Source organism: Chanodichthys erythropterus, chromosome 17 (genome assembly GCF_024489055.1).
Source record: "Chanodichthys erythropterus isolate Z2021 chromosome 17, ASM2448905v1, whole genome shotgun sequence".
Taxonomy (NCBI): domain Eukaryota; kingdom Metazoa; phylum Chordata; class Actinopteri; order Cypriniformes; family Xenocyprididae; genus Chanodichthys; species Chanodichthys erythropterus.
Window position 1 is genome coordinate 34164286 of NC_090237.1, and position 249560 is coordinate 34413845.

At 39.6% G+C, this 249560-nt stretch overlaps 15 protein-coding genes, 1 long non-coding RNA gene and 1 pseudogene across 26 annotated transcripts in view; 10 read left to right on the top strand and 7 right to left on the bottom strand.

The window, feature by feature from the left end:
* Positions 1-25114: 25114 nt before the first annotated feature.
* LOC137005367 (uncharacterized) lies at positions 25115-26634 on the bottom strand. The gene is made up of 3 exons (XR_010892237.1): positions 26480-26634; positions 26058-26173; positions 25115-25375 (listed from the first exon to the last, which is right to left on the bottom strand). It is a non-coding gene; the product is annotated as an uncharacterized lncRNA (long non-coding RNA).
* Positions 26635-27501: 867 nt separating this feature from the next.
* LOC137004649 (claudin-3) lies at positions 27502-35847 on the bottom strand. Its single transcript, XM_067365179.1, has 2 exons — positions 35310-35847; positions 27502-28715 (listed from the first exon to the last, which is right to left on the bottom strand). Exons 1-2 carry the CDS (start codon positions 35788-35790, stop codon positions 28063-28065), a joined length of 1134 nt encoding a protein of 377 aa, XP_067221280.1. The 5' UTR covers positions 35791-35847; the 3' UTR covers positions 27502-28062.
* On the top strand, positions 35165-82150 carry LOC137004645 (claudin-4-like). The gene is made up of 3 exons (XM_067365174.1): positions 35165-35295; positions 46249-46407; positions 81510-82150. The coding sequence occupies exon 3, from the start codon at positions 81518-81520 to the stop codon at positions 82148-82150; it is 633 nt and encodes a 210-aa protein (XP_067221275.1). The 5' UTR covers positions 35165-35295; positions 46249-46407; positions 81510-81517.
* Positions 37381-38551, bottom strand: LOC137004644 (claudin-9). Its single transcript, XM_067365173.1, has one exon. It carries the CDS (start codon positions 38332-38334, stop codon positions 37681-37683), a length of 654 nt encoding a protein of 217 aa, XP_067221274.1. The 5' UTR covers positions 38335-38551; the 3' UTR covers positions 37381-37680.
* On the top strand, positions 47261-48365 carry cldna (claudin a). The gene has a single exon (XM_067365176.1). The coding sequence runs from the start codon at positions 47323-47325 to the stop codon at positions 47941-47943; it is 621 nt and encodes a 206-aa protein (XP_067221277.1). The 5' UTR covers positions 47261-47322; the 3' UTR covers positions 47944-48365.
* On the top strand, positions 60250-63415 carry cldnf (claudin f). The gene is made up of 2 exons (XM_067365178.1): positions 60250-60765; positions 62339-63415. The coding sequence occupies exons 1-2, from the start codon at positions 60285-60287 to the stop codon at positions 63103-63105; spliced, it is 1248 nt and encodes a 415-aa protein (XP_067221279.1). The 5' UTR covers positions 60250-60284; the 3' UTR covers positions 63106-63415.
* LOC137004643 (claudin-4-like) lies at positions 64210-73648 on the top strand. Its single transcript, XM_067365172.1, has 2 exons — positions 64210-64759; positions 73040-73648. Exons 1-2 carry the CDS (start codon positions 64253-64255, stop codon positions 73646-73648), a joined length of 1116 nt encoding a protein of 371 aa, XP_067221273.1. The 5' UTR covers positions 64210-64252.
* On the top strand, positions 75166-75639 carry LOC137004647 (claudin-like protein ZF-A89). The gene has a single exon (XM_067365177.1). It carries the CDS (start codon positions 75166-75168, stop codon positions 75637-75639), a length of 474 nt encoding a protein of 157 aa, XP_067221278.1.
* Positions 77832-80313, top strand: LOC137004237 (claudin-4-like; annotated as a pseudogene).
* A 4555-nt stretch (positions 82151-86705) lies between the features above and the next one.
* Positions 86706-87921, top strand: LOC137005338 (claudin-4-like). Its single transcript, XM_067366184.1, has one exon. It carries the CDS (start codon positions 86742-86744, stop codon positions 87381-87383), a length of 642 nt encoding a protein of 213 aa, XP_067222285.1. The 5' UTR covers positions 86706-86741; the 3' UTR covers positions 87384-87921.
* Positions 87922-95799: 7878 nt separating this feature from the next.
* LOC137004238 (putative coiled-coil domain-containing protein 195) lies at positions 95800-97690 on the top strand. The gene is made up of 3 exons (XM_067364425.1): positions 95800-96070; positions 97250-97478; positions 97561-97690. Exons 1-3 carry the CDS (start codon positions 95800-95802, stop codon positions 97688-97690), a joined length of 630 nt encoding a protein of 209 aa, XP_067220526.1.
* A 1759-nt stretch (positions 97691-99449) lies between these two features.
* Positions 99450-128172, bottom strand: LOC137004239 (guanylate cyclase soluble subunit beta-2-like). The gene is made up of 15 exons (XM_067364426.1): positions 128027-128172; positions 127857-127951; positions 127562-127722; positions 127144-127243; positions 126777-126919; positions 126498-126591; positions 126089-126192; positions 124816-125032; positions 113201-113521; positions 110442-110590; positions 110190-110336; positions 109479-109633; positions 101398-101615; positions 100648-100767; positions 99450-99619 (listed from the first exon to the last, which is right to left on the bottom strand). The coding sequence occupies exons 1-15, from the start codon at positions 128170-128172 to the stop codon at positions 99450-99452; spliced, it is 2340 nt and encodes a 779-aa protein (XP_067220527.1).
* A 2801-nt stretch (positions 128173-130973) lies between these two features.
* On the top strand, positions 130974-175069 carry cul3b (cullin 3b). The gene is made up of 16 exons (XM_067365214.1): positions 130974-131383; positions 132265-132462; positions 135546-135659; positions 139006-139166; positions 150876-150990; positions 154143-154371; positions 157836-157981; positions 158076-158252; positions 159580-159750; positions 159836-159943; positions 163854-163978; positions 164119-164215; positions 164308-164439; positions 168523-168709; positions 172831-172976; positions 174067-175069. Exons 1-16 carry the CDS (start codon positions 131321-131323, stop codon positions 174196-174198), a joined length of 2301 nt encoding a protein of 766 aa, XP_067221315.1. The 5' UTR covers positions 130974-131320; the 3' UTR covers positions 174199-175069.
* Positions 175070-176320: 1251 nt separating this feature from the next.
* LOC137005212 (protein FAM124B) lies at positions 176321-180414 on the top strand. 2 transcript variants are annotated; one of them, XM_067366027.1, is made up of 4 exons: positions 176321-176614; positions 177006-177037; positions 177148-177941; positions 179788-180414. In XM_067366027.1, the coding sequence occupies exons 1-4, from the start codon at positions 176544-176546 to the stop codon at positions 180349-180351; spliced, it is 1461 nt and encodes a 486-aa protein (XP_067222128.1). In that variant the 5' UTR covers positions 176321-176543; the 3' UTR covers positions 180352-180414. The 2 variants fall into 2 exon arrangements, with proteins under 2 accessions (XP_067222128.1, XP_067222129.1); XM_067366028.1 differs by having other exon boundaries at positions 176321-176519.
* Positions 180415-184325: 3911 nt separating this feature from the next.
* Positions 184326-210678, bottom strand: mmp28 (matrix metallopeptidase 28). The gene is made up of 8 exons (XM_067365915.1): positions 210607-210678; positions 209186-209262; positions 208337-208542; positions 195226-195447; positions 193313-193558; positions 186791-186934; positions 186553-186717; positions 184326-184723 (listed from the first exon to the last, which is right to left on the bottom strand). Exons 1-8 carry the CDS (start codon positions 210676-210678, stop codon positions 184326-184328), a joined length of 1530 nt encoding a protein of 509 aa, XP_067222016.1.
* A 9962-nt stretch (positions 210679-220640) lies between these two features.
* On the bottom strand, positions 220641-232016 carry taf15 (TAF15 RNA polymerase II, TATA box binding protein (TBP)-associated factor). 8 transcript variants are annotated; one of them, XM_067365576.1, is made up of 16 exons: positions 231905-232016; positions 231425-231458; positions 231141-231183; positions 230991-231063; positions 230807-230915; positions 230165-230298; positions 226841-226985; positions 225497-225531; positions 224917-224949; positions 224661-224770; positions 224070-224199; positions 223874-223984; positions 223644-223719; positions 223474-223562; positions 223210-223348; positions 220641-221133 (listed from the first exon to the last, which is right to left on the bottom strand). In XM_067365576.1, the coding sequence occupies exons 1-16, from the start codon at positions 231912-231914 to the stop codon at positions 221094-221096; spliced, it is 1311 nt and encodes a 436-aa protein (XP_067221677.1). In that variant the 5' UTR covers positions 231915-232016; the 3' UTR covers positions 220641-221093. The 8 variants fall into 8 exon arrangements, with proteins under 8 accessions (XP_067221677.1, XP_067221678.1, XP_067221676.1 ...); XM_067365577.1 differs by having other exon boundaries at positions 230189-230298; positions 230991-231066; XM_067365575.1 differs by having other exon boundaries at positions 230991-231066.
* A 5072-nt stretch (positions 232017-237088) lies between these two features.
* porb (P450 (cytochrome) oxidoreductase b) overlaps positions 237089-249560 on the bottom strand; it is a 56692-nt gene continuing 44220 nt past the window's right edge. Inside the window, exons 11-15 of one of the 3 annotated variants that reach the window (XM_067365905.1) lie at positions 244065-244214; positions 241016-241283; positions 239006-239151; positions 238695-238780; positions 237089-238547 (exon numbers count right to left, since the gene is read on the bottom strand). In XM_067365905.1, coding sequence (XP_067222006.1) covers positions 238403-238547; positions 238695-238780; positions 239006-239151; positions 241016-241283; positions 244065-244214 — 795 coding nt within the window. In that variant the 3' untranslated portion in view covers positions 237089-238402. The remainder of the gene's footprint in view (positions 238548-238694; positions 238781-239005; positions 239152-241015; positions 241284-244064; positions 244215-249560) is intronic. The other 2 variants (XM_067365904.1, XM_067365903.1) reach the window with 2 other exon arrangements.

Consider the following 249560-nt stretch of genomic DNA (forward strand, 5'->3'; position numbering starts at 1 on the left):
GCATCAATATCAATTCCATGCGACAGTATTAGATCTAGGGTATGATTACGACAATGAGTGGGTCCTGACACGTGTTGTCTAACTCCAATAGAGTTTAAAATGTCTGCAAATGCCAATCCAAATGCGTCTTTATTATTATCTACATGGATATTAAAATCACCAACAACAAGGACTTTATCCGCAGCCAGTACTAACTCTGATAGGAAATCAGCAAATTCTTTGATAAAGTCAGTATGGTGCCCTGGTGGCCTGTATACAGCAGCCAGCACAAATGTCAACTTACATAATGTTACATAAAGCACCATCACTTCAAGGAATTATATTTGAAATTCTTTTGAGTGATTCTGAATATATTACTATAAATTACATGCATAGTCACAGTCACGAGAGAGAGCTGACTCGTTGAAGTCCGTCTGTTCAAACACTCGCTTGTAGATACCACTGTGTTTGCTTTCGGTAGTTCTGCTCCGAAGCGAAAAGCTGAAGATGCAACGCACCTGCTGCTCATTATATACCCGCGCTGCGAGGCGAGCAGCTGATGCATATGATTGCATGCCAATGTGCATTGGCTCGTTTTAGTTACACTTGAAGTAGATTGGCCTCTCTGGCGAGATTCCTATTCGTCAGTCTGTCCGACGTACGTCGAACGTGACCGACTGAATGGGAACTGTAAATATAAACATTTCGCCCAGCCCTTTTTATAACAACTTAAAAATAATATATTAATGTATTACTGTAACATTTCAGTAACTCAATATCTATAATATAAAATCCAACTAACCATGGATGTTAACTGTTTAACCATGTTGCAACTTAACATGTGAAAAACTTAATCTATAGATTAAAGAAACTAAAAGATCCAGAAACTAGCACATTGACCAGGGAGGTTGCATATGTATTTCACATAATAGATGGCAAAAAGATCAATATCACCTTAGGTCCCGTTCATGCAGACTCTAAGAGATATTGAACAGTGCTTAATGTGACAAGAGAAAGCTCATACAAACTATGAGTTTAATCATTGATAACCCTGTGTAACCCATTCTTGGAATTGGTAGAGTTGTCTGTATAGATGTGTTTCATCAGTATATGATAATATAAGATGTTCCTTTATTAATCCCCTGTAGATGTATGACATTCAAGTACAGGCACTTACTATTATACGTGGATTATATGTAGATGTATAAATATATACAGTACACATACAGACATTCAGACAATACAGACATACAGACAATCAATATGCAATTTATATTATATGTAGATGTATAAATATATACAGTACACATACAGACACTCAGACAATACAGACAATCAATATGCAATTTATATCATATGTAGATGTATAAATATATACACACTGTATACACACTATATACAATAACATTAACATACAACAACAACAATTATGTACTATATACTAAGGCCCCATTTATGCAGGCTCAAAGTTAATGTTCAACAACTGATTTGTCAGCAAGTTAAATCTGACACTGAAGTTAGTTTGAGACAACACATGTATATACTTCTTTTACAGCCAACATTGAAAGTTACTCAGGCCCCTTTCATGCAAGCTCCAAGTAACATTTACAATGTTGTTCAAAGAGGGTTAGGTACCAGTTTCCATGTTCAATGTCTGATAACTACAAAGAAAGTTTTAATTGGCCACATGCTGACATACACATAGAAAAAAAAAAAAAACACACACACACACACACCTACACACACACACACACATACACAGAAATGACCAACCACCTTTCCCTTAATCTCCATAAAAATGGATTAATTTTGTAAGTTTTTTGTGGACGACCTTGCCTTCTTTAATTTTATCTGTCTCCCGCCTTGCTATATAATTTAATCTAACTTTGCAGTACCACGCAGAAGCCAACTTCACCAGAACATGGCCATGGTTAGCTTCAACACATGTCAAACATGTGATTGCTCAGTACACAAGAACAATAGTAAGCATGATAATACAAAAAGTAGCGTTACATTCCTACTAACAAGCCATCACACATACAGTAAGTTTCTAGGATTAACTATATAATTGTCCTGTAAGCTTATTTATCATCATGTAAGAATCCTGCTCTGAGCGGGGCTCGAACTCGTGGCCGCATCGTCATTAGCGCCATTCCGGCTGCCTTGTAAACATCATGACGCAGTATTCACGACTTGAATCTAACACATTTATCTGTACAACTAAGCATACAACACTCAATAATGCAATAATGATAGACATGTAAACATGTGTTAGAAACAATTATATCACCAAGATATCCTCACTATTCATACAATAATTGTCTATCCATGATCGCGATGGATAAGAATCTATAATATTAATACTTTCAGTTCGCGGTAAATTTTCTTCCTCTCAAACACAAACAACACGCTAATATACATGAAGAATAATTATAAGAACAATGAAACTTACTTTTACCTGCACACACAAACTCGGTTATAAACTGTGTAGAAACTCGCAGCTCAGCACTCAAACTTCCTGATATTAAAAAACACTTACTCATTTCCTTTGGGAGGAGCTGCCTAAGGGTGGTGCTAAAGTTATGTTTTCTATTTGTAATTTAAGCTATTAGTTAGATAGAAACACTGTAATCAATATATTATTATGTCCATAAATGACAGTCCTTCAAAACAGGGTCAAATTCGACCTTCACCTGGAGGGCTTGATGTTGTTTTATCTGTGTCAGGTACGGATGGTAGTTTAATAAGCCGTGCAGCTGGTCTGGTATATATTCTGTCCTTTATTTTGACCTCTGCTGTTCTAATCCGTCCATCTTCTCCAGGAAATACATTGGTGATCTGGCCTACTGGCCAGAGGGCTCTGGGCAATTGAGGGTCTATGATCATGACAATCATGCCGGGCTGTAAGTGATCAGAGTCTCTTTGCCACTTGGAACGAGTCTGTAAGTTAGGAAGGTAGCACTTGATAAACTGTCTCCAAAACTGATCTGCAAGGACTTGTGTGTGCCTCCATCTACGACGACTTAAGAGTTCTGACTCGTGGTAGACAGTCTGAGAGAGTGAGGGATCGAGCCGCCCCATGAGGAGAAGATTGGGTGTGACAGGATTGGGGTCTGCAACATCAGTTGACACGTAACCTAGAGGTTTCGAGTTTAAGATTCCTTCCACTTCAATCAGCACTGTCCTTAAGACCTCCTCAGTCGTGCTTTGATTTTGCAAAGTGGCATACAGTGCAGACTTGATAGATCTTATTTCTCGTTCCCAAGCTCCTCCAAAGTGTGGACTGCAGGGAGGGTTGAATTTGAATTGTATCTGTTCTTTGGCTAGTTGTGTTTGCAAGGTGGGACTCAAGGCTTTGAAGGCTTCCTGTAGTTCTCTTTCTCCACCTTTGAAGTTAGTGCCCTGATCTGAAAGTAGTTCAGATGGTCTACCTCTACGAGAGATAAAACGACGCAGTGCCATCAGAAAGGAATCTTTATCAAGGCTATGTAGGAGGTCTATATGGACCGCACGAGTGGTTAGACATTTGAAAAGAATGCCCCAAAACTTTTCACTGCGTCTTCCTACTGTCACTGTAAAGGGGCCAAAACAGTCCATACCAGTAGAAAAGAATGCAGGTTTAAACAGTTGTAGCCTAGCTTGAGGTAGATCTGCCATTAGAGGCACAGCTGGCTTGGCTCTCCATCTTTGACAATCAAAGCAAGAGTGTTGTTGTTTTTTAACAGCTGCTCTACCCCGCAGGATCCAGTATCTGCGGCGGAGTTCTGCAAAGACTCGCTCAGAACCTGGGTGACAGAGTTTGTTATCCATGTCCTGAATGAGGAGTTGTGTTACTTTGTGAGCTGGATCTAGCACTACTGGATGGATAGTGTCCGAGTTTAGCTGATCACTGCGGCGAAGTCGCCCTCCAACTCGGATGAGCTGAAATACAGGGTCATATTCAGGTGCAAGGGTGATCAAACGGCTTGATGACGGTACGGGTCTACCCGCTGCTAGGCAGTGAAAGTCTTCAGGAAAGCTATCCTTTTGAGATTTTCTAAAGATAGCCATTTCTGCAGATTTATAATCCTCAGCTGTTGGGTTGCCCTGTTCTTCTCCAGCCACCCCGTGTTGAAGATGTACAACTGCCTCAATTAGATCTTTAAAACTGTTGTACTGGTTTGGATCTGGAAAGGAGTGATCTTCAGCAACAGCAAAATGATTGCAGCAGATAGATTTCCTTAGCTCACAACTGCCACCAGTACCTTGGTCTGGTGTAATGGGCCAGTGGTCCTGTGGTTGCCAAAGGAATGCTGGTCCTTGTTTCCATCTATTGTCTGTTGCTAGCTGTAGCAAAGTTTTTCCACGGGTTATGTCATCCACTGGATAATTGGTAGAGTCAACGTAACGCCAGGTTTGATCAGTGGTTAATTCCTGAATCTCTACCACTCTGGTGCCCACAAAAACCTTAAAGCGACATGAGTCAGACCGTAGCCATGTCAGGACTGTGGTGGAGTCAGTCCAGAGGAAGCAGGAACAAATGTCTAATGTAAGTTCTCTATTAAGCAGAGAAGCCAACTGAGCACCAGTAAGGGCTGCACACAGTTCTAACCTTGGTATGGATAGCTGTCGTTTAGGGGCCACTCTTGATCTAGCAGTGAGGAATGCCACTTCAATATGTCCCTCAGGGTTCCCTTTCGTGGGAACTATCGACGCTGCGTGAAACGCATTGGGAACCTTCTGCGTGATATCGTCATTGAAGCACTCCTGTATCCAACCAATCGTGTAACGAGACGTCAGAGGCGGGTGACGTCACGGACCAGGAAACTATAAAGCATGCCTGGATGCAGAGAACGCTAGCTTCTGTTATCTTCAGCAAGCGCTCTATGTTATCCCGTGTGTCTTATTTATTGTTGTCTGTCTATATATATATATATATATATATATATATATATATTATTGGTCTCACTCTTCGTCTGAGGACAAGAGCTGCAGCAACAAGTGTGTGTGTGTCTAAGATCGCTGTTGTGCATCTTATTGTTTGTGATTCATCTCTCTTTGTCTGAGGACAAAAAGTGTCAACATACATACATACATACATACACATCATAAGACACAAAAAATATAAAGAAATGGCGGATGAAAGCAGCAAGCGGTTCAGGAAATGTGTCCATCCCTGCACTCGCTTTATCCCTGACGGGGATACGCACGATATGTGTGTTATTTGCCTGGGGGTTGAGCACGCGCAGGCAGCTCTCGAGGGAGCTGTCTGCGTGCATTGCGAAAGGCTCGCCCTCAGAGTGCTGCGATCTCGCCGGGCACTCTTTGATAGAGCGGAGGGTGCCTCGGCTGATGTTCCCCGCGGATCGGGTCCCGCTGCTGCCGAGGCAGAGCGAAGGCTCCATTCGTGGGGTTCACAAATGGATCTGGCAGGGGGGGTTGAGACGGGCCCCGCCCTATCTCTCCCTTTAGCTGCCAGACCCCCTGTCTCTCCTGCCGTGGTGGAAGCACGCCCAGCGGTTTCTTCCCCTCGGGGAGAGACATCGGCACTTCATCTGTCTTCATCTGAGGATGTTGATGTGATGAGTGTCGACGCAGTGGAAGAGGAACCGCCATCCTCTTCCTCTGCAGATGAGGAGCTCATGGAGGTAGTGGCCAGAGCTGTTGCCAAATTAAATATTAGCTGGCCAGAAGCAGAGCGGGGAGATGTAAGACCCAAAAGCAAACTCGATGAGCGCTTTCTTCCCGCGCGGTCATTACCTCCACGTCGGTGCTTACCGTTCTTTCCAGATCTACACACTGAGGTGTCTAGATCATGGAACAGACCAGTTCAACACAGAGTGTTCAGCCCCCAGACCTCGGTCTATAGCAACATCGTGGGGCTGAAACAATATGGTTATGCGGCGACGCCCCGGGTTGAAGAGACGCTCGCGGGATATCTCTCACCCGAGTCGGTCCTTATCGTCCTTAAAAGCACCGACGTTGCCCACCAAGCCCCTTAAGACTACATCTTCCTTGGTGGGCAAAGCTTATGCGGCAGCAGGGCAGGCAGCAGCGTGTCTTCACACTATGGCGCTGCTGCAAGCTTATCAAGCTGAAGTGCTGGGGGAAATTGAGACCAGCGGGGAGGCCACATTTGGGTGCATCCAGGAACTGCGCATGGCGACAGACCTGGCTCTCCGTGCCACCAAGGAGACGGCTAAAGAAGTGGGCCGTTCTATGGCAGCCCTGGTGGCCACGGAGAGGCACTTGTGGCTGAACCTCTCCGACATAAGGGACAGAGATAAGTCTGCCCTTATGGACGCGCCGCTGTCTCCTTCGGGCCTCTTCGGTGACACAGTCACAGCTGTCATCGAGAGGTTCCAGGAGACCAAGAAACAATCTGCGGCATTTCAGAGGTTCCTCCCCCGCCGGTCTAAAATCCCCGCTGTTGAGCGGGAGCAGTCTCGGCCCGCAACGAGCTCCTCAGCGCACCACAGAGCGCAACAAAAAATTAGTGTGGCCGCCCGTGCTCCCCCACGTAGATTCTGGGGACAGGGGCGAGCTGCACAGAAGCCTTCTCAGCCCAAGACAGACCTGTGGGCTGTTATTGTGGCGCGGAAGGCTTCTAAAAAGCGGTCCTGATATCTGTGGATCAGGACCCAGGAGGGCGGTCCCCGTCTGGAGGAAGCGTGGTGTTGAAACACCTGGCTCCCGCTTCCATCCAGCGCCCTCCGGGGACCACGATATTTTTACCATCCAGTGTGCGTTGGATCCCCGCCAATCCTCTGAGGAGGGTTGGCCTGCACTTGATTCGGCTGACTTCTGCCGGCATGCCGTTTCAGAGCGCCGAGCCAAGTGCTCAAGAAACACCAGAGACCAGTCTCGAGAGACTGGTTCCCTTAGTAGATTTTCTGGAAGAATGGAAAACTCTACCGAATATATCAAATTGGGTGCTGCTCGTGATAGAAAAGGGGTACAGAATTCAGTTCGAGTCTCGCCCGCCCAGATTCAATGGGGTCCTTCCCACAGTGGTGACCCCGAGCAGTCTCTGGTTATGGAACAGGAAGTTATGACACTTTTGCAAAAAGGACCTATAGAAAGGGTTCCTCCTCCCAGCGAGCTGTCAGGGTTCTACAGCCGTTACTTCATAGTTCCGAAGAAGGATGGAGGACTTCGTCCTATCATAGACTTACGGGTGTTGAATCGGTCGGTGCAAAGACTAAAATTCAAAATGCTTACACTCAAACAGATCATTCCCCAAATCAGGTCCGAGGAATGGTTTGTGACGATAGACTTGAAAGATGCTTACTTTCATGTATCCATCCATCCTTCTCATTGGAAGTTCCTCAGGTTTGCTTTCGGGGGCGAAGCTTACCAGTACAAGGTTCTTCCATATGGCCTATCATTATCACCCCGCACATTCACGAAGTGCGTGGATGCAGCCCTGGCTCCTTTGAGACCCCAGGGCATTTGCATACTGAATTACATCGACGATTGGTTGATTCTAGCTCGCTCAGAGCAACAAGCAGTTCAACATCGAAATGTTGTATGTCTCACATGAAAAGGCTTGGGCTGAGGCTCAATGCCAAGAAGAGTGTGCTGATACCGGCTCAGACCACCAATTATCTAGGTGTTATGTGGGACTCCACGACAATGCGGGCACGTCTGACTCCTGCCCGTGTGAGCTCTGTTCTGTCAGCCGTAAAAGGGGTGAAGTTAGGCCAGTCTCTCACTGTGAAACAGTTTCAGAAACTGTTGGGTCTAATAGCTGCTGCGTCCAACATAATTCCTTTTGGCCTCCTGCATTTGAGACCCCTACAGTGGTGGCTCAGGACCAGGGGGTTTTCCCCGGGGGGGAACCCTTTTCGAATGATCAAAGTCACACGGCGATGCCTTTGTGCTCTAGCCGTGTGGAAAGACCCCTGGTTCCTGTCCCAGGGTCCCGCGTTGGGAGCCTCTGGTTGTCACGCAATGCTTACGACAGATGCTTCCCTCACAGGCTGGGGAGCGATCATGAGTGGTCGCTCAGCTCAGGGTCTTTGGGAGGACCATCAACTCTCCTGGCATATGAATTGGCTGGAGATGATGACGGTGTTTCTAGCTCTAAAACACATTCTCCCAGACCTGAGAGACCATCATGTGCTGGTCCGCACAGACAATATGTCAGTGGTCTCTTATATAAACCATCGGGGGGTCTACGGTCTCGCCAACTAAATTACTTAGCCCGCCGGATCCTCCTGTGGTCTCAGGGGAAGCTGCTTTCGTTGAAGGCAGCCTATATCCCCGGGAGTCAGAATGTGGGGGCAGACGCCCTGTCGAGGCAGGGGCTGAGGCCCGGGGAGTGGAGACTCCATCCAGAAGTGGTGGATCTCATTTGGAAAAACTTTGATCAGGCACAAGTAGACCTGTTTGCTTCGGGAGAGTCAACCCAGTGTCCGCTCTGGTACTCCCTCACGCATCCAGCACCCCTGGGTCTGGATGCCATGGTACAGACGTGGCCGAGGCTACGTCTGTACGCATTTCCCCCGTTCGCTCTGCTCCCACGAGTCCTGGAGAAAGTACGCCAGGAAGGGGTCAGCCTGATACTGGTGGCCCCATGCTGGCCGACCCGAATATGGTTTTCGGACTTGGTGTCCATGATAGACGGCGCTTCGATGGAGCTCCCCTTGAGACGGGATCTTCTATCTCAGGCGGGCGGCGCGATAATACATCCCCGCCCAGAACTATGGAAACTAGGGGCCTGGCCTCTGAGGGGGACAGGTTCATAGAGGCTGGTCTCTCATCTGAGGTTGTTGAGACCATACTTAGCTCCAGGGCTCCCTCCATGAGGAAGCTTTACTCTTTTAAGTGGAATTTATTCTCTACCTGGTGTAGACAACATGAAACGGACCCTGTCCGTGCTCCTATCAGCTTTGTGCTATCTTTTCTCCAAGAAAAATTCTCGGAGGGCTTATCTTATTCAACCTTGAAGGTTTATGTTGCGGCTATATCAGCCTATCATGTTGGGGGGGATTCCTCGGTTGGTCGAGACCCCCTTGTGTCATGCTTCCTCCGTGGTACACTGAGGCTGAGGCCTTCAGTGCGCATAAGGACCCCGGTCTGGGACTTATCAGTGGTTCTACGTGGGTTAGCTGAGGCTCCCTTTGAACCACTGGAGGAGGTGTCTGTAAAGTTTCTGACTTTAAAGACGATATTTTTACTTGCTATTACTTCTCTAAAAAGAATTGGAGATCTTCAGGCCCTTTCAGTGGCCCCCTCATATTTGGAGTTCGCTCCTGGAATGGTGAGAGCATTTCTTCATGCTAGACCTAGCTATGTGCCGAAGGTCCCCACCAATGTCCCGGGTCCTATTGTGCTTCAAGCCTTTTATCCTCCTCCATTTATATCTTCGGATCAGGAAAAACTAAATCTGCTTTGCCCAGTGAGGGCTTTGGACGACAGAGTTGCCCTGTGGCGTAAAACAGAGCAATTGTTCGTCTGTTACAGTTCTCCTAATAAAGGTGGACCGGCGTAAAAGCAGAGGATGAGCAAGTGGGTGGTTGAGGCTATCTCACTTGCATATAAAGCAGTCGGACAGTCCTCCCTTTAACGTCCGCGCTCATTCCACAAGGGGTATGGCGGCATCGAAAGCTTTGATGTCTGGCGTCTCTATGAGTGACGTCTGTGATGCAGCTGGATGGTCAAACCAGCACACATTTATCAAATATTATAACCTTGATGTGGGCTCCACTCCGGGGTCCTCCTTACTGTTGAGCTAACATAGCAAGCATTCGAAGTACGGCACAGTTGGGATTGCGTTCCCAATGCGTTTCACGCAGCGTCGATAGTTCCCACGAAAGGGAACGTCTCGGGTTACAGATGTAACCGTGGTTCCCTGAGTAAAGGAACGAGACGCTGCGTCTCTTGCCGTACCCCTGCATGCTTGCGAGTGCTTGCTTCAGATTTTCCACAGAAGCTAGCGTTCTCTGCATCCGGGCATGCTTTATAGTTTCCTGGTCCGTGACGTCACCCGCCTCTGACGTCTCGTTACACGATTGGTTGGATACAGGAGTGCTTCAATGACGATATCACGCAGAAGGTTCCCAATGCGTTTCACGCAGCGTCTCGTTCCCTAACTCAGGGAACCAGGGTTACATCTGTAACCCAAGACGTTCTCTGTACGTAGATACGCAACAGAACCGTAAGCCTTTTCTGAGGCATCACAAAAGATGTGAATTTGCCGAGCGCAGTTAGGAACATCCATCTGCGGACTGACATAGCAACGGGGCAAGTTTATCTGGGACAGGTGTCGCAATTCCCCTTGCCAAGAGTGCCAGGTCTGAAGAACATCTTCTGGCAGCAATCCCATTCTCTGTGTTTTGCCCACAAATGTTGGATGAGGATTTTGGCTCTAGTTGTGTAGGGAACAATGAAGCCAAGTGGATCATATTGACTCGCTACCACTCTATATATGTTCCTCATTGTTGGCACTGGGCAATCTAGCAGGCGGCACTTGTATCTTAGAGTGTCTGAATTGCACAGCCAACGTAGCCCCAGGGCATATTCTTGTGGATCTTCCCCAGTTTGACTGATCCAGTGTTCACTGCTCTCCGATCTAGCTTCCTTTGGTAAATGACATATGACGTCAGGAATATTGCTTGCCCACTGACGTAACTCGAATCCACCTGTAGCTAGCAGGTTTCTCAATGAATCCACAAGCGATTTGGCTTCATCCAACGAAGAAAGGCTCTTTAAACAATTGTCTACGTAGAAAGACCTTTCAATAGAGTCCCTCACACTGTCTCCTGGTTGGCTGTGGTCAAATACATGCCTACGCAGTGCGTATGTAGCACAGCACGGACTACATGTTGTCCCGAATGGGAGCACTTGCCACTCATAGATACTGGGTTGTTGGTCTCTTTCCAAATTGCGCCATAAGAAACGGAGGAGAGGCTTGTCTTTTGGCAGCAATCTCACTTGGTGAAACATGCCTTTTATGTCGCTACTAATAGCAACAGATTGTTCCCTGAATCTCAGCAATACACCAAGTAATGTAGACCCTAAATTTGGTCCAGGCAGGAGTAGATCATTTAGGTTTTCACCTTTGTAGGAGAATGAGCAGTTAAAAACAACTCTGTTCTTCCCATTGTGACTAACCATATGATGAGGGATGAACCAGGATTCATCGCTCTCACTCAATATCTGCTCTTGTACCTTGACTGCATATCCAGCTTGTTCCAGTTTCCCAATTTCAGCTATGTAGGCCTCTGCCTTTTGGGGGTCTCTCATTAAACGATTCTCAGTGCTGCGGAGGTTAGCCATCACAGCTTCTTTTGTAGCTTGCAGTTTTGGCATGTTCCTTAACCTGAGAAGAGGAGTGGCATAATGCTTGATCCCATTGACGTCGATTTGTGTGGTCTCTGACTCTAACAGGTCAATTGCCTCCTGGTCTTGTTTCGATCTAGTGACAAGCTTCTCATTCCTGTAAGGCAACACATCAAGTTGCCAAAGTTTCTGGACAAGTTTAAACAGCTCGTTGGAGGGAGAAACGATGGAAATATTCAGGCACTGTCGAGTCTGAAACTGATAATGGACAAGCTTAGCAGGTCCCTGCATTGTCCAACCCAACCTCGTCTTCACTGCAGCTGGTCCACCAGAATGACCCAAGAGCACTGGCGCAATTGGAGTAATTAAATGAGGATAATCAGAGCCAATTAACAAGAGTGGTTGAGCTTTGTTAAGGGCAGGAATGGGCAGTCCTCTGAGGTGGCGATACTTATACTGAGAATGCTCGGTTGATCTCGAAGACCTTTTGTGGTTGACAAGCAGGAGAAATGGAGAATGAAACTAAATTACCACGTATGACTTTCATGTCTTGTCGAACTGTTCTCAATATCAGTTCCTCTGTCTTCCCACAAAGATTCAGTTTCTGAGCAGCAGCCTGAAGAAGGATTGTTTGCTCTGAGCCATCATCTAGAATGGCGAAGGTCTCTAACGTATGCTCTCCATTACGTAGGATCACTTTGGTGACTTTCAGCAGAACCTGACTGCAGCTTGCTTGTCTATCCAAGTACAGAACCTCATTGGTGGGGCTGGCATGGGAAGGGTTTTCTCTAATTGGTCTATCGTTGAGCTCGTGAAGTGCCTCAAGATGTCTGCCCTTACAGATTCTACAGTTTGTTTTTAGACGGCATTGTGCTGCTTGGTGGGTGCGATCACAACGCCAACATTTCTTGTTTGTCTTCACCCAGTTACTCTTCTGTTCTTTAGTAAGCTGACTAAAGTTCTGGCACTGATTCAAGTAATGCTGGGTGTTGGAGCAATAGGAACAGTATGGCTTTACCTTGTCCTGAGGTCTAGTAGCACCTGGACCAGACCCTTTTGTCTTTAGATTGGTGGGGGAAGGATCTGAGCTGTGAAATATGGACAATGTCTTACTAGACTTGACGTCTTTACGCCTGTCCTTCCTTTGGTCAGAGCGTTCCCTTCTTTCTCCCATAAACTCAAATCCACTTTCTTGTATTGTCAATTTGTATTCCAGCCACTCAGCGAAGTTCAAAAGTGTAGGGATACGGACTCCCAAGGGATACATGTACCTCTTGAAATCAGCTCGCAGGTCATGAGGTAACTTGGACAGTAACCTAGTAACATGTGAGCCACACTGTAGTTCAACATTACCACTTTCATCTAGTTGATCTAGCATGCCCACGAGTGCTCTAACCTTGAGTGCAAACTTTTTGAATCCAGTTATATCATGACTGCTGATAATATATCCTTCCATGAGGTCAGCAATATGACGCAGAGCTAACTGGTGGGGTTGTCCATACTGCTCTGCAAGGGAAGCCATGGTGTCTGAATATGGTCTCTGAATTTGTATACGAGTCTGCAATCAGATGGGCATCCTCAAACTTGAGATGATCTAGGAGGATCTGATATTTAAATCTCTCTGTAGCATCCTCAGGCAGAATATTATCCAGGGATATCTTCAATCTTGCAAACTCTCGTGGGTCTCCCTTTGTGAAATCAGGAATTGTGGGCTTAGGGCCTCGATATACTTTCTCTCGTTGAGGGTTAGAAGGATCCTCACCAGTCTCATTTCCATATTGCATACTAACACGAGGAGGTATGTGGGGATACCTGGGCTGTTTATAAGTATCATGTGCCCTCTGCTGGTCATATGCCACTACAGACTCTTCTTCTGGTTCAAAGTACTCAGGAGTCGTTAGGAATGAAGGCGGGTGTGATGTCCTACCAAGTCTCCGCAAACATGCAGTTAATTCCTCCATTTCACGAGTTCACACTTACAAATAAGTCAGGTAAATTAATTGGTAAACGTATTTGGCGTGCTGTCCGGGGAGAGGGCTCCGAGCTCGGTAATCGGCCCGAACACAGAGTACCCCCCCCCCTCCTTTTAGATTATATGAAGTAATCCAGAGAGTGTGAGGAGACGGGGTGGTGGAGGGATTCTGGAAACTGTCGAGGATCCTTGGGTGAGTTTGACTGTGATTATATACAGGCCTGAACTCATGCCGATTGGGTAGATACGTTGATTACATATTGTTGACAGCTGGTTGAGATGACGTAATGATCAAGATGATGTTATGATTGGGTATCTTATTTGACTTGTTCCTCTTGAACTACGTTTATAAAACATCATTTCACGAGTTCACACTTACAAATAAGTCAGGTAAATTAATTGGTAAACGTATTTGGCGTGCTGTCCGGGGAGAGGGCTCCGAGCTCGGTAATCGGCCCGAACACAGAGTACCCCCCCAAAAATGCAAAATGTTGGCTACGGACAGCAGCTGGGAACTGTAACCCCCCCAAAAATATAGAAATAAGGCTGATGTTTGCAAGGAGAAAGCTGTCTGCCGGATCGGGAGGGTTCTATCTGATGGGAGTTCAATACTCACAGCGAACCAATGAATATAAACCTCTTCGACCAGCAAACTAAGATACGGTTTAGATGTTTTGGCTGGGGGCGTCTGCAGCATCCGACGGGAGTTCAATACTCGCAGCGATCGGATGGGTAAAACCCCACCAGCCAGAACATTGAGAAGGAATGGCATCCGACGGGAGTTCGTTACTTGCGGCGACTAGAAGGGTAGCTTCAGCTGAGGGGGCCCCTTTAGGTGTCCGACGGGAGTTCAATACTCACTGCGATCGGACGGGTAAGCCCCAGCTGACGGTGGGGAGGACGTTTAGTAATTGGGGGGCTCTTGCGGCATCCGACGGGAGTTCAATACTCACTGCGATTGGACGGGTAAGCCCCAGCTGACGGTGGGGAGGAAGTTTAGTAATTGGGGGGCTCTTGCGGCATCCGACGGGAGTTCAATACTCACTGCGATCGGACGGGTAAGCCCCTGTTGGCATGGGGTGAATGTTTAGTTATTTTAGATTGGGAGGGTTCTAGCAGCGTCCAACGGGAGTTCAATACTCGCTGCGATTGGACGGGTAAGCCCCTGTTGGCATGGGGTGAATGTTTAGTTATTTTAGATTGGGAGGGTTCTAGCAGCGTCCAACGGGAGTTCAATACTCGCTGCGATTGGACGGGTAAGCCCCCCCGCTGATGGTGGGGTGGAAATTTAGTAATTTTAGATTGGAGGCTCGAGTGGTGTCCGACGGGAGTTCAATACTCACTGCGATCGGACAGGTAAGCCACGGTTGGCATGGGGTAATTGTTTAGTTATTTTAGATTGGGAGGGTTCTAGCGGTGTCCGACGGGAGTTCAATACTCGCTGTGATCGGACGGGTAAGCCCATCCGCTTGCAGAGGGGTTCATGTTTGGTAAGGGTTCTTGTGGCATCCGACAGGAGTTCAATACTCGCAGCAATCGGACGGGTAAGCCCCCGCTGGCAGTGAGGTTAGCGTTAGTTATTTTGGATTGGGAGGCTCTCATGGCGTCCGACGGGAGTTCAATACTCACTGCAATCGGACGGGTAAGCCCCTGCTGGCAGTGAGGTAAACGTTTAATTATTTTAGATTGGCAAGCGCTCTAGCGACGTCCGACGGGAGTTCAATACTCGCTGCGAATGGACGGGTAAGCCCCTGATGGCATAAACTCAAAACGTTTAGCTATTTTCGACTGGGAGGGCTTTCGCGCAGTCCGACGGGAGTTCAATACTCGCAGCGATCGGACGGATAAGCCCAGCCATAGTTGAACGAAAATAGAAAATGTATACCGTTTCTGAGGTTCTTATGGGAGCTCAATACTCATGGTGTCAGATTGAAGTTTGACTGATTTGACTGAGTGGTTTGAATCATCTGTTTAGAGGGTTAGTTTGAAGACCGGGAGATTTCTTGCAACATTGGACGAGGGCGAGTTTGGGCAGAGCTGGGCTCCTGCGGGAACGGGGGTGACATCACTGCTGCGGCAGTGGAGAAATTAGCCAGAAGAACTGATCTGCGGGAGCCGAGGCAACATCACTGCTGCGGCAGTGGAGAAATTAGCCAGAACAACTGATCTGTGGGAGCCGAAGTGACATCACTGCTGCGGCAGTGGAGAGAAGGGCCAGAAGAATTGAGCTCCTGCGGGAGCCGAGCACATCGCTGCACTGGCAATGAGATCATTCCCATTTTATTGGAATGATGGTATTAGTTGAGTTTGATATGGCTTGTGGGTATGTGTGAGAATATGAGCTGGAGCTGAAAACCTAGCTGATTAGCGTTTGTTAGGCTTCTTTAATGTGGAAACAGTTTGATGTAGTTCTTAAAAGCTTCTTATGACCAGTGACCAAGTGTTTGAATCTGATGCTGGGAAAGGCCTTATTGAGCAGCTGTGGTTGTTGCTCCTATAGGGAACAAATTACTGGAAAAGTGGTCTGCTGGGAGCTTGGAGGTTCTTAATGCTGTTTACATGATATAAATAAAGTAATGTTGAGAAGAGAAAATCAGGAAAGGCAGGCTGGAGGAATGGCTGGGCCCGAGGCCGCTTGCAGAGGCAGCCTCATGCTCGGGCTGGCCCCTGGAACCTAGGGAGGAACAAGAAGTGTAGAAAAGAGGGAAGCTGGGAGCCCAATAAGGCCTCTGGGCCTGCGCCGCTAGCGGAAGCAACCTCACGCTTGGGTCAGTCCCTGGGGCCTGGGGAGGAACAAGAAGTGTAGAAAAGAGGGAAGCTGGGAGCCCAATAAGGCCTCTGGGCCTGCGCCGCTAGCGGAGGCAACCTCACGCTTGGGTCAGTCCCTGGAGCCTGGGGAGGAACAAGAAGTGTAGAAAAGAGGGAAGCTGGGAGTCAAATAAGGCCTCTGGGCCTGCGCCGCTAGCGGAGGCAACCTCACGCTTGGGTCAGTCCCTGGAGCCTGGGGAGTAACAAGAAGTGTAGAAAAGAGGGAAGCTGGGAGTCAAATAAGGCCTCTGGGCCTGCACCGCTAGCGGAGGCAACCTCACGCTTGGGTCAGTCCCTGGAGCCTGGGGAGGAACAAGAAGTGTAGAAAAGAGGGAAGCTGGGAGTCAAATAAGGCCTCTGGGCCTGCGCCGCTAGCGGAGGCAACCTCACGCTTGGGTCAGTCCCTGGAGCCTGGGGAGGAACAAGAAGTGTAGAAAAGAGGGAAGCTGGGAGTCAAATAAGGCCTCTGGGCCTGCGCCGCTAGCGGAGGCAACCTCACGCTTGGGTCAGTCCCTGGAGCCTGGGGAGGAACAAGAAGTGTAGAAAAGAGGGAAACTGGGGAGTAAAATATGGCATCTGGGCCTGCGCCGCTAGCGGAGGCAGCCTCACGCTAAGGTCCGTGGTTGAGCTGTAGACCAAAGACAAAAAGAGAGTTTGAGACTGATGACTGGGCCTGCGCTATTGGCGGAGGTATCCTCACGCTAACATCTACAGGCCACAGAAAATGGATAGGGTAAGAGACGGTGGGATGAAATGGCTGAAACAGCGGAGCTTGCTCTGCTAGCGGAGGCATCCTCACGCTAGGAGGGAAGGCATTCGCCAAGAGGGCGAAGAGAGCTGTATGTGGTGTGGCACCTGGGAAACTGTGGTGTGTGGCTAGGCGGAGGGAGGAGGAGAGTGGGGAATCTGGGGCCCAGTGCATGAATCGAAGAAGCAAGAGAGAGGAGATGAAAAAGCGACCTGCGGGATTATGCGCATCATGAAGATAGCTGAGCAAAGATAGCAGTTCCTGTTTGGAACAGTTTGGACCATCTATGAAGATGGAAACAAATAAAAAGAATATCCTATTTTTCCTTATGTGGTGAGGCCTAGAAATTAACTATTTAAGTTAAAGCCCATAAATTCAGTTTGAGTTCGGCAAAACTGTGCAAGGCTGAGAAATCGATTATTAATTTTTATTAATAAGCCTAAAATGCTTTATAACCTGCATATATTCACCTCTGGCACGATTGTTTGATACCATACTGTCGTTTACAGTTTGTACTGTAATTGATTGATGTTGAACAATCATCAAACAGCAAAGTAGGCTACAGACTGATTTAGATGATCGTTTGATCAAATGTTGCTGGTTTGAGTCACGTGCACCTTCATTTAGTAAAGATCAAAAGAGACTAGCTTGTAAAAAGAGAGCTTTGCATAATAAAAATGTGCAACTTGGATTTATTCAATGGTGTTCAACGAGCACTAAATTTACCATGAACACGCTGCTTGAATGATTTTTTTTATTTTTATTTTTTTATTATAATTAAATTTATTTGTTTATTTTTTAGTTCCATTTCCCAATACTTAGCCAGACCTGGTACTCAAATTACTCAAATCAAATCCAATGCTTTATCAAACTGCGTAGGAACATACAACATAACAGTTTATTCACTGGTTATTTGTCTATGGTTCGTTACGTTACTTACAGATTCTGCTAGTTCTAAATATAGATGAACATACAGATGAATAGGAACGGTAAAATTTATTTAAATGCATCAGCAAAAGAACGATTTTAAGAATTTGTCCTACCAGTCTGTGCCTCGTCTCAATAGTGAAGCTGTGGGTTGAAGTTACAGAAATGCATACTATTACTTTAAGTTTCCAAGCGATTTGTTGATAAATCGCAGAACAGCGATGACAATAAGTTCCGAGTTTCATAGTGATTCAGCGTGCGAACTGAACGTGATATATGAGCCACTGTTTGCGTGTTTAACCGCAAGGAAGCGGCACAGTAATTTATAACGGCAAGTCACAAAAACAATCCCCCGATCAACATTGATCCAGATGGAATGACTGAAAATTCAGGAAAGAAGACGAGAAGGATTTAAACCCAAAGTTATGTTTTCTATTTGTAATTTAAAGGAACACTCCACTTTTTTTGAAAATAGGCTAATTTTCCAACTCCCCTAGAGTTAAACAGTTGAGTTTTACCGTTTTCGAATCCATTCAGCCGATCTCCGGTTCTGGCGGTACCACTTTTAGCATAGCTTAGCATAGTTCATTGAATCTGATTAGACCGTTAGCATTGCGCGTAAAAATGACCAAAGAGTTTTGATATTTTTCCTATTTAAAACTTGACTCTTCTGTAGTTACATCGTGTACTAAGACCGACGGAAAATAAAAAGTTTTGATTTTCTAGGTTAATATGGCTAGGAACTATATTCTCATTCAGGCGTAATAATCAAGGAACTTTGCTGCCGTTCCATGGCTGCAGCAGTGCAATGATATTACGCAGTGCCTGTGAGCCCCTGCTTGCACAGGGAACGTGCCTTGCAACCATGGAGACGTTTGTGAGAGACGCTGCATTGCGCCTGCTGCAGCCATGGAACGGCAGCAAAGTTCCATGGCGGTACCACCAAAAGTGGTACCGCCAGAACCGGAGATCAGCTGAATGGATTCGAAAACGGTAAAACTCAACTGTTTAACTCTAGGGGAGTTGGAAAATGAGCCTATTTTCAAAAAAAGTGGAGTGTTCCTTTAAGCTATCAGTTAGAAACACTGTAATCACTATATTATTATGTCCATAAATGACAGTCCTTCAAAACAGTTTGATATGTCTGAATAGCCTACATTTTATATATGCCACTAAAGATGTTAATTATGTATTGTTTATGTAATGTTTTATGTTTTATATTGTAGAATTATAGCTGTAACCATTGCTGCAAATGTAAAATGGTATTGAAATTGTAGAATTACAGTAAATTGTTGTGTTCTTTCTGTTAAAATTTTATCCCAATTTTGAAACCAATTTTGGTCCCCAAATTCAACTACTGCATTAGAATTGTTTTAATGACTGCATATAATCTAATCTATGTTTATTAATGTATTAATTTACTAATGCTCGGACAAACTCAATCTCTCTCGCGTGCATATTCGGTCTCTCTCGCGCGGGTCCACTCGCTCTCGGACACACTCGATCTCTCGCGCGCGCACACTCGGTCTCTCTCGCGCGGGTTCGCTCGCTCTCGGACACACTCGATCTCTCTCGCGCGGGTTCGCTCGCTCTCGGACACAGTCGATCTCTCTCGCGCAGGTTCGCTCGCTCGCGGCATTCGCATCGCTTTTGTCCAGTTCGGCGCCTCATATGCTACAGCCCTGTGGCGTCTTACAATTCTACGTTGTCACAACGTTGTAGGCACGTAGACCGCGACGTTGCCATAGTAGAACTTAGAACTGCAACGTGCCACAGACGTTGCCACAAAGTAAATGTGTTTGCTGGGTATTATTATTATTGTTACATTGTATTAATACACCAAGCCAGCGTTTTTAAAATGTGCCCTTGCAGGGATTCACTACTAAACAAGCTCCTAGGGTTTTGATTTTGGTTGTCATTTGTTGAAATAAATATAAAAATACAGTGTGTTCGTGTCTGTCTGTCCGCTGACTTTGACCCATAATCTCTGATTCTCTGTGATCGTGGAAAAGGGGAACATTTACAATGACAACAGTTGTAGGCCTACTCAATATGCAAGCATATTTAAACGTTTCCAACAAATAAATTAATCGACTTCTTTCAGCTTTTGAATGCATAGATTTATTTAAATATTCATATGATGGCTTAAGCAGCAGTGAGCGTCCAGAGTGCGACAGGGTAAACAGATGAACATTGTAAACGAAGTGTTAAAAAATAAAAATAACTAAAATTACCATGCAATGTTATAAAATAGCTTCTGTTCCCTGCAAACGATACCTTTAAAAATGTGAATGTTCCACTTAATGGCGGCGCCTCCCCAGCATGCAACACGGCATGACGCCGGTTCGTATTCTCTGTACACGAATTTCGACAGAACTGAGGGAGCATTTTCCTGGAAAACCAAGTTAATCCACATTGGATTCTTGAAATGACAACACGTGACATTATATTCAGAGCTGTTCACGTCCTCGGACTGGGAATTATGCGTTTCCATGGCACCACTATCAACACCTAAATTAATCTACAGCGGTCAGGTGGTACAGCGGCCACGTGGTACATGTGGGAGCTTTCAGAAAACTCCCAGCTTACAACCTGTAATTACGAGCTCTACGAGGACGTGAATGCTTTTTACATGCTAGAATCTCGTAACTACAGGAATTACGAGGCCGCGTGAACGCACCTTTATTTAGCTTCGATGTGCGTATCGCCCATGCGACACAATTTCTAGAGAAGCCTTGTATCGGGGTGTGTATTGGTTTCCCAGAGTCACGTGATCGATGACAAAAAAAAACTCACTTTCTGTCCAATCACGTGCGCGATTCACTTTGAGTGTTGGAAAGTTCGAACCCCCAGATCTTACTTTACGAGTAGGTTTTCATTTACACTTATTAAATTACATTTTTAAATACAAGTAATATTAAGAATACATTTATTTCAGGAAAATAAATTATTTTGCCATATGCAATTCATATATGTGTACATTTATTCTTCTGTTACATCATATTGATATTCATACTGTCATTAAATGCCACAGTTAAACAGGTAATTGAATTCGAGTAATTCAACACACACAGGCGCGCGCTATTTAGGCTTTTATTTGAGCACGTAACAGAAGCTTCTTTCACTGAGTTTGGCTACTTTATTTTTTACTAAACACCAGATGGCGCTGTTTCGACACTCTCAAAGTTTTGAATCTTTTACCGAAACAATGAAGGGAAAGCCTCAGTGCTTCATAAGGCTTCATTTGCCCATCACTATCTTCAGCAGCTCAGATTTAGGGAATAAATGAAGAGAGTTATGTGGATTAATTCATCAAGCTGCAAAACACCTAAAACGCTTAGGAGAAAACGCTCAGTGCAGCAATGACGGACTCGCTGTGAACACGCTCAGGGCGGTTCTATGTTCAAACTCAAGTGTCAGTCAGCGTTCGTGGGCAGGGCCTGTGGCTTTTGTGACCTCACACTGCCAGGGATCTGGAAACGGCTTGTTTTGAGACACTGCTTATGATTTATGGGGATTAAAAAAAAAGATTTTTATCACTATAGGGTGGTTGTGTACACACACTGCCAACACACATTTATGTCCAAACACAAGGCAAAAGTGAATTTTGCATAATAGGTCCCCTTTAAAGCACAAAAGATTATTAAAACAATTATTTAAAATGTATCTGAAAAAAAAAAAAAAAAAAAAAAAAATTGACATTATTACAAAGTGCACTTGTACAATCAATAAAATTATTAAAGTGTAGTATGAGATCTCATGTAAACTAAACACTCCTTGCCTTGGTAATAAGTATTTGATATAAATATTTCTGGCTGCGAACTTCAACGTTTGTTAATTTGTGTTATTTTGATAATTATTTGATAAAACTTTTTTTATTATAACTGCACTTTCTTTTTCTTTTGAGTTCACAGTTTTTCTTTTGAGTTTCATTGTTTTGAGTTGTATGAACTAATTTCTTTTTTCAATTTAGACTAACTTAAAGTAAATGATAAAATATTCATGTTAATTATGAACCTGTATATAGTAGTTCTTATTAGTCCTCTGGCAGGTATGAAAATAGTTATTTAGTGTTTATTAGAACTTATAAAGCACATATTATTGACTTATTCTGCATGACCATATTCTACATTCCTTAATTATACCCAATACCTAAACTTAACAATTACCTTACTAACTATTAATAAGAAGTAATTAGGAGTTTATAGAGGCAAAAACCATAGTTAATAGTGAGTTAATAGTAAGAACTGGACCCTAATCTAAAGTGTGACCACTAAATCTTGACAAATCTTGCTTTTGTATAGTTGATACATACACTACCGTAATAAGTAGATTCTGTCATCACTAGCATTTTAATTATTATTGTATCATGGGAAAAAAAAAAAACATATTAATGGTACTAATATTATCAGTGTAGGTAATTTAGCCTGTATGCTAGCCTTAATTGAGCTGACATTGATCCTGTGTTTATAGAAACAGGTGACATACCCTGGTAAAGTGATATGCTTGATGTATGCGTCACCCATATGAGGCCCTGATCAATATTTCAAGTCGCCGCAGTTGAAAGCTGCTAAAATTGATTCTCCATCAAGTACTTTAATTACAATACATCGCACAGGATTATTAATAAAGATGGTTTCTGACTAAGAATTCTGTATTAATTTGTATGCATTAGTAGCTTTTTTTTTTCCATAATGAAGATAACTTTAGCTAAATAATTAACCTCTGACAAGTGTATTTGTTTAACTGTTGTCGTTGTGTTCTGTCTCTTACTTGCCACCATCTGTCACCTACACTAGTAAGGTGATCTGTTGATGATTTCATGGTGTGTATCTGGCATTGTTGCTAACTGGAGGTAACATGGCCCTGTGGCTTGAGTTTCAGGTTTTCTCTAGCGCATAGTCATCATGACTATAAAGGCCGGAACACACCAAGCCGACGGTCGGCCGTCGGGCAGTTTTTCTTCGTCGGCCGACTAAGTTTCCTCGGTGTGTTCTGCACCGTCGGCTGAAGTTGGTCCTCGTCGGCTTTGTTTCGGCCGATTCGAAATGTTGAATCGGCGTTGGACCTCGTCGGGCCGTCGGGCCATATGATCATTCTGATTGGCTGTTCAGCTAGCGAACCAGTGCATGAGAAAAGAAAAACGGAAGTGACGAAGCAAGTAAACGACGAAGTCAAGAGGGAACACACATTGTTTACCTTAGGTACGTGAAAGACATGGCTATCTGGAACGAGGCAAGTGAAGACGAATTGATCAACATGATCCAGGAAAGGCCGGGTTTGTATGACATTACGGAAAAATGTTATGTCAACCGTGTGCTGAAAGCTGAACTGTGGCGTGAGATCGAAAATAAACTCGTCATATCAGGTAAGATTTCCTTTTTGGCAATTGAGAAAGCTTGTTTGTAATTGTTCAATAGTCCATAGTAAAACTAATATAACCATTTTAGTGTTTTGTGTGTACCAAACTAAGTTTGTTTATGGAAACAGACAGTAATTAATATGTGCTGTGCTAGCATCTCATATTTCATAATAATATTAAAGTTAATCAAATTGTTAATAATATAATTAACAATACAGCAAAAAGTAACATTTGTTGGCATAACAAATACTCATTAAAGTGACAAAATAAGCAGCCATAACACTTAATGCTTACAAAATTTTACTTTGTCCCTCAGAAAAAGAGCTCAAGAAGCGGTGGGATTCATTGCGAACCCAATACATGCGTTATAAGAAACAAGGACCCTCAGGAAGTTCTGGAGCTCAGAAGACTGGCAGGCAGCAATGGATCCTGAACCGCCTGCAGTTTCTAGAGCCTCACACAAAAAGGAAGGAGAGCACTTCAAATCTAATGATCATGGTAAATAAACAAATATATTTATATTTATTTATTTATTTATTTATTGTTTAATTGCAGAATAAAATAAACATTTTGCTTTTTGTAAGATGGCAAGTGCTTCTTTAAAAGAGTCTATTCACAAGTAACTCCGCATATTAAGTCAAGCCATTACATTAACTTGTCACATTTGTATCTTATGTTTTTTAAGGAACCTGCGGCTGATAGTGATTCCTGTTCACCCTCAGATGGTACCAACAGTGACACCTGGACTGGCACCCATGAAGACCCCAGCTTCAGTGATGCTGACCTACGGTCAAGTACACCCTTGGCTGAATCCACCATCTGTGGAACTGAGTCCACAGCCATGAGAAAGGACCATTTGCAAAGCTCCAACATAAAACCAAAGCCTCCAGGGAAGCGCAGGAAGATGCAAGACGAATCCTCCAGCGAGGAATCCACAAACTTGATGCGCACCATCGGCAAAACTCTGGAAAAGTTGGCATCACAGGAAAACACCAATGATGCCATCTCAGCTTACTGCAAAAATCTTGAACACAGAATGCGGAATTTGCCACCACATCTACTGCCACATTTCCAGCATGAGGTTGATAATTGCATTTTCAAATATTCAGTGGGCCACAACCATGCACTGGATGCATCTTCCAATCAGTATACACACTTGTAATTTTTTATGTAGCAAAATTGTAAACAGATATTGTAGCATTTAGTAAATATGTCACGCTTAGTTGTACGTTATATTAGAGTACTTATGCCAAGTTTATATTTCTGTACATTTTATTTATTTTAAATACCAACTGTTGATATTTTTCTGTAAATTACCTTAATGCTATTTTTGCACATTTGAAAATAAAACACTGACTTTGTGTAAAAGGTACTTCACTGTTCTTTATGTAAAAAAAAAATCACAAAACACAATGATGTAAAAATATAAACTTTATTTTGCAAATTCACACCATTGTTATAAAACATAAACCAAGGTCAAGGGGGGAAAGAAACAAGTTTGCTACATGCTTATATTTTGCCCCACTGAAAGGGCACTGCACCGGTGTCCGAATTAAAGTACTGGCACAGTTTATCCCTGAGCTGTTTGGCGTGTGTTGTACTGTTGGTTGTGCGTGGCAGAGAGGCCTGCTGTAGGCCAGGGTCTTCTCTCCATCTTCCAGGGACAGTGTCATGATCTTGTTCTTCCTGGTCGATTCCTGCCATGTACACTTCACAGCACTCTTTGCGCAGAAAGTTGTGCAGAGCACAGCAAGACAAAACAATGTCCTCCACTTTGGCAGTGCTTTGAATATTAATGGTGGTTAGTAGGACGCGAAAACGATTTGCCAGGATGCCAAATGCATTTTCAACCACCCTTCGAGCCTCGCGAAAGTCTGTAATTGAATATGCGTTGCTCTACAGACAGCTTGCGGTTCGGGTATGGCTTCATGAGGTATTCCTTTAAGGGGAATGCCTCATCAGCCACAATGAAGAAAGGGGCCAGCTGGTCTGATTCAGGAAGTGGTGCAGGTGCAGGAATGTTGGATGTTCTTTTCTCCAAGGCATCCTGCAATGAGCATCCCCCAAACACTCCACCATCTGAAATGCGCCCGTTGCAGCCCACATCAACATACAGAAATCTGTAGTTGCTGTCTACCAGTGCCATAAGCACTATTGAGAATGTATGCTTGTAGTTGAAGAATTTAGATCCAGATCCTGGAGGGGGACGAATGTTAATGTGCTTTCCATCCAGAGCACCCAGGCAATTTGGGAAATGCCACTGATTCTGGAATCCAACGGCTACTTGCTGCCACTCTTCCACTGTGTCTGGGCACTAAAAAACAATATAATTAAAAGAAATTAGTTTAACTCGTCAGACCATTAATAACTCAGTGATTTTGACATTCTTGAATTAACCCTGCAAAGCCCACTTCTGCAGAATTACAACATCACTTTCAAAAATTTAAAAAAAAATGCCTGCAAATGTTTTTTTCTCTCAAGATCACATTTACATAGTTAATGGGTTCTATTGTTCGTCCTCACAATGCTATTGGGTTGAAGAAGTGTTTATAGGTCAGCATTAGGCTCTTTATGTTTTGGATTTTGGGGGGAGATGCCTGTTGCATTGTTCAGGGACAGGTATGAATGGTCTTGAATATGAACCTGTAAGTGCTCTGGGGGGATGAATGTGTTCTTTTAGTATGATAAGTAGAGAGCATAATAGGCCAGCCAGACTGTATTGTTTGAATGTAGTAGTGGAATTTTATTTGCATTGAAATTATAATTTGATGGATAATACTTAGATCTCTGCCCTCGACACATGGTCTACCATCCTGTCTATTCTTTCAGTTTATCTACTACAATATAAGACCCTAAAATTACCCTTATTAAAATGTAAAAAAACTGAAAAATCTTTAATTTCTACATCAGAGGCCTCCTAAAACAATATCTGAGAGATCAAAAAAATTGCTCATTTTTGGGCTAAAACAAAAAACATTAAACAGATACATGTATACCTTTAGGTATTTCTCTTTTAAGACTTGGTAGATTGCGGCACAGGTTTCAGGAACAAATTGCTGAATTGTGGACATTCCCACCCGGAATTGGTAAGAAAGGCTCTTGAAGCTTTCTCCTGCAAAGATTACAAACACATAACTCCACTATTAATTTTCCACACCTTTTACAGAGTCAAATCTAACACTTTTAATGCATTTGTACTACACTACATTAAAGCAAATATTTTTTTTATCAGTTATTAAAGACATTGTGCTACAAACAACCATAATAATGTTTTATACATTGTGTCTTTTTAAAGTAGGCTACAACTGGATACAAAATAATAAAATTCTTTTCACTTTTATAATGCTTCATAATACACCAAAATAAACACAACTGAAAAGGTGTTTTAATGAAATGTTCAAACAACGAATAACCTTACCTGTTGCCAAGAACCGTAGTGTAATCATCAGACGTTCCCCCACGGAGATACAATCCCGGTAGTTCGTGTTTGTTCTCTGTATGATTGGACTAATAAGTTCTTTTAACATGTGAAATTGAGTGGGAAAAAGCCGAGCGAAATTTTTAAAACCACAAGTTTCCTGTAACTCGAGCTCTCGACACAGGTTCAGGGAAAGCACCTTGGGCCTGTCTCTGGAGTATCCATGGTTTCACCCATTTAGTGCGCTTTCTCCGTATTTTTCTCATCCGCTTCTTCTTTTCCTCTTCCACAAGCAAAAGACCAAGGGCTGACAAAGCCAGTGCCATTTGCAACGTGTCGGACATTTTTGAAATAACACGAATCCGTATGTGATGAGCGAGAACTGGTTTTTCATGCACCTTTGTTTATGTTTTGTATCCCTGTAGCTCTTCCGGTCTCCCTAGCAACGAACCATAGCAACGAACACAAACTACTGCCACCTGCTGGCATGGAAAGGCATTTCATCTCACGCAGGCGCAGAACGGACGTGCTATTTGGCCGTCGGCTGTCGAACGTCGGCTTGGTGTGTCAGGGCAACTTTGGACCCAGACGCTGCCGACGCCAGCCGACGCCAGCCGACCCCGCAGTCTGCTTTCGTCGCCACTAGTTCGTCGCCGTCGGCTTGGTGTGTTCCGGCCTTAAAGGAACAGATACTGAGATGATTTCAAGCATCCATACTATATACAAAATTCATCATGGGTTGATGTATTCATTTATTGTTGTACTGGAACAGAAACGTACAAAATGTTATTGTTCCTGATCAGCAATGGCCTACACAGGTTACAAACTACGGATGGTTGTTGACTCTGCTCAGATCCTCAGCTGTCCTTTCTGCCTCAATGCTCACTATAAAGTAGTCAAACTCCCACCCGTTACCCCCTCCCACAATTCTGGAACACAATAGCCCTCTTAAATGATCCAAGGGACAGTTTTTAGTTCAGTTTAGTTGTTTTAATTATTAGAATACAATTTTAAGTGGCAGCAAGTGTTTATGAAACAATAATGCATGTACAAGACAATGTATGTCCTTCTCAAATTCCATTTCTACAGCTAGATGAAAAATATTGTATAAATAACAAAGAAATGCACATTACAATTTGAATCATATAAAGTGAATACATTGGAAATTTACCTGTGTCTAGTTGAGGAAACAGGACAATGACAATTTTAAATTCTCCAACATAGTAAACACACAGTCAACTTGTCTGTGCCAAAAATCTTAGTGCAACTAGTCCTAAAAAACTAAAAAAGAAATGGCCAATAAATATAACGTCAGCTTTTTACACCTCAGGCAGTTGAGTAACAGTCCTAGTTAACATTTTCATAGCAATTACGAAAGGTCATTTTCACATGGTCAGTGCGTGACTTCTTATTTTCTGAACAGCCAACACTACACTGATATAGAGACCAAAAACATCAAACAACTTCATCGAACACGTTCCTCCATGATGGAGTATGTGTTGCATATTGCCACTTTTTTCCAGAAAATGATGTCCATATATTGACCTCTGCAACACTGAATTCGGAGTTCTCCTTTGTTTATTTCACACATAGTCTCTTCTGTCATACCCTCCCCCACCTGTTGAGCGAGACGCAGGATACGGCATTCTAGACTGGCTATATTTTTTCTCCTGTGGTGGACAAGAGCAACAGAGCAAGGAGCCCCCCATAATCAAGAGTGCAGCTGCTGCCCAGCCGATGTAAAGCGCCGCTCCCAGCTCCCGTCTCTGGGCATCCGGCAGCAAAGGGTTGTAGAAGTCCCTGATGATACTATTGGCAGACCAGGAGACAGGAATTAGCTGCATAAGCCCAGCCACAATGAAGAGCACCCCTCCAAAGATCATAACTTTAGCTTTGGACGACTCATCCTCAATGCAGTTAGTGCACTTGGCTCCTCCGATTGACACCAATACAGCCAGGACGGTCAGAAGGATGGATATCACAGTCAGGGCTCGAGCTGCCTGGAGGTCCTGAGAGAGGGCCAGCATGGAGTCATAGACTTTACACTGCATCTGTCCGGTACTCTGAACCACACAGGACATCCACAGACCATCCCAGATGATCTGAGCCGTCACAATGTTGGAGCCGATGAAGGCTGTGACCCTCCACATGGGAAGAGCACAAGCCACGATGGCCAAGAGCCAGCCCAGCACACATGACACAATACCTATGAGCTCCAGCCCTAAAGACATGACTTCTGAAAGGATCAGTGACAGCTACGAGCAATGCCAGAGCTGCTGGTAAAATAACCGGAGCAGATATAAGCCTAATTTGAGCCAATGCCTCAGAGCAAATGGAGCGCATCTGTGACAAAACAAGTGTCTTTTATACCCCAGATCAGGTAGAGAGGAGGAGTCTGTTAGGATGAGTTAGGCAGAGGAAGGGCTTAGCCTTAGAATTAAGAACAAAACATGGAATTCTTTTTATAAAGGTTAAGACAAAATAAACATTTTAAGGTATTCTTTTGAATGGATGAGCATTTTTTTCTGTAATGCCAGCAAAGACCTCATTATTGACTCAAACACAAATTAGTTTTAGATTGTTGTAATTTATGAAAAGCTATTGTCATAGTAATTGCTTCTGATGGATGTAGTAACACTTTAGTCATTACTAGTGTTTTACCATGATCTTCACTTTAATTATATGCAAATAATAGTAGTAATTGATTAGCTAATAGTGAACTACCTCATTCAAGTGAGCACTATCACTTACTAATTTGTAGTTTCTTGTTAGTTAATAGTAGTTACTAAAATGTTAATTTTGCGTTACTCATTTGATCCTAGTTACTCATTAATGGGGGTGGGAGAGATGGCTCGCTCCACAATTCTTGAAGACTTTTATACCTGTCAAAAGTTTGGAGGCATTACAATTTTTTTACTGTTTTTGAAAGATGTCTCTTCTGGTCAAGGCTGCATTTATTTAATCAAAAATACAGTAAAAACAGTAATATTGCAAAATATTATTACAAATTAAAATAACTGTTTCCTATTTGAATTTTAAAATGTAATTTATTCCTGTGAAGCTGAATTTTCAATGTTCCTTCAGAAATCACTCTAATAAGCTGATTGCTGCTCAAGAAACATTTATTATTATTATTATTATCAGTTTTGAATACATGTTTTGCTGCTTAACATTGTTGTGGAAACAATGATAACATTTATACATTTGTGGTAAGACTTTATGTTTTAAAAGCGAGAAAAAAAGTAATACTTTTATTCATCAAACATGCATTGAATTGATCAAAAGTGACAGTGAAGACATTTATAATGTTACAAAAGATTTCTATTTAATAAATGCTTTAATGAACTTGATAAATAAATTTAATAAATGCAAATAAATGCTCTTCTTTTAACTTTCTATTCATCAAATAATTCTGAACAAAGTATCACCATTCCCATAAAAAAGTTAAGAAAAAATGTCAAAGAAACTTTGAATATATATAGATATATATATATATATATATATATATATATATATATATATATATATATATATATATATATATATATATATATATATATATATATATATATATGCATTCAAAAGAAATAAAAATCTTTTTCTTTCTTTGCTGGTCCAGTCACTACATCTACAAACAAGCCAAATGGTTTTGTCAGACTTTGAGTGCGGTGAAACCTTACACTTTAATACCCAGTTACTGAAATAAAGCCTTCAACTGATAACTGATAATTCAGTATGCTGAATTACCTACTTTTCAGAAAGTACTGTGTGTGTGGCTGTTAGGTCTTCGTCTACATAAATAAGCGCTGAACAGAATCTTTATCAAGTTAAGCTCCTTAAAGGGTAAATTCACCGCTGGCAAAATTCTTTTTCAATAAAACCTTTTAATAAAACCTTGAAATCAGTGCTACCTGACTAACAGAGAAAAAGTGTCTGTTTTCCCTTTTGCCAAAAAGGTAGGAAAACTTCAACACCCATAATCCATCCACTGGGCAAGGCCACTCTTAGTCTGCTTTTATTGGATAGGCTTGACTGCCTTGCTTGAGTAGGAAATACTTCTTAGTAAACTTTTAGTCATAATGGTTTTGACTTGTAGGCTATGTTTAGAAATACATTTATTTATTGATTTATTTGGCATATCCAGATTTTATCTAGAATAGGATGCAGTCCAGTTTCAAGTTTAGACAGCAAAAAACACTCTGGCTGCTCAAATTGGATTTCAAATTGTCTTTTGCGTAAATCTTAACACGACACACAACAATAATGTCAAAACTAGTGAAAAAACTGGAACACATTTGAATGTGTATTTAGGTAATGTTCATATCACTTCTCTGCTGGGTATGTTTACATTTACTGTTATTATTATTTTGTTTCAAATGCATTTATAACTATGCACAGATTAAATTTTGTAGGCGGTATTAACATTAAGAGGCATGGCAGAAGCCATCTGCATGGGTTAGTTTCACATAGGGCCCATATCTCAAGCCCATATCACTCCTATATTGGCTCTATGAAATGTATTCATTAGGCTAATGCCCAAACATTTTCCTTTTAAAGGCGAGACTATTGTTAATACTTATTAATACTTATTAATGACGGACCATTATTCTAAAGTGTTACCGATTAAATTATTTAGGGTGAATGTGAACCATTTTTTGCTGAAACTGTAGTTTTTCTTGGGACTTACTGAGGAGAGTAAAAATGTTGAAATTAAGTGTTGTTTTATTTAAGATTAGAAAAGGGGGAGACTTGATAGTGTTTAATAGTGCTGAATGTTCAATTATGTTGGAATTATTAGAACCATTTAAATTACACTGGGTTACCATTGAGGAGATGAATAGACCATTTGCTTAGGCTGTGGTCTGGATACATTTTTGCTTTTCCCCAAAAAGCATTTCACGCTTAGCATTTAGCATGCTAATATGTGCTTTTGCTAGCTAATAGTTTAATTCTGTCACACAAAATATAAGAAACTGAAATAATTAATCCGGTTAGGGAACCATACTTGCACTTCTATAATCTTATAATTCAGTCATGTGACACAAATTTAAATGACTGAGACTCCTTAATTGGGTAATTTAAAAAGGACTTTATGATGTTGAAATTATGTGAACAAATTATGTTTAACTTAATTGATTCATGTGGAACTGATGTACACGATCAAATCCTGAAAATCCAACACACCTTTTTTCAGTGCAGAGTGTTTTCTGTGGATTGAAGATGTAGAACACCAGCAAGGTCTGCATTTATGTTTCTGTAATCTGTGTAACTATCAATGTTTTAAAGGTGTGATCTCTTGCTAAACCAACAGAGAGCTATAGGTTTGCATAATGCTGCCAGGAAACACTAAAAGACATTCTCAGCTGTGTTAAACTGGGTTACATTTTATGAAATATTGGTAACATGATTTCACTATAGCATGCCCCCTTTCTGTATCTCTGCTTCTCTGTGTTCTCAGCATTTGAACAGAGTGAAATAGCTTGTGTAGGGTGGTTTTAAAGGAGAGCAAGATAATGTTTTTCAAAAGAAGTCTTAGAAATTACCCTTGAATAAGAAAAACAGAATTCTATTCAAATTATCAGTGTCCAAGCATCAACAATTCAAAACATGGGGAACTATGAGAAATAGTTTGGAAAGTTGCCCTCATTCTTTACATTCTTGAGGTAGATCAATGTACTGGTGTTATTGAGTCAGATGGCCCACACTCAATGGGCGCTTTATTAAGCATAGCTTTCTGATAAGGAGTGGAGTAAAAAAGACTAAGCGTCTGCGCACATATACACATTCAAACGCGCATACCTATAGACTAAATAAGTAAATGAATGGCAAGAATGCATTAAGTAATGTTCAGTTAAGTATGTTCAGTCTGTGATGTAAGATGTAATTTAAGTGCTCCCCTTTAAATAATAAACAATTGTTACAACAGAAGTGATTCAATCAAAAACTTACTTTAGCTTGATAACGTTTTCCTAGAGCTGCTGTAAGACCAAAATAATCTCTGTCGATTAATTTTCCTATTATCACTGTGAAGCTGCTTTGAAACAATCTGTATTGTAAAAAGAGCTATACAAATGAAGACGACTTGACTTGACTTGGCAAGAAACCCTTTCCACGTTTCAGATGTGATAAGCAGTGGTTTCTCAGTTGTTTTGAAGCACATTGGTCCCTGTCAAGGCCATGAGACCCCACCTCACCCACTGGCTCTGATATTTTTAAAAAGATCGTAAGATTAGACATTTACTCATGCAGGAAAGCATGCACATCTACCAACTTCCTCTGATTCTCCAGTGATGTATGTAAATGAGGCCAACGGCCAGAAAATTGGCAGAAAAAAAATCAGCTTTTTCTTCTGTATAACTTGTGTTATTTCTGTTAATGTTGCTTTAGCCTGTCTGGTCCTTTCAGACTTCTTTCATTAACAAGGCATTTTCATCCACAGAAGTGCAGCTCACTGTATGTGATTGGTTTGTTTGTTAGTTATTTTGTTTTTCACAGACTGCTGTGCATGACAATTTCAGGAAATAAGCACCTACAATCATTCCAAGATCAATTCACTTGGATAATATTCTATTTCTAAATCTGGTGTTTGGTTTTAACAACACCTAAACATCTTGACAATAGCTTGTTCTCATTCCCTCATTCAACATTCCTTATAATAAATGCCATATGTGACCCTGGAACACAAAACCAGTCATAAGTCACACGGGTATATTTATAGCAATAGCCAACAATACACTGAATGGGTCAAACTTATAGATTTTTCTTTTAGGCCAAAAATCATTAGGATATTAAGTAAAGATCATGTTCCATGAAGATATTTCCTACTGTAAATATATCAAAAATGTATTCTTGTGAGTGGATATGCATTGCTAAGGACTTTATTTGGACTACTTTAAAGGTGATTTTCTCAATGTTTAGATTTTTTTGCACCCTTAGATTTTAAATAGTTGTATCTCAGCCAAATATTGTCCTATTTTATAACCATCCTAGCGTATTTATTCAGCTTTCAGATGATGTATAAATCTCAGATTTTTTAAGAAAATGTACCCTTATGACTGGTTTTGTGGTCCAGGGTCATATATAGTCCATTACACAACTCCAAAAGGTGCATCTATCTTTTAATTTTTACACATTTTTAGACATTGACTTAACTATTGTGCTCCAAAGAGGACTTAAATTTTTTGTTCTGTTCGTCATGTTTAAGATAAATATAAGTTAATTAAAAAACAACAACACACAGGATCAACACATAAAAAATCATTTAATTTATAGTATCTTAAAATGAGAGATGTATAGCAAATGATCAGAAAACATCAGACCATAAAGCACTTATAAAGTGACAAAATATAACAGCATTCAATGATTAGACAAATATGTTACCTACAGGTAATAACCAAATATTTAAATTATCCACAAAATAATATTTCCTCCAATAACAATATTACATAACCTCAGTAAATTGGTCAAGAAAAATAAAGGCAAAATAACCAGTTATTATCAAGTGAAAAACTGTCAGTGTGAAATATAGAGGCAGATATTTTTTAAAATGCATTACAGCACTGGCAAGTCTATAAAGGTTGTACACCATAAGTCAGATTGCATTTTGAGTGTAAAAGAGTGACCATTATAGGGAATATGGCTGACACCCAATATAGTGGAAAATAGGGAACGAATGTGGATGCTGAACATCTCTGCTGCTGCCCTATGATGATTGATTTAAAACAAAAATTTGCTTCAGCAAACAAGTAAATGTATGGACATGTCAACAGGAAGTTCTCACTTATACTTTATGGATTGCATAATACTCAACTGTAGACTTTCAGTTGTTATAATCCTTGAACTCTAAGCTGCATGGATGTTCTCAAAGGTCCATTTTTAAAGTACAAAGCACAAAGAGATACTGCTGTGTTTTTGTTACATTCCATGACCCAGTGTCTCATCTTCATCCCTGAAACAGGCCTATTGTCTGGGACTCGCTTGAAGAGTTAGATTAGGGCCCTGACAAAGGCAAGATTTTTGTGCAGAGAGCGAACATATCTTAAAAACAGGTGAATAACTAGGTAGTGACAGCCAATTCAACTCATCACCTCATTACTGAGGCGATGAAAGGTTCTTTAACTGGCTGTTGTTCATTGTGTTTCATAGACGACTCAACAAAGATGGCACATTAATTTGTTCAGTGCATTTTAGATTGAATCAGAAAAAAACATGTAATATAGATAAAAACTGATTTGTTTTGTTGAACAACTATTTTTATGGTTGCAGCAGAAAAATAGCAGCAGACACCAGAGAGTGGCACACTTAGAATATAAATCTTAATAGAACATGAACTCATACATCATGTAAACGCATGTACTGAAATGTTTGCAAAAATATATTGAAACACTGAAGATAATTTTTAATTATTAATAATAACACAATATTAATAATTACAACATCATTATAAATATATTTATAGATGTGCTCATTAGTAATAATGTAATACTTCTAATGCTTCAAAACTGGTCGAATAAACTGGGTAACCACCAAACAAATGAGAGCACAGCGAATTAGGAAATACATCTGAATGGCAAAAAAATAGAACTCACTGTACAGAAAAACACATTGTCTTGTGCTGCGTCATCACTTTCTCTGTTCAAAAAGAGTATGTTTGTTCACACATAATCTCGTTTGTCAAAGCCACTGGTCGGTACAGAACGTGCAGCAGAGTAAACCATCCTGCTAGGTGGACCGTACCTATTCTCCTCCCGTGGGGGACAGCTGCAGCAGAGAATGCCCCCGCCAAGGAGCAGAAGGGCACTAGACGCCCATCCCAGGTAAAGAGATGCACCTATCTCCCTTTTTTGTGCCTCAATGATTATGGGGTTGTAGAAGGCTCTGATGATACTGTGAGCAGACCAACACACAGGGATCAAGTGCATGACCGCAGCGGTCATGAAGGTGACTCCAGCGGCCATCATAACTCTGGCTTTGGCACGCTCCTCTTCTAGGCATTTAGTGCACTTGGCCCCCAAAATAGAGAGCAGGAGTGCCAGTACTCCCATCACAATGGCAATCACACACAATGCCCGGGCAGCCTGCAGGTCTGAGCTGAGAGCCAGCATGGAGTCGTAGACTTTACACTGCATCTGGCCAGTGCTTTGCACCACACAGCTCATCCAGATTCCCTCCCATATGGTCTGCGCTGTTACAATGTTCACCCCGATGAAAGCCGTGACCCTCCACATGGGTAAAGCGCAAGACACAATACCCACAATCCAACCTAACACAGCTAGGGTGACGCCTAGTATCTCTAACCCCAGAGCTGCCATTCTGATCACTTAGGCTGGAAGAATATGCTGTGTATATGCAAGTTCCATTCGCTAAGGAAAGGCTCTCAGCACAATGAAGGCTTTATAATGGCAACAATGAGGAAGGTGGAGTTATGCTGGAAAAAGTCTCAGGGATTGGCTAAACTTTGCTGATTTTTGAGTGAGCTTAACCTTGGCATAGAAGCGAGTTTGTTTAATGATTTAGCTCTCTTCACCTGGTATTTCCCACTCCGAGAACAAATGGTGGGTAGATAACAAAAGCCCAGCGGGATCTGGTTAAAGGATAACCGACAAGACCACACTTTTGAACTAAAATTCCAGTGGCATAAGATTAAAATGCATGCTTGAAATGCTTTCATCATTTTGTTTGGATACTATGAGCAGAGATTTGTGTGAAATTCATAATTCAACTTATAGGGAGCTGATTTATTGGGTTTCACTTGAGATAGAGCAATAAAGTCCACTGAGAGTCAACAGAAACACAGGATCGGTGATCCATGACAGCTGCTGTCAGCAGTCCAAGGTTCCTCAAGGCCGCACAATAACAGAGTCACTCTAATCTAAACAGCATCACAAATAGGCATATTCAACTCTCTCTCTATCTATCTCTTTATACACACACTCACACTCTAATCAGTCATGCATAGGTATGCAAAGTCTTGTGACCTTGCTTTAACCTTTGCAGTGGTTATTTATTTTGGAGCATGTTACTAAGGAACAAGTAGAATGGGCTTCTTTTCTGTGTGCAAAATTACATTCCATTCTATTGCATCAAATGTACTCTAAAATTGCTGTTTTGTTGCATAAAAACAATAATGTATTCATACACATTTGTTGTATCAATTTTTCAACTTAAATGAGCAGTAAACAAAATACCATTACAGTACCTCGAATGATAATATTTAATGAGCTACAAAAGAATGTTAGCATAATAACTCACTAAAGCTTTACATATTTTCTTAATTACTGAACACATTGAGAAAGAGTTACAACAAGTACTTATCCAAGCACTCTCTGAGCAATAAGGCAGGTGTTTTTATCTTTCACTAGTAGTCTCAGTTACACTCTCCTGACTAAAGAATTCAGCACAAAGAGGTTTAGTGATTTACTAGAACAACCAGCAAATTGTCTCCATTCACAACTGGGCCGACATTTATATTTTGGGGAGACCTTTAAGAGTAGGATTGATTTCAAATGATGATAAAGTGCACTCTTTTGCTAACATTCTTTGCTTCACTGTAGTTTCTGAATTTCTGAAGTACTTTTGTTGCTATAGTTCCTCCATGATTTAATGTTCTAAACTTTGATCAAAATTAAGGGGAAAAGGTGAATAAGACAAAAATAACATGTACTGATGTTTTCCTTCAAAATAAAGTAATTATTTTTGGATGTACGTTATAGTTTGCAATCCACCTATATATATATATATAAATATATATATATATATATATAAAAATATATATATATATATATATATATATATATATATATATATATATATATATATATATACACACACATTTGCATTTTGCTGAATGATAAATTAATCAATGTCTGTTTCAATAAAATCATGTTCGTTTGTCCTTTAATTAATCTTTCAGTTAGAATGGAAAAGCATCTATTATCACCATTTCAGTCAAAGAGCTACTGATTATTCACCTATAGGGTTTGGATCAAAAGACAAAATAACAAAATCAGTTCTTGCAACATTAACGAATACATTCAAATGAAAACAAAAACAATAATACTAATTTTGGATCTGCCATGCTGGTATTCAAGATTCAGCATCAATCATTAATTTGTTATTGACATTTGAATGCTTGTTGCCATCATTTAGCAGACTTGTTGGCTTTTCTCTCATGGTCCTTTATGTGCAAAGATTCAGACACCTCAAACATAGTCTCTCCTGTCATATCCATTCACAGAGATGGATTTGACTCCCGAGTAGTCCACTCTTGTTGGCGCAGCATTATTCTGTGCTTTCGAGGAGCAGGAACAAGACAAAATGGCTCCGCCTAGGATCAGTATGCAGGAGGCACCCCATCCGAAGTACAGCGAGTTCCCAAACTCCCTCTTTTGTGTCTCCTCTAGAAGCGGGTTGTGAAAATCCAGGATGATGCCGTTAGCTGTCCAACAGACGGCCACTAACAGCAGCAGCCCACATGTTATAAACGTGCCCCCAGCCGCCATCATGATGCGTGGCTTGCTTGCTGCATCTGATGTGCAGTTGGTGCACTTTGCCCCAGCCACAGCCAAAGCCATGCCCACCACACCGAGCAGAGTACTCACGACGGTGAGGGCACGGGCAGCCTGCAGCTCATCTGGAAGCCCTAGCATGGAGTCGTACACTCGGCAGTGCATCTGTCCTGTGCTTTGCACCACGCAGCTCATCCACAAACCTTCCCACACGATCTGTGTGATAACAATGTTCTGGCCTATGTATGCCGCTACTCTCCACATGGGCAAACAGCAGGCAACCATAACACCGAGCCACCCCGCCACAGTCAGGATCATCCCCAGGATCTCCAGGCCGGCTGAAGCCATTGTGCTTTGCTGCTCTGTGCAGTTTCACAGACCGTGGTGCTCAGTATCCAGGACTAAGCTCTGAAGATTAGCTCTGATATTAGAGCCGTCCTCAGACTTGAAGTCTTGCTTAAATGAAGAAACGGTGAAAGAGAGAAAGGGGGAGAGAGAGGGAGAGGGAGAGAGAGAGATACAGTTTCTACCTTCTTTATACTGCTTAGAGAAGATGGAAGGTGGAGTCTTAGATGGCATCATGTTTTGTGAGGTACAAGAGAGACTGGGGCTTTTTTTAAATCTCTTTTCTTGTAACAGGACGTCATCATTAAAAATTATCCACTCAAATGCTTCATATCTGGATTGTTAAATATTTTTATCCAGTTATGCAATTCTTTTATCTTTCATGACATGAGAACATGGGCAAGAATAGAAGAACAGCAGCATTTATCATGCCTTTCATTAGTAAAAAAAGTGTTTGAAATGCATTCAGTTGAAGGCATAAAAAAAAGAAGTACTGTATTATTAATATTTCAAGTTTATTAGAAATAAACACACTTGCTCACACTCACACATGTTGGGTTTTCACATTTTATGAGGACTTTCTATAGACATAATGATTTTTGGTAACACTATATTTTAAGGTGAAATAGTTACACATTATTGCATGTACTTACTATAGTAATAAAATAGTAAATAGTAAAATATGCATAATTACAAGTAACTAACTCTAAACCAAACCCTAACTGTAAATACATGTAGTTAATTAATATTACTCAGTACTTATTTGAGTAAGTACAATGTAACTATGTCACCTTAAAATAAAGTGTAACCAGATTGTTATACTGTACAAATTCTATTCCCTAACCATAAACCTACCCATCACAGAAAACTTTCTGCATTTTTACATTTTCAAAAAACATCATTTAGTATGTTTTGGATATGGCCATCTTTGTGAACACACACACATAAAAGTATACATTTTTTGTCTCACATTAAAATTAAACTCCTCTAGTGTCTCATGTGTCTACTTCTCCAGGTAACCTTGAGATCTGCTGAATCACTCTTCGAAAGGACAATTCAACTCTTTGTCTTCAGGATTACTCCTGAACAAAATCCAATAGGATCTCAGCAATCATAGGCATTGTACAGGAGTGTACAGAGGTGCTTGAAAGTTTGTGAATCTTTTAGAATTTTATATATTTCTGCATAAAATATGATCCAAAACATCATCAGATTTTCAAGTCCTAAAAGTAGACAAACAAAACCCAATCAAAAAATGAGACGAAATATTATACTTGGTCATTTATTTATTCAGGAAAATTATCCAATATTACATATTCATGAGTGGCAAAAGTATGTGAACGTCTAGGATTAGCAGTTAATTTGAAGGTGAAATTAGGCTCCACCTGTTCTTAGATGTTTTCCATCAATGGGATGACAATCAGGTGACAGTTTGTACACTGTTTCAGAATGTGTATCTGGAAGTGTACTGTATCATGGCACGGACATAAAAGATTTTTGAGAACCTCAGAAAAAGAGTAGTTGTTGCACAAATTCACAGTCAGACTGTGTATAATGGAAGAAATTCAAGATTATTGTTACCGTCCCCAGGAGTGGTCAACCAACAAAGATCACTCCATAAGCAAGACATGTATAGTCTGCAAGTTCACAAAGGAACCCAGGGTAACTTCTAAGCAACTAAAGGCCTCTCTCACATGAGTTAATGTTCATGAGTCCACCATCAGGACAACAGTGAAAAACCATGGTGTGCATGGCAGAGTTGAAATGAGAAAGCCACTGTTCTCCAAAAAGAACATTGCTGCCCGTCTGCACTTTGCTAAAGATCATGTGGACAAGCCAGAGCTCTATTGAAAAAATGTTTTGTGGACTGGTGAGACCAAAATAGAACTTTTTGGTTTAAATGAGAAGCGTTATGTTTGGAGAGAAAAAAACAAACAAAAAAACACTGCATTCCAGCACAAGAACCTTATCCCATCTCTGAAACATGGTGGTGGTAGCATCATGGTTTGGGCCTGTTTTGCTGCATCTTGGCCAGGACGAATTGCCATCATTGATGGAACATATGAAAATATTCAATGAAAATATTCTGCTGTATTAAAGGTTCCCAAGAGCACAATGGCCTCCATAATTCTTAAATGGAAGAAGTTTAAAACAACCAGGACTTTGTTGAGCAATCAATAGAGAAGGGCCTTGGTAAGAGCCAAGAACCTGATGGTCACTATGGTTGAGATCCAGAGATCATGTGTGGGAGATGGGAGAAACTTGGACAAGTCGCTGCAGATCCTGTGAAAATGTTAGAAAAAAACACTTTACAATACTGGTGCACTAATATGCATTAATTCATGCTTAACTAATGCACAGATAATCATGTTTTAATGTATGACTCATGAAGAACTAAACAATTAATTAATGATTATGGCATCAGCAACTAATAAAGATTCTATATGTTTAATAGATTAAGTAATATATGAATTGTTATTAATTAAATGTGTCGTAATATTTTATTTTTATTTTTACATATTTTATTAACTAAAAGTGTAAATTAATGTGTTAACTACCACAATGGGTTGAAGCCATGTATTTCAACTTTCAGTTGTCTGCTGAAATCATTTACTAATGATTTGAAAATGTATCATATTGACAGACCATTGCAAGTCTATTTGTCATAACCGAAGTAACATTTTGTTGTGTTGTGTCCAGTGTAGCATCACTATCACTGATTATAATGGGTTCTATTCTCTTTGTCCAGTCTAGACACAGTGTTACGAAATTGCAGTGCCCAGCCGTACGTTCTCAGTGTTCTGCCTTTGTAACTTTGACCTCAGTCTTAACCTGACACATTCCTGTGCCATGAACAACAAGGTTCTGGATGCAGCAGTTCATCTGGTACAGTGGAATCACGGTTGTAGATGGTTGGAAATTGAAATCCATGGCTTAGTGTAGATGTCAAAACCATAATGACATATTACTTAATTAATTAATAGTCATGTGCCTCAACAATTAAAGTCATAACATAATGATACATTTGCAAATCATTTAGCAAATGATTAATTAAAGCAGACAATTTGAAGTTGAAATACATGGCTTCAAACCATTGTGGTAATGAACACATTAACTTAAACTATTAGTTAAAATATGTTATTAAGGAATTAATACATCATGAAACATTTAATTAAAAGCAATTCATGTATTACTTAATCTATTAATCATATAGACCAGTGGTTCCCGACCTTTTTTACTCCAAGGCCCCCCTCCTCTTCTGAATCAATACTGCACGTCCCACCTGTACAAAACATGCTTGTTCGGCAAGCATCCATTATAAAACACTTACAGTACATTAATTTAATTAACTACGAGAATATATTGAACTGTGTTCATGCAGAGATGTTATAGCGATCAGTTGAGTCGAGAGCGCACGTGCGGTTTGTTTGCGAATAATAATGGACTCGCATGTGCCTTAGGCCTATGTAAAACTCCTGTGTGTCACTGTAATCATCTTTACCGTTACAATTGTCATCCATCAAACCTTTTTAGCGACACTGGTTTTTCTTTTCCAACTGAGACAGTTTGTGTTTTTGAGCCACCGTTCAGTCAGTATTTCACAGCAGCACGATGAAACAGACAGGGCTGATCCGAAACAATCATAGAATACGTACGAGAGGTGGTGCCTTGTTTTAAATATATATTTTGTATTAATTTAATTTAGCTCTTTTAATGTTTAAATGTTTAATGTTCCCTTGGACATGTTCCCTTGGACATGTAAATAATTAAATTAATTAATTATATTTATATATTTAAATTCATTTTAAATTATCTCATGGCCCACCTGGAGGATCACTGAGGACCCCTAGTGGGCGGCAGCCCACAGGTTGAAAACCACTGATATAGGGCCCTATAATACACTCGGCGCAACGCGACGCAAGGTGCAGCGCAAGTGTGTTTGCTAGTTTGCGTCCGGCGCCATTCGTGCTTTCCCGTTCAGCGCCACGTCCTTAAATTAGTAAATGCATTTGCGCCAGTTAGTGCGCCCATGGGCATGCTGGTCTAAAAAAGAGGTGTGTTCAGACGCATTGCCGGCGCATTGCTATTTTAAGGAGCTGAAAATAGACTACCAACTCAAACCTGGTCTAAAGTCATAGTCACTGCGTGTATTAGAATTAGGCTACCTATTTTCAGCGCCCCAGCGCACGGACCGTTTTTCCGTCGTTAAAATAGCAAAAGTGGATTTGGACACGCCCTGAGTGCACCTGCGTCGTGCGCTTTACATCGTTTAGAACGTTCAAATAGGGCCTATTAGTTGCTGATGCAGTAATCATTAATTAATGGTTTAGTTCTTCATGAGTCATGCAAACTCATGATTATCTGTGCATTAGTTAAGCATGGATTAATGCATATTAGTGCACCAGTATTGTAAAATCTTACCGAAAAATGAATTGGTCTGAATACTTTCTGAATGCACCATCAAGGTGTAAAGAACACAAAGTAATATATATTACTTTGTGCTTGGCAAAAGTCAATGATCTTAAAGATGACTCATTATAATGAGTCATCTTTAAGATTATTGACTTTTTCCAAGCTGGTTTGCCTTTAAAGGATGGTAAAGAATGCTTTTAACCTATTGTGTATTTGTTATCCACTAATCCATAGTGATCTGATCTAACACAGATAGCTACTGTATTCAGTGGTCTTCCTCTGGTGCATCTGTATGTCAAGGAATAACAATCGAGAAATATAAACAATTTCAAGTTCCATACTGTGCAAACATTGTTCACCATTTCTAAAATTATATTAGTTTTTGATTTCATGAAGTCAAATTACTTCCCAGATTTCAACATCATGGAACCTCTATAGGGACTACAAAGTGTGTTTGATTCCCTGAAAGAACTGAATTCCATCAACTGAAGACAAATAATTATTCCACTACACACAGATCAGCTATTGTGTGACAGCAGATCAAGAACAATTGATTCAGGAGAGTTGAATCTACAAGACTTCAGACTAAGGAGAGATTTGACTGGTTTTTGGATCACTTCAGATCATTTCTCCCAGAGCATTCTTCTTGAAAAGATTCACTTTTGTTATCAAGGCTAAAACACCAATCAATACATAGATGTTTACTATTTTTTATATACAGTCATTCTTTTCTCTGTGTACGTGCCAGTGGTGTTCAGCAAGTGTTGTGTGTTTAAGTTCTTGCATTTAGCTGATAGAGGGAGCTACTAGATAACTGCTGTTTGCTTGTTTGTTTCATCAATGTTTTGCTTGTCTTAAAGTTTGATTTAGTAATTCAACTTTTGTTAATAATAAATAATAATTATTTTAAATTGGTAGTGTCACTAATAAAGTTAATAATATTAAATTATTCTCTTGTATAAAGTTCTCTTGAGTGTGCAGCAAATAATATAATAATATTGTATAATAATAATAATGTTAATCATTAAAAAAAGCAACATTAAAAAACATTAAAGAAGAACATTAAACAAACTCCCATTTTACTTGAACAGTTTTGATTTTGTGAGAACAACCTGACAGCAATGCTGACAAACTTTAGCAATGAAAAATGTCTTAAAAATATTTTCCAATATGACAATAAAAATATAATATATACTTTACAATTGTACAACGTTCAGGACCATGTGCATGTTAAAGGATTTGTTATGGATGTTTTGTTAAGCAACAACAGAAGAATTTAACAGGTGAGCATTGGCCTTATGAATATGCCAGTCACAGCTGATAAACAAATGACATAAACAAATGTTGAAGCCTTTTTTTTTTTTTTTTAACAGACTACAGGTTGTTATGTTTATAATATTATGCAATAAGCCTTTAAGGTTAGAACAGCATTTCTGAGAACTGTCATTCTGTGACTTGTTTAACTATCATATTTACCCTGTGTGGGAGTGTGAACCTGTTCCACCGTAGTTTCTCATGATCAGAAGAGATGCCAGAAGGCATGTGCCTTAAAGACTTCCTCAGAGTAGGAGGGAAAAACAACTGGAATAGATATTTTTGTTTAGTATTTGAAGATTTTTCAGTTATTTTTAACAATTATTTTTAATTTAGTTATTTTTAACAAAAAATAACACCAACTGTATTTCTTCAAAGAAGCTTTTCTGAATTTTTATCTTTATCTGATTTCACAAACATGGGTATTAACCAGTATATTGAAATAATGCATCTTTAAATAATGCAAAAGTCTTTAGCTCAGTAGTTCAACTCTGTTATGGGAAAGATCTTTTACAGAAAAAATGTCATTCTTAATGGAAATCACAAATATACTGAATATATAATGTGATGTGGTTTAATGATATTTGGTCAATAATGGTTTGGCAGAAAATTAGAAATGAAAATTTGAAATTATTAATTTGTTGACTTTTGCTTTATCAAACCTGTCCATTGTTTCTCAGTTTTTGCATTTTATTCTAATTTAAACATTTCCTTTCCTCTGGTCTTAAACACATCAAATATAACTTCTGTGAAGTGAAGAAAAATTCACTTCTTATCCTAGAAAAATCTAAGCTTTATTTTCGGTTGGGCTTTACCAAGATTTGTAGACCTCTGTTCTTTTCCTGGTCTAATATGTTAATTGTTTAGAAACTCAGCAGTCTTTAATTATCATCAAGTGTTCTCAGTGTTGTGTGTTCTTGCTTGATCACTGGAAAGCACTGTTGAGTCATCCGTCTTTTCATTCTTCTAGATCACTATCACTGGCTTGATCATCCATAGAAACTCTGTGTACCTGTCCCAAGAGCCCATGGGTGAAACTCTCTGTCGTCACGCACACTGCCCCTCCCCTGTCACCCGGGAGGAAGAAACTATTAAAAGTTTCACGAGTAATGACACAGGTGTAAACAGAGAGTGGAGACAAATGACTCACTGCTGAAAGTAGAAGTAAAAACATTACCCATCGCTGTAATTCAATAAATACATAAATCAAATTTATTTATGTTTCCTATATCTTATTGTGTGGTACAATAAAATTTAATTAGTAAAATTATATTAGTAAACATGAACTAACAGTAAACAATACTTCTAGCATTTATTAAACTTAGTTTTAATGTTAATCGCAACATTTACCAATACATTGGTAAGTTCAAAAGTTATATCTTTTAACTTTGTATTAACTAACATTAAAACAGGTAAAAAAAAAATAAAAAAAAATGCAGTAAAGATATATTGCTCACTGTTAGATCATGTTAGTCCTAATTGTAAAGTTTTACCAATTGTTTTTACTTGAATTACATTTTTACACTTTCTTACCAAAGAGAAGGAAAATGTTCTTCTGACAATATTACAAAACTCATAGTATGAACTGTTCATGTGTGTGTCTTGTACATTTTCTCATGTGTAATAAACTCATTTGCCTGAAAACTAGCTCAGCCAGGTGGTTTTTACAAGAGCCTCACTGATTTTGAGAGTCTGTTCTTAAGCATGTAGAAACTTCTAACCCATGTGTTCGTATAGGACAAACCCAATTAAATTAGTAATTAAATTTGTTCCCGTGGATGTTTGAAAAAAATAACCCTAATCAAATGTGATTCACTATCGTATTACCTAAATTACTGTCATGTGATTACATAATCTTTTAATGCCAGTTTAATAAATTCTGATGTTTGTATTGAAATGTTTGATACTACAGCCTCAAATATGCTTTCAAAAATTTCAAAATAACCCATCTGAGAAGGCAATCGTTGGCAGACCATCTTTCTTCAATTCCTTAATTGTAGACATTCCTTACCTGTGTCCATGTGTGTGGAACCGTATCCTCTTTCTCCATGCCAAGGGGATTTTAATGAGCTGCCATGTAAAATAGAGCCATTCTTGTCCTTCTGGCCACCAAACAGAGCGTTCTTTCATTCATGAAACAATCAGTATCCCTTACTCTGTCCCTCTTTTTTCCCTCCATTTTCTACACAGCAAACACCTGAGATTGATTTTCATCCCTTCACCATGTGCCTCTAATGTTTGTTCCCTGCAAACCCTTGGACAGTGAACACTTTTTAGCTCTTTTAACTATATAGTGCTGCAGTGGCTTCAGGAAAGATTCCACCTCTTTCTCTGGACATTGGAAACCAGGTCAGCATTCTACAGCATGCTTTTTTCCTTGTTTCTATAGAAATTCTACTATTTAGAAAATTTATTTGGAAGAATGGAAGATTGTGGAGCTTCAAGTAGTGGCCATCTTAATCTTTCTGCTTTCACTGTTTATGTCTTTTTGTGAGATAAAAAGAATAAGAGAAGTAGCCTATTGGTGAGACGGTGGCATGAAATATGCTTTGCTAGATATGACTAATTCTGTAAAACTCATTAAAATTGTCTTCATTTAATGGTTGCATAATTATCTCTAAGTAGAGATAAAATGTGTGAGATCTTTTGCATTACGGAAAATCCGCCTCCTAAGCTAAAGCTTCAGCTGCAATTAGTAAAGACAAAAGACAATGAATCAATACTAAGCGTATTTTGGGTGTGTGTTTTAGAGGGTAAATTGATATTTTAATATCCTATAATACAATTCATGCTCTTTTAAACTTTTAAACATATTGCCCAGAGTTAATTACGTTACTTCATCTTTCATTAGCCTTCACAAGCCTTGGATACCCATGTTCTGTATTATATATTTGTGTCTGCCTTGTTTCTTTAGTCTTCACTTATGGATTACTTCTATTGTTGAACCATGAATCATGTTATTTTCCACAAAAACTATGAATAATGAATATATGATTCATAAAATGTCCTATTCAGCAAAATGAAATCCACCCTATCACTCACTCATGTTAAGACTCGCCTTTAGGATTTGCTTGAGCAATGACACCACAGGCCAGGGGGCAAATCAGTGACGATGTACCTGAGAGTGACTCTGTGCCGCCCCTCCTTGTTTCACATCGCATAAAAGGGCCCGCTTTATTCCCAGGTTCACCAGCTCCTCAGACTGAAGCATATTTTTCTTTCACTCCCTTTTACTTCAACACACAAGCAAAGAAGCTTTCTAGCATGGTATCAGCAGGCTTGCAGATGGTGGGCATAGCCCTGGCTGTCATTGGCTGGATTGGGGTAATTGTGGTTTGCATTCTCCCTATGTGGCTTGTCACAGCTTTCATTGGACAGAATATAGTCACAGCGCAAATTACCTGGGAAGGAATTTGGATGAGCTGTGTGGTGCAGAGCACTGGACAGATGCAGTGTAAAGTCTACGACTCCATGCTTGCCCTCAGCTCAGATCTACAGGCTGCTCGTGCCTTGTGTATTATCTCCATCCTGGTGGGTGTCGTTGGAATCCTGTTAGCAGCTGCTGGAGGGAAATGCACCAACTGCATTGAAGATGAGAGAGCCAAGGCCAAAGTTGGCATTATTTCAGGAGCTATCTTCATCGTCTCTGGAATTCTGTGTTTGATTCCAGTCTGCTGGACCGCCAACACAATTATAAGGGACTTCTACAACCCTTTAACCGTCAGTGCACAAAAGAAAGAGTTGGGAGCTTCATTGTTTATTGGGTGGGCTGCTTCGGCACTGCTGATTATTGGTGGCTCACTGCTTTGTGCAAATTGCCCTCCCCAAGATCATTACACCACAAAGTACACTGCTCGGCCCGGAGGAACCAAAGGGTATGTGTGAAGAGGACTGCAAATAGTGATATTCAAACTGCATAATTTGTGAACATTGTACCTTGGTCAGCTTTTGACCTGTGGTGTTACAATTGACCATGCATGTGAAAGTTCTATCACTGACCACATAGTTGAATTAGCATTCAGCTGCCAAGATATGACAGAAATGGTGAAATACTAAGAATGTATCAGGTCACAGTGCTGAACAGAACAATACTGCCAAAGAAAATGGAATGGGAACTGTAAAAATCTGGCTTCACACACTGAGGAAGTGCTTAAACTGTCAAGGATTTATATAAAATGTAAATGTAATCATATTGTTTGTTTTTTTGTTGTTGTTGTTGTTTGTTTGTTTTTTTGTGACAGATTTCTGTTATATGCTACAAAACATTTCAACTATGCACATTGTAACAAATAAATTCTTTACAAACACTGAAATGAGTTTCTTGTGCCTCATTACACAGTTAAAAGTGGATTTTTGCATATATATCAATTATTTATAAATGATGAAAATCAGCAAACTCATTTAAATTTGTACTCTTTGTTTAGAAAGACTCTGTTCCCAATTATTATCTGATATGTAATTGAGTAATATTACTTTAAGATAATTGGGAGGTGTCAAAACTTCTGGGAAGTAAAAGATTCGGTAACACTTTAGAATACTGATCCTTCATTAATGAATAACTACACAGGAACAAATGAGTAATGTATTATTAACACTCTAGTAACTACTATTAGCTAACAAGAAACTCTGATTAATGAATTAGTAAGTAATAGTGCTCAGTTGAAGGTAGTAGTTCACTATTAGTTAATCAGTAACTACTTTTTTTTTTTTCATACCTCCCAGAGAACTACTAAGAACTACTATATACAGGTTCATAATTAATGTAAATAATGCATAATGTATAATTAATTCTAAAGTAAAGGTCATGGTAACCCACTAGTAATTACTGAAGTATTCCCAAATCCTTCAGAAGGAATTGCTAATTATTTGGATCAGTATTCTAATGTGAGAAACATGATAACTCTCTTGTTAGTTAATAGTAGTTACTAGAGTGTTAATAATGCATTATTCATTTGTTCCTGTGTAGTTATTCATTAATAAAGGATCAGTATTCTAAAGTGTTACCAAAGATTCATGTAGAACATGAAACATGTAGAAACTATTAAAGAGTTACAGTCAAGAAATTAACAAACTTTAACCCTCGCACACACCATAAAAGCCAGAAATGAGTCATTCGTGTTCAAAAAATAAATGATATTAATAATGTGCTTACTAATGTTGCGCTTTAACTTCAGATAGAACTACAGTATGTCAAATTTTGTCCACCTGCCCAAACCAATTTTTATCTGCACAATCAAATTCAAAACTGCCCAAATTGGCAGAAATCCACCCAATCTGGCAACACTGTCTGTAGCAAATGATCTTGTAACCTATGCCTATAAAGCAAAGATGGCCACATATATAGGTCAGGTCACATACTTGTCACATACATAAAAGTGCAGTTTATAAACCAGTCATTGCCATTGAGATGAAAAGCTAACAGATAGCTCACTTCAGCTATTATAGACCACAATTAATCAAGGCAAGGCAACCCTTACGAAAAATAAGTTTATTCAAGTGTGCTATTAATATACTTCTTTTAAAATAAAAATAAGAAAGTATATTTTCAGTCTACTTTTTATGTACTTCACAGAAATATACTTAATTGTACTTGTATACTTGATTTGTACAGAAAAGTGTATTTAAATTATATTTGGAGTATACTTGTACTCAATCTTTTGATTGAGATATACATAAAAGTATAATTAAGTATTTTAAGTGGTTTGTAGTTGTGTTTAATCATTTGTTCGAGTTGCCTTTAAATGCTTTTTCATATAGCTTTTGTTGTGATGTCATGTTTACAAACTTACATTGTTTGAAAATATTGATTTATAAAGAAAACAGATATGTTCATAATTCTGAGTATCTGAATTTTTGTGTAGGCTAGTCCACTGGTAATGTACTGTTATGAAGCAGAAGACCCAGAGGCGAGAGAGCAAGTTAACAGTGTTTTAATTCTCATTCCAAACAGCATAACATAGGCAGCCTGCCAAGCGCCGTCACAAAGGGCTGCTCGCAGCTGGAAATGACAAAGGTGAAAACAAGTAGCAACAGGTGATGGTCCGCAGAGAACAGTAGCTCGACCTCAGATCTGGAAGCACCTCGGGTTGTAGATGGAGAGAATAACGCCTGGCAGTTGGAAGATACCAGGTCCGAGGACTAGAGAGCTCAGAAGGATGGTTCACAAGGCGGCTACTGTGACTGGGACAAAGACTGAGACAGACATACAAACAAAGGTTACGGGTATCTGACGGAGAACAGAGAGATAGAGGAAGAGGACATGCAAGAGCGAAGGAAGTCCTCGATGAGCAAACCCAGCTCCTCTCCTCGGGACCGTAACCCTCACATTCGACTAGATACTGATGACAACGCCCCTGGCGGCGCACATCCAGCAGTTTCCTGATCCTGTAAACAGGAGAACCCTCGACAAGAACAGAACAATGGGTGGGTCGGGCAGGAGCGAGAATAACCGGCTTAATACAAGATATGTGGAACACAGGGTGGACAAGTCGCATGTTGGGAGGTAGCTTGAGTTTGACGGCAGCAGGACTAAGAATCTTGACTATAGGAAAGGGGCCGATGAAGTGAGGCGCTATTTTTTGAGAGGCGCATTGTAGGGGTAAATGACCACAAATGTATCTGGGCGCTTTGTCACGACGACGATTGGCGGTACGCCGTAAACGCTCTCTATTCTGGCACAGCCAGACGGTCTTCCAGGTACGTTGGCAACGTTGTATAAACACTTGGACTGAGGAAACAGAGGCCTCTGTCTCTTGGGAGGAGAACAGAGGTGATTGGTACCAGAGACAACACTGAAAGGGTGATAACCCTGTGGCTGACGAGGGAAGCGAATTATGGGCGTATTCAACCCACAGCAATTGTTCGCTCCATGATGAGGGATTACGAAAAGTCAAAGTGCGGAGCATATGACCCAGAATTTGATTTGTGTGTTCGGCTTGACCATTAGTTTGAGGATGGAATCCTGACGACAAGCTGGCCGAAGCGCCAATCTGTCGGCAAAACTCCCTCCAAAACTGACACGCAAATTGTGGCCCCGTCAGAAACAATATCTGAAGGGAGACAATGCAAACGGAAAACATGTTCGAAGACAATCTGAGCCGTCTCCTTAGCAGAGGGGAGTTTACAGAGTGGAACAAAGTGGGCGGCTTTAGAAAAGCGGTCAACAATAGTCAGAATGACTGTATTATTGGCAGGCAACGGAAGCCCTGTCACGAAATCCATAGCAATATGAGACCATGGACATGACGGAATAGGAAGCGGCCTAAGTAGTCCCGTGGGGGGAGAACTACTCGACTTTGTCTGAGCACAAATAGCACAAGAGGCCACGAACCGCCGCACATCACGAGTTCTTGTGGGCCACCAAAAATGCTGGCTATCTGACGGAGAACAGAGAGATAATGCCATTAACAGGTATTTAAATATCCAACAAATAGACAAGGAAAATAGCACAGAAAAATAGCAGAGAAAATCAGAGAAGAAGAGCAACAGGTTAGACAGCAATCAGCGCAAATGCCAATAGTAATGATAAGCAGCTGAGACCAACAGGCAATGAAGGCAGAGGGAAAAAATGAGAGAATCAAACCTGGCTCATGACAGTACCCCTCCCCCGAGGAGCACCCTCTGGCGCCCCCTAGGAAGAGGACTGGCAAGAGCGAAGGAGGCCTCTGTCTCTTGGGAGGAGAACAGTGGTGGTTGGTACCTGAGACAACACTGAAAGGGTGATAACCCTGTGGCTGACGAAGGAAATGAATTATGGGCGTATTCAACCCACGGCAATTGTTCGCTCCATGATGAGGGATTACAAAAAGCCAAAGTGCGGAGCATATGACCCAGAATTTGGTTTGTGTGTTCGGCTTGACCATTAGTTTGAGGATGGAACCCTGACGACAAGCTGGCAGGAGTGCCAATCTGTCGGCAAAACTCCCTCCAAAACTGACACGCAAATTGAGACCCCCTGTCAGAAACAATATCTGAAGGGAGACAATGCAAACGGAAAACGTGTTCGAAGACAATCTGAGCTATCTCCTTAGCAGAGGGGAGTTTACGGGAGTTCAGGTCTGAATGGCCGCAGTACGTGCATGGCCTATGCAAAACGCGGCGCTGGCATTCGTCAGGAGCAGTCTGAATCCCCACCACCTGCACGGGTTCGGGAAACTGTGCAGTTTCGAACTGAATCTCAGCAGCAGGAAGAGGAGTGGGTGGTACAGATGGCACATTGGCGCCGTAAGTCAGTTCGCTTGTCCAGTCTGATAGCTAATTCCACCAGCTGATCAAACGCAGCGGGGACTTCACGTGCATAGATCTCATCCTTGAGATCGAAGTTCAATCATTCTAGGAAACGAGCAGTCAGGGCTGGTTCATTCCACTCACAAGTCGGGGAAAGAGGGCGGAATTCGATGGCATAGTCAGGAACGGAACGTTTCCCCTGACGCAGCACAGCGAGCAGATGAGAAGCCTCGCGTCCAAAAGCGGATTGATGGAATACTTTGATCATCTCCTCCTTAAAAGCAATGAAACAGTGACAACAGGCAGCCTCCACCTCCGAGACAGCCGTAGCCCAGTCACGCGCCCTTCCAGTCAACAGAGAAATGACAAAAGCAATCCTGGCACGGTCAGCCGCATACATAGTGGGCTGAAGGGAAATAACAACCTCACATTGGGTCAGAAAAGCTCTGCATTCGGTGGGCTCACCCGAATAATGCGGGGGGTTGTTGACTCTCGGTTTGGAAGCTCCGCAGGAAGTCGGTGGATTAGGCTGATCTCAGTGAAGACACTGTAGGCAACTATTCAAGTCCGTTACCTGGGCAGCGAGACTCTCCACTGCGTGCCTGGCTGCAGAGAGCTCTTGCTCGTGTCTGCCCAACAAAATTCTCTGCCATCTGATGGAGGAACAAATGGATGCCAAATTCGCCAGGTCCATTTGGTCCGATGATTCTGTTATGAAGCAGAAGACCCAGAGGTGATTCTCAATCCACACAGTATAACATAGGCATCCTTCCAAGCGCCATCACAAAGGGCCGCTCGCAGCTGGAAATCACAACGGTGAAAACAAGTAGCAGTCACAGGCGATGGTCCACAGAGAACAGTAGCTCGTCCTCAGATCTGGAAGCGCCTCGGGTTGTAGATGGAGAGAACAACGCCTGGCAGTTGGAAGATACCAGGTCCGAGGACTAGAATGCTCAAAAGGATGGTTCACAAGGCGGCTACTGTGACTGGGACAAAGACTGAGACGCACACACAAACAAAGGTTACGGGCATCTGACGGAGAACAGAGAGATAACGCCATGAACAGGTATTTAAGTATCCGACAAAGAGAGAAGGAAAACAGCACAGAGAAATAGCAGAGAAAATCAGAGAAGAAGAGCAACAGGTGAGACAGCAATCAGCACGAATGCCAATAGTAATGACAAGCAGCTGAGACCAATAGGTAATGAAGGCAGAGGGAAAAAAGGAGAGAATCAAACCCGGCTCATGACAGTGTACATAGGAATTTACTTCAAATCTACTTTACTTTTTCTTCCGCCACTGACTGAATTTTCTAGCTATCCATGTTTTCACTGTTATACTGTAGGGGCCGCTGTTATGCTTCTTCTGAAAGAGTACAGGATCTCCTGATCAAAACACAGGCAAAGAAGAAGCAGAAACAAATGATATAAGATTGCTAATGCAAATGTAAAATAATGTGATCATCACATTAAACAGCATATAAATCAAAACTGCCTAATGTTACTAAATGAAATGTCGACTCAGGACAAGTTAGAAGACTGTGAAGCTTTGGGGGTGTTGATGAACTTGATCTACTCTGTTTTGATCACAGTTCTGAATCCCATCCGGATGAAGTCTTTCACAGAGATGCAATTTTCTCAGCTTTTTGTTTAAAATGTTGCTTTTTTAAATGAAACTTATCCACATTCATTGGCAGAAACTGTGTGTGATACCCCCCCTTTATGAAAGGATTCATGAATCTAGAATAAAATGTTTTTCAAATGGAAAGAGTTAAAGTGCAGTTAAAGGTATATTTCAAGTATAAAAATAAAATGTTGCTTTTTTTAATGAAACACCTACATTCAAGTGTTGATAAGAAATGATTCATGAAGCTAGATTTTTTTTTTTTTTTTTAAATGGAAAGATTTAAAGTGCAGTTAAAGGTATATTTCAAGTATAAAAATATAATACCTAACTAGGAACACTGAAATATATTTAAAATGTAGAAATAATATAGAAATAGGAAACTGTAAGTATGATGTTATGTTATCCTAAAGAAAATGTACAAGTATACTTGCAGTATAAAACTACTAAAATATTAGTTTATTGAGAGTACACTTCAAAGTAAACAAATAAACAAAAGATGTACTACTAGTATTAAAATAGCAAACTACTTGTATACTTATGAGTTCACTTGTAGTACAGATGCAGTACAAATGAGAAACTTAATTGTGAACTAGTTGTGCACTTAAAGTTTACTACTGTTACACTTAAATTACACTTAATTGTATACTTTTTATATACTAAAACTAGGCCAATTTAGTCACAAGCAGTATTGAAATAGTTCACTTACAAGTATACTACTGGTACATTGATATTAGTATACTTACTACATAAAGTACACTCAAAAATATACCTAAACATTACTTAAGTTTACTTCATAAAATTAACTTGAAGTACACTTCTTTTTCGTAAGGGAAGGCAAGGCAATTTAAGTTATATAGCACATTTAGTAGACAATAGCAATTCAAAGTGCTTTACATAAAAAGGAAACAAATACATAATAATAACAATGGAATGCATAAGAAATAAAAATAACAATAAAAACTGGTAGCTGTTCGTTTAAACAGTACCCTTGCAGACAAATCTTCCTGGAACCACCAGGGCTAACTCCATTTTGTTTTCCATCAGAGCAGATCTTACCAGATCTATCCATCAGAGAAGATCTAAATGGATCTTCCTCACATCAGAGGGATAACTGTAAAAATATTTATATTTGTCAGGTAGCTGTGTGTTTAAACAGTACTCTTACAGACAAATCTTCCTCTGTCCAGAGCTCCATTCAGGGATAACAGATGCTTACTTCCTAATTCTCCCAGCTCTTTCAACCAGACAGCAAAATTTAAAATGCATTAAAACAGTCAGAAATAAAAAGAACATGCATACAAGATTGATATAATTTATATATTAAATGTGACTACTGTTGGAGCACATCTGATCTCTTCAGGAAGCGGCTAGCATAACAGCTAAAAGCAGACTCTCCTTGCTTTGAGTGAACCCTCAGTATTTCTAAGTGACTTGATCCTGATGATCTTAGTGATCTGTTTATATTCTATGAGCATATCTGCAATGTATAGAGGTCATAGACTATTGAGAGATTTATAAACAAGTAACAGTACTTTAAAATCAATTCTAAATGCAACTGGAAGCCAGTGCAAGGACCTGGTGTAATATGTTCATATCACATCATCTTTTTGGGAAGGCCAATGACTCTTCACTGGCTTTCCCAAGAGAGTCCATTACAATAATCCACCTGCTAGTGATGAAAGAATGAACAAGTTTCTCTAAGCTTTGACTGGAGACAAAGCAACTAATTCTTGCAATATTGTTGAGATGATAATATGCTGATTTAGTTATTGCTTTTATATGACTACTGAAACTCAGGTCTGACTCCAAAATCACACCAAGATTCCTGACTTGATTTTTAGTTGTCTGACCCCTACAGAGTTAAGGTATGCTTTCACCTTGAGATCTTCATCTTTGTTTCAATGACTTTGTTTAACTGAAGGAAGTTTTGGCATAGCCAATTTTTAATTTCATCAATGCATTGGCACAGGGAGTCAATGGGGCTGTAGTCGTTAGGTGATAGGGCTACGTAAATCTGGGTGTCATCTGCTTAACTATTGATATGCAATTTGGTGCTTCTCATTATTTGGATCAGTGGCAGCATATATAAGTTGAACAGGAACGGTACAAGAATTGAACCTTGAAGGACTCCGAATGTCATGGATGTCCACTGGGTTAAATATGGACAAAATCAGAGATTGGGTTGTTTTTACCCAGCCATTTTTTTCAACCAAATTTGGATTTAGTTTTTCAGCCAGCAATATAGTAATATAAGGCATGTTTTTGCTCACCCCCAAATAGGGGCAAATTTGTGGGGTATTTTAACCTGAAACTTGACCAGACCAGAGACTTATATTACATCTTGTGAAAGAGGGCATAATAGGTGCCCTTTAACCCAAACTGCTGGGTTTGTCCATATTTAACCCATCTTGGGTTGTTTTTAACCCAGCCTTTTTTAGAGTGTAAGAGCGCTGTCTCTGTGCTATGATGATGTAGTCGAAAACCAGATTGAAAGTTGTTGAAGCTTAAGAATTTGTTCAGCTGACTGAAAACAACTTTTTCAATGATCTTGCATATGAAAGGAAAATTTGAGATTGGTCTGTAGTTGTTCAATATGGTGTTATACAGGTTGCTCTTTTTCAGGAGTTTAACCACTGCAGTTTTCAGGGAGTTTGGAAAAGTCCCAGAAAGAAGTGAGGCGTTTACCACTTCTAGGAGATTTACTTCTAAACAGTTAAACACACTTTTGAAAAAAGATGCGAGAAGTGTGTCAAGGCCACAGGTTGATGTTTTAAGATGCTGTACTCTTTCTTCCAAAATTTTACCATCAATTGCTTTGAAATCAGACATAATAGCTACTTTCTGAATTTGTGATCTGATCTGTTTGACCCCAATGCAGCTCAAGGATGTGCTGATTGCCTGTCTGATATTATTGATTTTCATAGACAAGAAGGAAGCAAACTGCATTTACTGTCTGAGAACATTTCACTGGGAATCTGATTTGGCGGGGTTGTTAGTCTCTCTACAGTAGCAAAAAGAATGCGGGTGCGAGTTCTGTCTAAGCTTTGCCTAGTTCCACATTGAAAGCACGAAGGCTATCTTTATAGCTGATATCGTGAATTTCAAGTTTTGTCTTTCGCCACATGCGCTCAGCTTTTCTGCTCTTTTTTTTATTTATATTTTGCACTGCTGTTGAGTTTCTCCAAGGTGCTTTTTGTATGCTTCTCAGCACTTATCTACTTCATCAAAAAAAGGTAAAGAAATCATGCAATAGCCCTATATATTTCCAACCATAATCACCCGAAGAAGTTTATTACAGAAATTTGCTATTAGTATACTTCTTTTAAACTAAAAATAGGAAAGTATACTTTCAGTCTACTTTTTATGTACTTCTCAGAAATATTAAAATTGAACTTAAGTATACTAGACTTCTACTTGTACTCAATCTTTTGATCGACATATACTTAAAATTAAAAATAAGTGTTCTGAGTATACTTGGTTTGTGGATGTGTTTACCTTTTAGCTTATTAAATACTTTTTTCACATAGTTTTACATAATGTCTTATCACATAGTTTCACATACTGACTTATAAACTTACATTGTTTGAAAATATTGTTTAGTGGCTGAACAGCGAACGCTGACTCTGTGTTGGCTGGCTCCTGCGTCAGTATCACACGCATGTATCGTTGTGCTCACATGAACAGCCTCGGTCAATACTGAGCCGGAGTTTTGATGTAAACACGGAAGCTCGCTGTGTTCACTGTGCAAACTGCATAGGAAACTGACAGGAAAGAGGAAAAATTGTTGAATAAAGTTGTTTTCTTTGTTTTGTTTTTTGCGCACAAAGAGTATTCTTGTTGCTTCATAACATTAAGGTTGAACCACTGTAGTCATGTTGACTATTTTAACCATGTCTTTACTACTTCTCTGGACTTTGTGGACCAGATTTACTAAACAGTGCAAATTAGCGTTAGAGCACAATTCCATAAAAGTGCTGTTGGGAGTGGAAATTTCTTTGTGTGATTTACTGACAAGGCACACACAGAGAGAACACAGATGCAACACCTCATTTCCATAAAGACCAATGCAATCTACTGCAAAATTACTGTCTGTTTTAAGACATGCTTTTATGGGGCGTTAAATAATGGGGCAAATACCAGTAAACTGACAAGTGCAAATCTTAGTAAATCACATTGCGTGATTCATTTAAATACTCTCCTACCATAAATTTAGCGTCTGAAGGCAGGAACACAACAAGCCGACGGTCGGCCGTCGGGCCTTTTTTTCTTCGTCGGCCGACTAAGTTTTCTCAGTGTGTTCCGCAGCGTCAGCTGAAGTTGGTCCTCGTCTGCCTTTTTTCGGCCGATTCGACATGTTTAATCGGCGTTGGAGCTCGTCGGGCCATTGGATCATTCTGATTGGCTGTTCAGCTACTGCCGCCTGCTGTTTCGGAAAGGCATTTCATCTCACGCAGGCGCAGAACTTATGTGCCGTCGGCTGTTTAGCGTCGGTTTGGTGTGTCAGGGCAACTTTGGACACAGACGCTGCCGATGTAAGCAAACGCCTTTTCAGTGCTATCACTGCATGTCTTTAGTAAATCCTGACAGTACATTTTTAACACCAAAGGAGGGTTTGTGTTGGCACAAGCTAGTAAATCTGGCCCTGAATGTGGTAATTTCATTGCTTTTTATGGGAAATAAAAAAAAACTCTTGGATTTCATCAAAAATATAATTTGTGTTCCAAAGATGAATGAAGGTCTTACAGGTTTTGAACGACATAAGGGTAAGTATATTAATGACAGAAATTTCATTTTTGGGTGAACTATCCCTTTAACAGAATTTTTTGGCTAGCCTTGTTTTCAATGTTATACAGTAAGGGGCGCTATTACGCATCTTCTGAAATAGTACAGAATCTCCAGATCAAAACACATGTGAAGAAGAAGAAACAATTGGTAGTAGACTGCTAACGCAAATGTAAAAACGCAATCATCAAACATTAAACAGCATATAAGTTCAAAACTGTAAGTATGATGTTATGTTCACTTAAAGGGGCTATATGTAAGATTTTCATTTTTAAAAATAAAGCATAAAAATATGTCAATATGTTTACAGATATTTAGGACACATGCTAATTTCACCTACTTGTTTCTTAGAAAAACAATGATACAGCCAGACATTCTACTTTGAAATGTGCATTCCGTGTTGGAATGTCTGTCTTTAGGTGCGTTCACGCGGCCTCGTCATTCCTGTAGTTATGAGATTCTAGCTTGTAAAAAGCATTCACGTCCCCGTAGAGCTCGTAATTACAGCTCGTAAGCTCAGAATTTTCTGAAAGCTCCCACATGTACCACGTGGCCGCTGTACCACCTGACCACTGTAGATTCATGTAGGCATTGATAGTGGTGCCATAGAAATGCATAATTCCCAGTCCAAGGACCAAAAGGATGTGAACAGCTCCGAATATAACATCACGTGTTGTTATCTCAAGATTCCGGTAAATAGGAGGTGACGTGAACGCAGCATTTGATTTAGTCTGTGCGAAACCATGTGCTGCCAGTTTATCCAATAGTATTTCGACATTACAGGTTGCCAGTTGACAGAAAACACTGCATATTGCAACCATGGAAACCAGCAAACAAACTGGGTCAGAGAATCGCATTTTCTACATGAACTAAAAACCCTTATATTAAAACACAGATAAATCAACTCATCAACTTACAGTGAGTAAGTCTCTTCAGATTTTATTGTTAATTGTGCTCCCTCTTGTTGCGTGTCCTCAAGCTGGCAACCAGTGTCTTTGAGGGAGGGGGCGGGGCAAACAATATTTTGAATTTGGACTGCAGTACTTATTTCGACCACTGGGTGTCATTCCTACATATAGCCCCTTTAAAGAATACTTAAGTAAACTTGCAGTATAAAACTACTAAACAATATAGTTTACTGAGAGTATACTTCTAAGTACACTACAAGTATACTGGTCTAGTAGTATATTTATATTAGTATACTTACAACATAAAGTATACTTAAAATATACTTCAACATTACTTAAGTTATATTACATAAAATTAACTTGAAGTATACTTCTTTTTCGTAAGTGCACCCATCTAAAGGCCATATGTTTTCACAGTTTATTGTCAATGCAAGGTCATTTTGAAGTTTTTTTTTAACTGTCTTTGAAGGACCTTGAAGTGTTGCTCTGCTTTGTCAGCTCCTCTTGTTTTGTGTTTATAGTGTAATCAGCCAAATGTGAAAATCATAGGGGCTCTCCATAGAAATCATCAGCTCAGGACAACCAAACTCCGCCCATTCAAACATTTCCTATAAATGGCAAACATGTCTGGTTTTAACACTTTTGGCTACTTTATCACTGTAAAGGCAGGCCTGTGATTTAAAAATGGTCTCCCAAGGACTCCAGATTATGGGCATGGCCACAGCCATGCTGGGTTGGCTGGGGGTCATTATCGTGTGTGCTTTGCCCCAGTGGAGGGTGTCTGCATTCATTGGGGCCAACATTGTCACAGCACAGATCATCTGGGAGGGCATGTGGATGAACTGTGTGGTACAGAGCACTGGACAAATGCAGTGTAAAGTCTATGACTCCATGCTGGCGCTCAGTTCTGACCTTCAAGCAGGCCGGGCCATGATCATCATCTCTATTTTGACTGGACTCTGTGGAATCGTAATTTCTATGGCTGGTGGGAAGTGCACCAACTGTATTGAGGACCCAAGGTCTAAAGCAAAGGCATGCATCATTGCAGGGATTCTCTTCATTGTTTCTGGACTTCTTTGTCTGATCCCAGTGTCATGGTCAGCAAACACGATCATACAGAGCTTCTATAATCCATTGATGGTGGAGGCCCAGCGGAGGGAGTTGGGTGCAGCTCTGTATATCGGCTGGGGATCTGCAGGGTTGCTCTTACTGGGAGGAGGAATACTTTGTTGGAACTGCCCGCCAAAGCAAGAACGCATCTACAACCCCAAGTTTACTGCTGTGAGGTCCAGTTCTACTCCGAGAGAATTTGTCTAAGATGCAGAACCCATATGACTGGCCTTAAAATATATTGCAACTGCATTGAGCTCACAGAGCTGATTACTGTATGTCAACAATTCATCTGTAGAATTACTTGAGACATTGTTTTTTTACATGGAATAGTGTAACATTTTCCTTCTTCCTCATCACAATTGTAAAGAATTATCAATACACATCTTTGAAAAGAGTATGTTAAGTATGCCACTACATATATCATTTAATACTTTCCTTAGGATGAATCCTGTAAAATATTCTGTAAAAATGTTCTTTTTTATGTTGGTATTCCAGTAGCTCAAACAAAGTGCTAGAAACATCATGGGAATGCTTGAACTGCTAAAATGTATAACCTAAATGCAGTGAAAGTTCCTTTGGATAAAAGTGTTGGCCAAATGCATAAATGTACATATTACAGATTTTATTGTGGGATTATAAATAGGTTTATTTATTTACAATCTCTACAATAATACCTTTTGCATTATTCTGTATTTTTGTCATGTATATTATGTATTTTTGTCATAATGTACAGGCATCAATAGATAACAATGTATCCAAAGTCTTCAGACTGTGATGTAGGGTTTTAATTAAAACAAAAGTTCACGCAAGTTTAAAAACTCTTGGGCAACAGTACACTTACAATATACTTTTACAATGTTTTCTCTAAAAATAAATAAATAAAAAATAATTATGAATGAATCTGATGGCATTTGCCTCTTTAAACACAGATAGATAGTAAAGATAGATAGACAGATAGTATTTGTCATGTTCCACATTCATTGGAATGTCATTGCTCGGTGAAACAGTTGTCACTGCATAATATTAGTGAGATTTTAATTTCAGTGATGGAAATTCATGGCTTGGAATCTTCTGTAATGATTAATGGGTCCAAATTATAAACACTCTGTTAAGATCCTTTAGAAGGCACTATAACCCAAAATAAAGAATAAACATTCCAAAACTAGCTGTCACCTTGTCTATAAAACACTGCTTAAGCTCTATTTTTTTAAAGTAGTTAATTTATGCTACTATCCTAAAGCATGTACTGTAATAATATACAGTTGTTACAGCATTTCTCCTATTTCAAATATCGATTTCATTTAAAATAATGTGTTAAACAGCAGTATTCGTTCATTTGTAATTAACTTCCACTCATCTGAGAGAATCAAGGACAAATCATTGACACACATTTGACACAGTCAAGAGTGACTAAAATTAAAGCAGCTATATGCAACCAAAAACAATACATCTTCACGGAAAGCACTGAGTAGGCTGCATATTTTAAGAAACTTGCTTTGGAATCTTGTTCGGCAGGATTAAACAAACAACTCTGCAAGACTCCTCCCAAATGAGGATCTGTGTCAAACAGGCCACCACTTCCTGCTTGTTTCTCAGACACACATGGATTAAGACCAGACAAACAGCTGATTTTGATTGTGCCAACATCATGGGAAGGATTGCTAAAGAGGTTTCTGGCCAGACCCTGTGCTTCATTGGTTTTGTTGGTATATGTGTCTGTTGTGGCATTCCCATGTGGCGTGTCACTTCGTACATTGGTGCCAACATTGTCACGGGCCAGATTGTCTGGGACGGCTTGTGGATGAACTGTGTAATGCAGAGCACAGGACAGATGCAGTGTAAAGTCCAAGACTCAATAATGCGACTGACTCAGGACTTGCAAGCGGCGCGTGCGTTGACCATCATTGCAATAGTGATCGGCTGCATTGGAATGCTACTGACATTTGTGGGTGGCCAGTGCAGTAGCTGTCTGAAGAAAGAGTCCTCCATGGCCAAAGTGCTGATCCTGGGTGGCATCCTCTGCATTATAGCTGGAGTCGCCTGTCTTATTCCGGTCTGCTGGTCTGCCGCCGTCACCATCTCAGATTTCCAGAATGTTCTCACAATTGAGACACAAAAGAGGGAGATTGGTGCATCCATATACATAGGCTGGGGCGCCTCAGCGTTTCTTCTGTTTGGAGGGATCATTCTGTGTACTTCCTGTCCACCGAGTGAAGATATATATCCAAGTTACCCAGGCATGTACCCCTACCAAGGACCTATGTATGGGCCTCCTGGAGCTTATATGCCTGCCAAAACATATGCACCTAGTGTAGCATATGCTGGAAGTTACATTCCTAACAAACCTTATCCAGCCCCAGCTTACTCGTCTGTTCCGGGACAATATCTTTAGCTAATGGACCATTTTTTTACTTTTACTGACACTTCTAAAACAGTGCTCCTCTGTACTTTAGTGTTTGGTTGAATAAAATGTATATATACAACAACAAATTGATTTAGCGACTTGCTTGCAGTGTCTTATTGTTTGCTAGCCTGTGAATGGAGATGATTTGGTAAAACTTGTTTGTCCACTTTCTCCACTCATTCCAGTTGTTTTACTGGCAGAGATGTTGTAATGCTAATTGGCAAATGAATATACAGTATGTATGTTTCAACACATAAGGTGAAATTTGTGAGTACTGTTGTGTTGTTGACTTTCTGTAAATCAAGCCTTCACTGATGTTTTTTTTTTTTTTTTTTACTTTAATAATCTGTAAAAAAAAAAAAAAAAAAAGCCTCTCCACAGGGGAATGTTTTGACATTGAATATAGCTTTGGATTTTTTATAAAATCTTGTTAATAAATATATTTCTGGATTATTACAAATGATCTTATGTTGTCATTTATACATTTATCAGTAGTTAATTGAAACTTGAGCAATAAACCTTTTTCGCCTCGCTGCCAACCAATTAAAAATGAGAAAATATTATTAAAATGCCCCTTTAATTTAAAGAAAAGCGTTGATGCAATTGTATTGTGAATTCTACTTTGAAAGTACCAGGAATGCTGCCACAAAAGTGTAGTATTAGTATTGTCAGTGTAGCTTTGGATTAGATTTTAACAGTAGTAAGAAAAGAAAGCTAACCAAAATATAATATTATGTGTATTCAAGAAGCCTTTAATTTGTCCTGCCATCAAAACATCTAACTCTATTTTTAGCGTCATATTTTTTTGTTTTGAGTCTCAACAAGGCTTGTGATTGATACCTACCCAATCCTTTCGGTTGATGACTTGGCTCATTTGTATTTGTGCGACATGGTTATTGTTAAGTTCCTTGTTGATGCGCATCTCATCGAAACTAGCCGCTGTATCAACATTCCCTGTTGTGGAATCTGGTCAGGCTTGAAAATTCACCTTAACCTGGTTTCAGGTCCTTCCAACTGGGCTCCTCCCTTCGGAGAAAATCTTAAAACTCTGAAGGTCAGGACCACAAGTCATTTCTACGATTAAGAGAAGAGCGAACACTTTCAAGCAAACAAAGCCAAACAAACGAGAAAAAAAATGGTGTCTATGTGTCGACAGATCTTGGGCATGTCCCTAGGCATTATTGGTTTCATAGGAGCTATTGTGATTTGTGCCCTTCCTATGTGGAAGGTGACAGCATTCATTGGAGCCAATATCGTTACTGCGCAGACCATCTGGGAGGGCTTGTGGATGAACTGTGTGATACAAAGCACAGGACAAATGCAGTGCAAAATCTATGACTCCCTCTTGGCCTTACCTCAGGACTTGCAGGCTGCTCGGGCACTTGTGGTCATCGCCATCATTGTGTGCGTCTTTGGGATCATCCTGGGAATTGCTGGTGGAAAATGTACCAGCTTTGTCGAGAGGGAAGACACAAAGGCAAAGGTGGCTATCGCTAGTGGTATAATCTTCATCGTTGCTGGAGTGTTGGTTCTGGTCCCCGTCTGTTGGTCAGCTAACACCATCATCAGGGATTTCTACAATCCCTTGCTCACAGATGCCCAAAGAAGGGAGATTGGGGCTTCTCTCTATATTGGATGGGGTGCAGCTGCACTGCTGATCCTGGGAGGAGGTATACTGTGTAGCTCCTGCCCACCTAAGGACGACAACTACGGCATCAAGTATTCTCAGCCACGGTCTGTTGCCACCAGCAAAGCCTACGTCTGAAAGAGATCAAGCATACAAAGACTTTTTACTTGCAAAGACTTTTTTCCCCAACCTGTTTATTCCCACCTGCGGATTTTTTTTTTCCAAGGAGAAGTAAGGACAGTGTCTGATATTTACTGAGGTTTTGTGCTGTGATTATACAGATCACTGAAAGAGAAACATGTGTATAATGTGATGAGAGGAATCAAACTCTGGGAAGCAGAGATCTGTTTTTTTTTTTTTTTTTAAACAAGGCATTCTTGAAATTTAATATGACAATAGGAATAGTTTCATTAATCAGATTTTAGAAAATGTGTGTTAACCTTCTTATCATTTTTAGTTATATAAATTAGCATTTTTTGCACAAAGATGTCTTGATCATTAAATTTGTCTTACTATTTGTTTATTAAAATAAATGGTTCTATAAAACAACTTATTGATACTGCATTGACATCATTTCATAATAATAGTTTGACAATACTAAATATTCTCATGTCCAAGAAAAGATCAGGTCATGCTTGTCTCTGACATGGTGACTAAACTGGTGAAAAACTTAACAGAGATGTTGGCAAAGATCTCCTGTAAAAACAATTTGAGCAATTTGTATGTAAAAAAAAACAAAAACAAACAACAACAACATTTTGCTGTAAAAGAAAACAATAAACAACGATCAGACATGTTCAGTCTGTTTCCACTTCATTCAAAGAAATTAAGCAAAAATTATTGTTTCTGACACATATAATTTTTTTCACTCAGTCACAACTAGATGTTATGTCGTTAAAACAGCGTTTTCTCGTTAAAACAATATGTTTTCCATTATAACGAGATATTATATCATTAAATTCAAAGATAGCATATAACAACATTCAATTGAGCGAGGCAACTGTCCACACATGGTGACGCCAAGTCATGAGATAAAAGAGGATCTGCACGCAGCTCAAGTTACTGCCAGAGGAATAATCGGAATACAAAATGTACTTTTTTGACCTTATACTTTGTGTTGTATAGGCATTTTTATTATGATTAATCTCCAATCTGTCCAGTCATTGCACTCAAACCAGGAGGATATGACTCTTTTAAGATGAAGATGATCAAACCACTTATACTTTTGAATAATCAACTATGGGCTGTAAATATTTCCTTATTTTAACAAATTTATTATTGTTTAATTTGTACAGTCTTTAGGCTACTCATATTTAATGTTTTATGGAATGTATATCTAATTCTAATGTTGTGTAATGTGATATCGAAAATAAAATGTAAGCCTTTTTTAAAAGATTTACTAATTCCAATTGTTTAGTAAAATTCCATCAAATTGAATTGAATAATCCATAGGCCATAGGCTATATTAGCTATGAATTAAGAATTTTAAATGAGTAACAAAAGCTTAATCAAACATTTTGTTGCCTATAAATCTTAATGGACAAGGGGATGGACCGTTTCAGTGTATATGTGATTCATATTCATAGATTTAAAAAAAAAAAAAGTGAAAATGTTTAAATTTATGAATATGAATCACAACTAAATGGTTCTTTCCCAATTGATCTTTTAAGATTCATATAAAATGTCTTAATAAAATCTATTTTTTTAACTCATTTAAAAATTAATCCATAATATGGATATTATGCATCATAATGATTATTCAATTCAATTTGATGGAATTTTACTATACAACTGAAATTTGTAAATCCTAAAAAAAAAATAGGCTTGCTTTTGTTTTTGTTTTTTTGTTTTTTTGTTTTTGTTTGTTTTTTAAGTTCCATTCTTGCATTTCCTTAATAAAAGGGTGGTCAGATTCTGAAGTATAGAGCATTTACATATGGCGCTTTTCCACTGCGTGGTACTACTTGGCTTGCTTTCCCACTGCAGTTTAGTACTGCTACAAAATGTATAGGATTATAGCAAATAATATACACTAACAAGAAGTGAAACTCAATAGAACGTTCCATTGCAACACCGGCGCCCAGCAACAGCCCTGTGTTTCTGCCATTTGGCGTTGACTCATCGGTCCACTAGTTTCTATAGCAATATCAGCTGCTTTGTTAAAAAAAAAAAAAAAAAAAAAGAAAAAGAAAAGCTAAAATCCAACCTGAATGATGACAACACAGAATAAAATACTATCACTAGTGATCATCAAATCCTTTTAACAGTTTATTTTACAGACTTTGTGTTTAAGTCTTCCACTTTTTTCACAAAACCTTTAGAAACCCAGTCAGTTTGGGTTAAAATTCTTTGAAGTTCAAGTATTAGCATTATAAACACTGAATTATACCAACATATGGAATTAAATTAAGGACATGCATCAGAAAAATTGGGAATGTTGGACAATAAATATATAACAGAAAAAACATGTTTTTGCAGTGTTGTATGTTAAAGACAAAGTGTCCAAAAAGTGGGAATTATGTGATAACGGACACAGCAATGCATCATGTATTATAAGATCATTATGTTTGTAGCGTGATCCATTAAAACGTATACAATAGCCTATTTCAAATCAGATTAATACTATAATTATAAGGTCTGATCTATATTGTTCGCTGTATGATGATCTTAAATGTTTAATTATTAATTTACTTTTAATACATGTGTAAAGTTGCATAAAACAGAAATACTCAATAAAGTAGGCTAACTATGTTACCTCAGGGTGAATGGATGGATTCCACAACTGGAACATAAAACGTATATAAGACAATACAACATTTACTGTTGGTGCCGTAAAATTTACTGATGACTTAGTTTGAAAAATGTTCTATTTCGCTTCTGATTTGGTTGTGAAATTTGCCGATTTGGGGTGCGTAAGACGTGAAGGATTCTATGGTCCAGTAGGCATTATCGCCCCATAACGGTGGCCATGCTACCGGAGCGTCATCTAGTGGCTGTTGCCCAAAAATGATAAGAGTTTCGCCTCTTGGGTTCTGAACTCTTTGATTATAGTCTGATCATTATAATTGCAACCAAGCATGCCACATGAGTCCTGAAAAGTGAAGCCAAAGCATCTCGATCGCACCCAGGTGGCTGGAAGCAGTATAGGTGATAAACCCCGCCTTCTCCATGTATTCCAGTGGGACGTGAGACAAACTAAAGAATTAAATTACACTTCAAATATTGTTTTTCAATTTCTGTCATTTTAGGCAGTTTTTATCACACTGGTGTTAATTCAAGTTCTTTAAATAAGTTTGGTTTTAGTTAGTTAATTGATGCTATTAAAACGGGGGTGTGACGTTATGATTGACAGCTGGGGCATGTTGAAAGCTCAAACCGGTGTGCAACGTTTTGCTACGTTTTCCGGGTTGAACGACGTTTCCTGGAAACGGTGTGCAACGGGTTTGATACGTTTTCTCTTGTTTGGTGGGTGTGTCAGAAATGTCAGCCCAATCAGCGGTAAGATGTATAAACCGCGTGGTATTAAAGAGACAGCTCGCACAATGGGTATTAATGTAACATCAAAATACTATACTTATATATTTTGCTGTTGTGATGTGACACTTTAATACATTTTTCTATAATCAGAGGTGTATAGTTGGTAAATATTACAATATCATATAGCACAACAACAGTGATCAGCAATATTGATAACCCTAATACTCAGAATAAAAATAATATAGATCAACACAGTCTCGGAGGTAAGAAGTGGATGATCCTTCACCTGAAATGTTTGTCTTTTCATCATGAAGTGTTGTATAACAATAGTTAGAAGTTTCCACAAATCCCTTCACTCGATTGGGATGTTCTCTTTTATTCTGGAGGGCAAGGGGCAGTGACTGTAACATCAAGAGTATTTTGCAGTATTAAACACGTATTTATACCGATTTAATCAGGCTCCGAAAATACCTCAAAAAGAACACAAAGAATGGCCTTCTCAGCTGCCATAGTTGCAACTCTTGCTTCATCAGAACAGGGTGTTCAACGCGCCACCGTTTCCGTTTAAAAAACGTTTTGCAACGTTTTGTCGGGGCTGAACGCAGCCCTGAGGTTGAAGTAGTCACTGAGGTGCCAACTGACTTTTTTCTAGATCTTCGCGAGGTGACTTGAGTTTTAACTTTAATTTCTACATTTCCATAACTGTTTATTTCACACCGAAATAATAAGTTGTTCTGAGTTTGGATGGGATGTTGATATCGTGGCTCCACTTTGTGCTCACTCATGTGCAGACTCGAGATTTAAGATGTTAGCGCCGTATAGACACACTGGCTCCTTCAGTTACTACAATGGAAGAGTGTGAAGGTGCATTGTCCATATGTTTTTACAGTCTATGGTTGCGATGCCTCTACTGCCGTGGATCCGCTACTCGCTACCGATGAGAGAAACATCTGCACCTCGTCTACTGACCACGATACAGCCATTTCTTTTTTCAAGTTGTGGGCGACTGTCATTTAAAGCAAGTAATTTTGCAAACAAATGATACTGCAGTGGCTGTTACTGACTATTTAAATTTAGCGGGTTTGGTGTCTCGTGTTTCAAATCCAATGACACTGGTAGTGACGATTCTCTCGGACCAGTCAGTGATTTGCAGCATTTTCACATCACATATCGGTACAGCACACTTGGAACCTCAACCGAGGGGGTACTATTTAAGCAAGCCATCCCATGCAGTGGAAAAGCACCAAAAAGTATGCCTAAGTGAGCAATACCGAACCGTACCATGCAGTGTAAAAACGCCAATAGAGTAGTCTTGACTGTGCATGCCTCTTTAAATATGATAATGAAATATTCAGAACTGTGATTAAGGCACTGATCTAGGCTATATAAATTCTCTATTATAGATCAGTGGATAAAGGCACATAGATCTGTTTTTGGTATGTTTTTTCACTAATATTAGGTCCCAAGCCCTGAAAGGACAAAGGATTTTTTTCTTTCAACTTCTATAGTCAACTTTCATAGTCATAAGTCATACTCCACCCAACAGGTAGTTGGCTATTATGGGTTGTTTGTAAAATGCATGCTATGGAATTTGATATACTGCTGGCGAATGGCAATACATCCAATTACTTCCAAACTCAGTCAACATGAAGCCAAGACATTGAGGATGCTAAACTGTTGACGGACTTTTGATAAAGGCAAACAGGAAGTGTGTTATAACTTCTGTATACATTGACTGATTTTAATGAAACTTCAGCTATATGTTCGTTGAAGGAGGCTGATCACATGGATGTGACTATTGTGAGTCAAAGTCGTAGTGCTACCAACTGGCAGCAGGAAGTGTGTCACTGTGTCACTTTCAAAATGCTTTGAAATCAGTAACCTGATTTGCTTCTAACTTCATCAGAATAATGTCGAGACATGGCAGGTGTACACCTGCAAAAGGATTCTTGATATCTTGAGACTAACTGGTAAACAGTTTTAAAAAAAAAATGTTTTAAAGTTAAATTTAATGTTTTAAAGTTAACTTTAGTTAAAGTAACTCTTCATTGCTCTGACCTTGTCTTTTTTCTAGTTTAAATAACACCAACATGGTTTTACATATATAAGAAGTTTAATAATTAGTATAATAAAAATGTAAAAAGACATTAAGATACATTTCTAGCTGCAAAAGACAACTTTGCATTTCAAAGTGATCTATGACATCATATGACATGAAATTCATCTAAATTTAAATTATCTCATGGATGTGGCTGTTGTGGTTCACGGTCATAGTGGCACCATGTGGCTGCAGTAAATGTGGTGTATTCAAACTTTGACAGTTTCATTTGACACCACCGGGCTGGGGTGGTGCCCGTAATCACTGCATGCAGCTATACTTATTATTAGGGGCCAAGCACCGAAGGTGCGTAGGCACCTATTGTAATTGTTGGTGTTCTTAATATTCTTCTTCTTCTTCTGCTCTGGGAGTCTGTGGCAGCCCATAGAAACATATGGTAAAACGTTGTGAAATTTGGCACGCTGATAGAGGGCCGTCTAAACTTTCACCCGTCCAAAGTTTCACTCATGTTTAGGCAAATAAATTTTGAACCGTAAGGGCTAGAAATTAGATTCTTTTTTTTTTTCTTTTTAAGAAATTCAAGTCAATTTTTGAAACCCTTTTCAAAAAACATGTAAACGAATAATACTTAGCACTTCCAAAAATAAATATAAGGCTGTATCTACGTAATGCTTTATCATGTCATCACAGCCATGTCCTGAGGCAACATGCAGTGTTTCGCAACCTTCTGGTCCGGAGATACAAAAATGGCTATTTTTGCTCATAACTTATGAACGGCTTGTCCAAAAATCATAAATATGGTCTTGATAGATTTGGGGTGTCATGATATCCAATTTTCCCATATCAGCCCTTTTTGTCATCGGCCATTTCGAATTTTGTGCTAAAATGCTGTATTTTATTAATGCATTAGTGTATCATTGTGAAACTCGTTATGGGTCATCAGCACAATGCCCTGAAGAAGCCTTAGAGGGAGCCTTGGGTATAGTTGAGGGGCTCTATAGTGCCACCACATGCAGGCTGTGGTCAGGATGAAGTTTCTCTTATGTGCACGAAATTTGGTATTGTCATTGATGATGTCATTATAGGACAAAGTTCAGTTGGATTTATCTGACTCCTTCAACAGGAAGTCAGCTATCTTGGATTTCCAGTGGACTCCATGGTGTCCCTAACATTTCCAAATGTATTTGCCGTGACTTGAGAAATGAACCTTGATGTAACACTGCTGTGTGTTGTTTACCTGAGTATAACCAGTTTAAAAACAAACAGTGCACATCAAACAAAAGTATGGTCAAAAATCACTGATGCCAAGCCCCATTTTACCCAGTTGTGAAGTTTGCCCTGACTATGGATTTGAATATAGTGCAAGGGCCCTCCATGCCCCTGTGACAAAGGGACACCTCATTGGTTTTGTTTTTGCGAGTTTGAACTGATTGCCAAAAATTTTAATTATGCTGCTTAGTGGAGAAAGAGCACCTACTGATGGATAGAAATTATTTAGTTATATTAACCTAAGCTAGGGGTGTGTGATATAACGATTTTTGATCGTGGACGATTAAAATGTCTCCACGATCTGCTTATGAAGAAATATGGTAGTATTGTGCTATAGTGCTTTCTATCAGTTGCAGTTCCAGTGCCTCCATCTCAGCATACTGTTCAACGTGACGTACATTCACATCACATTTTAACACAGCGGTAGAGTAATATTCGTGGGACACTTCAATCCACAAAAGTTCATTATTTCATGTGCCTTGCCGTGTTAAACTTTTCTTTAGCATGCTGATGCGCTGTTCTGACATGTGTTTTTCAGAACACGTTCACCCAAAGCGCACAGGCACTCTGTCAAACAGCGCCTGATTAGTTATCTTTAGAGTCCGATTGCTCTAATACTGTCAAATACACACAAAGTTTACATAAACACAGTTGGTTATGTCTAAAGTGAAAGTAAACATTTGAGAGAAAATTGGATGCGTCACTGTATATACGTGCAGGTCTTTAAAGTGACAGAGCAGCCTAATATTAACCATGCGGTTGCTTGTCCTTAAAGGGATAGTTCACCCAAAAATTAAAATTCTGTCATTATTTACTCACTGCAATGTTGTTTCAAAACTGTTTTAATTTATTTCTTGTGCAGAACACAAAATTAAATATTTTGGAGAATGTGGGTTAACCAAACAGTTGCTGGTCTCTATTGACAGATAAAAAAATAATGACAAAGATTTTTATCTTCACCACTTTGGCCTAAATGTCTGCCATTTTAATTTCATTTTATATTTTGTTATTTTGTAAGGCTTTGTTTTTAAAATAGGGAATTAGTTTGGCTGTAATGCTCAGTCACTTGCAAAATAGCAAAAACAACATGAAGAATCATGATAAAATCGTGAATCGTGATTTTCCTGAAAAAAATCGTGATATGATACTTTTGCCATATCACCCACCCTTAACCTGAGCTAAAAACAACTTCACTAAATCACTATAAAGGAATGTGATTTATATCTACCTAATCCTTTCCGTTGATGACTTGGTGCATTTGTATTTGATAGTTCCTTGTTGATCTGGCTGTATCCACCTTCCCTGCTGTGGAATCTGGTCAGGTTTAACCTGGTTTCAGATCTATCCAACTTGGACTCCTCCCTTTACAGAAAATCTTAAAACTCTGAAGATTTGAAAAAGAAGTCATTTCTACAATAAAGTGAGGAGCAAGCACCTTCAAGCCATCGAAGCCAAGCAAACAAGAAACAATGGTGTCTAATTGTCTACAGATGCTGGGCATGTCCCTAGGCATGATTGGTTTCTTGGGAGCTATTTTGATTTGTGCCCTTCCTATGTGGAAGGTGACAGCATTCATTGGAGTCAGTATTGTGACTGCTCAGACCTTCTGGGAGGGCTTGTGGATGAACTGTGTGATACAAAGCACAGGGCAAATGCAGTGCAAAGTCTATGATTCCTTGTTGGCCTTACCTCAGGACTTGCAGGCTGCTCGGGCACTTGTGATAATCGCCATCATTGTGTGTGTCTTTGGGATCCTCCTTGGGATTGCTGGTGGAAAATGTACCAGCTTTGTCGAGAGGGAAGACACAAAGGCAAAGGTGGCTATCGCTAGTGGTATAATCTTCATCATAGCTGGAGTGTTGGTTCTTGTCCCCGTCTGTTGGTCAGCTAACACCATCATCAGGGATTTCTACAATCCCTTGCTCACAGATGCCCAAAGAAGGGAGATTGGGGCTTCTCTCTATATTGGATGGGGTGCAGCTGCACTGCTGATCCTGGGAGGAGGAATACTGTGTAGCTCCTGCCCACCTAAGGACGACAACTACAACATCAAGTACTCTCAGCCACGGTCTGTTGCCAATAGCAAAGCCTACGTCTGAAAACGATCAAGCATACAAAGACTTTTTACTTGCAAAGTTTTTTTTTTTTTTTTTAAACCTCTTTATTCCCACCTGTGATTTATTTTATTTTTTTTCCAAAGAGAAGTAGTAGAAGGACAGTGACTAATATGTATATTTACTGAGGTTTTGTGCTGTGATAATATAGATCACTGAAAGAGAAATTTGTGCATGTATAATGTGATGAGAGAAATCAAACTCAGGGAAGCAACAGAGATCTGTTTTTTGTAAACAAGCCATTCTTGCAATTTGTGTGTATTATTACACTAGGAATAGTTTCATTAATCAGAAATGATATCTAATGGTTAATAAAATACAATGTCTATGTATGTTAACCTTTTTACCAAGGGATTTTTTAATTTATTATTATTTTTTATGTCACAAATTAGCTTTTTTTTTTTTTTTTTTTTGCACAAAGATGTCTTGATCATTAAATTTGTCTTATTATTTTGTTATTAAAGAAATGGTTCTGTAAAACAACTTATTGATACTGCATTGACATCATTTCATACTAATAGTTTGACAATACTTAATATTGTCATGTCCAATAAAACATTATTCATAAGATCATGCTCGCCTCCGACATGGTGTCTAAACTGTTGAAAAACTCAACAGAGATGTTGGCAAAGATCTCCTTTAAAAACAATATGAGCAATTTGGCTGCAAAAAAATAAATAAATAAATAAATCAACATTTTGCTGTAAAAGGAAACAATAAACAATTATCAGGCATGTTCAGTCTGTTTCCTCTTCATTCAAAGAAATTACGCAGAAATTATTGTTTCTTACATAACATGAACTCAATGAAAAATCTATTTTTTTATTGGGTGAATAGATATTATATGATATTCTATCACTTTGTTGTGTACCAGGCATTTGTGCAAGCATGTCAGCAAGTGATCCTAAAAAGTCACTTGAGCAGTGCATTTATTAGAATTGTGTTTTGAAACATTATTATTTTATGCCAATATTAGGGCAATGTTAACACTTAAACATATGATTGGTTTTGTTTTTCTGAGATTGAACTGACTGCCAAAAACTAAAATTATGCTGCTCAGTGGTGAAAGAGCACCCAGAGGTGAATGGAAATAATTTTGTAATATTGGCTAAAATATAAGCTAAACACAAATTGTTTATTAAATAAAATGAGTGTAAAATCTCCAGATCACTAAATCACTAGGCTTTTGGTTGATATCCACCCATTTCTTTCAGTTGATGAATTTGTTCATTCGTATTTGTGACATGTGTATTGTTCAGTTCCTGGCTGATGCGCATCTTACCGAAACTAGCTGTATCCGCAGTCCCTGCTGAGGAATCTGGTCAGGTTTAACCTGATTTCAGGTCCATCCGACTTAGACTCCTCCCTTCAGAGAAAATCTTAAAACTCTGAAGGTTATAACAGAAGTCATTACTACAATTAACAGAGGAGCAAACACTTCTAAACCAATAAAGCCAAGCAAAAAAAAAAAGAAGGTGTTTATATGTCGACAGATCTTAGGCATGTCCCTAGCCATTATTGGTTTCTTGGGAGCTATTGTGATTTGTGCCCTTCCTATATGGAAGGTGACAACATTCATTGGAGCCAGTATTGTGACTGTGCAGACCACCTGGGAGGGCTTGTGGATGAACTGTGTGCAAACAAGCACAGGACAAATGCAGTGCAAAATCTATGACTCCCTCTTGGCCTTGCCTCTGGACTTGCAGGCTGCCTGGGTACTTGTGGTCATCGCCATCATTGTGTGCATCTTTGGGATCATCCTGGGGATTGCTGGTGGAAAATGTACCAGCTTTATCGAGAGGGAAGACACAAAGGCAAAGGTGGCTATCGCTAGTGGTATAATCTTCATCATCGCTGGAGTCTTGGTTCTGGTTCCCATCTATTGGTCAGCTAACACCATCATCAGGGATTTCTACAATCACTTGCTCACAGATGCCCAAAGAAGGGAGATTGGGGATCCTCTCTATATTAGATGATGTGCAGCTGCACTGCTGATCCTGGGAGGAGGAATACTGTGTAGCTCCTGCCCACCTAGGGACGACAACTGTGGCAGAGAAAAAACAATAAAGAACTCTAAGGCATGTTCAGTCTGTTTCCACTTCATTTAAAGAAATTTGATCAAAATTTGACCAACTAAGCAAACATCATTGTTTCTTCCTTAACATCAGCTCAAAGAAAAATCTATTTTTTAAAATGGGTAAATCTCTTTGTTGTGCACCAGGCATTTGCACCAGCAAATCAGCAAGCAGTACTAATCAGCTGTTGAAACAGTACATTTATTAGAATTGCAATAATAGAGCTATGTTAACACTTTAGCACCCAGTGGTAGATAATTTTGCAATATCCAGCAAGCTTATTTATTAAATAAAATGAGTGTAAAATCACTACATCTATGACAAGAAAATAAGAAAAAGAGGAGGCAGGAGAAACATAGTTTTGGGACGTCTGCATTTACATGCACATGAACTTTAATGACATCCCATTCTTAATCCGTAGGGTGTAATATAGAGTCGGCCTACCCTTTGCAGCTATAACAGCTTCAACTCTTCTGGGAAGGCTTTCCACAAGGTTTAGGAGTGTGAATTATGGGAATTTTTTACCATTCTTCTAGAAGCGCATTTGTGAGGTCAGGTAGTGATGTTGGGGAGAAGGCCTGGCTCGCACTCTAATTCATCCCAAAGAGAACACTCCTCCACTGCTCTAGAGTCCACCACTGCATCCGATACTTTGCATTACACTTGGTGATGTAAGTCTTGGATGCAGCTGCTCAGCCATAGAAACCCATTCAATGAAGCTCTCTACACACTGTTTTTGAGCTAATCTGAAGGTCTGTAGCTATTGACTCTGCAGAAAGTTGGAGACTTCTGTGCACTGTGAGCCTCAGCATGCACTGAACCTGCTCTGTGATTTTACGTGGCCTACCACTTTGTGGATGAGTTGCTGTTGTTCCCAGTGGCTTCCACTTTGTTATGATACCACTAACAGTTGACCGTGGAATATTTTGTAAATTTCACGAATGGACTTATTGCACAGGTGGCTAGCTATATATCCCAACCCGTAAGACCTTTGTTCACTTTAGAACACAATTTAAGATGTTTTTGATGAAATCCAAGAGCTCTCTGACCCCTCCAAAGACAAGCAATTTAATTACCATTTTCAAGGCCTAGAAAGGTAGTAAAGACATTGTTAAAATAGTCCATGTGACTGCAGTGGTTAAACCTTAATGACGAGAATACTTTTTGTGTGCAAAAACAAACAAAAATAACGACTTTATTCAACAATTTCTTCTCTTTCCTGTCAGTGTCCTATGCTTTTTTTTTTTTTTTTTTTTTTTTTTGCTGTTGTTGTTGTTTTGTTATTATTTTTGAATAAAGATTATTTCAGTATCAGTTTGTTATTTGATTAATAAATAACAATAACATTTTTAAACAAGTTTTTGACAAATTCCTAAAATATTTGTATTTTCTTTCTATTATGACAGGTGGTCTAAAAATTTTGTTAAGCACTGTATATATAATCTGTAACCATACCTAAATAGTAAAAATAGCAAATAGTAAAAGTTGTTTTAGCTCTACTTATTAATCAGAATTTGGTCAAATACAGGTATAAACAGTTGGAAAATGTGTTGCTGATGGGCCCTTTTGAGACCTCTGTGCCCAGGGCATATCAACATCATATTGCATCCCTAAGATTCATGAGTAACATTTTATAATACAGGTGCACTAATATACATTAATTCATGCTTAAGTAATGCACAGATAATCATGTTTTAATGTATGACTCATGAAGAACTAAACCATTAATTAATGATTACTGCATCAGCAACTAATAAAGTTTCTATATGATTAATAGATTAAGTAATATATGAATTGTTATTAATTAAATGTGTCATAATGTATTAATTCCTTAATAACATATTTTATTAACTAAAAGTGTACGTTAATGTGTTAACTACCACAATGGGTTATAGCCATGTACTTCAACTTCCAGTTGTCTGCTTTAATTAATCATTAACTAATGATTTACAAACGTATAATTATGTTATGACTTTACTTGTTGAGGCACATGATTATTAACCTATTGTTAAGTAATATGTAATTAATGGGTTTTGACAGTTGCACATGCAGTGAGTGCAATTTGTCAATGCGTGTGAGAATGTGTTTGAAGGATGGGTAAGTTGGGCAGCACACAAATATCAGCACACAAGAATCTGAACTACAAACTGGATGCGACCATTATCGAGTCATGCCGCAACAGCTGTTTACTGGACATGACAGACCATTGCAAGTCCATTTTTCCTTCATAACAGAAGTGACGTTTTGTTGTGTTGTGTTGCGTCATGCCACATTCAGTGTAGAATCACTATCACTGATTATAATGGGTTCTATTCTCTTTGTCTGGTCTTGACACAGTGTTAAGAAATAGTAGTGCCCGGCCACGTTCTTAGTGTCCCACCTCAAGTTTAACCTGACACATTCCTGTGCCATGAACAACAAGGTTCTGAATGCAGCAGTTCATCTGGTACAGTGGAATCACAGTTGTAGATAGTTGGAAATTGAAATCCATGGCATGACATGTCAAAACCATAATTACATATTTATTAACAATTAGTTAATAGTCATGTGCCTCAACAAGTAAAGTCATAACATAATGATACATTTGCAAATCATTAGTTAATGATTAATTAAAGCAGACAACTGGAAGTTGAAATACATGGCTTCAACACATTGTGGTAATTAACACATTAACTTACACTATTAGTTAATAAAATATGTTATTAAGGAATTAATTTAATTAATAACATTTCATATATTACTTAATCTATTAATCATATAGAATCTTTATTAGTTGCTGATGCAGTAATCATTAATTAATTATTTAGTTCTTCATGAGTCATACATTAAAACATGATTATCTGTGCATTAGTTAAGCATGAATTAATGTATATTAGTGCACCTGTATTGTAAAAAAAAAAAAAAAAATCAGTAAATTAGCTCATTTCAAGAAATGAGGTTTGGAACATTAAAAAAGTTGCTTTGCTAATACTTTGAAGTTTCAAGTTTCAAGTCTGTTTGCACTTTATTTTACATGTATTATCTTTTTATTCTTTTAATTCCTTTTCCTGTTTTTATTTAATTTTTAATGTATTTTATATATTTTATGTATCATCTTGTTATTCTGACTTTTAATGTATTTTAAACATTGCTGTCTGGTTGAAAGAGCTGGGAGAATTAGGAAGAAAGTGATTAGGTTAAAATTTGGTAAATTTGGATAAGGGGACAAACCATGGGGAAATTTAAGCTGTAGTGCATGGTTAAGATATCTCTGGATTACAGTCAGGACACTTTCCAAAGGGGGAATTTTCCAAAGGGGAAATTTGAACGGCGTTGCATAGATAAGATATCTCTGGAAGGGGGATTAGGGCTGTGTAAAACTTCAATCAATCAAACTTTTATTTATATGGCACAATAAATACAACAGCAGTTGGCCATTGTGCTGTACAAGAGAATAAATGAATAAATATAATAATGCAATAATAAAGGGAGTTTTCATCAAAAACACTCATTTGAAATCTTTAAAAATCAATGTTAAAAATCAAATACAGTCATAAGCCTGTGGGAAAATGTAGGTTTTCAGCTTAGATTTAAATTCAGACTCTGTGGATACTAGTCTTAAAGATAGAGGAAGACTAAAATTTTGGACCAATAGTAGAAAAAGCACGGTCACCCCTCGTCTTGAGTCTAGATCTTGGAACCATTAGCAATCTTTGATTAGATGACCTTAGTGATCTAGCAGAGTTATTTATTTTCAACAGTTCAGAGAGATATTTTGGAGCTGATCCATTTAGGACTTTAAAAACAAACAGCAAAATTTTAAAATCAATTCTATAACAAACCAGCAGCCAGTGCAATGCTCGTAATATTGGGGAAATATGATTAAATTTCCGTGTTCCAGTCAGCAGCCTGGCTGCTGCATTTTGGACCTGTGAGGTGTCTTGGCAAAAGGGGAGATTGAAACTGTGTTTATCAGTTTGAAGTGCTGGATTGGAGTAATAATTCTGTGTGACCCATGTGGAAAATAGCATCCTTCATTGGTACCAACACTGTGACCTCTCAGATTTTCTGGGAGGAAATCTGGATGAGCTGTGTGGTGAAGAGTACCAAACTGATGCAGTGTAAAATCTTTGACACCATGCTGGCACTGAGTCCTGTTCTGCAGGCTGCTGGTGTCCTGATGGTCTTTTCCATTGTGGTGGGCATCACTGGAATTCCCATTGCACTTGTCTCAGGGAAATGTACCAACTTCATAGTTGGGTAACAAGGAAAAGTAAAAGCATCCATTGCTGCTAGGGTGGTTCTGATCATCTCTGGACTTCTACTGTATGTCTTGTCACTGTGTTCTGGACTGCTGTCATTATAATAACTGACTTCTAGAAACTCAGTGTAGGGAGCTGGGGGCTTCACTCGACCTTGGCTAGGGTGCTGGGAGGTGGGCTGCTTTGCAGTTTTTGCCTACCAGAAGAGGACCACTCAGCATCTGTCATATATAATCCTGTAAAGATGTCAAAGCCATCCAGTGGGAATGATGCTCTTCTCAGCCACATAGCACCAGTCCCATGGTCTCCAACTCTTCCTAAGACTTACATCTAGACTACATATCTGACAAGGTTTCATTAGAAAGATATATATATATATATATATATATATATATATATATATATATATATATATATATATTGTATTTTGACATGATGCAGTGTAGGTGAAATTCTTAGGACAAATTCTCTTTAGCAAATGCTTGTGGGAAAAGCATTTGTTTTTCACTAATGATGTGCAGTTTTATATGAATTAAACATGCTGGCTAAATTGTTCTTGTACTAAATTGTTCATTCTCATTTTGTTTTTTGTGTCTGTCAGAGGAACATAATGTACACAACACTGGGAAAACCTGCTGTTCAGGAACACCCACTAGTTTCTACTAGTCAGTCGAACATACTACGTGTGGTCTGACAACAAGATGATGCATTGCTGTTGTTTTTGTACTACTTGACAAACTGTATGAAAAATACAGGTTCTATCTATTTCTGGGGGAAATAAATTAGTTTACAGTCATTTGTACTGTGGGTTAAGGTTAATATATTCTGTTAATTATGAAAAGTTGATTTGTATTGCATCTTCATTATGTGTTTCTTCATCTTCTGAGAGGCACTGACCAAAGAATTATAAATATGAATGAGCAATTTGACATGCAAGCCTCTTTCTATTTTTGAACCATTTGAAATTCAAGTTAATATAAACTGAGTTCAGGAGTTTCAGTTAAATTGAAAACCTGTTCTCCCACTATTTGCCTTCCTTACAGGGTTCATATAACATACACAAACAACCTGGCTTTCCTTACAATGAGAGCTTTTTCTTATTTTTGTCCTCTTCAATGGTCCAGAGTCACAGTGATATTTCAGATAACCACTACAAGGAAATGTCACGTATTCTTTTACACAAAGCCCAAACAGATTCTTTTATGTCACAATACGTGCATTGCATTCTTAGAAATTTAAACAAGTGACGTCAAAGACAGACATAAAAGTATGACAACCACCCCTAAACCAGCTCTCTGTTGAGAAATCTTTTTCTCAGTTAGTATCGGTTTCGCTCAAACACAACTGTCTTATTTTAGCAAATTGCTCATCTGTATTTGTAGTCTACTGCCCCCTAGTGAGATAAAATCATTCATGTGCTACTTTCTTAGAGCTGCAACTAAATCATGTTTTGTTATTAAAACATTTATGTTCCAGAAACACTGATAAAAACAAGAATTAAAGGTTGTCTCTGTTTTATGTCATCCCCAGCCCCCTCCATGGCTCTGCAGGTCTTGGGAATCACTCTTTCAATGATTGGATTTGCAGGAACCATTATCATCTGTGCTCTGCCCATGTGGAAGGTAACCGCCTTTATCGGCACAAACATTGTGGTGGCACAGGTCTTCTGGGAAGGACTGTGGATGACGTGTGTGTACGAGCGCATTGGGCAGATGCAGTGTAAACTGTATGACGCCCTGCTGGATTTGGATCCTTCTCTACAGGCAGCACGTGGGCTAATGGTGACCACCATGGCTTTGGCCTGCTTGGCTTTCCTCATTTTTCTGGTTGGGGCTGATTGTACCAACTGCCTAAGTAACCCACGTGCCAAAGCACGGATTGTTGTGGTATCTGGTATTACCTTTATGCTTTCTGGACTGACTACTGTGGTGCCTGTGTCCTGGACAGCCGACTCTATTATAAGAGACTTCCATAATCCCATAGTGCATGAAGCATTAAAGCGAGAGATGGGGGCAGCCCTCTACGTGGGCTGGGTGACAGCGGGGTTTCTGTTCATTGGTGGAGCTGTTCTCTGCACCAGTTGCCCACCAGAGCGGGACAACTATTCACCTAGATACACCTTAACAAAATCTGACACCCACAGTGGCTATGCCATAAAGAACTATGTCTGATATACAGAAAATGCCACTGAGTAAAGCGGACACTGGTCAAATGTAAAAGCGATATGTCATATTGTACAAGTGTTTACTTGTCTTTTGAATTTTCTATGCTAATTAAGAAAAGTTGGATTTTTAAGTGATTAAAAAAACTCTCTTTTTCTCTTTGACCAAACAAAGGATAACCTTTTTTGTTCTTGTCTTGTGTACTCATCTACATATATTTGTTCTTCTGTAAATAAAATTAAAACATTAGATGACACAACATTTCAGTATGTGCCCAGTGTGAATATTTAGTGAGTGAGTGTGTGTTCAGGTTTCACCTATTGTACATTGCGGGGACTACAGTAAACATCCCTAACAGAATAGCAGAATAGTAGTAAAACAAGAGAAATCAATGGAGTCCCCATGAAGATTTTTTTCTGTCATAAATCTACAAATTAAAGTTGTTTTAAAAACTACAGTTTAGCCACTGGAAATATACCACCACTGGAATGAGTTGTGAAAGTAGGTGGGGTGGGTTTTAAGAATAACAATGGACAGTTTACCTTTTGTAAATGCAATTGTTTTGTTAATCAAACTAAATTGATATTTACAGCATAAATGAGTACACCCCCTCTGAACAAATATAAAAGATGTATTTTCTTTATGTTTACTAATACAATTCATGGAAAGATGGCAAAACTAAAATGTATTAAACATATACCTAATAAAAACTGAGAAATATGTCATTAATAGCCATATATTAAGTAAATTAGCCAATTTTGTTTAAATTAAGTATTGTAGAAATGAGTACACCCTAGATTTAATTCAACAAATGTATAATATTCTAGTACTTAGTATGCCCTCCATACTTTTGAATATACTGCTCTGATCCTTCTTTGCACGGAGTGTACAAGTTCATGACAAATTGTCACATCTGTCCTGTTTAAAACAATGATTTGGTGATCCTCTTGTACCACGGTCCTCTTTTGTGCTAAGAAATAAGTCTCCTGACAGTTCTCTCCCAATTGGTTACATTGTTGTCAGCATTAAGTCTGAGAATGATTCTGTGGGCTATATAACACTTTTAATTCTCAAGAAATACTTCTCTTTAAATGTTTTGGTTCAACTTACCTGTTGATCAAACATTGCCTTAAACTTACACCAGAAATTTTTTATTTTGCTTTATTTAGTAACTTTTAGGAGAGTGTACTCATTTTTGCTACACAACATTGTATCACCTTGATAAGAAAATCTTATTTTCCTGAATAATTTTGACATACTGTACTTCTTTGGTAATTGATTAAGCAGACTTGCTGGAACATTATATCTCTAAAGAACCCTAACATGTCTTCTAAGTAATTGAGTAATTGCTGACTTTCAGAAGTTTCAGAGGGTGTGTACTCCTTCATGCTGTGCACTGTATATCAGCCCCAAATAAATAACTTTCTACAACTTCACCTGGTCTCATTGTTTTTGTAACTCTACAAACTAAAACATAACCACTTTTCAACATTATCAACGAAACAGGCAGAAAAGTACAGAAAATAACTTATTATATATAGTTATATGATATAGTATTGTATTATATAGATATTTTGAGCCAGTAATACTGTGGCTGCCTCAAAAACTAACCCTACAGAGAGAGGATTCTAAAATGTTTATTGTTCTATTTAGTATTTTTATTTTTTTTTTAGAATATAAAGAAAACATAACAGACAAAGTGTAATAATAATTTATTCAGAAAATGGCAAAAAGCAGTACCAAAGTAGTCCAAACAATATGTTGCTTTCGAAGTGCTGTCTGGCGGTATACAATAGTTTTGTGAGAGGTATGGAGTGAAATTTTAGTTATTTAATCAAGCGCTGAAAATCTTATCCTGATCCACTCCGTGAAGGGGTGAATTTTATTTGTGATTAAATATTTATGATGTAGTTTCCAACTTTTACTTCACAACAGATCATCAACACAGCCATTCCAAAATAATATAACAGCAGGACTGGAGACAATATCCCCTTCCAAACAAAGCTCTAACACAACAATTATTATTCCTAAAGGGGGGAAGACAGAAACAGATTGCACAGGAATAATCTACATTTTAAAATATATTACAATAGAAAACATATATTTTAAATTGTAATAATATTTTACAATATCACTGTATTTCACAATTTACTGTATTTTTGATCAAATAAATGCAGCCTTGGTGAGCAGAAGAGACTTACAGTATTTATTTATTTATTTATTTACTTCATCCAGTTTAGAGTGAATAAAACAGGATTTGGTGCCACTCATTTGTCAGTTTGTACCAAAAGGGAATGTTGAATTAAATGTTGAACATTTAATCATAACGTAACATCACATAATTTAATCATCTGTCAAGATGTCTAAACTTTTTACTGATAGCATTCAAGGCTCTCAACTTCAGTCCTGGAGGGCCAGTGTGTGAACAAGCTAATCAAGATGTTCAGAATTACTTGTAAATTACAAAAGGGTGCTAAAATGGGACTGTACTAAAGTCTACAGCAGTGCTTCTCAGACCTGTCCTGGAAACCACCATTGCACATTTTGTCTCCCTCATCAGACACACCCAGTTTAAGACAGTCTTTAGGTCTTTACTAAAGAGCTGATGAGTTGAATCAGGTTGTTAAATGAGGGAAACATACAAAATGTGCAGTGGTGGGAGGTCCCCAGAACAAGAGGCACTCCAGGACTTGAGTTAAAAAACCCTGGTGTACAGTAAATCATAAATTGTATGATCACATTGTATTGTAATGTGTCCTTGTTGCAGTTCAATTACACAAGTTCTCAAGTAATCTTATTATGAGTATGAGTAATATTATTAACAACATGTACTTACTTTAGGGTTAGGGTTTGGTTTAGTGTTAGTTACTTGTAATAATGCATACTGTTTTAACTATATTAATGCATGCAACACATGTAACAAGGACACATTAAAATCCAATCCTACTCATGGAGGGCCAAAGAGTTTGAAGATTCCTGGAGAGTTAGTTTACTCTGCTTCCGAAGCAGTTGCTGAAATGTTCTCTAACCAACAATTTCTTCTATTCTGCCCTACTGGAATCTGTCAATTAGTGCCCACCCCCAACCCCCCATCATACCACCTTTATGTTTTACATGGGCACCTCTATAAATTGATAATTTTCTCCTAACTTTCTCCTGTCTTATCCCTACTCTTTATCCTACATACCTCACGTGAACACAGTCCATATTCTTCTGCTGAAGAAGATCTTTCTCTTGTTCATCAGTGGAGACCTTCTTTCCACTGTGGTAGCCTCAATCGGATGTTCCCTTGATCCCTTCTCTTCCAACATTTTCCTCTTTTTACAGAATCTGTACAAGGTTACATGGCAAATGCCATACAATTTTGCCACAGATCTTACAGACTTTACCTGCTCTTTTACATTATCTGATGCTCTTTTCAAAATGCTGAGAGACACATCTCGATTTGTCTTTCTCCTCCAAGACCTGCATACTGAAATTCAATGAAAATATATAAATACAAAAAAAAAAAAAAAAAAAAACTGCCTGGGGTAGGTTGTGACATGCTTAATTGACATTACAAATAACCCAGTCTTGCTGTTACAACTAAACCTGAGTTTTGTAGCCATGATCAAGCTCACCAGCTAACAGCCAAAACATTATCACTAACAACTTCCATGAATAATGTGATGTCCTTACATTAATGCACCACTAGATAGCACTCAAGCTTCTTGAGTTAGATACAGTATCTGTGTACTGAGAAGTAAGAGAGAATGCTGAGCATATGCATGCATGTTACCATGCATGTTCAAAAGAGTTATTAAAGTTTCCTAAGAGGAATACACTTTTTTGTGCTTCTTGTCTATATAAAGGCATAACAAAAAATATCCACAAAGACACAATAATACACACAAACATAATTTAACTTTGATGAGTTAAACTACAAAGCAGGCATTGCTGTCACAAAAATGAATGAAGCAAAAAAGTCACTTTCTTTCATCTAATTAGTTTTCCCCTCTAAAATCTGCTGTGTCTGCCACAGGGCTCTACTTCCTCACATGTGGAAAAAGGATCAAACTGAGCATGTGTGAAGTGAATCAGGTGATTTGTTACTTGTTTCTGACTGGAGAAATTGGAAGTGTTACAACTGATCTGTGTTACTTACATCCTTCCCTGTTCTCCTCCTATGCCATCATCTCTGTTTTGTTTGCTACCAAAGACCACAGACTTTTTTTTCCCAAAAGTTTTTGACCAAAATTATTATAAACCTCTGGCATGAATGGAGTTTCCCGCAACACAATCAACTTAATAACAACACAAATCTAGGAAATAAGTACTTTCTGGCTATCAGTGTCTCAGTTAAGGTTCTGGAGTTGTTTTGCACTAGAGAACTAAATCTTGTCAGAACTGATGAGTAAGCATACCCACTCCACAGCTCACTATTCACGTCTCATCGGCTGAGGAAAAAGAGGGATTTGTTATGAAACCATGGCAAAAACACAAAAGGATCCTCCACATTTCAACCACAGTGTTTTCTCCGCCCACAGCTGGAATGCAGTACAGCTGGTTTCCGTGCTCTGGGAAATAGATCTGCTCTACGGTCCTGAACAAACACGGACATATGGATATAAAAATTGAGTTTGCTAGTTTTGGGTTGGCCAGTGCAGGCTGGTTTTGCACCATCCTTACAAGATTTCTACCAATGTGGAAAGTAAGTGGAAGGGTGGAAAACACCACAACAACACTTCCCTTGTACTGGGATGGAGTGTGGTTAAACTGGCAACACCACACAACTGGAAGGCTTCACTGCACCTTCTATCAGTCTCTGCTGTTTCTGACCGAACATTTCAACACTTGGAAAATCCTCATCATCACATCTATCGGAATGGGAGTTATTGCCATGGCAGTTTACGCTATTGGGTGGATACATTATCCTAGGAATATATGGTTTAAAGCTGCCTCCGGGCCATCGTTTGTTGTAAGTGGCCTGCCGTTACTGGTGGTGGTCTCCTGGACTACACATTTAACAGATTCGAATGCTAATGTCTTATTAACACGGGAATGGGGAGCAGCGATCTTCACTGGCTGGTTGGGCGTAGTGTTGCTTGAGGTGGGTGGTGGAGTGCTAAGCATTATTTGCTGTAGAGCAGTCCAGAAGCAAAGACAGGATGGAAGCCCAGCGCAAACTTCAGAGCCAGGGGTTCAGGTTCCACTCCACACCATTCACAGCACTACATTTATACAAAGCCCCCTTACTGGATGACTTTATTAATGGACTGACTTAGCAGACTGAGTTTCTAAGAATGTCTGTTGTTGCATCTACTCTAATAATTAATGAGATATATGTTCTTGTGAACACTCATTGGTCATATATTTCATGTTAGACAAAGAAACGTTGCTCTGGTTCATGATTCAGTGTTTGAAAACTGACATTTTGAATTTTGATTGCCCTCATTGATACCTTATGATCACCCCATTACCAGATCTACAAAAAAATGGTGGATTCATTAAAAAGATTTTGGAATGTTGCTCTCTCTCTCTCTCTCTCATGTAAACGTGCTTCTTCTTCTTCTGATTTTTGCAGCAGATTATATGCATCAGAGGCATATTGCTGCCCTCCTCAGTTCATATGAAGAACTACGCTTAATAGGTTATATCTTATATATTGTAAGGTCCAGTTCAATGCAAAAAGATTATAACAACCTTAATTTTCTCACAGTCCTTAGTACTAAGAATTGATTCTGATTAATAAATTTTAACTATAGATTCCAATAACTCTGAATATGTGAGATTTCTTTCTGTACGATGGATGACACATTTGCATCAATACATGTCACGCAGTTTCTGCATCTCCGCATGCATCTGCAATCTGGATGCTTTCCAACTATTGCCAGCCCATAATTCAAAGCACAATGCCCAAATCTTAGTCTAGTAACAACCACACGTCCTTCCTTCCCAATCTTGTATTTTTTGAATGTTTCACTGTTGGCTGAAATGAAAAATAATGTCTGCCTTTATTTCCCTCTTCCCATTCTTTCTGCCATAGTTTTGTTGATCCTTGCTGAATAATATTTTTACACTGAACCCTTCCATACATTAATTCCAATTCAGCTTCATTCCTGTATACAGTTTTTTGTTTAAAAAAATTTCATCAGCCTCTTCATTCACCTCTATCCCTATGTGTGCTGGAAACCAAATGAATCCCACTGTATTCCCCATTTTAATTACAATGTTTAATGCTACTATTTCTAATATTAAATCTGATCTAGCCTTACTCTTCCTTCCCTTTATTGCCTTTTTCCAGGTCTATTTTCCTCCACCCACCCAAGGGCCCATAACATTGCCCCAAGCTCTGTAATGACTGACACATTATCTGACATTCGTTTTCCATTCGGGTAAACTTGTGAATACATTTTTATAAATATGCAAACTGTTCAGCATGCATATTTTAATGCTGTATCTTGCAGTACAAAACAGGCTAATGTGCATATAATACTACATTGTGTGCTTCAGCATTTTTCAAAATTCATTAGATTATTTAATTTTGACACTGTGTTGACCTAATTATTATTGCCCCATTTTTATTATATATGTATTTTAAGTCTGTCATGATTCCAATCTCTTCTGTACGATTATCTTCTGTTTAATTGACTCTTATTTTGAAGAATTGTTTTGTTCACTTTGTTCCTGTGTTCTGACTTCCTGTGTTTAGTTCCTGTTTCTTTTGTTTCATTGCCTGCCTCATTATTGGCTTTCACAAGGGTAGTTATAGGAACTTATTTTTTTAAATGTATTTATTTATTTATTTATTTATTTTTTAATTGAGTTTACAATAGGGGAATATAGAGTCATAAGAACACTTGAAACAATGAAATTTAAAATGTTGCATCTTGTATCAAAAATCAATCATCTAATACATCAAGTATCTTTTTTCAACAGTCAAGATGTCTTAACAGCTTTATGATTGTCCTGTATTGAGAAATAAAATATGAATTTTAATTATATTGTCCATTTCCAAAAAACTGGTATCACATTCCATAAACAAGACCATTTTATCAGTTATAGTAACAAAATTGTAAAACAACTCAAAAATAAACAAAGAAACTTGGGACCAAAATAGTTTAGTATATATTACCTACTGTAAGTACAACTGAAAATAAAAGTAAGATTGTTTCTTACTCCTCTTTACAACAACAGCATAATGACAAGAACCTTTCTTTAAACTTACTAATAAAGTCATTACATGAATAATATCTATTCACTATTTTAAAGTGTGTTTCTGTCAAGATCACCAGCTCAGTGCCTTTAATAGCCACCAGAGGGCACTCCAACCCAGACTATTGTCATTGGACATGGACTACATTTTCCATAATTCTCTGTTTGGACTCATCATCAATGATTGTCTTCAGCTGTATTTCATTAGCTCATTACCCCTGCCTATATAAGCCTGGTTCATTTTGACATTCATGGTGAAGTCTTGTATGTGTCAGCACTGCATTTCTGAGTGTTCATTTGGTTTCCATCCTGTTTTGATGCCTGTGCCCTGTTATTGTTTGGACTGTTTAGCCTGTGTTTATGACCTTTTGCATGTTGTTGGATTACCCTTCAATAAACTATTGCATTTGTACCCTCAACCTTCATATCTCCAAGCAGTTTTATGTGAGTTTTTTTTTTTAATTTATTATTTTTTTTTTTTATACTTTATTGGCAATTACATATATCAGTGGGGTTAAAGGTGCCCTAGATTAAAAAATTTAATTTACCTCAGCATGGAAACGACATACAGTGAGTCTCAAACTCCATTGTTTCTTCCTTCTTATATAAATCTCATTTGTTTAAACGACCTCCAAGGAACAGGCGAATCTCAACATAACACCTACTGTTACGTAACAGTCGGGGTGTACACCCCCAATATTTGCATATGCCAGCCCATGTTCAAGGCATTAGACAAGGGCAGAACGTCTGGATCTGTGCACAGCTGAATCATCAGACTAGGTAAGCAAGCAAGGACATTAGCGAAAAATGGCAGATAATAACTGACATGATCATTGATATCATGATATTTTTAGTGATGTTTGTAAATTGTCTTTCTAAATTTTTCGTTAGCATGTTGCTAATGTACTGTTAAATGTGGTTAAAGTTAATATCGTGTCTTACTGTATTCACGAGACAAGACTGTCATTTTCATTTTTTAAACACTTGCAGTCTGTATAATGCATAAACACAACTTCATTCTTTATAAATCTCTCCAATAGTGTGTAATGTTAGCGGAGCACTATCAAACTCATTCAGAATCAAATGTAAACATCCAAATAAATACTGTACTTACGCGATTAGACATGTTGCATGACGAACACTTTGTAAAGATCCATTTTGAGGGTTATATTAGCCGTGTGAACTTTGTTTATGGTGTTTAAGGCAAGCACGAGTTCTTGGGGCGTGAAGCACGAGATTTAAAGGGGCCGCGTACCCTGAATCGGCGCATTTATAATGATAGTGTAATGGAGCTGGATTCAGGCAGGGATCCATATGCAAAGCTTTATTGAAAGGTGAGCGTGGTCGTACATGCATGGTCTAACAGGAACAAACAGGTACAGCAAGGGACAGGCAGAGTCGTGGTCAGGATACAGGCGGTAGATCAGGACAGGCAGATATCGTTCACAGAACAGCAGACAAGGCAAGGCAGGCAGCAACGGGTCGTAAACAGGTAACAGGCAAGATCAATAACAGACAGGCAGACAGGATATAAACGCTCAGAATTGTCACAAGGTGAATGTAACGGAGGTTCTTGTGTAATGGGAAGGAAGAGGACAGGGATCGGCTTTGGGCTGCTGACAGACTTTATTCTCACCAGAGGAAAATAGCAAACACATAAACAAAAAGACGGTGCAACGCACACATAATAATTCCACATCCAAGGACGGGCTTCACTCCATACAACGAGCACAGCTCACTCAGTCGGTCTGTCAGCAGTCCCTCTCTCTCTCACACGCTCCTGCTTCTCCTGGCGTTTTATCCTCTCTCCACGCCAATTACTGGAACGAGAAACAGGTGTTCGTGATTTACATTCAACCCGTTCAATCACCGCACATCCCCAAACACTCCCTCCTGTTGCAGACCCCGCTAAACCACGCCCCCCTCGCCACAGTGAATCAAGACTTCGCAAAGTGGTGGTGTGTGTGTGAGTCTTTTATAGTCCAAGCTGTATGTGGCAACAGGTGATTGGTGTGGAGAGTGCATGTGACTGGCAGGGAGGATTATGGGAAATGTATTCCGGGAACTGACAGGAACTGATGGTGATCGTGACAGATAGGCAGTTAAAAAAAATAATAAAAAAAAAAACAAACTATGGGGTATTTTGAGCTGAAACTTCACAGACACATTAAGGGGACACTTAAGACTTATATTACATCTTTTGAAAACATGTTCTTCCGCACCTTTAAATCTTTTATCCCTGATGGAAAAGGCCCCCAACATTGAGATCTGGAAAAGAACCAACTACAGGCTTATATTTTTTTCATTTTTAATAAGGTGAAGTAGTTTCGGGTAAATACAACTGTTACGATTTCCTGATTGGTCTATGGGAGGAACGCAACAGCAAAATGGATGGTGATGAATGAATGTGCAACAGCAGGAAGCCACCCCATCTCCAGACCCAGAATTGTTTCACAACAACTCAACCACATATTTCACAAGAGTATCAAGTATTTCACAAGAATATAGTTTTTATTTACAAAGTCAAACAAAAGACAAATCAGATTCAGAATGGGGTACTGCCAAAACAACTAACTCAAAATTACCCAAGTTACCTAAACTAAAAAAAAAAGTACAGCAAAATAAGCCAACTCCCTAGCTAACATAAACAGGAGAAAAAGTTCAAAATAAATGGCACCCACCTCCCTTATAACCCCACAATAAAGAAACATAAATCAAACTTCAAGTAAACCAACGACGAAGATTAATCAAAATATACTATAAATGATCATAGAAGTCACTCACTTCTATCTTTCAAGTCTCAATCATTGAGTGTAATAAGAGAGACAAAGGACAGAAACTCTACTTCAATAAGTGCAACAAATGAGGTAAAGATACACAGAGTCACCAGATACTTGCTTTACAACATCAAGTCTGGGGTTGCCGATGAGACCTCAAAGCTGTTGCACACAGTCAAGTCATCACCAACACAGCTCTGATGTTTGAAATTTGGACGACTTAATGGGGAGTTTAGTACATTTAAAATCATAGGCAAGTAAAAAATTTAGAGCACCACATTTATTAAAGATTCAATTGGGGATAAAGAACCATACACAATTATTTTCACCAAGACAGTGCTTGATCCAGTTAATTACTATTAATTACTATACTGTTAATCGTGTTAAACTCTAGAGCATGTAATCCTCTTTCTGAAAAACTACTAAATATTGGTTTCCTTTTAACATATTCAGTTCTGCCTCTCCAAATAAAATTTTGTCAAATGCAGCACACATATAGGGATTGTCACAATCATGTTTTGAGAGTTTCTGTCGGTGAATTTTTCCGCTTGCTCTGTGTCTCTTCTCCAGATTTCCTAGTTTTTCCACATAGGTTACTCATTAGTTAATCACTGTCCAGCTGTTCCTGTTTAGTTCCCTCATTTACTACGTGTATATACTCCCTGTTCTGTTCTGTTCAGTCCTTTGTCGGTTATTGTCTCGGATTATGTCGTATTTCTCCTATGTTTTACAGTAAAGTCTATTTGAAGTATTACTAGTAGTTTGTATTTCTTATTCCTCGACTACGGGTAACAGAATAACCAACCAAAAGACATATAAAATGGACTAACCAGCACCATTGCCTCATCACCTGCAAGAGTAGGCCACTGGTGGAATATTGGTGGTGGATGCTCTGGCAGGCTGACTCCCCCTTCACCATCAGCAATGCAGAGAAGGGCTAGAGTTTACCACCTGGTTCATTTTGGAGTCGCTGCAAGCTTCCCAGTCCATCCCAGAGCCAGGAGCAGTCCTCTACCTTATAGATCTGTGGTCTGTGGATCCAGTTCCTTCCTGAGTCCCCACCCTCCTTGCCTTCTACGATGGTTCCGCCCGGCGATCTGGATGCTCTGGTCCCATCCAAAAATCTTTCTCCTCCAATGTCCCCACCTGACCACCTGACCAGGTCTTCCCCTCTGCTGGTTATGTCCAGTCCCTCGGATCCATCGGCACCACTGGTGTTGTTCAGCCCCTCGGCTCTGCCCCATTGCTAGTTCTTTGTGTCTCGTCAGTTCCCGGCTTCCCGTCCACCAGCTCAGCGTGAGGCTGAGTCCCCAGCTACACCACAAGCCCCCAGGCCTAGGGGAGACCCTAGGACTCCTTCGGGCTCAGCCTCAGTCAGTCGTTGCTCAGCTTTGTTCATGTTGCTCACAGATCAAATAGTTTGAAAAATATACTCTGTATATATAAGCTACATATAACAATGTGTTTTGTATTTGTTGGGCCAGGAAGCAAAACCCTAGCAACGGCATAGAAACACACTAAAACACTCAAAACATCTTAGCGAACACATGGAATTGCCTTGGAAACCACATACATCAACATAAATAATGTAGTGTGACATTTTATCTTGTATCAATTTATTACATTTGGTTGGGGAAGATTTTGTTTAGGACTCTGACATTTAAATATTTTATTTACAATGTTTGCCTCACAATAATCTGCAGTTGTCATCACAACCATAGTGGCACAATTTTCAATCCATGGATAGCAAGGCTAATGTTTGGGTGATAGGGTTTCTCTCCCACACAGACAGCCTCATGCATGATTCAGAATCTAGTGTGCACACTAGAGAATTGGATATCTCTTGTTAACTACATAGTGTTTTGGTATTCAATATGTGTGTGTTTTTCAGGTAAATACTACATTATGGGAATAAAATGTCCCCACAAAGATGGCAATATATGAAATCCTTGTCCTTGTGGGGAAATGTTTTGGTCCCCATGAGGAAAACTGCTTATAAATCATAGTAAGTGATGTTTTCTGTGTGCGTGTATGTGGTTCTTTCTCTATGAAAAGGGGGAAACAAAAAACAAAAACTTACAACTTTCCATAATCTGTATGAGGTGATTTTACAGATTATAGTAATTGTAATTTGGACTTTTTTTTACCTCATAAAGGATAAAATGAAGATTATATACATTCCATTATTCAATTACAATATTATGTATTTGCTTATGTGCAAAAAGCACAGAGAAATAAGTATAACATTTCTGGTTTGTCAAACATGGTAATTTTTTTTAACTACCATTTGCTGTCTTTGATTAAATTGTGATCCCAGTAGTCTGAAAGAAAAAGAAAAAAACAAGCAGCAACAACTGCATACAGAGCTCAGCCATTTTGTGCTTATGTATATTAGGGCAATTTTCTGCAATTTTCTCCATTGTATGTTCTTTTGTACACTTTTATTTGATGTGTATTCATTAGAATGAATTCTTTGTTAGACTCAAACACAGTATTCTTTATTCTTATGCTTGTGCTATAACTAAAGGCCAATATCCTTAACCTCTGTTTTATGCAGCTTTGGCAAATGCATATTCATTGAACCCCATAATAACACTGGATAATTGTGTATGAATCTTTCTTTAAGGGTGCTAATTACAGGTAATTAGCCAATGGTTGTGGTTGGTTTCGATTGATCACCTCTTCCTTTCTTTTCAGACATATACAACATGTGTACGTCTAGAATTTCTGTTGCTAAATATTTATATTTGTATTAATATTGGCAAGTCCCAACATGAAATATACAATAATTGATTTAAATAACTTTCAATAGCAATAAATGCCAAATATACTTGAATGCATACTTGGATCCATATTAATTATAGGAAGTGGTAGGTTAACCATTTATCTAAGCAACTAGAACAAAATGAGTAATAATGTGTATTAAGAAGAGACACTTCATTATGAACTGAATGAATCAACATATTTAGGTGATGACTGCTTTATTTCTTATAAATATATAACTGCAGTGGTTGTTCTAAATGGTACAACTTTAAAAGATATATGCACAACACTACTGCAACCATCTTTAGACATGACCAGTGAAAAGGATCATACTGTATATGATGACACCAACATGAATGGAAAGCTAGAATATAAATATTAAGACCATCAAAACATTTATTTAAATCAATATTCATGTTGTTACTTCTACTCTTCAGAAAGACATGAAGAGGACATGTAATAAGGACATGCTCATAGGTAACTTTTCCATCCTAGATTTGTTGCTACTTGTTGACTGACCTGATGAATTTTTTAAGCTCCTAGGGAGGCGCATCAGTTACCACTGAATCTATCGCAGATCTTCATCTCTGTCTGATGACAAATGAATTGCCTTTGTCCTCTCAGAGAAAGAAATTTAATCAGGATGTTCTTATAGCCAAGTGTTCCATGTCTATTTTGTTTATTTGTATGAGTATCTTGCCTTTATTCCAGGCAAAGTTAACGAACGAAACTCAACACTCTGTCTGTGATTAATAAAACATTGTCCCGAGGCCCAAAAGGCCAAACACCTGAACGCTTTCAGCTGTATAAGTGGTGAAAGGCGACATAATCTCCCCGGGACAAGATTTGGACTGAGATTGAAAGGCACTGTGGGAGAGGTCCAATATAAGGGAGTGGAAATTGGACTCTTCATGCTGCACTCGAATGGGCAGCAGCAGCAGGTGGGACGGACAGTCTGGAAGCATGGAGAGTGGACGGAGCTTGGCGCAGGTGATCTCAGAAATGCAGAGTGAGATCAGAAACCTGGAGAATGAAAACAAAGCACTCCGTGGGCAGCTCGGCCGGCCAACGGCTTCAGACTCAATGAAGACATGTGCATTATCTACTCAGCAGAAGGACGGGTCACAGGAAAACTCGACCCACGCCAACCTGAGACGGAACGTGTCTGCACCAGAGCTTGAAGGACAGTTCAAAGGTAAACATCTTGCGTTACTCAAACTTTAATAAGCATGTGCCACATCTTTATTCCGTGGAATGCAAACAAGTAGCTTGACTTTAAAAACATGTACAATTGCTATCAGGTAAGTTTACCTACCTGACCTGACTAAAAAAGACTTACTCATTGGTGAAGTTTACTTAGATATTACCAGGTGAAGACTGTTTACCAAACATTTTATTTTTACATATATTGCACTTTTTTGTTTTACATTTTCGCACTGTGCATATGAAACCTATTATTTAATTAGGGTACCAAAGTAGACCCCCAAGGCAAGGGTGGGCAACTTTGGCCTAGGGTGCTTCTCATTCAGCTCCCTGGCTTGTTAATCAGTATATTGTATACACAAATTCAGGCACTGGTAAGGACCCTGACTTATTACACATTGGGACACTGATAGCTCTCTTCTGGCGACATGGCAACGTCCTCGTTGTACAATGTCAGTACATGCTATATTTATAAACAACAGCAGCACAAATATCTTTCTGACATTATTTGTTTATTTAAAAATATCTCAGCAACATTTTAGTCGTAATTAATTATAAATGTTAGCTAGATTTATTAATTACCTGTCTAGCTATGTATGTTTATGCTGAAAAATAATTAAATAATGGTTTATTTTAAATAACCTTTCACATGTTATGATGTGTTTTGAGTTCACATGATTATGTTTCGTACTTCAGAATTTCCATTAAGGGAGCATAGAGAGCATCGATGCTCTCTGGTTTTCAGGGGGGATTGTGGGAATTTTTAGGGAGCAAAAGTTTCAGTGCACTTAAAGACAGCCCTTAAAATGGCCGACTCACTGATGCCCTGACTACTGAACTAGGGAGCTGATTGAGACGCACCCTAAAGCTAATCAAATACACCTGCGTGTAATTTTCAAGTAATCCTAAAGACTTTGGTTAGATTTTTCAGGTGTGCTTAAACAGGGTTGGAGCTAATCTCTATAGGACAGTTGACGACCTCAAGGGCCAGAGTCGCCCAATCCTGCCCTTAGAGCTATCATTCATGACTAATGCATTGATGATACAGAGAATGATACAGAAGTTAATACATTTATCTCTTTCAAAATCAGTAATGTAATTTTTAGTCAAGTATTGGTTATGATTGATCAAAAGGACATTATGTACATATGTTTCTGGTTTCTTTCCATAGAAAACATTATTATGACTGTGCGGAGATACTCCATATCCTCAAATTCCATGAACGGCTCTCGGAAGAAGGAGATTTTGCACAAGCCAAGAAGATATGAGGAGACTGTAAACAATAAATGGACAAAATTACATGATGGCTCACTCGGGCGTCCTTCTAGTGCCTATTCTAAACCAGACATCGAGAAATTAACCAACAGACAATCCCTTCAGGAGTATGTCAGCAAAAACAGGTGAGTTAGGCTTTAGTGAGAAGCTTTGTTTGAAATATTGATTTCCTAATTCATATGCTAATCATTATATTTAACATTTCAGAGTCAAAGTCAAGACGGTGACTTTCCTGTTGCCAGTGGATGATATTTATACCACTCGACCTGTACTGGCTGAGCACCTGCCTGAAAGGGGCACCTGTGAACTCAAAACAATAGCTGAAACGGACTCATGAGGTCCAAACTAAGGGCAGGAAAGACAGAAATGCCTGTGAAATGGATGTTTGTGAATCTGACAAAGAGGAGGTTCAGTAATGTGGTCAAACTCCGTCCCAACTCATTTAAGTCCTGTGGTGAATTAATACCTACACCTGACCTCAACACTTTGACTCCTGTTACAGATTTGGTTTCTCAAATTCATCCAGCTGAAGAAACTCAAGTCATCTCATGGTCTCGTCTGAAGACCTGGCAATCCCGCTGAGGCGTTTGGATCGGGTGTCTGTACACACAGTCTGATCGTGTGAAGTACCAGTGGAGACATGCGCTTTCCACCCACTACTATGAGTTTGCTGAAATTATTAGTATATAGCGCTTTAAATGACGAACATTACTTGTTTGAGTCATTTTGTTTTTATCTCTCCCTGAAATCTACCGCTATTTTATTCAGAGTAAGCTTGCCTAATTTTAACATAACACAGTTTACTTATAAACATGTTTAACTAAAAACTTGTGCACGCAATCCTTATACTAAAATGTATTAAAGCTGTGACACATTTGCTACATGAAAGAGAATGAAGCCAAAGGAAGGTTTACACTTTATTATTATTATTATTATTATTGAGCTAAAGGGGCTATATGTAAGCATTTTCATGTGTTAAGTGCTTTTTTATTGCCAATGTGTGAACAGCTTGTTACGAAACTTAAAAAACAAGACCTTCCCCGACTTCCTAGGTTGTCTATGAAAGCCTGTAGACTGATTTTTTTGACGTTTTTGCCAGGAAAGTCAAAAAAATGTGACTCCGTTCAACTCCGTTCCTCTCTTCCATTCAATAATGCATGAAATGAATGCTTATACAATGTTCAGGATAATGCCGAAAGAGCCGTTCTGTACTGTTATGTCAAAGGAATTAATTTAAACTATAGTCTCACATAGTCCGATCTATACAGTCTATAGTCTCAAATATACTTTATAATCAAACAATCATAAATGTGTAATTTTAATTACCTCGACATCTCTCGACATGAAGTCGGTGAATTGCAGAGCTGGTGCAAACATATCCACATTGCTATGATCAGATGCTTTCTTAACTTCTGTTTACTCATCGCTGTAATTTGTGTTGTGTGTTTATTTTGTTATTGATTTGAAAGCGTGCAGCACATAGTTACATATTCATCTAAATGTCGCTCTCAGCAGCGTGAGCCGGGATGTTCGTTAACAGTATATCATTGCAAAGGTATTCCAACTTCTTTTTAGTTCAAAGCAAAGAAAGAAAAATAACTTTGCCATCAACGTGAGTATATTGGGGCAGCGTGGCATTGAATTGCATTCAGTCTTCTTGTACGTTGTGTGTGCATGAGTGCGAGCATGAACAATAAGTTGCCGGCTACAGTTCACTGGTGTCACTAATAACAAGTGTTTCTGAATTCTACATATAGCCCCTTTAAGATCTGCCCCTTTAAAATCTGCACAACATATCAGGGCCATTGACAGTCCAGAGGCTTTGAGGCTGTAGTCCCGAAAATCTTTTTTTGGGAGATCCTGATATCAAGTATTGCTCAGGGGTTGACCTTTTATTTCTGTTAGGTTTTACTTCCCTGTTTTACAAAAAGGTAAAACAAAGACACTCATCTAAAGGCTAAAAAAGCTGAAATATTTGCAATGTAGACAATACAAAAAAAAATTTAGTACATGACTATCAGCTTGTTTTCATCTTACCATTATATTAAACACTTTAGATTTACAGTATAACACAGTGGATACATTCAAGAAACAGATCAGAATAACAAACAGAACCTCGTGTGAACATGTCTGCTGCGTTTATCAAGTGAAGGTTTCTTATTGTCAGTCTTGTTGAGTGTGCTCTCCTTTGTGAGCTCAGAGGGCAAGTCCAAAGAACTTTTCTCACTGTAAAGACTCCCATAACTCTCAGAATCTCGTGGTTTACCTGTTAGTGAACAAACAGTAGCAGTCAATGTTATAAGCAATGTCAGTGCACCCATTTGTTATCAATAAATTTCACTTTTTAAAGAGGACCTATTATGCCCCTTTTTTACATGATGTAATTTAAGTCTCAGGTGTCCCCAGAATGTGTCTGTGAAGATTCAGCTCAAAATTACAGAGCCACGCAGATGACAATTATGCACAAGATTTACTAATTTGCTGCTTCAATTTACTAAATCATGCGCACAATTTGCTATTTCATCCCTTTAATCGTTCGCATGATTTACTATTTCGTTACCTCGATTTATAAATTGTGTGCATGATTTTGCAAATAGAGGGAGTGCATTAGTAAATCATGCGCACAATTTATCCTGCATGTCACTTATTATACCATGTTGTAAATGCCCATTTTTGAGTGGTAGCAAAAACATGCTGTTTTCGTGCATGTGTCTTTAAAATGCAAATGAGTTGCTGCACTCCACCCCCCACAACCCAGAGTGAGATCTGCATGTGTTTTAAAGCTATATCAGTTTAAACGTCTAATTTATCATTTTCTGAGCGCACACATCTAAAGCACACGCACAGAAAGGCACGTTTCATGAGAATTAAACTAACTTCTCTTTCATGTTTTATTGTGCTTAAACTGTCAAATACTCACAAGGTTGTCAAAAACACACAAAGTTCACATAAACACAGTTGGTTATGTCTGTGAACATAAACAGCAGGGACAGAAATTGCATATGTATCTCTGGAGATCTGTGGAGCATTCCCTTAAAATAAAAAATAAATAAATAAAACTAATCCACTTTTTTCATTATAGTGTGGTTGTGTACACACACTGCCAATGCATATTTGTTCAAAACCATGTAAAACGGAATTTTGCATAATAGGTCCCCTTTAAACTTTTTTTTTTTAATATATATATAAAGGGGCATTATGTAACCTCTTTATATCTCTCTCAAAATCTCATTACATTTATCAGACTTCCCCATTTATTATATTTTTAATTTCTGCTGTACTGCATGGTGATACCTGTTATACTGCTTTGCTGAGGTTCAGTAAACTGTGCGGGAGGTTTGCTCTCTGTTGGACTATCTCCATATTTCATTGGAACCAATAGACAACTGTCTCCTTTCTGCAGTCTTTGGGTAGCTTTAAGAGAGGAGAAGATAGAAAGGAAGAAAACAGAAGACAGTGATATATAGAGTAACATAATTGTTTTCTGTACATTCATTTATTCATAATTATTTATTATTAATAAAACTATAATCTCTTATGGAATGATGCAATAAAATCTGTCACTTTTTTATTACAAGCATATACATATCCACTGTAAGGTACAAAATATATGTAAATATGTAAAACATATACCAATTTTTTTTTTTTTTTTTTTTTCTCAACAAAGTGTCAGTAAAAAAAAAGATGAAATGAAAAATTAGGTCAAATTAAATATTTGTGATGTTGTATTTTTATTCACTTTGCAATTTTTGCAACTGATACCAAATCTTGGGGACAGGACAGGTAATACAGGTTAAAACTCTGATGTACAATGATGTGTTCATAACTACTGTTCATGTAAAAAGAAATGCAATTATAAATACGCTAATAATATATAAGTAAAATACAATGATATATTTAAAACAATATAAACAGTTTATCTGACATATCTGTATAGTTTTTCCACTAAACAATAGGATTTCTGGCCTGATTAAGAATATATATAGTAGGACACCAATCCATATGCCATTGCTGGTAACCAGATAATAAACATATTCAACAGACCTTTTAATGCTGGCCTATTGTGAGGTAGCTGTAAAGCACAGTCTCTTCCAGAATGAGTCATCTTCCTGACTGAGTCAGCATTGTGCACCAAAAGTCCCATGATCTCACTATCTGTGACTTTTAGGTTCCTCTGTAGGAGGTAGGTTTGCATTCTTCCTTTACCTTTTACATCTATCTCTCCACGCTCTTCCATCTGATAGCCTTTATTTGTTAGAGCACTGTTAATAAGAAATCAGTCAAAGGGTTCTGATTTAAGTCAAGATTCTCCAGTCAGGTATTAATCTATGTTAAGGTTTATATATATATTAGGGGTGCAACGGTTCACATTACTCACGGTTCGGTTTGTATCACAGGTTTAGGGTTACGGTTTTGGTACGGTTCGGTATGTGCTATATTCAGGGAAAATAAGACTACTGTCACATAAAAATAAAGAAAATAAGAACAAATAATCAAACTACAAGCAACAGCAAAAATCAATACAATAGAGCAAAGATTAAAATAAAATAAGCAGTGCTTTTCAGGGTTTTTCAAGTATAACAGAAGTTTGCATGTACAGAAAATGAATAAAGTACTCAAATATAAAATAACACTGCATATTATCTTCACTGTATAAATTAAATAAAGATGAATCATTATTGAAGTTACAAAAGATATTCAGTCATTTGTTGTTTGATTACCATTAAAAACACAGGCAGTAGTTCTTTCGCTTTGAGACATAATGCACGATCCAGTACTGTTACACATCTTTTTAATTTTTTTTTACTGTTATACGTTCACTTAAGACATAACCGACTATTGCTAGGATACTCACCAAAATGGGCATGTTGACATAATTTTTGTGTGAATTTGTTCGTTCAAGTGCAAGACTTGAAAGTGAACTCAGTATTTGCGCACTGTCTGAGATAAGCCGCGCGTACACACAAATCTTCTCATAGTGCGCGCAAGTTTCTTTCGTGTCTTTGCTCATTAATGTTTAATTTAGCAAGGCTTAAATGAGTTTAGTTTAAACACAGATAGCAATGTGTGCTGTTCGTGTGTCACCTGCACGTCGCGAGCTATCAACACCCAGATGATGATGGCGTAAATGACATATTCGAGCATACACCACTCGCAGTGAACCAAGTTTACAAAGAGTGACAGATTTGATCTTCGCTGTTGTAAAGTTTTGGGAAGTCAGAATGTTGTTACAACAGAGACACGGAGGCTGAAGTAGAAGCAATACAGTTAAGTATTTATTCACATGTAGTTGAGCACAGAGTGATAACAAGCAGATGTAGCGTGATGAGAGATGAATGGAGTATAATACTGTCCTTTTAAACTTGCAGATGCTGGATGAGAGATGCAATGGAGGGAGACGATGGAGACACTCACACACACAGGTAGGTTTCACACAGGGAGACCAGGAGACGAAGGAGATGAAGGAGATCGCTGGAGCAGGTAGGTAAGTCGTTTGGGAGTCCTTAAGGTAAGCATACGGATGTCGTAGTGCGAACGAGACCGGACAGTGAGTGTGTGTGAGTGTGGTGGCTTTATGGTGCTGGTGATGACAGAGTTAATGATGTGCAGGTGGCGGTGATTAGAAGGCTGGTGATTGAGTGCGTGGGTACTGCAGTGAGGTGGAACCTGACGTGTCTGTTACAGTACCCCCCCTCCCACGGCCCGCTCCTGAGGGCCGCGGACATCGACGCCGTGGTGGTCGTCCTCTAGGTCGTGGGGCAGGTCTGTCCGGGTGATTGGCGTGGAAGTTCTGTAATAGGATAGGATCAAGGATATCATTCTTGGGCACCCATGAGCGTTCCTCGGGGCCATAACCTTCCCAGTCAACGAGGTATTCGAGCTGCCCACCACGGCGCCGGGAATCCAGGATCTCATGAACCACGTAAGCTGTGCCGTCCTCCAGGATGAGTGGAAGGGGGGGCTCGGCGGCTGCCACGTCAGGTTCTGTGGAGGGAACAACAGAAGGGTGGTGAGGTTTTAGCAGGGAAACGTGGAAAGTAGGATGAATTCTACTATACTGTGCAGGGAGTTGGAGACGGTAAGTGACGGGGTTGATCTGCCGAAGGATGGTGAACGGGCCAATGAAGCGGGGACTCAGCTTCTTGCAGGGCAGACGCATCCTGATGTCCCTGGTGGACAGCCAGACCTTCTGCCCCGGTTGATAGACTGGAGCGTCGGAGCGCCGAAGGTCGGCTGTCCTCTTGCGTCTGCGCAGGGCTCTCTGCAGTTGGTGGTGAGCTGAGTCCCATACCCTCTCGCTCTCCCGGAACCAGTAGTCGACTGCAGGGACGTTGGAGGGTTCCCCATCCCAGGGGAACAGCGGGGGTTGGTAGCCGAGTACGCACTGGAAGGGTGTTAGTCCAGTTGTGGCTTGACGGAGGGAGTTCTGTGCGTATTCGGCCCAACCCAGGTACTGGTTCCAGGAGTTCTGGTGGCCGTGACAGAAGGTACGCAGGAAGCGGCCAATCTCCTGGATCTTCCTTTCTGTCTGTCCGTTCGACTGAGGATGGTATCCAGATGACAGGCTGACGGTCACACCCAGGAGGGAGAAGAAGGCCTTCCAGACGTGGGAAATGAATTGGGGTCCTCTGTCGGAGACTATATCTTCAGGTATTCCATAATAGCGAAAAACATGGTTGAATAGCATCTCTGCCGTGGCCATAGCGGTAGGTAGACCCTCCAGGGGTATCAAACGGCAGGACTTAGAGAAGCGGTCTACCACCACCAGGATGCACGTGTGACCGTCAGACTCAGGGAGATCGGTGACGAAGTCCACTCCCAGGTGTGACCAGGGTCGCTCAGGAACGGGCAGAGGAAGTAGCTTGCCGGTGGGAAGATGGCGTGGACTTTTGGAGATGGCGCACTCCCTGCAGCCCTGCACGTACCTTCTGACGTCGTTGGCCATGTTGGGCCACCAGAAGCGTTGTTTGAGCAACGAGAGGGTCTCATTGACCCCCGGGTGACCAGTGCCAAGTGATGAGTGGGTATTGTGCAGGAGTGGAGTGCGACGTGCCCGTGTGACGTATTGCAAGCCTTGGGGGCAACCCGGCGGAGTGCGTGTGGAGGCATTGGAGGAGGGAATGGTTTCTTCAGACCACTGGATAGGGTTCACGAAGATAGACTCCGGCAGGATCTTTTCAGGCTCTTCGGGCTTTTCCTCAGGGGAATGGATATGAGACAGAGCATCAGCTTTAGTGTTCTTAGAACCAGGACGGTAAGAGATGGAGAAATTGAATCTCGAGAAAAACATGGCCCAGCGAGCTTGGCGAGGGTTGAGTCTTTTGGCAGCCTTCAGATATTCGAGATTTTTATGGTCAGTGAGAACTTGAAACGGATGAGTAGCCCCCTCCAACCAATGCCTCCACTCCTCGAGGGCAAGCTTGACGGCCAGGAGTTCGCGGTCACCGATGTCATAATTGACCTCCGCCGGGTTGAGCTTGCGGGAGAAGAAGGCGCATGGATGGAGTCTACTTGGCGTCCCCTGCTGCTGTGAAAGGACCGCTCCCACTCTGGTGGTGGAGGCGTCCACTTCCACGATGAATGGTAGATCCGGGTTAGGGTGGACGAGGAGGGGAGCGGTGGTGAAGGCTCTTTTCAGGGTCTCGAAGGCGTTGGTGGCAAGTTGGGACCAGGACAAAGACTTGGGCTGGTTTCGGAGTAGGTTGGTGAGTGGACTGACGATGGTACTGTAATTCTTGATAAATCTGCGGTAGAAGTTGGAGAAACCTAGGAATCGTTGGAGTTCTTTGATAGTTGATGGAGTGGGCCAGGACTGGATAGCGGTGACCTTCCCCTCGTCCATCCGGATGCCACTGTGGTCAATGATGTATCCCAGAAACTGGACAGAGGTTTGGTGAAAGGAGCATTTTTCAGCTTTTAGGAAGAGGTGAAACTGCTGTAAGCGTTGAAGGACCTCCGCAACGTGGTGGCGATGTTTGGCCAAGCTCCGGGAGTAGATGAGGATGTCATCAATATATACCAGAACGAACTTGTGGAGAAACTCCCGGAGCACCTCGTGAATGAAATCCTGGAATAGGGAGGGGGCGTTGACCAGGCCATACGGCATGACGAGATATTCATAGTGTCCGGTGGGTGTGACAAAGGCGGTCTTCCACTCGTCCCCCTCACGTATCCGGATGAGGTTGTACGCGCTGCGGAGGTCCAACTTCGTGAACACAGTGGCACCGCGGAGATGTTCCAGGGCCGCTGGGACGAGGGGAAGTGGATAGCGGAATTTGACGGTGATCTTGTTGAGGGCACGGTAATCGATGCAGGGCCTCAAGCCTCCGTCCTTCTTTGCCACGAAAAAGAAGCTTGAAGCAGCAGGGAAAGTAGACGGGCGGATGTATCCCTGTTCGAGTGCCTCTTTGATGTATTCCTCCATGGCCTTCTCCTCCGGTAGTGATAGGGGGTAGATGCGTCCCCTAGGCACTGGTTCACCCGGTAGCAGATCGATGGCACAGTCCCATGGCCAATGTGGAGGAAGTTTGGAGGCGCGCTGCGGGCAGAAAACATCACTGAAGGGGGCGTAGTCCAGGGGAACATCCACGGAGCATTTCTCGACAGGGCTTTCGATAGAGGTGGCGTTCAAGGAGAGAGACTTGGAGAGTGGAGACTTTGGAACAGGAAGCGCTGGGAAACAGTCGGGAAAGCAGTGATCGCCCCACTTCAGGACTTCGCCCGTGCGCCAAGAGATGGTGGGATTGTGTTGTTCTAGCCACGGGCGCCCTAGAACCACGTCAGCGGTGGATTCCTCCAGAACCAGCAGATGTACCTTCTCGGAGTGCAGGATGCCGACACAGAGTTGAAGAGGCCCCACATAATGACGGATGTTCTTACGGCTCAGGGGTTTGCCCGTGATGGAGTGGATTTGATAGCTAGTCGGAGACGGGGAGACCTTGAGGTTGAGTTGTCGGCAGAGGGCACCAGAGATGAAATTTCCTGCTGACCCTGAGTCGAGGAGCGCCACCACTGGAACAGAGGTGTTTGCAGCAGTAAGGATTACAACAGTAGTGAGTGGTTTCATTTTTTGGATAGAGGGAAAAATTGCACTCACCACGGGCCGAGGAGGACGGGTTGGGCATGTGGAGATGACATGCCCCGGTAATCCACAATATAAGCATAAGTTCAGGGTCAGCCTTCTTTGCCTTTCATTTGTGGTGAGACGAGAATGATCAATCTGCATGGGTTCGGTGGCTGGTTCTGGAGGGCTGACGGGTTCGGACCGACGGAGGAGGTTGGTGATGGTTGACTGGCCCTGGTGCTCTAGGAGACACGACTGCATACGGGACCCCACGCGGATGGCGAGTTGGATAAAGCGTTCAAGTCCAATGGAGTCCTCGTATGCAGCGAGATGCAGCCGCATATTGGGTTCCAACCCCTGACGGAATGATGTGATGAGAGCTTGTTCATTCCATCCGCTGGTAGCGGCTAGCGCTCGAAACCGCAAGGCATATTCGTTAACAGAGAGATTACGTTGTTTTAGATTGTAGAGTTTCTCACCAGTCGATGAATCCGTCAGAGGTCTCCCGAAGACCTCCCGGAAGTGAGAGATGAACGCCGAGTATGATCTGACCACAGGGCCTTTCTGAGTCCACAGAGAGTCTGCCCATTGCAGGGCCTTACCTTGCAATTGCGAGATGATGAACGCTATTTTAGCCGTGTCGGTGGTGTAGAAGTGCGGCTGCATCTCCAGGACCAGTTCGCATTGAAGAAGGAATCCGCTGCATTCCTCCGCCGATCCAGAGTAGGGCGCCGGTTTGGCCATGGGACTGGCGGTGAATGCTGGTGAGGGAGCGGTGCTGGTTGGTGCTGGAGTGGAAGCGTTGCTGGAGGAATATGACGATAGCTGTGGTGTGAGTGCTCGGCGCAGCGTGTCCACGAGCTCTTGAAACGGGTCGTTGGTGCTCATGCTGTGAAGTTGTTTCGGTCCGGTCTTCTGTTACAACAGAGACACGGAGGCTGAAGTAGAAGCAATACAGTTAAGTATTTATTCACATGTAGTTGAGCACAGAGTGATAACAAGCAGATGTAGCGTGATGAGAGATGAATGGAGTATAATACTGTCCTTTTAAACTTGCAGATGCTGGATGAGAGATGCAATGGAGGGAGACGATGGAGACACTCACACACACAGGTAGGTTTACACACAGGGAGACCAGGAGACGAAGGAGATGAAGGAGATCGCTGGAGCAGGTAGGTAAGTCGTTTGGGAGTCCTTAAGGTAAGCATACGGATGTCGTAGTGCGAACGAGACCGGACAGTGAGTGTGTGTGAGTGTGGTGGCTTTATGGTGCTGGTGATGACAGAGTTAATGATGTGCAGGTGGCGGTGATTAGAAGGCTGGTGATTGAGTGCTTGGGTACTGCAGTGAGGTGGAACCTGATGAGGATGTCATCAATATATACCAGAACGAACTTGTGGAGAAACTCCCGGAGCACCTCGTGAATGAAATCCTGGAATACGGAGGGGGCGTTGACCAGGCCATACGGCATGACGAGATATTCGTAGTGTCCGGTGGGCGTGACAAAGGCGGTCTTCCACTCGTCCCCCTCACGTATCCGGATGAGGTTGTACGCGCTGTGGAGGTCCAACTTCGTGAACACAGTGGCACTGCGGAGATGTTCCAGGGCCGCTGGGACGAGGGGAAGTGGATAGCGGAATTTGACGGTGATCTTGTTGAGGGCACGGTAGTCGATGCAGGGCCTCAAGCCTCCGTCCTTCTTTGCCACGAAAAAGAAGCTTGAAGCAGCAGGGGAAGTAGACGGGCGGATGTATCCCTGTTCGAGTGCCTCTTTGATGTATTCCTCCATGGCGTTCTCCTCCGGTAGTGATAGGGGGTAGATGCGTCCCCTAGGCACTGGTTCACCCGGTAGCAGATCGATGGCACAGTCCCATGGCCGATGTGGAGGAAGTTTGGAGGCGCGCTGCGGGCAGAAAACGTCACTGAAGGGGGCGTAGTCCGGGGGAACATCCACGGAGCGTTTCTCGACAGGGCTTTCGATAGAGGTGGCGTTCAAGGAGAGAGACTTGGAGAGTGGAGACTTTGGAACAGGAAGCGCTGGGAAACAGTCGGGAAAGCAGTGATCGCCCCACTTCAGGACTTCGCCCGTGCGCCAAGAGATGGTGGGATTGTGTTGTTCTAGCCACGGGCGCCCTAGAACCACGTCAGCGGTGGATTCCTCCAGAACCAGCAGATGTACCTTCTCGGAGTGCAGGATGCCGACACAGAGTTGAAGAGGCCCCACATAATGACGGATGTTCTTACGGCTCAGGGGTTTGCCCGTGATGGAGTGGATTTGATAGCTAGTCGGAGACGGGGAGGCACTGGTTCACCCGGTAGCAGATCGATGGCACAGTCCCATGGCCGATGTGGAGGAAGTTTGGAGGCGCGCTGCAACAGAGACACGGAGGCTGAAGTAGAAGCAATACAGTTAAGTATTTATTCACATGTAGTTGAGCACAGAGTGATAACAAGCAGATGTAGCGTGATGAGAGATGAATGGAGTATAATACTGTCCTTTTAAATTTGCAGATGCTGGATGAGAGATGCAATGGAGGGAGACGATGGAGACACTCACACACACAGGTAGGTTTACACACAGGGAGACCAGGAGACGAAGGAGATGAAGGAGATCGCTGGAGCAGGTAGGTAAGTCGTTTGGGAGTCCTTAAGGTAAGCATACGGATGTCGTAGTGCGAACGAAACCGGACAGTGAGTGTGTGTGAGTGTGGTGGCTTTATGGTGCTGGTGATGACAGAGTTAATGATGTGCAGGTGGCGGTGATTAGAAGGCTGGTGATTGAGTGCGTGGGTACTGCAGTGAGGTGGAACCTGACGTGTCTGTTACAAATGTGTATTCATCGACTGAAATATACATTATCCGAACTCTGTCTGTTTTACAAACCATATTAGCCTATAGATTCATCATCATTCGAGATGGACCGCGGTGCAAGTGCATGCCAAACCGTAAGTGGAGAACCGTTGCACCCCTAATATATTTAAATATATATAATATATACTATATCTTTAGAGTTTTTTTTGAAGTAACTGTAAAACAAAGGACATATTTTCATGCTTCTCACTGATAAACACTGGGACTAATGTGGATTTTGTCAGGCAGGCCATGACTCTCCATCCGGGAAGCCGTGTTAACTGTGTCTCCAAACAAACAGTAACGAGGCATCTTCTCACCAACCACCCCTGCCAAGACTGGCCCACTGTGCAAGCCCACCCGAATCTGAGACACAAAACCCCACTTTAATAGAAGTACATTTAAAAACAGAGAGTATAAATAAGACTGACATAACTTATTGGCAAAAATCAATCCAACTCTTTCCTTAACCCACAAAACATCTGGGCCCGTATTCTTAAAGCTTCTAAGAATCCTCTCCTAATTTAGCTTAAAAACTTCTACGTAGGAGTCTTAGCTTAAGCAATTCGGAACCAATCTGAGAGCAACTCTGAGTGAGGAAAAGACAAAAACTTTTATTTAATTTAGGAGGCAGGGGTGACCCCGTTGCTACCTATGACACATTTTAAGACTTTTGAAGACTGTGTTTGGTAGTTTGAATGACTTTTTTCTTCACTAGGATTTTTAGTTAATTTTAAAAGGAAACACCCACATTTCTAATAATTTTCTTAGAATTTTGTCACTAGGAGCTAATCATTGCAGTAAGATTTTTTTATGAATACGGGCCCTTAAGTTTTATGAAATTTTAGAAAAGCAGGTAAGGCTTGAGATTACAGATTGAAACATTAAATCTGAAGTATTAATCAAAGATAGCCTGCATCACCTGAATAGGGCCACCAGTTACAGGGTTAGTGACTTCTTTTGCAGCTATGATCATGCCTAGGGCGAAGTTGGCCACACGCTCAGTGTGACTTGACATTGGGATTGGCACACCACCAACAACCATGTAAGCATCTCCAATTGTCTCAACCTGCCGAACACATTTTGTAACACATAATAAAATAATTGTAAAGATGATGAATCACCAAAATGAATAAATTTAGTCTTACATTTAAGAAAAATCACTAAGGCTCACCTTGTAAACATTGTGTACAGAGGTAAGACGGTCAAACTTCAGGTACATAGAATTGAGCATGGAAACAATCTGGATGGGTTCACACTCAACGCAGATATTTGTGAAAGTCACCACATCACTGAAGAGGATGGTGCACTCTTCAAACTCACCTAAAAGAAAAGCACTGTAGAGTCAAGATTTGACTATAGTCCTGGTAAGGCAAAAAATGTAATTATAATGAAGTGACTTATGTGTGTGTGATTGGGTCTATAAAATCTTTTTGTATGATGCACTTCAAAGTCGTATGTGTCTAGAAGCTTTAGGCAGAGATGTAAGGGCTTGAGCTTCTGAAATCTCACATTAAATATGCAATACTCTGTAATGGAACAAAAAAGATCCAGTAATAGAACAGAAAACCACGCTTTGCATAATATAAACACCATAAAGTAAACATTCTCATAATTCATCAACAGTATTTCATAATCAATTTTCATAAATGTGCAGTATTCATTAATTGTGAAACGAGACAGTAGAACATGCAAAACGTTCAGAGCTCACATTTATTGAATCATAGCCTTTTTTAATCACATTAGTCTGCATCACAATACTTGTATGATTTTTTGAAATCATTAAGACTTGTTATACCATTTAAGACTTTTATGACCTTAAATTTAAATTTAAGACATCATAAGAATTTTTAGGGACCTGAACTCAAATTGCGGTATGACCAGTACCCTCAGGTGGCATACAGTATGACTGTGGAAATATACACTAGAAAAATACATTTCATTCAAAACATTATCTTATTAAACTTCCCATGTTTTATTTTAAATATATGATTACAATTTTAATATATGTTTATGCATCTAAAAGACATATTTTGTAGTAATGTTCTCTTTAACGTTATGACATGCTGAAATAATCACTTAATTGACTGTGACTGTGGTCTCTTGTTTGTTTTGGGTAATTGTTAAGTAAAATGCTTTTCTTACTGAGTATTTTTGTCTTATTTAATGTTTAAATGTCTAAAAGATACCTTTTTTATACAAGAAAATTACATAAGATATTTAATCTTTTTTTGCTAAAAAATAGTAAAATGATCTGCCAATAAGGTAAGAAAATTATTATTATTGTAAATGGAAAACAAAATGTTTTTCTTACCCCATTGGCAGATAATTGTACTTGTTTTAAGCAAAATGCAATTTATTTAGTTTTTTTTTTTTTTTTTTTACTCTGTGTGCACTTGATCCAGCTCTCCTATGTTTTTGAGTTCACCCAATGTTTCAGAAGACCTTACTATTTTGGATCAGCAATTAGGTTAATCCAGCTCTGTCAAAGCAACTTTTCCACTTTTGCACCCTCTGTTTGCCTAGTCGCGGCCATGGAGGCCATCTCTGAACCCTTTGTCTGTCCTGTCATGACCAAGAAGGCTGTCTCTGAACCCTCTGCCTGTCAATTAACGGTCAAAAAGGCCATCTCTGAACCTTCTACCTGTCCAATAATGGGCACGGTAGTGGTCTCCGGCTCCACTGGCTCCACCAAGGTATTCAGCTCCGCTGGCTCCACCTTGGTCTTCAGCGCCACCTTAGTGGTCTTCAGCTCAGCCTCCTCCGCTCTGGTTCCCTGCTCTGCCCTGGCCCCCTGCTCTGTCGCACCACCCTGGCTCCTGCTGCGCCTTGGTATCCAGGCCCTCTCCCAAAGTATGGGCCTGGCCCTTTGTCTCTACTCCAGATCTGCCTACACTCCACCACAAACCTGGTCTCTTGTTTTTGGAGCAAGTCCTTGGATCCAGGTCTCCCCTTTTCTGAGTTCAGCCAACATAACCTATTGTCAAGATTGCCCTGGAAAACCTTGGCTGCATCTCAAAGCTGAAAAATGCTGCCTTCAGAAGCTGCATACTGAGTTGGGAAGGCCTCATGGAATGTCTGAATCCAATATTTGCTATCTTGCTTACTGAGTTACATTCACCTGGTCTGTTTTTGAAGGCAGCACAGATTTATCCTTCACTGTCTTAGATTAGTGATGGTTTCACTTTGAACTACTCTTTTGTATGAATTAGGAATAAAGAGTTGTCTCAGAATGTGATTTGTTCATTGTTTTTGTATCCATGTACTGTATCATCCTTTCATTCATGAACAAAATCACTTTTACATAGCCTATACAGCTATATGACTATGATATTTTATTATGACTATTATATATTTTTATGTCCCACTTTAATGGCAAGTTAAAACAAGCTCCCAGAGATGGAAGATCAAATATAATACGTTCAGAGCATATGGCTGTCACACATCAAAAGAAAGGGAGGTGAACTGATCATTTCTGTTACCTGTACATAGTCTATGCAGCAGTTATCTGAAAAAATAATGAACAACTCAGACAAGAGGACAAACAAGTGAATACTCAGACAGCAGTGCAACAAGTCACAGCTTGAGATACTTTCCTGATCCTGTTCCCCTCTTTCTCTGTCTCTCAATTGCTCTTTCAGACACATATGTTGAACCTTGCTTTGCATTTGTACTTTTTATTCTGACAGTCTATGCAGGGAGTTCATTTTGGGTAACTTGAGAGGTGGTTGTGTAATTACTGAATCATAAATTAATGAATCAAATGAGAACCTAGCACCTTATAACTGATAATTTAAATGGAATGACTGCGTAGCTTTAATTAAAAATACAAAATTGGTGTATTGTGAGACACACTTCTATTGTCTCACCACTTGAAACCTTACTCATTGCATTCTCTGCTCGCCTAACCATCCATCCCTACATTTGATTCACCTGCCTCCACTCTCTTGCCCTCTTTCAGCTGGTTGGCAACATGTTTGGGCAGCATGGCATAGAGAAGATTTTCCGTCTTCTGCCTTTCTTCCTCAAGGTGTTTTGAGAGATGATGCAGCTCTTCCTTTTTCCGTTCTAGCTGGTTGGAGAGCTCCATCTCCGCTAGACGCTGCTGGTTAAGCAGGATCAGATCACGTGTAGCGTCATGTGGAGCAATATCAGAGAGGTGCATGCAGTGCTCCTCTAGCTCCTGCAAGCTGCGAAGTAATGGTGAAGCTAGGTACAGCATGCAGCACAATGGAGGCATCCATATCATTTGTCCTGGGAGAAGGAAGTAAGAAAAATATTAGGAGAGAGGTATAAAGGCATTTTACATAGAGGGATACAGAGAATGTTCAGTAAAGGGCTAGTTACAGTCTGAAGTTAAAGATGAGACACCACATTTTAGTATGGTTAAGTTACTAAACCACACAGTCATTAGAGAGGCTCATTTGATATTCCTTAAAGCTACAAAAGGGTGTGAGGTGGACATGGGTGTGAAAAAGGGGGAAATGACATTCAGAATTAATGAAAACAGAAATTAATTCTAATAATTGTATTAATTCATGTTTGTCAAAGTGTATATTATATAAACCTGGAAAATAATTATAAGATAAAATAATCAAGTAAACAGATTGTACAATATGTGCATTTGATCAAAAATACATTATATTATTATAAGTTGATAGTTCAGAATGCATTCTTTTAAGACAGTAGTTCCCTTATGAATAGGAACTTCGACACTGCATCATGGCATTGACACCATGGGAATGCTTCTGTGTAAGCTGGTGTCTGCATAGCATGTCAAACACACTATAAATAAATTCCTGAGAAACACACCATCAGCTTCTTTGTCTTCAGGAAGTCACTTGTATATCCTGAGGTGTGTTGGTCCACACCATAACATCATGTGCCAAAAAAGAAATAGGCAAGGCAAGGCAATTTTATTTGTATAGCATATTTCATACACAATGGTAATTCAAAGTGCTTTATACACAATACATAATAATAAAAATAGAATGTATAAGAAATAAAAATAACAGTAAAAAAAGATAATACCACTATCTGGATGGAAGAGTTAGGAAGTTTCATGGAGTTTTTTGTTGTCTGTCAGAGAGGATCTAAACGGATCTATATATCAGAGCGGATCTAAATGGATCTTCCTCACCCTGGAGGGATAACTGTACTCAACTCTGTTGTCCGTCAGAGTGGATCTAAATGGATCTATCCATCAGGGCAGATCTAAATTGATCTTACTCACGCTGGAGGGATAACTCAACTTTTCTGTCCGTCTGTGCCTGACTGTGAGGATCGGCAGCATGACTGTGAGGATAGGCAACATGAGCCCACCGCAGACCGCGAAGAGGACTTTGCCGCGACGTTCGAGCCAGCGCCTACGACAGCGACCGAGCGGGACATCGCCACGGAGCCTGAGCAACGCGGGACTGACCAGATGTGCGAGCCGGCTGTACCATCCGTCGCCAAGGGGATCTTAGTGGAGTACGAGGGTATGGAAGTGAGCCCCACCCAACCCCCTGCCACTGAGAGTGAGTTTTTGGTCAACCCTGGAGAAATTTTTTTCGGATTTAGAAGAGGTGAATATACAACCTGTTTTACTACAGTCTTTGGCCCCTCCCAGCCTCCCTCTATCACCACCTCTTCAAAATTCTTTTGGGACTTCATATTCTGAAGAACTGTTTAGCACGCTCCAAACTCCTCCTCTGTCACCAGCCACGCCTGCTATCCAGTCGTCACTGTCTCCCATCAGCCCCTCAGTTTCACCATCTCCTCTCAGTGGTAGGGTTCCACCTCGGGATGGACGTGAGGAGCCTGGGGCTCCGCCTCCAGCCTCAGAGCTCTTCACTCCCCCTTGACCCGTCGACCAGGCTCCTACACCTACACTCCTTCCTCCCTCGCCATCAGCAAGTACCATCGGGCATTTGGCCTTGCTGGGTTCCCTCGGCACCTGGGTCAGACATCGCCACGCCTCTGCAACGGACTTACGGGCCAGTCGCTGCTCTCTGGCCCTCCACCCCTTCTGCTCAGGCTCCACCTCCGCCCTTGGTCGCTCCAGCTCCACCTCTGCCCTCTGGATACCCGCTTCCACCTCGGGGGGTCGTCGCTGCGGCTCCGTCGTGGTCGCCAAGGTCATCGGGGTCATTTCAAGTCTTCGGCGTTCCGGCATGGTGGGCTCCTACGCTCATGTCATCGCCTCTGCCGGTCGTCCCCATGGTGATGTATGGAAATACACCACCATGGCTCCTCCCGTCAGCGACACCGCCATGGGGCGCAGTCTTGGCTGTGTACTGGATGGTTTCGCTACTTCCTCTGTTCAAGGCTCCCCTCTGGACTTCACCACCACCTGCACCTCCCTGGTCATCATCACCTGCATCTCCCTGGTCACCATCACCTACACCTCCCTGGACTCCTGCTCTTCGCATCCTCCCGCATAGCCGTCCACCTCCTGAACCGCCTCCTACATTATCTGCTCCATCTCTTCTTCTTCTTCCCCTCTCAACGACGCGAGGACGTGCCTTTCCGGGAGGGGGCGATATGTTACATGTACACTCTGTTCTGGATTCATTTGGACTTGTTGTTGTTCCATTTCCCACCACCAGTTAGTCACCATGGCAACTGATCACCACCATCATCACACCCAGCTGTTCCCAATTACCCTCCTTGTTATCCCGTGTATATAAACCCTGTGTTTCTAGTCTTGTGTTGTCCGGTATTGTTCGTACTATGTTGCTGTATTTTCCTGTGGATTCCTGTTTCCTTCCAAGTAAAGACTTATTCTGACTCTATCTCCTCGTCGTGTTCTTAGTATACCAGCAATCGTAACAGTAGCTGTGCGTTTAAACAGTACCCTTACAGACAAATCTTCCTAGACTAACTCTGTCAGAGCTCCATCCAGGGATAACAAATGCTTACTTCCTAATTCCCCCAGCTCTTTCAACCAGACAGCAAGATTTAAAATGCATTAAAAGTCAGAAATAAAAAGATGACATAAATGATTGATATAAAATGCATTAAAAATTAAATAAAACAAGAAAAAGAATAAAAAGACAATACGTATAAAAAATTATCTGCAAACAGTTCAGACATAGCACAGTGCTCAATCAGTAAATGCAGAGATAAAAAGATATGTTTTGAGTCTGGATTTGAATGTGGCTACTGTTGGAGCACATCTTATTTCTTCTGGAAGCTGGTTCCAGCTGCGGCTGGTGTAACAACTAAAAGCAGACTGTCCTTGCTTTGAGTGAACCCTTGGTATTTCTAATTGACTTGATCCTGATCTGACTGATCTGTTAGGTTTATATTCTATGAGCATATCTGCAATGTACTGAGGTCCTAGGCCATTGAGTGATTTATAAACAAGTAACAGTACTTTAAAATCAATTCTAAATGCAACTGGAAGCCAGTGCTAGGACCTGAGGACTGGTGTGATGTGTTCATATTTTCTGGTTCTGCTCAGAATCCTGGCAGCAGCATTCTGCTGTCTTATGGTCTTTTTGGGAAGGCCAGTGAGGAGTCCATTGCAATAATCCACCCTGCTGGTGATGAAAGCATGAACAAGTTTCCTTAAGTCTTGTCTGGAGACAAAGCTTCTAATTCTTGCAATATTTTTGAGATGATAATATGCTGATTTAGTTATTGTTTTACATGGTACTGAAACTCAGGTCTGACTGCAAAATCACACCAAGATTCCTGACTTGATTTTTAGTTGTTTGACCCCTAGAGTGAAGGTATGTGTTCACTCTGAGGACTTCATCTTTGTTTTCAAACGCAAAGACTTCAGTTAACTGAAGGAAGTTTTGGCACATCCAATTTATAATTTCATCAATGCACCAGCACAAGGAGTCAATGGGGCTGTAGTTGTTAGGTGATATGGCAAGGTAAATCTGGGAGTCATTTGCATAGCTGTGATTTGCAATTTGGTTCTTTCTCATTATTTGGCTCAGTGGCAGCTTATATAGGTTGAACAGGAGGGGTGCAAATATCGAACCTTGAGGGACTCCGCATGTCATGGTTGTCCACTCAGACTTATGTTCACCGATACTCACATAATATCCTTTCCCTTCTGACCTGAACCATTTAAGAACCATCCCAGAAAGCCCAACCCAGTTTTCCAGCCTGTCAAGAAGTATGTTGTGATCAACAGTGTTTGACACTGAGGTCAAGTAGTACCAGCACTGATATATTACCTACAAGTAGTACCAGCACTGATATATTACCTGTATTAGTGTTTAGGCGAATATCATTTATTATTTGTATGAGCACTGTGTCTGTGCTGTGATGCGGTCAGAAACCAGATTGAAAGTTGTCAAAGTATCCATTCAAATCTTAAGAATTTGTTCAACTGATTGAAAACAACTTTTTCAATGATTTTGCCAATGAAAAGGAAAATTTGAGATTGGTCTGTAGTTGCTCAATATGGTGTTATCCAAATTGTTCTTTTTTAGGAGGGGCTTAACAGCTGCAGTTTTCAGGGATTTTGGAAAAACCCCAGAAAGAAGTGAGGCGTTTACCACTTCTAGGAGATCTTCTTCTAAACAGTTAAACACACTTTTGAAAAAAGATGTGGGAAGTGTGTCAAGGGCACAGGTTGATGAGTTAAGGTGCTGTTCTGTTTCTTCCAAAGTTTTACCATCGGTTGCTTCGAAATCAGACATAATAGCTACTTTCTGAGGTTGTGATCTTGTAACAACTTTCCTCTTATAATTATGCTAGGGTGCCAGACAGATTAAATACTGTCAAAAATATTTAAAGGATTGTCAGTCCAGTCAGAAGGAAAGTGCACAAAGGACACATGTATAATTGTCACCTAACATGTATCCATAATGTTTAAAGAGTAAAACAAGGAAGCAAAAACCCCAAACTTTTCACTCAGAAATGCAAATTTTCATTATATTCATCACACCACATATCACCATTCAGTAACAATAAACACAAGCATAAACAGCAATTTCAACAGTAAAACTTAATCATCTCAAATCCCTTTAGCACAGTTTAAATAGTCTGGATGTTAACTGAATGCACAAGGAAAAAAATTGGGGAAACAGTCATAGTCACAAGTTCATCATTCACTGCACTTGATTGAACACAATCCGGTGCTTCCCCCGTGTGTTTAAAGGAAGAGTAACGTTAAAAAAAACAGTCAAAGTCAGTTTGATTCCACAATAACTGTGCTTGATCATTATAATCCTGTTACTCACGCTCCACTGATTTTTCAAGAGTAAAGAGTAGCTCCAAATCAGTTCCATGCCGTAGTTTATCTTCAATGATTACTCCATTAACTCCATTAACAATACAATCACCTGTTCTATTCTGAACAGATCAATCTATTCTGCATTGTCTTTTCATATTTTGCACTGCTGTTGAGTTTCTCCAAAGTGCTTTTTGTCTGCCACTCTTCTTCCTGACTTTCACAGGAGCAATGTTATCAGAAACATTCTTTACTTTTGAGTTAAAAGAATCAAGGAGAAAATCAACAGAGTCTGCAGATATGCTTGGTGTTAAAGATAAAGCCTTCATAAACAGCACACTATTGTTCTCATTTAAGCATCGCTTTTTGACCGAGATAGATCTAGTTTCAACAGTAGGAGAGATCAATAGATCAAAGAAAATACAGAAATGATCAGATAGCGCTACATCCTTAAAGGGATAGTTCATCCAAAAATGAAAATTTGATGTTTATTTGCTTACCCCAGTGCATCCAAAATGTAGGTGACTTTGTTTTTTCAGTAGAACACAAATGATGATTTTCTGAACTGACAGGCCAAAGTGAGAGAGACCTCCCCCTCACGTGCTGTTTTTTGTTTTTAATTGGAGTGCATGACAAACTGCAAAAGGCAAATACCTGCTCACTGCTGCCGCTGACGAACATGCACTGCGTTTCTGCCACCCTATGAAGTAATAAACAGCGCAAGTCGCTTGATGCCTTGATCCTTTCACATTTGTCTCAGAATTTTGTTTAAACAGTCGTGTGATATGGGAACATTACAGGTTCGGTGGTGAATCTAGCTGAAAGCAGCCGCGACCATGTAAAGACATGACAAGGTAAATTGGAAACGCCAATACACACAACTACAAGCTTGTCAATCCAACACCACCACCTATTATTAGGCCTACTTATATTTAATATTGTGGAATATAAATCACTTTCTTTCATAAAGACTGTTTTCGTATTTTCTATGCTTACAATATGTTATTACACAATCTATAGTTTATTATTTATTTTAGAAACCATATCCATGGTAATAAGAAGCATGGTTTTACCTGTGCTCTGTCTACCATGGTCTTACAGTTAAACCATAGTAAATTTCATCAGGGCAATTAAAGGATAATTTAACAAAACAGCTTTTAAAGCCTGTATCCCATGTAATAAGGGCAAAGCTTTAGACCTCACTAAACGTTCAGACCTTGGAAATAGTGGTGTATTAGAGGTAAAAAATGATATAAATACTGTTCGGTTTCTCGCACAAACCAATCGTTTCGTGTCTCAGGACATCAATGTGCCGTCACGAGCCGCAGGGTTTAATTTGGATTTTTTCTAAGCAAGTTTTATTTACTCTTATAAAAGAGACGGCAATGGTTGGAGTTAAAAATCAACATTTGTGTTCTACTGAAGAAACAAAGTCACCTACATCTTGGATGCCCTGGGGGTAAGCAGATAAACATCAAATTTTCATTTTTGGGTGAACTATCCCTTTAATGACAATGGATGAAATGTTAAGATCCTTACTGATAAGTAAATCTAGAGTGTGTCCACAATTGTGTGTGGGTCCATGAACATGCTGAGTCAGATCAAAAGTATTCAAAACAGTTATGATTTCTTTTGCCATATTGAGTTCTGCATTATCTATGTGGGTGTTAAAGTCCCCTGTAATAGCAAAACAGTCAAACTCTGAGGAAATTGCTGATAACAGTTCTGTAAAGTCCTCAACAAGTATTTTGGAGGCCTGTAAATAGCTACAAGTAGAATGCGAGGAGCACCTTTTAACACAATACCCAACTATTTGAAAGACAATAATCACCAAATTACACTTGCTTGCATTGATAGACATCTTTAAATAGAGCAGCTACACCTCCACCTCTCCTAACAGCTCTGCAGACACTCATAAAACTAAAGTTAGGAGGGGTTGTTTCATTGAGGATTGTTGCACTGCAGCTGTCTTCTAGCCATGTTTCATTTAGAAGCACAAAATCTAGGTTGTTTGTGGTTATTAAGTTGTTGACTAGAAGTGATTTATTTTTAAGTGAGCGGGTATTTAAAAGTGATAATTTCACAGTCTTACTTTCTGTCTCTACAGTAATCTTGGTTTGTCGTGTAATAGGCAGCAGATTAAATGGGTTTGCCAAATGGTTTGAGAAGGCCTTAGGCTTTCTATCATGTAATAAAACAGAAATAGAGGAAGCAACAGGCACACTGGGTTCCCGCTTGTTCTGTAAACATTTGACAAAGTCACTGTTATCAGTTGTTTTTGGTTCACCTACAACAAATGGAGGAGAGTGTGGTCCCTGGTATTGTGGCAGAGGTCGAAGAGCTCTCACAGGAGGAGTTGGAGGGCGAGCTGGGCCCACAGGCTTTGACTCGCCGCATCTTTGTTGATATCTGGGGGCTCGCAGCAAAAGGGTGGGAGAGTTTGGTTCTGTGGGCAGGGATCAGTTGGGATTGTGCTCGTGAGCAGTGGTTGTTGTGGCTGTGTGGTGTTATCCTTGTCCTTGTGGGACATGTCAACCGCATGTCCATTCAGGTGCTGAAATGAAGTCCTGTGGTCAGTTGTACTGTGTCCAGGTGTGTTTGTGCCATTCAGGTTGAGTGGATTTGCACACAATGCTGAAGGATGATGGAGGAGAAGTAGATATTGTCCTTTAGCTCTCTTGAGCCCAGTTTGTTTGGGTGCAGGCCATCATGTGTGAACATTTGTCTCTGACTGTAGAAAAGATTGAAGTTGTCGATGAAGTTCAGTCCCTTTATGTTGCAGGTTTTTTGCAGCCAAATTTATATTTGTTCCTCTTGCTGGGAGTGGTCCACTGATGAACGACTGAACTTTCAGTCTTCTAAGCATTTCAAAAAGTTTGAAATCCCTTTTAATGAGTTCTGACTGCTCTTTCCGAATATCATTCTTCCCCACATGAATGATTAGCTGATTTGCAATCTTATATTTCACAGAATGTTCTTAAGTTCCCTGTTTACATCAGAAACTGTTGCTTGTGGAAGGCAGCATGTAGTTGTATTCCTGCTGCTAATGTTTCTGATTATGGAGTCACACACTCTCTGAGTCCTTGGAGTTCCACTGTCTGCTTGACCTTGAGCAGCAGTTAGCATTAGTGTTAGTTGCTGGCTGATTCGATCTGTGTCTGATCATGTTTTTGGATTCCTCACATACATTCATTAACACTTCACATCTGTTCTCCAAATATTGGAGGTAGTGGGGAACCAGTGTTTGGGGTAGAGGATGCTACTGCAGCAATATGTGATAATCGTGACGATCTGATGTCTCGAGTGCCTTTGGAGCTGTAAGCAAGAGCATTTGAACAGTAGTGAAGCAGGAAGAAGAAGTCAGTCAGTGCAACCTGTTCAAATGTTGTGCATGGTGACTTTTGAAAAATTTATCTCAGTGGGTTCTCAAAACCGTAGAAAAGCGTAACATGATCACACACAGCTTACCTCCAATCCGATCAAATAGAACACAAAATCGTGCATGTACCTCTTCCCGAAAGAGAATCAGGCTTCAACAGTCACTGATTCATGGTCCTGAAGAAGGACTGGGGGGGTGGGGGTTGCATCCCATTCTAGATCTGCATTGCTTGATTTATACTCTGCGGACATACTATACAGGTTCAAGATGTTATCGCTCAAACTTATCATGTCACAAATGCAATCAGAAGATTGGTTTGTGACGACAGATTTTAAGAACGCATACTTCCACATTGAGAAATTGCCAGAACACAGGAAGTTTCTGAAGTTTGCTTTCGGGGCAAAGCATGACAACCAATATTAGGCTGGATGTCATGGTGCAGACATGGCTGAAGTCCGCCTTTTGTTAGTGGCTTCATTCGGGCCAGCCCGAGTTTGGTTCTTCTGAACTCTCCTAGACACCACTGCCTGTGAGATTCCTGTCTGGAGGGAACTTCTGTCTCAAGTACAGTGGACAATATATCACCCCCAGCCAGAGATCTGGAAACTTTGGGTCTGGCCCCTGAGGGGTACCAGCTCATAGATTCTGGTCTTTCAACTGAAGTTGTCGAGACTACAGGTGCTGGTCATATAATTAGAATATCATCAAAAAGTTGATTTATTTCACTAATTCCATTGAAAAAGTAAAACTTGTATATTATATTCATTCATTACACACAGACTGATATATTTCAAATGTTTATTTCTTTTAATTTTGATGATTAAAACTGACAACTAAGGAAAATCCCAAATTCAGTATCTCAGAAAATTAGAATATTGTGAAAAGGTTCAATACTGAAGACACCTGGTGCCACACTCTAATCAGCTAATTAACTCAAAACACCTGCAAAGGCCTTTAAATGGTCTCTCAGTCTAGTTCTGTAGGCTACACAATCATGGGGAAGACTGCTGACTTGACACTTGTCCAAAAGACGACCATTGACACCTTGCACTAGGAGGGCAAGACACAAAAGGTTGCAAAAGAGGCTGGCTGTTCACAGAGCTCTGTGTCAAAGCACATTAATAGAGAAGGGAAGGAAAAGATGTGGTAGAAAAAAGTGTACAAGCAATAGGGATAACCGCACCCTGGAGAGGATTGTGAAACAAAACCCATTCAAAAATGTGGGGGAGATTCACAAAGAGTGGACTGCAGCTGGAGTCAGTGCTTCAAAAACCACTACGCACAGACGTATGCAAGACATGGTCCACTGTGTTTTCTGAGGTCCAAGGTCAACGCAGCCATATACCAGGAAGTTTTAGAGCACTTCATGCTTCCTGCTGCTGGCCAACTTTATGGAGATGCAGATTTCATTTTCCAACAGGACTTGGCACCGCACACAATGCCAAAGCTACCAGTACCTGGTTTAAGGACCATGGTATCCCTGTTCTTAATTGGCCAGCAAACTCGCCTGACCTTAACTCCATAGAAAATCTATGGGTTATTGTGAAGAGGAAGATGTGATATGCCAGACCCAACAATGCAGAAGAGCTGAAGGCCACTATCAGAGCCCCAACTAAGTATTGAGTGCTGTACATGCTCATACTTTTCATGTTCATACTTTTCAGTTGGCCAATATTTCAAAAAATCCTTTCTTTGTAGTAATATTCTAATTTTCTGAGATACCGAATTTGGGACTTTCCTTAGTTGTCAGTTATAATCATCATATAAATATATCAGTCTGTGTGTAATGAATGAATATAATATCCAAGTTTCACTTTTTGAATGGAATTAGTGAAATAAATCAACTTTTTGATGATATTCTAATTATATGACCAGCACCTGTATTTTAAGTTCTAGAGCTCCCTCCATGAGGAAGCTTTTTGCCCTGAAGTGGCAGCTCTCGGCTACTCATATGCCTATTGATGGAGTTTCTGTTGGGAGACATCCCCTAGTCTCCTGTTTTTTTCACAGTGCCAGTTGGCTGAAGTCTATTTGCAGGCCGTGAGTCCCTTCCTGGGACCTTTCAGTAGTCTTGGAAGGTTTATCAGGGGCTCCATTTGGGCCTCTACAGTCAGCCTCAGAAGTGTTGCCCCTACAGCCACCCTCAGAAGTTACTGACTCTTAAAGTGTTTCTTTTGTTTGCACTGATTTCACTTAAAAGAGTAGGAGATTTGCAGGCCCTTTCAGTAGCCTCCTCCTTAGACTTTGCACCGACTGGTCAAAGCTATATTGCTTCCTAGGCTGGATTATGTCCCAAAGGTGCCTTCTGCGACTGGCCAAGGGCCGGTCATCCTTCAGGCCTTCTTTGGTATTGTTGTTTCCATAACATAAATGCCATGATGCACCTTCAAAGTTCCTATTTGAAAGAGAACGTCTCACATTACATATGTAACCCAGTTCCCTAAGAGGGAACGAGAAGCTGCGTCACATTGCCACACCTTGGGGCGTGCCTGAAAGCACCTTCTTTCAGATAACAGAATCTGATGGCATGTTTCTCAGGCCCCTATTTATGGTCTCAGTGACATGTTACGCAGTGTGTCCACACAGTGTCACCACACACCACATTGGTGTGTTTGCACACATGCTTCAGACAATGGCTCGCATGTAAGTGTTCCCATAGTGTCAATGCCCTGACGCAGCATCTCATTCCATCTTAAGGGTACCAGGTTAAATACATAACCTAAGACTTTCTTAACTCTCCCTAATTAAACACACTTGATTCAGGTCATTATTGGTAGAGACTCCAAGACCTGAAATGGGTGTGTCAGACAAAGAAGTAATTTATGTCTCCAGGAACTGGTTAGAGAACCACCGACAAAGAGACAAATAGTGTTCCCCACACCATTTTCATTTTAATTAATATAAATTTTGCTCATATTACAGATATATAAAAAATAGAATTTTAGACAAAACAGCAGTAACAATTAGGAATAAATGGCTGTGAATTCTCACCTCTCAGTTCTAGCATGGGTCTCTCTTTCCAAGCCACAGGCATTATATCTCTTTTTGTCCGCAAAATAAAATGGCTATTAATAAACTTGCGGATGCTGCAGATGTTGAACGTCACCTGTGGATTCTGGATGGTGAAATATTTATCCAGCTGGCCACACCTGGTCTGTAACTCTGGCACAAGTCTCTGAATAGTCACCCCTGCCTGTCTAACCTGTAGCTGAATGGATGCATTGAGTAGAAAAAAAGATCAATGACTTAACAATGTTAAAAATATTAAGCACTCAGAAATGCAGAAAATGTTAAACTGTATGCTTTCAAACTATTTGAAAGCAGTGGGGTTAGCCCTGTCACTCATTTTATCATCTGTTAAAACATGGTAACTTTCCAAATATAAGAAGGCTCAAATAAATAACACAGCAGTTGAAAATCCCAGTCCCGTTTCTTTCCTTTAACTGCCCAAATCCCTCAAAAGAGTTCTATCTTTGCCACTGCATTCTGTCTGTTGCTAAAACTCTACAGTGGGTAAGAGTGATCTCTTAATCAGTGATCATCTCATCCTCATACCACTGGACAGGTATGCTGCCTATAAATCACCTGATGTATAAATGCTGCGTATGTACAAAATTAACATTGAAATAAGCATAGCCTAAATTAATTCACATGTGTATATAATATTAAAATAATCTTTATTAAAAAGATTATTTTCAATTTCATGCAACTACGATCAACAATGCGCACTTGACTCTGACTAAGAAGATGGCTTAGCATTGGTAGGCTTTAATGACAGCCAATGACACAGCTTGTATAGCCACTGCCTCATGCAGGTGTGCTGTCACTGTAATGTGCCATATTCATTGTGCCACACTGGCATCTTATATTTTGATGCCACTGGTACATGCTGATGGAAGTTGTGATGCATCCAGTTGTATATCCAGTTGTGAGTGGCACTAATTGTGGCACATGCCACTTAGCTGCTGGATGTCTGTGGCATGTTCAGTCATGTTCATGCGTAGCTCTTATATTGGCTTTACGGTAGGTGAATTTAACAAATTAGCTTACAAATATTAGTGCTATTTTACTATAGAATATTTGTTCAACATCACTCAACATATGCTTTAACAACCATAATCAAACTTCCTAAAATAAAATAAATAAATAAATAAATGCATTTTTTTCTGCTCTTACATGTGTACTAATCTGATACATGTTCCTTATTGCTTCAGGTAAATATGTCTATTAAATGAACAAATGTAAATCCTCAACCATCCCTTACCTCTTCATCAAACACAATGTGGAAAGGGAAGGCATTGCAAAATGTCTTCATATCGATGCAGAGATTATCTGGGTACACAGGCTCAAATACCCTTAAAGTTTTACCTGATGTGGAAAGAAAAATCAAATGAATGCCCAATACAATCACTCAGAAATACAACATTTTAAACTAAGTTTGTGCCACACTTTATTTTAGGAAAATTTAAATACATGTTTACAAAATTCGTAATGTAAGAATGTTGCTGGTAACAAGTCATACAGACCCCATCGGAAAATCAGTTTTTTAAATGACTAAATGGAATGCTCAGCTAAGAGGTATATATAACTGTAGAATTCAAATAATAATTGTCAATTTTGTTGTGTCATACATCATGGTCTTCCTAAAACAAATACTTTTATTCTATCTTTACCCTCTTCTGGATATATCAAGCTTCTAACTGTGCCCCAGTGGTTTTGCTGTACATGATTTTGAGACTTCTTCTGGAGGGACCTTTCAGAAAAGTCCTGGGGAAAAAAACAGTATACAGTAAGTGTATTTTTGTATATGCCAAAACAAAACCCTAATCCTCAATAGTCTACATAATGTTGTATATAATTGTGAAATCAGAAAAGCATAATGTTACAACATATATCTATAATACCAAAAATAAATTGTGTAGAGTTGGTGAGAAAGCATTTTCAATGCATACTTTTCCAAAGAACACTGGGCTCTGTGTGATGAGGAAAACAACATGCTCTTTTTTCCCCATCCTCTCAACTTCCTCTATCTGGTTCACAATTTCCATCTTTATTGTGCTGTTGAAGAAGTCTTTGGCCACAGCTCCAATGATACCTACAGCATCAGAATTTTAGCAGTCAAGAAAATTTCATTACTTCCTGGTTATGCACATATAACTTACAAATAGACAAACAGATGATAGATAGATAGATAGATAGATAGATAGATAGATAGATAGATAGATAGATAGATAGATAGATAGATAGATAGATAGATAGATAGATAGATAGATAGATAGATAGATAGATAGATAGATAGATAGATAGATAATTATTTACCAGGGACAATATGACAAAGACCTCGTCGGTCTGAGTAGTAGTGTAACAGCAAGGTGCCGTTATTGTTTTTTTCTACACGGAATGATGGTGCATTCATTTCCTAAAATTAAATAAAGACAACACTAATTTGCTATAGATATTTTGCCGAGATGCATATGAAAGATCACACTACATGTTTCTGTGTTCCATAGTGAATATTTATTTCACAAGGATAAATATTTATAACTGATTCTGAATGCATGAATGAATAAATCACTAACTCAGAAAAAGTATTATTGAGTGAAAAAGAAAGGTCCTATTTTGGCACATCAAAAGTGGGCTATTAATTCTGGATTAACAAATAAATTATGAAACAGTGTCTTTGATCGAAATTCTCCTCAAGATGTTTATGATAATAATAATGTCATGCTCACTCTACCTTGTAGGAAATAGAGAGATAGCTGTGCAGTGAATCCAGATTCTCCATAAACTCAAACAGATTTCCTCCAAGGGTGCGCAACATATGATCATATCCAGACTTTTTGCAAAATTCAAAGAAGTATTCTCCAAACTGCCTTAGCACCACACTTTGTTCAAGGTCTTTGGATAAGCAAAGAAAGTGTACATTAACTTTGACTGAGGCAATAAAGAAAAGGCATGCACTTTCTAATAAATACTGCTGGGCGCTATGAAAATCAAACAAAGTCTTAAGAAAGAAAGAAGTCAAAGTTTACCAAGCATCTTGCAGGCCTCTGTCACTAATTGCATGGTGATGTTATCTGAGTACACTTCATAAGTCATAAAGGTGTCCTGAACCCTTGCCTTATCCCTGCAAAAATTCCATCAAAATCAGTATTTTTCTGTGTAAAATCAAGTAATTCATAAGAGTGTTAAGGACGCTCACCTAAGTTTGTCCCACGTCTCTTCTCCAAATCTGTCAATCACTAGAGACTTCAAACATGTGTTGATGAATCCATACTGGACATGAGAGTTAAACACATAGTCATTTAAAATGTTTTGTAGAGACCATACTGAAGTTTGAATTAACATAGCAAGAAATGTTTGTAATAATACACAGAGGAGACCAAGGCCAGTTGTCACAAGGGCTATATGTCAGTTACTAAAGCACAGTGTGTGCTCTCTCTACGGGTGCGTTTTGTATGTTGGTTTCAAACATATAACTAAAAAACGTAATAACTTAGAATAATTTGTCCTCCAAATCTAGTCATATTCAGGCAAGGGTAAACTAATGAAGGTAGACTCAAACTCTGCTTTTCACAAATTGTCCAGAATGTCAGGCTGAGGCAAGTATCTTTATATACATTTAGGTGCACAAGTTTGCATACCCTTTGCAGAATCTGCAATATGTTTATCATTTTAAAAACACCATGGATCATAAAAAAGTGCATTTTGCTTGTAATTTAATACTGCCCTGATTAAACTATTTCACATTATAGATACTACTGCTCCACATTACAAAATAATAACTGGATTGACAAATGACCAAGTTCCAAGTAGAGATTTCCTTGGTTTTTATTATAGTGCGTAGATTTCTCAGTGATCAATTACTGTTTGTATGTTTTGTGATAGTTGTACATCAGTCCCTGTTTTGTCCTGAATGTAGCTGCCCACTATTCTTAAGAAAAATCCCACTACACATCTTTTCAAACATTTTGAGCTATTATCAACAATGGCTATATGATCTTGAAATCCAACATTTAACTTTTGTAAAATGGATGTAAACTTACCCTAAAAGAGGGGGCTTCATATTTTGAATTACACAATGTATTGTGTAGTTGTTTTAGGGTTAAAGAAAATGTCTGTAAACTTAACAAAAAATATCCTGGCAGGCACTTACCAGTACCTTTTCTGTTTTTCTATGGATTTGTATTTTAAAGTGAGGATGATCAGTGTATATTGTTATTTTATATAACCAAATAATTTTATATTTATTACATATAGCCCTATATTTACTATGCAGTAATTCTGAAGGGCAATGAAATATTAGATATCGTATCTCTTATAATCTGCAAGGGATTTATAAACTTATTTAGGCCTATAAGGGGTTTATGTATTTATGCACGCAACTATATATTCACACACATCAATAAAAATACAACAAATCAAAATGGATAGCATATACAGAACATTTGCTGCTGTTAAAATAAAATTGCCATTTACTTACCATTTCTCTATCAGGTCGTTTTTTTTTCCTTGGGCATATGAAAGCTTACAGTTTAATTACTCTTTTGTTATATTCCATGGATCAAACATCCACCTCCATGTCCACCGTGATTAAAAATAATACTAGGCTGTAGTTCAATCCAGCATTGAACGAGAACTCCAACAAATACTGTTTTTCTTCATCAGCTATTTGCAAAATTATATATCAGGAATCCCAAACATGCACAACCTGAAATGTCTGTTGCAGGAGAAGCAGCACGAGCCCACACGACAACATGAATGAGAGTACGTGACCCTATGAGAGATTGAAGATCCTCTGATGTCTTGCCAGTGGCACCTCCAGGAAATTTTTAATGGGGAGGCCAGAGGGGGACAGTGAAAAGCGTAGGGTGGCACACTAAAACGTACACTGGAAAAAAGTGTTAACCTGCATTTGTAATCTCAGGATCTATTTATATTTTATCTAACCCACAAAAATTACTTCTACTTTATCTAACCCACAAAATGAAAAAAAAAAAAAAAAAAAAAAATATATATATAATTTATCAGCCTGACAAATTACATCAAAGAAATTCATTTAATTTTGTGGGTTAGATAAAGTATTATGCAGTAATATGCATATATATATATATATATAGTATATATATATATATATATATATGGATATAAGGAAGGGGTTACACTCTAAAACATCAATAGTACAAAACCAACACACTATCATACACACACAAATGAAGTAATGCACTGGTGTGGCTGTAACAATAATGGCAAAATTGAGCCAGAAGACCCAAACAAAAGGTTGAAATCAGATTTTGATGTTATGTGTAACAAAATGTCTTTGTGTTCAGGTATGACTGTAGTAAAATTAATCTAATCAAAGCAAGTTGTTGTAAACCGTGTAGGAAAATTGTATAGGCCTATTCATAAATGCAAATAAACAAAAAAGTAAACCCCACTTCCATTTCTTAGGAAAATTTTCAATAGGTTAATTAGGCTACTTTTATTTTATATATTATCTCTTGTTTACTATTATGCACTAACTTGTTTATTATTTGAAAGACTTTGTGTTATTGTATCCGTTGTTTGTTAAACATTGCAATAAAGAAATAACCATTTGCTATGCAAGTAATGCATAGTCGCATATTATGACGTTTGCCTTCAATGATCAAATTGATTCACTCAAATATACTGCATATTTTTTGATTGAGGTTGAAACCCACGCAGACGCTCCACACAGAAAGGCCTCCTGGCTCAACTGGGACTCCAGGGACATTCTTACTGTGAGGCGACAGCGCCACCCACTGAGCCACTGTGTCGCCCCCAAGTTCGTGAGAAGTTGTATTGAAACAGACATAAATTTCAGTTTGTCCTGTTAAAGTTGATTAGTTTTGCATTCGGGTGTAAATTATTGTCGTTGCTGAAGACAGCGTTGTCACGTGATAATTGTTACTTTTCTCAGCGCCTGTCCAAATTGCCCAATTACAGTCGTTTGTGTTGTTATTCATAGGGATTGTTGGGGCAGATTTCCATTTATATAACAGTGTGCTTCAATCTCAAATTAGACAAAATGTCATGACATCAGAATATGACTCGAAGGAGTATTTCTGAGCCGTCAAGCGCCTCCTTGAGGTATGCAACTTTTTGACTTATATAGGACACAGTTATTAGCCAATAACATTTACTTAATCCGAAATACAGTGATTAATTAATTACAAGTTTCTAAAATATTGATAGTTAACCATATTTAATGGGCTCTGTAATATATTTAAGACTCTAGATGTATAAGATCTCGCGTGAGTTACCTCAGTGTTGAGAGTCTGTGAGATTTGCGTATCCGCCATCTCTTGGAGCCCGAAAGTAGCTGAACGCGAAGCGCTTGTCAACAAGTCCGAAGAGTGAGACTCGTAAAGAAGGTCAAGTGGGGGCTCAGTGCTGCCTCAGTATACGTGTTCCCCGTCTTTTGTCAAAGAAGACTTTCATGTGAAAGGAGACAACGGCGGGGAATAAGCCAGACATGTCAAATCTCAGCAAAGGGGGCACTAAAAAAGACACCAAGATGAGGATACGAGCCTTTCCTGTGAGTATGAGCGCTCAGAGCTTGCGAGACAGTCACTCTAGCTCCGGGGATTCAAGCAGACAGGCCTATATGGACAAATCCCTTTACATTGCCTCGATATTTTCCCAAATCCCACATATATTCAAATATCCATCATGAGAGGAGTGCCAGTTTGATCTAGGTTTAGAACCTCTTGCGGTTTTTTGTGGGGGTCAAAATGACAGAAGCCAACAAGCCTGTTAGCTGGCTAACCTGTTCAACAGTAGTAGAAAAATCATAAATAAATGCGTGATGACCCATATACACTGATTTAACTGCAAAGTGAGCATATATAATCACTTATAAATTATGTTAAACTCTAATAAAAAAAAAATCGTTCTAGTAATATTGTTTGTGGCAGCAGGTCTATTATAACTTTTTCCATCATGTATCTTTGGCATGTTTGTCAGGCATGGCCAGCGCAAATGCACCTATGATGTGACACGTTTTTAGTGAGCGTTTAGTTATTGCAAGCTAAGAAACAAGTTCACTAGCACTAGTGCTGCAAGAGTGTTTTTTATGTTAACAGTTGGCCTGGTCAAAATAGTCATTATACTGTAAAAACAAAATAAACCGTTATTGACGAGCATTCTTGTTCTGAATCACATCTATTGATTTGTTTACATCTGTTTGAGCTGGGTGTTCAGCTGATATTTCAGTTTGATTTTAAGCAAATATAGATTGCCCCAGAACACATAGAAATAACTGTTTTAAGATACTCAAACACTGAGACAACTCCCCTTTATCACCTGATGGCCAAAACTTCTGCATAGCCTCAGTAAGATTATGGATATGGTAAGCTACACCTTTTCTCCCTTAATGGTTTCCCCACTTCTCTCTATTTCATCTCCACCCCATTACAGATGACCATGGATGAGAAATATGTGAACAACATATGGGACCTCTTGAAAAATGCTATTCAGGAGATCCAGAGGAAAAACAACAGTGGGCTGAGCTTTGAGGAGCTCTACAGGAATGCCTACACCATGGTACTACACAAACATGGAGAGAAGCTCTATACAGGCTTGAGGGAGGTGGTCACAGAACATCTCATCAACAAAGTAAGGGCCATATGTCTCTATCTTTCCTTTTTTTCCACCATGAGAATGCATACAGTTTGCAGATCCCCTGGCCGAGTACCGGATCTGGCACAAGAAACTGATACATGTACATTTAGCATTTCGCAGATATTTTGTCCAAAATTCATGTATTTCCTGAGAATTATATCCTATGGCCTTAGTTCTGTACTGTTTAAGTCGGGCTGCATGATTATTCTAAATAAAACCGAAATCACGATTTCCCTTAGTGTGATTACGAAATTGCAAAGGCTTCAATTTTATTTTTTATTATTATTATTTTTCTATTTTTAATGAAATAAGTATATTCACAGCGTGTTAGTGAAGAGCGGCTCTGTGATCAGTTGTAAGTTCTGCTTCATCTCTGAAAGCACTGCCAGCACTGCATTTGAAAAAGCAACACGTGTCAAACATCTTCCCAAACTACTAATGCCAAGTGTTTATAAGCCTGTTGTCCAACAAAAGACAACATGTTATAACATGTTTGTACTCCAAACTCACTTCATAACATAATTAGATTGTTTAAAATAAATTCTGTGTGTGAGCTGATGTGGCTTCTTATCATAGAATAAAGAAGACAATATATTATTTTATGGTAGGGCTGGGACAATACAACGATTATCGATTCGCGATAGAAAGAATCTGTAACGATATTTTCAGAATTTTTTGCAATTCTCTCTCCAATCAATTCTGAGCTTAGTTTTTAACAGCATATGGCACTACGTGCTTTGGAAACACATACTCTGCATACTTCCAGTTCCTTTACACACACCACTTAAACCTAAACTAATCTTTCATAAAGTTCGAAAAGGTTGAAGTGAATTACAACGGTGTTTTACATTAATCTCATGTCATAAAAGCATTCGAGGTGCAAGTATATTTAACCACTTAGGCTCTGTCCCAAATGGCACCCTAAACCCTCACGGTCTTCCTTTGAGTCAGCACATTCATGACGTAATGCTGCTTTGACTGCTGGGTAAAGTCCTCTGTGTAGCTCACTGTCTTGGGGGCTCAGCAGAAGTGCGCATCGAGGGCGCATAGCTCCCGCAAAGGGGGCGCTCACGAGCACCCTTCTTTAAGCTTAAATGACGAAGCTACGGTCTTGTGGACTTAACGGATGTGCACGCAGCGGCCATTGTAAGTCCACAAGAACGAAAGTGCACATGAAGTGTGCCATTTGGGACAGGGCCTTACGTGACTAAGCTGAGCGCACAACCGTTCTCCAGCAGTCTTCTTTCGTGAGCATTTGAGTGTGCAGTTAAAAACTTGCCTACAGCGCCATCTGCTGTTAAATCTAAGCTCAGAATCGATTTGAGAGAGAGAATATCAGGATTGATCCAGATTCATTGTATTGAGAATCAAAAAACTATGTATTGTCCCAGCTTTATTTTATAGTATTCTATACAGTGATAAAGATTAGCATTGTCGATTAGCATTGTATTAGAAATGTTCTTTATTATTATAAAAATACCCGAAAAGTCTTGAATAACTCAGATAAACCACATATTGTCACAGTTGTGTGTTTGTTGTCGTAATGTTTCACTAGTCAAAGTGTTACTATCTTCTTTTTATTCAGCTACAGTGATAGCTGGATGCCTTTGTACATATTAGGGATTTCCTGGAACGTCATAAGTTTTATTACTTCTGTGGGGCATATTTGGAGTTTCTGCACGAGGGCGCCCACACTTCCAGTGTGAATGAATGTGATTTTTCACACCTCCTGGCAAAAATTAAGAAATTATTGTTACAGATTTTTATCATAATAATATAATATTTTATAATAAATCCATAGACCTTTCTAATGATTTATAGTCATAGGCTGTCTGCATGTTAACAGGTAACCTGCTGTTTTTCATTAAAATAAAAATATTATTATTATTTTCTAATTGATATATTGTTCTGTTTTTTTCTGAAATGTTCTTTTAATTTTTAATAATGATAGTGATGTTACAATAGTAATTTTTCTTATTGTGTTAAATATTTACGGAGCCCTGCACATGACATGCAGGGAAAAATAGTAGGCTAAATCGTGCGCACAATTTACTTATTTGTTCCCTCGATTTACTAAATCATGCGCACGCTTTACTTGTTTTCCTGCATGTCATGTGCGGGGCTCCATAAATATTTTTATTTAGCAATAATAATAATCGTTATTATCATTAGTCATATTAATATACAACACAACATTTTGGGCCAAATTGTGCAGCCTTACAAACAAGCACAACAAACCTCTTTTATCTTTTTGTTGTTGTTGTTCATTTGTTTTAAAACAATCGCAAATTGCAATTTTAACCAGAAAAATCGCATTTAGATTTTTTACCCAAATTGTGCAGTCATATGCTTGAGCTACAGGTAGATCCAGAACCAGTTAATTGGAAAAGGGATATCAGGGGGTAGAAAGTAATGTGTGGAGGAGATTAAAAGTAAAGGCCAGTTTACTGACTCAAATGCTCTGCATAAACTTTTGCACCAATTTTCGCATGCATTCTAGAACAATGAAAAAAGTAACAGCAGAAGGGCTGAATTAAAAATGCAAAATTACACTGACTGTAGGTGGCGCTTATGGAAAAGCAGAAGTACAGTGGTACACTAGGGCAGCAGTGCGCAACTTTCTGCTTCTGACATTTGCTTCTCTGAAGAAATTAGGTCATTAAACATTATTTACATGTTTTCAAACAGCCATTCAGATTTCACAGAGACAAGAGAGTGGTATTTTCCCTCTGCTACTGATTGTCCTTTAGCAAAAAATTTTAAAAAAGTTGCATTGGCGGTCGATGTGTCTGTTTGTTTGCACAGAGTTAACAAACATTCATTCAAATGAACATGTTTATTGCATCAAAATTTGGCACTGAACATTTGCCTTTGTGTGAATAGACCTTAACAGGCAATGTTGGTTTAATGAAATAAGAGTTGTGATGTTTAATGTGTTTAAATTGAAAGAGAGCTGAGTGCTTCATTAACAAATTAGACCAAGTTAGGTTTTTGGTTTCTGGCTTGATATGAATTATAAGGAAGCCTTGTTTATCATTCACTCTCATCCATTTTTTTTTTTTTTGTCCATTTAAAAGGTACGTGAGGATGTGTTAAACTCCCTGAATAACAACTTTCTGCAAACACTGAATCAAGCCTGGAATGACCACCAGACAGCTATGGTGATGATCAGAGACATCTTGATGTACATGGTGGGTCCTTATGGCAACCTTTTATTGTATGTTGTTTGATTTTTGTCTTTGCACTTCTCTTTGTGAATGGTAGCTTATTACAGGGCTTGCAAGGCAACACTGTATTGATATTTCTCAAACATTCTGGTTAGGTGCATTTCCAGTTGAAATTCTCATTTTAATTCTCTGGCATTTAATACCTCTTGTGATGTCCCTTGTCATGGCGTTTTGTGTGCGACCAGTGTAAACAAGAAACATAAACCAAGCTGGACTAAGAACAAAAAAAGACATTCTTCAAAAATAACACAGAAAAAAAGCACCCTCTGAAGCTACTATAATTCATCAGTTACTCTTATGAACAAAACTAAAAATGTGCCTCTGTCCTTCCTCCTCCTTAATTAACAGAAAAACAGCCAATGCATTGACTTAAGGGACCTGTTTTAGTCTCTTAATTTTTTTGAGAGTGAAATGGTAATAAGGACTTTGTCACAATGCATAACAGAACACTTAGTGAATAATTGAAGACAACCTTAAGGTTTTTCTGTAGTTCACATAAACTTCTGCGGAACACGAGAAGTTGAGGCCAAACAAGATTGGACACCATTCTTTTCATTAGCCGCACAGAGATACTGGTAGCCAGACAAGTGACCAATCCTTGTTGTGACGTCACTGCATTCTTTCTACCAGCGCAGTTTCGGGCTGAGAACTGTAATCGTGCCGTGCTGAACCAGGCTCAAGTGGAAATGCACCTAGAACCGTTCCTTACCATTCTAAGAACGGTTTGGCCTGACGGTGGAAAAGCGACTATTGTGTGGGGAAAAAAATGAGACGTTTTTTCAAAATATCATTTTTGTTTCTCAAGAAATAATGTCATGCATGTTTGGAATAACATGATGGTACGTAAATGATGACAGAACTGTAATTTTTGGGTGAACTGTCCTTTTAAAAAAGACAAAGTATCATAAAATTATCGCATGCGACTTGTGTGTTCCAAGCGGGTGTGTCTCATACGTTCTGAAAAGTGAAGCCACGGGCTCTTTCATCGCCCCCTGGAGGCTGGATGCAGTACAAGTCATAAACTCCGCCCTCTCAATGCAAACGAATGGCGCTTGTCAAAAAAAAAAAAAAAAAAAAAAAATTACTCTCCAATAAAAAATTTCAGAAAGATGGTTTTGGTCATTTAAGGTAGTTGTTATCACGCTGATATATATTCAATTGTGTTTTTTTGTGATAAGTTTGATTTTAGCTAGCAATTTGATGATATAGAAACGGGGCGTGTCGGTTTGATTGACAGTTTTGATTGACCGCTTCTCTTAACTGTCGGAGCTTCGAGGGGAGATTGAAGATATATCACTAACTTTTAATTTTCGATTTCTGTGTTATTTTTACAACGACAAAATGAGTTGTTCAGCAGTAAACTGTACTAACCGACCTACAGGATCTGACGGATCACTGTTTTTTTCCGGTAACGTTAAATGTGGGCTTTAAAAGCTAATTAATAAATGATATTAGCTAAGATAACATGCTTAACGTTAGCCATGACAGAAAAAAAGCAGGTGATCGTTATCTGGCAGTTACTAATTATTTTTATGGGTATAAAAATAATAATTAGCAGGACAAAACTAATAATAGCCTACTCTAATTAATTATAGAGCAGTTACAGCAAATCGATCTCCTGTAACGTTACCGTTAGTTTAATTTTATTTAAAATGGCAGGATGACCATTGAGTTGTTTCTAGTGGCATATTATTGAGTTTATCTAACATTACTGAATTAGCTGTTTCAAAATTATTATTGCTCTAGAAACAGAATATCATTTTGTGCATATTTTGTGTATAATTTATATATTTAAAATACATAAATTACGATATGTTTTGACCTATCCCAATGTATTATAGTTATCACTAATAATTTATTTGAAAATGAACAATGTATATTAATACATTTTTGGCTTTATTAATTAATTTTGTTCAACGTTAATCCTAAAATGAAGATAACAAAAATGAAACAACAATCCATTCAAAATATATTTATTTTATATGAGAAAAAAAATGCATGTGGTTGCCATAAACTGTATGATGATAACTTTGACAGACTGCATTAACTAAAGATCGTTAATTTTGCTGTCCAACCATAGTGTCCAACACATCGTGAAAGACTTGTTCATTTTAAATCATTTAAAAATAGCCAACGTCAGTTTTAATATAGTATATTATTATGTCTTTAAATTTAAGTCGTTAGTTGTTGTATTTGTATTTAACTCACCTTATTTCAGCAAGCAAAAGAGAAGTTCCAATGTGAACCGCCAATAAAAAAAACGAGTAAGAAGTTCAAGGGGCGTGGTTGATTGCGAGTGCGTTTGGGCGTAAGCTTGATACCGCGGCTCCGCCTCCGGCTCCACTGACGGTTCCTTCTGCGCATGCCAAGGCTCCAAACTTTTTTTTTTTTGACGTATTGCGTAACATGTCAGCGCCCATTCGGTCGGCCATTTTGGCTTCAGTTCATTACAATGGAAGGAAGCGGCATCGCGTCGTCCATCTTTTTTTACAGTCTATGGTTCCAAGTGTTCTGATGGCATATGATAAGGTCTGGTGAAAAACAAACTGAAATGTAGTTTATCAACCTAAATATATACTAATAAAAATAATCTTGACCTCAGTCATTGTTCTCCTGTGCACATTCATAAGAGTGCATGAGAGTAGCAGTTAAAGGATTAGTTCATTCAGAATTAAGATTTCCCAAGATGTTCATGTCATTCTTTCTTCAGTCAAAAAGAAATTAAGGTTTTTGAGGAAAACATTCATCATCATCTATTTTATATATATTTGTTTATATATATATATATATATATATATATATATATATATATATATATATTTGTTTATATATATATATATATATATATAATATTAGAAATCTTGATTTAATAAAAGTAAAACAAAAAAACACAAAGCCTATAAACTTCCTAAAAGTATGTGCATTTTCTTCTCTGAGATGAATATTTTTGTTGTGGTTCTGTTGTAGCAATAATAAAGTGAGTTTTGTCATTCTAAACAACTGACAACTGGAGCACACAAAAAAGAACATGTAGTTGGAGCCTTTAATTAATTGGCATTCTGTTTAGTAGCCTAAAGTTTAGGTTTTGTAAATCACTGAAATAAACTAATTTTTATTCAGAATCGTGATCAACTTTAGCTCTTCTTTTGCTGCCTTGCAAGTACTTGAATTTGCAGTTTTAGAAATTCAAATATATTAGTTTCTACTGGGTGGTTGTGCATTGTTTCTAACCAATTTGACTGTTGCTTGAGAGAGAGCTTTATCTCCTTTATTAGCTTCATCACTCTCTCTCTGTCTCCCCTTTGTATAGGACCGGGTGTATGTTCAGCAGAATAATGTAGAGAACGTCTATAATCTAGGTCTCATCATCTTCAGAGACCAGGTGGTTCGTTATGGTTGCATTCGGGACCATCTAAGGCAGACCTTACTAGACATGATTGCCCGTGAGAGAAAAGGAGAGGTGGTGGACAGGTGGGTGTCTAATTGTTTTGGCCCACACATGTGTGGTGATTCATCATAACAATATGGCAGGTTTTTTTTAATTGATCAAACCCTACATTTGCTAGTCTGCAAACATTCATGTCAAGTTTTTGTACATTTTATAAATCCTGATATGAGCCTCATATGTACTCCCTTTGCTGTTCCCTTTTTGTGCACACACAACATTAATGCTTGAGCCCGCTGACTGGGAAGGTCCGAGTTTAAACCCTAGAATGAGGGTGTAAAAGTACTTAGAAATTCAACATAAAAATAGGTCATATGTTACAATTTTATATATACTGAAATATTAAAAGTCAAACTTGACAATCAAACTTGAGTGAAGGTAGAAAAAGAAATTCCACAATTAATTGTACTTAATTTATTTACTTATTTTTAATAGACTCATTAAATCAATAGATAGTAGGGCTTGTTCACCCAAAAATGAAATTTCTGTCATCATTTACATCAGTTCGTTCCAAACCTGTATGACTTTCTTCTGTGAAACATAAAATAAGACATTTTGAGAAATATCAGTTTTTTTGTCCATACAATTGAAGTAAATGGGGAAAAAAACTGTTGGATTACCAACAGTCTTCAAAATATCTTATTTTGTGTTCCGCAGAAGAACAAAAGTCATAGAGGTTTGGAACGACATCAGGGTAAGTAAATATGACAGAATTTAAATTTTTGGGTGAAATATACCGTTAATGTTTTAAAGCATAAAGCATACCAATATAAAAATATGATATTGTTTATCAGCCTCTAAATGTAAAGCAACTGGATGTCCATTAAAAATAAATACTTTTAATTTTTTGGGGGGCAGCGACATAAAAAATACTCAAAAATTAACTAATATTAATATCGCCTAAATAGGGCTGCACAAAATATCAAAATGATCTAAATATTGCAAATGTACATATCATGATATGCATATTAAAATTGCTTACGATAGCTGAATGATTTTAATATTTAGATTTAGGTTGACGCAGAAGGCACTGAATTGACTGGACACATGCATGTTACATACGTTTGACATGCTTAATGTTATTAGGCGCAATAAGAAAATACTCATGCACTCGCACAGGAAGCTGCCTCTTGGACAGTGCTTAACTTCGATATCAGTTCTCTTACGCAGTTTATACACATACATTTATGTCAAAATGCTTGGTGAGTATTCACGGGCATGTATGTTTGTTATTTCATTTTCAGTTTTTAACCCTTTAAAGCCTGACACATTAAAAAAATGGCAGAAAATTATATATTTTTGGAAATTAGATGTTATTAAGCCTTGAATCAAAATAAAAAAAAAAATAAAAATTTTGCCAACTCATTTTGTTTATGATATATTTTTTGTATCACATTTGATACATCAGGCTTTTTGGGAACGTTTTGCTTACAACAGTGTAGATTTTAGATACAAAAAATCTATTATGCCTTTAACAGTTTGAAAACAGAGAACATTTTAGGCAGTTTTTCTCTCTTTTTTTTTTTACATAGATCTTTTTTCCAGTCCTTTTATTTCACTTTGTGGTAGTCACGAAAGCAGTTTCTGTCTTTGTTCAGGCAAAGATGCACCTTACACTTCTCACAGTACACATGTGAGAAGTGATTGTTGGTGCAATGATTGCATCTTTGTCGGGTTTCCCATGTTGGAAAATGATCCATGGCATCCCTTCTGACATCCGGGGGCACACTGCAGCTTGACCTTTTACGGGGTGCTGATGGAGCTGCTTCTGGACAGGCTAGTGGTCAGCCAACCTTTTTAGCCTTTCCAGCACTTGTGAGTGAAGTACCAACCAAAGCTTGAAACCTTCGCAGAGCCATGGTTTTCATCTTGGGGTCTAGCATCTTCTGGTCTCTTCTGTAGAGGTTCCACGCATTGATGACTGCCACTGTAACAGTGTGCCACCAGATGTACATGTACCATCTTCGGGATCTGAAGCTGAATTTGTAAAGTGCAGACAGCATATCAAGGAGATCGACGCCTCCCATGAACTTGTTATATGCTTCAACGATGGCTGGTCTGGGATCCATTATGTGAGTTTTGGATTTGCGATCCCAGCGTTTCACATTTCCCACAGGTTCAATAGCCACAAATGAAGAAATCAGGTTCACTGCTTTGTTGTTAAACCATCTTACAATGATGTTGTTGTCCTGGTTCACTCTGAAGTCCATTGACCCTCTTCCATGTTTCTTCATTTCCCTTTCATCCATCATGGTGCAGTTGGACATCCGGTTCATGCCAATGTAGTGGATTTCTCTCTCCTTTAGGTGCTGCACCAGGGGAACTGATGTAAAGTAATTGTCTGCAAAGACCTTGTGATTTTTTTTCCTGCTGGAAATGTTGATGTCATTTTCAACACAACTTCTCCTGTAACAACCACTTCTGATTTTTCTGTCTTGATGTTCTGCACCTTGACAAACATCAAAGTCATAAAGAAAGCCACTTTGTCCTGCACGTCCCCACATCTTAAAACCCCATTTTGTGTGGTTTTGCAGGCATGTAGACACGTAGATGAGATTTTCCCTTGAATGGCACCATAATTTCATCTACTGCATGACATTCTTCAGGAGGTATGCAAAGAAACTGTTCTCGCAGGTTTTGTAACCATGGCCTAAGCTTCCACAGTTTATCTTTCTTTGCATCATCAGAAACACGGAAATTGTCCTGAAAGTGAATCAGTGTGAGCAATTTCAGAAACCGATCTCGAGACATTACATCACAAACTGCAGGAAGCTTTGTCTCCATCTCCCAATATGCTCTCACACAGGACATCTGTACTAACCCCATATGCATGTACATGCCTAGAACTTTCTCTATCTCTTTGGCAGTTGTGTTTACTGACTTGCCCTCTTTTTGTACGCTGTACAGATTTGTTTGTTCTGCCGTTTCCTGTAGCATTTCATCAGTGACAAACTGTTTGAAATACATGTATGGAGTCCAGTTACACCTGTCTTCTGTCCCTTCATCAGATGCAATGAAATCGACAGATGGAGGTTGAAATTGTTTTTTTCTCCATCTGTATTCTTTCTTTTTTGCATTATCCTTCACCGACTGCTTTTTGAATGTGTCCTGTGTTGTTGGGACCTCAACTTCTATGCTGCTCTGGACTACACTTTCAACTTGATAATCTTCCTCATCACTGCTGTCTGAACTTCCATCATCATGCATGGCCTGAGGAATCCATTCCTCATCATCATCCTCCTCCTCCTCTTCCTCTAACTGCTCTAGGTCACTTGAATTGCCATCCATTGTTATGTCGATTACATTTTGAAGATGCTTTTTTTTTTTCTCTCTTCTTCCTCTAATCTTTTTGACATCTAAAAATACACATAAAAAATTGATGATTCCAGCATATTGATTTATAATTTTAGAGGAATTGTTACTGTAAAAATAACCTAAATGTATTGTAAGATGACATTGTGGTAGGCATATTGTAGATTACATAAAAAAAAAATGTGACACGACTATTCAGGGATAAAGAACCTTATACCTGCAGTTTCAAATTTAATATGTGCATTTTTAACACAATATATATTTTAATATGGCATTTCAGTCATTAATTGCCATTAATTGAATCATCCCAATATTGTGTGTGTTTGCATTGTGGTAGTCATAAAGTAGATAACGTTACTACAATTTGACATTACTGTTTAGACATAAAGCACCATTAATACCTGCAGTATCAAATTTGATACACAATTTCCAACACGATTTACTTGTAATTTAACGATTAAATTATTAAGTAATTATGCATTATTTCAATTCAGAAAGTGTTAAATTAATTATATCAGGCGCAATCCAATATTATTTTTTACCTTAACAACTTGAAATTAGCCTTTATTTTCCTGCCGAAAGCGTCTGGCTTGATCCAATCGCAGCCGCCATTTTGAAAAGCTAAAAATTCACCCCTCTACTGCCTGCAGTACAGTGAAATTCCACAGGATGGCAGAATACACATATCAAAATAGATACAACAGGTTTTTAAAGAAAGTATTGCTCTCACTGATTCAATATATGTCTTAGAAACTCGTGTATCAAATATGATACGTGCGGTTTTAAAGGGTTAAATATATTTAAATATAAACTACACTTTATTTTACACACTTAAAGCATCATTGTATTGCATATTGAATATCACATTATTTAATGAGTTATCGCATATTTTTCTGCATTTTTCTTTATTATCGTGCAGCCCTACACCTGAACCTCTCATCAGTTTGTTAGATGTTGGTTAAGTCTTTATTCCAGAATTTCAGTAATACAATTTTAAATTAAGCTTTTACCGATCTTTTTTTATCTACTTGGACGTTGTTTCCTTAAGTTTAATGCAATCTTTCTCATTTTCCTTTTTCTGTTCTATGCCACAGAATGCTTTATTCCTCTGTTCATTTTTGATGTGACATGAGCAAAGAGTTTGCGGTCACCATGTAGAAGCAAAAGGCATTTTCATTTGGTATTTGGATATGTAATATTTTACATGCTACATGAAGGGGGGGACGGATGCAGGTTCCATTAAAAAAAAAAAAAAAAAAATTTTATTGTGATAATTTCTGGGCCATATCGCTCAGCCCTAGAGGGACCAGTGAAAATTTTGGCAGGTCAAAAATCCTTAGTGTTGAGCTGTTGAGCCCTGCACTGTCTACAGTAATATTGTTTACTCTGTTGGATGGACAGTACAGGTATGAAATTTTATATCGGATGAATTTATAGTTGCATAAAGAGCATCTAACACGAAATTAAGACTGCGTTCAACACGGACACTCTTACAATTGCTGTGGTTACAGGCAATGAATGATACATGCTTGTAAAAGTGAGTAAAATAATGCATTTGAGGTTATCACTAAATGGTGAGAAATTATGAAATGAGGAAAATTAGAAGCAGTATGTACAAACCTGATTGCAAAAGAGTTGGGACACTGTACAAATTGTGAATAAAAACATAATGCAATGATGTGGAAGTTTCAAATTTCAATATTTTATTCAGAATACAACATAGATGACATATCAAATGTTTAAACTTAGAAAATGTATCATTTTAAGGGAAAAATTAAGTTGATTTTAAATTTCATGGCATCAACACATCTCAAAAAAGTTGGGACAAGGCCATGTTTACTACTCTGGCATCCCCTCTTCATCTAACAGTCTGCAAACGTCTGGGGACTGAGGAGACAAGTTGTTCAAGTTTAGGAATAGGAATGATGTCCCATTCTTGTCTAATACAGGCTTCTAGTTGCTCAACTGTCTTACATCTTCTTTGTCGCATCTTCCTCTTTATGATGCGCCAAATGTTTTCTATGGGTAAAAGATCTGGACTGCAGGCTGGCCATTTCAGTACCCGGATCCTTCTTCTACGCAGCCATGATGTTGTAATTGATGCAGTATGTGGTCTGGCATTGTCATGTTGGAAAATGCAAGGTCTTCCCTGAAAAAGATGACGTCTGGATGGGAGCATATGTTGTTCTAGAACTTGGATATACCTTTCAGCTTTGATGGTGCCTTTCCAGATGTGTAAGCTGCCCATGCCACACGCACTCATGCAACCCCATACCATCAGCGATGCAGGCTTCTGAACTGAGCACTAAAACAACTTGAGTTGTCCTTATGCTCTTTAGTCCGGATGACATGGCATCCCAGTTTTCCAAAAAGAGCTTCAAATTTTGATTCGTCTGACCACAGAACAGTTTTCCACTTTGCCACAGTCCATTTTAAATGAGCCTTGGCCCAGAGAAAATGCCTGCATTTCTGGATCATGTTTAGATATGGCTTCTTTTTTGACCTATAGTTTTAGCCGGCAATGGCGAATGGCACGGTGCATTGTGTTCACTGATAATGTTTTTTGGAAGTATTCCTGAGCCCATGTTGTGATTTCCATTACAGTAGCATTCCTGTATGTGATGCAGTGCCCTCTAAGGGCCCGAAGATCACAGGCATCCAGTATGGTTTTCCGGCCTTGACCCTTAAGCACAGAGATTGTTCCAGATTCTCTGAATCTTTGGACGATATTATGCACTGTAGATGATAACTTCAAACTCTTTGCAATTTTTCTCTGTGAAACTACTTTCTGATATTGCTTCACTATTTTTCACCGCAGCATTGGGGGAAATGGTGATCATCTGCCCATCTTGACTTCTGAGGGACACTGCCACTCTGAGAGGCTCTTTTTATACCCAATCATGTTGCCAATTGACCTAATAAGTTGCAAATTGGTCCTCCAGATGTTCCTTATATGTAACTGTAACTTATAATGTAACTTTTCCGGCCTCTTATTGCTACCTGTCTACCTACTTTTCTGGAATGTGTAGCTCTCATGAAATCCAAACTGAGCCCATATTTGGCATGACATTTCAAAATGTCTCACTTTCAACATTTGATATGTTATCTATATTATATTGTGAATAAAATATAAGTTTACGAGATTTGTAAATGATTGCATTCCTTTTTTATTCACAATTTGCACAGTGTCCCAACTTTCTTGGAATCGGGTTTGTATTATATTATATTTTCTACATGTTTTAGATTTTTTTTATATGTTCTTTTAGATGTAATTTTTGCTCACTCGTTTCTGTAAAGGAACCAATTAGAGAACATGCAGTTTTCCACAGGTACTTTTACAGGCACCCTTTGCCATGGAACGCACTGCAACATGTCCTTTATTTTAGTTTAACTAATCTTTTAAGTGTCTAAATTACTAATTTTGTTAACTTTATTTTAAAAAATTGTTAAAATAAATATAAAATAAAATTCAAAGCTTATAATCAAGCTGTCTTTAGGCAATTCTGCAGTTAAAATTACCCCATAGCACCACTTAGAACCCACTAATTAGTTTGTCCACAAGGTGGCAACAGTGTTTCACAGCTCATTTGGATCCTTTTTTGTTTACCAATTTCTGTGAACTAGTGATGGGAAGTTCGGTTCTTTTCCGCGAACCGGTTCTTTCAGACAGTTCGATTCAATAAACCGGTTGAAAAAAACGGTTCACCGGTTCTTTTACGCTCTGACATAATGACGTCATCCGCGTGTAAATATATTTGCGTTATAATTATTGCACCTAATTAAGTGGCCGTTGTGTATGTATTGCTTTACGTGAGTATACTGTATTTATGCAGATAAATTTGGGTATAGTTGTATATACAACTTTATATAAAAAGCTGGCCACTGGCCAGTAATATAGTTTACATGTTGCGACGATATAAACAAGCAATCAGTTGTGGTTTTCCAAAATAGTATATATTGCTTTACATTAGTGTGCACTGTATGTATGCCGGTAAATTTTGGATGTTCCAAACCTGTAAGACCTTAGTTCATCTTCATCCTCTGATAGACTGCAACACAATTTCTACTTTCAAGGCCCAGAAAGGTAGTAAAGACATTGTTAAAATAGTCCATATGACAACAGTGGTTCAACCTTAATGTTATGAAGTGACGAGAATACTTTTTGTGCGCAAAAAAACAAACAAAAATAACAACTTTATTCAAAAATTTGTTCTCTTCCATGTCAGTCTCCTACGCTAAACACAGTATCGAGCTTTTGGTTTCTACGGCAAAAATTCAGGTGTTGTAAATTTGTTGTCTTGTTTTTATTGTCTCTTACAACAAAAATCTTTTATTTAATCTAATGAAAATGCAGATCCTGTTGTAAATAAAATTGAAAAATCACTTCTTAAAACTGTTGTCCCATTATTACCCAGATTTTGACTCGTGTATATAAAAAAGCTCTAAACAAATGTAACAAGTTTTTTAGTTTAGTTTTTTAAAGTGTATTTATTTTATTAAAATAGAAAATTATGTTCTAGAATGTTTTCAGTAGTTTTGAGTTATAGACTCCTTATATAATTTACTTTGAAAAAAAGCTTGCAGAAATGGTAAAATGTTGGTAAATCTTGGTAAAATGTGTCTTTATTTCAAATATGTTTCAAGCCACTTAAATGCTTATCCTAATATTTTTCTATTAAGTATAGCATACCAAAAAAAAAAAAATTATTATATATATCCAAAAATTCATACCCGAACCTGAAGAACGGTTCCGTGTAGTAAATGTTCTACACGGAACCGACCCAGGACCGACTATTATTTTGAAAGTTGGCCCTGGACACATGAAGAACCGAGAAATGCCATAAATGTACTACCCAGAACCACTGTGAACCTGTCTATTATTTGAAAGCTGGACCCGAACCTGGCCGGTAAGACACAGACCTGACTGGACCCGATCAGCACATAGGTCTATTCCACAGAAAATTGCTATTAATAAGTCAATAAACAAGCGAAAATAAAATGTTTTGTCTTACCTAATGTTAGTAGCCTTTCTCCCTTGTACCTGTCTGTGATGCACTTGCCAAGAAAGTTCATCCGTTATTCCTATCTCCGATTGAAATGCTTAATCCACTCATTATTCCAGCTTTAAAAGTCCACGTGCTGTCACGATGACAAATGTGACTTTGCAGTTTTGCATTTTGTTGTATCTCGAGTCAACTCATATAATAAAATAACTTTGACTTTTTGCCCTAATAATGATTGCTTGTTCAGTGACATGGCCGCTGACGTTAGCATTACTTATTTGCGATCATTTCTGTGCTTTCTGAGCAGAGTCTGACCAAAACTTTAGATATAACAAGACAGTTCATTCATAATATTATAAAAATAGGAGAAAGAAATTGCGCTCACATGAGACTGAAAATGCGCGTTAGCTGGAGCAACCTGAAACATAAGCTTTTAAACGCATTTTGAGCGTCATAGAAAACATTTATGTGATATTTCATCTCAGATTTTGTTAATGATTTGAAATATGTTATTTAAATGTGTGTGCAAGGCTACAAGCATTTTTTGAAGTTTATTTTCATTACTGTTGCACACACCAGGAATAGGAAAACTTGATGATCATGGTTCGCTTGCATTAACTTTGCCCGCTCTGCTTCTGATGGCTGGGGTCGCTCATGTTTTTTTCACCTTATTTCCCGGCTCATACTTTGCAAGTTACAAAACACACACACAACGCTGACTGACTCCTAACATGGCCGGGTGATCTCTGAATCAGTTTGGCTCGGGTATACACACGATGTTATATACACAAATACACCCGGGAACCGAAGTAATCGATTGGGACCCGACCCAGACCTGTCTGACCATTTTAAATATAGACCCAAACCCGTACGGGTCCCGGGTCATTGGGTCTCGAGTCCTCTTTGTAGACCTCTAATATAAGCTACTGTCTGTATGAATGTTCGTGTGCCACAATGCATCAGCGCAGTATCTCAATATAATAATACACATCTGTTGGTCTAAAATCTCTTGAATGTCCAAACTGGCAAGCCTTAAAACACAGACAATTGACAAATGGCACTTTTCCACTGCATGGTACGACTCGGTACGGCTCACTTTTTGGTGCTTTTCCACCACATGGTATAGCTCGGTACAGCTTGATACGGCTACCACCTCAGTGGAAGTTCCAAGTATGCCGTACTGGTACTAAATGTGACATGTAAACACTGCAGATCAGATTGGTCAGAGAAAATCGTCACTACCAGTGTCAATGGATTTTGAAACATGAGATGCCAAACCTGCTAGATTTAAAATAATCAGTAACAGCCACCGCAGTATCATTTGTTCATTCTATTTTTTTATTTATTTTTTTTTAAATAAATGTCTTCATTTAAACAACTGTTGCAAGTAACTTGAAAACAGAAATGGCTGTATCCATGGCAGTAGAGGCGGTACAACTACACGATCAGTCTATTATCCCACCCACTTTGAAGTGGTACTAAACTGCAGTGGAAAAGCAAACCGAAAGTAATGCGAGCCGCTTCCGTATTGCTTCCATGCTGCTGACTGGATGAGGCAGAGTCATGTAACTACACACATGGTAGTATGTTTTTTAAGGGAAAGTATTAACAGGATTAAAAAAAAAAATATCTGACATGGGAAAATTACGTCGTTAGAGGTTCGATTACTTGTCGATTAGTCCTACATTTATTTTGTGGCTATGGGACATGGACCCCCAGGGGTCTGCAGACCTTACTGTGAGAACCCCTGCCTTACAGTACTGCTAAGCTGTTCATTTTACTGATCATGGACATTTACATGTGCACCAATAATGCGATTTATTTCTAATAATCAGAGTAAGGTCTTAATCGCAGTAAGTTGTTTACATGACATGAGGAGAACTCTTTACTCCGGTTTACATGTAATTTTCATCATTCTGATTATTAGCTAATAAGTATGGTTAGACCACACTCAGATAGGCATACAGTATGCATGTTACAGACCATTGTTTTAATCTACTCACATAAAATTCAAAATACATTTTAATGGTCATGCTGGATATTATTCGGCGCAGTGATGAAAGGGATAGTTCACCCAAAAATGAAAATTTGATGTTTATCTGCTTACCCCCAGGGCATCCAAGATGTAGGTGACTTTGTTTCTTCAGTAGAATACAAATGATGATTTTTTAACTCCAACGGTTGCCATCTGTCAGCCGTATAATACGTGTCAATAGGAACTTCATCTATAAGAGTCAAAAAAACACCCACAGACAAATCCGAATTAAACCCTGTGGCTCGTGACGACACATTGATGTCCTAAGCCATGAAACGATCGGTTTGTGCTAGAAGCCGAACAGTATTTATATAATTTTTTACCTCTAAAACACCACTATGTCCAACTGCCCTCCACATCCGGTTAGTGAGGTCTGAACAACGAACTCTGACAACGGAAATGCTGTCTTGCACTCATTGAAGCAAAGCGCAAGACATCACTTCCGTCATCAGAAAGTGTTTTTTGACCTCACTAGCCAGATGCTGAACGCAGTTGGACATAGTAGTGTTTTAGGATTATATAGGATTCACTCTTAAAGTGACAGCAGCCTAATAAACCTGCTGCTGTCTGTTAATCAAACAACAAAAGACAAAATCACTCACTTTTTGACTGAATAACTTTTGTAACTAATTTCAAGGATTAATCTTTTTAATTTACTGCGTTTTTTATTTATTCATTTATTTTTACTGTTTTTAATTTACAGTAAAGACTATCGAGTGTTCTTTCACTTATAATTAATGTATTCAATTCATGTAGTATTTGTGTGCCTGAATACTACTGTTACACCTGCCTAAGAAACTTTCATTTGTGTCTTATTCTGTTGTATTTATTTGTGCTACTGTTTGTAATTTATTTGTTCTTATTTTACTGACTGATTACTCACTGTTTGTAAATTCAATTCAAAAATTGAAATCAAGCTCCATTGTGCTACATTTGTGTAAGCTACTACACAAAAAATATCCCACTGTAAAACACAAACAGTGAGCAAACATTTAGATTTGAGATAATTGTAATTTTTTTTAAAGTCTAAAACAGGACATTCTATTCTTATTTTACATTATGATACATAGACTTTCATGGAACATTGTGCATATTTCCCTCAAAAGCCACGGTAAAATATATTGTTAAAAATGAGTATGAAATATGCTTTTCAAATGTCTGCTGTGAGTCTAAAATGATTCCAAGATGTTTGCTAGACAGCACTGAGAAAGCAATCAGATTCTTGCCATTGCAGAAGATAACTTGGCTCCACCTGTTCTTTAGTTTTATCATGTACATAGATTTGTCTTTATGATTTCCACAATCTTCAGACAGAACATATTAAATGAAATAGGAAAAGTTATTTTCTTAGTATAGATTGTGAGTAAATGTTTGTTTTCATTCAGGGGTGCCATTCGTAACGCTTGTCAGATGTTGATGATTTTGGGATTGGAAGGACGTTCTGTTTATGAAGAGGATTTTGAGGCCCCATTCTTAGAAATGTCTGCTGAATTCTTTCAGGTTTGTAAAGCTAGATTACACTTTATTACAGTAGCATTTCTCTATTAGTTGGAATAAGTGACATAAGGACCACAGTGAATGTGTATATAATATATAATTAATTAATTATACATGCTGATCAGGCATAACATTATGACCACTGACAGGTGAGTGTGAAAGTACTCTGCTTATCTCTCCATCAAGGCACTGTTAGTGGGTGGGATATATTATGCAGCAAGTAAACTTTTTGTCCTCGAAGTTGATGTGTTAGAAACAGGAAAATTTTGCTCAAAACGTAAGGATTTGCACAAATTTGACAACATTGTGATGGCTAGACAACTGGGTCAGAGCATCTCTAAAAAAAAACTGTAGCTCAAATTGCTCAAGAAGATAATGCTGGTTCTGATAGAAAGGTGTCAGAATATACACTGCATTACAGTTTGTTGCATATGGGGCTGCATAGCCACAGACTGGGTGCCCATGCTGACCCCTGTCCACCGCCGAAAGCGCCAACAGTGGGCACGTGAGCATCAGAACTGAACCACGGAGCAATGGAAAAAGATAGCTTGGTCTGATGAGTCACGTTTTCTTTTACATCATGTGGATGGCCGGGTGTGTGTCGTTGCTTACCTGGGAAACACATGGCACCAAGATGCATTATGGGAAGAAGGCAAGCCGACGGAGGCAGTATGATGCTTTGGGCAACATTCTGCTGGGAAACCTTGGGTTCTTCCATCCATGTGGATATTACTTTGACACGTACCACCTACAATGCCACGGAGCAATGGAAAAAGATGGCTTGGTCTGATGAATCACGTTTTCTTTTACATCATGTGGATGGCCGGGTGTGTGTCGTTGCTTACCTGGGAAACACGTGGCACCAAGATGCATTATGGGAAGAAGGCAAGCCGACGGAGGCAGTATGATGCTTTGGGCAACATTCTGCTGGGAAACCTTGGGTTCTTCCATCCATGTGGATATTACTTTGACACGTACCACCTACAATGCCATGGAGCAATGGAAAAAGATGGCTTGGTCTGATGAATCACGTTTTCTTTTACATAATGTGGATGGCCGGATGTGTGTCGTTGCTTACCTGGGAAACACGTGGCACCAGGATGCATTATGGGAAGAAGGCAAGCCGACGGAGGCAGTATGATGCTTTGGGCAACATTCTGCTGGGAAACCTTGGGTTCTTCCATCCATGTGGATATTACTTTGACACGTACCACCTACCTAAGCATTGTTGCAGACCATGGAAACCCTTTCATGTAAACGGTATTCCCTGGTGGCTGTGGTCTTTTTCAGCAGGTTAATGCTCCCACAAAGCAAAAATGGTTCAGGAATGGTTTGAGGAGCACAACAACGAATTTGAGGTGTTGACTTGGCCTCCAAATTCCCCAGATTTCAATCCAATCGAGCATCTGTGGGATGTGCTAAACAAACAAGTCAGGTTCATGGAGGCCTCACCTCACAACTTACCTGACTTAAATGATCTGCTGCTTGGTGCCAGATACCACAGCACACCTTCAGGGGTCTACTGGAGTCCATGCCTCGATGGGTCAGGGCTGTTTTGGCAGCAAAAGGGGGAACAACACAATATTAGGAAGGTGGTCATAATGTTATGCCTGTTATGCATATATATATATATATATATATATATATATATATATATATATATATATATAAATATGGGGGAAGAATCTTCTCATTTTTACAATGATTTGATTAATAGTGACCAAAATAAGAAAAGGTCACTGTAAAGGCATTTTTTTTTTTTTTTTTGGCACTGCTTCTGCAAAACACAATAGCACTACAAACAACAAGCTTCTTAGGTTGTTGTGGTATTTTTGTTTGAAATCTCTTATCAGTTTGGAAAAAAGAATGTATGTAATCTGTTAAACAATACTGTATCATGTGGCTGGGCTGCTATATCAAAGTCAGCAACAACCACACAAAGTATCCACTTGTGGATTTACTTAAAGGGTTAGTTCACCCAAAAATGATATTTTCTGTCATTAAGTCCTAGCCTTCATGTCGTTCCACACCCGTAAATCCTTCGTTCATCTTCAGGACACACATTAAGATATTTTTTTATGAAATCCGAAAGGTTTTATAAAAAGCATTGAAAGCATTGAAATAACAACATTTAAGCTCCAGAGAAGTCATAAAGACATCGTTAAAATAGTCAATGTGACTACAGTGGTTCAACCATAATGTTATGAAGCGGAGAGAATACTTTTTGTGTGCAAAAACCAAACAAAAATCACTTTATTCAACAATTTTTGCAGCGCTTCTGTGTTAATGTCCGAACACCGGCTCTGTGTTGGCCGACGCATACATATGATGCTGATGCAGGAGCCGGCTAATACAGAGTCGGCATTTTGATGTAGAACACGGAAGCTCTGCAATGTCTCTTCAATGTAAACCGCATAGGAGAATGACAGGGTAGAGAGGAAATTGGTGAATAAAGTCGTTTTTTGTTTTTTTTGTTTTTGCGCACAAAAATATTTTTGTCACTTCATAACATTAAGGTTGGACCACTGTATTTTAACAATGTCTTTACTACTTTTCTGGACCTTGAATGTGGTAATTTTGTTGCTTTATATGGGAGATAATGCATCTTCTCAGATTTAATAAAAAATATCTTAATTTGTGTTCTGAAGATGAACTAAGGTCTTATGGGTTTGGAACGACATGAGGGTGAGAACTTAATGACAGAAATTTCATTTTTGGGTGAACTATCCCTTTAAGTAAATCCACAAGTATTGTATATTGTGTGGTTGTTGCTGACTCTGATATAGCTGCCCAGCCACATGATATACAGTATTGTTCAAAAGTTTACATTTCCAAACATTCCTTTTGCCATTAATTGTAACAATCCGGTGGGATTTTAGTATGCACAAGGAGTCTGATGACAGTCGTATGGTTCACACAGAGATCTGATCTAACCATCATTGAGCCTGGTTGGAATTGCATGAAGAGACAGACTAAATCCATAAGAACTGTCTTAACATCTCCAAGGAGCTTGGAGAACTCTACCTGCAAACCAAGCATTTTTAAAGAACATGGGTTTAGAATGACATGATGTGTAAATAATGACAGATTTTTTTCTCCTTTTTATTTTAAACCTATTCATTTGTTTTATTTTTTGTATTAATAATCTTTTTCAGATGGAAAGTCAAAAGTTTTTAGCTGAGAACAGTGCAAGTGTGTACATAAAGAAAGTGGAGGCACGGATAAACGAGGAGATTGAGCGAGTTATACACTGTCTGGATAAATCGACTGAGGAGCCGATTGTAAAGGTGGTGGAGAGAGAGCTCATCTCCAAACACATGAAGACCATTGTAGAGATGGAGAACTCTGGCCTGGTACACATGCTCAAGAATGGAAAGACAGAAGGTGCACTGTCCTCATCTCAGTTATTTATCATTACATTTATTTTACATTGATAGTATATAGCTTAGTGCAGGGGTGTCAAACATATGGCCTGCAGGCTAAACGCGGAATACGACGGTGTCCGATCCGACCCAGGGAATGATTTTAACAATGATAGAAAATAGAGATGCACCAGTTGACCGTCCATAAAGTGCACACAAACTGCTTTGCAATCATTTCCCAAAATGTCATTTGTGTGGGAATATAATGACGTCTGTAAACAGGACGTTAACACACAGGCCAGACAGGGCATTGAAGGCGGGCACAAAGAGGAGAACACAGATGCGCCAACAGAGCAAAAACAAGGTGTAGCAAGCTCACTGTTCACAAAATATAGGAAGAAAAAAATATTGAAATGGGGGTAGGGATTTATATGAATGTATCTAGTAAAGGGAACTGTCTTCAGAATAATTTTGATGGTATTTCTTGTCCTCTTTACCTACAGAGTAAAGTAGTGTTTATAAGTGCAGCACTGTTTTGTGTACAGCTTACTGCAGTTCTATAAGCACCACCTACTGACAAAGTGTGAATTTGCATTTTCATTCAGTCTGCTGTTTTTGTTTTGTGGTCTTATAGCATAATTATAGCATAATTTCACAAAACAAAAGTCAGACAATTCTGTTTTTGCTGTAAATCTTTAAACTATACAATCTAATTTAAAAAAAAAAACTGCTCATGTGTGTAGCATCTTTTGTTTGCATCATAATTAAAATGTAGTGGTTGCCTCTAATTTAAAATGGCTGGCTACAGATATTTTTTTAAGGACAGTTTAGCTTGTTACAGAGTAAATAAATAAATTTGCTTAAAGAAAAATAATCAGCAACTTTAATCAGCCAATTTGCTTGTAAAAAATAAGCCATGAAAAATCATAATCGGGGCATCCCGAAGATTAAAACATTTTAAAAAATTGAATAAAGTCTTTCGCTGTTAAAAGGTGGTGCAGAGCAATGTGTTTTTCTAGTTTTATTAATTTGTAGTTTGTATGGTTAATATTCATATAGGCTAAAGGTCACTAAGATTTAAAAAGGTAATTCGGCAATCAGTAATTTATTTATTTTTTTTCCCGTCCGGCCCTCAACCTAAAATGAGTTTGACACCCCTGGCCTGGTGGTTAAAGAGCTGGAATGAGAAGGTTGTGCATTCAAACTTCAGAATGGTCATTTCTCGATACACTTAAAAAATGCTTCAGGTTTTCAGATTTTTCCTTAGGTCCACTTAATGTTATTTAGTTGTCTAGAATTGTGTGAAAATGCCTTCTATTATAATTGGCTAAGCTTTTTGGAATCTTAAATTATTCACTTTTTTTTGTTATGTGTAAAGACATAACTAAACCCTATTCATGTAGTAGGCTTGTTTTTCTATGCAGCCATCAAACAGTGCAAAATAAAGACATGTTAATTTTGCTTTACCCAGTGGCTTTTCTAACTCATCACAATCTATTCACACTGCAAGCTTTTAAGTCTCTTAAAGGGTTAGTTAACCCAAAATGAAAATTCTGTCATTTATTACTTACCCTCATGCCGTTCCACACCCGTAAGACCTTCGTTAATCTTCGGAACACAAATTAAGATATTTTAGTTGAAATCCGATGGCTCAGTGACACTTCCTCTCTCAAGATCCATAAAGGTACTAAAAACATATTTAAATCGGTTCATGAGTACAGTGTTTTTAGGAACTTAAAAAAGATAAAACAGCGAAATTCCTAATATTACTTCCAATATTTCCAAATTATGTTTTCATAGAGCGGGCCAATATCGTGATGATTATTTAAAATCAATCGAGAGAAGCAGATATCGTTATCGTGATAAAATACGATTAATCGTGCAGCCCTAATTTAATTTCATTTGACTTGACATTTGATATTCAACAGTATCCTTGACATTTATTCAACAGTGCTTTTGATCTGCCTGCATTGACACTTTTCTTTTCTTTAAAAGGAAATATTATATACCAGTTATCAATGTAAAGCTGCTTTGACACAATCTGCATTGTAAAAAGTGCTATATAAATGAAGGTGACTTGACTTGACTTGTGAGTACAGTGGTTCATATTATAAAGTGATGAGAATATTTTTGGAGCGCAAAAAAAAAAAGGAAAAAAAAGTGATTTCAAAACAATGCTTCAGGAAGATTCAGAGCACAAATAAATCAGTGTATCGAATCTGATGTTCGGAGCGCCAAAGTCACGTGATTTCAGCCGTTGGCAGTTTGACACGCGATCTGAATCATGATTCTATACACTCTGAATCTTCCTGAAGCAGCACCAAAAATATTCGCGTCGCTTTATAATATTAATATTGAAACACTGTACTCACATGAACCGATTTAAATATGTTTTTAGTACCTTTATGGATCTTGAGAGAGGAAGTGTCATTGCTCCCTATGAAGGCCTCACGGAGCCATCGGATTTCAATTAAAATATCTTAATTTGTGTTCCGAAGATTAACAAAGGTTTTACGGGTGTGGAACGGCATGAGGGTAAGTAATAAATGACAGATTTTTCATTTTTGGGTGAACTAACCCTTTAATAACTTTTTTCATTATATTTATTTTGCACTGTAGATTACATTGTTGCCAGTGAACAGCAGTGCAGGAGACACTAGATAAGTTTACATAGACACTTTTTGTTTCAATCTGAATGAAGTAATTCTGATTGATACATTTTACAGATGTTTACAGAACACTAAATAAAGTGATCAGGTTGCTGTGCATGTTTCTGTCACCTCAAATCAGATTTGATCTTTTTACATGCACTAACTGCATGAATATACAGAATTTCCCTCTATTAGCACACACTAACCATCATCCTGCCATCGCTTACAGATTAAATATTTATCTATTTCGGGTCCTGATTAGGAGAGGACGAGCACATGAACCGTTGTGCCGTGCTGCTATATTTATCAAGCAGTAAAAACGCCCCTTCCCTTGCCCAAAACAAGGTGTCTGTGTATGAGGGTCTGAAGCAAAGACTGCTGGGATGACACTGTCTACAGCACTTCACAGAATTTTAGAAGGTCACGATGACAATGCTCGTATGTCATTACGGAATTTCTGTGTCATTACACATGCGATCATGTTTACATGTAGTATCGAACGGATTATAAAAGTTTTAAACCACAGGCCGATCAATTTCAGATTGTGAGAGTGTGAGAATACAATGTGTTTACATTTGTACATAAAATTGATTTTTAACTATAAAAGCTCAAAGAAATTTTGATCATCACATGACACTTTGCTTGGAATAAAAGGATTTGATTAATTAAAGATTACAATTTATTTTGTTCCTAAAATCAAAATGAAACGCATTGAGCATGAAGGAAAAATTTAAACAACATGAAATAGAAAATTAAGAAATTTACATCAATGGTTTGGAAACTTCTATGAGAGTATAGAGATAATATTCATGTGTGTTTGTGTGTGTGTGCGCAGATCTGGCCTGTATGTACAAGTTGTTCAGTAGGGTGCCAAATGGCCTGAAGACCATGTGCGAGTGTATGAGCTCATATCTGAGGGAACAAGGCAAAGCTCTGGTGTCTGAGGAAGGAGAAGGCAAGAACCCCGTTGACTACATCCAGGTACCAAGATAAGAAATAGATCCACACCTAACTAGAAAAACACAAAAGATTCATGTCAAAACCTCCCCTCTTTCTCTCTGCTTCCTTTCTGTAGGGCCTTCTCGATCTGAAGTCACGGTTTGATCGCTTCTTGCAAGACTCCTTTAACAACGACCGTTTATTCAAGCAGACCATCGCAGGGGACTTTGAGTATTTCTTGAACCTGAACTCTCGTTCACCTGAGTATCTCTCACTCTTCATTGACGATAAGCTGAAAAAAGGAGTGAAAGGAGTGAGTTATTTTCTCTAGTCACTCGATTAGTGGACATCTCCCAAGATAGCAATCTTGCTCTTGACCTATATAGAAAATATGTAGTTAATATTTTAAACATTATTAGTAGCCACTAAACCTTCCTGAACAGATGTGCTCTGAGACACAACCTTTAGTGGTCATCCACTGCCATTTTATTTAGTGAACTTTGCCTGCTCTGAATTCCGTTTACATACACTCAAGAAAGCAACTTCTGTCAGAGTTTTTGCTGAAAAGAGTGATATGAAACTGTGTAAAAACACATTTTACATTTTGTTTTCCTTACGCCATTTAAGGCAGAGGTGTACAGGGATTGAAGATAAAATCTGGAAGACGTTGGCTCTCTGAGAGCAAGATTTGACACCCCTGATTTAAGGGATTATGAAACCGGGATTTAACATAACTTTGTTTCTGCTGGTTAAAGTGGCTTATGTGGCCATCTAAATTTATAATCGTTATTTTAGGCGTACAAACGGTAGAGCTACATGATTAATCGTTAAAAGATTACGATCTCGATTCAAACACCCACCTAAATGACAACAATTCGCCTGTGTCTGTTAAACAGTTGACAAAATCATACCGGAACATTCAAATCTGTTTTGGTGCTGCCGATGAGCCAGAGAGAGCAGTCATCATGTTTAGGTATGAAACAGCTTCACAAACCGTCTTTTTAAGCGCACAGTATTGTTATTTCTGTGTTACAAATATTCAAATAATCTCAGTAGTACTGAGATAAAAGTTTATATTTCGGATATAAACACTGATGTCAAAGGTATAGAGTAACTTGATGCTTCAAGTAACAATTGTATCGATTACATTGTTACCCCTAGGTGGCAACAAGTGACTGTTAAAAATGTATTTGTCATTTAATCGTTCATTTAAGAGATTAATTCAAAAACTGATTCAACCAGTAATGAAACGAGTATATATGAGTTATTGAATCATTTATTCAAACTTTTTTTTTTTTATTTTTTTTTTTTTTTTTTTTTTTATTAATTCATATTAAGCATTGTTAAATGGACTGCAATAATTAGTATTTTGTCGGAATCTCCAGTAAATTACATGTTATTTTGTTTAGTTGTCTGTTCAGAATTGTGGGAGAATTTTTGTTTATTTTTTTGTATAGATGATATTATCAGGATATATATATATATATATATATATATATATATATATATATATATATATATATATATATATATATATATATATATATATATATATATATATATATATATATATAAACTTCATATAATATGAATTCAGTAGTTAATACAAGTTGTATGTCTGTTGTTTGTCTGTCCTTTAGCTGACAGAGCAGGAGGTGGAGTCTATCTTGGATAAAGCCATGGTGCTGTTCAGGTTTATGCAGGAGAAGGATGTGTTTGAGCGCTACTACAAACAGCACTTGGCCAGAAGACTCCTCACTAACAAAAGTGTCTCTGATGACTCAGAAAAAAACATGATCTCAAAGCTAAAGGCAAGATCTGCTGCTGTACAGAGTGGAAGGTCAGTGTGCCTGTGATACTGTATATGTCTTATTTGATTTGTTTCTCGTTTTACAGACGGAGTGTGGCTGTCAGTTCACATCTAAACTGGAAGGCATGTTCAGGGACATGAGCATCTCAAACACAACCATGGATGAGTTTCGGCAGCATCTTACATCAACAGGGGTGAGATACAAATGGTACTCAACCAGAATACTTTGCGTTTACTGCTGCCGTTTCTGCGGCAAATGCATTTACTCCTGTTGACTGTGCCATAGACTATATGACATAGACAAATGTGGCAAAGCGCATTTTCGTGATTATATTTTCCTTGTCATAAAATAACAATTAGAGATGCACAGATGTATCAGGCAATAATCTGTAACGGCCGATAAAAGCAATTATTTTTACTATCGGCCATTGGCCAATTGTTTAAAAGTAGCCAATGATCATCACCATACTTTGTCTGAAGAAAATCTCTTGTGTTGAATTTAGGGCAAGTTATGCAACAATAACACATTAACAGTTAAAAAATAGCGATGTTAAAGGAAATCTCAGCTTTCAATTTTTGTTCATTTTATTACAAAATTAAAAAATGTCTTTTTGACTTTTAAATGACATGGCAGGTCACTGTAGCTCCTCAGTTCAAGCAGCAGCGTCTTTTTTTCCACTTTAATACAAGTTAGAGCTCAAAAAACATGAATGAACATCAGAAGGTATGTTGAAAGATACAATACAACTTACAGAAATGAATCATGTCACATTTAATCGCTCAATCAGTATTTCAACCGTGGAAAGACATCAATAAAAGAGCTTGTGAATGTCACTTAATGTTGCATTTACCTCAGGAATGTTATCCAATGTTCACAGTTCATTAGTTAGCTATAAATAAACACAAGAGATGAGCTTATTTACTGTTAATTATATATAAATGTTTGAATAAATTTGCCAAGAAGACAAGTGTTTATAAAAACTACCTTATGTGCATACAAACATTTCAGTTTTTATTTGTAATTATTAAATCTGAAAATAAATAGTAGCTGTATATAATATCTCTGTTGGAGGGTTCCCTGTATAGTTTGAAACATTTGGGAAAGATTTTTATTTTTTCTTAAGAAAATCAAACTAACGGTATTGGCAGATATTATTCTGAATAATCGGCTATTGGTATTGGTGGAGAAATTTAGCATAGGTGCATCTCTAATAAAAATGATTGAAAAGGTAGATTTTTCTTCATGTCAATATTAAGAGTGGTAGCCTAGATTTCTGAAATGTGGATTAGTATGCTTTGTCCATATTGTGACCATATCATTATTTCATATTTGTCAAAAAATACAAATATTTGAAATTTACTTTTAATTCAAAACGTTATGCATTTCAATAGGTCATTCACATATTATGCACTTTATTCGTTATCTATTCTCTTCATGACACTTATCTATTCCCATGCTGACAGCCCTCATTACTCTCTTCTGTTCATGCTCAAGAAAGATTTACACTGAACCCCCTTTCTCTCTCTCTCTCTCTCTCTCTTTCTCTCTTTCTCTCTGGCATGCGCAGATGCGCTGGGTCTCTTGTGCAGACGAAAATAATTAAATGGCAGGTGCTGAAACGAAGCGGTTCAGGGATGCAACTGCATATTATACTGGATGTATGCCATTGTGTCATCCACACAAATTGCAAAACCCAACTGTAACAATTGATCTAGCTATTATATAGAACCTTGAATGTCTTGTTGCATTTAACTATAAAAAATAAGATTGCTTGCACCTGATATCTTCTCTACTCACTTTTGTTTGTGTAGAGTTGGCAGTTCATGATTTGTTACTTCCAGAAATCAAAACACACTGCTTAAACATTCTAAAACCCTACAAAAGTGATTGAACACATGGATTGAACAATTCAGTCGATTAAACATGCTTGTGTTATACTTTTCAAAGAGATAGCTCAACCAAAAAATTTTGTCATTACTTACTCACCCTCAAGTGGTTCTAAACCTGTATGATTTTTTTCTTCTGTTGAACACAAAAGAAGATATTTTAAAGAATGTGGGTAACCAGACAGTTGATGGACCCCATAGACTTCCATAGTGTTTTTTTTTGGGGGGGGGTTCTTACTATGGAAGTCAATGGTGTCCATCAACTTTCTGGTTATCAACATTCTTCGAAATATCTTCTTTTGTATTTATCAGAACTCATGCAGATTTATTTTTTTCATTAAAGGGTAAACGATCCCTTTAAATTCATTGCAATATTTCGAAGTTACTTAACGTGTTTGGACACATCAAGACATTTATCCTGAAACAGACATTTAGGAATTTTTTCTACTGGCCCATTTGGGCCAGAGGTTCAAATTTTTACTTGCCCTGCCAATATTTTCACTATATACACTATATACTAATACATACTGGCTTATTTATTGTAATAAATAAGGTTATGACACCAATATTTTTGATAGCAGTAAAATTTTACAATTCTCTATTCCAGTTAATATATGACAGCAAAAAATACTAGCCTAACTAATATGTTTAAATAATATTAAAGAAAAGTAAACAGTCAGTGATAAAATAAGAACAAATAATCAAATTACAAGCAATAGCACAAATAGAATAAAGATACAAATATATCTGAAACCTACTGTTAGTAGAACAGAAATTGAATAAAGTAATCAAATGTAACATATCCTCTTTGGACCCAGGAATAGACTTTTGTCCACTGTAGTGGATAGTATGTTTTAGTGAAGTACAGTATATTGTTTGTCCTGTAAAGAGCACATTCAGGGCTTTTTAGAGATACCGAATGTTTGGAGGTTTTTCTCCTTGGTTCTTAAAGATGACTGACATTAATTTTGTGATTAAAAAAATGTGCACTATGGAAATATGATAATATTTTGTATTTTTTTTTTTAAATATTACTAATATGAATAGTTGAAAATGTTTGTCATAAATCAAAATCTCAGGAAAATGTTATGACTGTTACAAAACAGAACATCAATTTCAGGGGTCCACTGTAGAGGACATCAGGACTTAAAGCATGTTTATCAGGCATTTTGGGAGACACAACAAGTGAATAGGGAAATAAATTATATATCAAAATTACTATGAAATATTGTGTATTATTATGAAAATGTTGCAAATTATTACTCTCATTATTACACTTCTTTATTCATTACATGCTGCCCCAAGAACACATTAATATCCAAATTAGATACACTGTATAGATCAATTATATTGAATGAGTATTTTTGGCCATTTTACCCACATATTGCATGAAGTAAAATGGTATATCAATCCATTCCATTATATCTTTCATAACATTGTATAAAGATGATTCTCAACTAAGTTTGGATAAAAAAAAACATGAAACCTAAAAAATTGATTGGTGCATGAAAAAAAAACAAAAAAAAAAACATTGTTTTTGCCTATACGTGTCTTGGTGTCCACTACAGAGGACATAGCATAACATATGAATAAAATATCTTTCAAAAATGTTTTTTTCACCCATTTTTTTCTCAAGCACTAAACCCGGGGTGTCCAATCCTGCTCCTGGAGGGCCACTGTCCTGCAAAGTTTAGCTCTAACCCCAATTAAACACACCTGAACCAGCTTATCAAGGTCTTACAAGGCATACTAAAAACTTCCTGGCAGGTGTGTTGAGTGAAGTTGGAGCTAAACTCTGCAGGACAGTGGCCCTCCAGGACGAGTTTAGACACCCCTGCTCTAAACAATGTAATGACATGAAGAAAAAAAAACAACTAGTTTTTCCCTGGGTCTCATGAGGATATTACACTGCATATTATTTACAGTATAAATTAAATCTAGATTATTCCTTATTTAAGTTATGGAAGTTATTCTGTCAAGAGCAATGAGTGATTATTTTCTATGTCTTTTTTTGTTTGATTAACATTGAAAACACAAACAGCAGCAGGAATATTAGGCTAATGTCACTTTAAGGCATGATGCACAGATCCAGTATACTGATACTGTACGCATGCATTTCATTTCGCAACTGTTTACGTTCACTTACTGCATAATTAACCATTAGAATGTGTAGTTATTTGAATGGACAGTTTGAATTGCCTTTGTGTTTTTTCTTAGGTGTCTTTAGGTGGTGTTGACCTCACAGTGAGGGTTCTAACGACAGGATACTGGCCAACACAGTCCGCAACTCCCAAATGTAACATCCCCCCATCACCAAGACATGCTTTCGAGGTCTTTAGAAGGTGTTTATTATTGTATTTCGCAAAATTTTATTTCCAGTTTGTAGTTTAGCTTTTAGAAAACTCATATGTGAAGACTCTCACTTTCAAGTCACTCGTGGGGTTTTGTGTGTTGACAGTGACTCTTGACTCTTTCCTTGCAGGTTTTATTTGGCCAAGCACAGTGGTAGGCAGCTCACATTGCAGCATCACATGGGTTCAGCAGACCTCAATGCCACCTTTTATGGGCCAATAAAAAAGGTTCATACACCACTAACAAACAATCACAGACTGTCAAAAGAATTTACACATATTACATTCTAACTCCCTGCCCCATTTGCATCTCCCTACAGGAGGATGGCTCAGATATGGTCGGTGGGGCTCAGGTTACAGGCTCTAATACTAGGAAACACATTCTGCAGGTTTCCACATTCCAGATGACAATCCTCATGCTTTTCAACAACCGAGAGAAATCCACATTTGAGGTACTGCACTCATGCCACATTTTGTAAAGTGACACTTGAGACAGTAGAACCTGCTTTTCGGAAGGCTTCATTTGCACAGTAAAAATGTTTTGCTTTAGTGATAAATAGGTTGCTTCGGGGACATTGGTTGAAATCAGAAGTTGGGGTTCGGGACTCAAGAATAAAGAATGCTTAATTGTTACCCATCCATGATTCACCACTCTGGGGTGCGTTTCACCAACAGCATCGCACATAAGACCGAGCCTATGACTGAATCTGGATTATAAAGCAAAATAACTGAGAAGCACATCTCAAAATAACTAGTTTAATATTAAACGCATCCTTTCATTGATTTTATCATGTCATAAATGTAAAACATTTATCTCATAACATTTTTATGCACTTGTAGGCTAATAGATGTGTAAATGCATTCATGTCTCTTCTGTATTGATGACTCTGAAGCTCTGATTGTTGACACTGGTTGGATTTTACTGGTAACTGCCCTACAGCCTTATCATCTAACTGAATTTATCGATTGGAATTAACAGGGAATTCATACATTTAATAAGGTTACCCCTGGACATCAGTTTCCGGGGTAGGTTAAACCACCGCTTAATAGAAAAGTTTGTTTCTGTTGCTGTCAGTATTGTTTTTGGAAGTTACATTCAAATGCAGTTAGCTTGAAAATATGAGGGCACGCGGCATGTGCTGTCTGAAAGAGCATGATCCATCTGTGTATGTTTAATGCATGGAGTGTGTTTTTCACAAGCTCCGTTTCCATGGGCACATTTTGATTTATCTAATTCTGGATATTTCCAGTTGATAACTTAACCTAAGATGTGTGAATAATAATAAGACCACACCAATAGAACCCATTAATCAGGGATGCTGTGAGTCACTTCTTGTATTTCGTGCACACCACAAGACCTCAACACTTCGCCCTTGCCTCCTCTGAGCTCGATTGCTATGTCTGAAGTAAACAGCGTTGCCCTCATTACCCTACCCTACGGACAAAGAAATGTAGAAATGAATAAATGTAGAAATGAAATATGGAAAAAAATAAATTTGAAAATAAATACAAATCGAAATGAATAATGTATAAATAAATAAAAGAAAAAATAAATAAATGTGGAAAAAAGTAAATATAAACAAATAATGAAATAAATAATAATAATTATTATTATTATTATTTTGCTTTTCCATGTATATTTATATATATATTTATTTATTTATTTTATTTTATTTTTTCATTTTTTTGTATATTTATTTATGTATTTATTTTTAATTTCGGCAGACTTGGCATTCCATAGTATTGCATCCTTCTCATGAGCATTTAATAATTTTTGACTTTTCAGTCAGAGTTAAATCTCTTTTTTTGGTTAATTTTGCTTGTAAAAGAAAACCTGTCTAATAATTATGCACACCTGAATATAGGACATTTTTCATTTCCAGCTTTAATGAACAATTGTATATCACTTCTAAATTATTAGATACAAAAATATTAGTTATTAAGATTGATGTGGTTTGAAATTGGTAAAATGTGCATGGGAAAAAAAATATGATCAGAAAATTAACTTACCTAATACTTCTGCATACGGTATATATATAATTAAAAATATTGTGTTAAAATAATTTAATGGACTCACCCCAGACCTACGTAGGTCATCTTAAATTTCATACAGTTGATTGGTGATGAATATGAAGCAGGGCAACAACTCACTGCGTGATTCACTCATTCACAATTAGCATATTCCCCACCTATGAATTACAACTATGCAAATTACGTGTTCAGGAACGCTGTGGAATCTTCTGGACTCCCTTCTTAGGTTTGGCTTCAGTATATTGCATACATGCTAAAGAGACTAAATGGCCATATGCCTAACTATAAAAATATTAAATTAACGTGTGTCCACCAAAACGTTTTTAGCCAGCTGGAAAAATGCCTGGTGCTCTTCTGAAAACAGCCAGCTGGTGGCGCTTGACAGTACTTTGGAGGCACAGCGTTTTTCCAGCTTTGGAAAAAAACTCTGGTTGCTATCCCTGCGTCCCAATGTCCATACTATCCATCCTAAATAGTATGTGAGATTAAAATAAGTGTGTCCCAAAGCATAGTATGTTGAAAAGAGTGTGCCAAAAGTCCCCGGATAGTCTACTATTTCCGGTAGATTTTCGAAGTGTGGATCCGTGCACACTATAAAAGCTAATATTGCCCACAACCCATTGCGCGTTGGATGAGGATTCAGTTCAGAACTACAAACACGAGTTTATCCCGTAAAAAGTGTTAAAAAAAAACTACAAAACATGGCAGATATGCGCGATCGATGCTGAGGTTTGAATGACTAATAATCCAGTTCAACCTGATAGAAAATATTTATTTAATGTTATCTGTTTTATTTTACATCTGCAAATACCAATGTGGACTTTTATAAAGATCCGATTGGCCATTAACTTTTAAATACATCATTATGCATTAATATTAGGAGAGTTCTCCACATGAAAGACCCGCAACTGCAGATCAACATGCTGCATTTCTCTCCGATACGGTAGGAAATTAACTAAATGAAATGTGGAGGATGTAAGATGATTGACAGGCCAGGTTACGATGACAGGATGCAACAGAGAGAAAAGACGCAATTGTATGTCCCAGGCTTGTCTGCTCTTTTGCTACACACTCAAAAGTAAGTACTTTTTGTTCACAAAAAGAGTACATACTTTTAGGGCATAGTATAAGTAGGCGAATTGGGACACAGCAAACGATTTGGAATATGCAGCAACGTGTTACAAGTGTCTCATTTTGAAGAACATTACTGAATATAAAAGTGTAGTAACCAGCAATATTAACTTCTCCATTGTTGTTTAGTCATTGTACAAGTAGGATGGAGATCGTTGATCATAGTATTTATCCCGCTCCTCCTCCACTGTGATTGGACAGCTGGGTAAAAAGTGACAGTTTATAGTGCTGTGTATAACAAAAGGCAGTGTCATCACTTTGCCTAAAAGAACACAGAACGTTCAAATGTATTACGCACCATTTACACGTGGTAGGGAGCAGGTGTACATTTCTTTCGTACCAACTAACATTTGAAAATATGAACATTTTCATGAACCAAACATTTATGTCAGAACGGCTTTATGCGTGATATACACAAATTGTTCTGCTTGTGTTTCATGTATGAGGCCAAATATTGTCTGTTTTTACTCAATTTTGTCAATGAAAATTTTACCTATAAAGCCACAGTAGAACTGTTGTGCATCTCCCAACAACACACAGCGGTGTTTTGATACTGAATAAATCTGTGTTTTGAGCGAACCAATTGGGTAAACCAGTGATTCAATGGCCCATTCATAAAGAGAGCCATTTACTTCATTCCTGAAAGAATTAGCTGTTTTAACGAATCTAATGAATGAATGACTCAATGACTTAATGATTTACTCATTTACACATTTACTGCCACCTACTGGTACTTTTAGTTTCTTATGAGTATCATTTAATTCAATTTACATTTACATTTAATCATTTAGCAGACGCTTTTCTCCAAAGCCACTTACAAATGAGAACAGTAGATTATTTATTTTAAAAAATATAAAATTATATAAATATATATTTGTTTGCTCAAAAATAAAAATTATCTACATTTACTCACCTTCTTGTCATTTCAAACCTGTATAACTTGGCTTGTTCTGTAAATATATCTAAATACCTATGCAGGGAATCTTGGCCAGTGTAGCCCAAAAGTTCATGTGTAATAAATTCTGTTGAATCAAATATATATTAGAAATATAGAAATTTCTTTCTAAAGCTAGTTTTTGTAATGTCCATTTGACGCTTTTCTCATTTAACACAATAATGACTTTAAATTATCTTTTGGGTGTCATTTCTTAGCCAGATTTGATCAAATTTGTCAAATCAAGTCACCTTTACTTGAATAAAATATACAATATTTTTATTTCATCTTTATACAATACAGATAGCTTCAAAGCAGCTTTACAGCAATAAAGAGGAAAATAATGATTTAAAAAATGCCCGAAGTAAAGGCATTGCCATTATTTTCCCATATTCCTATTCCTATTCCCATGTCCCTATTGTTTTTCCTATTTTGACAGGAGATTCAGCAAGAGACCGATATCCCAGAGAGAGAGCTGGTGCGTGCACTGCAGTCTCTGGCCTGTGGAAAGCCCACACAGCGAGTCCTCACTAAAGAACCCAAGTCGAAAGAGATCGAGAGCGGCCACGTGTTCACTGTCAATGACCAGTTCACCTCCAGACTGCACAGAGTCAAGATTCAAACAGGTAACAGTCATCTTGTTTTGATGCTTTAGAACTTGAGTCGATCAGCAAGATGATCAGCAATAATGAAAACACATAAAAATGAAATTTAGCATCATCTTTGAAATACTTGGCATTTGCAATAGTGATAAATAGTGATAGGTGTAATAAAGCCATAAATAGAATCTCTTAAAATTCCTTAATCTGAGCGGTACAAGACGTGGCTACTTTTCCTAAGTTTGCAACCTAAACACACAAAAAAGTTGGACTTGATTCAACAATATTAAGTGTTTGGGGGACAAAAAAAAAAACTTAATCTGTCCTTTGTGGAAACTTTTGGGCACCCATAAGAAAATGAATTAAGAGCAATATACAGTGGGTACGGAAAGTATTCAGACCCCCTTAAATTTTTTCCTCATTAATGTACACACAACACCCCATATTGACAGAAAAACACAGAATTGTTGACATTTTTGCTGATTTATTAAAAAAGAAAAACTGAAATATCACATGGTCCTAAGTATTCAGACCCTTTGCTGTGACACTCATTTATTTAACTCAGGTGTTGTCCATTTCTTCTGATCATCCTTGAGATGGTTCTACACCTTCATTTGAGTCCAGCTGTGTTTGATTATACTGATTGGACTTGATTAGGAAAGCCACACACCTGTCTATATAAGACCTTACAGCTCACAGTGCATGTCAGAGCAAATGAGAATCATGAGGTCAAAGGAAATGCCTGAAGAGCTCAGAGACAGAATTGTGGCAAGGCACAGATCGGGCCAAGGTTACAAAAAAAAAATTCTGCTGCACTTAAGGTTCCTAAGAGCACAGTGGCCTCCATAATCCTTAAATGAAAGACATTTGGGATGACCAGAACCCTTCCTAGAGCGGGCCGTCCGGCCAAACTGAGCTATCGGGGGAGAAGAGCCTTGGTGAGAGAGGTAAAGCAGAACCCAAAGGTCACTGTGGCTGAGCTCCAGAGATGCAGTCAGGAGATGGGAGAAAGTTGTAGAAAGTCAACCATCACTACAGCCCTCCACCAGTTGGGGCTTTATGGCAGAGTGGCCCGACGGAAGCCTCTCCTCAGTGCAAGACACACGAAAGCCCGCATGGAGTTTGCTAAGATGGTGAGAAATAAGATTCTCTGGTCTGATGAGACCAAGATAGAACTTTTAGGCCTTAATTCTAAGCGGTATGTGTGGAGAAAACCAGGCACTGCTCATCACCTGTCCAGTACAGTCCCAACAGTGAAGCATGGTGGTGGCAGCATCATGCTGTGGGGGTGTTTTTCAGCTGCAGGGACAGGACGACTGGTTGCAATCGAAGGAAAGATGAATGCGGCCAAGTACAGGGATATCCTGGATGAAAACCTTCTCCAGAGTGCTCAGGACCTCAGACTGGGCCGAAGGTTTACCTTCCAACAAGGCAATGACCCTAAGCACACAGCTAAAATAATGAAGGAGTGGCTTCACAACAACTCCGTGACTGTTTTTGAATGGCCCAGCCAGAGCCCTGACTTAAACCCAATTGAGCATCTCTGGAGAGACCTAAAAATGGCTGTCCACCAACGTTTACCATCCAACCTGACAGAACTGGAGAGGATCTGCAAGGAGGAATGGCAGAGGATCCCCAAATTCAGGTGTGAAAAACTTGTTGCATCTTTCCCAAAAAGACTCATGGCTGTATTAGATCAGAAGGGTGCTTCTACTAAATACTGAGCAAAGGGTCTGAATACTTCGGACCATGTGATATTTCAGTTTTTCTTTTTTAATAAATCTGCAAAAATGTCAACAATTCTGTGTTTTTCTGTCAATATGGGGTGCTGTGTGTACATTGAGGAAAAAAATGAACTTAAATGATTTTAGCAAATGGCTGCAATATAACAAGGAGTGAAAAATTTAAGGGGGTCTGAATACTTTCCGTACCCACTGTGTGTGCACTCTATAATGGCTGTATGTCAAGTTATTTTCAGTGGACAGTAAATCTATACTGCTATATAAGCAGCACATTGTCCCTTGTCCCTATATATATATATATATATATATATATATATATATATATATATATATATATATATATATATATATATATATATATATATATATATATATATACACACATACACACACACACACACACATATACATTTTATATATATATATATATATATATATGTGTGTGTATATATATATATATATATATATATATATATATATATATATATATATATATATATATATATATATATATATATATATATAGGGACAAGGGACAATGTGCTGCTTATATAGCAGTATAGATTCACTGTCCACTGAAAATAACTTGACATACAGCCATTATAGAGTGCCCCAGGGATGACGCATTTTTGTAGGCCAACCCGGAAGTTAGCGGCGCACGGGTTCCCTCGACTGAAAGCCTACTCATTTTTCCCATAGACTTTTGGAAAATCGCAGAAAATAAGCTCTGTGTTTAACAAAGGGTTATGACACTTACACGTTTTGTCTAGTTAACACAACATTTATAGATTTTGAAGCCTGAATAAAGTCGTCAGATATAAAAGGCTAACAGTAGGCTATAAACGGACTACAGCACACCATGGTCGCGGATCAACGTCGTCACCACCAAGCGTCCTCAAACTTTATTTAGAAAACAACTCTATTTAAAAACATGCTCACTGATTATGATCTGCGTTGTGTATGAATACTTATCCACTTTTTCATGACAAATGCTGTCCAAATGTCCCGTTTGTCATGATGATGTCTAAAGTCCCCACCAAAGGAAGTAGTCCCTTTTAGCAATTTGTTAGCAACCGCCGATTTTAAGACACAGTAAAAGTTTAAAAAATCACAAGTGGGTTATAACTGGTGAGCTTTATGTCATAGATCAAAACGTGAGAATATTTAGAGGCTTTGTTAATCACAGACCTTATTTCAGGCGATTTAGCAAAAACCCATTCAAAAAACCCATAGACTTTACGTCGTTGGAATCGGAAGTCCTAAAATGCTAACTCGCTTCCGGGTTTTGCCTACAAAAACGTGTCATCCCTGGGGCACTCTATTGTCAAAATAGCTGGCAACAAAAGTGAGTACACCCAAAGTGATAACAGTTGTATGTTGTTTAACCATGTAAAGCCACATGTCCTATACATCATATTCATGTTTTTGTCTGCTTGACAGGACCATACAAATGTGTAGCAGTTAAAATTTGGTGCTTTGAGTACAATTCTCTCATAACTGAACACTGGATGTTAAACATGGCACCTCATGGCAAAGAATTCTCTTAGGATTTGAGAATTAGAATTGTTGCTCTCCACAAAGGTGGCCTAGGCTATAAGAAGATTGGTAACATCATGTAAATGAGTTTGAGTGTTCTTTCTTTAGTGTCATGAAATATATTAAAAATAATAATAAAATAATTGGGATCACACCTGTGACATTTGTGGCCAAATTTCTCCACAAAGTACTCATTAAGGGCTGCTTTATGAAGAATGCTTCAGGGCTTCTAAGTTTGGTAATTATATAGGTGATCTGGTTTCCAATTCCAAAGGTATGCAGCATAGCTGAATTGTACATAAGTTCGAGTGTGAATGTGTAGGTGATAGCAATGTGATGGACTGGTAAGGGTGTTTTCCTGCCAACGGCCTTAGACGCTGAGATAGACTCCAGCATCCCCATGACCCTACAGCAGGTTTGGAGACTGGATAGTTGAGACAGCTGTGAGGGGGGTTTCTAATACAGCTACAGAGGGAGTGACTGTAACTTAGATTATAGCTGTCTGCAGACAGAAAGATGTCCATCTTGCTATGGTCTCCCATTCATATAAAAGTTTACCATACTATACTTTACATCGGATTGTTTGTTAAACATTGAGCTGTTTATCACTGTATTTTGTCCTGCCTGAAAGCTTGGCTTATTTATGTAATGAACATATGTGATGAATGGATGAGTACTTTGCAAAGAGTGACCAATAACACATAATTAGGGGTCCGAGCACAGAAGATGCTAAAACCCTATTGTGTTTGTACTAATTTTGTTCTTAATTTTTCTGCCCTACAAGTGTATGGGCATCAGAAATGTTCTCCTAGGTAATCATTTGGAAAGCCTTTTTCACTAATTTTCACTGTTTGTGTCGCATCCCTGCAGTTGCAGCCAAACAGGGAGAATCAGACCCTGAGAGGAAGGAGACACGACAAAAAGTGGATGACGACAGGAAACATGAAATTGAGGCGGCTATTGTTCGGATCATGAAGTCCAGAAAGAAAATGCAGCACAATGTTCTAGTAGCAGAGGTGCAGAGACTATATTTTTTTTTGTGTGTGACAATAGTTTGAGCATTAAAAAAATATATATATATATATATCAGTACTGTGCAAAAGTCTTAGCCACGTCAGTATTTTCACCCCCCAAAAAAGGTTTTAAGCCAGTTATTTATATCTTTTTGCTGTAGTGTGTCAATAGGAAATAATCCGTTCACATTTCCAAACATTCATTTTCGGCCACATTTCTTCTGGATTTGGTTTGTCTCAGTTTCATCTGTTTCTTCATGTAATCACAGACAGATTTGATGATGGTGAGATCAGATCACAGCACCGGCTGTTATCAGTCTTATTGTGTATTCAAAAATATCACTGGATTATTACAATTAATGGCAAAATGAATGTTTGGAAATGTGAACGGATATTTCCTATTGACACACTACAGCAAAAGATATAAATAACTGACTTAAAACCTTTTTTTGGGGGGTGAAAATACTGACGTGCCTAAGACTTTTGCACAGTACTATATAGTACAGTGTATATATATATATATATATATATATATATATATATATATATATATATATATATATATATATATATATATATATATATATATATATATATATATATTAGTACTGTGCAAAAGTATATTTGATCTATTTAAAAGCATAAGTATAGTATCTAGTAAAAGCATAACTATATAGAATATAAAGGCATAATGAAGTATTAGAGTATTTGAAATCTAGATTAGGAAAAAAACTTTTTTTTTTTCAATACACTCAGACCTTTATTCAAATTTGACTAAAAATAAGCTTTTCTGAATTCCATTAATGCTTTCTGATGCAATAATATTTGAAATAGTAATTTTCTGTTGTTGTTCAAGCACGTTAAATTCACACATAAGAATATCGGCTAAAAAAGCTTTCATTTCATATGAAGGAACACTTTTGAGTATATACTTCATTCTGTCTTCTGGCTTTATTTGAGAATAACAGTGATTTGGTGGACATAATAAAATTATCAACATTTTCAATTTCACTGTATTCAAAAATGTTTTTGTTTGTTTCTTTGGGCGTTTGTTTATAGAACTTCAGTTTGTCTTTTGTGTATTTACCTTTAGGTAACCCAGCAGCTGAGGGCACGATTCCTCCCAAGTCCTGTGGTCATTAAAAAGCGTATTGAAGGACTTATTGAGAGAGAATACTTGGCAAGAACACCAGAAGATCGCAAAGTGTACACATACGTAGCATGAAGGAGGAGCGAAATTAAATCTGGCATGAAAGAACGAGTGAGAGTGAGCAAGCAAGCATTGTTTTTGGGACTTTGTAACACACCTCACATGGGATTTTATTTTATTTTATGTCCTTTTTTTGCCTTTGTTGTCATTCGTACTGGGAATAAACTGAGAAGAAAACCTTCACTTTCTAATGAACTTGTTTTAAATTGTTCTTACCGATTTGTTCCCACAAGGCTTTCCACTGGATTCGATTCAAAGCTTTTACAGAAGGTCTTTGTCTCTATGAGAGAATTGTTGGGGTTTTTTTTTTTGTATGTGTGTGTATGTGCGTGTCCCTTAGAATCATACAACCAAATTAAGTTAATCACAGTTTCCCAACATTAGATATCATTAAGACAATTCATATCATTATGAAATCCCTTTTGATTTTTTTTCTTATGTCTGTGTAAGCATGTTTGGTTTATGGCACCTGTCATCTGTGCTTTACCTGTAAGATTGTCAGATTTGTAGCTGGGCAGCAGAGACGTGCAGTGTTTGATTCAAAGTGTGATTTGCACAGATAGATTAATACTTACACAGCATATAACAGGTGGTTTGGCTGTCTTTTTTCCCTTGCAGTTTTTTTTTTTTTTTTTTTTTTCCTCATCATGTCTGACATGGCCAATTGTAAAAGATTACTTAAAAGCATTTTATTTTAAAGGGGTCCTTTGAATGCAGTTTAAACTGGGACGGGGGCGCAGTTTGTGTTTTCAGCATTATTATATTTCAATGTGTATAAATTGTAAAATAATTGTTATTGTACTCGATGCTGAAGTGAACTGTACAGGGCCTTGTTTTCATCAATAAATGTAGAAAAAGAAAGAAAAAAAACAATAAAAGGAATGGCCGTTTTGAGTCAGACTGTTTGTCTTGATCTTGAGGATCCTGGAAGTTAGGACATGAAATTTCAATCAGTGATAGCCGTGTGAAATGACACATTTCAACCTAACTTTCAACTCTAGATATTTTCCAATTCTTGTTTAAAACTGCACCCAAAAATAGATTGTCATTAATCACTCACCCTCATGTCTTTCCAAACCTGTAAGACTTTCATTCATCTTTGGAACACAAATGAAGATCTTTTTGATGAAATCTGAGAGATTTCTGTCCCTCCATAGACAGCTACGCAACTGATACTTTGGTGCATATTTTCGTGAATAAAAGCCTAAATTCAATCTGATCATTAAAAAAAGTGATTACATCCGTTCAGACAATTTGGACTAAACCACTCAATTCATATGGATCAGTTACAATCTCTTTATGAACATTTTGAAGCGTCAAAATGTCAGTTGCATAGCTGTCTATGGAGGGACAGAGATCTCTCAGATTTCATCAAAAAGATCTTCATTTGCATTCCAAAGAACAAAAGTCTTGCGGGTTTGGAAGGACATGAGTTTGAGTAATAACAGAATTTCCATTTTTGGGTGAACTAGCCCTTTAAGTCTTTATTTGCATATGAATAACATTGAATAACGTACATAGAGTACATCACATATGGTAACCAACAACCCTGACATGCAGAAACTCAAACGAGCTTGTTACAGGCGAGAACAAACCTCACTAGTTCTTGCAAGAACTAATAAAGTTCTCATACGTAAAAGCATTGATCAATGTTTATAAGTAAATAAAAGCCTTAACTTAATTTTTTTGTCTCTTCAGAGGTTTACTCGTATGGATTTAATTTACATTGTCTTTATTAGCTTTGAAGCTTGAAATTTTTGGTTGCATGTACTTTCAAGAGAAGAAAAGTCTTACAGATTTAGAATGGATATAGAGGCGTGACACAAAATATCTAAATTTTATTGCAGTAGATACAAAATATCAAACCAAGTGTCACCTGCAAATACTTCAGACTGCATACTACTTCAGAAGATGCTTTTTTCAGGTCTCTGTATCAACTTTGCTGTTTCACACACGGGTCTGATGACAGCCATCTGCTGGGGTTCAGTCCCCTCGATTGTTATTGTGCAGAGAGGAGCCCTTCCCCCGACTCCTGCTCATTTTTGAACTGTGTTCTCGAAAGACACAATCTAGTAACGACTCAATCTAAAAGAGCTGTTACGTTGATCTTTTAGATTTTTAGTTAGAGTGACTCTGATCATCATCATAAATTATAAACGCTGAAGTGACGTCAGCGAGAACTCGACTCCTACGAACACAAACGGGTTTTATAACACTAGCCAATGCAAAGATCTTGAGCATGTTTAAAGCGGATTTTGCACTGAAGTGAACATTATGCTTCATTTTACAAGCAGGACGGAGGATGAAACGGCGGACTCGGGCGCGGAGACTTCGGGGTGAGTTAGCGGAGAAAGCTAAAGATGAACTCACTTTTGTTTGCGTCTCTAAGGGGGAGAAACACAGTGACCGAGGGCGCCGAATGCTTTATGATGTAAGCAACAAACGGTACATTGTAACATTACAAACAACTTCTGGTCTTTAAATATGCGCCATTTAATGTGACCAAATACAAAAACGTTGCATTTAAGCTACACAGTCTAAATCAGGCAATATTATTCGTTTGAATGCAACCTACCAAGAGTTCTTATTTGTTTCGACTGAATGAACATTTGAATTAAACTTTAAAGTTTTTAACGTTGTTTGATTTCTCTTTAGGGGCACTGATTTAAAATAATAATTTGAAAAAATGTTCAGGAACTTTAGGTCACAAAAGGCTTTTGTTTCATGAGTTGGTAGGCCATGCTGAAGGATTAATACTGTTCATTTGAACAGTAGACTGTTAAATCCATTATAATAAGAGTGTTTTTTTTTCTTTTCTTTAGATCTGACTGCAGTAAAATGTCATGCAGCAGCAGTAAGTCCATTTTCCTTATTTCCTTCATCATATCGACAGCCAGGCCTGTGATTTTGCCATCTGTGATTTGATATTTTCCTCAACTCCCTGTCTGCTGCTTACTCATGCAGTTGACCTCATGGCCAGCCCTGGTCAGGAGCTGCTTCTGGTCACCATGCACCTGCTTACCAACCCTGGTGACTCGCTCCTCCTCCAGCACACTCTTGACCGCCTGCTCAGGTGGGTCCGTCCCGGTCTCCGCCTCTTCCATGTGTCCGAGCGGGCCTGTCCCCTTCATGACTACGCTAGAGCTAACCTGTGCCCGGTGGCTGGCCACCCCTCACATGCGGTGACCATATTCTTGCACGAGTCTTACGGAGAGGAGCGTATTCTCAGGGTGCTGGACTTTCTGCAGTGTCCACCCTGGCAGTACCACCATACGGAGAGCTGTGGCGGCAGAGAGGGCGGCGCTCACGTTAGCTCCACCGCCTCCCCATCCAGCACCCTGCTGAGGCCCTACCTACTCCCCAGCCGGGACTTCTACAGCCTGGGTGCGGGAATGCCAGTGTGGGGGGTGCGGCCAGTGCACTATGGAGGGGAAGTGGTGCGAGTGACTTTGCACAGCACCTATGATAACTTTGAGGACACTGTGCGTTTATATGAGACTGTGCTACAGAGGAGGGTGGAAGAGCAGAAAACAGGGTTCTGCTGGTTCACTCTGCTTACAGAAAAAGGCTTCAACCTGCAGTTGGCCATCAAACAGCTCTCGCCAGGGGTCCGAGTGGAGCCGTGCTACTCTGCAGTTCTGCAGTTCAAGGTGGGTGAGATTGGACAGCTAGTGCCCTTGTTGCCCAACACCTGTTCACCCATCAGCGCTACCCGATGGCACACCGAAGACCTGGATGGCAACAAGATCCTCTTTCAGGTAGGTCACAAGAAATGTGTTCTGGTTTTTAAGGATCTCTTATATTGATAAACCATGATAGAAAACAAATATATAAACCAATGGGTTTCTTTAATTTATGATTGTTGTCTTTAAAGTGATAGTTTACCCAAAAATGAAATTATCCCATGATTTACTCCCCCTTAAATCATTCTAGATGTATATGACTTTCTTCTTTCAGACGAACACAATTGGAGTTATATTATAAAAATAAAAAAAAACCTGGCTCTTCCAAGCTTTGTAATGGTAGTGAATGGCGCTCCTGATTTTGAAGTCCAAAAAAGTGCATCCGTCCATCATAAAAGTAATCCATACGGCTCCAGGGGGTTAATAAAGGCCTTCTGAAGCAAAGCGATGGGTTTTTGTAAGAAATATGTATGTAATAATTCTGTCCGCTAGAGGCCTATTCAAAACAAAGGCGTAGCTTGATGACGGCAAGTTTGAGAGCGGAATCTTGGGACATGTGGTCTCCACCTCAATGGACAGTGCAAAAGAATAGGGATTGGACTCAGGAACAAATCATGTTCATGGATGTGATTATTACAGTAGTATGTTAGTAGTATGAAGCAGAGCAGGACCGAGTGTTGTGAGAGCTGAACGAGGCCGCTGGAGCGATTACGCAACGCACGCCTCACGAGCAGAGGAACTTTTATTATGACACAGTCGCCGACACCGCCTCTTCTTTTCCGGTCATGAGTATGCGGTAACGCAGCTCTATTTATTGTATTATAATTTTCAACACACTTGTAAATGTATCTGTTATAACGTTACTTGTTTGAGACACACTGCAGTAAGCTAGATTGAGATTAGAATATATTAAATGCTTGATGGCTTGTGTTGACAAATGGCATGCAATTAATTTTAAAATGTGTTGTATGATGGAGAAAAAAGACTAAACGTGTTGAGCTATATAACAATTAGTTTTCTGTCTATAATTATATCAAAACAGTTGTTCCCTTGTCTATTAAAACATGTAATATATTAAAGCGTCTTTGGTGTTTCCATGGTTTCTACAAAATAAAACCGGAAACCGAGGGTAATGTGGGTATGACGCAATTGACAGGCGACTCCTCACATGTCCCGGAGCCTTGGTTAAAATTGCAATTTTCTCACGATTTACAAATAGTTGGAAACATTTGGGATATTGTAAGCACTCAAGTGAATAAAATATATAACACTGGCCTAATGGTTTTTGGATATTTTTATGCAAAAATATTACATATTGCACCTTTAAATCTTTATAAACTGAAAACCATGGGAGTGCTGTTGTGACAATGAACCTATTATTTTTAAAGAAAGCCTTTTGTTCTAAAACGGCAAATAATTTGGAAATTATTGAACAAATGCATAAAACCCATAAACACATCAAGGATGCATAACAGCTGCAAAAGGGGGCTCGTGAGTGGTCTTCTGCAACCAAAAATAACAAAAAGGACACCCTACAGTCTTGCTGACTTCAGTCTTGTTGAAGTCCCAAGTGTACATTAATTTGGGACAGGGCTAGTTACATCAAATGTCATTGTTTCTCATGTTTTGCAACCTAATTTCGTAGATGTCAAGCTTGAGGTAACACCTCTAATGGTGCTATATTTGACTGAGAGCTGCAGAGAGAAAGATTATCATTAAATAATGTCTTTATTTTCAATCAGTTACTCACACAAAGCTACTAGACAAATGGAAATGTGTACGATTATAGATCTTTTTCACTTTTTGTGGTAAAAAAATAATATAGTATAGTTTTGGAATGAGGGTAGATTAAATAGTGCCAGTATTTTTTAAAATGTGAACCATTCCTTTAAAGTGCAATTTTTGTTGAACTTCTCTGCAGGTTAAAGCCCCAGCACAACCCCAGGGGTTCCTTACGTCTGCATTTCCTCTGAGCTGTCCCAGAATGCTGCTGAGGAACGGTGCAACTGCCAGGCCCCCTTCAACCTCTCCCTGCAGGAAGCCATCCCATTTGAAGGAGCACCCTGTGGGACGCTCACGTGTGGAGCCGCCACCGGACCGCTGTCCTCGCAGGTTGAGGTTAGCGTCGTATGGTAGGGAGAGTATGGGTTCAGACGGCACCTGCAGCACTCCTCCGGGAAGCTCCTGCTACTCCTCCCAGCGCAGCAGCCCGGCAGGCCTGTCTGTTAACTGGTATGAGCCAGCGATAACCTCTGAAACCTCCATATCATGCCTTTTGCTGGAAGAGGAGGAGCCCGAGACAAATGTGGACACAGGTTGTGCTGTAAAGCCACAGGCCACTTTAGGAGTGTCTGCCCTGGTGACTCTGTCTAGGGACCTGAAACATGGACTGGCTGAGCTGCAGTTGACCTCTGAAGCAGAGACACAGGCTTTGCAGTGTCATAGTCAGCATCAACATGCACAAGATGATGAGTTCTTCATTTGACTGTTCCCGTTGACACTTTTTTTTGAAAGCAGCACATAATTACATGAATGCATTTGGCAGATGCTTTCATCCAAAGCGACTTAAAGGGATAGTTCACCCAAAAATGAAAATTTGATGTTCATCTGCTTACCCCAGGGCATCCAAGATGTAGATGACTTTGTTTCTTCAGTAGAACACAAATGATGATTTTTAACTCCAACTGTTGCAGTCTGTCAGTTGTATAATGCATGTCAATGGGAATTTCATCTATAAGAGTAAAAAAAACAAGCACAGACAAATCCAAATTAAACCCTGCGGCTCGTGACGACACATTGATGTCCTAAGACACGAAACGATCGGTTTGTGCAAGAAACTGAACAGTATTCTTATAATTTTTTACCTCTAATACACCACTATGTCCAACTGCATGTCAATGGGAATTCCATCTATAAGACTGACAGACTGCAACGGTTGGAGGTAAAAATCATCATTTGTGTTCTACTGAAGAAACAAAGTCACCTACATCTTGGATGCCCTGGGGGTAAGAGGATAAACATCAAATTTTCATTTTCAGTTCGTGAACATCCCGAGCCACCAACACTGCTGAAATTATCAGTGGAATGAATATGTAAATATGTGCTGCGCACTTTCCTCTCCATAGCAAAATAAACACAACAATAATGACAGCGATGAGAAAACGGCAGTTAAAGGGTTAGTTCACCCAAGAATGAAAATTATCCCATAATTTACTCCCCCTCAACTGATCCGATATGACTTTCTTCTTTCAGTCCAGCACAATTGGAATTATATTAATAAATATTCTGGCTCTTCCAAGCTTTATAATGGGAGTGAATAGTAACTGAGAAATCCATCATAAAAGTAATCCATACAGCTCCAGGGGGTTAATAAAAGCTTTCTGAAGCGAAGCAATGGGTTTTTGTAAGAAAAATATCAATTTTATAACTTAATAGACTAGAATCACTAGCTTCCAGTAGCGTTCATCCATGCGTTCATGAGTCGAGTTCAGGCGTATGACATAGGATGTAGGAGAGGCATAAGCTTAGATGAGAGTAGAAGCCTCTCACTGTTCAAATAGGCTGGGCAAAAAACTCAAGCTCCTCCAACATTTCTCTTTAAAACTTCTTGTTTTAGACTGGTGTTTTGTTTTGCTCCATTCTCTGCACTTCCAATTCAATACATCATGCGTCGAGTCAGAGTTCTCTGGAATTGGCTCGCGTACAGATGCCAGTGATTCTAGTTCATAATGTTATAAATATGGATTTTTTTTTTTTTTTACAAAAACGCATTACTTCACTTCAGAAGGCCATTATTAGCCCCCTCGAACCATATGGTGCCACACTTTTATGATGGATGGATGTGGGCTTCAAAATATCGGTTACTATTCACTCCCATCATAAAGCTTGGAAGAGCCAGAATATTTTGTAATGTAACGCAGATTGTGTTTGGCTGAAAGAAGAAAGTCATATATACCTAGGATGGCTTGAGGGCGAGTAAATTATGGGATAATTTTTGGGTGAACCAACCCTTTCGAAAGCATCTGATCATAGCGAAGTGGACATTGTTTGCACAAGCTCTGCATTTCAGCACTCAAGTAAAGTAACATAATGTTTATTAATACAGCACTTTATACAATAGATTGCTTAAAAGCAAGCAGCTTTACAGTATTAAACATGGAAAAACTGTCAGTGTGTCTTTCAATTAGAATTACAACTTCATTTACTACTGTAAAGCGGTGTGTTCATGTTTTTACTCGTGTCTGAACTTGACAAACTAAACAGAATAAATGAACTGGAGAAGATTTACGTCAAAGAAGGCAGAGCCTCAGAGCCACATACCTGTTACGTATCGCCATGGACCAATGCTAGTACAAAGGTGTTTATGGAAAAGTTTGCTCCAGCTGATGGTAAAGTTCACTTTGGCAAGTTGTGATGAACTCCTAAAACGAACCCAAACCCCAAAATTCATCGGGGCTTTTACAGTGCATTCACAGATATATATTGCATCAGTTCATGCATTCGCTTTCATACATGGTCAACAACTCACATGGTTGATTACGTAATCTCAATATATGATCAATTTATATAATTCCTCATTTGCATTTTATCTTTTGCACAGGCTATAAAATGGGGTTAAAAGTCCATGTTTGAAAATGCTTCTATTTTCCATTTTAATATTTTTCAATACAAATTCCACATAACTATTTCAGTGAGATGAATTGTTAAACAAAAAGTTAACATTGAAAATTCCAGAACTTCTTTGCATTTTGTATGCACAACTTTAGCTTTAATGATGGCATGCACTCAATGGACACAAGAAAAACATTAGCAAATACAAATGAGCATTTTGTGAATAGTATTTAAGTGGCATTGGAATTGTTGATGATGCAATGTTTGTATTGGTTTAATCACAACGCACATTGAAACCTTTGATGTTCTGTGCAAACAGGCAGGCTGTGTTCAGAAAGGAATACTAGTACTAGGAATACTACTGGAGTACTGCTTAGTGAATAGTTTGTAGGGTTTTTTTTAATAATAGCATTTTAAACAGGTTTTGTTGTTGTCAAATGATCTAATGCGGTCTGCTCTGGTTGAATATGACACATCCTGTCAAATGTCATAGATCATCCTGGAATCCTGCTGTTCGATGCACATGGAAAGTTTGTATACTGCATACCTGCAGAAATAGTAAAGGTAGTATTCTGAACACACATTCCCATACAGTGTAGTGCGTGAGCCAAATATGATTAACATGTTAAAGTTGTAAACAAGCATGTAGCTAGTAAACCCTAATAAGGAGGTTTTATGTTATTCTGTACACAAAGCACTGTATTTGTCTCAGAACTGTTTATTGTATGTCAACTAAATTATTACCACTAAAAATGAAAACTCAGAATTTTTTTCAGAATCAAAGTGTATTTTGATATTTGACTGCATTTTTACAAAATGTATTTGTAATATGTAGTTCTTTGTATTTCATTAAAATTATTACTTGTAAAATAATGTCATGTACGTTGGTAATAAACTAATTTAATAATTATGTATGCGGGATGTTAAAATAAACTACAGAAGTGTTGTTCTCTTTGATGAAATCACAAATTCTTTTATGCTTCTTTTCCTTGGCTGTTTCCATGTAAAATGTTCTTCTTTCTTTTAAAATAAAAACATTGATAATAACAGTAAATGTTTCTTGAGCAGCAATCAAATCAAATGATTATTAAATGCTGCTTTTTATTTTTACAGAACAAAAAAAAAAAAAGACATGCCAGGGGCAATTACAACTTTATTTACTACTGTAAAGCGGTCTGAACTCGACAAACAGAACAGAATAAATGAACTGAAGAACATTTTTGTCAAAGAAGGCAGAGCCACATACCTATTACGTATTGCCATGGACCAATGCTAGAACAAAGGTGTTTACCATCAGCTGGAGCAAACTTTTCCATAAAGTTCACTGTGGCAAGCTGTTATGAACTCCTAATACGAACCCCAAAAAATATTAGTTTCAAACAAGAAAAAAAAACATTGATTTTCAACATATTAGAATAATTTCTGAAGGATCATGTGACACTGAATTTGATGTTTAATCAAATAAATTCAGCCTTGGTGTGACTATGACTATCAGTTTTATGTTGTGTGACCAAAGGTTAAAGATGACATTGTGCTGAATGTGAGTCTGTGTCCTTCATAGCCCAGGCCTTCTGAGGCATCTATTAAATTATAAGGCATTATATTAAACTGTAATATTTCACAACATTACTGTTTTTACTATATTTTTGATCAAATAAATGCAGCCTTGGTGAGCAAAAGAGACTTCTTTCAAAAACATTAAAAAAATCTTATCTAACTAAAAAATCTTTGCATTTGTAGACTGCAAGAAAGACCTTTTCTCAGATTAAACCATTAGACCACACATGAATTGCACATATCCCCAAATGCCTTTTAATATTGTGAATCTAGTTTAGCTCCCTCTTCTGGTCATAGTAGCTCATTCCCCTTTAGTGGAGTTCTGTGGCAGCCAGTCCATTGCAGCCTCTCTGCCCACTGTCCAGTCGCAGTAATGCGCACCTTCCCAGGATCAAACCTCCAGTACTGCTGCTCCTTAAAGAAATACAGCTTTCCATCTGGCCGAGTCAAAACCCCATTTATCCCCTGTGGAATACCCTTCCAGTCCCTCAGAGAACGAGGGTAGTACGGCTCTATGCTAAGAGATTCAAGATTCAGGACAAAGTAGTGTGACCCTTTGAAGAGCACCATATGGCCCAGGGGCTGGTAGAAGAAGGCGCAGTCAGGGTGCTTCGGTAAGCCCAATTCACTGTTCTTCTTGGGGAATCCAGGGTCCAGATCAGAGCTTGAGTAACGCCACATCCGTCTTCCTACCAGGAAAAAAAAATGTGGAGATGAGTTGAGATAATGCATCTTCAAAAGGCACAGTTTACCTAAAATTACCTTTACTCGCTCTCAGGTTTTATTAACAAATTAATAATAACGAATTATACAAACACTATATAGTAAGTTTACCCAGATACGCACTCATGTAAAATGATAATATATAGCAAATCTTAATTGCCGATTGTTTATATTGTCGCAAAATGCGTTATCTACTATATTATTGCACAGCTCTCTATATAAAGATGGATAAATACAGTACACTTGTAAGTCATGTTGTATCATTGTAAAACGTAAACTATATTATCTCCCAACTCTAATTTACTGAATGTGACTATAGGGCATGAAGATATTAAGATATTAACCTCATGATTTACTGTAAAGCTGCCTTGAAACAATGTGTATTGTGAAAAGCGCTTGTGAAAAAGCAAGTCATCTGACATGACTTGTATGACTTGTATATTTGTAGACTGTTCACAGTGTTGTTTTCCACACAACAATAGCCTGTCAGTGAAACCTTTAGTTCTCATTTTAGTTTCTACATACTAAATTAACTTTTTTGGAACTTCTATAAGACTTGAGACTCTGCTGACTCCAATATGAGAGCAGCGACACACCTGTGCATAACAAAAGTGTTTGTAGACATGTTTTAAACACAAAAACGGCAAAAGCAACAAAATGGACAGATTTCCAAATACCAGGGGCCTCATGTATAAAACTTACCATAGATTTCATCCTAAGTGTGCATACACACCAAAGCTAGATTTTGCGTGTGCAAAAGTTTTCAGATTTATAAAACCATGCATACACCAGAACCTGTGCAAAATTCCCTTTATAAAGTCAGTGGAAGATGCATCTCCATGCTGTCTCTTCCCTGAAATATTCACATATGGAGCATACAATGCCTTTTACTATGCATTATGTCATCTACATATCATGCATATTCCATCTACGTGATACCATCCACGTTATAGACATTAGGATAATATGAGATCCGGACTACATTACATTTTTAAAAATCATTTGGTATCCATGCCTTGTTGTAGAATAAATAAATCAAAATTGTATAAAATACATTTCAGAGAAAGTTGTCAGAGAAGAGTTATTCTCCATCTTTTCCACTGGCCAAATAGTATTTTTAATTGCTTTAAACAAATCAAATTTATGTAATTTTGCCTGCGAAGTATTTTTAATGGAAGCAGATAGGCCTTATTTTTTGCAGTGTAAATAATTGTCTGACTCGCGTCACTGACAAAACATTTTAAAAATAAAACGTGCATATCTTACCGTTTCCTTCAAATTCTATCCTTCAAATACAATGTTTTTTTCATAATACTGGGAAGTAAGGGGTCATCATTAGGCTACTGTCTCTCTGTGCACGACACCAACAGCACAATTGCGTGCAGCAGAGGTTGCAAAACTGTGTCATCAGACATTGATCACAGATCACGAGTCCTTCTGTGTCTGTTAATATACTGTTCTATGTTGCTAGGCCATCGGCTTAGACGGAGTCAAGTGAGCATTAATGATCATTATGTGTGCATATACTTTGTGTACACCCATTTTTGCGTACACAAAGTATATCCCCTGCAGTTCTCCAACTCTCTGGCACAGGAGAAAGTGTGTACACCTGCTCAGACCCTGACGTGGCGCAAAGCACTTTTCAAAGACTATTTTTATAAATATGAACGTTCATAATTCTGGGAAGTATCATGGATGTTTTATAAATGAGGCCCCAGATGTGCCCTGGACAAAACTGCACTCTAGAATAGGGGGGGAAACAGTCTGAACTTCAGAAGTATTTACATCAGCCTACCTTTAAAGAAGTAGAGTTTGCTGTCCAGTGGGGAGAAGGCAGCTGCTTCAACAGCCAATGACAGCTGCGGCCAGCGTGTCTGAAGTGGAAGAGGATCGCTCACACTGCCATTAGATACCGTCCAGAAATTATGGCCCTGAAACACCAGCACTGTCCCATTCTCATCTACAGAAAAACAACAGCTTTACACAGTTCGAGGGAAACTGTTTATGTGTCAATTAAAATGTCTAGCTCTTACCGATGGTGATGGCATCAAAGAAACCCTGGCAGTAGTGGGGTGTGAGGGAACCTCTCATATGATCTTGAAAAATCTTCCACTCCGGCATGGCCCATCTCAGAGAATGTCCCGCAAGCTGCTTCACTGTATCCCCAGGTGGTTTACCTGCACACACATAAAGAATGCTAATCTGTATGACACTGGTGCACAAAGGTGCTACCCAGTCATAAAAGTGTCTATTTAAGTTAAAGTTTTAGAAAAGTAAAAGTGACGTGACATGTAGCCAAGTATGGTGTCCTATGCTCTGCATTTCACCCATTCAAGTGCACACACACAGCGATATAGAACACACACTGTGAACACACACCCGGAGCAATAGGCTCCTCATGTGTGGGTAATGAGAGTGGAAGAGAGCGCTGTTCATTTAAAGTGGGAACAATGCCCAAAACTGAGATTATTTAGAAGAACAAAGTAAATGTTGCTACATATGTAGTGGTGTAGTGTAAAAAAGTGCTTGCCCCCCTCCTGATTTTTTTATTTTTTTGCATGTTTGTCACACTTTAATGTTTCAGATCATCAAACAAATTTAAATATGAATCAAAGATAACACAAGTAAACACAACATGCAGTTTTTAAATGGTTTTTATTATGAAGGGAAAACCAAATCCAAACCCACATGGCCCTGTGTGAAAAAGTGCTTGCCCCCCGCTGTTAAAACATAACTTAACTGTGGTTTATAATACCCGAGTTCAGTTTATCTAGCCACACCCAGGCCTGATTACTGCCACACCTGTTCGCAATCAAGAAATCACTTAAATAGGACCTGCCTGACAAAGTGAAGTAGACCAAAAGATCCTCAAAAGCTGCACATCATGTTGAGATCCACAGAAATTCAGGAACAAATGCAAGAGGTAACAAAAGACCCCACAACAACATCCAAAGAACTGCAGGCCTCACTTGCCTCAGTTAAGGTCAGTGTTTATTCATGACTCAACCATAAGAAAGAGACTGGGCAAAAATGGCCTGCATGGCAGAGTTCCAAGATGAAAACTGCTGCTGAGCAAAAAGAACATAAATGCGCATCTCAGTTTTGCCAGAAAACGTCTTGATGATCCCCAAGACTTTAGTGAAAATGCTCTGTGGACTGACGAGACAAAAGTTGAACTTTTGGAAGGTGTGTGTCCCATTAAATTGGTCGTAAAACTAACACAGCATTTCAGAAAAAGAACATCATACCAACAGTAAAATATGGTGGTGGTAGTGTGATAGTCTGGGGCTGTTTTGCTGCTCAGGACCTGGAAAACTTGCTGTGATAAATGAATTCTGCTGTCTACCAAAAAATCCTAAAGGACAATCTCCGGCCATCTGTTCGTGACCTCAAGCTGAAGTGAACTTGGGTTCTGCAGCAGTGATGATCCAAAACACACCAGCAAGTCCACCTCTGAATGGCTGAAGAAAAACAAAATTAAGACTTTGGAGTGGCCTAGTCAAAGCCCTGACCTCACTCCTATTGAGATGCAGTGGCATGACCTTAAAGAGGCGGTTCATGCTTGAAAACCCTCCAATGTGGCTGAATTACAACAATTCTGCAAAGATGAGTGGGCCAAAATTCCTCCACAGCACTGTAACAGACTCATTGCAAGTTATCGCAAATGCTTGATTGCAGTTGTTGCTGCTAAGGGTGGCCCAACCAGTTATTGGGTTTAGGGGGCAAGCACTTTTTCACACAGGGCCATGTGGATTTGGATTTTGTTTTCGCTTCATAACAAAAACCTTCATTTAAAAACTGCATGTTGTGTTTACTTGTGTTATCTTTGATCCATATTTAAATTTGTTTGATGATCTGAAATATTAAAGTGTGACAAACATGCAAAAAAAAATTTTAAAAAATCAGGACAGGGGCAAGCACTTTTTTCACACCACTGTATATGTAGCTAGTGTTATGTTAATATTTGAAACAACCCAATAAATTCATTAAACATCTCGCCCTTGGGGATTTAAGACAGGTTGGAGGTTATCCTAACTTTAAGTTATTTACAATGATTTTTAAGCACTTTCTTTTCAGGAATATGAATACTTCTTAAATTTTTTCTTAAGAACAATCTTAAGAAAAAAGTTAACATTATTAAGAAAAGTTTTTGGGAATACACAATATATATATTTTTTATTTTAAGTTAGAAAATAAGAAGAAAATAGCAGTTAAGAAGAATTCTATTTTTAAGAATGACATAGTTGCAAAGTTATTTATAGTCAGTAGAATGTCTGTTGGGGAGCATAAAATAAGTAGAATGTCTAAAGTGGACCATCGAAATAAAAGCATTCCCAAAAGTAAATAAAACATCTGATATAGATGGCATAAATCTGTGATGTTGGTGGAGGAAAGGAAATCCTACAACATTTCCTCTGATAAACAGGATGAAGACACACCCACACAAATATTTGTGTTAGCAGCAGATAATATCTTAAAAAAATTGTTTTGAGATGCCGCATTTACATGTACTTGTGTTGGCCTCATTTTGCTTTAAGGATGAATGATAAAATATTAATATTGTAAGCACTATATATATAATATATATATATGTGTGTGTGTGTGTATGGATCACGGAAAGTATCAAAAGGAAGGAGTGCTAGGGGGGTATGATGTATGCATTAATAGCATATCTGAATTTTTCCTGGAAGGCTAAAAGAAAGATCTGCCTGGCACACTCATTGGAAGGTATTCTTCAGTTCTTTTGGTAGTGTTGGTATGTGCGCTGAAGATGGATGGTTGTAAGTCTTCTCCTGAAAGCACTGTGGCATGTGTAAACCTGCCTGACATATGCTTAAGAAACAGCTGACAGTTTCACCGGCCTGGAACTGTAGTTGTGTTTGTCTTACTATCTTTCAGTGTAAATCTCTGTGTGTTTCACTACAGTCTGGCAAAATTAGCTGTATTCATTGTCACGCTAGGTAAAGATTGCTTTGTGTGAAAATATCAGGAAAGGTTTCATGATTATGAGGAACTGGTTACATTTGCAAATGGTTGGTGCATTTGTCATCTGAAGAAGACAGGGCAATATTATACCCCAAAATCAACAGAAAAAAGGACAGTCCCTTTCTCATTGCTGTGATGATCTTAATTAAGACAGAAAGCTCTCAGTCTAAATCTAAAATATCTTAAACTGTGTTCTGATGATGAACAGAGGTCTTACGGGTTTGGAACGACATGAGGGTGAGTCACTTATGACATAATTTTCATTTTTGGGTGAACTAACCCTTTAATATCATGGAACAATATTTTAAAATTAAAATTAACAAATAAAGTCCAAACAAAGGAACTAGACAAGGCGATAGGATAATTAACAAGACACAGGTGGATCAAATGAACTAATGAAACAGACTGGGGAAAACTAGGTCACAGAAACACAACATGTAACATTTCGACCCCCTCCCGGGAAGGCACGTCCTCGCGCCTTAACAAGACCCAGATGTAACGGACGAGCCCACGTGCAGCCGATGGGTCCTGGAGACCGAGAAGGAGCCATAGTGACGAGCATCTGAGGAGGAGGCGGGCATCCAGAGGGCAGAGGCTGAGCCGGTGGGACCGAGAATGTAGGCGGAGCTGGAGGGAAGGAGGAGCCAGACGGGACCGTAGGTGCAGGCAGGTGGACGGCTGACCAAAGCGAAGCCGGAAAGACGAGAAGAAGCCGTATGGCCGATGGTGTCCGGTGGAGCCGAGGGAGGGAGGAGCCAAGGTGACACAGAAGTGTTGACGGGCTAAGGTGGAGCAGGGGGCGTGGAGGCAGGGGATCCTCTTGAATAGATGGAGTGGAGGGCCTGAAGATGCTTGAAATCCTCACCTGGCATGTGGGACATGTCGAGCAGCTGAAGGGCAGAAGTGATGGTGGGGCTGAGGAACTGGCTGAGAAACTGGGTGACAGAGGAGGCGGGAGAGGGAGGCTGGGTGGGCAGATAGGGAACTCAGGAGACGTAGGAGAACTGGAGAACGCTGGAGAATGGTCCTCAGGAAGCTCAGGAGATTCATTAAAAACAGGGAAATCAGGGGAATGGGAAATCACCTCTCCGAAAAAAATCAATTAAATCAGCCATAAAAATGTCTTTCAGTTCCTCAGAATATTTACTAGTGTCAGTCAGTTCAACCTTCGTGGTGGCATTGTGGGCAGAGCTTTCCTCCCAGCCCTTGAGCTCCACGAGTACTCCCTCAGCCTCGCATGATGTAACCGGCTCGCACACCTGGTCAGAACCTTGCTGTGAGGAGGGCTCCACGGCGATGGTACCGTCTGACCTTGTCCTCGGTCCTGGCTCATCCATCGTGGCAGGCTGGCCTCCTCGGTCTGTGGTGGGCACGTGAAACATCTTCGTTGAGACGTTCATTGGTGTTGGCTGACTGGCTTCTGGTAGTGGAGTGGGGCTGGTGGCGAAGTCATCCTCCGCGGGGCTGACGGTGATAGGAGAGTCATTACTCACCAGCACCCACTTCACGAATGTGGCAAAATCCTTCCGAGGACCGCTCCCCGGGAGGCATGCCCGGGACCGCTCGCATAGGCTAGAGATGTAGAACACGCAGAGCGAGCAGTCAGGATAGTGTGTGAGGCATGCCAACTCCAAAAAAATCCAAGGTGTGGGATTCCAGGGAGCGGTCCCTCTGCTCCAGGCATAAAAGGGCAACAGCAAGGTCCATGGTGACGGACAAAAGTAAAAATAAAGGAAAACGCCGCAAAAACTGTACCGGTTGGTTCTTCTGTTACAGTTGCTGGTGTATCAAAGGCACAATGACGACAGAGTAGTTAAGGAGTAGAGTTTAATCACGGAAACACAATATACACATCAGACATAAACGAGAACCGACAGCCAATGGCAGGAAGACACAGGGTATATATACACAACTCAAACAAAGGAACTAGACAAGGTGATGGGATAATTAACAAGACACAGGTGGATCAAATGATCTAATGAAACAGACTGGGGAAAACTAGGTCACAGAAACACGACATGTAACAATCCTTGAATATGGTCCTAAAATAGAATCCATGCAAAATATAAAGTGTTTTTGAGATACGTTCACCTAAAAATGTTTTTTTCATATGTTGTAAAGACTATATGTTTTAAGAAATGCTGAACTAAAGAGGTGTTTGTGTGTCAGAGGCAAACACTGCATGAGTTATAGTGATTCTTCTGTCTTCTGTTGCCATTAATTGGGATTAAGACTTTAAAAGGCCCTGTCTACACCTGATATTAATATGCGATTTGGTCGATTGGATCACAAGTAGACGAGGGAGACCCATACCCATTTACACCTGGTGTTTTAATCTGTCTCTTTTGTCCACTTTCAACCACTTCTGTCCTGATTTGTTTGAGGGGAGGATCTATGGGCGCATAAATATATGGGTTTTTTTTTTCAGATCTTTTGATCTAATGGACAAAATAAGCTCACAAATTTACATATGAATGCACCCAGAGAGCATCAACTTTCATTTCTACTCTTATAGCTGCAAAACAAGAATGGTGGGAGAACATTGTGCTTGGTATGTTTTTCGTCTTCAAACCAAACTTGGGTCTCCAGCAGACAGTTTAAATCCCATCTGGTTAGCACGCTTCCCATAATGTTTACGCATTATGTCAGTAGGCAGAGAATAGGTGGTCTTTTGTGGCTGTTCGAATGCATTCGATCACATGAGCGTTTACACTATGAAAGCAGTCTAGTCTAGAAGTGTTCAAAAGTTGACAAACTCAAAACGTTTTACACCTTGTTTACACCTGTATTTAGCATCGTCCACTTGTGATCCAAACCACCAAAATGCATCTTAATACCAGGTGTAAACAGGGTCTAAGCTAATTTATATTAATTGCTGTTCATACTGTTGGCCATTTGTCACCTGATGGAGGTTAGATTTCTTGCCACTGTTTGCCTTCGACTTCTTTAGTTGGGGCTTTAAAGACACTTATTAGTGTCTTTGATGTTATTGATAATACACAATATTATTGATTTGACTGCAATGACAACAAAACTGGAACTGACACAAACTAAATAACAACACTATTGTGTTCTGTAGAACTGCTTATAGTTGAATTGAACTTGTTTCATAATTGACCAATTTATTGTTTAACTGAACTGAATCAACATGGAAATGACTGAATAATGACACTATTGTTGAGCTGAATAATGACACTACTGTCTTTTTAGAGCTGCTTTACAGTAGAAAATGAGTTTGTCTTTCATCTGATGAGGTTTGCATCATTGATTTTCTTGCTTATGAAGCTGCTTTGAAACAATCTGTATTGTATAAAGCGCTATATAAATAAAGGTGACTTGACATAAGGATACTTTACATCATATAAGATGCACATATTTCTAAAAGAAAAGGCTAAAAGCCTAACAGTTTCTCAAACTTTCTCACAATAGTCAGCTTTACTATCACTGTAAAAGACATTGCTACTAAAGACCAGAGACCTATTCTTTGCAGCTAAATGATAATATTGAAAATAATATTACAAAATAAACACTTGCACAGCTTTCAAACAAGAAAAGAAGGGCTTGTTTACCATACAGTTGTTGTATCGCAATGATGTCATCCCAGCTGAGCAGCACTTTAGAACCCATCTTCTTATAGTATGGTGACATGAGCGCATGACGAACAGGTGAATGAACCAAACCCAGAGTGTGGCCAATTTCATGGGCCGTCACAAGGAACAGGTTGTGTCCTTTAAGACCATTCAGGGTCCAGCGTTCAGACATATCAAAATGAGCTTCACCACGGAATGGGAAAAATGCATGAGCCAGGGTGCCACCTAAAGAATGTAAAGAAAGAATCCTAGTTGAAAGACTGTGTATAACAAAGTCCCTTTAAGGCAAGTCATTTCACTCGGCGGCCATCTTTGAAATGCCTCTAAGGCAGCTGTTTCAGTCATGCATGTTCATCTCTTTCTCCAAAGCTGTTCAACAAGCTTACAATTAAATTTCATATTTGAAATCCCCAATGAAATCTGACAACAGCTGTCTCTGGCTATTGTTTCTAAATGCTTAAACACTAAGTCATGACAAAAAAAACAAAACAAAAAACAGCATGCTTCGGGCCCCACCCACGGCCACTGACATGCAATCCTGCATTACCATAGTTTCTGCAACCCATCCCAGTTTCCCAACCTCAGCAAGTTGTATGTTGTCCGTCATTTTCTCTGCGCTCAAGCAGATTTACAGACAACAATGTCTTGTAAGCAATCCCGGTGTTCTGTTTTTGGATGTAAGAGTGAACATTTTTTTCCCAACATCTGGATTAGTTTTATTTTTGAAGGTTATGCGCCCCAAAATATACATACATTTGTTAATTTGTTCACAAATCATTTCACTCCAGACTGCTTTGTGAATGAGGGTCAATGCAAATGGGGCAATATAAAACACAGGTTTTGCTAAAAAGTTGTTACTCAAAGATTGATCAGTACCAACTGTTCGTGATCCAGAGCGATACTGGTTACAGCAGCAATGAAGGTGAGAGCACGCACTTTACTACAGTTCATCTGAGTTGTTTTACGGATATAAGATTGACCAGTTTATTAAGCATCACCATCAATAAAAGAATAAGGTCTGTATATATTTGTTTACTGTTTTTGTGTAATTCGATCGCTGTATATGTTGATGATAATGCAAGGGAAAGAGAGTTTAATGTGCACTTGTTGTAGTGTGTTTTATTCAGCTCTTATGGTGATTTTCTGGAGTGAAAATGGACACTTCATCTTTTGTGTGATGTACAATAAACTTCATAAAACTCATCAGTAAAGTTTTGGCCATCAATTGGACAGGGTCCGCTACAACACGCTTGTACTAATAGTGGATAAAAGCAAGATGACAACATAATTTATAACCGTATTAAACTAAAGCATATACTCTCTGGCTCTGTAGATATCATTGTCTAACTCCAGTTCGAACTAAACACCATGACTGACAATTTCTGACATTTTCAGTGCTTGAGATCATCCTGTTTGTTTGTTGCATGTGCTCTTGAAGCCCCGCCCTCTCTTGAAAGGGGGCCAGAAGCAGGGGACACATGCAAAAAAAGGCGTGTTTTTGCTCACCCCCCAAAACTGGCCATTTTAACATGCTGTAAAAAAAATATCTGTGGGGTATTAGCTAAAACTTTATGTAAAAGCATGGCACAAATGCTGTCCATAGACATTAGGTTAAAATAACATTGAATAATCTTTTAAGACAAGAACTATCCAATTTAATTTAGAAAGAAAGAAAGAAAGAAAGAAAGAAAGAAAGAAAGAAAGAAAGAAAGAAAGAAAGAAAGAAAGAAAGAAAGAAAGAAAGAAAGAAAGAAAGAAAGAAAGAAAGAAAGAAAGAAAGAAAGAGAAAGAAAGAAAGAAAGAAAGAAAGAAAGAAAGAGAAAGAAAGAAAGAAAGAGAAAGAAAGAAAGAAAGTTTCTTTCTTTCTTTCTTTCTTTCTCTAACTAACTCACCTGGCCCATCAAATGCATTTCCCGTCCCATCATTATGTTCCCCTTCAAAGAAGGCCAGCCGGATGTCGGTGGGACCCTGCTGGAGCTCCTGAAAGAGCAGCCCGGACACATTACTCCAGAGCTGAAATGCTGTGTTCACAGCCAGATGCACTTGACTGGGAGAAAGACTCCGTGGCCAGTTCATGATACGATAGGTGAGGTGACGTTTGTGCCATTTCTCTCCTATGGAAGTATGAACAAGTATAAAACCAACGCATTAATAATTGTGAATTTTCATCGGAACATTAGCATTTGTGAGCTTTATTCCATCTGAACAGTGTTGAGGTTCAATTATTTTGTTTATTTGTAAATGAACACTGAAATTAATTTAAATTTTTATGGTAACAGCTTCTTTTTATAGTGTGTTGGCCTGTATTATTACATTTAATAACTATAATTCATTGAGTTACTCAATAACATTTCAAACCTCTTTATACATCTTCAGTTAATACATATACTTAATTTAGCATTTTACATAAATGGCACATTAAAAAAAAAAAATAATTGTTTTACAACAAAGACCATCATAGTTTTATTAAAAGACAAAATACTCTCTTCATTAGTGGACAGCAATGTATTTAATCATGTCTTGACAGATTTCTTTGTAAACTAATTATATAATATATATTATAAGTGCACCATAGTTTTACAAATGAACTGCTTCTGTGTATTTATTTCCATTCAAAGTGATTAGCAAAAACAAAGTTCCCTTTCGATACTTCACTCGTACTGCGTATGGGGAAAGGTCTCCCTTTTTCCCCGCTGCTGAAGCCTTTTTCAATAACGCAGTGTAACTGCACCGTCATTGGTTCACTCATAGACAAGTTGTTGAACCAATGGCGGCACGGCATAGCTGCGCGGCCTATGGCGACAAAGCGCGCGAATATTCCCGCCGAAATGTACGGGGTATAGGGCTATATAAGCAGGCGTTTCGCCATAGGATTTCAGTGTTTTCTCCTTCAGCGACGATATCTACTTCTCTTCGCTGATCTCCGCCTGAAGCCGAAGAAGCTCGCCGCCTTCTGCTCTCGCCGCCGTCTGAAGTGGCTCTCGCAGCGGACTCGCCTGGACTCGCCGGTGGAAGAAAGCGCCGGCGCCCTCGCGGACTGCAGCTTCTAGCACTGTCGCCGAGCCGCCGCCTCCCGCTTCCGGCTGCTTCCTGTGTGTCCTCTGCCGCCATCCGGCGCGCCGCCTGAGAGCTTCATCCGCGGCTTAAACGCCGCTCTAAAAGAGCGAATTTCAGCGGTTTTCACCGCTCTAAGAGCTTCCGCGGCCCTCGCCGCTCTAAAAGAGCCACCCAATTGCCGTTTTCACGGCAGCGGCGTCTCACGATGCCCCGCCACTCATGTGGTACTTGCAGGGCCCCCCTGCACGACGACGATGGACACAGCGAGTGTGTCGCTTGCCTGGGCAAGCCCCACGCAGACGGCGCGCTCGCTTGAGACTCATGCCCGCACTGCGAGTGTATGAGTCTCGCTTCCCTGCGCTCGCGGGTCGCCTTCTTCACTGAGGGCGATCTCGCCGCTCGCGCCCTCCCGTCTCCTTCCTCCCGCGAGCCGGTGAGGAAAAGACGGCGGGGTAGAGCGACTCAGCGCCAGGAGTTGAGCGAGCTCACGCCAGCCCAGCCCCCGCGTGCCTCGCCCTCTCCTCCCAGGGAACTCTCTCCCGTTCTGTTCTCTCGCCCTGAGCAGCGTCCCTCCGCAGAAGCGAGTGACCTCGTCTCATTCGGGGGAACAGACGACGAACAAGACGACTCCATGTCTCTTGCGGCTTCCGAAGCGGAAGGTTGGGCTGGCGAGCCGGAAGACCCCGCTCCACCGCCTCCCTTGGAACCCATCGAGCATGGCCAGGGCATGGATGCCGAGCTCTTCCGCATCCTGTCTAGGGCCGTTGAAGAGCTGGACCTCGAGTGGGCCCCTCCAGAGGAGCCGTCTCGCAGCCGCCTGGACGGATGGTTTCTGCCAGGCCGCCGCCAAGCACCTCGCCAGCGTTCAGCGCCCTTCTTTCCTGAGGTCCACGAAGAGCTGACGAAGTAGTGGCGCGCTCCTTACTCTGCCCGCCTCCACACTACGCACCGCTCCGCCCTCACCGGCGTCGACGGCGCCGAGGAGAAGGGATATGAGCGCTTGCCACCCCTAGATGAAGCGGTGGCTGCTCACCTCTGTCCTCCCGCGGCTGTGGGTTGGAAGACGAAGAGGGCCCTTCCTTCCAAGCCCTGTCGGACCACCTCTACTCTGGCTGGACGGACTTACACCTCGGCGGGCCAAGCTGCCTCTGCGCTCCACACCATGGCCATATTTCAAGTATTCCAGGCCAAACTCCTCCGCTCTCTGGATGAGTCTGGAATCGACGCGCCAGCCTTCAAAGATCTCCGCAGCGCCATGGATCTTGCCCTGCGAGCTACGAAGGCTGCGGCCCAGGCCATCGGTCTGGTCTGGTCGTGTTGGAGCGCCACCTGTGGCTCATCCTAACGGAGATCAAAGACCTAGACAAGACGGCCTTCTTAGACGCCCCGGTCTCGCCTTCCGGTCTCTTCGGGCCTGCAGTGGATGGCTTCACTGAGCGCTTTACTGCCGCGCAGAAATTGTCTCAGGCTATGAGGCATTTCTTGCCTAAGCGCTCCAGCTCCGCTTCTGCGTCTAGCTGCCCCAGGACTGCGCCGGCTCAGCAGAACAATCCAGCCCCACCTGCAAAACAGGCAGCGCCGCCCCAGGAGCATCGCCAGCGCTCACGCCCTGCGAAGCGCCCTCCCTTCCCGAGGCGCCAGGGACCCCGGCCCAGGATTGTGCTGGACCTGGTGCCTCCGAAGACGTCCTGATTCGTCGGACAGGAAGAGGATGGGGGACCGTCCCGTTACGACGGGACCACCCCAAAAGCTCCCACAAGTAATTTCCCCTCCGCCTCGTTTATTTCCGGGCGCGGGAAACATACTCCAAGTGACAGCTGGGCCCACACCTGTTGCGCCCACTCCTAACGCCGTTTTCACGGCGAACAAATTTTTACCTCATCACAAAAAGAGCAAATTTCCTCTTCCACCCCTCGTGGTGTACGACCCTCTCAACGGCGGTCTGTCACCCAACATTATTCAACCCCTAGCCACTCGGGCCGAGGCCTGGCAGGCCATCCCCGATGTGTCAGAATGGGTCATGGGGACTGTAAACCCGTGCTCCTCAGCCATCTACAATGCCTGGGTCTCAGGGTCAACTTAGCCAAGAGCTCCCCACTCAACGAATCTCGTTTCTGGGAGCAGTTTTCGACTCGGTCCGTATGACGGCAGTAGTCTCGCCAGAGCGCGCCCTGGCAATTCAGCAGCTCACGGCATCTGTCACGAACAAAGCCTATCTCCCTCTGAAGTTTTTCCAGAGGCTGCTAGGGCTGATGGCTTCCGCCTCCCCGGTGCTGCAGCTAGGCCTTCTTCGGATGCGGCCTCTTCAGTACTGGTTGAAGTTCCGGGTTCCTCCCAGCGCATGGCGGCACGGCCGCCTATGTCTCAAGGTCAATCGGGCCTGTCTTCTAGCCCTGAAACCTTGGATGGATCCAGTATGGTTCCAGCGCGGAGTCCCTTTACGGGCGGTCTCACGGAGGACGGTGCTCTCAACAGACGCCTCCAACTTGGGCTGGGGCGCTGTGTGCGAGGGCAGACCGGCCTTCGGCTCGTGGAGCCACGAAGAAAGCCATCTACACATCAACTGTCTAGAGATGCTAGCAGTGATGAAAGCCCTTCAGTTCTTTCAGGCTTACTTGACGGGACGTCATGTTCTAGTTCGGTCAGACAGTATGACGGTGGTGTCATACCTAAACCACCAAGGCGGTCTTTCGTCCAGCCGCTTATGCGCTCTGGCGAAACGTCTGCTGGAATGGGCTCTTCCGAGGCTTCAGTCGCTCAGAGCGACTCATGTTCCTGGCAGGAACAATCTGGGTGCGGACATGTTGTCACGGAGCAACATCCCCTCCGACGAGTGGATGCACCACCCCCAAGTGGTCCTCACAATCTGGGAGCTCTTCGGGAAGGCAGAGGTAGACCTCTTCGCCTCAGAAGACAACTCTCATTGCCCAACATTTTTCTCGAAGGAAGTAGATGCTCTGGCCCACACATGGCCCAGCACGCTCCTTTATGCTTTCCCTCCGATCGCCCAGGTCATCAGGCGTATCAGAGAAGACCAGCACAGAGTCCTTCTGGTGGCCCCGCTCTGGAGGAACCAGGTTTGGTCCTCAGAGCTATTCAGGCTCTCTCTGAGAGCCCCGTGGCCGATTCCCCTGAGATGGGACCTCCTCTCTCAGGCAAACAGAACAATCTGGCACCCACAGCCGCAGCTCTGGGCTCTGCACCTCTGGTCCCTCGATGGGAGCCGACTAGCCTCCCCGAGGACGTCCTAAATACCATTTCTCAGGCTAGAGCCCCGTCTACAAGGCGCCTCTACGACCAGAAGTGGTCAGTCTTTGTTGATTGGTGTTCAACACGCAACATAGACCCTGTGGAGAGTGACGTATCTTCCATACTGTCTTTCCTCCAAGAACGCTTGGAAATGGGGCGCTCCCCTTCCACGCTTAAGGTTTACGTAGCAGCCATTGCAGCATTCCACGCTCCTGTTGCTGGCCAATCGGTGGGACGAAACGGGCTTGTGATCCGTTTTTTGAGAGGTGCTAGGCGTTTGAATCCTCCTCGCCCTCTCACTATTCCCTCCTGGGACCTCTCGTTGGTCCTCAGGGCCTTGAAAGGAGCCCCATTTGAACCAATGGGTTCAGCCGACCTCAGGCCCCTAACGCTAAACACCGCTCTGCTACTAGCACTAGCATCGGTAAAGCGTGTTGGCGATTTGCAGGCCCTCTCCGTGAACCCTGCATGCCTCGAATTCGGGCCTGGTGACTCTAAGGTCGTTCTGAAACCTAGGCATGGCTACGTCCCTAAAGTGCTCTCAACTCCGTTTAGAGCTCAGGTCATCTCGCTCTCTGCTCTTCCTCCCTCGGCGGACGAACCAGAGCTGCAGCTACTCTGCCCAGTCAGGGCATTGAGGACCTACATAGACCGATCACAGTCTTTCAGACAGTCGGATCAGCTTTTTGTTTGTTTTGGCGGCCGCACCAAAGGGTCTCCGGTCTCGAAACAACGCATTTCCCGTTGGATAGTGGATGCTATTAACCTGTGCTACTCCTCACTGGGCACTAATTGCCCCATAGGAGTCAGGGCCCACTCCACTAGAGGAATGGCTTCCTCGTGGGCTTGGTCCAACGGAGTTTCCATCCAAGACATCTGTGAGGCGGCCGGCTGGTCTTCGCCGTCCACCTTTGTCAGGTTCTATCACCTCGATGTCCCGACCTTACAAGCTCGGGTCCTGTCGGTGTGATTAGCGGCCTTCAACAAGTCCCGCTTCACGCCACCATAGGAAGTATCTTCCTTCAGTGTAACCATGGGTTCGGTTAGGCTTTGCCTCCGCTTGTCCTTTTGGCCCCCCTCTGGGTTGGCCAAATGCAAGCTATATCGTTCCCAGCCGTGGCACGGCGTGGTTGAATTCGTTCCCCATACGCAGTACGAGTGAAGTATCGAAAGGGAACGTACTCGGTTACTAACGTAACCTCGGTTCCCTGAGATACGGAACGAGTACTGCGTCACTTGCCGTGCCACGAGGCTGCGGCTCAGGGTCGTCGCTTCAGTCGATTGACACTGAAATCCTATGGCGAAACGCCTGCTTATATAGCCCTATACCCCGCCCATTTCGGCGGGAATATTCGCGCGCTTTGTCGCCATAGGCCGCGCAGCTATGCCGCGCCGCCATTGGTTCAACAACTTGTCTATGAGTGAACCAATGACGGTGCAGTTACACTGCGTTATTGAAAAAGGCTTCAGCAGCGGGGAAAAAGGGAGACCTTTCCCCATACGCAGTACTCGTTCCGTATCTCAGGGAACCGAGGTTACGTTAGTAACCGAGTACGTTTTCTATTATAGTGCCACAGTTTGGCCGATTTTCTACAGTGATCGGGAGGGGACATGTTCCTTTCACTTAGTTTTGTCGTGGCCACGACATATTAACTCGTGGGAACATGATAATATGTTGTGGCCATGAGATATTAATTTGTAGGAACATCATATTAATTTGTGGGAATGTCATATTGACTTGTGGGAACGTGATAAGTCGTGGCCACGAGATCATTGTTTCAAGGGAACGACATCCTTATGTAGTGGCCATACAATGTAAAATTGTGTCCTCAAGATACTATGTTGAGGGAACGATATATTTTTCTTGTGGCCACAACGTCTTTTTGTTGAGGGAACAACATAATTTCTCATAGCCATGAGTTAAACGTGTAAACAACCTGCGCAACCATAGCAACCTGGAATGATCAGAAATGGATAGGCCTATAATAATATTTATTTTTAATTAAGAATGACAAAATAAGGGTGGAATTAAGAAATTATTATTTTAATATATTATAGATGTATAAATAGATGGCCACAACTTTACATTGTGTGGCCGCGGCATAAGGAAGCTGTTACCTCGATAAATGATCGTAAAAAGATTGTTGAATACTTTAAAAACAATGTTCCTCAATGTCAAATTGCAAAGGCTTTGCAAATCTCATAATCTACAGTGCATAACATCATCAAAAGATTCAGAGAAACTGGAGAAATCTCTGTGCGTAAGGGACAAGGCCGAAGACCTTTATTGGATGCCTGTGGTCTTCGGGCCCTCAGACAACACTGCATCACTCATCAGCATGATTGTGTCAATGACATTACTAAATGGGCCCAGGAATACTTCCAGAAATCATTGTCGGTAAACACAATCCGCTGTGCCATCTGCAGAAGCCAACTTAAACTCTATCATGCAAAAAGGAAGCCACATGTGAACATGTTCCAGAAGCGCCGTCGTGTCCTGTGGGCCAAGGCTCATTTACAATAGACTGTTTCAAAGTGGAATAGTATTAATAGAGCCCATTATAATCAATGATATTGACTACACTGGATGCGGTGCGACGCGAGTCAGGCGACAACAGATTCCCGACAGTAAACGGATTCCCTGTACTGTTTCTGACGTAGTCCAAGTGGTCGGTTTATCGCATAACAGCTTTTAGCTGTTGCGGCAGTCGTGTTCGGTGTAGACACAGTGATAATATTAGACGGCACCACGAGACGAAGATCTATTTCAGACGCTATGAAAATAAATGGCCGCGGGCGCAGCCAGTTTTGGTCCGCGGGCCGCCAATTGCCGACCACTGTTTTATACAGATGCACCGATGTGAATCGGTGAACCTTACCATCCCTAATTTATACAGTAAGTTCTTGTGACTGGATTTCATTAGATTTCACCACGGAAATCATATGGCTCTACATGGTATTTGCAGTATTAAAGAGAGTTATTTTTGTGAGTTATATATTGTTGTGTTGTAAAGTTGTTTCCATTAGTAAAAGAAGGGTATGCTGTCTATACATTGTACATAGTGCTTCAAGGCCATTGAATAGACACAGCAGCTGTTTTGGCAGTTTTTGAAAAATACATATCGTCTCGAAATTGAAACCGGTTTACTGTATCAACTGGTTTGCCCAGCACTACTAGGGACTACCCTTGTAGCTTCAGATGCAATGTTCAAGACGGTCAGAAACTCTGGCGTGGCGTCCATGACAGCTGAAGACACTGGCGTGGCAGCCATGATGGCTAGAGACTCTGGTGTGGTGGCCATGACGTCTGGAGACTCTGGCATGGAGGCTAAGATGGCCACCGGACCTTGATGCACTCTGCCCTCCCCCAAAAAATGTTTAGGGGAAGGATCCTCCTCTACCTCCACCCAAGTGAAGGCAGATCCACAAAATTGCAAGAAAAAAAAATCAATAAACTGTGCAAGGGTCCAGCTGGGGTGTTCTCATGGCAAATTTAGGCTAATTTCCAGATCAAGTACACTATATCAAATAGAACAAAGTTTACACAACGGGCCACAGAGAATACCTGCTGAGTTCATTTTGTGGCCTGAATTTGCTGCTAGAACCATCTTGTGGTGAGTTGTTCTGTAACAACGGTGGCAAGGATGAGGTGAGGCGTGGATCTAAATGCACCAAAGACAATGGTAATCAAACCAGGGATGGGGAACATAATCCAGACAAGCAACAGGAATGCAAGCAGCAAAGACAACGACTCACAAAGACAGACTAAAGCCTGGGACACACCAAGCCAACTTTAAAGAATTAATGACGATGAAAACCGACGATGTTGTCACCTTGCGTTAGCTGCGTGTGGACCAATCAGCAAATCAGAACATAATGTCAAGTCAAGTCACCCTTATTTATACAGCACTTTTTACAATGCAGATTGTCAAAGCAGCTTTACATTGATAATTGGTATATAATTTTTCTTTTTAAAGAATAGTGTCAATGCAGGCAGATCAAAAGCACTGTTGAATAAATGTCATGGATACTGTTGTATATCAAATGTCAAGTCAAATTAAATTAGGGCTGCACGATTAATTGTATTTTATCACGATAACGATATTTGCTTCTCTCGATTGATTTTAAATAATCGTCACAATATTGGCCCACTCTATGAAAATGAACATAATTTGGAAATATTGGAAGTAATATTAGGAATTTTGCTGTTTTATCTTTTGAAGTTCCTAAAGGTTTTAACAGTTTTCATAATGTTGATCAGCTAGAAATGATTTTTCTTTGCTTTACGAATTTGCCAGGCAATTTGAATCTGGTTTGTCTTATCGCAAACGAATTGCTTTAAAATCTAATATGAATACATATTACAAAGCGCTCACCAAAACCATGTTTTGTATTGATTTACCATCTAACGAAGTTATCATAGTTGGTTAAATTTAAGTCTTTGTGCCACCTACAGGCCTTTTGGGTGAAGTGTAGGTTGGTAAAGAACTTGCAAAATAGCCATAGTTTCATTACTCTTTTGATAGAATAAACATGATTAATAATCGTGATTATAATTTTGAGGAAACTGTGGCACTGGCTGTCGTGTTGATGATGTCTTCACAATGGATGATCTAGTCGACTCGATCTCTGCTGATACTTCAGGGCTGCGTTGTGGTCATGTCAAGGCACCGGTCCTCGGTCTCATCTGGAAACGGCCCCGAATCTGGATGACTACGGTAAACCTTGGGATAAACAGAAAGACTAAGACTAATATTAGCGTAGATGGCATTCTTTTTCTGATGTAACAAGTACATCTGGTGTTATAGGAAGTGTTCCCGGTTCCGGCTGAACTAATTTATGCAGCCTAATAATCCTTTAACGGATTTGAAAATATAAATATATAATGCGTTATGTGTATGCCAGGTTAAAGGGATGCTTTTTTAGTCTAGATTTAAACTGACAGAGTGTGTCTGCATCCCGAACAATGCTAGGAAGGTTGTTCCACAGTTTAGGTGCCAAATAGGAGAAGGATCTACCGCCTGCAGTTGATTTCGATATTCTAGGTATTATCAGTTGGCCTGAATTCTGAGATCGCAATAAACGTGAAGGACTATAATGCATTAAGAGCTCGCTTAGGTACTGGGGGGCTAAACCATTTAGAGCTTTGGTAAGTAATTAACAAGATTTTAAAATCTATACGATGTTTAACAGGAAGCCAATGCAGTGATGACAGAACTGGGCTAATATGGTCATACTTCCTAGTTCTAGTAAGGACTCTAGCTGCTGCATTTTGTACGAGCTGTAGTTTATTTATCAAGCGGGAGGAGCAACCACCCAGTAAAGCGTTACAGTAATCTAGCCTTGAGGTCATGAACGCATGAACTAACTGTTCTGCATTCTACATTGAGAGCATATGTCGTAGTTTAGATATATTTTTAAGATGGAAGAAAGCGGTTTTACAGATGCTAGTAACATGGCCTTCAAACGAAAGATTGGTATCAAAGAGCACACCCAGGTTCCTAGCTGACGACGAAGACTTAACAGAGCAGCCATCAAGTGTTAGACAATATTCTAGGTTATTACGTGAAGAAGTTTTTGGTCCAAAAATTAGAATCTCTGTTTTTTCTGAATTTAGAAGTAGGAAATTACTGGTCATCCAGTTTTTTATATCAGCTATGCATTCTCTTAATTTTGTGAATTGGTAAGTTTCATCAGGGCGTGAAGAAATATAGAGCTGAGTATCATCAGCGTAACAATGAAAACTAACGCCATGCTTCCTAATGATATCTCCCAAGGGTAGCATGTACAGAGTGAAAAGCAATGAGTCCAGACAATGAATATTGGGAACTGCAGTTCATAACATGATAAAGGAGACAAAAGGAGTGCCGTCTGATGGGTATCACCGGCACTCCAGCGAACAGGCGTGGCACAAGACATATGTAATAGTTCATAAAACTCTTTTTTTTAGATTAGCTTATTCTAATTGATATAGCTTTTGTGTTTTTTTCCCATTTATCGTTCGTGTATCTTATTATTCGTGTCCTTGAGTGTCTTGAAAGGTGCCCAAAAATAAAATGAATTATTATTATTAAAATCAGATCAACAAACTAGGAGCTTGAAAAAGGTTCTTCAGAAAATGCAAAATGGCAGAACAATATTATTGACAGAACTTAAATCAAAGATATATATATATATATTTAAAGGTCTTGACCCAAGGAGTCAGGGTCTCTGACGAACATACACAGAAAAAAAAAGACAAGAAGAAAAAGAAAAATCAGGAGGAGCAGAAGAAGAAGAAAAAGAACAAGGAGGAGGAGTAGGAGGAGAAGGAGGAGAAGAAGAAGAAGAAGAAGAAGAAGGAGGAGGTGGAAGAGAAGAAGGAGACAAAAATGGATTAGAAGAAGAAGAAGGAGGAGACAAAGAAAGATAAGAAGAAAAAGAAAATCAGTACAAACACAATATTCATTAGTGCCTGAAGCTTTAAAAATGTGTTGGATGTGGGGAATGATGTGTTGATGAGTTAGTCAGGTTAATCGTAGCTTCATGTTCTAAATCAGTGAAGATATAGAAAGAATTTTAAAAGTTCAGATACTTCCCTTTACAGAGAAATCTAATAGTAGTAAAAAAAAAAAAAAAGTGTACAGTGCACTTTTAGTTATTAAGAAACAATTCTAAAAATTCTCTCTACAAAACTTCCTAAACTGACGAGAGCTAAGCTCAGTAAATAATTAGCCTAACATGTGACTGAGGTTTTGTGAATTGGACACATAATTACAGACTTCAAAAACACAAATAACACAGTTGTCTGAGGTATAACATGCTTGGATTTTCTCTGTTATAACATAACCCATAATTCATATTTTAGGGCACATTATAACCGAACTAATATTAACATTAAAGAAAACAGCTCAGTGTTGTTGTTGTTTTTTTTAAAGTGTTATTTTTTATTTGTTTGTCTATTAAATCCCTTGATGTGTGGTTACTGTTTTGCCTCAAAACTGTCCAAAAACAATTACGAAATCCAATAGAGATAACACAAGTTGTGCTGTGTATTGTGACTGACAGCCAATTTTTGATTTATCTGACCTTTGCTTATACTAGTGGACCTGTCCATATATTGTCATCATGAGACAGTATAAGACAGTCACTACAGACTTTGTTTTGTAGTGAGAACTGACATCAGGTACTGACATGAATGCCCACATACTTAAACCAATGGTGCTGCATTCCTGAAGTATTAGCACATTTTCAAACTGACAGGTCTGAATTTACGATTTTCGTACCCCTGCCAAATCACACATACACACACTGAGCATTTATTTCAACAGCTTGAAAAATATCACCAAACCAGCCTCTGTTAGAATTATTGACTCTGGCTGTCTGTTATACTATATCTCACACTAATCTGAAATATATCATATTTGAGATTTGGCCATATGTGTATGTTTGTTCTAATCCACTCAATTAAAATGTCTTCTGCAAAACAGTTCTCAGTGCCAAAGACCTGACTGAAAACAGTGAAGCAGAGTTTTATGAACTTTAGCTCTTTTAAGTGTAAACAAGAGGCAAACCGTGTGAATTTGCCTGTTTGAGTTTGTGTGGTGAGACAACATACACAAGAGGATGTTCTAACCTGTAGACATGTATACACTTGGCATAGACAGTAATTTTGAATACCACTGTATTTAGCCATTATTAGGCTCAGAATTACACCACACCCAGCAGGTACAGAATTACCTCACTCCATGCAGATCCATTTCATCAAAGGACTGTTTGACTGAAAATGTTGTGTCTACTATCATCAAATCAGTGTTTTTTTAGTAAAAAACAATGAAAACAATGACCTGCAAGCATTCTTTAAGTTTTTGTCAGTTGTTAAGATGTGTTAAGAGCAATTTGCACTAAGAAGTTTGCACTCAATTGAAGTTCTGGTTCTCAGTCTTTATTGCGGCCCTTTGATAATGAAACGTGATGTGTGGAACTGAATGGGATTTCAGAGTTTTAGGCCCCGTTTCCACCTGGTATTCAGATGCGTTTTGGTCGATCAGATCACATGTAGACGAGGCAGACACGTACCCGTTTCCACCTGGTGTTTTAATCTGTCTCTTTTGTCCACTTTCAAACACTTCTGTCCTGATCTCTTCGAGGGGAGGGTTTCGATCTAATGGACAAAATAAGCTTGCGCAATTTACATATGAACACGCCCGGAGACGACGAAAAACAAGGAGAGCATCAGTTTTTGTTTCTGCTCTGACAGCCACAAGACCAGCCGAACGCAGTGAGTGCGTGTTAGGAATCAGGAACGGTGAGAGAACATTGTGCTTGGTACGTTTTTTGTCTTCAAACCAAACTTGGGTCTTCAGCCGACAAAGTTTTAATCCCATCTGGGTAGCGTGCTTCCCTTAATGTTAATGCATTAGGTCAGTAGGTGGAGTGCAGGCAGTCTTTTGTAGCTGTTCTAACCTATTCGATCACACTACGAAAGCAATCCGGTCAAATGCATTTTCAATTACCTCTGGAAGTGGTGGAAAGCGGACAAACTTTAAACATCTTACACCCCATTTACACCTGTATTTTAGTATTTGTGATCCGATCCACCAAAACACATCTTAATGCCAGGTGTAAAAAGTCAGTTCTCTAAGTGCCCAACACTTAGAGAATGTCTTCAAACATGCGAGAAATAAACAGGTTGGTGAATGCGTAAAGCGTCTTTACTTGTCTGAGTGTAGCGCTTCTTACGGAGATGCTGCTCATGCCTCCCATGTCTGCCCAAGCGGCCTGTGAAGATACTGTTGACCCTTTGGCTCCAGGAACTACGGCTACCAACATCTTTAACCCCGCAGCGGGCAGATGTCATCTTCTCCAGAGTGGCACTGTCCAGCCTTCCAGTGACAGGTAGCTGAGACAACCACTGAAACTCTCTGAAAAAAAGAAAAGGCCACATGAAGGAACAGCTGCACTTCACTAGTCCAGTAACATAATTTCTCTGGACCATCCATAAGCTGCAGTTATGATGTTTCTGATACGATTTTATACCAGGTTAATATGATGAACTGACGCCCACAGTGTGATCATACAGTTGTGATGACTAACAAAGTTTGCTAATTGAACAAATCAAGTCAGCTTAAGCTTCCTACTCCTATCTTTTTAAAGGTGCTCCATGTAAGTTTTTGAATGTACTAAAGCATAAAAATACCATAATATGTTTGCAGATATATGCTCAGTTCACATATTCATTTGACTGAAAACCACTGCTACAGCCAGTTATTTTACTTTGAAAGTTACATTCCGTGTCGGAACTGTAATTATCTTACAGTGTGTAAGTCTCCTCGCCTTCCAATGTCAATTGAGCTTGTTCCTGTTGCGTGTATTCAAACTGGCATCCCGCTTGAGCATCTAGTCTGAGGAGGAGGGTGCGGGGCAAACAATATTTTGAATTTGGACTGCAGTACCCATTTCAACCACTAGCTGTCATTCTTACATAGAGCACCTTTAAGTACGAAGGACAAAAACAAAAGTAGCTCAACTAGAAGAGCATGGCGCTAACAATGTCACAGGTTTTACCTGATGGCAGACTTGACTTCAGCTGTATGATGTGTTTCATTCTCCTTTTGCAGGTATCCATATCGCTCCAGAAAACCCTGCACACACATACATCATGTGCCATACACCATTATTACTCCCATTAGCCCTGTGACAGCAGCTCAAATCTACCTCAGAGATCACTAAAATCAGATATATCAGTGCATTTACTTATTGAAAATGGCAAATTGGTGGCACTGTAAACAAAGCATATTTTGTAGTAACATAGACACAACAGTAGCCAACACCAATATATAAGCATTGTTCGAGATAATTGAAAGCATTTGTTGTTTCCTGCATGAAACAGGAAGGTCTGTGGAAAGATATGGGCCTCTGTGCTTCTGAAATACTGATGCTTTAAGATGGCCTTTACTTTATTGTGAATCCCCTAGACGGGAATATCGAATGACCATCCAGAAAGGGATTAAAAGAAGCCGTTTCAATATCATTTGACGATGTATAGTACTATATCTTTCTGTAATGCATCTTATTTCAGACAATAGTTTGTACAAACTAAAGGAAATGTTTTTTGGTTTTTACATAAGAAAGCCTCAGTTTTTGAACGTGTGTGTGTGAGAGGAGATGTCTCGGTCAGGTATTGGCATGTAAACTGCATATTTGCTTTTAGTGTAGGTGCAGTGCACTTCTGAACCACCCGGAGGTCACAGGTAGGATGAGAGTAGAGAAGGTGCTGGAATTTGTTGACAGATCTGCAGTGAGGCACTACATAATTAAAGTAGTGGAAACAACTTTATAGAGAAACCAAGAATTCAACAGGTGCCGCTTTGCTCCAAAACACAGAATCATTGTACATCATTTTAACAAATCTGCCAGTGTGTAGTGGGGATAAGAAACTTGCAAACTAACAAGTATGATGGAACCTCAAATTATTATGATATATTTTCTTGATGTATTTACTGTTTGATTGTTGCAAATCTTTTCAGCTAAGCTAGCTATCATGTACATTTCTCTCAATTCTAGAGACATAAGCAGTTGAACATCAGAATGTAATTACAGTGCACTCACAATGAAAATGCTCCCTTGGGTTCATTGCTGATTTTATGGCTGTGCCAATTATACTGACCTCATAACAGGCTAATTTTCCATAGCTGAAAGCAGGACAATTCATGTCTCCAACATGTTTGTATGCATTTGTATAACTAAAAACAATTTACTTGAAGACCAAAAGAGGCATAGACACTTTCAATAATATAAAATGAATAATTGTAGGTTATATATATATATATATATATATATATATATATATATATATATATTCATTAGCTGTGTATTTTAAATTTAAAATATAACCCTTGTCCCAATTTAAACGCATCAACGGCAAAGAATTATTTTGGGACGAGTTACAAACAAGATAATTCGTGGATAGCCACTCTTACCTGAGCCTGAGCAGCTGTGGAGATTGGAGAGCTCACAGCGGTCTGAACGCACAGCACCATTGACAGCAGCACAAACATCTCTTTCTGTGCACTGTGCGCACTCTTTATTTCTAAAATCACCATATGAAAATAGATCCCATCACGAAAAAAGCTACTTCGAACTCAAAAGAAGAGCGATAGAGAGTGCACACTGGTGCGCACTGCGCAGCTGAACTGCTTTCAAAGCAGAGGCTGACGAATGTACGTTCCGCCTCCAGAGCGCGCGATATATATATTTGCTTTTTGTTAGTGTTTTTTTTATTATTATTATAATAGTGGGGATGTAATACAATAATTTATCTAGCGAATACAGTAACCACTTAATATAAATATAGTATTGGATATTTCAAAACCAGTCTACATTTAGCCCACATTGGTTAAATTAATTACAAAGCGTTCTTTTTATTCAGTATATATAGCCTAGCCTATTTTTATTTATCTGGTTAATTACAAATTTTGGAATGTTCATCAAAGTATAATGTAGATAACCCTCCGTATTTCAATTAAACTCGTTGAATTTAGTTTTTCAAAGAAAGTGCTTTGTTTTATTTCTCCATATCTTTTTAGATAACTGGTATTAATCTCAAACAGGTTTGTTGAGTAGTTTGCCAGGTAAAGCCTTATTAAGGAAAATTTGGTTGTTTGTTTGTGTCAAACTTTACTTAAGCCTTTGTTTGACGAGTTCTCTCGTGTGCTCTAAATTACTCACAAATCCTATGATAGTTCGATAATCTCCATTCGGTTTTCACACAATAGTTGTTTTCATGCCTTTTGCACAACATTGCACCATTTCATGCTTTTCATCTTCAGAAAGATCTTTCTTCCTGCCAATAGAACTGTGTGGAACAACCTCTTTAAGAAGGGTTTCCATTTACCTCAGAAGACCTGCCAAACTATTTAACAAGCCTGTCTGAGACTGATACCAGTTATCTAAAAAGGTATGAAGAAATAAAACAAACACTTTCTTTGAAAAAACTAAAATCTGAATGTTTATTGTACTGAAATCCCACTGATATGTCACTTACATAATTTGGAACACAGTGTAGTGCATTTATTCCACCATTGCCATCTAATTTACTGTTGAACAGATTTCCCCAATGTATTATTTTTCTTGACTTTGGGAAAATGTTTTGTTTGGAATGAATTTGTCAAATGTAAAAATAAGAATGACAAGAGAAATAAAATATTTTTGTTAATCTTCTTGTATAGGCCATAATGTTATTTGTATTTGAGCATGTTTTGTTTAATAATAGTTTGCTTATTTTATAATTTTTGTTTTCAATGTAACGTTTCTGGACAATGTGTTTGGTATTTAACATTGTCTCTTTAAGAGAATAGGCTAGTGATGTTTAGAACATGTAGTATTTCAGCCAGTAGAGGGCACAACTTCCTTTGTGACCAGCACATGGTTTTCTACCCTGTCTTTTGTTTTTGTCGTCTGTTGTCTTTATGAAAACAAGAATAAATTAGTTTGGTTAAAAAATTTAAGATGTGTGAAGATACTTTGCTGACACAGATTTTCACCAAATGATGGAATTTACACTTATTTTGTTAATATTTTATTTAGATTAATGCAAATAACAATTTATGTACATTTATACGTAATATAGCCTAATAGTCCTTTAGTCAAAATAAATAAAATATCAAAAGGCTGTTGCCTTGCTAACCAATAAGCCTACCAAATTGTCAAATGACGTTCTGACCCCAAATATAAGTTAAATAAATACCGACTGCGGAGGTTTTAACGATCTTAAATTGCATTCAAAAATTCTTTAAAAGGTACAATATGTAATATTTTTGTAGTAAAATATCTAAAAACCACTGGGCCAGTGTTATATATTTTGTTCACTTGAGTACTTACAATATGCCAATGTTTCCAACTATTAGTAAATCGAGAGAAAATTGCAATTTTCACCAAGGCTCCGGGACGTGTGAGGAGTCGGCTGTCAATTGCGTCATACCCGCGTTACCCTCAGTTCCCTTTCGATACTTCACTCGTACTGCGTATGGGGAAAGGTCTCCTTTTTCCCCGTTACTGAAGCCTTTTTCAATAACGCAGTGTAACTGCATCCGCCATAGGTCGCGCAGCTATGCCGCGCCGTCATTGGTTCAACAACTTGTCTATGAGTGAACCAATGACGGCGCGGCATAGCTGCGCGACCTATGGCGACAGAGCGCGCGAATATTCCTGCCGAAATGGGCGGGGTTTAGGGCTATATAAGCGGGCATTTCGCCATAGGAATTCAGTTCTCTCTCCTTCAGCGACGACTTCACATCGCTCCTCGCTGATCTCCGGCTGAAGCCTTCGACGCCTGGAAGAAGCTCGCCTGGAAAGAAGCTCTTGCCGCCGTCGAAGAGGCTCCCGCAGCGGACTGCTGAGCTCGCCGAGGAAGAAGCGCCGGCGCCCTCGTCGACTGCCACCTCGAGCGCCGTCTCGAGCCGGCCGCCTGCCTACCCGTCTCCTGCCGCCATGCGGCGTGCCTAAAAGAGCAATTTTCCCGCGGTTTATTTCCGCTCTAAAAGAGCTTCCAACAGCGGTTTCACCGCTCTAGCGGCTCTTGCCGCTCTAAAAGAGCCCCTCAAATGCCGTTTTCATGGCGGCGCCGTTGTTACAAATGCCGCACCACTCGTGGCACATGCAGAGCCCCTCTGCATGACGACGACGGACACGGTGAGTGCGTCGGCTGCCTGGGCAGACCCCATGCAGAGGCCCCGCTCGCCGGGACCTCGTGCTCTCACTGTGAGAACATGAGTCTGCCTCTCTGCGCTCGCGGATCGCTTCCTTCTTCAGTGCGCGAGCCGGCTAGGAAGAGACAGCAGGCCCCGAGAGAGCAGTCCCCCGTCCTGTTCTCCCGCCCTGAGCTGCGTCCCTCGGCAGATGCGAGTGACCTAATCTCTTTAGGCGGTTCTGAGGACGAGCCGCTGGATGACTTCATGTCTCTCGCGGCCTCTGAAACCGAAGGTTGGGCCAGTGATTCTGACCCTGCCCGCCTTCCCTCGCCAGAGCCCATTGACTGCAAGCCGGGTATGGATGCCGAGCTCTTCCGCATCCTCTCGAAAGCAGTAGAGGTTTTGGACCTCGAATGGGCTCCGCCAGGCCCCTCGTCAACGCGCCGCACCGTTTTTCCCAGAGGTTTACAACGAGCTGACGAAGTCGTGGCGCGCCCCGTATTCTGCCCGCCTATGTACTACGCATTATTCAGCTCTCACCTCTGTGGATGGCTCTGAAGAGAAGGGTTACGGCATTTGTGGCTCATCCTGACCGAGATTAAGGAGATGGACAAGATGGCCTTTTTGGATGCCCCGGTCTCTCCTTCTGGTCTCTTCGGGCCAGCAGTAGAGGGCCTTACGGAGCGTTTTACTGCAGCACAAAGTCATCTCAGGCTATGTGACACTTCCTGCCTAAACGCTCTAGCTCCACGTCTGCTTCCAGCCGCCCCAAGTCTGCGCCGGCTCAGCAGAACAAACCTGCCCCCTCTACCTCTTAGGCAGCACCACCCAAGGAACAGCGCCATCGTAAGCGCTCCTCCTTCCCGAGGCAACGTCAGGGACCCCTGCCTAAGATTACGCTGGACCCAACGCCTCCTAAGCCCTCCTGATGTTTCAGGAAGGAAGAGGATGGGGCAAAGTCTCGCCACGGCCGGACCACCCCAAAAGCTCTTTCGTTTCACCCCCCCTCCGCCTCGTTCAGCTCCGGGCGTGGGAGATATGTTCAGTGTTGTGCTAACTGGGCCCAGTGCTGCGTCCATGCAAAACGCCATTCTTATGGCGAACACTATGAATATTCTACCTTCTCTAAGAAAGAGCGAAGTTCCTCTTCCTCTCTCTCTGGTGCACGGGCCCCCGATTGGCGGCCCGTCACCCGATACCATTCAGCCCCTTGTCACGCGGGCCGAGGCCTGGCGGGCCATCCCCGGAGTGTCAAGCTGGGTTCTGGGAACCATAAGTCGAGGCTACTCGCTTCAGTTCGCCCGAAGGCCCCCGCAATTCAGCGGGGTGCTTCAGACTTCAGTCAACACAGACGACATTCATGTCCTCCGAGCCGAAGTCACGTCTCTTCTGAGGAAAGGAGCTATAGAAATAGTCCCCCCCTCAGACAGCAATTCGGGGTTCTACAGCCGTTATTTTCTAGTTCCCAAAAAAAATGGCGGTCTCAGACCCATCTTAGATCTCAGGCTCTTGAACCTATCCCTCATGACACGGAAGTTCAAGATGCTAACGCTGAAGCAGATCCTCGCGCAGGTTTGCCCCGGGGACTGGTTCTGCTCGCTGGACCTGAAAGATGCATACTTTCACATCCAGATAGCCCCCCATCACAGGCGATTCTTGAGATTCGCGTTCGAGGGTGTGGCTTACCAGTATACGGTCCTTCCATTCGGACTGTCCCTAGCTCCTCGCACTTTTACCAAGTGCATGAACGCGGCGCTTTCCCCACTGAGACAGATGGGAATCCGGGTTCTCAATTACCTCGACGACTGGCTCATCCTAGCCCAGTCACGGGCCGAGCTGGAGCATCACAGATCCGTGTTACTCAGCCACTTGGAGTGCCTGGGTCTCAGGGTCAACTTTGCCAAGAGCTCACTGCTCCCCAGCCAGCGTATAACGTTCCTGGGTGCAGTTTTCGACTCAGTCCGTATGACGGCTGTAGTCTCTCCAGAGCGCATTCTGGCCATTCAGCAGCTTGCGGCATCGGTCAGGAACAGAGCCTATTTCCCTCTGAAGTTTTTCCAGACGATGCTAGGGCTGATGGCTTCCGCCTCCCCGGTTCTGCAGCTCGGCCTTCTTCGGATGCGGCCTCTGCAGTACTGGTTGAAGTTCCGGGTCCCTCCTCGCGCCTGGCGGCACGGCCGCCTGCGTCTCAGGGTCAATCAGGCCTGTTTGGCACACCTGACAGGGCGCCACGTCTTAGTCCAGTCGGACAGCATGACAGTGGTGTCATACATAAATCACCAGGGCGGTCTTTCGTCCAGCCGCTTATGCGCTCTGGCGAAGCGTCTTCTGGAATGGGCATCACCGAGGTTTCAGTCGCTCAGGGCGACTCACATACCCGGGAGAACAAACTTGGGAGCAGACATGCTATCTCGGAGCAATGTCCCCTCAGACGAGTGGATGCTCCACCCCCAGACGGTTCTCATGATCTGGGAGTTCTTCGGGAAGGCAGAGGTAGACCTCTTCGCTTCAGAAGGCAACTTTCACTGCCCAATTTATTTCTCGAAGGAGGAAGATGCGCTGGCCCATGTCTGGCCCAGCACCCTCCTTTACGCTTTTCCCCCGATCGCTCTGATCCCACAGGTCATCAGACGAATCAGGGAAGACAAGCACAGAGTCCTCCTGGTGGCCCCGCTCTGGAGGAGCCAAGTTTGGTCCTCAGAGCTGTTCAGACTTTCCACAAAAGCTCCGGGACCTCCTCTCTCACGCGAACAGGACCAGCCAGAACTCTGGGCTCTGCACCTCTGGTCCCTCGACGGGAGCCTGCTAACCTCCCTGGGGACGTGCTGAATACCATTTCTCAGGCGAGAGCTCCGTCCACGAGACGCCTCTATGCCCAGAAATGGTCGGTCTTTGTTGACTGGTGTTCTACACGCAACATAGACCCAGTGGAGTGTGACGTATCTCCGATACTGTCTTTTCTCCAGGAGCGTTTGGATCTGGGTCGCACCCCTTCAACGCTCAAAGTTTACGTAGCAGCCATTGCAGCGTTTCACGCTCCTATTGCTGGCCAGTCAGTGGGACGAAACAACCTCGTGGTGTGTTTCTTGAGAGGTTCTAGGCGATTAAATCCTCCTCGTCCTCTCACTGTTCCCACCTGGGACCTCTCTTTGGTCCTCAGAGCTCTTAAAGGGCCTCCCTTTGAGCCACTGCGTTCAGCTGACCTCAGGCCCCTGACGCTCAAAATCGCTCTGCTGCTTGCACTAGCATCGGTTAAGCGAGTTGGTGACTTGCAGGCCCTCTCCATGAGCCCTGCATGCCTTGAGTTCGGGCCCAACGACTCCAAAGTCGTTTTGAAACCTAGGCATGGCTACGTTCCTAAGGTGCTCTCGACTCCATTCAGAGCACAGGTTATTTCCCTCTCAGCGCTTCCTCCCTCGACGGACGAGCGAGAGCTGGAACTACTCTGCCCTGTCAGGGCAATAAGGACCTACGTTGACCGATCACAGCGGCAATCTGAATCAGCAATTTCGGCAATCTGATCAGCTCTTTATCTGCTTTGGTGGCCGCACCAAGGGGTCTTCGGTCTCAAAGCAACGTCTTTCGTGTTGGATAGTCGACGCTATTGCTCTTTGTTACTCCTCTATGGGCCTCGACTGCCCCATAGGAGTTAGAGCTCACTCTACTAGAGGAATGGCTTCCTCTTGGGCCTGGTCTAGTGGAGTTTCAATTAAAGACATCTGTGAGGCGGCCGGCTGGTCCTCGCCGTCCACTTTTGTCAGATTTTATCATTTGGACGTCCCGACCTTACAAGCTCGGGTCCTCTCGGTATGATCCAGCGGCCTCTATCGAGCTCCGCTTCATGCCACTCTGGGAGTTAACTCCCTTTTTGTAGTGTAACGAGGGTTCGACGGCTCCGGCCTTCTCACTTGTCCTCTGGTTCCCTCACGGTGCCCAAGACAAGTCCAGACGTTCCCTGCCGTGGCATGGCACGGTTGAATTCGTTCCCCATACGCAGTACAAGTGAAGTATCAAAAGGGAACATACTCGGTTACTAACGTAACCTCGGTTCCCTGAGATACGGAACGAGTACTGCGTTACATGCCGTGCCACGAGGCTGCGGCTTCAGTGTCGTCGCTTCAGTCGAATGCTGAGTAGTTGATTTAATTTTACTTTAAAGTAATATTAAAACCGAGCATGTGTTTCTAACTTCCCAAATGCCGTAAATCCAGTACATTTAATCAAATTACCTCATCATTTGCAGTCAAAAATGACTGTATCCACACAAGCGTGCATAGATTGTGTGCAGAGTCTGCTGCCTTAAATCGCGCTAAATTACTGTCGTTCTCGACAATGCACCTTTGTAAAAGTAGGGATTTAACTGAGATAGTGGATTCATTTCAATTTAGCTCAAAATTTCTCAGATACAAAAACATACCTTGTGTGAGTTCTTGTATTTAAAGGTGATAGTCTTTGGATTCTCAGTCGACGAAAAAATCCTCTCTGTTACTGAGTTTTTGAAATGAGTGCATGCGTAAGAACAGCCCCCCTCCTTCACAGCTAATTTCAAAGGAACACCTCCCAAAACTCGAGCACGAGTATTGGAACACGAGTGTTTACCACCGGCATTTGCTGTGTTGTCATAGTGTTGTGTCGTCTCTCACAAGCAGGGGCGGTTTCTTCATTAGGGCAATAGGGCGACGCACCACCAAAGTGAGAAAGGGACGGATTTTTCAATCACATTCAACCACAGAGTTACGCTACACTGGCGTGGACGAGCCTTCAGCAAGCACAAACTTCCGTGAACGAGCGCCGCCACGAGCATGCGTGCCAAACAGACGGAGTTCAATCTGAGTCAAATACATTTAGCTAAAAATATTTGTTGTTGAAAATTTGTTTTTGTTGGCAAACATAATTATACCATATGTAGAATTTTGAAAATACAACTAAGTGTATTTGTATGATAGCAGTAACTTTGTAAAGTGACTGTTAAGAGGGTAATCAAAATAATAATAATTAGTCTGTTCTTTTGTTTTTATTTATTTTAATTTTTAGTTTAGTGTATTTAACTTCTGCTTTAAAAACATTCTGTTTTTAGATTGTAAAGTTACAATTTTAGAATGTAGCCTAGGCATAATGCGATTTGACCCCTTTTTTTTGCACATGATATAGCATATACTACACAGTTACATTCATGTTTGTTTTTTATAGCCTTCAATATGGACATTGTTTCTAGGACAATATTGGGCAGAATGTGAAATATATATATTTTTAATTAAATACAGATATATTCTTTTTAGATCCCAGCCCTATGGCATGCTTTAAATACTGAATTTTCCATTAAGCAGTAATGATACATTATTATATCACTTGTTAAATGATTTTTTAACAATTAGCCTATTCATTCCAGCATTTCTTAAAATAAATAAATTGCGCCCCACCAAAATTTTTTTGCACCAGCCGCCACTGCTCACAAGGAACATCACGGCAGTGATTGACAAGCCAGAGAGCCAATCCGCACACGTCTCTCACAAGGAATGTCACGGCAGTGATTGACAAGCCAGAGGGCCAATCCGCGCATGTCTCTCACAAGGAACGTCACGGCAGTGATTGACAAGCCAGAGGGCCAATCCGCGCATGTCTCTCACAAGGAACGTCACGGCAGTGATTGACAAGCCAGAGGGCCAATCGTTTATGCAATGATCGCGTAAACGATTGGCTGATGTTTTTAAGGCCGTACCTCGTGCGCAGATGATGTATATTAATATTATTACTTTCAGTGCACCTAATAAATAGTCTTTTATCAGTTAGTAAAGACAGATTCAAGTAATATTGCAAAAATGTATAAAACAAAACATCATCTTTAGCACCTTTAATGATGATAACGAGCAAGAATGAAATTGTTCCCAAATATCTACATGACTGCAAGTGTGACATTAATATACAACAGGTCAAAAACAAAAGGTATATTTTAAACACAGTACTGTCAGTATTTACTCTATTTTGCAATGAAATAATAGTTCTGACGAAAACCACAGCAGAACTACAACAAGTCTGTGTTTTGCGAACAATTCTGTGGCTTTGAACGAATTGTGAATGATTCAATGATTCATTCACAGCCACTTGCTTCGTTACAGAATGAATGACTCGATGACTCATAAAAACAGTGCCTTGCTGCCACCTACTGGCAATTATAGTTCAATATTTAAACGTTTTTGTTGGTTTTACCATCATTGCATATTTCTCTATTGAACAGTTTTACTTAACATTTATTTTATAAAGTTATTAAAAATATGCACTGGATAATCAATTTAGGGGGCAAATATTGTCCCTTAATGGAAAAGGTGTGACTGCAGTCTAAGTGGAAGAGAGGGGGTACGCAGAAGGATGGTAACCCCTTCAGGGGGTACTCCAAGCTAAAAAGTTTGGGAACCACTGCTGTAGATCATTAAACTGTTACGCTGCCTCAGAAGACTCTCCAAAATCAGTTTCCTGAGGTGCCTTCAAGCACAAACGCTGCCGTACAAGACATTCTCTTATAAGACAGCGAGGCAGTAAGACGGCTACCGAGGTTTTTGGACGCAGCCATCATCTCCCAAGATTCCGCTCTAAAACTTGGCATCATCAAACTACGCATTTGTTTTGAATAGGCTTCTAGCAACCTCTAGCGGCCAAAATGACTACATATTGTACCTTTATGATTTATACAGCTTACTTTTTGAAAAGTGAAATTAAAACTTTATCAGCGGACTGTTAAAGCAAAACATTAAATAAAACATTGCCCAAGAAACTCATTGAAACATCTTATGCTAATGTTTTAGCATCAGAACATGCCCATTTACAAAAATAACCAATAAGCACCAAGAAAATTGATTTCATGCCAACTTTAAACTGAGAACTGTATTTGATTAACAAGCTGCTATCTTCAATTTATATAGTATTGAACCATCATCATGAGGGGCACAACAGGTGAGCCGACGAATGCCGTGGGAATTTCTTAGGAGAATAAGGGTTAAGTTTTCACTCATTTTTAAATGACAACGATTCAAAGGTGCACTCAGTAGGGTTCACGGGCTCCAATTCAACAAAGCAGCGACAGGTCTGCTTAAATATATAATGACTTACAGTAATGACTGTATACAATATTTTTTTTATACCATTCTGATTTCACAAGTCCTTTTAAGCCACTGCTTTTAGTTCTCTTGCAGCTCATTGTTAGTATATTTATATATTTATATAATATATATATATATATATATATATATATATATATATATATATATATATATATATATATATATATATATTATAAAAAAATGAACAACAAAAAAGTCATTAAGATCAAAAGGGTGTTTAATAGTTTTTTGCAAAAAGAAAAAAAAGAAACAAGTAAAACAGTTTGTGTTGATTGATTTTTACAAAACAATAAGCATTTCACAAATCTATCACACACTAAATGCCGGATTCAACAATTCAGGAAATTAAAAAGTAACAAAAATAACATTTGGCCCCACCCCCTTCACCTAGAGCAAAATTATCCTTTAAAGCTGATCTGTGGCCAGTTTTGCCATTTCCATAGAGGACTGAAGGTTTACAAATTGGCGGCTCATTGATCAAATTCATCCCCTTCCCTTCACTCAGCCCCTCACAGTAGATTTAACATTTATGGGAAAAACTGCTCATTTCAAACAGTATATGCAGGACGCTCATGCAACAGAAAGGTATGCAGACACAAACCTCTCCCCAAACCCTCTCAACCCCCACCCCACAATAAACAGCGGTCTGGAATGGCATCCACAAAGTCTTCAGTATGGCCGGCCTCGTCTCTCCTCTCTGTGGTCTCCCCTTTAGGATGGAGGCAAACATTACACAAATGTCAAACAAGATTCATGTAGGAATGCACGATATATCAGCCACCATATCGGCATTAGCCAATAAATGCTCATTTTTAATATTAACAATCCAATAAGAATTAGGCCGATATCAAAGCTGACAAATGGATTATTTTTCTTCAGCTTCCTTCAGACACACACTGTTCGCCATGATGGTTTTGAATTGCTTGATATGATTGGAATTAGGGCTGAGCGATATATTGAATGCTTTTATCACGCGCATTTCGTCAGTAAAGCCGGTTCCCTGATTGCCGCTAAATCGCCATCACCTGCTTTCAAACGGAGCGCAATTTAATAGAGCCGTAGTTCACTGACAAGCCACGCAATATCACGTTCAATATCGACGGCGATTCATATCGATATTGAACGCGATATTGAGTGGCTTGTCAGTTAACTATGGCTCTGTCTATTAAATGGCGCTCCATTTGAAAGCAGGTGATGGCGATTTAGCGGTAATCAGGGAACCGGCTTTACTGACGAAATGTGCGTGACAAAAGCATTCGACATATCGCCCAGCCCTAATTGGAATCACTTCGAAGAGGAAAATACAGTTAAAGTGCAACATGTGCAGCACAAATCTTTCATATAGGCTACATAACATTCTTATGGTCTTGTTCTCATAATTTTGTGAATTTGTAGTTGAGGAATCTTACACCTGGTAAAAAATTAGGCTACTGTATTGCATGCATTTGAGTAAATTGATTATTTTGACAATTAGTCAAGCAAAATAAGTTTTTTGGTAATAAAAATGCATTATGTGAAAATGCATCATGTACATTATGCATTATAGCAAATGCTTGCAGAGGGCACAAACAGCCTAGTGATAGGTGTGGCTGTTTGGATTTTAATAAGCAAATACTTAATCACTGTAACGATCCATCCATAGACTTATTTTTCTAGCATGTTATGTGTTTGCCAATGGTTCTTTTAAATTCTTAAAGATGGAGTGTGTAGCTTTTCATTTCTTAAAACACCATGTATTAAGATGCATCATGGCCATACTCCAGGATGACAATGTCAAGATTCATCAGGCTCAAATTGTGAAGATTGTTGGGGAGCATGAAGCATCATTTTCACACATGAATTGGCTCTGACCTTAACCTCAGTGTAAGTTTTTAGGGATGTGTTGACGACTTTAGAGTGCTCACCTCTTGCACTGTCAATACAAGATCTTGACCAAAAAATGATTAACCTCTCGATGGAAATAAATGTTGTGATGTTATTTCCATCAAGAGGTGCATACATTTTTGGTCAAGATCTTGTTTTGACAATGCAAGAGGTGAGCACTCTAAAGTCTACTCCTGCACATCCCAAAGACTTTCAATGAATTTAAGGTCTGGACTCAGAGGTGCCAATTAATGTCTGAGAATGATTCTTCATGCGCTCTGAACCATTCCTTCACATTTTTAACCCTGGTGAATCTTGACATTGTCATCCTGGAACATAGCCATGTTGTGTCTTCCTACACGGTTGTTTAAGAAATGAAACGCTATACACTCCATCTTTAAGGGTTAAAAGAAATGTTGAAACATAACATGCCAGAAACAATCACTGTAATAATGATCCATTCATAGATTAAGTATTTGCCTATTAAAATCTAAACCGCGACTTTTTTGTTGGCTGGGCAGTGTATTTAATGGAATGGCAGCCTTTGCGATTTCACAATAGCACTATGCTATATTATCATTTTAAATCGTTTATACACATCACACAGCTTTAGAAAACAGTCTAATAACGTGGTTTGTGGATTCTCATCTGTGGAACGCATAACTTCTGGGATTTTGCTGGTTACTCGACAAGCAAATTGCAATAGAGGATTTAAAAAAAAAAAAACCTACTACTTGAATCGAGGAATCATGACTGCCCTAGGTGAGCCTTTTGTTTATGTAATTAGGCTCTCAAAGTAGATCAAAATTTGGATTTATCAGAATATATTGGTTATCGGCTCTAAAATAAGAATTATCAGTTATCGGTGCATCCCTAGAATTGTGAGACAATTAGAACTGTAAAGTTGAGGGGTTTTCATTACCTTCCACCCATTTTGTATCCACCACCTCCACCACCATAGCCTCCACGGTCTCCACCCCGGAAACCGCCACCGCCTCTTCCACCTCTGAAGCCACCGCGGTCACCACGGTCACCTCCGTACCCGCCTCGACCACCACGGTCTAGGAAAAGTGGGTAGCAGCATGAATTCAAGTATTGTGGATCATTTCTGCTTGGCATTCACTAGCCATTTCAGAAGAGTAGAGTAACGGCATCCTCTATTGGTCAAACGTTTCATTAAACTTACCTCCTCCATAACTATCACCACCTTCTGGTTTTGGCGTTCCACACTTGTTGCATTCATATCTTCTGGCAAAGTTCATGTTTCCACAAGAGCTGCAAGGAGAGGTTCATAAATGAATACAATGACTACATATTCCTCTCAAACAAATGCAAAAATTACTACATGGTCCAAACCTGTTAGGACAAGGCCAGTCTCCTCCCCTGACATCAAACGAGGGACCCCCACCAAAGCCACCTCTGCCTCGAAAACCTTTGAGTACAAAGCAGCATAAAATAACTTGCATAACCCTCATTTCAAATCCAAACAGGACAAAAAAAAAAAAAAAAAAAATATATATATATATATAGAACTGGTTTTATTAAACAGGCAAAGCAACAAAGGAAAAGTCAGGTTTAAAACATACCACCGCTGCGCCCTCGGCCGCCACCTCCTCCTCCTCCTCCACCTCTCTGGGTGAACTCCGCCCTTCTGGTAGCAAATGACACCTTGATGGGTCTTCCATTAAACTCTTTTCCTATATTCCAGGAAAACAAAACGGCATTTATAAAAGAAATATATATATATATAGGGGCTATTAAAGTCAGAGATGTCTCTTTTACCATCAAACCAATCAATGGCAGCTTTGGCTGAGGGTGGATCATCAAAGGAGACTGTGGCTTCACCCTTCAATCGTCCAGTGGCCTTATCAGTATACAAATTAATCATAGGTAGGCCAGTCTTCTTATTGACCTGTTAAAGAAATTTTAGAGTAGACCAAGCAACTTAACTATAAATCTGGATTCTTAGTTCATGACTATGGCTCTATGATTTCCATGATGTAGAAAACAGATGAAACTTGTAATACAGTCAAAAGTGTAATTCACTGTATAATATGCCTGTCACCATTATGAAATTTGGCTGACGATCAATTGTCTGAAAGATTGCAGTTGATTGCGGCTATGCTGATTTATTGACAGTTTTAGGGCTTTGTCAAACATTTGTGTGCTTCATTAAACAGTTGTGATGAATTCAATCCTTTAAGTTATTTTAAGCGTAAGATTACAGTTAATGCCTTTAAATATTGAATTTATGCACCAGGTTTTAGCAACTTGCCATTTTCCACCCGTAGTCCCTGGGCAGTTAAATAAAACATACATGTATATACACACATATACATACATTAAAAAAAAAAAAAAAAAAAAAAAACTTGCCTTTATGATTCCTATTTGTTTGAAGTAGTCACCCACTTCCTGAGTGGTGACATCTTCCCCAAGACCTTGGACAAAGATGGTATTATTGTCCGAGTTATCCTGATCGCCATCTGTAATAGGGAAAATGTGTTCATATTCGAGTCATGACACCATTACAATATACCACCATGGCAACCACTACATTCCCTCTCTCTGATGTTCCCCCACGTCTGAACTTAAGCTGAAATGCTTTCGTGAGAGAGACATTCGCACTTACCTCCATCATCCTTTTGACCATAGTCTCTGGGTCCTGAAAAACAACAAGACACGAAAGGGAAACACAACTTTGAGAACTTGAGAAACAATGTCATGAAGTCATGAGTCCTTATTTCAATACAAAGTCTATGAATAAAAAAAAATAAAACCAAACTGCTTTGCTATGTAGGTTTGACCTTTACAATGACAGTTTAAGCTATGCACCAGTGTGTCCAAAATTGCTGCACCTTCTCCAACACCTTTGTACACCAGGACAAATTTCTGTGAGTCTAGCAAAAAATAAATCCATGTATTCATCTAAATCATGTTTCTTCTTCACCATGTGCAGGTGGCATCCAGAACACTGGCATTTAATTCAATTTCCTCATGCAAAAATACCATTTTACAAGAGTAAAAAGCTGGGTAGTTGTTAGACTTTAGCCCACAAGAGCATTACCAGAGAGGACAGCAATAAAGACAGTAAGGTGATGTTCCTTTGGGTTGACATAAAAAGGTGGCGCAAGAGTTCATTTGCCAGCTAATCTTTCTGTATTTCTTATCTCCTTTCCCCCACTGAGACAGTTCTGATGCTCATCACTTACCACCGTAATTTTTGTAGCCACCACGGTCACCACCACTGCAGAGGAAAAATTGAAGATATGATGGCTTTCCTTTGTTGAAACCTGGGAGCGCAAGGCTCCCACTTTATCAGTATTCATGCCATGGTTTACTACTGAGGAAACGGCTCCCATTGACAGATAAAGGGTTAAGGATGGGCCAAATGTACATGAAACATTTCAAAAATTGAAACCGAAAGGCAAGCCTCTTTCCAAATTAGAATGTTTGTGGATTAACTTCAAGATTTGATGCGCTCTCTGAATTGAGACGGTGATGTAACTAAAACCAGAGCAGAGCACGGAGGACAACCTCCCTGCTCTCTCTTTAAATTTTAATCTAGATTTGAGCGTCTAACTGTTGTGGCACTCGTGTAGACGAGCACACATTGTCTTCCATTATGAGTGCTTATGAGCTCCAATGGCTGTGGTCCAACTTTAATTTCACTCACTTTGATACCTGTAGTATAAAATGTAGACCAGTTAACACAAAAAGAAACAACACTTTACAGACACCGATTCATGTGGAGTGACTGAGAATTGTTCCTTGTAGCTGAACCTTCCAATGTGAACACTCTCCCAAAGGGGATTGGAACAATGGAGACCAGAAGAAATGAGCATTAAATTAATTGGAATTCGACCAGGTTCCCAATCATCCAATCAGCTTCTGTGGATAACAATGGGTAACTTCTGACTGTTTTTTCCTTTTTTTTTTTCTTTCCAGAATTAGCATTTAATTCAATGGAAACCGACCAATCAATTTGGACTTGAAAGTGTAAGAGGAAGAGCTGTGCTTGAGTCTCTCCTACACAAATAACATTTTACCATAATTAGCCATGCTTCTCAGATCAGTCTAACAAGTCCGACTTTTAAGATCTCACCAATTCTAGAGCAGATGAAACCTTGAGGGAAATTATCCATAGATGTGCCATTTAAGTTTTTTTTTTTTTTTTTTTTTTTTTTTTTGCGTGCGTTTTGAACTATAACATGTCCTGTATGGGAATGCAATGCCTTTTAATGCAAAAATATGTACTACAGATGGAGAAACCTGGCTGCTGTAGCCTATAAGCTACTTACTAGCATCCAAAAACTGCAATAAGTTGAAAACATTCCATTAGGTGGAGTGTCACTTCACAGAAACAAACAAGATGGTGGGTCAATTAAGAGTACAACCACTTCAGATAAGTACAGACGAACCACCTTTTGTAGTACAACAAACAATTTTCACCAAAATTAGTTATCCATAGCCAAATTTAAAAAAAAATAAAATTTAAAAAAAAAAAAAAAAAATCTCAAGAGTGCTGTAATACCTTCTGGGGTGGCCAAACTTACCCCATACCGGAGGGTGGGCCTCCTCGGCCACCTCTGTCATAGCCTCCGCGGTCATAACCACCCCGATCAAAACTCCCACGTCCTCTGCCCCGGTAACCCTCAGACCTGTCTGAGCCACCATCATCGCCATACCTGCGGGTTTCACCTGAGGTGAGGGAGGGTGAGGCGTTTAAGAGCATTTTCACACCTGGCGCATTTGGAGCTTGTTTCAGAACCAGTTGCATTTTCTCCATTAATTCTATTTAGATCCCCACCAAAACAGTCGTTCCGAGATCACCTGGAAGAAGTGGGCTAGGCCCGATTGAAAGCGAACACTGGGGCGGTTCAGTTGAGGCGAGAAAGCAATCACAAACCAAGCAGTATCATAATTCATAACAGGAAATGTGCTATATAAAAAGCAGCAATGTCCGATTCTGTCAGTGAGCACGTTAGCTTATCACAGTTGAAAAGCAAAGAGTGCCTCTTTATCTTAAAGGTCCTCTAAGCGATGTCACGCAATTTTAGGCCAAAACACTTGTCACATACAGCAAACATTATCCGCTAGCTGCTTGTCCCCTGAACACGGGGTTTAAAAAAGAAAAAAGAAAAAAACGGTCTCTGTAGTCGCCACAAGCTCCAAAAACAGCAACAAAAACAAAACTGGTGCAGCCTGGACCACGAATCATAATAAACATGCTCCAGCCAATAACCGACAAGAATGATTTTAAATGCGCATGACTGTTTCAGGAAGCACGGATGGGAGGAGAGGAGGCGGCTGAGGGAGGGTCTAGCTAGCCTGTTTTGTTTGACACCACTTCGAACGTCAACAGGAAGTTACTCCCCTCAGGATCGCTTAGAGAACCTTTAAAAATTGTCTCATTAATTGCTCACCCTCGTGTCATTCCACACCCGTAAAACCTACGTTCATCTTCGGAACACAAATTAAAAGGTTTAGTCCACTTTTAAATAAACTTTTCCTGATAAGTTACTCACCCCCATGTCATACAAGATGTCCAGGTCTTTCTTTCTTCAGTCAAAAATAAAGTTGATGAAAACATTCCAGGATTCTTCTTCCATATAGTGGACTTTAATTTTGACCAACTGTTTGGTGCCCATTGGTTTCAGTGCAGCTTCAAATTGTTCTACACGATCCCAGATGAGAAATAATGGTTTTATCTAGAGAAACCACTCACTTTCTTAAAAAAAAAAAAAAAAAAAAAATTATACAATACCCATAAATGCACATCTTGAACTAGCTCTCTTTATTAGAATTCCAGCAGTGTAGACACTGCCAAGCGTATTATTGCCCTCCACAGGTCAAAGTTTAAACTAATTGTTATATACTATTGAACTAGCATATTGCACACTTTTTTTTTTTTTTGAAAATTAGTGATCGTTTCTCTAGATAAGGGACCATCTGGGATCATGTAGAACAATTTTGATCAACTGTTTGGTACCCATTGAAGTCCACTATATGGAAAAATCCTGGAATGGTTCATCAAAAACTTTAATTTCTTTTCAACTGAAGAAAGACAGACATGGACATCTTGGATGACATGGGGGTGAGTAAATTATCAGGAAAAGTTTATTTAAAAGTGGACTAATCCTTTAAGATATTTTTGATAAAATCCAATGGCTCAGTGAGGCCTCCATTGACAGCAAGATAACACTGTCAAATGCCCATAAAGGTAAACTGTTCATGTGACTACAGTGGTTCAACCTTAAATGTTATGAAGCGATAATACTTTGTGCGCCAAAAAAAAAAAAAAAAAAAAAGACCATCCAACAATATCTAGTGATAGGTAATTTTGAAACACTGCTTCATGAAGCTATACAAATCATCTGTTTCGAATCAGTGGTTCAGACCATGTATCAAACTGCCAAAGTCACGTGATTTCAGTAAACTAGGCTTCGTTACGTCAAGTGGTTTGAAACTTTTGAAATTTCAATATTTCACATGACTTTGGCACACCGAATTTACGAATAAAAACACCATTTTAAATATAGTCATTAGTTATTTCATTTGTTTAGACAGTTGCACCACCTGATATTTTGGGGGTTTAAAAAGGATAGTTCACCCAAAAATGGAAATTATCCCATAATTTACTCACCCTCAAGCCATCCTAGATGAATATGACCATCTTTCAGATGAACACAATCAAGAGTAATTTTAAAAAATATCCTGGCTCTACCAAGCTTGATAATGGTAGTGGAGGGGCATGAGATTTTGAAGTCCAAAAAAAGCACATCCATCCATCATAAAAGTAATCCATATGGCTCAAGGGGGTTAATAAAGGCCTTTGATTTATGCCAAGAGTAACCCCTGATGTGACATAGGATGAAGGTGTAGTGTAAACTTAAGACACCTCTCATGGTTCAAACAAATAGGGCTGTGCAACAAACTCAAGCTTCTGCATTTGTCATGTGTCAGTCATTTTTTTTTTTTTAATATATATATATATATATATATATATATATATATATATATATATATATATATATATATATATATATATATATATATATATATATATATATAATTAAATTTTTATTAAAATTTTTAATACAACCATTTATTTGAGAAATCATGGAATCATTTTCAGGTGAACTTCCTTTAAGAGAACAAAACCTAGTATGTATTTAAATATACTAGAACTGAATTGATCAAATTGTTTTAAAAAGGAAATAATGCACTTGGACACAAAAATATGCAAGTCATTGACCAATATATAATTTTAAATAATTAAATATATAATTTATCAGAACGGGAATAACGGCCACATTCGTATAAGTGTTTGCGTGTATCGACAGCTACAGATAAAGCCACAATAAGCTTGCGGAGCAATCCATCTTAGAGGATGACAGAGGGAACGGACCAATAAGAGGACAGTTTTACTCGTTTGACACATTTTGGTACTTTGAAATGTTGCCTTGTGAAAGCAAAGAACCAAGAAGAAAATGCAACAATGTAACAAATCAAGTCCATTTCGGAACAAAGCAAACAATTTACAGGTCTTAAAATACACCTGGACACTCGCAACACAATGAGGTCATGAGACTATGTTATAATGTTCTTACTATATGCAGTGTGTTGACTTAGAAAACAGTATTCCAAATGTATTCCAAGATTATGCTGGACACACAAATGACGACAGGTTAACCTCACTGACAATATGATGATGATGATTTTTTATTATTTTTTTTTATTATTTTTATTATTATTATTATTATTAGTATTATTATTATTATTATTATTATTTATTATTTATTATACATTATGCTTATTTGTAAGCAAGTTTCGATCAAAGTCTTTGTAAGATGCAAAGCTGCACATTACAAAATTACCATCATTACGTCGCACATAGCCACCTTGAGACCCCCCATAGGAGCCACTGGACTGCGCGTATGCTCCTCCACCAGCACCTGCCCCAGCCTGCTGCCCGTAAGATCGCTGCTGCCCATATGACTTATCACCATAACTGCATTGAGACAGAATAGAGAAAGATGGGTAAAAAGTTGGGGTGGGTAAAAATACAGATTTTCCAGTGCATCAAGGATCCTTGTTGACCGTTCGGGTAGGTCCACAGGACCAGCGACGAAGCAGCAGAATCACCCCTATGCCAGATAAATGTCTGGTACTAGAAATCTAAACAAATGTATTACAAAATCCATTTTCAGCCCATTTAAATAAAACATGTTTTTATGTAGCACTAACTTGGCTTTAAGTCAAATTTTTATAGGTGAAAAATTAAATATCCAGTTTCAGCCAATCCAATCAATATTTCTATATTGTTCCTCCTTAAACATTACCATTTTAGAAGTGCAAAGACTGCTATAAAGTGCCAAACAGATTCATGCCTGCTTAACACGAGAACCAAAGAGGTTCGTGATAAGCAATTTTCTGAAATGCAACATACTCGCATGTCATCAGCAATAAAGATTTAAAGATGAGATATGATGGGTGTCTGCAATAGTCAGATCTCTTACCCAGACGAGGATTCAGTAGCCTGTTGTCCATAGCTGTCCAAGCCCGGCTGCGGCGGCTGTTGACCATAGCCAGCGGAGGAGTATCCCTGAGACTGGCCATAACTCTCCCCTTTAGAAAAACAAGCCAATTACCCATCCATCTTTAACAGACGGATTATTTCAAGTCACTTTATAGATCACATACCACCACCAGACTGTCCATAACCACCGAAGCTCTGTCCACTGTAAGAGCCACTTCCATTCCCCTGACCATATCCCTGCTGGAATAAAACGAGCATTAAGCTACAACACTATGAAGATGCATATTAACAACAGATAATCATATAAGAATTACCTGTCCACTTTGAAAGCCTTGGGATCCACCATAAGATCCGTAGCTGTACAATAAAGTAAATAGAAAAAAAAAAGAAAAAAAAAAAGTTACATATCCTGAAATGAATTGGGAGAATCTGATAGCACCAGCTTTACTCTTCACGGGCCTATGATTTAACCTTACGAAAAATTAAGTTTGTAAAACCATAGTGCCCTGATGGAACTGCATTATCACGACATTGACATTAATTTATATATAAATATACACACTATAATTCAGTAAAGGTAAATATCACTTAACGTTACCTTTGTTGAGCGCCAGGCTGACCGTAGCCTGAATCTACGAACAGAAATAAACAATTAGGCAGAATATATGAAGCGCCATCGAATATGTTTTAAACAGGTTTCTTTCAAACGCCATTTGAACGCTTGCATAGTGGTGTATATAATCATCAGTAAAATGCTATGCTAACAATCACACCACGCCACACCATGAGCACGGTGGCTAAACGCCAATCCCCAGTATTCACATTAACCTACCAGCCGGATCATTGTGTATAATTAAGTATAAGAGGGTTTGCTTAAAGAGCCTTATATTTTCTGTCGTCTGTGTGGTTTTACATTTAAACCATGACAAATCCCGCGTCAACAGTTTAGCCGCTAATGCTAAGCGTGCTGCGTTAATCATCTTTTTTTTTGTTTCACATTGAACAACAAACGAATAGAGAGCAGTTAACGTTACCACGTTGTATGTGCTACTTTAGATTATATACATATACATTTTACCTGAGGCCATCTTTTTGAAGGAAATAAAATGAAAGGACCACCTATTCCAAAATTAAGAAGTTAAAAACCCGGCACGAGCGAAACGCGCACTGCAGCTCTTATGAACTTTGACCCGAGACTGGATAGTACCTTCTACTTAGCGGGAAAGTGTGGATTCATCCATTTATTTGGCACATATAACATAAGAAATACTGCAGCAAATATTATAAAATATAATTTATGGTGAAACTGCTAATAGAGAAAGTGTAAAGCATAACGTTATAAGGTATATTTAGTCAAAATGTATTTGGATGAAGACCCCTGTTTGTTGGAAAGTGGTATAAACTTTGCGCCTTTTCTGTCACATGATCGCCACCAGGGTTGTGACGTCACAATATGATCGCGCTTACTTAAATAATTAGTTTTTACGTTAATATTACTCTTATAATACACACCTAGGGTTGCCACCCGTCCAATACAGGGCCGTCCCGTATTAAAATGTCAATTGATCTGTCCAGTATTAAATCAATACGGTAATTTATGTATTAGGTGATTTGTGCCGCATTTTACTTAACAGTTACACATAATTGAATAAATAAATACTAACAGCAAATATAAACAAAGCAAGAAGTAGCAGAGAAGTTCATTTGTGCATGATTGCATTTTAGCGTCTTTGTTTCCCTAGTGACGGACTCTGAGGTCATGCGCCATAACTTGCGCGCTTATAAACAAGCCGAGCTCCGCCAGTGGGTCTGTCTGTCTGTCTAGTGTAGAATGATGAACATAAGGCGAACTGCACAATTTACCGAAAAACATTTCAGTTTCTCAAGGTGGACTGTCTGGCTTGAAGCAGCATGCGGCCGGTGACAACCACATCCGTGCTGCTAAAGCGCAAACGACCCAGAGTAAAATTCATTTCCTGTTACCTCATGCACTGAACATGATATGGTATAATTAATAACATTCCATACATAATCAGAGCTTGGTCGATAGATATTTATTATATTTTAAGACATTATTTGACAGATAATTAATTAAAAGATTATAATGTTATCAATTTATCATTCATATATTTACATAATAAATAACCATCCTGTTAAAAAAAAAACAGCATAGCCTATGCTGGTAAGGTAGGCTATGTTTTGAAGCTGGGATGCTGGTTTGAGCTGGTTTATGCTGGTACATACCTGCAAAACACACCTAACCAGCATATGCCTTTTTTCAGGGCCTATTCCATTCTATACATCTATTCCTTTAAGAGGAAGTAAAAGGGTTAATAAAAAATAAGTCCGCTTTTCCACTGGTGCTGAGCTCTTTGGAATGTAGGCCTAATATAAATCTGTCAGTCGTTACCCCAGCAAACACAGAACGTTCCACACGGTTCCCATTTGGTTATTTTTTGGGAACCAAATAAGGATGTTCTTGGAATGTTCTCTGCAGGTTATTTTTTATAACCTAAAGAGAACCTTCTTAAGGAATGTTTAGGATACTGTAAGGTTTGGGGGAAAGTTCTATTTTCATAAAGAAAACATTCTTGGCTAACCAACAGATAAACTTTAGCATGTCTGTTCTGGAATCATTCTGGGAACCGGAAACTAATCTTCCCAGAACGTTCTGGGAACCAAAAATTGATAGCTGGGACAGATGACCACGTTATGGGGGTGATCAGATATTTTTTTTCAATTTTAATACTAATTTGTGTTTACATCACTCAAATAGCCTAACCAGCTACAGAGATAACTGGAAGTCAGACAACAGACAAGAGACCAATCCTGAGTTCTACCAGCACGGTTAGAGAATTTCTGTCAGAGAAGAGAGAACGTTGTGTAATCATGCCGTGCCATACCAGGCTCAAGTGGAATTATAACTGGAACCGTTCGGCCCGACGGTGGGAAAACGACGAAAGTTATTACTGGTTCCAGTTACAGGTTGTTCTGTAAATGTTTAGATTTTTACTGTATTTGTGGCAAACACAGCTTCCAGTAAAAATTACAGGATTTTTTTTAACAGTGTAGGAACTGCACTAATGCCAAGTCCCAGCAGCACAGCAATAACTGTTGTGGGACAGTTGCAATGTTGCAAACAGTGAAGATGAAGTATTTGAAGAGTGGATCTTTGTGCAGCAGTTAAACAAGATCATTTGAAAGTACCAGCAAACACAAATGCAACAAAGACAAGAAACAACAATGAAATAAAGTATAGTATAAATAATGATGAAAATCAATCTAGAAACAGGTGGAGAACATAATCAGTAACAAAGAAAACAGGAAATAAACACATTTCAATTTCTGGTTGTGCTGGGTAGGGGGATGGGCCGGGGGTTGGCCTCTGGCTCTGGTCTAGTGCCCGGTAGGCCCGTGCATTAATCTGTCCCTGACTGTATTGCACAGTGAGCCAGCGGCAATCGCATGAGCTTTCATGCTAAACGTGGAGACTGGAGCTCGATGTTGCTGCTATAGCTCTGGATAGAAAAAAGAAAGAAAATAAAAAGATGAGTGTACAGCCATTTCTTTCAACAAAAACAACTAAATAGTATTTGTGTGTGTGTCAATATATGTGCACGCTGCACACATATAGGTCTAATATTCATAGACCTATGTGACGTGGTTGTGTATGATTTGGCATTAGGGGACATACACCAAAAACTGGCCACTTCCAGAATTTTTTAAACATGTTTAAAAATTATCAGGTGATTGGGAGGTGCTCGTAATGTACTCGGCTTGGCTCATAATCCTTCTCATACAATGCAAGCTGTGTCCATGCGAGCATCGATGTCCATGTGGTTTCTTCTGAAAGAAAAAAAACCGCCTGCAAGCTCGTATGACAGCAAAAACAATACCGGCTTAAACTAGAACTCAGATACAGCAGGGACATAATAAACTTCAAAACAGAGTCCCTGGAACATAAAGGCACTGGGAACATGTGCCATTACTCCCCCCTTAAAGAGTTAGTTCACCCAAAAATGTATATTATCCCATGATTTACTCACCTTCAAACCATCCTAGGTGTATATGACAATCTTCTTTTAGCCAAACACAATTGGAGTTATATTATAAAATATCCTGGTTCTTCTAAGCTTTATATTAGTAGTGAATGGCTCTCCTGATTTGGCTCTCCAAAACAGTGCATCTATCCATCATAAAAGTAATCCACACGACTCCAGGGGGTTAATAAGCGAAATGATGGGTTTTTGTAAGAAAAATATAACTCAGACTGTGTTCGTCTGAAAGAAGATTGTCATATATACCTAGGATGGCTTGAGGGCGAGTAAATCATGGGATCATTTTTGGGTAAACTAACCCTTTAAAGCAGGGATGGGCAAACTCAGTCCTGTCCTGTAGAGTTTAGCTCCAACCCTAATTAAACACACCTGAACCAGCTAATTAATGTCTTCAGGATTACTAGAAGCAGAGATTGTATTATTATAGGGAGATGAGATGGTCTGTATCGCTTACCATTGGAGAAAGCGTAACGGCTAACTTAATCACGTGCATCACCTCTCAGCCTAATGGCCTCTGGTCTCCTTTCCTGCGTACTGGCAGTCTTTAACCCCACCTGCAGCGTTAGCTTTAGCCATTACATTTTTTTGGCTCATGTTTGCAGGCTTGTCATCTAGTGACTTTGCTAGAAGGCTGCAGGCAGGTGTGTTTTATCATTGTTGGAGCTAAACTTTGCAGGACATCAGCCCTCCAGGACTGAGTTTGCCAATCCCTGCTTTAAAGAGTGGTTGTGCATTGCCAGCAGGGAGTGTCAGTGAGAAGGCGGGAGGGATCTTCAGAGGGTCAGATTCCCACTCCATGGCAGTGACGACTTTGGTGGAGCCGAGGAAAGAGAAGACCACTGACCAACTGGCAGAGTGGAATGCCCTGATGGAGCCAGAGGGATGAAGGGCCATGGCGGATCTTTAGGCTTAGCTTAGTTTTTTTTCCAGTGTGTTCTGCATTGTTGGCTCAACGAGTCAGTGCACGAGAATAAAAGTGAAAGTGATGAAAGCGAGCAAAGAAATCTTGACGGTACAGACAGAAGGACATTCCAATGTGCGAATATTTCCATAACATGAACCGAGTAAAATGAAGAAAGTGATTAGCATGATTGATATACAAAATGGTAAGCAAGCACTGCTTTGTTAATGGTTTGTATATTTGCAGTCCTAGTTTCGGTTTCACTTTTTGAATGATGAAAATAGACTATTGATTCCTTCTGAAACAGACAGTTATTTCCTTATACACGCAGGCGCAGAACGCATGTGCTAGCTAGTTGACAGTCACCAGTAGTCCTTTTGGTGTGTTCAAGTACAGCTTTTTGGCCGAGACGCAGCCGCCGAGAGGCGACAACACAGCTTTCATCGCCGCTAGTTCTTTGACGTCGACTTGGCGTGTCCCGGGCTTTAGATTGAAGACCGAGGGGGAGTTATGGAGACTGGAGACCAAGGTGAAGCCGGATGGCTGGAGAACCACAGTGGTCATGCTGTTAAAATCGGGACTGGGGAAGGCCCGCTGAGCAGGAAGACAAGGAAGAGCCAAGGGACTTGGCGGAACCAGTGGAGGAGACAGAGCCAGGGAGCTGGAAGGAAGCAGCAAATTAATTGGAGCTAGGAGGCCTGATGGAATCAGTGGAGGAGGAAGGGCCAAGAAACTAGTCAGGACCAGAGTGTCCAACAATCCGACAGGAAAGGAAAGACCTCAGGGGTGGGAGTCCATTCCAGAGTATGGAGGAACAGAGATTTCAGCAGGTCATTCAGTCCAGCAATTAAAAAAGCTAGACTGAGGAACATGCTGCTGTGAACCTTGAGGGAGTGATCATCCTTGTAAAGATTAGCTGGACTTGAGTCTGAGCATTTAACTGCATGTTATAGTCTCACTTATCCATTGTATTGCTATCATGACTGCCATTGAATATTCTGATAGCTAATCAGGTACCCATTTTTTCTACTCAGTTTTTAACTTAGGAGTAGTCAATGCAGTCTCCATCTGCCATGATTCTCTGAAGCATCTGTGAATATACCCGTTTTATTCCTGCACTGTAAAACCTAAAACACCTTTTAAATGACTTGTTCGACATATTTGTAAAAAACTAGTAGTATTTGCATATACCATGCCTTTATTACTCAGAAATACCCAGTTAAGATAAATTGATTTGTATGAGTAACGTTTCTTCGTCCAAAAAAAAAAAAAAAAAAAAAAATTAAAGGGGGTGAAATTTAATAGGATTTTCAAAGGAAGAGAAATAATAGGTTGCTTTTTAAAAGTGATTTAACTTTAAACTACATTATTAACTAATCTAAACTTAATAATGTTGAGTAATGATCTATTCTAAAAATGACCTGTATCAAAAACTTCATTCTATCGTGAATAATCCCTCTATACTTGTGAAAATATCATGCAAGTTACTTTAATTGTGTCACACAACATTCAACATACAATGGTAACAATCAAATAAATTTTGACCAACTTAAGACTTCTTACACTTCCACAGATGTTAGTGTTGTTGACTTTTAATAATATACTAAAATTTGGCAAATTTTAATAATTAAGAAGGTGTGTCCAATCTTTTCACTGGTCCTTTGAGGCAAACTACCACTATAACTATCAGCAACAAAGCTGTACTCACATGTAGTGTATCAAATCAGATGGGTAAAAGTGAACAAAAACAGGTTAAAGACAAAGGTGATGTTAAATTTAAATTTAATCATTAAAAAGATATGCCTAAATAGTTGTAATGTACTGGAAACAATAGTTGCATATAAAACTTGATGATGCCCCAAACAACAACTAACAACTACTACTACTACTTTATATAATTCTATCCTCTCCCAAAATAGTAACTTTCAGCAGCGATGCTGGTCTTCAAGTTCCACTAATGATGCAATCTACACAGTAAATAAGGCACAAGAGATTGACAAATCAGTTCTCCAGACCAGCATTTGTTCCCTTGTCTGTGTCTCAGCATTATACACACCCACTACAATGAATACAATGGATAAGTCTTTTACAACTAATGCTAGTCGTTACCAGTGAAATTATGAGTTAAGAATATCTGAGCACCTAAAGGAAAAATTATATCTGTGAGGGTCATCCAGGTTGAAGTGGTTACATTCATGTTCAGCCATAATTGAAAAAAAAAAAAAAATGCTTTAGAGAACTACAAAATAAAAATATGTGATCCACCTTCATAGTACAACTGCATGTTTGCACTGTTTATGACCTCTGAAGGTTTAAAAAAGACAAGAACATCATTGAATATCAGTCAACTTCTCGATCATACTCCATAAAGTTTCTTCATGCTTACAACCCATACCACATATTTGATTATAAAGTTCCATGCATAACATGTGTTTGATTAGTATGTTAAAATCGTGATTTTATATACATTTCTTTTACATCATTCACTTTAGAATAAGTGTCAGTATTTTCTTAGACAGACATGTCAGAATGATAATAGCAAGCACATTTGAACTCTTATAAAAATCACAACATCAGGAATGTAGAGAAGAGGAATGTTGCCGAGCCGAAAGGTCATTTAACTCCAGACGTCCTGCGAATAGCGTCCTTTAGTCATCAGTTTCTTGATGTAATCTACTGCTTGAGTGCGGCTCATTCCGCCCAGCTCCTCTACAATCTCATAGAAGGCGTTCTGCACGTCCCGCGCCATGTTTCGGGCATCTCTGCAGGAGGAAGATCATGGATAACATTTATATATATTATTATTATTTATTATTATTTATATTAGAATTGTTTCAGGGATGCCTCTGTCTCATGACGTCTCAACATTATGTTTTTGATTTTTCTGAGTAGTTCTGAAATGTACGCACCCACAGATGTAGATGTGGGCATTGTCTGTGTGAATTAGTTTCCAAACTGTCTCCTTGCTGTTCTTTAGGAGATGTTGTACATACACCTGGGTGTAAAAACAAATAAAATAAGTAATGCAGATTGTCACAGATGTTGATGGGTCAATACAGCTCAGTGATTGATTCATAGATTCATTAATGCCATACAGAGAGGAAGTGCAGATTATCTTTTTTATATGACTCTCAATTACAAAAAAATATTCCCAAAGTTGATTGTGGACCGAAAAAACTACCGCCAGAATTCAGCTCGAGAGGCATGTGTGGTACTGTACCTTCTGTTCCTGGTCTCTGGAAAAAGCTACATTGAGTGTCGTCAGAACGCCAGTCTTTTCAAACTTCTCAAGCTCCTCTTGGTACAGAAAGTCCTCGTTCTTGTGACGACAGCCAAAGTATAACACTGTCTCTCCAACGTCCTTACCTACAAATAAGAAATCAAGACATTAATTGCATGAGGGTTACAAAAGTAGGGATGTGCACATAACGCCCAATTGTTTTTGATACTATTGTAGTGGGTTATTCAGATTCTGATACCCGCAAGATCCTAATAGTCCCAATCAGTGTTGGGGTAACGTATTGCAAGTAATACGAGTTATGTAATCTTTTTACTTTAGTTTAAGTTGCTAGTGTAATGCATTACTTTTACAACAAAATATCTGAGTTACTTTTTAAAATAAGTAACACAATTTACTTTGGTTTCCATTTATTGACTGGTTGTCTCTCCTGTCTCCATGTTGAGAGAAATCAGGAGTATTGTGCAGAGGCGCTGTGTGAACATGATTTCTTTTCTGTTGACTTTAAACATCACATTTGTGTTTCTTTTTTTAAATTGCTGAAGAAAGAGAGTTGAACTTTCTTTTCTTGCAATTCAGAACGGCAACACAGCTGAAAGGTTTACTTGAACTCTACTGTACAGGTGTGAATTTGCTAATTAATTAAACAAGCAAGCAAGCCCAGCCCAGATGAGAAAAAAGTAATGCAAAAGTAGTGCAATACATTACTTTCCATAAAAAGTAACTTAATTATTTTTCTAAGGGGTAATGCAATATTGTAATGCATTCCCCCAACACTGGTCCCAATGATACACAACTATCAAAAGTAAATTTAAAAAAAATAAATAAAAAAAAATACTATGTCCCTACAAAACAAACCGCTATATTTATGCTTTAAATATCCGCAAATAAATATATTTGTATGTATGAATTTGTCATGGCTACCAATTAAATCCTATGACTGGTATTGTAAATGAAACTAGTAAATGTGAAATATTACAATAATTAACTGCACATTAAATATTCAATAGGTAACCTTTTTATATTATTATTATTATTATTATTATTATTATTGGACTTTGATAACAGATAGGAAAAGTAAGGATGAGAGAGGTGGAGTAAGATCAGGATGTAAGCCAACAACTCCTCTTCATGTCACACCTAGACTTTACTGTACCTATTTGTAGAAAAACATGTTTATATCAACGTCTGAGACAAATTTAAATGCATCATTTTAAGAACAAATGCAAAAACTTGACCAGAAAAACTAAACATTTCTGAGAGTGCAGTTAGCTCCAAGAGAAGTCCTGATGTGAAATTACTGTAAAAGTAATACAATTATTAACCTGGAATATACTGTAATTTCACACTAAAATTTTTAACTGTGCACACCACAAGTAGGCTTGTTGAAAGACTAGTTGAGTGGACTGAATGGTTACCTCTGACAATGACTGTTTATATACTGTATGTGTAATAGGGGTAGTATTTGACATTTGGTATACGTTTGTGTTAACATGAGGTTGCAGTGATGTGTCAGTGCCAAAGTTTATCATTTTCATGCATTTTTAAACCATGGAAGTTTAAGCTTAAAAGAAACAGTTTGAAACTGTTCAAGTGCAATAAGGAGTGAAAGACTTTGATTCAGTTTTTGCACGTTGTTCTGACAGATAGTTTTCTATGTGGTGATCGTACAACAGCTGCCGCCTGTGTCATTAATGTCAATCAAATAACAAAAGAAGACCAGAAAATAAATCACTCACTGCTTATAACTCTAGTTTAAGTTTAGTAGTTAACATTCATGCAGCGATTGATATAAAAAAACGAAAATATATAGAAACAATATGCTTTAAACTATATATGCGTCTGATTGATGCACATAGTAAGTAAATCGATTAGAACAAAAGTTAAAATGCCATTACTTCAGTTGTTGCGTACATTTATGAGCCTCCCTCAGCCTCCTCTGATTACAATAAGCACATAACACCAGAACACCATGACCTTTGAGACTCCTACCTTGTTCTTTGAGCCAGCCACGCTCCTGAATAAATCCGATGAAGGGTGCAATACCAGTACCAGGCCCGATCATTATCACTGGGTTTGTGGACTTGAAGGGCAGGCGGAACTGAGATTTGCGGATGTACATGGGCACTGTAGCCTTGTGTCCATTGTCAGTAGGCATTTTGTTCTTCAGCCAGTTAGTGGCAACTCCTTTGTTGACACGACCAGTCTTAGTCTCATACTCCACCACTACAGCACAGATGTGGATGCTGTTGGGGTGAACCTGTCACATGCAGCAAACACACAACACACAAAGCATAATTATTTAATTTTAAAGTGCCCCTATTATGTTATTTTAAATGTTTCTATCTTTTTTGAGGTCTCCTACAGTAGGTTTGCATGAATCCAAGGTCAAAACACACTTTATTTTTCTCATAATATACACTGCACAATCACCTAATTTCTCAAAGAGAAATGAGTTCATTCGAAGATTCAGTCTCTCTAAATCCCTTCTTTGCAAGAGCCTGCTCTGCTCTGATTGTTCAGACAGTCAATTCTGTTGTGATTGGTCTACCGTTTACAGCACGTTTCATAAAAAAAAAAAAAAAAAAAAAAAAAAAAAAACAAACTCATTAACATATCTGAATTTCAGCTCTTCCTCAGTGCTTGATACACTGTGATATGAACGATGGCGTCAACTTTTCCATATCAATTCCAAGTCCTTATACTTTTGAAATGCATGCAAAGTAAATTTGCAGTGCTGAAAACTGCGTCTTCTCGACATGTTGACAACACAAACCAAACTCTTCCAGGCCTCAGCTGCAACTACAGTGTTTGAGGGTCAAATAGATGTTGTTCAAGAGCAGTCAATGAAGACCATAGGCTGGCAAAAGCAGTATGAAAATAATAATAAAAAAAAAAAAAAATCATTTGCCAGCGTTTCTGACAGAGGGTCAGAGAGACACTGTGTTCCAAATTATTAGTGACGTATCAGTTGCATTTCAGTACAATAAACATTCAGATTTTATTTTTTCGAAGACATTTTTGTTTTATTTCTCCATATCTTTTTTAGATATCAATCTCAGGCAGGTTTGTTAAATAGTTTGCCAGGTCCTCTGAGGTAAAAGGAAACCCTTCTTAAAGTCACGGTTCTCATGCAATACGGGGAGGAAGAAGATCTTTCTGAGGATGAAAAGCATGAAATGGTGCAATGTTGTGCAAAAGGCATGAAAACAACTACTACTGTGTGAAAACTGAATGGAGATTATAGAACTATCGTAAAATTTAAGTAATTTAGAGCACAGAAGGAATCTGTCAGATAAAAGCTTAATAAGGAAAGTTTCTGTCAAACAAATTAATTGTATTAAAAGGGCAGCTAATAAAAAGCCACTGTTGAGCAGCAAACAGGTATTTGAAGCTGCTGGTGTCTCTGGAGTCTCAAGAACCTCTCCATGCAGGCTGGCAGTTGTGCGTGAAGTTGCATTTCAGCCACCCCTGACCAAAGCTCACAAAGATAACTGTTTAGAAATACATTAAGATTTGTAAATCGTTTTATTCACTGACAAATGCCGTACTACAATGGATGGTCTAGACTGTATTTCCCTTTTGAGCTGATTTGCTACAAATGGGTGGATTTGTGGATAGTTGGTGAGTGGCTACCACATTCCAACAAAACTGCGACATCAGCTAGCGGGTGATGATTTGTGCTGGAATATTGGGAAGTGAGATGGAAGGTCCCTCAGAGGTCCCTTCTCTGAGGGTGTCAAAATGACTTCTGCAAGATATGTGGAGTTCATAACTGACCATTCTCTGCTATGGTATAAAAAGTAGGGCTGGGACAATACATCGATTCTCGATTCGAGATACAATGATTTTGGATCCGATATTTTCCGAATGTTTTGCGATTCTCTCTCAAATTGATTCTGAGTTTAGTTTTAACAGCAGATGGCGCTCTAGGCTGCTGTTAAAAACTGGTGTAATGGACACCGCAAATATGCAAATAGGACTTTAGCCCGGGTTTTAGGAATGTGCAGTGTGAAATGGCAGATTATGAATACCCAGGATTAATTGTTAATCCCGGGTATAGTATGAGCAGTATGAAACATGAATAATGATAACCCAGAATTCCTATTACCCAGGGTTTAGAATGACCCAGGGTTAACTATTTCAATTGTGAAAAGCCCTAATGTGGAACAACTTCTTTAAGTAGGGTTTCCATTTACCTAAGTAGACCTGGCAAACTATTTAACAAACCTGTCTGAGATTGATGCCGATTATCTAAAAAGATATGGAGAAGTAAAACAAACGCTAAAATCTGAATGTTTATTACACTAAAATCCCACACTTGCATAATAATTTGTAACACAGTGTATTTACGTACTTACATAAATAAAACTCAAGGAACAACAACAACAAAAATTATCAAAAAATATCAAAATATTGTTATTTATTCACCTTAAAATAAAATCTTTATATTTACTCATTATTACTCAAAGCACTTGACCAATTAAAACACACTGGTCCAGCTGACCAATCAGAGCACACCGTGCTTTCCAGAAGGAGGGACTTCATAGAGACTAGAGACTGGAACTAAACTGTGCATTACTGACAGATTGTGAAAAGAGGAGCTGCAAAAATGGAGAATATGGGGAAAATAATGTGTGTTTTTTTTAACATTCAAGCATGAAAACCTGAGTAGAGCTAAAAAAACAAAAAAAACAAAACAAGGCATAATATGGCCTCTTTAATATATTAATACACACACCAGTCAAAAGTGTTAAAACCTATTTTTTTTTTCAGTTTTTATTGAATTTTATATCAGTATGCCTCAAACCATCAGATCTGTGAATAAGAGCAAAGTAATTTATAATTTAATTATTATTATATATTTTTTTTTAAATCAAGTGTTTTCATTTGCACTCTTTGTATGCTGGAACCATCCCGTAAGTTCAACAAGTGAAATGCAACCCACGAGTTAAATATTACCATTTGTAGAAAAGTTAATGCAAACACAAATACAAAAAGTTACACATTCCATCTTTAAGGTTAAGCAAAAATAGCTGACCTTGGAAGATGATGAAATGGAATAGTAGCGGGCCTGCAGTCGTGGCATAAGCTCACAGAGGTGATCAATGGGTGGCCGCAAAGATGGCAAATCCTCAAGAATAGCCAAAATATTCCTACATGATTCCAGCACCCAGCTCTGGTACAGCGCCTGCAATATGACAAAGACAATGTCACAAATACTGTTAGCTACTGCACAACAACATGATTACTCGAACAAGACACAATACGCTAAATATACTGATTTGGTAAGGCAACAGTTTATCACTTAATGAATTAAACATTAATTAACATTAAACCATCAATGCCATTAAACATTAATTATTGCCGTTTCCATTGAGCTATATTTTTAATTCAGTTTCCCAAATTTTGCATAAAAATAGGTGGAAGGAAACATAACTAGTAAAGCTTTTGCAACAGCTGTACTGTTATTGGCAACACTCAGTGTCGTCACAAGTGGGGTGACAATTATAGGTGCCCAGGAGGCCACTAAATCCAGTAGTTATGCTATATATTCCCCTACTCTTATGAATCATTATAGTACATATATTTAAATGCCTGAGAGTTCAATGAAAACCACAGAAACGTGCAATTTAGTTAAAGTAGGAAAAAAAAAAAGGTTTAGTCCAATGGTTAATTATTTCAGCTCAGTCAGCGACAAACAGCAGAGGGACCCAATAAAAACGCAAGTCCCTCCCCAGCTAGTGAACAGAACCAATCAGAGTTGAGGCTGCTCCGAGAACAGTTGAAGTTAGAAAAAGTTACATTGAAATTGACTGAGAAAATCTGGGTACCAAGTATAACGTCATGAAGAGGGAGGCCAGGAGAACTGCTTAACCAGTCATTCAAAACGTTCTTTAACAAGACAGCACTGTAGGGATGTCAATATGATGGGATGCCGTGCCCTAATAGTTTCGCTGCCCGATTCATTTTTGCTGTATAGGACAAAAAGCTGCCATCCTCGTGCCCACTGCCCAAATGATTATGTGCTCAAAGCCCCTGTGTTTTTGCACTATTATGTAGTTTGTTGGTTTGTGTAACATGCAGAAAAATTGATATGAGAGTCACAAGGATTGAAGTGATATGTTTAAGATAACAATACAGTCAAGAAAATGTGAATACAACTCACTGCTCTTGATGGATACATTTATTAGCTTTATTTAAGAAAATTTCTGAATGTTCACCTCAGCTGTTAGACACCAGACTGACTAGAGAGACATTATTATATTGCTGGTAGACCTACTTAAAAATAAGTTTAATTTATTATTTTATAAATTTCTTGTCTTTTGTTGTTATTTTATTAGTCTTGAATAATTGCTTGATGAAATTAAACAATGCTTCATAAGAAGTTAATTGCTTAAAGTTTTGATGTAATATATATTATATTATATTATATTATATTATATTATATTATATTATATTATATTATATTATATTATATTATATTATATTATATTATATTATATAAAAAGCATATTTGTATATTGTTTCTGCTGATGTCCAATTAAAACTTGCATTTATTTATTTGTCTGTTCTGTTATTTTGTAAGAAAACCCTATTAGGTTACATGAAGACAGATGTGGGCCACTATGCCCATATCTTATGCAGTACCAGGCCTGGACTGGTAATCTGGCCGACACACTTGGGGGCGGGGCCGCGATATAATATGATTTTTTTTTAATAGACATAAAATTGGCCAACGACCGGCCCATAAAGCAGAGACAGCGGCCCATTGGTTCATTTTCCATTCTGACACTGGGCTGGCCCAATCACATCTCTTAACAGACTCCACCCCGTCCCCTGTGTTTCGTGTGTCATATGCAGTGTCTCAGAGCCAAAACATCTGTGGATTAGGATGGAGAAACAAACGCGCAAGTGCAAGGGGGGGTGCGGAGAAGTTGCGGGCATAAAAATAAAATAAAAAATTTTGAGGTTGATGCCTCAACGTGCAAAAATTACTGACATGTTTAGTACGGTTACAGTAGCTTCAGTTTACAGTACCTGACGACGTGCAAGAACATAGAAGAGACACCTGTCAGGCAGAGGAGCAGCAGGTGTTTGACAGTGAAGCCAATGAGGGACAGAGTAAGCAGGAGAGTATAATAGAAGCGGTAAGCAGGGTAGTTACATGATTAACAGGGAGGGAGGGAGCAGGGACTCACGATGCGGCGACGACGACGATGATGATGCTTTACCTAAATTAATGAATATTAGGCTAGAAGACAACATAATCGTCATCGTTATTATAAAGTCAGACTGTCACCTACTGCACTGGTCACTCAGTCAGCTAAAGTCAAATAGCACAGCAAAAGCTATTTTGCACTGTTTTTTTTTTTGTAGCTAGCAGTGTGCCCTTTTAGCTATCAGAGTTCACTTATGCAGTAACGCCCCTTCTCGTTAACTAGAAAAACCTGAAATGATGCAATTTGGTTTTTCAAAAAAAAAAAAAAAAATTCAGGTTATTATTTTAATGTAATATTACTGATGATGTGTTTATTTCACAACGAGACTATAGGTGTCTATTTATAGCCGTTAGTCGTGATGGTCTACTAGATCTCACCTTTCAGCTATAAAAAGTTATGTTTTGTAGCTCTTGTACCCCATTACTCTGGTATGAACACTTGGTTGTTTATGGCAAGTGAATAACATGTATATCATTTTATTAGGACGTTTTTTGCGAGTAATTTGGTAGTAGGCTATAGTTTTTTTCATTGTTTTTAATGGGGAGTATCTAAACAATAAGAGGTAAATGTTTGACACTTAAAGAGGGGTTTGTGCTCTTTAAAACAAAGTATATTTGTAATTATAGTTTTTCTTCTGTCGGTTTCGTTGAAAAAAAAAATGAAAAAAATATTTCTTTATAGAATTATCAGTATACTACATCCATGTTCTAAGGGTTAACTAGCTTTTATAACATGGAGCACATTGTCCATCAAGTTCCCTTTCAGTCGGTCACGTTTGACGTACGTCAGTAGTGACCGACGAAATGGGATATCGCTTAGAGAGCCCTATCAGCTTTGTGTAAACTAAAACAAGCCAATGGAATTGGCATGCGATATTTGCATAATGCGCACCGCCCCCGACAGGTGTATATAAATAGGAAGCAGATGCAATCGCACTCTGTCTTTCGCTTCGGAGCCATTCAGTGGTGTCCTGTTTAAGAAGACTGTTTTGTGTGAACTAAACTGCCTCGAAGAGGATTCACAGCAAGCCGTGTGTGCCGGTGTAACGGTGCTACAGCGAGGTCGCGAGCTCCCGAGGATCCGAGCCATAGCTCTCAACTGCTGTTTTCACAGCACACGCCTAGAGTGAAAGAGTGTGTGTTGCGATTTGGGCCGGTTCCTCGGTGTGTCCAGGGAGTGGTGTACCTGGCACATCGCGTCACTCCCTGTGTGCTTCGGCACGAGCGAGTTGACTGTTTCCCCTTCTAAAAGAGCTTTACAGACGAACCCTGACAGTATGTCATTTCGTCTGTGCGTTAATGGGTGCGGTCGTTCCCTGGTCCCTGCTGATGGGCACAATCGTTGCATCTCGTGTTTGGGCATTCTGCACGCTGAAGCAGCTTTTGTGGATGGTTCATGTTCCCATTGCGGGAACATGACTATCGCGGTGCTGAGGTCGAGACTCTCCTTCATGAAGTCTCAGGAAGCGGGGGTCCCCTCCCCTATGCCCCGTTCGACCGTTTTTTCCGGCCCGGGCCGGAATGACGGTTCGGCGGTGTATAAGAAGGGTGACCTGAGGATTACGGTCAGGGCTCCCCCGCCGAGCGCAAACGCTCCTCGGGCCCCTGCCGCCTCATCAGCACCACAACCCATCGTGCCACCGTTGGTTTCCGCTGGGCCCTCTACGGACTGTCCAGCCGTTACCTTTGGTGTGCCGGCGGCGGATCGGATGTCGATCGCTGCATCGGAAGGTGAGCCTGAGTCCTCGGGGGAGGAAGATTCGGACGCGCTGCCGCCCGGGACGGTAGCGTTGCCCGAGTCGGATCCCGAGCTCACGGCTGTGCTCTCCCGGGCCGCCTTGTGTGTCGGGCTTGAGTGGAACCCTCCACCCTCTCCCGGCCCATCTCGGTTGGATGATTGGTACTTGGGGGGGGGGGGGCGCCTCGCGCTGGTCAAATCCAGCGTCCCGCCCCAATGCCTTTCTTCCCGGAAGTACACGATGAGGTGACCAGGTCTTGGCAAGCTCCATATAGGGCTCGTACAGGGCCTGGTCCCTCGTCCGCCTTCACCTCCCTGGATGGCGGGGAAGCCAGGGGATACGCGAGGATCCCGCCAGTCGAGCGGTCTGTTGCGATGCAAGTGTGTCCAACGGCCGCTGGCTGGCGCGGTGAGCCGCGTCTCCCGTCCCGGAAATTTCCCGTCCCGTGAATTTTGTGGCGGCTGTCCATCTACCGCCGCTGGCTCTCCGGAGTCCAGCGGTACCCACTTTGCCACAAAAAGATCAGTTTCCTCAAACTCCAGGTCACAAGAGGGCGCGTTTGCCAGTGTGCCAGGCCCCGCCTCGCCACTCGCAACCCCCTCCCATTCCGCCAGCAGGCAGCAGTGTGATGGCGCAGACCCCGTCCCATGCGCCGTCTCCCATGCACACTGCTGCCTCACAGAGTCCGACCCCACTCCGGGCCGCTCCCAAGCCGTCCGAGTCGGGTCCCTCTCTGCCTTGCTGCCCCACCCCCGGTGCGTCTGTGGTGCCTTTGGTCCCGCTGGCTTGGAGTCTGGAGGCGTGGATCACGCTTCCCAGCCCGTCCCGCTGGCTCATTCGCACTATCAGACTCGGCTATGCGATTCAGTTCGCCCGGCGTCCCCCGGTTTTCAGGGATGTCCACTTCACTCAGGTGTCGTTGGACAGTGCACCTGTTCTCCGGGCGGAGATTGCTGTCCTGCTGGCGAAGGATGCAATCGAGCCGGTCCCTCCAGCCGATATGAAGTCGGGGTTCTACAGCCCCTACTGGCGAACCCTGTCGAGTTCCTCCACCTCCCCCTTCGGCTCGGACATTGCGGAGTGTCTAATGCCAGGCCTACATCCGTCGCTGACGCTGTCTGTTGGCTGGGGCCCATATGTCGTGACCCCTCTACGTGAGCGGTCCCATATGTGTATTTTCCACGGTTTAAAACTCCCTACGGGTCGAGTCCGTGTCTTTCCCTTAGCAGAGCCAGCTCTGCTGTCACCTGTCAGATGAGTCTCCCCCTACCAGGTGGAGCCATCCCAGGGACTCCATATGCGTACTGCCCCCCGGGCCAGTCCATATGTGTATTCCCACGTAAACTCCTCCCCCATTGGGTAGGTAGTGGTTTCCGCAGCGTCCCTTACGGGTTCGCTTCCCCAGTGTGTCTAGTTTACTTAGTGGGTATTGGTTAGACAGCAGTAGACTCTCTCGGTGTAAGCTCGCCCCCTTCACCGCCAGCCGGTGCTATGGGCGGCTGAGCTTGCGCTGGGCACTGGAAGGGGTTTCGTAACTGTGGCGCTTTAGTTGGGATCCCAATTTGTCTGTCACTAC

Excerpts from the sequence above, each read along its gene's own strand:
- LOC137004649 (XM_067365179.1), bottom strand. The coding sequence starts at position 35,790 with ATGGCAGCTCTGGGGTTAGAGATACTAGGCGTCACCCTAGCTGTGTTA. Across the intron at positions 28,716-35,309 it reads GGCACAAAAAAGGGAGATAG|AAGTCATGTCTTTAGGGCTG; the intron begins GTGCATCTCTTT and ends TGATCCTTTCAG.
- LOC137004644 (XM_067365173.1), bottom strand. The coding sequence starts at position 38,334 with ATGGCTTCAGCCGGCCTGGAGATCCTGGGGATGATCCTGACTGTGGCG.
- cldna (XM_067365176.1), top strand. The coding sequence starts at position 47,323 with ATGGTATCAGCAGGCTTGCAGATGGTGGGCATAGCCCTGGCTGTCATT.
- cldnf (XM_067365178.1), top strand. The coding sequence starts at position 60,285 with ATGGTCTCCCAAGGACTCCAGATTATGGGCATGGCCACAGCCATGCTG. Across the intron at positions 60,766-62,338 it reads GGCCCAGCGGAGGGAGTTGG|CTGATTTTGATTGTGCCAAC; the intron begins GTGCAGCTCTGT and ends CCAGACAAACAG.
- LOC137004643 (XM_067365172.1), top strand. The coding sequence starts at position 64,253 with ATGGTGTCTATGTGTCGACAGATCTTGGGCATGTCCCTAGGCATTATT. Across the intron at positions 64,760-73,039 it reads CTCTCTATATTGGATGGGGT|ATGCTGGGCATGTCCCTAGG; the intron begins GCAGCTGCACTG and ends AATTGTCTACAG.
- LOC137004647 (XM_067365177.1), top strand. The coding sequence starts at position 75,166 with ATGTCCCTAGCCATTATTGGTTTCTTGGGAGCTATTGTGATTTGTGCC.
- LOC137004645 (XM_067365174.1), top strand. The coding sequence starts at position 81,518 with ATGGCTCTGCAGGTCTTGGGAATCACTCTTTCAATGATTGGATTTGCA.
- LOC137005338 (XM_067366184.1), top strand. The coding sequence starts at position 86,742 with ATGGATATAAAAATTGAGTTTGCTAGTTTTGGGTTGGCCAGTGCAGGC.
- LOC137004238 (XM_067364425.1), top strand. The coding sequence starts at position 95,800 with ATGGGCAGCAGCAGCAGGTGGGACGGACAGTCTGGAAGCATGGAGAGT. Across the intron at positions 96,071-97,249 it reads GCTTGAAGGACAGTTCAAAG|AAAACATTATTATGACTGTG; the intron begins GTAAACATCTTG and ends TTCTTTCCATAG. Across the intron at positions 97,479-97,560 it reads GAGTATGTCAGCAAAAACAG|AGTCAAAGTCAAGACGGTGA; the intron begins GTGAGTTAGGCT and ends TTAACATTTCAG.
- LOC137004239 (XM_067364426.1), bottom strand. The coding sequence starts at position 128,172 with ATGTTAATTCAAACTTCAGTATGGTCTCTACAAAACATTTTAAATGAC. Across the intron at positions 125,033-126,088 it reads ACATTGTGTTTGATGAAGAG|CTACAGGTTAGACAGGCAGG; the intron begins GTAAGGGATGGT and ends GCATCCATTCAG. Across the intron at positions 113,522-124,815 it reads ACCCATGCTAGAACTGAGAG|GACAAATGATATGGATGCCT; the intron begins GTGAGAATTCAC and ends TCCTTCTCCCAG.
- cul3b (XM_067365214.1), top strand. The coding sequence starts at position 131,321 with ATGTCAAATCTCAGCAAAGGGGGCACTAAAAAAGACACCAAGATGAGG. Across the intron at positions 163,979-164,118 it reads GCTTTCGAGGTCTTTAGAAG|GTTTTATTTGGCCAAGCACA; the intron begins GTGTTTATTATT and ends CTTTCCTTGCAG. Across the intron at positions 164,440-168,522 it reads GAGAGAAATCCACATTTGAG|GAGATTCAGCAAGAGACCGA; the intron begins GTACTGCACTCA and ends CTATTTTGACAG.
- LOC137005212 (XM_067366027.1), top strand. The coding sequence starts at position 176,544 with ATGAACTCACTTTTGTTTGCGTCTCTAAGGGGGAGAAACACAGTGACC. Across the intron at positions 177,038-177,147 it reads TAAAATGTCATGCAGCAGCA|TTGACCTCATGGCCAGCCCT; the intron begins GTAAGTCCATTT and ends TTACTCATGCAG. Across the intron at positions 177,942-179,787 it reads GCAACAAGATCCTCTTTCAG|GTTAAAGCCCCAGCACAACC; the intron begins GTAGGTCACAAG and ends ACTTCTCTGCAG.
- mmp28 (XM_067365915.1), bottom strand. The coding sequence starts at position 210,678 with ATGTTTGTGCTGCTGTCAATGGTGCTGTGCGTTCAGACCGCTGTGAGC. Across the intron at positions 209,263-210,606 it reads CAATCTCCACAGCTGCTCAG|GGTTTTCTGGAGCGATATGG; the intron begins GCTCAGGTAAGA and ends ATGTGTGTGCAG. Across the intron at positions 184,724-186,552 it reads CAAACTCTACTTCTTTAAAG|GAAGACGGATGTGGCGTTAC; the intron begins GTAGGCTGATGT and ends TTTTCCTGGTAG.
- taf15 (XM_067365575.1), bottom strand. Across the intron at positions 223,985-224,069 it reads TGCCATTGATTGGTTTGATG|GAAAAGAGTTTAATGGAAGA; the intron begins GTAAAAGAGACA and ends CCTGGAATATAG. Across the intron at positions 221,134-223,209 it reads GGATACAAAATGGGTGGAAG|GGGAGACCACAGAGAGGAGA; the intron begins GTAATGAAAACC and ends TCCATCCTAAAG.